Source organism: Cydia pomonella, chromosome 12 (assembly GCF_033807575.1).
Source record: "Cydia pomonella isolate Wapato2018A chromosome 12, ilCydPomo1, whole genome shotgun sequence".
In the NCBI taxonomy this organism is placed as follows: Eukaryota; Metazoa; Arthropoda; class Insecta; order Lepidoptera; family Tortricidae; genus Cydia; species Cydia pomonella.
The window spans coordinates 10,216,989-10,505,346 of record NC_084714.1 but is presented as its reverse complement, the minus strand read 5'-3'; the positions used below and the strand labels follow the sequence as shown (position 1 = coordinate 10,505,346).

The window sequence follows — 288,358 nt, the reverse complement described above, 5'->3', positions numbered from 1 at the left end:
GTAACTACCTTCCAGTTTATATTGCAATTACATACATTTTTACACGTAAAATTTAGTCCCAATCGTATATTTTCAGTGGGTGCTAATACTAACACTACACTACAGTGCAGGAAATTATAGAAATATTGGAACAATCTATTGTTTTGCAGTGAAAAGCTAAAGCAAGAGAAGCACTATTACCTACTGATTGTTGAATCAAGTATAGCATATATTTATGCATAGTTGTTTTTATCTATGCATTATTTACATTTGCGAAACAGTGTCGTATCGGATTAATCAAGCTAAATATAACAATTAAGCCAAAATACTTCAAAACAATCGTCCGTTTTATCAAACTCTTTTGTATTTTTATTTAGTAAGTACTTACCTACCCAGTATTCGTTATTTCATTTCGAAAATCAAATCTATAATTCTCTCTCAATTATTAAAATAAATGATTGAGCAAAATACAGTTTTTTTTTTTTTTTGCCATTACTACAATATACGAGTATGATATTTCTTTCGTGTGTTGTTTTTGTTTGATTTATTTTTCCCTTATTTGCAACAAAGTGAACGGTGAATATATTTACCTTTTAGCTCGTCGCCATATGTAGGACCTGCCCTGATCAGTAAACACTGGCTCGCTCACACAGACACGCACAGCAATGTCACACGTCCACTCTCGCCCTCGGCTCTCGTGCAACTGACGCGGCATCCTATGCGATCTGCGCCCGAGACGGTGTGTATCTATTTATGTATAGATACTACCTATACACTACACTTAGACAACGATATAGATAATATATAAATATTTATAAATACTTAAATACATAGAGAACACCCATGACTCGGGAACAAATATCCATGCTCATCACACGAATAAATGCCCTTACCAGGATTTGAACCCGGGACCATCAGCTTCGTAGGCAGGGTCACTACCCACTAGGCCAAACCGATTATCAAAATAGAATGTTTGAAATGTACAAATGCGAACTTATATTAAACTTAACTTATATTAAAAATAGATCACTTATAATATAATAGGTATTTGCAAAGCTACTTATTTACACGGAGACATTATTATAAACATACATTACTTAGATTGAGCATTTTAAACAGATTATAATATATAGTATATTACATAGTACATTGTGCAACAAGTGAAATTTATTACTCCTGGAGTTACACGCAATGCTTTTTATCACACTTGCGAAGAAAATACTAAATTTTATGCGGAATTATTCTTAAATACGGTGACATTTCAAACATTCGTCCGCCATATTGTTATTTGTTGACAGGTTAGGCCTCGGTTAGGCATCCAAGGCTCATACCTATTTGGTATTCAGCTGCTATTCAAAATTATGTAAAAATGTTTTAAACGGCTTTTAAATTAATCAAATTAAATATTTTTAAACATAAACAAGAATATTAAATTATTAACGGCAGTATTTCTAAAGTAAAACTCATTTACGTTACTTGGTTTGTATGAATTAAAGACAAAAAAATGTTGTAACTCCCTAGGGGGTTATAGCTTTTTTTTCACAATCCATAACTCCCACAGGTATACTGAAGGACAAAGGTCTATAATGGTATAGGCCTTTGTCCTTCAGTATACCTGCATGAAATAAGGTCTTTTTCGAGTAAGTGTGATGAAAAATAAATAAATGTCCTAGCAATAAATACCCATACGGCCATACTGGCCTAGTTAGAAACGCGTGGTTCCCTAATAATAATACATTAATAGATAATAGCTTTCGAAGTGAAGAAGTTGTTGATGACCGCGAAAATTAGGGGATGACTGCAGGCACAGGCATATGTATTTTATTGTATATTTTTCGAGTGTTGTGTTGTTGGAAGGTGTAATGTTTTATTACGCTTTACTCCCCGTGCGAATCGGGGCGGGCAGCTAGTTAATTATAAGCATTAAGTTATTGTAGACGGGCTATTTGCAAGCAATGAACACTGTGAAATCTAATCATTGGTTAAACATGAACGCTCCAGTTCTAAGCGTTTGCTAAGGCATTGCACAATAAGCCTGGTTGCATGCTATATGCGAAGATGTAGGCGAATCACACGTAAAGTGACATGACGACTTAAAAGAATTCAGCAATACAGTTAAGATTCAACGGCCTTTGCACGAATGCAGCGCCCAATATATCCAAGTTTTTTAGCTTTCACCATAAGGTAGACCGTAGACCGAACAGTATTACCTACATGCAGGTATATTATACCACTTACCCAAGTAACTTACAAAGTTTTTGGTGAAGCCAAGCAAGACTGCCTGTCTGACTAGAGCCCAGTCTCAACAAATAAATAAACGGAAAACATATGTTTACGTTCTTGATCTACATCCTGTGATTATGGGCATTGTTAATGTCATCTTGCTTTGTGTTTGACTCGGGTACGTCCTTAAACTACGTCCAAAAGAGGGGTATGGACAATGTTAATGTCATCTTGCTTTGTGTGGTAAGGCACAGCACAGCGGATGTCATTCCAGATCTAGAGCAGAGCCCAACTGGGGAAGTACCTCCACCTTACAGAAAACCGCAGCGAAATAACACTAGACCCTACTCATAGTGTTGTGTTCCTGTCGGTGAATAAGGTTGCCAGAGCTCAACAAGGGTGTGGAGTGTTAGGGTCGGCAACGCGCATGTAACTCCTCTGGAGTTGCAGGCGTACATAGACTACGGAGACTGTTTACCATCAGGCGGGCCGTATGCTTGTTTGTAGTATATATAAAAAATGTCACCAGTGAGCTCAGTGAGCTTTGGGCAGCAACAAAAACCCCTCTTAGGGTCGATTGCCCATCTGTCACAGTTAAACCGATCGTTTTTTTTGTATAGTTAGTTTCAAAATTCACTACACTAGTGTTAGACGTTGATCACTCCGTCAAGTGCGGTTGATGAAACTGGCCGTTAGTTTTTAGTTGTTAAACTTAGTTCGCTCGTTAGTGTGCCCAGGCTTTAAGCAAGCAAAAGCAGGTAACTAGTTACAGCCCGTCTAGACAAAGTATCTGGTTTGTCAAGTAACTCTGTGGCGGTTAAATTGAGCGCGTCACAATAATGACGCTCACCTCGTTTGTTCCCTGATTGTGCAACAATTCATTTCAACTGCTTACAAATTTGCTGTGTACATTATCTAGAGGCAAAGAAGCGTGACTTCTACGTTACAAAAAGTATTCTTAAGGATTTACTTGCGAGATTTCCTTGAGGAATTTGATGTTGTGGTTATAGATTGGAGACTCATCAACATTTTGTACGTTAAAGAATGGATAGCGTGATATCACATACTAAAACTGAATATAGCGAATTATTACAGATAAATACGAGTATGTGGAAGAATATATTTCATATTATAGTGACGGCGTGCAACGATTATCTTTTTTTTTTCAATTTGTTTTATTTACGCGATTCACAAAAAGGTTACGTTCTTCCAATGTATTATACTTTAGGCCCCATATGTTTACACATATGTTTATACTTTAGGCCCCCATACTTTAGGTCTTAGCCGGCATAGATCAAATCTCTGTATGTACTCCATATTTTAAATTTTGCGTAGCCAAATACATGTAGTTATTTGATTGAGCCTAGCGTGCGGATCATTGTACTGCTTTTCTTTTAATGCCAAATTCTTGAAATAAATATATTTTTATTTAATTTAATTTTTATTCATTTAGGTTATTTAGTTACTCTTCTTTGTCGGAAGTTACTTTTCGAGAGTAGCAGTGTAGTTGATTCAAGCTAGTATTCTCTTCATGGTATCATAGGTATATTCAAACTTTACATATATTTTGAACATAGGTAGTTATTTTCGATTTAGCTAGTTAAACTGCTCTCTGATGAGATCAATAGGTGCACGTACCTATTCAGCAACAACCAATATAATTTAAATTCGATCTGATTGTCTTGAGCTCATTAATCCAACTGTTCAATTTGTTGATACAGTAAATTATTAAAAACTCATTATAGCAAAAAAATCGTTATCTTTGCCCAACCCTCCAACTCCACGGAGATGGAAGTGTGATTGTATGTACCTACATGCGTAAAGCGCCTGTTTATGCTATATTTATAATACAAGTTTCGTAAATAACCCACTATTGGTAGAAATAGCAGGCTTGGTTTAATGTCCACGGCTCAACGATTTGAAACTAAAATGTTCATTGAATTTACATTACATTAAGCGTGCAACACGCGACAGCGAAACGATTCCGTCTGACCATAGCGTTTCCCGGCGCTGCTGCAACTGTGATCAATGAACTGAACTAAAATACTTTCATTCATTCGCGAGCATTAAAAAGAGTCTGTTTACTTTTATCTTTCATGGATGGTGATGTGGCGTTGCATGCCACCGACTCGTGCGATGGCGTTGTCTGTGATAAGTGATAACATTTAGATGACTCAATCGGAATGATTAATAAAATTATCGTGTCACGGTTTTGTGATGAAATCCAACACGCAGGCACATTAAACTAATTATTACTCATTTAATGGGTGAAATGATAGTCATTTCTTCTACTATGAGGCAAAGTTGTTGTTTAACCCCTCGTGCTAATATTGATGCCCGCGAAATATCGAAAAGTGGAATCTTGAGCGTTGCAAGGGTTTAACAAATTTTGCTACCGAGTGAAATAAAAAAATATCACCACACCAACGCGAGGATAATACTAATTGTAAAACATTACAAATCAAATCCAAATGAACGTTATTAAATATTTATTATTCAAAATCATCACTTAAAAGTCGATTTCACCAGAAAACATGTGGTAGGTAGGTACCAACTCTAAATTTGCGTCAACACACTTTGCCATTCTTGTAGATAAATGAATTTTTTTTTTTATAATTTTTTTTATAATAAAATTAAGAGAGTCTTTACGAGCGGGTGTGGTGAACATACTTGTATCATAAAATACCAATAATATATCATAAATATTCTATTACCGAATGCCTAACATGTGCCGATATAAGATTTCCACAAAAATATTTATCTATCTACCTATCATGGTGGAAAATTACAGAAGTCACAAAACAATATGCTATTAATATATGGTCTTCATCAGCAGTTCCATTTCACCATATGTGTGAAAATACCCAAATAACTACAAGTATGCCCACTTAAAATTTGTAGATACCTAAATTTTTCCAGGTGTTGAACCTTTTTTTGGTTGGTTCAGTTGGACTCATAAATATTACTCTGCCTATACATTCACGTTAACACTAGTAGCGTAATCAACGCCTACAGGTAATTTGAGTCAAACCAAGATAAGTTGGCAGCGATTTTGATAGCCCAGACGTTGCACGGGTTATTTTAAACGTCTAACTTCTATGAAATTATGACGTTTACTTGACACTCGCCCCGTCTAGACTATCAAAACCGCTGCCAACTTATCTTGGTCTGACTCTACTCCCATAGGTTCGATCATTTGTGATTGTGACTTGAACATACTTCGACTAAACATGTTAGTTTTACATGTCCGCAATTGAAAGTTAAAACGTTCATCATATGTATAAAATGTAGGTTATTCACAGTTTCTAGCCGCTCCTGGTAACAGACAAACTATTTATTCAATGGATGTTTATCGGCCCATTCATCCCGGCCTCGGCGTTACGCACGCACACTAATATTAGTAATTGCTAAACATCAAAATGATGCCCCTGTTCTTAATAAACAGAGCCGACCTAGACGAGCGTGACTAATGCGGGCATCATTATTTTGTGCAACTAACGCTAAAACACAAACACAGAGTCAGAGATATTAATTTTATAACAGCTCTGCAGTTCCATACGATATCTACGTACCTTTTTTTGCCTTTGTTCTTTTTATATTAGTAAGCTATCACAGTTAAAGAGCAATAATAAAAATAGTCTATTAAATAATACGTTTTGGAGTTTATTGATGTTTTAGTTTACTTCTTAAGAATTGATTTCTATATATGTATAAGCTCGGTGTATGAAAAGTATGGGGAGTAAGTAAAATCAAACGTTAAGGCTGGATTCCACCAGTGTGCGGCACAAGCATATTCAGTACAAAATGCTTGTGCTGCACAGTACCACACACTGATGGAATCCCACCTTTACGTTACGTTATGTTTAGTGCGCATTCCCTAGCAATGGCTGCATGGAAACACATTGGAAACACTGTTAATTCAATGTCAACAAATAACAACAGTCAATTTGCGAAGTTTTTGATCTTAAATATTATAATTTATTTTATAATCGTTCGTAAGGAGTAAACTCCAGTCGTGTGTCGGAGCTGACATGCACACTTTATTTTAGTTTGTTTCCGTGATAAGCTTAAAGGTTATCGGTAAGAAATACTAGGCGTTATACGTTATACTCGTAGGTATTTGTAGTTTCACATATAGGCAGAATTGTGTCAAATCAGACAGAATCTGTTCTTTAAATACTTACCATTAAGTCTTTGTTATGCTCTCGTCGGACTCTTTTGAGAAATATTTCCCAACAAAAATCGGCCGGCAAAACGTCCCACTTTGTCGCTTGCCATAAGGACCCCTTGACAGGTTATTTGTATAAGGATAAAAGCAAATCTCGTCCTTGGCAAGCGACAAGGAGGGACGTTTTGCCGGCCGCAGTCACATATTAAATGTATGGTTGTTTGAAATTTCTGACTTTTCTGAGACTGAAAATGTCTACTGGAGTAAGTATAATTAGATCTTCATCATAAGTGTGCCATCCATGGTAGGTACTAAAGTTAGGTATTTACTTGAAAGCTGAAATAGTCTACGCGTTGTTATTGAGTTCGAAGCGTGGCCTAGTAAAGTGCGTGATCACGGTGTCTGGGTCAAACTACTTATTTGGGCATTAATCTTTAGGACCTTTTTTCATGTCTGGCTCACCATACATAGTAAAGTATATTGTGTCGTACATATACGCGGACCGTAAAGAATGTAGCTCGCAAAGACATAAAAAACTATTTAGTATATTTGTAGCATCGTTCGGGGATTCGATTTACATAATTTGTTTACTAAGTTGTGTAAGTACGTCTATAGCCTATAGAATAATTGCACATAAAATTCTACCTAATATGTGTAGTTATAAGTATAAATAGTTGTGTATCATCGAAACGCACGTTCAGAAGTAACTGCTGCACTTTAAAGCGCGCGGTTGTTTTATTGGGTACTAGATGACGATATATATATAATATAAAAGAGTTTTTGACAGTATTTATTGTAGTATTTAAATAATTTGTATAAATACGTAATAGGGTTTAGAAAAATCGACTGTTGTTCGTATGTTGCTGTTTTCAAATGTGGACATACTTCATTTTAAATTGAACAGCGGCTGTAGCACGGTCGCATTTTATCATTTGTCACTGTGCCTGTCACGTTCTAAAAAATATGTAAGTGTGAAAGTGACAGGCATAGTGACAAGTGATCAAAATGCAACCATGCTGCCACCGTGCACCGCAGATCTAGAAAAACCAAGCAGGTTTCACAAATATACGTACGAGGTGACAGTCTGCCAGCATGACTCCACAAATGCATAAGCCGTTATTGGCAAAGTGCATGTGTGCGTGTGTGTGTAACCCCCATATTATAATACCAGGAAAGTCTGCAATAGATAAGACCCATACAAAGACAACCTATATTAGACTCCGCACCACTCGCGGACAACACATAAATAGACGACCTTAAACTAGTAAACTATACTACATCGCGAGCGGCATTTCTTAGTCATACCACGCCAATTTATTCCTTAAACTCCATTTCTTCATTTGAATTTTTTATTTAAATGCGCTATCATTGTTTAAATGGACGCAACTGAAATAAAAGGTGTAGGAACCGTCATTCTTTATTAGTAAAGATAGCGCTTCGCTAGATCCAAATCGTTCCTGGAAATGGGTGTCTTTTCTGTGGACATTATAATATTTAACGACTATAGTCTAAACCGTCATTCAAGACCAAAAAAACTACGACAGATACGTCGTTGTCAAAAGTGTCAAAGTCACTTATGTGTCAAATAAACATTTCAGGTTTTGTCAACCTTTTTAAAGTATGCTTCTTTATATTGGCTTTGTCACTAATATCACTATTGATAAATAAGGTTTAACTGTGAAAAAATGGTACAAACTTTTGTCGCCGACTATTCTTTATTTTCAACAGACAACTAAATGACATCGTAAGAACCTAAACTTGCAATTTCATTTAGTTTTTATTTCATCAAAGAAAAATTTTGATGTCAACATAGGTACATAAGAATTTTTATTTAGAGTTAAAAAATAACTTAAATTTATAAATGACGAGTACATCTGAGTTTGTTAATAACTCCGGCTTGTAAATTATTACACCAAATGTTATGAATACCCGAAGTGTTTCAATTGCAATATCAGCTTTACGACTAAAAATCACGGTCGTTTATGTTTTTATTAGGGTGGTTTGTATTTATGTAATAATAAATAAATACAATTACTTCTTAAAATAATAGAATTAAAATTACCGATAAATAAATTACCTTAGTGTGTTTTTCTGGTTTTAAAAAGGAAAATACTATTAAACTTACTTTTTTTTTTATCTTGAATTACGGGTTATGTTATAGTATAGGAATTATAGGATGCATATTATATATATTAAAACGGGTCACTCACGTATTTTAAGTCAAAAATTGCTCTACCTTTTTCACTCATACCGAAAAGCATCATTATTATCAGACCGACGCAGACTGCGGGCTGCAGCTCTCCGCGACCGATGGCTCGGCACGGGCGACGGCCTTAGCTTAGACTTGAGTACACTTTACTAATGCTTTTATCATACATCTTCCAAGAAGTAGAAGGTTTGAACATAATGCTAAAATAAGACTTTAATGTTCTTTAATTCTGTCCACAGGAAAATTGCATAACGCTAACCTATCCTAAGTGTTTGATCCGTCTATCTGTGGCGAACCCGAGTCGTCTCATTTGCTCTATCTAGTGTGGAAGTTCTGTGGCTCGATACGTCCGCCCGGCACCTGGGCTTCCCCAACTCACATCCGCATCAACTGAATTTTAAAATAACTTCAGCATTCCAAAGACTTCTCTCATGCTTCGCTCATGCGATCCAATGACGTAAACTCGGGTTTTGGGATGTGTATCTTTATCTTGGTTATCTTGAATAAACATAACCGTATCAATAAGTGTGATGCGACATATATACACAGACATACGATAACAGTCGAAGTAATCAATAAGTAGAATAAACAGTTATACAATTTTATTATGCATTATTAGGGTTCCGTAGTTAACTAGGAACCCTTATAGTTTCGCCATGTCCGTCTGTCTGTCTGTCTGTCTGTCTGTCCGAGGCTTTGCTCCGTGGTCGTTAGTGCTAGAAAGCTGAAATTCGGCATGGATATATAAATCAATAAAGCCGACAAAGTCGTACAATAAAATCTAAAAATTTAATTTTTTTTAGAGTACCTCCCCTACACGTAAAGTGGGGGTGAATTTTTAATTTTGCTTCAACCCTACAGTGTGGGGTATCGTTGGAAAGGTCTTTCAAAACTAATAACTAACTAACTAACAACCATTTTTTGATAATGTGTATATATTCTGAGATAATCGCTCCGAAAGAAAAAATAAATGTGCCCCCCCCCCCTCTAACTTTTGAACCATAGGTCCAAAAAATATGAAAAAAATCGTGGAAGTAGACTAGAAATGAAAACTATAGCGGACATGATCAGTTTAGCTGTTTTTGAGTTACCGCAAAAAGTTTCCCCTTCATAGAAAAAAGACTTACTTTAATTAGGTACTGATTATGCAAATTTGCCTATTTGTTTAACTCGTGTGAAAGGTACTGTTTCATCCCTTGGTTAACAATTTACTATACTTTAAGCTCCAGTTTAGCTTATTGTGACGGAAGAGTAACTACGGAACCCTACACTGAGCGTGGCCCGACATGCTCTTGGCCGGTTTATTATATGTATAATAGTTCTGCTAGAGTAAACTGTCGAATTATTGGCACTGAAAAGTACCGATTTTTGTAGGAGAATTATCACAATTGGTTGGGTGCCAATAATGGGATATCTGATGACTACTCTCACCAGGAATGATAGCCTTAAAAGCTATTGGAAAATTATTTTCCCTAAGTTACAGCTTCTATATGTAAGTACGTGGCCCGTGACGGGCAGGTACCATATTACGAAATTACCCGTACCTAATAAAACTATTTGCTAATAGGACTATTCGCTGGTAACACGTCAGCGTTTGTCCTATTTTACTATTTAATAACAACGAGTAATTAATAATAACAAGTAACAAAAATTAAAGTGTTGTGTTTTTAGTAGATTAAAGCTAATTTAATCTACTTAACTTATCTAAAACTTGCGATCATCAATCATAGACGGATGATTTGCAAAAGAACCCAAATTAACCGGTACTATCAGATAAGAATCATTTATTCTTCAATTTAGGCATATTCAATGTCAAAAATATTGTACGGCGGTTTTAAATCCTAAACTTAGAGTTTTATTTACTTCTGAAGTAGCTTCCATACTTCCGAAGAATGTTTGTCCAAATTTTTCTTTATTCGTAAACTCTAGAATTTTTAGAAGCGTCTCGAACATTTAACCTTGTCCAACCTGATAGTTTTAATTATTATATGTGCCGCCGTTACATAACAATCAGAAGAATTAACGTAAGAAGTTTTAAGTTAATTAGATAATTAGACCTACTAGGCAGTCTTTATTACTTTAATATCATACCGGGTGTGGCCTGTAATGTAACAGGAGCAAAAATTTTTACTGCAGGCTGTACCTACTCCTCAAACTGACCAACAGAGGCTTCTAAAAAAACTTGTGTTTTGATTTTATATAAGTACACTTTAATTCGAAGACGCAATGTAATGCGAATTTTGTTATGTTTAAAGCGTTACAAGCAACATCAATTATACTGATGGCAGAAATCATTGAAGATAATATTTAATTTGTATGAAAAATAGGAACTCTAAAGACTTTTTAAAAGTTATTGATCAGGCGTCATCGTTTGAGGAGTACAATCTATGTTTAAGTTATTTGCTCGTGTTACAGGGTACACCCTTTCCCTTTATAGCAATAATTAATACATAGGATCAAAAGACAACAATGACGGAATGCCCTCCTATAACTAAAAAAAGATTACACTTAAATCGACCGGGATATAAACCGTGATTACCTTTTATATTGTTACCCTGCTGCGTCGAAATATCTGGAGCTCAATAAAAACAACATAAAAGATAATCACGGTGTATATCCCGGTCGATTTAAGTGTAGTGAAACTAACCGTGAATCATTCGAAACTGTTAAAAAAAGATTGCAAAGAGCACTGAAACCGTACCTATAGGATTTGTGTACAAAATGTATCATCCGTAAAATGTCTAATTTGCTCCCCACTGGGTAATTGTGCTAAAGACATTAAAACTATATCACAAGTTCATTTAAATTTTTCAACATTTTAGTAATGATGCTCTACATTAAATCGGCGTATATATCAACATACCATATTAAAATAACTAAAAAAAGTATTTTAGATTTCGAATTTTGGAGCAAAGTAGCCACATTTTACGGTACTCATTTTCTTGCCCTTCAGTGAAAAACACATATAACATCAATCCAGACCCAGCCCTACTCCCGTGAGACTCAAGTTAGTGTGATCTATACCAAATCTAAAGTAGCAGCGATAGCTATCACGTTGGCCCCCGTCCCATGGGATATGTACGCAGGGTGACCGCTTTGGCGAGCTGGATGCCATATTCGGTCAGTGCACACTGTTGTTTACCGTGGTATCGCGAGGCCGCGTGACGTAGCGTCTAGACGGCCCCGCGCACCGCGCGCCGTCGGCCAGCCCTGTCATTCCAAAACACAAACGAGCCCATAACTCTTACGAACCAATATAATCTCCCTTTGCGTTTATCAAATGTAACCTTTACCCTAGTCCGCTAGAGAAGTCAGCTCGCTAACGCGAACAAGCCAAATGGGAATACGCGGCCAGCCATGCACTGTTTCGATCACCGGTTTATCTTTTTAAACGGTAATACTGCAATATAACTAGCGGTGCACTATACTATGTTGCGAATACTCGGTACGCGTTTACTTCTGTACCAGGTTTTCCACTCATGACCACGCCCATGTTGTAATTTTTTATGATATTTCAAGCACTCGTTACTTTACAGATAAGTAGGTATACATATTTAGAGCAAATTAATATCTTACTAGGAATATTTTTATGATTCTGCTGAGTGTTTTCTTTGTATATACGAGTATATATTTTTTTACATATTATTGACTAAGTATCAACCCACAATATAAGCCTCGTTGAGCGTACTGTGAGCCTTAGTCGATTTATATCAGAATATAAATCGACTACACTATATATAATATTTAATTATTTTATTTACTTATTTTTTTATTCATGTAACCAGGGCCAGGGTTCCTTAGTCAGTAGGAACTATCTCTCCACGTAATGTATTGTAACAAAGTTTATTTTTCACAGGTCCGGTCCCACATTTCAGGACCTACAATTGGGCTATCAAGGGCAACGTTTAGGTGATTGCAGCATCAGATTTTACTAAAAAGGTAAGTGAAATTGCAGTTTCATTTCTTACGTTCTGAAAGTGGTTCATTGTTTATCTATCAAGTGTGCAGAAATGGATGCGTTTCTGATCTAGGGCATTTTACGTTCCAAGTATGTACAGTGAGCTGTTGTCGCCATCGCCATGCACTTTTACTGCCTTTTTTACGGTATGGAAGGGTTTAAATGGATTTGTTGTACAATATCCATTCTGATACCTATTTAACTTCCCTTTCCATAAATGACGATACTTTCACTTAAATTGAAAATTATGTAGGTACTATACTATACAATTTTATTCTTAGTCATGTTTTTATTTAAATACAAAACAGATGTATTTTACTTCTCGTATTCGAAATGAAAAGTAGAGTGTTTAACTCGGGTGAAAGGCACCATTTCAGTCTCAACAAATATCCGTGCTCATCACACAAATAAATGCCCTTACTAGGATTTGAACCCGGGACCATCGGCTTTATAGGCAGGGTTACTTACCCACTAGGCCAGACAGGTCGACAATGATTCGGTCGATTTATATAGGTATTACGTACGTTTTTTACCTAACATTAGGTATTTTTAGCTTGCAGTACCTAATCGAATCCCTTACTTATTTTCTTAAAGGACCCATAGTTAAGATTTGTATGGTGTAGTGTAGAGTATAAGAATAGGATGCCATTCAGGTTCTTTCAAAAAGATGTTAAAATGATTGTTTTTAACTGTTTGTAATTGACTAGCACGTTATTATTTCGCGGATTGCACAGAATGGGTATTTTTGTTTTAATTAATATGGATTTGCACAAAGTAACGCCTGATTCTGTTAGTTACTTCTAACAGGGATCGAAAACCTTTGGCGCTACAGGCCATTGCCTCCCTGTCTCCAATCGGTCGCGCAAAAGGTAATAGAAAACTGCGTTGTGTCTGATAAACGATAAAGAAAAAGCAAACAAGCATCAACTTTTACAGATCTAACACCTCATATATGTGTAGTAATATCAGTAGAACAATGTCTCAAACACATGCGATACCTAAACGCACATATGGCCTTGTTCTTGTAATGAATGGTAGGTACGTCCGATAGACAGCAAATTATCACGCCCGGAGCGTAGCGTAATTGTCGGCTAGGCAGGCAATTAAACACGCTCCCACAACCCGCAGTTAGTTGGAAACTTGCCTTAGAATAACTTAAAATGGGGCTTTACCTTGTCAAAACATTAATCACCCACATCTATGCACTGTTCGTTTGTTTCAACACTATTAAATTCCACGCAATTTTGTACCGGAACAAACATTGGAGTTTATTTTGTAGTAGGTATAAAATGTCTGTCTAGCCATGACGGAAAATTAATCTTGCGTTCGTTTTGGCTCTCATTTCTCGGTACCGTGATAACTCGTGCACCGACATACAATAGTACATTTTGATGATAGTGCGGAAAGTATGTCACTACCTCACGAGCACCGAGATACCTTGCCACGAGCCGTAGACTCGGATGAGGGAAGAATGACATTTCCGCACGTGTATCGAACGACGTTTTACAGTACATATGGCCCTTTAAATGTTCGACACAGTAACGTAATATGCTAATTTTCGCACTAGTGCGGTAAAGTAGCACCATATGTACTGTAATAGTACATTACGATACAAGTGGAGTGGCGATAAATTAAAACTCGACCGAAGGGAGTGTTTTAAATCGACACGAGTTGCGAATTACCTATTCGCACATGTGTCGTACAACGTTTTACAGTACATATGGCCCTTTAAATGTTCGACACAGTAACGTAATATGCTTATTTTCGCACTAGTGCGGTAAAGTAACACCATATGTACTGTAAAATACCTAATGTGTAGGTATGTTCTGGGCAGCTGAAGATAAGCGCATAAGGAAGTACATACTACATACCTGATAAGAGCACGGTACCACATAAAACAATGAAAATGCAACTTAAAATTGTTTCATGTAAAAATTAATTACGTTTAACTATTATTACATATTTTTTTAACTCTGGTCCATTTTACGTGCAAGGCCCTTATGTACTATACTAACCACCATACCTACTGGTATTAGCCCACACTGTAAATAAACCAGGGGGCCTACCGCGAAAAGCGAAATTCGCAAATTGCGGGGATCTTTCTCTTTTACTCTCACTAAGACGTAATTAGAGTGACATAGAAAAATGCCCGCAATTGACGAATTACGATTTTCCCGGTAGCCGCCCAGAGTACCTATAAGCACTAAGTCTGTAAACTTTACACATATTCATAATAGGTTCAGAAAATTGCGATAAGCTTTTCCTATTTATAGCCATTCTAACGTCATGGTAACGACGATACAATCAAGAATCGGTCATCGACTTCCGCAAATCGTTAGCGTTTACTTCTTATCAAACGCTGACGATTTGCGGAAGTCGCTTCTTTGCTAACTTTAAATAAATAAATAACATAAACTGCGCATAGATAATGAAACAGACAGCCAGATTATAATTATGAGAGAGATGTGGCCTCGCTCTGCATTTTCTATCGCGAGTGCTCCGAGGAATTGTTCAGATTACCTAATCCCTGCCGCTTCTTTTCGCCATCGCCCTACGCGACAACATTTCCATCTTCACCACTTATATGGTTGGCAGTTCTCAACTGTGCGTCTCTCCAGAAACTTCCTGCCTCGCACAGCTAAACTGTGGAATGAAATGTCGCCTCCTGTATTTCCGGACCGATACGACTCTCAAACTATCAAGAAACTAATAATAAATATATAATAATTCATATTTATTATTATTTTCTCAATATGATATAAAATATATATATTTTACATATATATGTATATTTTTTCCGTCATTTTTAATACATAGTCATTTTATTTAACCCTTTTCCAGGCCCCACCAATCTACAAGGTTTTCCCAAAAAATCCAAATATATTCCAATTAATATTTGAAGACAAGTCACATATCCAGAAACTGCAATCTAATTTGAACCTTAAATCGCAATGCTAAAGTTGAAATTGTAATGGCGCGTATGTGGTCGATAAATCGTACTATGCCTGGAAAAGGGTTATAAAGGACCACCCCTAATCGCATCCGATCCAAAAGTTCTCATTACGCTTCCATGCCGTATAGCCAATGAAATCCCCTGCACCAGATACGACCCGGAGCGTGGATCACAGCCCCTATCCCTAAGACGGCGTTTTACATATATGTACAACACAAATCACCTGAAGTAATATAACTAAAACTATGAAAGCCAGTTTTCGTATGAATCGTGCATGACTGAACCGTTGAGCACGTGATCTTGCGTTCTCAAGGGGCTGTTAGTACGTCCATCGCTTGACGCACTTGTCTCAACATTCAAGATACCATTATAAGTCAGATCTCCAGTTGTGTATAGGTAGGTGTGAGAATCTTGCGATCACAATCACCAGAGTTTACTTAGTGCATGACGCAATGGGAGTTGTAGCTTAGTAGGCGTGTCTGCAACTATAACCTTCGCCATACAATACAGACATCTACTTACCTTTTACGCACCTGCTTTTTCATTGTGATAACAGGTGGCATCATCAATCGCTATCTGCTGTCGAGACTAGCTATCGTTCATCATCAATTCATCAATGATTTACACTTTTGATTAGGATTATTGTAAGACAATTACTTGCCGTATCATTTTTTTTTCGTATCGTGTAATTTTACGTAATTTGAGTATATAACGGCCAACTGGCAACTAGCCTATACTTGCCGCAATACTAAGGTGGCGAGTCAGGTCATAAAGCCCTCTCTTTCACTCTTGGTTGGTCTTAGCAAGGGTAAAAAGATAGCATTATGCTCTCAGTCGCCAGTTAGTTTTGCGGCAAGTATAGTCGGTAGTGACCCTGCTTACGAAGCAGGAGGTCCCGGGATCGAATCCCCATAATGGCGTGTAATTGTATGTTATCATTAATATTTATTCATGAGTTAGGGATGTTCTCTATGTATCTAAGTATATGTTTATATAGTCGCCTAGACCCATAGTGCTAAGCTTTGCTTAGGGCCGATACAAACTGATTGCAACCCGACTGCAATTTGTATGGGAACGGGCACGCCGACTACACGCCAACTGCAACGTCGGCGTGCAGTTCCCATACAAGTTGCAGTCCGTCTGTACCATAAAAATAGCGTTATATTAGCGACTAGCTATTGCTAGTGTATAACACTTTTCTTTCAGGTATATCAGGCTCCGGCCTTTCTTCTAAGCCTAGCACAAGAAGAGGCGCGACAGTATCTCGCTTGTGAGACAGACTTCCCGTCTTATTCTCATTGTATTAATTAGGGAGGGACGGGTAGTCTATTTTGCGGGCGAGATACTGTCGCGCCGCTCCCGTCCTACAGACCGATTTGTGAATTTCACCTTACAAGATGGTTTAAAAATACATTGATAGGTATATTATATATTCTCTTAATTACAAGTTTTTAAAAAATGACATTAAACTTAAACAAAATATCATAAAATATTAAATATTATCTTTAAAATATTCTTCTTTAGCTATGACACACAAACGCAAATGTTTGTTAAAATTATCAAAAATATACTGTAGTTAATATAAATTTAACTAAAAACTTATTATGGCTTTATTTTCGCGTCCCTGCCTGTCAACCTGTCTACCAAGCGAGCGTGATTACATAATCAGCATATTATTTAAACAAGATGTAATGTCACCTGCGTGCGCATCCAACTGCCAATCTTTTAGGCTCCATAGCGAATGAAATGCAACTGTCCCTGTCGCACAAATATGGAAGAGTGATAGGGAGACACAATGCGTTTCGTTGTCGTAGCGCATCAAGCGACTGTCACCTTGGCTAGGCACCCTGATTAAACAGAGCGGCGGTGCGCAGGCGCGTCTACATAGTGGCTCTATCCGACCATGCACCACACAATGGACAATCGGCTAGCAAATTATACATTTTGTGAGGTTCAAAAGCGAGCGTCTCGTCGGCCAGTTCATCATGGGTTCAAGGCTAGTTTAGGTATATATTATGTTTAGCTTTAGAGAAGCGCAAATGTTACAAATGGTTCCTAGACTAGACTAAAGGCCACACATATGCGTAATGCGACGTGCTCGCAACGCAAGCGTTGTGACATCTGACATTTAATTATATATGTATATTACGATCGTCGACTCAATTAACTATTTTTATTTTTATATCGCTATATGATAAGGTCTATCAATGATCAGTTAAGTGGATTGCTGTTAGTACAACCGGTGTTTGCACGCGCGTGTCTATCAAATGCAGGGAGCGGTCGGAGCTGTCCATCATATCGTACGCATCTGGTGTGTATTGTCCTTTATTGACGCTAGAAATAAGCGACACTTCCGATAGTTCCGATAGGTCAAACTGTAATTAACGAATTATTTTTTCACCTCACCAACTAAACTAAAGAGAAAGATGCATTTTATCCACATGTGGGGCAAAGTAATCAGATTCAAATTTTGAGTTGTTTCCTTATGTTAGCTGATAGAATTGGCATTTAAATGATAATTTTGAAAGATTTTTTTTATTTCGTTCATTTGGATTTGATTTGGTTTGATTTTTTTGGTATTTCATAGTTAGTGTTTTCCTTGCGTTGGTGTGGTGAAAATTTTTGTGTTTCACTCGAAGGCAAAGTTTGTTTGACCCTCGAGCCTTGAAACCCTCGCAAGTTCAAGATTCTACTTCTGGAACCACTCGTTACGCTCGTGATTCAATTTTGGAATCTTTCGCTTGCTCAGGTATCAATATTAGCACGAGTGGTTAAACAACAAATTTGCCGCCTTGTAAAACAAATAACTATTGTATGTGTAGGTATGTGTGTTATACCTAAATACGTATGTATTGTTATAAAAATCCTTTTTATAAGTATAGTCATTATCAGAATTGAGCAACCTTTTATTTCTTATATATTTTTTAAATAAGACATCATTTCATAAGTACGAAAAAGTGCAATTTCAATAAATAGTCACTTACTTAAATAGGCAAACGCCTGCCTACCGTCCATAAAAAAAAATAGGTATTAAAGGTATTATACGTATACAAAACAAAAAAAAATCTAAGGTGTATTTATGTAGACATGAAAATGATATGACACAACTTAAGACATGAAATAGTCGCTTCTGTCCAATGAAGTTATCTATTTCGTTTTTTTTTTACAATTATTACTAAAACTAAAACTAAGGGAAAATGAAAACGCTCTATTGAATGTTGAGTAGAGTTTTCTATGAAAACAAAAATGCGTCATTCGTTAACTAGCATGATTAAAAATTCATTATTCATTAGAACCCTGTTCCTGAAATATTGGCTGACTTCTGAAAAAATGCGATAAGGAAGAAGTCAATTTCAATTTCAAATGTGTAGCCGATATTAAAGTCAAATCTATCTATTAGCCTCCTGCTACGCGACAGGTGTTTTTGTCGCCCGTGGATTATAAACTGGGCCTTTTACCTACTTATAAGTTTAGGGTGACGACGGTTAATCACAGTAGGTTCGCGACTATCGCCCCATTAAGCATCGGGTCGCTGTTGCGCACGCGTCATGCTGTATCGGTACTCATAACATTGCACAGCGAGCAGACAGCGACGGGAGAGATCGCGCCAGACGGCTACCGAAATTGGGGTTAGGCGGTTTTTTGCGCTGCGCTCGCGCCGGTGGAGGCGCGAGGTCGATGCGCTCGTCCAGCCCCTCGCCCCGCGCGCCGCCACCCTCGCGACCAGTTCCACCACAAGGTGCAGCGGCCACTGCGACCGACCAACCCTACATACCTATCACCTGTCAGACACTGTGTACATATACGACCTCAGCTCGATACTCTCAACGTTTGACTTTTGAGAAGTACAGGAAAAAGTTGGTACCTATATGGCCTGAGGAATGCACAAGGAGAGATAGGTATACAAATTACGGAGAGTTATACAAACATAAGGTTGCTCACATGCAATGCAATGGCATAAACATTGACAATGTTTTAACGGCAAATGTATTAGGCAGCTGTAATGCTGCAAGCTATTTTATATTCAAGTTTCCTACACAATCATGCGTAAACAGTGTAAATCAAGCAAGATCAAGTAAGCAATCGGTGGAATTATTTAATCACTACCTCTACCTCAGACGAGTAAAAAACGAGGCAAGCCTATTATAGGCATCTCAGTCGGGTTGCAACCAGTCGGTTCAACAAATGCACTGTAACTCACCGTAGGCAGCGCCGTATACCTACGTCAGTACCCGCTACTGTCTGGAAGTAAGGGAGTTGTAAACTAAGATAATTACCATGATAGCGCTTCGAGGCGAGCGAGTCCTGGGGTGTTATTCCAATTTAATTCCAATACTTGTCGAAGACACAGATTAACCAGTGTAAATGCGCTTTGAACTTGCGCTTAGTTGTTACGAATCTTAAAGTCATAATTATATTGGTTTTTTCTGAGCGTTGGATTCGGCTACGTGCCGTAAGCAATAACAACTACACAACCTGGACTGCGAGCTATCTGCGGAGACCAGTCGGTACAATGACTTTGATAATAGTTTGCAAACCTAGTTAGTGATGGACGCCCAAGGCCCAAGGTTCTTGAGTTTGTTCATATGACAGACTTTAGATTTCTATAAGAATCTAAAACCCAAGATTTCAACAGTAATACCTACTAACGGAACTTGTCCCAACCCATTTTTTGCTACAATATCACCTTGAAATGCAACTTACCAATAATTTCCACCTTACATTTCACTCCTCGGGACTAGTTCTGGCCTGCTACCGGCAAATTTGCAGCTCCTAATTGACGACTGCGTTTTTCTGACGCTCTTTCAAAATTATTACTTTTTGTGCGTTGAAGATCGGCCTGTGCAGATAGACGCGTATGAACGACGCGTCTAGACTCGAGACGGCCCGACTGTCATATTAAAATCTGGTTTAACCTTTTTTTGCTGTCTACATTGTATGCATCGCAGAGAGCACCGTGTCTGAGTTAATATGACTGTGGTTTTAATTACAATAAAGTGAATGCTCTTATGTAAACAGAACTTCGAAAGTACAAGCTTTATAAGTAGGTATTTTCATAGATTTTTACTGAAAATACCTTACATCTTATATCTCATTAGTCTCATTACTTTACTAAATACATTATATGTATTTAGATTTTGCTTTAAGTACAATTCCAGACGTTTGGCGTCTTCTACATTACGAATAATTTCCAAAATAATGTTGACTATGCTTGTTATCCTATATAAGCATATCTAAGCAGCTGCATTGTACCTAAATATATCTAGAAGCCAAGGCTATTGTATATACTAGATATATAATAAGCTAGAGTTACACTCGGAAGTAAAGATAAAGAAAGTTTATTATTCAGGTAGTCATATTATAACATCAAATAAAGCTACACCGGCTCTAACCCTCGATGTACTACTACTAAGGTGTACCTCTGACCCGAGAAGATTTAAATCCCCCCTCAATTGGAGGAGGGTATCCCAATATGGACCGGCGAGAAACTCGGCGGAACACATCTTTTCAAAACATTACATGTTAAAACATGCATTAAATAAGAAAAAATACCATTTAGATTACTATAGAAATCATGCAATCACTTTTCTTTATAGAAATTGGATAAAAAAATATATATGTACTTACATCAAATCGTACAAATACGTAACTCATTCAGAAAACATATCGGATTCTTACAAAAGGAAAATAAAAAAATAAAGAAATGAGAATATACATTATATAAATCTGACTGGTTGCTATGAAATACCTACATAAAATATTTGATGTGCTTTCTTACTTGAGCTGTGTCACCTATAACTCTACACATAATACAATGATTTTAATTACTACTTGTTTTTATTACAGTTTCTGGTTTAGACCATGCATGTTTGTCTGTCAAATAGTCCTCGACTCTGTAATAAGCCTTCAATATCAATGACTTTCTTAAGTAATTCTTAAGAGCTGGCAAGGGTAATCTTAACGCATCGTCAGGTAACTTATTACTCTAAAAACCACTCTCAAGTACTACTCTTAAGTACTCTATAAAGACATTTTACACCCCTTTATCCAAAGTCGCAGGGAGCCTACTAGGGTGGTCCTTATATGGCGAAAAAAAATTTTTTTTCGATTTTTTTACGGGGCACCATTTCTTTTGATTATTTAACATGAAAATAGGTAACAGTATTTTTTTCATAATTTTTGGACAGTAATTAGAGGTCGCTACCCCAGCTTGAACTTTGTAAAATAAAATTAAACAAACGTATTACATGCAAAATCAGATATATTGGAAAAAAAAACTCTTTCAAGTGTTAAACATTGCAGTTACAATATCTAAAACAGATATCTTTATCAACTACACAATCAGGTATCTATTACACAACAACAACACAAATAACAAATTATGATAAAAGGATGGATTTCTGGGTGTTGGGGTACTTTTTTCGGAATTGTTTTACTATTAAAAGCAAATACTGTTTTTGGTCTTCATTAGTTGTTAATAGCTTATTGAACTCCTCCATCAATGCCACTCCTCGTTGGGCGATGTCGTTTACCACCCGCATGGATTGTACTATTTGTTAGAAGATACATTTTCAACATATTTGGCAGAGCTGGGATCAGAAATAAGAGTCTTGTAATCCTTAGGATGAATATTGGTCCAATTATTTTTGAACCTTTTGAATATCAAAATTTCTGGGCCACTAGATGGACCAAGGGCTTGATTTGCGATGGCTTCTAACATAATTTCCATTATGTGAAGTCGACAGGCGAGCCAAAGCATATTTTTTTTCATTTTTTATTCTAAAATAACGCAGCATCCGTTTCGCAGTCCAGTGTTAACGGCCGTTGTGTCAAAACATAACGTTTAACTTTGTGTTGTTTGTTTTAGGATCTGCCAACCGATCCACCATTTCATGTCCTGTTATATCTTCAATAAGTTTACCATCCCAGTGAATTGTTAAGGGCAAATCGGGTTTGAATTCTTTTTTAGAGACTGCGATTATTTTACGATGCTTCAAAAGAACAACGAACGAATCGAAGAACGATTAACGTTGAAGTTTTGAGGTTCTGTACATGTTTTTTTTAAAACAGATGCTAAGACGATAGTGGCTTTTCTGTCAGTTAATTTAGCGGCATCAAGACTAGCCACTATGTCGGGATCAATCAAAAGCTTTCTACCTCGCTTTTGTGGTGGCGGTGTCGAGGGCCCTGCTTTCTCGTTCATGTCAGGCGTTGGCCTGGTATTTTCACTGCTAGATGTAGATGAAAACTTATGTATTCCTCGCAGAGCATGAATTTTTGTTTTTCACGTTCGCGGCGTTTTTGGAGGTTTGCTTCTTTCTTTAAATTCTGAGTTTCTTTCTGTAAATACTTTTTGTCCACTGTGGTCATAATGCCTGCCCGATGAATGCGTTGTTGCATTAAAAATTGTTTGTCTTCTAGTATAGTCATTATATCTAAGGCTTTCGCGTGCGCAATGTCGAACAAGTGCTCTATTTGGTTTTGCCACTCTTGTTCTTTATTTTCTGTTACAGCGGAGCGTTTGTCAACATTTTCTTTATTTTTTTTAAGTTTCTGCCACTCTTTGAAGTGGTATTAAAATTTGGCTATTACATATAATCTTTTAATCTTGTTGCAGCTTTTTCCCATATGGTCAAGACGGAATGGGCAGTCGCCGTCGCAGACTCTATAGTTTTTTTTCATCGGTTTTAAAGTAAAAAAACAAACTTAGCACTTCACGTATTGAGTGCAATTTTGTTTGCTTCAAATTTGGTGTTAACTGGCCTATAAGCCAGATGTTAGTTGTATTTCGCGTTGACAAGCGTATTCCACTGCTTGTAGACGCCATTGCAACACTTCACAACTATACGCTTGAGGATTACGTGCACACTGTCACAATAACGAAAATGGACTGAAGATCGTCCCACGCGGACGCGTCGCGGGGGTGTGAGAGGGGGTGGAGGACGCGTCAGTGCATCGCTAGTAGGCAATAGCACTTGATTTCATTTAACAAGTCAATATTTTATAATAAAAACGCACGAATAAATAGTTGGCTCTATTCATAAAATTGTTATTTTTTTAATATTTTTCAAAACTTTGACCCTCCGTAGCGACCTCTAAAACTAGATAAAAAAAAATAAAAAAAATTGTGTGGAAATAACTCATGCTAAATGACAATTTGAAGGGGTGCCCCATTTACTTTTCAGAAATCGAGAAATAAGGACCACCCTAGAGCCTACGGTCGCCAAAGGACGTTATTCCTTTTCAGTCACCTGGCGTTTATACAATTTATTGCAGTTGTGGTAGTTCCTATATCGGGGAAACAAAGCGCACCATAGCAGAAAGAGTTAAGGAACATATAACAGCTGTCAAAAATCGTCAGGTGAACAAGTCTGCTGTGGCTGAGCATTTACTGGAGTCAGGACTAAACCACTGGATCGAGCTGCATAACCCTAAAATCCTTTCCACAGATCGCCATTTCTACAGCAGAAAAGTGCGGGAAGCCATTGAAATAAAAAAACATTGCAATTTCAACCGGGACGAGGGTTTGGGGATCTCATCCACATGGAATCCAGTCATTACTATATGTAAGCGAGAACGAATATCGACAGTTGAAAAATCGAATATCGTTAGTGTTGTGTGTCGACAGAGTAACATCCCTAGTGAGCAAAATGTTCAAGTCAATAAACAAGATCAAGTGCGGGTAGTTCGAAAAACTCGCGCTGCTAGAAGATGTTGATGTCAACTTTAGCCAGTCTTCTCCGAGACCACGGGGACAACGCCGTCCTCGAAACGATTAAGTCCCGTTTTGTGTTAGTAATGTGTAAAAATCGTGAAAATTTAAATCAGTGTCAAATAACAACTGTTCATTTTTCAGCCAATGTTCAGTAATACACATCACTTCAACATTATTATGATCTAAAAATAAACCTATATCTAATTCTTTCCTGGAAAAACCCTGAATATTCTGGTGAATAATGTTTATACTAAGGCGTTTTCCGCTGTCTTACAATCTAGTTTAAATGTAGCATAGGGGCCTTGGCTTTGTCAGCTGACTGAGACTTAGCTATAACACGATTATATCTATTTGGCTAGTAAACAAAGTAAACCAACTAAGCAATCAATAAACAGTTAGTACCTATCACTAAAATACACACTTGTCACACTAGCATTGTCGAAGCAAGAGAATACAAGCTGTACCACTTTGGTTGACGACATCGACAAGTATAGTGTAAGACATACAAAAATATATGGACGTAGTTAAAGGAAAAGGATTCAATCCACAGCGAGATGAGCAAAAGTTATGGAGGTTTAAAGTTAGAAATGGTATTCCTCATTACTGATTCACTTTTCCCATAATACTTATTTGGATGAAACATGAGTTTTGACGTGTTTTAAGATTCTGTACATAAACGATTTAGTTTAATGTCGTATTTCTTGAGATATTTAACTAAATGTGGGGTTGGATCCATTTTGAGAAAATACTTTTTCCATGTAACCTTTTTCATTTTAAATAGGCAATAAGGATCCATCCCAATAAATTGGAAAAAAAAACGAGAAAATCACCAAGAAAAGATAAAAAACTTTATTAAAAAAACAATGTAATAGCTTATCAAAGTATTGAGTATTAACAAAATTGAGATCACTTCTGTTTAACGATAATAAAAGCCTCTTATAATCACTAATCGTTTTTTAATTTTTTTTATTAGCCTATTTGTGTGTCCCACTGCTGGGCAAAGGCCTCCCCTCTAGCTTTCCAATCTTCCCTGTGCTGAGCAAGGTCCCGCCAGTCCCGCTGAAACGCATCACTAATCATTTACATAAAAAAAATTTTAGGACATAAATCAAAATACTATTTTTGAACAATATTTCCCATGACATACCAAATTCATCACATATTAATCTTTTGTAAAACCAATGGAAAATGAATATTTAATAGTTAATACCAAAGTAATTGTAGATTAAAAGAAATATAACTATAACCATACCACTTACTTTTATGCCTAATTTCGTCATTTTTTTCATTCTTATCATAGCATGCCTTCCTTGCAAAAAATTTAGGATCGCTATTCTCAGCTAAATAATAACATACACATATTAGAACAGAATTTTAATAATTTATCTTATCTTATCGGAAGAAGTTTTGATGGATTCAACCAAAATAGCTTTTACTCACCATTTTTGTCGTTACAAATCCACAGACCTGTCTTTCGCGACAATGCACAGCATGACGCAATAGCAAAATCAGTTTTTTTAGTTACAAAAATGATAGGTAAAGTTTCAAAATTATAATTACTATAACATTATTAATACCAGCAACGTATAAACGAAATTAATACTAAAAGCGAATTTTTTTATGAACAATATAATTAACATGGATCGTTATTAAAATTTAGCATTGTATTGCCATTTTAAATAAAAAAAATCCCTATAACGTATTCATGTAAACTGGATCTTTTCCGTTGATTAATTTGCCACTTTGAAACTATACCTGGAGTAAATTATCAAAAAAGATCCAAGTAACTTAAATTGACTTTGATGTTTGACGCTGAATATAAGAACAAGTTAATTTAAACCTGCAAAAATGATTCAAACAGTTTGAATGATTTCTGTTATTTTTCCTCATCTATTTAATTTGTTTATGAATTACGATCCAAGTCGACATATATAGCAAAAAATTCAAAAATAGCCTATCATAGCAGTAAAACTTCCTTTTAGGTTAAGTATAAAGTTGTTTAAATTTAAAAAGTCAGCCTAAAGTTAATATATTTAACATGAATCGTTTTTGTTGTTTACTGACACACCAATGCTGGAATAACAAGAATTCCACAAATGTGATCCAAGTTTGCTGAATCGTTTTTGTTGTTTAGCTAAAGTATTTACACATCGTCAAATTAGTTTCTCAAAAACGATCCAAATGGGTTGGATCAGTTTTGTTGATATATATTTAGGACGAAAAGTATTCATTGCATTTTCTCAAAAAGATTCCAAGCAGTTTGGATTTTTCTTGTTGAAATTTATATAAACCAGTCCTGTCACTAACATAATTTTACAACAAGGTACCAAGAGTATTGAATACTTATTGGTGAATATCATTTTTAATCTTTCATACATGGGGGATGGTATCCGATGTCGATTAAAATATGAAAACGCTATGTGAGCTCAGTGCTTTTTTGCTGAGTGAAAATATACACATTAAAGGCCTGCCTGGTATACTTAACTCATGTTTTGGTATTTTTGTGGATTGGATCCTTTTCCTTTAACTACGTCCATATATTGTTGTTAGTACTACTTAGGTACTTATTTATGCTAAGCTTGTACTGTACCCATGTTGAGTTGAGGACTGACAGTCGGGTTTAGGCGCGATACATTAGTATTAAACAGGCGCCCCAGGACCTCATGCCATGCCCCGTGTGGCTTATGCTACTGTCGCCGTGCACTGAATATAATGACATAAAATAGCGTTTTCACGATCCTACTTTAAGTCATGCTGGCAGCATACAAATATCTGAAATGGGCACCAGGCAGGCGGCCGACGTGGGCTAGTGAATCATAATCAGTTATCGAGTTTCACTATGTTTTAATACTTTGACCCCGTGACTTTGATCCTTGCTCGCAAAGCATTGTCTGTCAATCAACTTAGTAAGGTTTTGATTTACATTGTCAAACTTACGTAAACCTAAGCCAAAATTTAATAAACAATTTGCATTTTATTTCAACAAACTTATTTCAATAGGACACTTTGACATTGACATGGGCCTATCTGTGGAAATGAACCTTTTCAGTCAATGTTACCAAAAGTTGGATGTATACAGTTAAAATAGTACATTTCGATGCTAGTGCGGAAAGTATATCATTACTGAAGAATGACATTTCCGCACGTGTATCGAACGACGTTTTTTAATACAGTTGCGAAAAAATAAGAAAAACAACAAGTACTTTTTTATGCATGTTCTATAAGACAGAAACAATTATAAATAATAATTATTATACTATTATTACCTAAGCCATTTATTTACGATTATTTGTGTATCGTATATTTAAATTGTATGAAAACAATATCGAACGTTGCCTTTGGAAACTTAAAACATTCTTGCAGTAAGAAAAAATGCCTCTGCTTTGACAGGCGTTTCGGCACTTTCGGCAGCTATTCCGTTCCATTCAGACAACTTATTAAGAACGGTTTTTCAATATTCAATAAGTATTAAAAAATAAACGTGTTACAATGATGAAGAGGTAAGTAATAAAATATGAAATATGCATAAATTTATTATTTTCACATTAACAGTAGGTTTTTATGTTGATTATGACTTTTAAAGGTAACTAACATTAACACTCATCAATAAGTAGTTATGAATTGGAACAAGTGGAAAAGTAAAAAGCACTAGTTCGCGAAATCCAACTTTTCGCACGCTAAACAGCTACATAAAGTAGCACTTTTTGAGCAACTGTATTAAAAATGTTTTTTCCAGTTGTATATCAAAACAGATAATGAGTACATACAAACAAATAGTCACGTACGCTTATTAATTAGAGTTTTATTAATAATAGCTTTGTTTTTAATTAAGTTGCACTAACTACTCACGGCACTTTATATTTGGGCACTTAATGAGCTAGCTAGATGCACTCAACACCAGGACGTAAGCGGATAAATTGCACAAAAGCAACATCGAGCACACAATAGAAATTATTTGTGAATGCACTCACGGTAGGTGAGTGTAGTCCTGATGTATACTTTACGGGTGCAGAATGCAGTTGTAATGAAATTTTCCGTCTGCACTAGAGAGATAATTTAAACTCTCTAGACGCCCGAGTCGTCGCTCTCTCCTCTGTGGACCTCTTTCCACTATGTACTTATATTGTTCTGTATTTGCCACTTCCAACAATGGGATTTTAAAGCGTCATTCTGCTCTTGTAATTGAATTGAATGGTCTTTAACGAGTACAGTTGGCCTGTGTGAGCCGTCTAGCCGGGTTATAAAACGCGTGATAAGCAACTGATATGATACTTATAAAAAAACTTTAAATGGCTTAATATTTATGATATTTTATCGAAATGAAGCCAGCTATGAATGATTATGAATAGTTAAAAAATGTCTATAAATATTAAGTGTATTCGAAAGCTACATACGTTTTAAGGCATATGAATAGGTATACAATTACCTAAAGAAACTTTTTCCGATAAATATCAAATTAAATATTCTACCATAAGCTCAACAAGCAATTATGGGTTCATATAATAAATTGATAATTCTTTGCTGCACACATTTTGCTGTATGTAACATTGAGGATTGAAGAAGTAACAGTTGTTAGCTCAATACATATCTTGCGTTTTAAGGCTATAAATTGTATTGATACGATAGTCGTCACCGATATAAAACAAAAAAAAAAAAACTGAAAAAGCTATTGGTAATGATTAGAATGTTTTGTTTACACTACTTAATAAAAAATAGAAAGCTGAAATTTGGCATTGGTGTGCTCACATAGAAATAAATTAGGCACTTCCTGTACACTTAAGGATACTTTTTTCGAAAATAAATTAAAATTTTGCGAATGTTATTGAATTTTATGACAATAGATTAACCAGAACCTACATTTTCTACTAAAGTTAACTTGTATAGTCTGTTCGGATAAAGAAGAGTCGTGGAATGTATTGGGCCCTATACATTTCACGACTCTTCTTTTTCCGCACAGACTTTACGAGTAGATATGCAGGACTGCAGGTGTGCGCAGCGACGTTGCTAACTGTAACTAAAAGTACTAAGTCAAATAAAAGGCCAAACTTCATGAGGGTAGACTTTGGTTTAATATCTTATAGAATATGTTGGAATGAATTTTTGGTAGGTAATTGATTCCTTATAAACTGCCCTATTGTCATTTCACGTAACGGCCCGATTCGAAATTTAAGATACTTCAAAAAAATTCTAAATATACGAGATGGATTGGATATCTCAGTGCCATAAGTGACTTTTTTGTTTGAAGAAACGTCACTTTTGACACTGACATATCTAATCCATAATCGTATCTTTATCAAATGTTTGACGTATTTTAAGAGCCCATCAACGTGCTCACTAGCGCCACTGCTAGATAATTGTGATTATTTAAATTTAACGATAGATATTAAAAAAGGGAGCCGCTACGTACTGTATTTTATACTTAAGTACCTTTTGAATGCATCATAATAGTTTTTATGTTACTGGATTCGTCAATCGAGGCGTCCAGAGTTAAAACGGCCGTTTTTGTTTTAAGTTCATAGATCGATGAATCCAGCAACATAGAAACTAGTTTAATGTATTCAAAAGATACTTAAATACATAATTTTTAAGAAAAAAAAACCGACTTCATTGAGGGAGACCGGTGAAAGAACGATTATTGTTGATTTGAGATTTCATAGAATGAAATTAAAAAGGCAGCGTCCTACGCCTAATTATGTAGAAAAGGAGGTAACATGTTTTTTTTCCACTGCACCCACCTTGACACATTTCAGATTTGCCCTATGGTTGACTGGTAAGATACCTACCCGCAATAGGGTATTCGACTGTATTTAAGATAAATTATTTCAAACCATGCATGAAATAAAGCACCAGATAATTATTAAAAAAACTAAATAGGATAGAAATATAAAAACGTGCCTTGAAAACCTAACTGCTTGGCAAAGAGAACAAATTGCCAAACGTGAACTATGCATCATTGAAGAGTTCCGTTCTGTCCATCATCAGCAATTCCACTTCATCAAATGTCACTTCTACAAATGTAAATACTTGATTTGTTAATGAAAATACTAATCACTATATATATGCCTTTAACATTTGAGGAGTTCCCTCGAGTTCTCATGGGGGTCCATGAGTACTCGAGGTCCATCGTCAGAACTCGAACTTGACAAAAATTTGTCTTGAAAATCTAATTTGCTTAACAAACACAGCGAAGAGGAGAAATCGCCAAACGTGTACTATGCGTCGTTGAAGAGTTCCATTCTGATCATCATCAGTAGTTCCACTTCATCAAATGTCACTTTTTTAAATGTAAATGCTTGATTTGTCAGAGAACATACAAAAATCACTATATGTATGCCTTCCATATTTGAAGAGTTCCCTCGATTCCTCATGGACCCCATCGTCAGAACTCGAACCTGACAAAAACTTGTTTTGAAAATTTAATTTACTTAACAAACGCGGCGAAGAGGAGAAATCGCCAAACGTGTACTATGCGTCGTTGAAGAGTTCCATTCTGATCATCATCAGCAGTTCCACTTCATCAAATGTCACTTTTTTAAATGTAAATGCTTGATTTGTTACAGAAAATACAAAAAATACTATATTCTTTCTCATTTGAAGAGTTCCCTCGATTCCTCATGGATCCCATCATCAGAACTGAGTTTTGACATAAACGGGACCAATCTGTATATATATACATTCAAACAAAAAAATAATTTTCAAAATCGGTTCAGAAATGACGGAGTTATGGAGTAATAAACATTTAAAAAAAAACATACAACCGAATTGATAACCTCCTCTTTTGAAATCTTGAAGTCGGTTAAAAATACAGTACATAGCGGCCCCCTTTTTATTTAATTAAATATCTATCGTCAAATTTAAACAATCACAATTATTTTCCAGTGGCGCTAGTGAGCACGTTGATGGGTTCTTAAAGTTCGAATCGGGCGTAAGTTAATATTGTTACAGAGATTATTAATCACTAATATTTGTTAGGGCGTGCAATTATTTTCGTCATCCTCCGCCAGTAATCGAATCACACTTCACTGTGAATCAGACGCATTTGACTCAGTCATACAGGAAAAATCTCTTGTTTTAGGCGCATAGCACGTTACTAATTACGTATGTATAGTGTGTGAATAGCGCACACAGCTAAATATTTGCGGTATCACGTCACATTGTAAGCGGACCGCGTCTAGACAGGCCGCAGACGAATTTTTAATACGGTCACGACCGCAACTCTACCGAGTAGGTACTCGGTAAAGCTTGCTTATGACTCGACCCGATCAACTTCCAGCGAAACATGAGCTAGTGATAGCTGTCCTACCGTATTCTTGTTGTCAGGTATGAGTACACTCAAGAAAATAACACCTGCGGCCGTTTACGGTTTTACTTTTTCTAAACTAAAATCTAAACTCCACATAACGCATATCTTCGATTGTATGGTCACTAAACTTAGATTAGATTATTTCTGAAACTCCCCTGTTATGAGATTATGGAATAATTAAAATACTTTTAGGTATTAGATGTTACTTTTATTTATGTGCCTTTTCCATATACGAAACAACGGTGTTCTGGACATTATTTGAAAGTGTGCGCGGAGCCGGAACTAATACGTAAATGCCCTTTCGAGAATTTAATTAAATGTACCAACGCTAAACGTATGCAGAGGCGCCACTCCCAACTTTTTCATGCTTTCGACGGGTTACATAAATTTACCCGTATCTCTGTTTTGACATTGTGCTGGGATATCAGTTATCCGCGAACAAGACCAGTCTAACCTGCATCGAAACGTCGATATATTCGCGATGGAACAGTTTCAAATTATTATTTTAAAAAATATATTTATTCTGAAGTAAACCGAATTATAGATAATTTTCTATTACATGATTTTCTATAATTCGGTTTTTCTATTTCTAAAATGCAATTGTGTTATAAATTGACATCAATTGTAAGGCTGCGGTGACTGCTTACCATCAGGCGGGCCGTATGATTGTATGCCACCGTCGTGGTATAAAAAAAAGTTCGTTTTGGCTATCGGCCTCTAAGTAGATCATGACTTAGAGGTGAGCTCTACATAAATTAACTCCGTTGATTAATATTACGTCTGTAGGTATGTGCTATCAGATTACGATAGGCAAATACTCGCTTAGTTTCGAAGGGTTAAGGTATGTACAGTCAGCTCTACAAATTAGATCATGTCAGATATTTTCATTGTTTACTTTATATATTATTGCAGGTGACTGTACTCAATAAAGAACGTGTCATTCACGACGACGCCTGTCTTGACTCGTATTGCCATGTTATTAAAGGTTGGATTTGGCAAATCTGCGCGTCATCGTGGATGACATGAACTATAATCTCACACTACATTTATTTCACCTATTTCATTCCATTTCATTGGCGGTATGTTAATATTGCTATTTCAAAATTAGGTTACATACACCAGTGAACGAACCTTCTTATATTACGATTAGGAACCCACCCGTAAACCAAGTAACTACACTTCATTAAAACGCACTATCCTGTTCATAGTACAGCCATACATCAGAAATTAATAACGTCCGTATCAGTATGCCTGCCCAGGATGTCAACCAGACACAAACACAATACGGTCACGTTTTGACAGTCATTAATTTGGAACCTGAATTCAAACACTAATTTATCAATGGATTTTAATAGCTGTGACACAATGTAGGTAATCGCACTAGTCTACCATTCAAGGCCAGACAGATAATAACAATCGTTTGCTGCAGATTATCTATCATTATGTTTCGTTGATTTTTATGCGGCGGAAATCCGAAAATCGATAATATACCCGAGGACCTAGCCAAGATGCCAATCGTATGCGCTGTAGCAAACAAAAACGGTAACAGGGAGACATATGTATCTCTAAGTTTCGTTAGCATTTCGTTCGCTACAACACATACGATTAGCATCTTGGCTAGGCCCCCTGTACTGTTCAAGTGCGGATCGTTAGTCGAGCGAATACCCAGACCAGTTTTCCTAGCCAGACCGCCTAGCGCAGGATTTTATCATACATCACAAAAAATAATGCGTTTTGAAGGCGCGTCATCTAGACCAACGTACAAAAAACGAGTACGAGTAGATGCTTGAAACTAGAGCAGCATTCGGACTTTTAAAAACTTATCTTGATTAGGTACCAAAGCTGCAATTTGGCATTGATATTCATAAATTATTCACTTAAAATCAATGCCAACAAAGTGATAAAAGCTAAAAATAAAATAAAAAATACATAATTACCCCCTACACATAATGTGGGGTGTCGTTTGATAGGTCTTTCAATGATAGGAGTCTTCAATAAACATTTTTAGGGTTTTTGCTTGGACTAATAATACTACGGACGTAGTTTTGATAAGACACGATTAGGATTCCATCATCTACCAATTTCCTAGTACTTAGGCGCGTTATACACACACACACACATTGACAGTTATCTCTATGCCCTCATCCAGCAATCTGCCGTCAGACGGATGGAATGAATCGTTGGAAGAAAAAAAAATGAAATATGCAGGCATGCGTGGTTCAATAATGTAAGAATTATTGCGATCGCAAGAAAAAAAGACGAAATAACTTTTCATTGTTAAGTTAATCAATTATCACGTTATCGTATGCAAAATCACGATATTTCATTGTAAATAAATTATCAAACTGCAAAACAGGAGTGTGACCAGTAAGTTCAATAGGGTAATTTACACAATAAAAAAAAATTTTGTTATTGTGTAAGTAACGGTAGATCCATTACCAAGCATTAAAACTATTATATAAATAAATAAGCATTAAAACTATTATATAAAATATAGTACAATGTGATCCAGCGGTTGTCATTTCTATAATTCCTTAAGAAGTTACGACTCACATTACCCCTTTCTCTACTTACAGGGGGAGGCTGGGAGAGAGGATGACCAAAAGAAACTAGCCTATTTCCTCTCAAGAAGAAGGTTGTATGTGTTTTACTGTGGAGATAGCTTGTGCATTGTCAGCATTCCGCGCGCTTACGGAAGCTCCGACACACAGTGGATCGAAATGACAAAAAAATGGACATTCGCATTTTTTTAATAAAAACCCTATTTAAAAAATGCTTTTCGGTTGAAAATGATGTAAGGAGTAAAATATGTTATATAAAAATGTTCAAAATAAGGCTTATTTAAAGCAGAAAAATATAAAATCTGTATTTATAAGAAAACCGTTACCGATCTCTCTTTCTAACCTTTAGAATATTATTCTCCTACTTAAAAACAGTAGAAAATAGTAAACAGCTTATCTCGGTAGGTGCCCGTTTTTCTTAGTATTTTATTTTTTATTTTCAATAGTATAACAGTATATTAATGATAATTAAGTGTGAATACGACATATTTTTGACATTGTTATAACTATGACAAAGAAAATAATAATTTTATACTAACGAGAAAATTATGAAAATTTTAAATATAAGCAAACATGAAAGTAAGTCACCTATGAATGATACGTATTAAACCTGTGAGATTGTGTATTAATAGATTATAAAAAATATTGTATGGTTACAATTTATACAATTTTAAAGGCCATATGTACTGTAAAACGCTGTATAATACACGTGCGAATAGGTAATTCGCATCTCGTGTCAATTCCCTTCGGTCGTGTTTTAATTTATCACCACTCGTTGTAAATTTCCAACTTTTCACTTTTATTGTAAATAACTATTAAATAACGTTTGCACAAAGTAATTATGCAACATTACGCGTTTTTAAGTACAGAAATCAGTACCCGTAGTGTAAATTTATTCGATAGCGAAACGTGACGTACGCGTTTGCGTTAAGTCTCATTTTGTATGGGATTTTGAGTTTCCAAAACGTCCCGCTTGGCGCGCTCTTTCTAAATCCCATACAAAATGAGACTTAATGCAAACGCGTACGTCACGTTTCGCTATCGAATAAATGTACACTAGGGGCTCTGGTACACATTTTTAGTCGAACATAAAACAGCTCATTTTTTTTATTTAAAAATAATTATTTCACCATTGGGGAGAATCTGTGTTACATGGTATCACTCGCCTACATGCACCCTTTCAAACCGTCCCTCCGCCATTGCAGTGTCACAGTTTGTCATAAGTCAAATTTTCTCTGTCAATATCTTAACTCTATGGGTTTTTGATATATTTGCTTATTACGAAACCCTACACTGATCATGGCCTGACGTGCTCTTGGTCGGTTTTTAAAGTTTGATTGACACTCTTGGTATCTTCAAAATATGAATATACATATATATATATATATATATATATATATATATATATATGCACGTCTCCTGACTGACTCATCAACGCAGAGTCGAAAGAATACAAATGCTAGAAAGTTGAAATTTACACACTAGGTTGCATTTATAAAGTGTACAAGAGCTAAGAAGCGTTTTGAGAAATTCAACCCCTAAGGGGATGAAAGTTTGTATGAAGTTCAAGTTTTATTTCAAGCTACGAACTTGATACTTTGTAGAAAAGTATTGTATTTAAATATAAGAAAACTAATTTCAGCGTTTTTGAAAATTCATCCCCTAAGAAAAATGTGTTGAAAGATTGTATGGAAATCAAATATTTTTTTGAGTGCGGGATCTGAAACTTTGTACGTAGGTATATTATAAAAACACAAGAAAAGTGATTTCAGCGTTTTTAAAAATTCATCCACAAAGGGGTTAAAAAGGGGTTGAAAGTTTGAATCCATTACCAATGCTTTGAAATTTCTTATAAAGGCATAATAGCCGATTACAAATAAAAGTTATTTTAAAGTTTTTGAAAATTCATCCCCTAAGGAGGGTTAAAAAGGGGATGAAGGTTTGTATGGGGTTCAAGTTTTGTTTTGAGCTAGGAACTTGGAACTTTGTAAAAAGGTATTTTATTAAAAAAGAAGAAAAATAATTTCACCGTTTTTGAAAATTCATCCCTCAAGTCGGTGAAAAAGGGATTGAAAGTTTGTATGAGACTTCCGCAAATTTTGATGTTAGTGGTCTGAAAATGTATATAGGAATTCCTTGTTATAAATAATAAAATACGTATTTCAGGATTTTTTGCACCCCCCACCATAAGCAATTTACAAAAACCGATTAGATTTTGCACTAGAACACTTCACTCCATAGCTCGGGTCCTATCAGTCCGTCAACTTTATATTGAGCGTGTTTGTCTAAGACAACACAAATACGTCTCTAATCAAAGCGCACGTCGCCTAGGTGGACGTAGAAAACATAAAGTGTTCGACTCAGTTGCGCACAATACAGTTTTTTATCGTCGTCAACTTGACTTCCTTGCACCCTTCCTTTATAACAAAGTCAACGAATGTTTATACATTCAAAATGATAATAAACACTGCTTGATAAAAAATATCCGTAATTGGATTCTGACCCTAAACTACGCTAAAACTGAAAAACTCCTTGAAATTGTAAGGTGATTGGCTAGATTGATTCTGTAAGGTAAGCATTTAAATAAGTTATTCTTCTTTTTCGTACTAAAGGTAAAATAATCTTGTAACAGTTGGTCTTATCAATAAAAAGCGATCTAATCAAAATATTGCAACCACTCATAGTCTTATATACGTAAGGGCTATTGTTGACCAACAACCAGCAGTAGGTATATGTATGATAAATTAATAATATATAATGAAAAGTTCATCACACAAGCACACACACACACACACACACACACACACACACACACACACACACACACACACACACACACAACACACTTCTAGGTAATTATCCTAACAGTATAATAAACAATAGTAATAGTCCAATAGTAAATATATATAAACATATACAATGTGTCCGGTCAACGATGTCGGAGCCGTTAAGGGCGTGTAGTACAATCGATTTCATCGATAAATCACCACGTGTTTTTTTTTAAGTCAAGGGTAATTAAATGGCGGCATTTTTAATTTTTCGAACACCTGAGCACGGGTGCTCGTGGTATTTTTGGCATTATCTGTCAATTTTTCGTCCTACGAATACAAAAAATTTCTTATTGGATGGCTAAACATGTAAGCAATCGATTAAAGCTAATAATTGTATGCAAACATTTCAATAGCAAGGCAAAAAAAATTATTAAAAGTAAATAATCAGAACAGAAACGCATTACTTTTTCAGTTTTTATTTTTTTATGTAAAAACTAGGTCGTTTACCTACATTTTTTTTATTCTGTGTTTGTAGTACAGGATATTGGCTAGACATCAATACCAAAATTACGGATCTGTCATAATAACTTTAGAAGTTACAGAGGTTCCAACATGTGCCTAAAAATGTGTTGTTTTTTTTAGAGAAGGAGAAAAAATAAAACAAAGCGCTAATAATCATTTAAATTTTAATAAAAATCATAACAAAAGTATCTTAACGCTAAAGATGACTAACTAGTTTAGTAACTGCTCAAAATAGCCCCCTCGATTTTGTAGACAAGCAGTTGCTCTTATCGCAATATGCTGCGTAGACCGCCGAATCATCTCCTTATCTTCTCTTAACATGTTTCCATGTTCAATTATTCTTTGCACTAAATCTTCCCTTGTGCCCGGTATGTCAACGTACACTCTTTGTTTCAAGGTGCCCCATAGAAAATAATCGAGTGGAGTTAAGTCCGGTGATCGAGGCGGCCAAGCGACATGTCCGTCACGTCCAACCCACGGGACATAATGCTCATTCAAATAATTTCGCACATCTCTTGCAAAATGTGGAGGAGCACCATCCAGCTGCAAAATCATCCTCCTCCTGTATGCTACTGGCAGCTCCATTAATGCGTCATGGAACTGTGTTTGGAGAAATTCTAAAAATCGTGGGCCATTCATTGTCCCAGGTAGAATAATTGGCCCAACTAAAATATCGTCAATGATTCCCGCCCAAACATTTACTGAGAATTGGTGCTGGAACGAACTTGGTCTCACAGCATGAGGATTCTCCAACTGCCACAGATGCTCATTGCGGTGGTTTACGTATCCCAATCGCGTGAAAGTGGCCTCGTCGGTCCACATAATACGTTTCAAAAACGTTTGATCTATTCGTGCTCTTCTTGTTATCCAGGAACAAAAAACTGATCTTGCAGCGTAATCTGGTCCAATAATGTCTTGTACTCGTCTGAAATGGTAAGGGTGTAATCCTTCTCTCTTTAATACTCTCCAGACTGTCCACTTGCATAAATTCATCCTGTTCGCTATTCTTCTAATGCTCAGTCTCGGGTCCTGTGTGACTAATCTTAAGATCTCTTCTTCGTCCTGGGGTGCCACAAGTCGAACACGTTCATCGGTGGGTCTTCTTATGCCGTTCTCAGCGAGCCGTGCATGAATTCTTATGAATGTGCGAGAATTCGGAATGGGTCTATTAGGAAACCTCCTGGCGTACTCTCGAACAGCAGCATTAGCGTTCCCGTTGCAAAACCCATAAACGAAATGTATGTCAGCAGTGTGCTGACTAGAATAGTAGCCGTCTTCCATTTTAACAAAAACGGAAAATAAACAGCAGGTCCAACAACTAACAAAAGTTTCAACAATAACACAATCGAACTGAAGTAAGCCAAAGATAGCAGAAGTTTGTTATCACAACGCAGAGCGAGGGATGACTGATTGATCTGGCAGCACCCCTTGACTTATCTACCTGCTTGTAAAAGAAAAACTGGGAGTGGGGATGATAATTCTTGGGATTATCTCAAGTTATTAATAAAGGTAATTAACAGGGTCATATTTGAACACGTGTTATTTTTGAAGTATCGAAGATAGAGCTATGATTTTGGTATGCATTTCTAGCTAATATCCTGTACTACAAATGCAGAACAAAAAAAATTTAGGTAAACGACCTAGTTTTTACATAAAAAAATAAAAACTGAAAAAGTAATGCGTTTCTGTCCTAATTATTTACTTTTAATATTTTTTTTTGCCTTACTATTGAAATGTTTGCATACAATTATTAGCTTTAATCGATTGCTTACATGTTTAGCCATCCAATAAGGTATTTTTTGTATTCGTAGGATGAAAAATTGACAGATAATGCCAAAAATACCACGTGCACCAGTGCTCAGGTGTTTGAAAAATTAAAAATGCCGCCATTTCATTACCCTTGACTTAAAAAAAAAACACGTGGTGATTTATCGATGAAATCGATTGTACTACACGCCCTTAACGGCTCCGACATCGTTGACCGGACACATTGTATAATACGGGTAGTTGAAAATGTTGTCACAAACAATAGCTGATATTGTATACGTATATACTTAATTAAGCAAAATGATTACCCAATTTTTTAATTTGTGTACCAAGGGTGGTTCCCTGATCCCTATAAGACAGGTTTACCTAGTTTAGGGCTCAGGACACTATTCCTAGGCTTTCCAACAATAGAATGCTTCTAAAAATGTAATACTTTTCTACTGTGTAATAAGCTGCAATTTTGATACCTAAATAAATCATTTTTCATTTTCATTTTCATTTTCAAAAGAAGTGAAATCCCAAAAACATTTTCATGTAAAATGTTACCTAGACGAAACTACATATGGCTCGCACTGTCGATAACAATTTGCCTGTGTTTAAACACTAATGTTAACTACTTATTTTACAGGATTTGTGGTTTACGTTTCACTGCCAAGTCCATTATAGGGGTGTTTACCATACCATGTTTCTTATCGTCAAAACAAATTGATACTTGAGAGATTGTTTTGTAAGTCGTACTTAATGTCGTGCCCGACAAAGACCTCTCCTTTAGCCACGTATCGTCATATCAAACAATCGTTCCAAATGCACCTAAACATATCCACAAGTACATGAATATGCATTTTAATGTAAGTTAATGTCGATTCCCTCTCTACGTCTCTGTGTACGTTCCACAAGTCCATATCTGATGAAATGTGTTCTTTAAAAAGTTGGCATCTAAAAAAATTACGTAATTTCAATATTTACAACGCATATTTCATAATGCGACATCTCTCAATTAATTATTACTAAGTAAGTAAATTCCTTAATAACAGCAAGCAGGAAAACGCGAATTAAATTCCAAGTGACGTGAATATTTAAATCAGCGACGAAATACACCTTTAGTAGGCAGTTGCGGTTGGAGTGAAGCCAGCCTATTTATCAGTCTAGTATCTAGACCACGTCTATGTGTCTAGACGTCTGCTCCAGGAGGTCACGGGCCAAAGTACTGCTTTCACGTACCGGCCGCGGCCGCAGTTCTCGCACGCGTGGTGTACAAAAGTATGAACAAAACAACTTGTAGTGGAAGATACGACCATATTGCGGCTTTTAGCCATCCTTTTCGTGGTCTAACCAACGATAAACATGAAACCTGCCACTGAGAGAAAATAAATGTATTTAATATGAAGAATGGAAAAAATCATCGCAGGATTCAGTGTTTGGAAATATTTCAATTCACTAAACACAAGACCTTTTTATTTTGGATATGGTACAGGATATGATAAAATATGATAATATGAATGATATTCGTATTAGAAGAACCGGCTGATTCCGGAAAAAAAATCCGCCACGTGAATTCGTTATCTGCGTTGAGTTTGATTCTAACAGGGTAGACAAGATGTCAATCGTTCACGCTCCGTAGCGTAGCGTAGTTATCTTATCTCTCTCTCTATCACTCTTCTGTATTTGTGCGACAGAGACAGTTGCGATCCGTTCGTTACGGAGCGTTAACGATAGGCATCTTGTCTACGCACCCAGGCTACTCAAAGTTACACTGTCGTAATTGCAATATTTTAAAATTATCTACAATTTACAATATTTACATGTAGGTATAATTAAATTAATCAATTTTATCAAGATAAATTATAAATACCAATAATTTACTTAATATTTTAAATCTCTCACACCGCTATCTACATAAAATTGCATAAATATACCTACCTAATATTCTATTTATAAAATATATTAATTTATAGAGAATAAAATGATGGTGACCGTATCCTGTAGAGCTAAGATAAGGCTCTTTATCATTTGTCACCATACCTAGCTGTCACGTTCTATCAAGTATGTAAGTGCGAAAGTGACAGGATAGCGACAGGCGATAAAAATGCCACCGCTGGGCTTTTAGATGTAGGTACGCTTGATTTATAATGGGGATATACAACCCGCAGAATCGGAACACAACTTTTAGATAAAACTTAAGGTCATACAGCGGTAGCAGCATGGTCACATTTCTATCAGCTGTCGCTATGCCTGTCACTTTCGCACTTACATACTTGTTAGAACGTGACGTGGCTTCGCTTGTTATACAATACGCGTATTTCATGCCCCTGAATCAGGCATTAGGGTATCTCAATATTCTCTATTCATGGTGAATATCCGATTTAGCTTTCAAGAGGAAAGGGGACGACCGCTTCTCCATACAAACATAAACCTCAATGGCCTCTCTAGATAGTAACATTATAGAACATATGTTTATTCAATTTCATGTATATTAATCAACGCTATGAGAAGCGGTCGTCCACTATCGTCTTAGCGCCAGCCTGGTTTATTATAGATATAGATAGAAATATAGACTAGAAATTATCAACTTGATGGTGCTAAACCAACCTAACGATTACTACATGTATGTACCTCACAATTTAGTAATGTATCTAGTTGAAGTTGCGAATGGTTACTTGAATACATAGCTAGGCGGGCTGATGTTAGAGATGTGTCACTGGGCTTTTAACATGTAACCAACTCGCTAGTTACATTTCCACAATACATACATCCTAGATACATTTCCACAATACATCCATCCTCAAGAACGCAGTTCTCACGACTCCACTCTGGACGGCCGGCTAAGGCAAGCCAGAGACAGAGGATTCTGTAGCACCCACCCTGTCGGGTGACAAGGCTCCCCCAGGAGCACTCGGGTACCTGGGGTCGCTACTCTCTAACAACTCGCCTATACTAATACTAAACCCGCTAACGTCTGTAGAGTTTGGTTCAAGCACATTGCTAGTTAATCACTGCGGCTGTAGCACGGTCACATTTTATCACTTGTCATTATGCCCGTCACGTTTTAACAAATATGTAAGTGCAGAAGTGACAGACATAGTGACAAGTGATCAAAATGCGACCGTGCTGCAGCCGCTGGTATGATTATATAAATGAATAAATAGATAAATAAATATTATAGGACATTATTAATATTATTATACAAATTGACTAAGTCCCACAGTCAGCTCAATAAGGCTTGATTATGTTTCAGAACATGAAAAAAGAATGACATGTATTTTGTTTGTCATACCGACTGAAACTCATATTTTCCTAAAAGGGGTTTAGTCACTTTTCAGTACTTTGGGGGACAATTTTCTCCCAATAGGGTGAAATCGGGCAGCTAAAAAAAATACGTGTCTGTAAATCAAATCGGTGCCAGACAGTTGGGTACCTCTCCTCGTGACTTTTCTGACTGTACTGACTGTCATTCCGATATATTTTGATACTTTTCGACTGGCTGTTACGATTTTAACGAATATTACTTAGGCTTTGCTCCAGCGGAGCGCATAAAATAAATAAATAAATATTATAGGACATTATTACACAAATTGACCAAGTCCCACAGTAAGCTCAATAAGGCTTGTGTTGAGGCTATTTAGAGAACGATATATATAAAAGGGTACAAAGTCCTATTTATCAAAATCCTGTAACGCGTTAGTTCTAAGAGACATATTTAAAAAACTACTTAAGAGTAATATATGTCAAATTAACTAAATTCAACCCAAAAACTCAATATTACACCCATTTATCGAATGTAAATATTATGGATGAACAAACATGGAAGCTTTTGAGTCTAACAAACGATTCTCATTTCCCTAACAACATCGCGTGTCGGTACAGACATTTCATATTTGTATGCAAAGACAAGTAGACTCGCCTGTAATTCAGGAGTCTAATTCATGAATGTGCCTTTATCGCAACAGAATGATATCAAAAACGAATTGCTTACGTGCACTCGGTCACTCTTGAAAGCATGTGCTCAAGGCGCGCTGGTCATCATATCAGTCGAAAGTCATTCACTCGATAAAGGCCCCGCCAAAGATCTTTACAACTGCCGTTTTTCCTGTGGATCTCGTAGGCAAACTCCGAACATAACTTATTCCATAGGTTTACGAGGTCCATAGTTTGTTTGTGGGCACTTGTTAGCGTATTATCTCATCTCGCTTTTGCTAGTTCTGAAGGTAATAGACATAAACACCTGTATTATAATTTATTTTTAACTATATTGAATTGGTATTATATTAGTATTGATTTTCAGATTCTGAATACGGTCCGTGGCTGCTTTGCACCAGACTTTACTTCTCGTTATTTTTGATTGGCATATCACAGGGGATTTCTTTTAGCTTTTCGTTTTATATGCGACATATGATATGTATAATGCATACTTGTTTGTATTTAAAATATAAATATACATAGTTAACACCGACAAGTCTTAATGTTGAAAAGTGTTGAGTCGTGATGGGCCACTTAGATCATATAGCAAAAAGAGGCATAGGTACAAATTATAAAAAATATAACTCTTTATCAACTTTTGAAGAATATTTCATTTATCTGCAATTTTTATTTCAGAGTTGCTGGCAATTTGGAAATTGTATGTCGATTGTTATTAGATTTTTTAGTCAAGTTTTTTTTCATGTCATAATTTTTTACGATTTTCATAGTGGACTTAGCTAGTCATCTAACAATAAAGTTATTGAAGCCTAGTTCGAGTACCTAATTCTTCTATTGGTAATTAGTATTACAAATTTAATCGCTTTGATAAGTACTCCTTTAGCAGATGATAATCAAAAAAGCATGTCATTCAACAGCGACGTCAAGAATTATTATTATTTGTAAAGCAGGCAGGCACGTGGAAAAACTGATAATGCCAGAGTCATCAATAAAGTTTTCAGTGTTGAGTAGAATTGGCTTTGTGCTTATCTAACTTATTTTTAAACTCAAAAAAAAATCATAACATTATTACCAGCTTGGCTTTCGGTTTCGCTTACACTTGGCTATTGGTTTAATTCCAAGTTATGCTCTTCTGTAGCGCGGCTTCAGACTCGTAGGAAACTCTGCACATTCCGGACTGCCGGTCCTATCTTTGCGAAGCTTAGCCGTCGGCTTCGCTCTACGAGTTCGATTCCAAGCTCTGCTTTCCTGCAGCCCGACCTTCGGCTTCGCACGGGAAGCCATCGACATTGGACGCTTCGGATCTTCTGTCTAAGGTAGAGCTCGGCTTTCAGCCTCGCTTTTCGCTTAATAACACTTAGGTATGGGCTTTAGTTCATCGGCTTTTGGACTGTCTACAAGCAGGGGCCTCGCAAAGATTTTCCGCCCGGAGCCTCGCAGACCTTAAGGCCGCCTCTACATATAACACAAAGTTATTACTAATAACAACATTAATTACAATTCTCTTCTATAAATTCGGTAATTATAATAGTATGTTTTTTTTACCTAAGTGCTACTTAAATTTTCTTCCAAATATATTGATGTTTTCTTCTGATTTTATAAAACTAGGGATTATGGAAAATTAAGATCGCTGTTGAGCGATAAATAAAGTTAGTCAAACATTTAGTACATGCAAGAACTTAAAACTATGTTTGATACAATTGCTTTACTTACTAGATATCTCTTACATTTCACATGAAACTAAGGAACGATGCAGGTTCAACCAGTGCGGCATATAGCGACTATCGAGAGTATCGAGCCTACCTGCTATCACACTCAGCTTACTGTTGCTACTGTCAAGCACTCTGCGACGCGTCGCGGCGGCGCGCTTTCTTGCTGTGGCAAAGAAACCGTCTACCTGCTCGTCCGTGAACATGCCTGACGCGCTGCAGAAGCGCGGCAGACGTGACAGCACCCTGAAGGCGTTGTTTAACTGGACCTGCGCTGATCGATCTTTGCGAATAATTAGCCCATAAGCTGCAGGTATAAAAAGAAGTACAGTAGGCTATGCGTATGCATCTAAACGCATCATTTCCAAGGCATATTTTTCACAAAAACGTATACCTATGCGCTAGTGAGACGAACAGAATTTGATGTAATTTTTTGTACTGTCATCATATTTTTTAAATGAATTTGCTTCTTACGACATTTTGCAACAGTCTCCATTTGCATTACTCTTATAATTATTATATGTGTCCATACTTAGCATAGGGTTAAAACGAAATGTCGTCTGATGTTACCAAATTAATAATTTCAAGGTTGTTCAACAGCTCGTACATTATTTCCCACAACCAGAAAGCGTTCCTAGAAAACAGACCAACAAAGCACCTGGGTTGTTAATCCTACTAGCCTGTAGCGTACAAATCTAGTGTTCTGATCGCTAGCTATACGCAGACGAGAGTTCGTCTCATTTGAACCAATATATATGATCTCTGACTATACAGTTCGTTTCTAAGGGTCCCAAACGTTTTTTTTTCTTGAACTACTCTCGTTGGGAAGGCTTTGCGTTTTCCTTGGCATCTCGAATCGTGGCCTATATTGGAGTGGAGTGCCTCACACCACACCTCTGTTTGTAAGCCACCAAGCATCATGGAATTCACATTCTTATTGTTTTATCTGGGCATTGTTAGTTACACAATACTTTTTTCCCAAAGAAAGTTTGGGGATATTTTGTACTAAAAAAAAGAAAATAGTTTATCAATTTTTTTTGGCAGTTTCATGTCACCTTTTCACGTACATTTAGCAAGGACCGGTTGACAATCACAAAAATGACTCACGAAATTTGTGACGTGATTCTGAGTAAGTAGAAACACATTTTTTTTTTCGACAAAACGATAATGGTAGTTTTTTTCGTAAAACCCGTCTATAACTGCAAGATATTTAGCGATATATTAAATGATTACCAAATTCGTTGTTCGAATGCTGTTCTCGGAACTAGTTCGCCTGCAGCGAATGCTGTAAGCAGATGGAACAACAAGCCGAGCCGCGGCCGCCGGCAGGTGGTCAGCGCTCGTCTTTTTACAGAGCAACATTGTAACCAAGCGACCAATTCGAGCATACATTTCCAAAATAATGTTTGTTATCATTCGTTTATTGTCTCACTCGCACCAATACATTTACGAACAAGTCCGAGCGCTATGCAAAAATATATATAACAACAAAATGACATCATTTTGAAATCAAAATCTAAGTTTGAATTGCCCTCCGGTGCATCGGCGGGCTTATTTATTACGTTGTCCGCCCGGCACGGCCTGTGGTTCTCACATTCCCTGCCTTTTTGCCTGTCTGCGGCGCAATGTGCGCAGCCTCGCGTCCGGCTAATGTTCGGCTACTGTGTACCCGTATAGACTGCACTGAAACGAGATACTCGTATTACAAAGTGGTGTAGGTGGTTTGTTTCCAATAATTTGTATAGCTTTTTTATCCATCTATCTATGTTATGTCTGTATATGTATTTCACTGGATAATTACATTTTGGAGAAAAAATGTTCTTTAGATATGTAAATCTATATCAACAATAATATTACAATTTTAATTTATTAAATAAGTCTTTATTTACAATAACATTATACATAATGGATATATACAGATGATTACTATAACTAGCTTATATCTAAAATAGGCCCTTGAGGCATTGTACTGTGAAGGTTGGAAACCTTCAAAGTCTCTTGATAGATAACTGGCAACGGTTATTTGAATTCAGAACTATCGCCCTGCTGAAGGAATAAAGATCTGCAGGCGATTTCATTCTGAAAGTGGCGAGCATCTGAGTAAGTCGATATTGCTGTCATTAGTTTAAAAGAGAAAAAGATCATTAAATATTATCAATAATCTACCTCGAATGTTTACATTCCCCACCTCAGATAGACCGTATCTCTTTTACAGTACCAAGGATGTTAGCGGCATTTCCTCGTTGTATCGCAATACTGTTACGTTGTGCGAGGAAGCCGCCAGGTCTTCGGTCACCAGTTACGTCAACCAAACGTTTCGCGATTTCTCCAAAAAACTTGTGCGCGCTGGGACCCCATGGACCTAGAGTTTCAACGCCAATAATATAATATTAAATAAGTCAACTTCAAATAGGTACAACAAAAAGAACTTAATAGATTATACCAGCGGTCCGCTAGTGAATGCCAATCATAGCCTAGTTTCTAGACTTAATACGCCTGAACAATTCGTAAATATATTTAAAAAATAAAAATATTTTACCCCACAAAAAGGCATTGGTTGTAAAATGCATGATTGTACCTAATATTAAGTTTAAAAATCAAATCATAATCAACCTACGATTTTTTAGATTACTTCCGTTGTATAGAAAAATGTATATTTACGCTACGCATTGCGCGTTATCTAAAAAGCTTTAGAAAACTATTGAATAAAAACATTGAATACAGATTTCGATATTCTAAAACCTTTCAGTAGTACCCTACCTTACACGGATACACAGCAACAATCTACTTAATCAAAGATACATCGATTGAGTAAGATGCGTAAGAACATATGGCGTAGTACAGCGCCATGTACTTTGGATGTCAAACTAAGGGGCACGGTTTTTCTTTGACTTTACCCCTCTATTACAATCAATTCTATTTGATCTAATCAATAAACGTTTTAAAAGTTTGTATGCGATATTGTATATTGTGATTTCGTAGACGTTATTGTTGCGTATAACTTATGCAAGCATCCGAAATTATTTTTTATTCGGCTCCCTAGAATGTGGCTGAATTATTAAAGTTCTAGGCTGCCTGGTTCAAGCAAGTCAACTTCATATATTTTTGCATTTCTTGATGAGGACTAGGTATTTAATGTACCACTTAGAGTGTGAGCGGAAAGAGAAGAGTCGTGATGTATTGGTTCCCTTATATTCCACGACTCGTCTCTATTACGAGTAGGTTCAATTTACTACCCGATGGGGTGTTATTTGTTATTTTTGGCACCCTTAAAATCATAATGAATTCTGAAAGTGCTAGATTTGGCCAAGGCAACCACATTTTTATGTTTCGCATATCTCGATGCCACTATCAAATTTAAGTACCAAGTTGCTACTCGATTAAGTAGTTCATACCAAAATGTAATTGTGTGGCTTTATGAAACCACGATGCTAGTGATTTTTTTTGGATTTTAGGCATTTATTTGAACATTTTCGGAAAATGATTCCATTTAGGGTATTAAAATTGCGTTTTTCACCTTCCTTAACTCAATAAATATCCTCTTTAATTGTCTTACAAAAGCTCGCCCAACGCCAATGTTATTCAGCTACTCAACACGGAATGGCACTGTAGTTAATTATTATTATCGCTTACTTATATCATACGCGAGTCAAGGGCTAAAGAAACCGGTATAAATAAGCTCTCCGATTACGCATAGGTTGTTATGGATATCACGATCACGTTACACTGGGGTTTTCGAGATGTCTACACGCTTGCGAGTAGCCAACCGTTGAAAATTGTTTGACGGAATCGTGAGATCGTGTGACGTCCGTGACGGTCGAAAACAAAAAGTCGTATGTGACTACACTTCCTATTATGATAATATATAATAAGTATAATAAGTATTTGCTATTCTTTGACATTTACAATGTCGAATATTCTAGATAAACATAAAGAATAATGTTACTCAATACTCAATACATTTATTGCACATAATTGGAATGAGCAAACTGTTAAAATACTACGAATGAAATCTAAGTACTAGAAAAGCAAGACCAAAATATATTCAACCTTATGCACTTTGAAATGAGACCCGGCCACAGTACTTAATTGACGGAGGATATTTGCTTGTAGTTACGTACAAAATTTTAAGGACAGTGGACCTTATTAACTTTAAATACGGTAAGATTCAAGACGTCAAACTCTCTGTATCTGTCAAAATCAAACAAAGAATAATAAATCCCATCAAAAACATTTTCATGTAAAATGTTGCCAAGACGGAACCATAAGGCTCGCACTGTCAAAAACTTATCAGATCTCATGTAGAGCCTAGCTTCTAACTATTCAAGCCCTAACTAACTTCACAAACTCTACACCTTAGTCAAAATATATGGCTTGGCCGTTTCGCTACCGTCACATGGGCGCAAGCTGAAAAATGTATTCACTGTTCATTACTTTTCTGTTATACAATAGTTCTAGTCAAAAAGACTAAGTGCATTAAGTTTGTTACAAGTCACATAAGGAATGAGCAAACAAGTGTCATTGTCAAGGATGAGGAATTGGAACTAGTAGATAGTACAGTTTTCCTTGGTACTTTAGATTCTAAACTACACTGGGGTCCCTATATTGCTAATCTCTCGAATAGACCGAGTTCTGCAGCTTTTGCAGTGAGCAAGATCCGTCAGTTAATAGACGTGAAAACAGCTCTATTAGTCTATTTTAGTTACTTTCATAGCATTATGTCATATGGTATTTTACTATGAGGCAGTGCTTCAGAGATAAATACCATTTTTGTTCTGCAGAAGAGGGCTATTCGTGCAATATATAAAATGAACCATAGAGACTCACTCAACTCACTGAGTGAGTTAAGGACATTAAAATATATTTATGAAAATATTCTGTATGTACATAAAAACATGCCAGTTTTAAGAAAAAATATGAAATACATAAGATTAATACTAGAAATAAGCATAAGCTCGCAGTGCCCTTCACTAGGCTCCATAAAATTTAAAAATCATTCATGGGTAATTGGGTAAGATTTTACGAGTACAATAAACTTCCTAATATTATAACTGAATTGTCTGTTAGTAAATCTAAAAATTATGTAAAACGTAAGCTTATCTCTAAAGTCTATTATAGCACACAAGACTACATGAATGATGAAACACCGTGGGATTAAGTGTCATTGTAAATATTTAATTATTTATTGTTATGTTAATAATGATGAAATTGGTAATTCAATGTTTATATACCATATTTTTTGATATTTAGATTTTATTCTAGAAACTTATTTTATATAGGTATATCTCCCTCGCACTAATATGCCAGTACGAGCGAGATGCACAGAAAATTTGTCACCCTCACGCTAGCGAATCAGTGTCAAACTGGTGGTGTGGTGAAAAATACTTTGTTACCGTTATGCAAACATTTCTTTCAGCACCAGCCTAGATAGGTATTCTACATCATGCTACCCCATGAGGTAGGGTTGCCTAAGACCTCCTCTATTAGCTAATTTGGCCATTATAATGGAGTCGAGTGCGTTTCGTTAGTGGTGAACTTCGAAAAAAATGCCTCGATCCTTATGAGCGAGCTATACTCCGCCTCCCATGGAGATAACCAATTACGATGCATTTAGGATTATTTATCAAAATAATGAAAAAAGGATAAAAGCAGGTAATGAGACCCACAATAAATAAGGACAGTTTGTTAGTCGTTGTTGTTTAGTCTAAAATTCGCTTCCCCATAAAGATAACCAATTAGGATGCATTTAGGGTCCTTTATCTTAGTTTAAATTAAATGCCGGTCGTCACAAAGACAATGGATGGCAATAAACTTATATCTGTTTAAAAAAAAAAACGAAACAAAAAGAAACAATAAAATACTTGAACATAAATTAATAATCATTTGCTGCGCCAATTACCTACAGGTGGACAAATGAGCAGGAGGTATATTAGAGCTTTTAAAATCTTGTTTTAATCTCTTGTTGATGCGTTAATCCAAAGATGAGTGATTGAGTAAGATGTATAAAATATAAGACAATTTCAAATGTATGGCGCAGTACAGCGCTGTCAAACTAAGGGGCACGTTTTTTTCTTAGACTTTACCTCTCTATTACAATCAATTCTCTTTGGTTATTGGTATCAGATGCGTCTCGTCCGCACTTAACTATAATTTGGATTGGAAGTTCTTATACCTAAGCCTTGAAATGATGAAGTCTTATTTTACACGACAAAAAATTTAAGTGCATAAATCTTTTATTTTTATGTTATTAGTTTTAGTCATAATGTTAACAATATACTTAAATTTATTAAAATGAGTAAAACCATCGTTTAACCATTTTTTTATAAAAATATGAATGTTCACGAGAAGAGGATGATGATGTTATTACCATTTTTATTAATTCAACATTTGAAGGGAATTTTATTTAACGGAAACATTAAGAAACAAATACATATAAATATTGTATCAAAACTTATAATTATAAAAATTATAATTATCGAAATTAATAATAATAATAAAAGGCCTAAAGGCGTTCTTGACTACAAGTAGGCCTATGATTCGGTGCCTCACTCATGGCTGGGGAGGGTTTTAGAGCTGTATAAAGTTGATACAGCTTTAAGAGCCTTTCTAAGCGCGTGTATGAGGCAGTGGATCACAGTCCTTCGTCAACCAGGAGGCGGGGATGACCGCCCAGGCCCGCAGGATTTTATAAGGATTGAGCGAGGAATATTCCAGGGTGATAGTCTGAGTCCCCTGTGGTTCTGCCTAGCTCTGAATCCCCTTAGCACCCTGCTGAAGGATTCGGGACTAGGTTGCCGGCTTCGGAGAGAGGGTGAAGTCATTTCTCACCTTCTGTACATGGATGTCCTCAAATTATTTGCACCAAATAGCCAAGACTTGTTGGAGCTACTGAAAACCACCGAAGTCTTCAGTAGTGCCATCAACATGGAGTTTGGTGTCGATAAATGTGCGGTTATGCATGTACAGCGGGGGAAGGTTGTAAATTCAACAAATTCACAACTTTCTGAGACAATGTCTTTCAGATCTATCTCTGAATCAGAAACCTACAAACCTACCTTACCTTGGTATGTCACAGTCGTTGAGTATTGAGGACGAGGGTATTAGACAGTCGGTGAAGGAGCGCTTTTTCAGCTCACAAAAGTCCTTAACAGTCTTTTGTCAGGAGGCAACAAAGTGCGCGCCTTCAACGCCTGGGTAATACCCCTACTCATATACTCCTTTGGCATACTAAGGTGGACTCGAACTGAGCTGGACGCCCTGGATCGGAGGGTCGAACTACTGCTAACCACACACCGTATGCTTCACCCACGCTCGTCAGTTATGAGATTGTACATCCCACGGAAGTGTGGAGGTCGAGGCTTCCTAAACGCCAAAGATCTCCACAACCGCGAGGTGTGCAATCTCAGGAATTTCCTTAACAACGAGTGTGGGATGCCTCGTGATGTGGTGGCAGTAGACAGGAACCTCACGCCGCTCTCCTTGGCAAACGAGAACTGGCGCAAACCTGTGGTACTAAGTACTGCGGATCGCAAAGCGGCATGGGAGAGTAAGGTGCTACACGGGCGGTTCTACAAGGCCCTCACGGGACCCGACGTGGACCTGCTCGCGTCGGTGAACTGGTTACGATTCGGGGACTTTCTTCGGAGAAACCGAGGGTTTTGCCTGTGCAATTGCGGACGAAGTGATGATGACGAACAACTATCGGAAATACATCCTGAAGGACGGTACGGTCGACATTTGTCGGGCATGCCGCCGTCCCGGAGAGTCACTCAGGCATATCATTTCCGGTTGTTCTCATCTTGCTAACGGCGAGTACTTGCACAAACATAATCTCGTAGCCAGGATTATTCACCAGCAACTTGCTCTTCTATACGGCCTTGTGGACCGCGAAGGACCGTACTACAAGTACTCACCTGCGCCAGTTCTCGAAAATGGTCGTGCCACGCTCTATTGGGATCGATCTATTATCACTGACAGGACTATTGTAGCCAATAAGCCTGACATTGTGATAATAGATCGATCGCAACGCCGGGCCGTGCTCGTCGACATCACTATCCCCCATGATGAGAATCTCGTGAAAGCCGAGAAGGACAAGTCCAGTAAGTACCTAGACTTGGCTCACGAGATAACCGCCATGTGGGATGTTGATTCGACGATCATTGTCCCGATAGTCGTTTCAGCGAACGGTCTCATAGCGAAAAGTCTCGACCAGCACCTTGAGAGACTCTCGTTAGGTGGTTGGATCAAGGGTCAGATGCAGAAGGCGGTGATCTTGGACACGGCGCGGATAGTCTGGCGGTTCCTCTCTCTGCAGCCCTGACCACCGGCAGCTTGGGCCCTGCCCCGCTGCTGGCGGCACCCTAGGTTAGGTTTTTTACAATGTGTTTATATGTATTTTGTATTTTTTTAAATGTGTTTTTATATTTTACTTTTATATCCATATTGTAAAAACCTCAGTTTAAGAAGTAGGAAGGAAGGCGTTTACGTAAACATAAACGTTTTATTCCTGATAAAAAGTTCGCACTTAGCAAGGTCTTATTTATATCTTTAAAACATTGGGTTAGGTATTTAGAATTGTTTGTCACGTATGTATTTGTAAAGTTAGTTTATATTTAGGTACTATCGACGCTTAATATTCTCAATTGCAAAATAAAACTTCAAAGTTATTACATTATATATATATCAAAGTAAGTATTTCAACTCCTAATTAGTGTATTTTTGTTTTGTTTAATGCTTTGTGAGTTATCCATTAGAAAGACAGTAGCTGGTGCCAGGTACAGTGAAAGGAGCAACGGGCGAACTGCACCACACGGCGAGGCAGGGGGTGAGGACGGGCGGCGGGCGGCGAGGGAGGAGGAGCGTCTAGACAGGCCGCAGACGCGGGAGGCTGCGCCGCTGGACCAATACGCACGCACACAACCAAACAGTGCAACACACACCAATGAGCGATGCACTTCATCTGACCCTGCCTACGGAGCAATTATTTAATCTATATTTTAAAAAAGCCATACACATCGTCGACGTTAAAGCTTTAATGATGAAGCATCTATTTATAGGCTTAAGTTTTAAGGGTTCAATGCAGGGGCCCGCAGACACGCATGTGCAAACGTTTTGTAATGCGATTCTTTGTTCTTACACTTGCGTTGATGTCTGATAAAGATATGTTAATTCAAATAATTAATATTCATCCACAATAATATAAGGTAAACAATTTTGTACCTAAGTATTCCAGACTCAGGTTGACTACCTATCTTGTTGACTCGAATAACCTTCAGACAAGGTGCATTTGCAGTGGTAGGTAGGTAGATATCTCCTGTTATACTCGTGTTTGTTTATTCGGACGATATTTTCAGAATTTTTATACAGATTTACTTCTAAGACGATGACCCCTCAACGAAGCTAAGCAAACAAAGACATGTTAGTGCCTACTTTTAGGAAACTTCACAAGTCTTTTGATTGTATTTACCTATGTAGGAGTTGGCCGCGACCTCGTTCGCGTGGATTTTTTAAGTTGCTTGTTGTTATGTTAGCAAAAAATAGCATTTGGATTAATAATGTGCCAACAACCGACATTTATCAGTTACAATGACTTTATATGAAGTTTAAGTTCCTCACTCAAATAAATATATTACATAATTTCAATACAAACTTTCAACATCCTCTCAACCCTCTTAGAGAAGTAATTTACCAGAACGCAGATTTATTTCCATTTTTAGTATAGGTATTGTCTTTTTAAGTTTCAAGTCCCTTGCTCAAAAAATATTCGTACCCAATAAAACCCGCTTTTCCAAAAACTATTAAATATTTTTTTCCGTTACAAACATTCAACCTCTTTTCAACTCAACATTTTTAAAAATCACTTTCCTTTTTCTAATATCCTTTATCCTTTATTTTTCCTTTTTCTACGAAGTTAAAAGTCCCTCACTCTAAAAAAAAGGTTCAGTCAATATCCAAATTTTCAACCCCTTTTTCACCACCTTAGAGGGTGTATTTTTAAAACCGCTGAATTTTTATCTTGCAATTTCGGCACTTCGTTGACGAGTCAATCGGTCAGGACCTACGTATTTATATATGGACACTACCTACTTTTAAAAAAAACTCATATCTTGTTCTGTCAATCAAAAAAATGTGGTAAACTACCTATGTATGTAATGCATACCGAGTTACTTAGATACTGCGTTTCACTTTAAGCAGAAAAGTGAGATACGATATTATTGTAAATTACTGACGTAACATTTTGGTTTTAGTATCCTTTGCCAAAATCAGCGTAACGGGCCACTTATGAGATCACTACCGTGTCTATAGGTATAACTACTGTCACGCTTTGAGGACCGGTCTGGCCTAGTGGGTAGTGACCCTGCCATGAAGCCGATAGTCCCGGGTTCGAATCCGGGTATGGACATTTATTTGTGTAATGAACACAGATATTTGTTCCTGAGTTATGGGTGTTTTCTATGTATTTACTCGTAAGTAGGTTGCTATACGTCCCGTATATACGGGACTGTCACCGAATTTAAGTATGGCATCCCGTATATTAATACCGCTGCAGAATACCTATACATAAATGGTCACAATCATCTCTGTTTAACCACCTTGTTTCCTCACCTATGTGAGTTAAAGCTATGAATACATAATTACAATTGTCCTGTATCAGTTCTGAATAATTATGGCAACCCTATATAATATATACTTATATTATATAAGTATGTATTTATCTATATACGTACCTATGTATAACGTCGGGTTATTCCCACTAGTTACCACCAAGTTATTACCAACGCGATTTTAGTATTGAACTTTAACAAAATTTTGGTGGTAACTACTGGGAAAAAAAGTAGTTACTACTGGTAAAAGGTGGGAAAAAAATTCCCAGCAGTTACCACTGGTAACAACTTGGTGGTAACTAGTGGGAATAACCCATAACGTCGCCTAGTACGCATAGTACAAGCTTTGCTTAGTTTGGGGTTAGGTCGATTAGTGTAAGATTGTCCCCAAATATTTATATATTATTTGTTTTATTTATGTTATTTGTTTTATGTGTTAAAGTAAAGGATACAAATGCTTGAATAAAGTAGATGCAGTTAAATCGATTACCTCCTCTGCCTAGAATTTAGATTAAGTACTGGATTGTAATACATACATGAAATTTAATCAATGTCGCAGCTTCTGAATCATTATTGCTCAAGGGGCCCACTTATCACGAGTTCGCCGGACGACATCGAACTGCCAGCTTTTGCGAATAACTGACAGGCCGATATCGTCCGGTGAACTGGTAATCAGTGAGCCCCTTTAACAGTGTTAACCTTTTCGACGCCGTGTCAAACACAAAAGCTGTCCCTCGGATGTCACGTCACCGAAGTGTCAAAACTGAATTTGAACTTTATGCATATGCACGTCGGTCTATGTAATCTATGTTGCTATGTGATCTATGACGGATTAATCCGTCTTCGGCGTTGGAACTACGGTGCAGTTATATCCGTTATTGGCGTCAAAAAGGTTGTCTCGTTTATTACCGTCTTTAAAAAAATATTTGTATGAATACTAATACATATGTTACAATAATGCTGCTGGAAACATTTTACACCATGTATGTCTATAATATATAAAAAAAAATATTGAAATTCAATAATTATCTACCTAAACACAGAATCACGACTCCTTTTCAGGAATTACTTGAATCGCATATAAACTAAAAGATGTATTCAACAAATTCGAAATATACAAAGTTTCAGGTCAATGCTAGATTAAACTGATTCCAATCGATGAACATGTAACGGCGTGGCAGTTCCGCGCGGTGCAGCGGCGCCACACCCGGCCGTGTGTCCGGTCTAGGCGGATTACCTACACCATGATACAAAATTTGACGCCGCGTCGTACCGCGCGGTGCAGCGGCGCTACACGCTACGTAGGTTCTTCGCCTAAAAGATTCCTATTTGAATCCCATTACGCTCTACAAAAATTAAAAACAAACTCGAGTTTTGAGTAGAAAATTAAACATTTGACAGAAACTGTGGATAAAAGTGAGTATTGTGACATAATTTATTAATTATATAGTTATATATGGGTACTTTGATACATGCTGTGTAGGTACTACTATCTATCCTCGTAACTCATGACGGTATCACATGTTTCACTTGCATATTAATTGCGTGGTTTTTATGCTATATTACGTTACCGAATAATCGGATATCTCTTAATCTCATATCTTATCTTAAATTACAGTCAGCTACACGACAATGTTCTTTCGATTTTTTTTTGTCGAGGTAGGGTAGGTCGTGGTCGAGTGTACCACTGGGCAATTAAACCATCGGCCATAATTTATAAATCCCCTCGAACTAGTTATCACGGGTTCGTTTGGCGGTTTCACGCCGAATCAATATAAAAAAAAATAATTGATAGTGTGCTTTACTCCTAAATAAAAATGTTATAACATACATCTTACAATATGTTAGTCTAAACGGTCTTTAGGTTCTATCTGATTCTGAATAATGAATCATTATTTCAAAAGTGCTATACATATTACCCCCGATCTACCCTACAACGAAACCGCACGACGATACATCACGCCGCGGCTCGGGTTACTTAAAAGTTAAGTGCGATTTTTGTGCGGTTTTAGCGTAGTCTTGTATTACATGGTCCATACGCCTGGCCGGGTTATTTAAACACGATCAGTGATATAGATACATTATATACATATTATATTGTATCGAAGATCGAAATATATGTATGAGGGTAGACATTTTGAGTACAGTTTTGAAATTTGCGGTAACGTAGGTATCGATTCTGCTTATAGGTCACCAAGATTATACTACATATAATCGATCGCACAAGAAAATTATTTCTCGATGAATAGCGGCTGGGTAAAAAGTTAGCATGATTAAATAAGGTGTAGTTGAAGGTTAGCCTGCGACTGATGTGTTTTTACCTATGGTAAGTTAAGACGCAGAAGAACTTAGGCTTAAAAAAATGGATAGAGTAGAAATTTTCGGAGTAAAACTTCTAACTACTCGCTCTTTTATTGTATTATAATTTCTAGCAAGGAAAATGAATATCAGGACGTAGATACAAGTATATAATGTTACTACTTGTAAGAATATATACTTAAAAACTAGATTTAGGCCCGTACTAAAACTATAGCAACAAAGTGAATTGCAGGCATTCAATCGATCCGGTATCGGTCAGCCATTAACGTAATACAATGGAAAAGGTAAGAAATCAAAACATTTTATAACAATTAGCAATAAGTTTATATTTCTTTATTCGATCTCTGTAGAGTTATGTTGCTACATGTATCACCATTGTAGGTTTTTGTGAGTAATCCTACCAGTACTTAGGTAACAATACCAACAGTGGACACAAAATAAATGCGTAGGAAAAAAGTAGTTCAACTAGATAGAGATCAAACTTATCAACATCTACCTATCTCGTCTATTAGCCCGCACTTATCTGTGTTACTTTATATTTTAAAGGTTAATGTAATGCAGTTTACCGCAAGGCTTTCACCATATAGTAACAATAATCCTACCTAGCTACCTACATAAATATAGGCACCTAGGTACGTAGTATTTTATATTTTACGATGTACCTACGGTGAAAACGGGACTCCTAGAATCCAACATAACTGGGCATGGTTTCATGTGTCAATTAATTAACGAATGTACACACGAACTTACTTGTATGTGGTAGTGTATTATGTAAACGGCGATAGTGGGAGAACAAAGCGGAATACCGGGTGCAAGCGATAACGGCGGCTGCGACGCGCGCAGCGTACAACAATAATAAAAGTCGACAAAGCATCCAATATGCGCTAGTTTTTTTTTATTGACCTTTCTTACGCAATATGGTTTTTTTTGTATAGTTTTCTTAACGTATGGACTTTGTAGAGTGTGTTTTTAGTGGATCTGTGAGCTGTAGACCTAGCGAGTGTCTTTGCTCAGGTAAACATTTAATAAATGTATAGATGTGCCATTTTATTTAATTTCTAGAAACTGAATACCTAATAATAATAAAATCAGCTAACAAAAAAAAATCGATTGAGAAATGTGACCTGCAGATTATGACAGCCGGACAGATATACGAAAGCATTTTTGCCCAAGCTGAAATGAAAACGCTTCGTGCTCCGCCTGTTAATCAGGTAAACTTTCCAGCTTGGGTTGGTGAAAAGTCTTGATATAAGCTCAACTATATGTATACTTCGATTTGTATGTATTTACTGTTGGAGGTGCAGCAGGGGTAGAACAATAAAATGCAGAAACCATCTTTAAAGACTACAAATATTTAATATACATAAGTATATTGTATATGTAGTAACTGAAGTGCCCCCAGGTCGGAGTCTCGAAGTCAATCGACACATATTTATAACTATTGTCTTTTAGATGTTAGATTAAAATAAACGACAATTATGCACACACAAGTTATGTAGTCGTTTCTTACGTGTAATTGATTTTTTTCACGTTTTGTAGTTTAAACGATTTCAATGCGTAAGCTTATCAAAATACCACATGGAAACAAATGGTGAAACCATACTGCTATTTATTTAGTAGTTGTTAAGTACTACACTAGAGATCAATTTAATGAGTCTTGGGTTTATGTAAGGTGTAGTTTGCTCTTGGAAAGCCTACCTAATATGGCCAGATCCTTCGTAGAACGAAAATTACAAAATTGTAACATATTGACTTATATTCATTTTTACGTTTCCGTAACTGTCAACATAGTTTCGCTATATACGTCTGTCTATCTATCTGTCTGTCCGAGGCCTTGCTCCGTGAACGTTAGTACTAGAAAGCTGCTTTAATTTGGCATGGATATATAAATCAATCATTCCGACCATGCCATAAAATATAAAGTAGAAAATATTTTTAGGGCTGGTACAGTTAAGTGTAAAAATATAGATAGGTACCTACATACAAGTTGCTCAAAAATATGTCCCATAGCTGTAAAGTCGACGAATTAGGAGCTTTTTTATTTTTGAGTAAGTTGCGTGGGCCCATATTTTTACACTTACTGTGCCTCCCCTAAACGTACAGCTGGCATGCTATATTTTTAGCTTTATAAACACATTCAATGAAAACTATAGTGAACATGATCAGTTAAGCCGTTTTTGAGTTAGGCTTATGTATCGCTAGTAAAAAGACGTACAAAGTGCTGCGAAGGTACTCAGTTTTGCTTGTTATGTACAGTAAGCTGCAGAGATAACTGCCTCCCCCCCCCCCCCTGCATGACAAGCTACATAAATACTTGAATTATCACGTTCACATGACTTTTCGTGCACATCTGTCATCCCGACACATATTTTACTTCTCGATTGGCGTTTGTAAAAGATTGCCATCTTGTATGCAGTCACATCGCTGCGCTTCGTTCGCTGTGGCGACTGGCGAGGTCGACGCTCGGCGCGTAAACAGATAAGTCCGATTGATTACGCCGCTGCCCACTCTTGCCACGGTACCGCGCCGCGCCGCAAACAAAGCAAACAAATTCCTTTCAATTTCGGTCAAAGCACTCAAACTCGTCCGTCATATTTTTATGGAACGTGGCGCGGCCTTTTAAATCTTACAATGTGCGAAATTGAGATATGGAAAGACAATTGCCATAACGCAAATAGGTATCATATTTAAGGCGAATTATACCTTCTCGATCAAAATGTCCCAATACCGTTGCTGAATTTGTATGCCTTGCCAAATATAGCCTGGCTTAAATACTTAAATAGTGATTTTGAAAATGACCACGACACAGACGACTGATCTAGCCTAGTAGGTAGTGACCCTTCCTAATATGATGAAGCCGATGGTCCCGGATTCAAAACCCGGTAAGGGCCATTATTTTTGTAATGAACACAGATATTTGTTCCCGAGTCATGGGTGTTTTCTATATGTATATGTGAGTAAGTTTGTATTTATTTATAATAGATACCCCTAAATATAATGGAACTGGAACCGGTAATGGGACGTAAAACCAAAAATTTTGTAAAATAAGTACTTATCTAAAACTACTTTATAAACATTGGAAACATTTTACCATAAACAAGAGTCATAAAGCTTCTTAAGTTTGGTGTTTCATTAAATTTGCTTTTTAACCTACCTTTGTGGCACTTGAACCTACGTCTTTTTACTAAGAAGACTTTTTTCGGAAACTGAAAAGCAGTTTAACCGATCACGTTCACTATAGTTTTCATTCCAAGTCTTTATTAGGCTTTAATTTCGTGATTTTTTCATACATTTTGTACCCATGATTCAATTCAAGTTAGAGTATTACCAGACATATATAGATATATTTTATTTCTGGATGCGAATAGCTCAGGATCGGGGCAAGTGGCGTTCTGGAAGAGAGGCCTATGCTCAGCAGTGGGCGATAAAAGGCTGATATGATGATATGATTATGATGATGATGTTAATCGTACTTGAATGTTCATGTGAAATTTCAAATTATTTCAGAATGTTGTTTTTACTTTTGTAATGAACACAGATATTTGTTCCCGAGTCATGGGTGTTTTCTATATGTATATATGAGTAAGTTTGTATTTATTTATAGTAGATATGTACCCCTATAATGGAACTGAAACCGGTAATGGGACATATAACCACAAATTTTGTAAAATAAGTACCTAAAACTAGTTTATATAAACAAGAGTCATAGAGCTTCTTAAGTTTGATGTTTCATTAAATTTGCTTTTTTTTATGAAATTGGCGCCAAGCCAAAAGTTGTCCTGGAACTAAAAAAAATATCAGTATGAATTCTTAACAACTCCGCTAAGAGATGTGAGTACGTATTTTAAATTATAATAAATTATTTACTTCGTGTAAATTATAATGTGTTTTGTTAATTGCATTTCTCCATGTACTAGATGTAAAAAAAAAGATATTTTGCCCAATCCCATTATAGGAGCTGTAAAACTGCATACCTTCTATGATGGGACAATCTTATACAATGATGCTTGCCATGCCGTAATTTCATGTTTTAAGAATACATAAGTAAAATGTAGTTAACAATCATGCCAGGTATTTTAAAATTTGACGTTTGTGGTAGTATGGTATGAATTCAGGCATCGGAGTTTTTATCGCACGTTAAGACTAATAGCGAGCTATAAAGTCGACATTAACAATAAAATTCAACTCATATTCATGGTCATACTCATTCTTTTATTTAATTAGTAATTTAAATTTTATAAGGACAAGAATATTTATTTGTAAACTCCTTTAATTTTGTCTTTTAGGACATAAAGAGATAAAGATATTTTATTATTCAAGTGCATATTACAATGCGCTTATGAACGTCAAATAAAGCTACACCGGCTCTAACCCTACCTACCTACCTACCTCTGACCCGAACACACATAAGAATACACAATAAACGGTGTAAATATAAGAATAATAACCATTTTTTTGTATTGATTAATTTATATTCATATTATTTTTACCTCTTTTAATATACATATTTTTTTTTATTAAATTTCGTAATATAATCAATACAAAAAATGGTAATTATTCTTATTTGTAATATTTATCATATTCAAAGACAAACTTAAAGGATAGTATATAACTCGTCAAAGTTCTAGTCCTTGATTATAAAATTCAAAACACAAATGAAATAAATGAATGAGTATGAGTATGAATATGAGTTCAATTTTATTGCTAATGTCGACTCCATAACTCGCTATTAGTCTTACCGTGCGAAAAAATCTCCAATTCCTTGGTATGATAGTCGGCAACAGTATTGCAACGCGACATTACTGCTGGTCGCATTTCTGCGGCAGCAATGCATTCGACAGTCATGCAATACTGCTGCAGTAGTGCTGGTGCAGTCTGAATACGAACGGTACCTTAAGTTCTTGTTTAGGCGGCGCGCAAACCCGCATGGGATTTTAGCTACATTGCAAACTATTGAGGTATACCTAATACATAGCCGACCGATTAAATACCGCAATGTAATGAATCTCGTATGCAATTTCTCTCATCGTCTAAATGAGCCCCAATATATTGAATTTTTGAATTAAATATATTTATTTTAAATTAATATAGATTTTCCCTATTCTCATTCTAATATTTCAGATCGCTAATATTTCAGGTCATGTACTCTTGTCCCATTATAGGGAAGTAGGGGACCCATCACTGGTTCCTTTCCATTACCGGGGTTCCATCACTGGAGCTTTGCGGTCCATGACTGGAGATAAAAACATAGTTTTAATTTGTTGATTATGTGGAAACTAATTGCAGTTTCTTTTGTACAATACGTCTGAAACATAAAAAGACGGATAGGACATTCAACTTTTAACACGTTAAGGAGTAGAAGTTTACATGTATCAGGGAAATGTCACAAATACTACAAATTTTCTCTATGATGTCCCATGACTGGTGCCGTTACCCTATATACGTATGTATATCGTCGCCTAGATCCATAGTACAAGCTTTGCTTAGTTTGGGGCTTAGGTCGATCTGTGTAAGGTTGTACCCAAATATTTATATATTTATGTTATGAATTTTATATGACATTAAGGTTCAATGACAGTTTATATGACAGTAATTCGTATTACGGTATACCTACAATACGGCAAGTATTGTAGGTATACCGTAATACGAACTTTAAAGTTTTTCCTTAGCTTTATTTGTACATTTTGCGTACCTTGTATTTATGATTCTGCGAATAAATTTATAACGGCTTATTGGCTTGTAAATAAACGCAAATCGCGTTTATTTGTGAATGTTAAAATTATTGCAATCGTAAAAGTTATCGGTAAAATAATCGTAAAATTTTGGACTTTTAGTGTTCCGTAGTCGTCAAGGAATTTTCATAGTGTACGCTGTACAATTTTCGCTTTATACGTCGCCATCGCCATGTCCATGTCCGTCTATGTGTCGATCCGTGACCTGTAACGTTCGTACCAAGGCTCGGAAACCGGTTAAATTTCCAAACTTGTACTTGGCGCAAAACCTTTTCATTTCGATTTCGTTCGTAAAACCGTTGTTTTTAACCGGTTTTTAGGATAACATTTTCATAAAATTGTTGTCAGATTAACGGGTTTAGAACAGTAAAAACTGGTTTCTTCCTTGTCGGTGTTTGTTTACGCGGCACACCAGCAGGCCGGCCGGCCGTCAAGTCGCTCGTCGAATAAACCGTTCGCGTTCTTATGACAGCTCGGAGTAAAACCGAAATAAACCGGTATTTACCTCTATTTTTAAAACCGGTTCCGAGCCTTGGTTCGTACTAAAAGGCTTTTTATACAGCTGCAATTTCCAATTTGGCATAGTTATATAACTTGTTCTCATTTTGAGATCACTGGCATTTTATTCGTACGTATACTTTGATGAGAGCGAGATTCTGAAAAAAAATACAGTTTTGTACGAACCGTCACAAAACTGACTCCCAAATTTTATATGAAAAGTTAAGGACACTTTTATCTTTCTTTTAATCAGTAATCCTCGCTATTCTGAGTCGAAAGTCTAAAAGTTGTTAGTTTTTGGGAAAAAAGTAAATGGTCAGCTTATTTCTGAAAACCCCAATATACAGGCTGTAATCGTTAAGTATTTACATGCGATTATTCCGTAAATATATCAGATATCAAAAAACTTTAAACTGGCATCGAAAGTACCATTTTTCTTTTTATAAAAGGAGAAATATCCATAATGTTATGTGTAAACGCCCCCAAGTACGACGTTGGCTAAGTGGTTTTATTAGTCTACAGCAGTGGTGGATAAAGTACGGACGGGCCAGCTACGACCTGCGAAAGGATTTTATCCGGCCGCCCGCCAGTCCTATGAGATAGTTAGTATATGGCATTGGCCCACGATAATCGCAAATCAAAATACATTTTTGCTGCAGTTGTGGCCCTCCTCTTAAATTTCTTAAGCTTTCTGTTCCCCCATGAAGAAAGTTTTCCCACCGCTGGTCTACAGTAAGAGATAGAAATATGATTTAAACGATTAGGTTATTTAAATAATCAAAATAAAAATACTGTAGCAGCATAAAACTTGTTAACTTTTAAAACCTACGTAATAGTGCCATTGTTATTTATATTTTGTTAAAATGCGTATTTTTAACTTAACCAATTATAAGTTATACTATTATAAACTCACATTAAAAATTAGATCAAGACCTTAAATCATATTTGCCATTTCTGGTGAGGTTCACCTGTAAAGCACCCGCCCACACAGACTTTAATAATGTATGGAGTGGCGGGGATTTATCCGCGCCTCACCGTAGTATTTATGTAATTTACTTATTTAACTCATTAAAAAATCTGAGTAATGCAAAATAAATAATAAAGAATATGAGGACATAAATAAGTACCTATAAATATTAACCCATTCAGCGCTAATCACGACGCGTTGTTAAACAACAACGCGTCGTGATTAGCGCTGAATCCCTCTACGAAGCATTTCCGCTACATATCGGGAAATCCATGCGACATGCGACGTATCGCTACGACCGTAGCTCAGCGGTGAATGTCTTAAGTAAGAAATAATGATTTTGTTTAGTTAGTTATTTTTGTTTAGTTAAAATCAGAACTAACTTTGCGATTCTTTTCCATGGAGGCAAATTGATTAAATTGTATCGTATCGTATTAATCAATCTCATAGTTTATTGTAATAAAATCAATATTTCCAACCCATATTTTACCTTATTCTGAACCCACTTCACCTATTTTAAAAATAGTAATTACTAGCTTCTGTCCGCGACTTCGTCTGCGTGTCATGCTGACGTTGACTGATAAAAACTATCCTATGTCCTTCCCCGAGCCTCAGGCTATTTCTATACTAAATTTTATCAAAATCGGTTCAGCGGTTGGAGCTTGAAATAGTAGGGATGTTGGGTACCAACAACAAAAATGCACAGGGCAAGTTTATATTGTTCAACAGACAATGTGGGAAATAAGCAATTTTAATCAATAACCATGCACATTTTTTAGCACACACAAAAGCGCTGGTGGCCTAGCGGTAAGAGTGTGCGACTTGCAATCCAGAGGTCGCGGGTTCACACCCCGGCTCGCACCAATGAGTTTTTCGGAACTTGTACGAAATATCATTTGATATTTACCAGTCGCTTTTCGGTGAAGGAAAACATCGTGAGGAAACCGGATAATAAGGCCTAGTTTACCCTCTGGGTTGGAAGGGCAGATGGCAGGCGCATTCGTAAAAACTAGTGTCTACGCCAAATCTTGGGATTATTTGTCAAGCGGACCCCCAGGCTCCCATGAGCCGTGGCAAAATGCCGGGACAACGCGAGGAAGAAGAAGAAGACATTCGCGTTTGCTGAAAAGTTTCCTGTAGACATCGCAAATTTAAGGGAATCTAAAGCTAATTTTTACGCGGCACCTTGACAAGAGAGGTACATTTTTTCAGTAAGTACTTGAGACTCAAATAAAAAACGAGAGTCTCTCCGTCTCTTCTCTTGGTCTCTTCTGTCGACGATACGTTAACTTGTATTATCCACAGAAGTGACCTTTTTCTAAAAAGTGTTTATTGTATATATTATGTGAGTTCATGTTTGTACCTTAGGTATAACTTTAGTCATGTTTATTATTTAAAAAAAATGTGTGGGTAATACACACACTTAATTGTATTTTTTAACGTTTTGAGATTATCGGCAAATTGCCATTTTCCGCAAACTCATAGAAATAACATTCAATTAAATTATAAAAGTAGAACCAGTCTTCGCCGGCGAAAACCATGCGGGAATTACGAGGTTATGAAAGGATTCCTAAAATTATTTACAGATAGCTCAGCAATGTTAGCCGGATGGACACACTGCTGTATTTAGGCGTCACAACTTTGTTTTGTATACCAAAAATATATTGGATTATTGGAATGTTAATAAGAGAATATATTTTTCAGTAATTTGTATTTAATACATTAATTACTTAGTTGATATTGCGCAAGTAGCTAAACATGTCTAAACATATTATTATTATATCGTGTAAAAGACATCAACGCGTTGTCCTTATGGTAAAATGCGGAAAAGTTTTTTGCTATTTTTTAACCGCCTTCATTTAGAATTATAGTTATCTTAAACCTAATATTATGAAAATATTTTTATACAGTAGTCTACTACGTAGGATAGGGCTTGCGTAGACTTCTCAGAGGACAACGCTGTGCTAAAATAAATTAAAACATCTATGTTTTAAATGATCTGAACACCCATTTATTGATTTCAGATTATTTTGAACCCCTCACCCGCTTAGCTATTTTTAGTACTGATTCTATGTAAATAAATAATTCTTTAATAATTTTAGTTTGAAATAAAATGTAAATCACATGCATTTTGTATTTTTAATAGTTACTTTAATTACTAACATAAAATAAAATAAGGTATAACCTACTTTGATCCAAAATATCGAGACAAGTAAGCAAGTTTATGACGTAGTTCATTATTTTTAATTTAACAACGAGCAAAAACAACAAAAAAATACATTTAATTAGTAGTAGGTATCAGTGGCCACATATCGCACGAACAAGCCGAGCTGAGTAAAAAGGCAATTTGTAAACAGCGAATGTAATTGCAGTCGGCGGGTGGCGTCGCCGCGTTAATGAAACTTTAAAGCAACCTTCGTTGGGTGAGCGAGCCCAGTCAAAGAAGAAGATGTAGTTCATTTGTAATCAATACATGTGTTACCGTAAAACCCGTTCCTTAAAACGGTGAAAACTAGTTTTAACTGGATTTTTTCAGTCAAAACTAGTTTTCGCAAAGTGTTTTGGTGAAAACTAGATCGACGTGGCAGAGGTTGTTGCGTTATGAGCCGGTGGGCGAGCGTACTTTGTTTGATTTTGCGTTTGAGGCTTAGCCGGTGTGATGTGACGCTGACATAATCCACCGACTCGCTGTCGCTTAGGTTGAATCAGCAGAGTCATGCGAGCTCACAGTGTTATTTTTTATCAACATCGCCTCTCCCTTGTAGTCTCCCCTCCCTAGTCCTTGTTGCAGGATCTGCTGGCTGATGTTATCCCAAGTATCAGTATCACTATCAGTGCCTTGGTGAAAACTAGTTTTCACTAATTATTCAATAGTAGATTGTGTCACAAGGGAGCTAAATTACATATTTACGGCGAGGACGTACATTGAATCCTGAACAAAACGAAGGGTCCCACACCGAAACTCTGGATAGAGTGCTCTCAATATCCGACACAAGGTTTTCACGGCTCTCTAGCACCTCAGAACGAGGGATGTTAGCGCGGCCTGTGTAAAAGGCATCCCCAGTGCTATCGTCCGCATAGCAATGAATATCGCCGATAGACAACATGTCATTGATGTGCAGCAGAAACAGCGTTGGGGATAGCACAGAACCTTGCGGAACGCCAGCGTTAATGTCCATGCTATCAGAGCAGCTTCCGTCTACTACGGCTCGTATGCGTCTGCCGGACAAAAAGCTAGCGATCCACTCGCATAGACCCTCCGGCAGTCCATATGATGGTAACTTCGACAAGAGACCCCGATCCCAGACCCGATCGAACGCCTTCGCTATATCCAGGCTAACTGCCAATGCCTCACCTTGACTCTCAATGGCCGAGGCCCAGCAGTTTGTGAGATACACTAGAAGATCACCAGTCGAGCGACCATGGCGAAAGCCATATTGGCGGTCGCTGATCAGATCGTGTTCCTCTAGGTATCTCAGGAGCTTCGCGCTAATTATACGCTCCATGACCTTAGAGAGAAGGGAGGTGATAGCGATAGGCCTGCAATTCGATGGGTCCGATCTATCGCCCTTTTTTGGCACGGGATGCACAAGGGCTGTCTTCCACGAAGATGGAACATGCCGTTTTTTGCTGGAGAGCGTGAAAAGACGCGCTAACACGGGACACAACTCAGGAGCACACCGCTTTAGCACAACTGCAGGTATACCGTCTGGCCCGCTCGACTTATGGACATTCAGGGATAGCAACTCCCGCCGAATATCCCTCTGCGTGATAGAGATTTCTGGCATAGAGTATGCGCACCGCGGGATGGTGGGCAGCACGGCGCTACCGTCGTCGTTCATAGTCGAGTTCGAGGCAAAAAGGGTACCAAGAAGATCGGCTTTTTCTTTTGCACTGTGGGCCAGATCACCATCAGTTTTACGCAGCGGTCGGGATAATTTAGTCCGGTTCAACCCCACAAAGACACAAGTTTGCGCGTTTACCGCTAAGAAAACCCCATTTACTGTGGTCCCACAGTTCCAAGGCACAGCCCTTACCATGTCAGGGAGTATTGGGATCCTCGGGGTCGACATCTCCAGTGACGTCCAATTCCGTAGTCATCTGGCAGGGAAGGCTGCGCTGGCGTCTAAAAACTCGGTGTGCTCAATAATGCAAATGATACGTTACTCCAGGGCAAAGACTGCTACTTTATAAATCGCAAGTCAGACCGCATATGGAGTATTGCTGTCACCTTTGGGCAGGAGCACCTGGATGCCAGCTTGGACCCTTCGACTCAGTTCAAAGACGTGCTGTACGAATTGTCGACGATCCCAAACTCACAAGCGGTATTGAACCTTTAAGTCTAAGGAGAGACTTTGCCTCCTTATGTGTGTTCTACCGCTTGTACAATGGGCTGTGCTCTGAAGAATTGTTTGACATGATGCCCACGGCTACTTTCTATCACCGCACCGCCCGCCGTCGGCAGGGTGTTCATCCTCACACCCTAAAACCTAAATGGTCACGCACTGTGCGGTTTAAAAGGAACTTCCTCCCGCGCACGCTCCGGTTGTGGAATGAGCTACCTGCCGAGGTTTTCCCGAGGGTCTACAGTATGAGGTTCTTCAAAAAAGGAGTGTACAGATTTTTAAAGGGTCGGCAACGCGTATGTAACACCTCTGGAGTTGCAGGCGTCCATAGGCTACGGTGACTGCTTACCATCAGGCGGGCCGTATGCTTGCTTGCCACCGTGGTGGTATAAAAAAAAATCCAGAGCGTAGCGAGGGATTCTAAAATACGATCCTGAGCGTAGTGAGGGATTCAAGTTTAACGCCCAAGGTGGAAATAATTTTGCTACCATGTGACACATAGTGCTTAATTGCTTATCATATCATCTATGAGGAAATTATAATGGTTTAAAATATTATTTAATCTAAAAAATATATTATGCACAAAAGAAATATAATCGTGTCCTAGAACAGAAAATTGACAATTTGATCCCTCTTAGCAGAGAAGAAAAGTGCCACTTTGATCTCTCCTAGCAGGACAGAAAAACCCATTTTCGAATAGGTGATGTGAAAAATGAATTTCAGTTAAAACTTATATTTATTTATAATTCTGCTAGAATAAAAAAAAACGGTGCGAGGACGAGCAAAGCCAGGAGGAGCGTGTTGGGTTAACGGTGACAACAGCCAGAACTGACTTTATATATTTCATAATGTAAACTTATTAAAAAAAGGGTTTTTGTGTTATGTGTCACATAGTGTCAAAATTATTTCCACCTTGAGCGTTAACACTTGAATCCCTCACTACGCTCAGGATTCTATGTTAGAATCTCTCGCTACGAATCGTTCGCTTCGTTCAGGATTCAATGTACGTCCACGCCAAAATATATCAATTTGCTCCTTTGATACACAATCTACTATAGACTACCAAATTCACTAAATATATAATTGTACTCGTTGAATGGGGTAGCAGCAAAACGCGATGATGCAGAGTCGTAGAGAAACGCTATCGCCAATTTAAACACACGACAATCGCGCCATTCTGAACATACAATGTATATTTTATATAGGTACTTAAATATTGAAATATAATATTAGGGCAACGTCGGATGAAAAAAGTCAACTATTTAGCTGCAGTGGAGTGGAACACTTGAAAAAATTTTGCACTTTAAATATTAAAAGCCAGAACAAACCGGTTGCGGATGAAGCCGAAGCCTTGCTGCATACGCAATACTCGCTCGTACACTACACATTATGCGGTCTACATCAGCCTTAACATTTCGCAAGCTATTCCTTCCGTATAGTATCCGTTATATTATTAATCCTCCATGCTCACAATTAGTTTTCCAAGGTATATGTAAGTATTAAAATTCTGATTTTGTGGTATTTCAATTTACCCAACATACATTGGACAACGAGACAGAATAACAACACAAAGATTATCCATTCAAATATTAACATGTAATCATAGGTAATTTTCAAAAAGCATTTCATTCAAGCATTCAAAAGCAAAGCCCCGTCAGACAACAGTACCTAGTAGAGTTTGTTAAAAAAAATGTTACGACATGTTATATTTATAACACAATTGGGTCATCTACAAGCTCAGTAAAAAAAAACCATGGTTTTAAGTGTGGCCCTGGGGAACGTACGAGTGTCACAAAAAACTCGCTTCTTAAAAAAACACTTTCAAGCTTTCAAAACTTTTCAAAGACCGGTTCCCTATACGAAGCTCAAAAGCTATGTGGGAGACAATTTGACAGCGGACAATTCAGGTTTGTGTACACGCCAGACGGTCGCGGGCGGTCAGTGCACCGTGCATCGTGCTGCACCTTAGAGATCGACTAGAACATTTAAAATCTTAACTTGATTCAGTATATATTTTATAACATTCGTGGCGCATCTCGCTCGGGTCTTGGTACGCGTATTTGTGAATTATAAATAGGCTTCTTGAAATTAATCTTGGTCGTATTCGGAAAATAGCCAAGATTCGCAACAATACAAAAAAAATTTAGTTACGTATCAACGGATTAACTATTAAATGTGGCCAGCTATGGTGATGGGTAAAGACATACAAATAATAATCCGTTATTTGATTCAGATCGTCTATATTTTAGATAATAAATAAATCTATTGAGAAATTGCAAACGGGTTAGTTAGCTAAATCACGTACCTACATACCAAGAAGGGGAAAAAAGGGGGTTGAACATTTTGGCACATTGGTTGGTTAGTTGGTAGGTTGGTTTAGTTAGTTAGTTGGTTTATTTGACATTTTATGCTTACATTGATTCATTGTGTATTTGTGTACTATGGCTTAGAACATTGAAAAAGAAAATAATATGCTAAATTACCTATAATTTTCCATCTATTTTTCCATAGTAAGAAAAGGATCCACTTTTATTTTTAATTTTCTATGTCTTTATAAAGGATGCTAATGCGTCAAACAATTTTTTCTTTAATGTTAGGTAACCATAGCAGAGATATTTTCACTCCTTTTTTGCCCCATTTGGTACATGTTTTGCTACGTAACCCGTATGCAATAACCCGATGTACCTACATATATGATACACAGTAGCGTCGCTAGGCGTCGGCGTAATAATCCAAAATTTGAAAAAATCAAAAAATCAATTCGAAAAAAATCAAAAGCTGTGGTCGATATACAACAAATTGCATTAAAATATTTTCAATAATGTTACTTAATATCTAGAGAGGAAAGTGTGGACTACGTTTGTATGAAAAGGCGATTTCGCGCGGGTCCTCCACTTTCGTCTTAACACATCGCCGCTGAGCTACGGTCGTAGCGCTACACCGTAGACGATAACATGGATTTCCTGGTATGTAGCGGAAATGCTTCGTTGAGGCAAAACAACAACATGTCTTGATTAGCGCTGAATGGGTTAAGCAAATTGCACTCGCGGAAGCCTATACTTTTTACAAGCTTTTATTTAACTTGCCCTGTTGCTATGTATGTTATTTTGTTAGTGTCAAATCTTGGAAGCTAGGCTAATATTCACTTTCTTATTTCCGATTGAGCTGACATTTTGCATAGGTACGTATGTAAATCGGACGACAATGCAATATTATGATAACATGAAGCTGGCCTGATAATGGAGACAGGAGGTGGCTATGGGAACTCAGTAATAAATCAACGCAAACTAATTGTATTTGGCATTTTTAGAATTGTCTCGATGACTATTAGTTGCCCATGGAAATAAAAGTACATTCAGCGATAAAAGATTGTACCAAAAAAGTTTTTTTTGGCAAAAACTTATTAATGATCCCTCATTAATAACTTTAAGACCGGGTGAAAAAAAGATGATTGTTGATTTTGGACTTCATACAATGAAATTAAAAAGAAAGTTTGTCACAAAACTTTTTAAATTGTATAGCATAGACAATTTGCCAGTTCTTAAGGCTCGTCCAGACGGGATGATCAAATTGACCAATTTCATCAGAAAATTAATTGGCATCAATCTCATCTATTAGCGTTCACAATACACAATTTTAATCACAAATTCTAAAAAATTCAATTTTTTTACATTCAAGCGCTCAAAAAAAAAAAAATATCCCCAAACACGCATACTAATGCGTTCTAGGAGACCTAAATGACGAAATCAATATGATGCTCTGGCACAACCTTTAAAATTTGTAGGCAGGAGTTGACTTGTGGTTAAAGATTTTTAAATACCTTAAATGAAATATACATTTCACTTAAGAAATACATACATGCATTAATTAATTCAATGTTAATTTGTTAGTTTGCGCCCGTGAGCGACAATTTGATTCTATTTACAATTACAATTTTAATTTTATTACACTAAGTATATTTAATTCCTAAGTAACTATTACACAACAACTTCCCATAGAAAATAACAAGTTGGGTGTGCTTCAGTATATTTTCAATGTTTAACTTAAAAAAAAGATCTTTAAAAATGACTATTTGTTTGGCTGATTAGCTCTAAAGTTGGCACTGTTTTTGGCGAGTCTTTGCGTATTGGCGGGAATGCGAAAATTAAAAAAAAAGCGAAGCGAAGAGATATTGGGAGGAGAGGAAAATACTTGGATGTACTGTTTCGGAATTGTAATTATTAAGAATAAGTTAACTGCAATGAAGTTTTACTGGTGATAGACATCTACAATAATATATGCATCGACGAATCTACAATAATGCAAATCATCCGTAATTTCGAGTTACTAACGGCCAACTAGTGTGTAGCTGGCGATAATACTTTTGATCAACGTGTTGTATGTAAGTACGTGCAAATTTAAATAATAACTCAACCAAGTGTTTATCTAGAAGTAGTCAACAATAACCGATGTTTGGGATATAACCATTTTTAATTGTCAAAACGCGACTAAACTATATTTTTATAGCAGATTTCTTTCAAAATCAGTGCGACGTGGAACCAACCAACAAATCTGTCTGAACTCTGACGTCACGTGACGTTTCGACCAATGGCATTGCGCTTCGCCCATTAGCATTTTTGTACTTTTTATTTATTATGTTAAGCAATTACATGATAATTTTATATCGAAAATGCATTTGTTACGTCCCGTTATACGATAACATTCATCCGAATAAAAATTATTTGGTTCAAATTTAAACTTCATGCATGAGGCTAATTATTAGGATTTCATAGATAACAGTTATTTTTAAACACAAGTTCTATATAATAAATAGGATAGAAATATAAAAAGGTAGGTGAGTTGACCGTGACGTCATTGTGTAATGTTTCATATGAATTTGTTCATATGCTTGATTTGTTGATGAAAATACTAAGATCACTAGGTATATACATGCCTTTAACATTTGAGGAGTTACCTCGATTCCTCATGAACCCCATCGTCAGAATTCGAACTTGACAAAAATTTGTCTTGAAAATCTAATTTGCTTAACACACACAGCGAAGTGGTCAAATCGCCAAGCGGGAACTATGAGTCGTTGAAGAGTTCCATTCTGATCAGCAGCAGCAGTTCCACTTCATCAAACGTCACTTTTTTTAATGTAAATGCTTGATTTGTTGATGAAAATACAGAAATCACTATGTGTATGCCTTTCACATTTGAAGAGTACCCTCGATTCCGCATGGATCCCATCATTGAACTGAGTTTTAAAGAACTTTTCGTTTCGTATTTTTACATGCGATTAATTGCATGTAAAAATACGAAAGTAACTATAACGGGTTAGCACTGATTGACTAACACGTTATTTTCTCGCGGATTAGCAAAGTAATATTTCTTGCTTTAATTAGCATGGATTTCCGCAAAGTAACACCTGATTCTATGAATGAACTGTCGCCATCAGATATATCGGAGCGACTAAGGCTTTCACAAATATGTACCTACATAAACAACGCCTCTCAAGAAGTTAAACTGCATGTTCAGATATTTTTCAGCACCATGGACGCCGGTGTAGCATTACGTTGGTGATGTTGGCGACTGTATATAAAACAGAGACAAAAAATGTACGGGAAGAATTATGGTTCAATTACGGTTGAAATGTCAAACTATTGAAAAAAATATCATTATTTCACTAAGTTGGTACATTATTTTTCACCAAACCAGCTCGTACAGGCTTCGTAAGACAGTTTCTTTAAAAACTGATGAATAAGTTGCATTTTATCTATTTACAAGTGTGGCAAAGTAATTAGATCTAGATGCAAATCTTGTTTTTTTTCGCATGGTTCTAATTAGTATTTTCCTCGCATTGGCATGGTGAAAAGTGTTGTGTTTCACTCGGTAGCTAAGTTTAAAACTATCAGGATTCTACTTTTCGAACCACTCGCTACACTCGTGGTTCAATTTGGTATCTTTTGCTTGCTCGGGTATCAATATTAGCACGTGGGGTTAAACAACAACTCAGTCATTCAGTCTTATATGCGTGGTGTCACATAACAGAACTCAAAATGACGAGTAAGTACAGTCAGTATCAATAGTAGCGGATGAAACAACGCACCAAAATTATCTAATATTCCGGATAACGTTTCCAAATTTAGATAAATCTCAAAATTCACTTTAAAAAGTATATCTTTTACAGTTTTAATTGTTCTACATATAGAATCATCACTTTTTGCTAAGCTGTTACAGAATGGTAGTACTTTTGAAGCGTTGTTTGATCCGCTACTTTTGATGCTGACTGTACAAATAAACTTCATTCATCAATGTATGCATTTAGTAGCTTATGTTTAAATTTCTCCGCTAGAATACAAAAATATATTCAGCTAAAAGTGCAAATTATAAGAAATAAGCTTCATATAGTCATCAAAATTGTAATCTAAAATCTCAAGTAGCACAGAATATTTATCCAGATGGAGCTCGGCTTGGTATGAGAGTTCAACGTAATGTCAAACACCTATCTATATCAGAAATAATTTTACACCTAAATATAAACCGTGCATAAGAATTCACAACACAGAGAGCGCGAGACAGTGAGATAGTGCGCGTCTCTGTTTCCTTGCCAATAGCTACGACATTGTATCTATTGACACGGGCCAGCAGCACGTCGCCGCAAACTATTTTGAGTGGACGGGCAGCGCACGTGTCGCGCGGCGCGGCGGCGTCGGCGCAGGGGTCCGCGCTCCGGACCCGCACCGGCCCGCTTGACCTCCTCAATGAAAAAAGGAAATGCTTTAATTAGCGCACGATAGTGCAAATGCAGGTGACTGCGGTGCAGTACATATCGCATCACCGCCCGCCCGCAATTTTGCGTAAAATTGGCAGCGTGCGGCGGGCGGGCGGCGGCAGCGGCGCGGAGCGTCGATCCCGAAATAGTGTTCGGGCGCGGTCGTGCGCGATCGGGAGCGGCGCTCCAGTCGCCGTGTGGCCGCGCGCGCGCTCCCGCGTCGCCTCGAGCTGTCCGTACCCGGGTAAGAGAGCGAGGTGCGCCGGTGTACAGCTCGTGGGTGCGCGTATTTCGGTCGCGTGAGGACCCCGGGCCGCGTCGGGCGCGCTGCCCGCGCGCTGGCCGCCGTGCTCTGGTGGTGGTGCGTGGCGCTGCTGCGGCTGGTCGCGCTCTGCGCGCCTCCCCCCAGCCCGTCCGCCGGCGCGCCGCCGCCGCTCGCCGCCCGCGCCGCGGAAGATGCGCCGCCGGCGGCCGCCTGCGCCAGCGCGCCCTCCAACCACTCCGGCCACGCGCCGCCTCCGCCGCCCCGACACCCGCCGACACGGGCGCCCGACCCCGACCCCACACCACACACCGGTCAGTGCACTATCGTTGCCTACACCGATTCGGCTCCGCACTCGCCGCCGCCCGCACCACTTCGGTACAATCGCTACCACTGGCAATAACTCCTAATCTGACAGATCACAAACTCAATTTTCTTGTAGCAAGAGAGCAAATTGATTTCGTATGCCTTTTAAACGTGGAAATAAATAAATTGGAACATGTATTATAAATTCTTAGTCGATTTAAATAATAAGATTCAAATGCAACGAGCTGTTTTCAAAGTGATAAACAAGTAGACGTGTATTTACTCACACGTCATGTCTGACTCTAAGTTATCTGTAAACATAAACTCAAGTATACTGGAGATGCGATTGAACATTAACTCATTAGTATACATCGCTAGCTGATAATGACGGTACCTATAAAGAACCAAATGGAGAACTTCTACATAATACAGTTGAATAAATAATATCATCAAAACTGGCAACTTCGCCTTTTTAACGTATGCATGGCTTTGCCCACCTAGTCACAATTCAGTGGAAGCGGGATGTCACAAAAAAGTTAAACGAAAGAACTAACGACAAAAACAACATTGATGTCAACATTGTTACAGCATATTGCTAAAAACACGGAACTATCGTATCGAGTGACTTGTATTTAACTACGGTCAAGCATGGGCCGGCTGTTTTTTTTTAATATTTACAAATATTAGTCATTAAGAAAAATATAACTTAATTTTAAATATTATCTAACAGACCAATTCCAAAGTACACTAGCTTTATTATTTGAATAATATTATTTAGTCATCGTGCGTTTAGCGCGCGCCAATACATATACGAGATGTACGGACATATACGAGCGAAATGCACGATGTTTGATTGATATCAGTTAGACGTCAGTCTGATATCAATGTTTCGGCTTTGCCTATTAGTAAAAGAGGTAAAAGACACTCGCTGGCTTAATTATATGTATATAGTTAATTATGACGATAAAATCGACTCTATTAATCCCAGATACGTAGAGTTTGTTTTTGTCACACAAATAAAGGCAATTCAGTGCTAAAGTGTCAGAACGGCAGCATATGTTCCATTTATGGAGGTTTCTTACTTATCCAGATCCCACTTAAGCAAGTTTATTGTAGCAAGTAGCATCTTAATGACTCGCCACTGCCACAAGATAAGTAATCCAATACTAAGTTAAATTTCCAAAAGAATCACAAAAACGGGCAAATTTCCCAAGTTCGACGTAACTGTTCCACGAGTTAAGCCGTTTACCATTAAGGCAGTAATTAATTTGTCTAAAATGAATTCAGTCGCCTGCGAAAGCATGATTGTCGTATTATTTTTATCGTTTGTCATCGTGGATAAAATAATCGTCACTCGTCCCGACAACAATTGTGTAGTTAGATGGATGTTCTGCTTATAAGGATGTATAAATGCGATTTTTATAGGTTTAGGAGTTAAATGTATGTTATCTATGAACGAGGTAGATAAATAAATAAAAAATCGCAATTTAAAAATATGTTGTATAGGGAATATGTAAATTAAATATCTGGTAGGTGTAGCAGGAGACTCAGGAGAGGTAGAAACGTACATACATAGTTGATAGTAAAAGTAAACCTTAAGCAAAATTTAAGGACGTCAGCTTTGCTTTCAAAGGATATTATATTAAATCATAGGTGTGATTCATTTGTGTCCGTACATTACATATACCTACGTTTGGTCCTAGGTCGTACATAGGTAAGTATTTAGTATTAAGACGTATACATACCTAATATTTTATCTAGATTTAGTTTCAGCGAGAAACCTGAAAAGCATGTTTAAACGTAGTTTTACAATAGCAGTGTGATTGGATTTGATGCAGTCCAGGGCGTTTGTATTTAACTACAATCACCAACGTATTTCCTTATTAATATATAAATGGGGAACAGCTTCAATCAGCCTAACCTTGTCTAGTAATCGTTGACATAGACGCTGATTACAATAAGATAAATTACGAGTTACATCTAAACTGTAGGCACCTGAGCAGAACAAAGCGTTACCGCTTTACAAATAATGTATAGCGATCCAGCTACCCGTGTAGACAGGGAGGGCCCGGCGCCGGCGGGGCGGGCGGCGCGGATGTGGGTTATCAGAGCGAAGGTTCCGTCCCTTCCCCGCCGAAGACACCCGCCACCACTATCGCTTTCCCTCCACGACACCCGCTCAGGACGCACGCACTCCGCACACCACACACCGTTCAGTGTTCAAACCCTACAAACCTTCACTATTTCAACACCACCTGAGTAGGCATTCATGCGCTAGACAAAATATTGCGTCATGACTCTTGGAATTTAAACCGTGCACAGTATATCAAACAGACAGGTCACAGTGGCAGTTGAACCGGCGATAAGCGAATAGAAATTACTTACATAATTATTTATAATGAACGCCTCACGATCAAATGTTAATTAGGGCAGCTCATAACGATGACAGCACAGATCTTCGTAGCAAGTGTGGCAACGAAGATAAAATTATCTATTTGTGATTACTTTTAATTTAGTTCCTCCAAGATATTTAAGTAGGCAAGTAATTAATTATAAAGATATAATTGTCGCAGTATCGCTAATTGTAAGAAAAAAATATAGAACAAAAACTTGCAACACGCACCGTCTAGACAGGAGATTGAATTGAATAAATGTCATTCGTTTAAATATTTCATCATGTTGGCACGGCGCGAGATAAATAAATGTGGGTAGATAGAATATTCTTCTCCATACAATTTTGTATGTTTAGAGTAAGAAAAAACATTTTTTGTTGCCATGCCTTCTTTTTTGCCTAAAAAAGTCACCTGCCACTTCTTAGGGAATATTCAATAAACAAATTAGACGTAGGTAGGTATTGTACTATTTATACTTATTTCTATTTGTCCTTTAAATGGAAATGAACTTCATTCAAAATAGTTAAACACGCGTTAATTAAGAATTCGACATATTATTCATTCCCTAATATTACACTTCGGGACTGGCGGGATAACTTTTTGAGAGACTGGCCAGTTGTAGATCAAAACCGAGACGAGTGGAAGAAGAGGGGAGAGGCCTTTGCCCAGCAGTGAGACACAATAGGCTCGAAGTTATAATAAATAATATTACACTTGCAGTTCTTTTCGCGTCGCCGTGACTATGGTAAACAAACAGCTATCTAATTGTACACTAAATACTAAAAGATATGTACCTACTAACTATGTCATGCAACAGATATTCACAGTTTGATGCTGGCAATAAGTAAGTTTTACAAAAACCTGATCGATCTTAGCAAATTTTCATAAACATGAGAAATAGCACTTACGGAAAATAGGGCGGGGGTAGGTTACGCAATACTAAAGACGCCAAACGACCCTGAGCCGGTCGTCGAACCGCCGTGCCAGACTCCCGTGCCGTCGCTAGACTGGCTCCATGTGTCTACTATCTATGCCTATTCATTGACCTAACATGTAATTAATAACATACTAGACGATACTTGCCGCAACCAAAAGAGGATATATTTCGACAAAAATATGTTTTTTCTGTGCGGGGTGCGATTGTTATTGATTTTACGCGGCTTGGCGAGTTCACTGCATTTACACCTACCTGCCTATTTAGTTTCCTTACTGGTCCACTACTGGTCAATATTAAATATGTACCTATCTATGATATAGTCGTATATAGGTAGGTACTTTGAACTTCAGCTTTTTTTAATTAACAATATATTTACATGGCATTACAGACAAGCCAATACACCGAGAAGTTTAACATTACAAAAATAACAGCATACAAAACCCATAAAATATAACAGGACAAAATATAGGTGACATCAAACAAAAGTACTAGACAGCCTGTCATCCATCGACTCGCAAAACCTAAAATGTCTAAACATTTACGGCACACAGTCGCGCATTTTCCATCCGCTTTAGTGAATTATGTTGGGTAAATTGATATTTTCATTAGTCGGTTGTTCTGCTATATTTCCATAGTGGAACGAACGCAAGCTCAATAAGTTCCCGAGGGTTATGGCAGACTTTCAAGGATATCCGTCTGGTCATTCGATTTGCTTCGTCGCTAGAAATTCTGTTTGCTTGTAACAAAGAAGTAATTTTACTTTTTATCTTGCATGTTTATTATTTATTATAGTCCCAGACAACAACCAGTGATTATTAAAGCGCGTAAAATATTTTCTATATCTCTGTATTTTGTTGTTTATGTATGTTGAATCTTAGGTAAGTTTTTGTGTTATTTTGTTAATAGTACCTAGTAATAGCTAATAGCACCGCCCACAATCTCTCTGCTTTACCTTAAGGTTGACTGGTAGAGAATGCCTTTTGGCATTAAGTCCGCCTTTTGTACGATAAGTTTTCCTTTGTGCAATAAGGTTAAAGAAATAAATATGGCCAGGAACAAAACAAAACTAACTGCTAATTAAATTACACACATATTTACCGTTACAAGGAGTCGACTGCAAATGTTAATAATGCTTCTTGACTGTCAAGTGTTAAACATTTTCGCAACTTGACTTGTATTCGGCCACACTGTCACTTTTGAACCCAAATTATTAATCAACAGAGTCTTGTGAACTTGTGATAGACCCATTAGAAGTACCTACGTATGTGGAGCGAAGATTAGTGTAGTCTTTCATCAAACCAGGCTAAAAAAAAAACCATCTCTAACCCATTTATATTATAATAAAAAGGCCTTGTTTGGGTGGAGCTAGTTACGCAAAATACATTGACCATCAGCCATCAGGAGCATCGACTCGCGAGGATAACTTTATCCATTACTACTTATACTTACGCCAGTAATGGTGACCATTCTAAATTATTAATGATTAGGATATAACTAGTCGTATTTTGAGTACCCTACGCCTGAATGCAGAGTAAGCCTTTACAGGGCGAGGGTTAGTTACGCAAGATACCCGGGAGCATCGACCCGCGAGGTCACGAGGTGCCGCAGACTCCCGTCCCGTGTCGATCTGCCGCCGACCGTGACAGGCTGACGGCTCCATACACCCTTAATTTTCGGTTCATAAAGTTCGATAAATCGCTTTCATTAAGAGCGGTTTTCTAGGATGCGTTCTAGGTACCTACTGTGACTAACTCCATATAAAATGTAACTAAGGGCCACTTGCGCGTTTCAGGGTTAGCCAACTAACTCGGAGTCTGAGTTAACCGTTTATACAGAATTAAAATATATATTATTTGAATTAGTTGCCAAGCGGCTCCCATGAGCCGTGGCAAAAATGCCCGGACAATGTGAGAAAAAAGAAGACAGAATTAACTAAAATGTACTGTATAAACGGTTAACTCTAATAGTTGGCTAACTCTGGAACGCGCAATAGTGGCCCTAACGGTAGAGGTAATCTGCATTCGCTTACATGTTTTCTGAGTTTTTTTTTTTATATCAGTGTCCTTATAGTGAAATTTAAGGTATGACCCACAATTATATTGATAATAATGCTAAGTTGGTGGGGTATCCCAGAATAGGGACAAATTTATTTTCAAAATATTAAATATATTATATTCAATGTTGTTTTATTATTACTTTATTAAACTAAACCTTAAAAGTAATCAGTTTGATTAAATTTGTGACAACATATATCAAATTTTTAGGTTAATATAAAATTTGCGCCTACAACATCTTTTAAAAGCAATTTGCCGCTGCATTACGGCTGTTTGAGATATACATAAGTCTAGTTTAAAAAATTCAAAATCACTGTCCTTCTTGATGCGACTGGCAAATCATATTACTTTTTGGCAACTGAGTTTTTTAACCTAATTTGACCCCGCTGAATCCGAATTTGCTGAATTAATTTAATTATTTATTCCATATTTTGATTATTAAATACGTGTTTGGGGAGATTTAATCTATGTGCACATACTAACTAAGACTCTTTTTGCATAAAAATGCATCTAGGATGAGAACAATTAATATATTATGAATTTAATTAATGAATCAATCGTTTATTGTTTGATTGAGTGTCAGTGTAATTAAGAAATATTAAATATTGTTAAATAAGCCCCAATTATATGTTTAGCTTAATGCTAGAGCGCTCGCTCTGTAGCGATAAGGCCGCCTCTATCTTCATGTATTATATGTGTTTACATGTACATTTTTTCAGAGCTTGTGCAATAAAGAGGATTTGTATTGTATTGTATTGCTAGGTAGCTTTAATGCTGAAGCCCCGCAATTGACACATAAAACCAACATATATTCTTAATTAGGGTCGTTAAAGCGAGTATGATATTGTTTTAAAGTATGATTATTTATTGTTTATTTATTATGAAAGTTAGCTAACAAATTCTGTACACAGTCGCAATGGTTACTTATTTCGTGGTGTGACTGGTGTGGAGAGCTATTGCAAAGACCGAGTTCCACTTAGGGCCGAAGACCCGAAGAGACTGGGAGAGGCGCGCCTACACTTGAGACCGAAGGTCGAGCTTCGAGAAATTTTAGTGCTCAACCGAGTTTTGCATAGAGCCGAAGGCGCCAATACGCGCGAGGGCTAAGTCACGACAGGTTAGTATTTTAACACATTAGAGCATCAAGCGAGACCGAAGGCTTCCAACCCAGGCCCAAGGACGCAAGTACTGGAACACAGAACAATGTAGGTAGGTACACTGAAAGCACGCTTCCTGCAACTTTCACAAGCAGATTGTGAAAGCCGATGGCCGAGCACCGGATAATGCCAAACTCTGGAGGCCTAATGCGTCTAAGAAAGGTTCGCCTGTTCTGTTTAAACACAGAATAATAGTACAAGTGTCTCAATGTGAAGGCCTTCGGCCTCGCTTAGTTGCGATCACCTATCAGCCCTAAACAGAGCTCGCGGCCTTTGGCCTTCACAATCAAGATACTTACTAGGAACGTATTACGTTTCAGGAAGTTGTACACTAATAAAGTATCTTGATAAGTTCACGGACGTGTTCACCTTTAACTTACGCGAAAACGCGCACCTGGCAGACGCTATGGGGTTTCAGTCTTCGTTGATACTGACGACACCTTATAATCACAATTAATTGATCAATAAAACGATTGATTTATTAAATATTCGTACGAATTCTCATATTTCTCTAGTATAAACTAAACGCATTTTTACACCAAACAAATTTTACTGTGCGCACGTAGATTAAATGTCCCAATAGGTTAATAAATGGGTAAAATATTGAATAAACTATCAAATACAATATAAAATTAAAGCCTTCCAGTAGATTTTGAGGCATAACGTGGCCTCACTACTGGGATTTCGTATTTCGGTGCGATGCTGACGACGAATTTTTTTTTATATTTAAAGGGCTGTATATTTTGATCCATGCTAGCTAGGTACTGCAAACTTTCAGAAAATACGCGTTATTATTACTGCTATTTCTTGCGACAATTATTTAAAAAATGTGAATCTCCATACAATAGGAACTCATTATGTAGGGTAATAATGGTCGCCATGTTGAATATTTCACTTCCGGTCAAGATTTCGATCGGGCAACCAGCAAATTCGGATTCAGCGGGGTCAATCTAGGTAAAAAACCCCGGTGACCAAAAAGCCAGTCGACTATGACGACATTTCCAAAATATGACCTTACAAATATTGTAACCATTTTTTGGCCACACTTAACATTCGGTGAAAAATTTGGCTTTTGGTCCAATTTTATCGGTCGTAATTCAAATGTTTACGACTAGTTGAATGAAAATATTGCTTTCCAGGAATATCTTCAACCGCATCCTTCCGCCGGAATCCCGGAACATAACTTTCAGTAATTTCATCAGTTCATTATTAGAGTCAACCCAAGATAAGTTGGCAGCGATTTTGATAGCCCAGACGGTGCACGGGTTAGTTTAAACGTCAAACTTCTTTGAACACTTTACTTGACACTTGCACCTGCGCTATCAAAATCGCTGCCAACTTCTCTTGGTCTGACTCTATAAACTTTTGGGAACCCTCTTTTGGCATGTTTCTCTCGGTCCTTTATATATGTGGCCGCGGTCACATATAAGTATGGGAGCTGTTTGTTTCACATATGCTTTTAAACCTAGATTGTTCCGTTTCATTCTGGCAACAGACGACTTTACCCTATATTATATTTTTGATTTATCCGCTGGCACTTGGCAACTTGAAGGAGTCTTATCAAAATCGATTTAACTCGAGTAAATATTTCGAGGTACCGTAATGTTCTTATTTCTTCCCGGAATCTTCTTGAAACTATAACCTCACTCATTTCGTCCCAACCACAGACCACCTAGACGCCGCAAACATGCTCAATAGTATGGGGACCGAGCGTGTCAATTTTTTGATGCCTACTATGACGTCACGCAAGCGATTTGGTGATGTGCAACGATGTGGCGATAGCCACGGTGATCCGATTCAAAGACGTAGGTAATAATAAATCGACGTTTTTATGATTGATTTATATCGATTCTTTTATCGAATATAAATCGAGTTAATGGACAAAAAATGCGAAGCGATTCCAGTACAGTCGGTGCTCCAGATTTGAGAAATATACTATAATATGAAGAATAACAATATTATATATCTCTCATTTTATACTTAAGCTTAAACTTCATAAAGATCTTCGTAACACGAAACCGTCACAAAAATCGATTATAAATCGAATTGCACAGCGATACTGCATGAAACATCGCAGTGTACAACACTAGTGGCTTAAAATCGACAGAATATGAGAAAATTCTCCTACCATGTAACTAAACGATGTACGAAAGTACCGTTTGTTTGCTGTCCATTGCGACCTACAAATAAAATGCCTTTAGTGATGCATCAAATATAAGCCGTAATGGATGGCGTACTTCGTAAAGACACTATCTTTTTTCTATCTTGGTAGAAACGTCACGACATCATTCCAAATTGAAAATAAATTATTTTAAATTAAATAAGGCGATTATTTAATACCAAAATTACTTATGAAAAGAAATGTCACCTTTCACACGACTAACCACTCTCGTCGTATTCGCACAGTTAATTATGCTACAATGAGGCATTTTGTTGCGTGGCAATAAACTTCTGACACTTTGGATATCATGAGCACCACTGAGCGAGAAGTAGTGCACTTTACTACTTAAAAACACGCGCAAGTCTTGTACTGGCGGTATCTAGTTAATCCTAAATCTGCGGTCCCAACGTATCTACATATACTAGTTTGTCTAGGTATTTAAAGATGAAAGTGTCTTTACTGCATCTTTTTTATTATGATTCTCTATTTTATGAAAAATCCTATTATGAATAACGAAAATCCCAGTTTAAATGACAGATAAGAAAACCATAGACCCCATGAGGCCAAAACTTTTTTTATATAAAATTTACAGCCATTAAGACTTCTCTTTACTTCTGGGACAACTTTTATAAAACATAAGGGGAATTAAATTAGTTTTAGTGTTAGACAGCAAATTGATAAATTACCTAGAAAACTAACAGCTGTATGGAGGTGCTCAGGTGTAAGTACACATTAGTCACATTACATAAGTTTGGAAGCTGGAAAGCCAAGTACTTAATCACCCTTAATTACCCCTGCCTAACCAAATTCACGTTCCTAAACATTTGAAAGGAAACACTTTTCCTCTGTATATTTTATTTTATTCAAAACAATGTTTTTAGTTTAAAGCTTGTCTTGAATGTTATTTCTGTAAACAAACTTACTTAGTATAGCTTCAAGTTTCCAATTAGTTTTTCATTTCATTAAACCAATCACGAGAGAGAGGTATATCATAATCTCTTCTGTCTGTAATAATTGACAAAATTTCGAATTATCTCTTATTGTGTTAAAAAAAAGTTACACACTTATACAGTTATATATTCACATCAACTTCCTACTAACTACAATGGATTACCTACCCATTTATGTCCCGAAACCCAATACTTTGATACTTTCAAAATTATCTACTCGGGCCATCATTAAAACAAGTCAATTTTGACTCTAGATTGTGTATTTTCCCCTTGTTTGCAGGTAGGAACATAAAAACCGGGCACCTAATTTGCTTTTATGTAAAAGCCATAAAAATAAAATAAAATTTATTTCCTCACGAAGCACACGGTGAGACAATAACAAAACATTTACATTGCTTCATTCATTAAACTGAAATATTCGAATCTGGATCCCATGAAATTCCGTGGAGTTTTAGAACCAATGATATTCGCATTTCGTATGTACGAGAGCACTTGTACTTGTAGATCAGCGTTAGCAGCCGAAGTAAACACTGAGTGAATTCGTTACAGATTAATAGATTGTTAACCAAGGGATGAAAGGTAATCATTTCAGTCGAGAGTCGAGATGCCAATAGTCCAAGGCTGAAATGATGCCTTTCATCCGAATTAAACACTCTACTTTTCATTTCGTATACGAGGAACGTAAAATACAGGAGCATTTGAAAAAAACACCATGGGCATTTAAAAAACTACTAATGACATATCATTTCAAATAAAAAGGCATCTCGACTGATATTAGAATAGAGGTCAAATCGAATTGCTTTTTTTTCAGAGATGTTCCAAATTTTAATGTCATAACCAAATCGGTTTGATGTAGTTATGAAGCAATTACAACATTATCACAGATAAGAAGAGGGTTTATGATATGTGTGTAGATAAAGCATTATATTCCAACTCCTCGGGGTCGTTAAGTTTACGCCCAACGCGGGTATAGTTATATGAATCCCTGCAAATGTTATAAATAAGTATTGTAAGTAAAATAACTTTGTCTGTACACGCCTAAATCGCTGAACCCATGTAGATGAAATTTCCAACGAGATAGTTTGAGGTCCAAGATGGAAGGACATAGGATATTTTTTTCAGTACGTATTCATTTATTTCGTGCTTCCATGGTATATTTTAAGTAGTACTTAGTTACAAATTTCTTGTGGAATCACATGGACCCTGAATAGGTTGTAGCAAATTCAAATTATTTAATGTAATAATCGTGAAACAAAAGCTACATAAATAATTTCAATGAAAATTATAGCGAACATAATCGGTTCAGTCGTTTTAGAGCTATTGCAAAAATCTTCTCTTCTTAGTAAAAAGACGTACAAAGCGCTGCAAAGGTCCTCTCTTATGTTTGTACTCGTATAGTGGTTTTCAAACGGGCAGGGTAGGCTGACAGATTTTTTTTTTCATTCCATGCCATGACGTTTCAAACCAATCCTTTTTTAACAAACATAACTTGAATCCCAATAGGTCCAAAATATACCTCCGTATCTAATAACATCCCATTATAAAATACACAAATCACAAAAATATATATGATTATGTTATGTTATAAAAATAAAGAGATAAATTGTAATATCGTTGAGTTTCATTATGTAAAACGGTACTCAATTGCAAAAGACTTATCGACTGAATCGATTCCACTCGTGTCAAATCGTTTCAGACGCGTCCAATTGTGAAGGTATGTTTACTTAAAGATATAAATCAGCGCCAATAGAATCGACTGTATGGCCTTTGCAGATTTAATTAAGAATCGTAAAAACGGTTCATATCCCGCGGTCGATTTAAGTCTCGTAAAAAAACTTTTCTTATTTGCATTATCACAACCCTATAAGTTCTTTTTGTCATGTGTCAGACTACCCTTCCAGTTTGAAAAAGAGCCCCCGTTTGTTTATTTGGCAGAATGGTAACTACGAAACCCTACAGTCAAGTGTAAAAATATGGGTGTACACATCTTACTCAAAAATAGCATCTTATTCCAGTGTAATAAGAGTACTACACCATATTTATGAGACGATTCTTTCGATACATATTTTTGCACTTGACACACTGAGCATGGCGCGACATGCTCTTGGCCGATTTTTTAAAGTTTGAATTTTAATATGATTTGACTTTCGTCGAAGGCCATACATTTCGCACCAATAATAAATGAATGAATGAAAATCTTTATTTTCAGGCAACCATTAACTGGGTGGGGACTGCAGTGGGTAATAAAAATTCAAATTGATATTTTAAATTATGGATAGGACTCCGGGTAATACTATGTTACGTACTCTTAAAAGTGTCAAAGCGTAGCCACGGCGTAGCGAAAGCGTCACGTAGCCCGTAGCAGGTGGTCCAGCAACGAGGCTACGCGCCTTCAGGCCTTAACATACATATCTTTAAAACACCTGTATGATACTTATTAAAAACATTGCAATTCCATACGCGTACAGTCTCAGACAACAAAGACAAATAAGCGTGGGCTGGGCCGTTCTTGTTATCGGCCGTTTGTTATTGACATTTTAATTTACATCGCCTCGAGCGAACCAGAATAACAGACCTATATATTCGTATCAATCATGTGTATATCAAGATCAGGCTATACTGGTTTTTCTATGGTGATTGCTTGTCAAGTGATCACAATACCAAGCCTGATAAGGTCCACTGGCACGCGCTGAGGGGAGAAGTGGGTCGAGGGGACGACGCCCTCGGCTAAAAGCCTACCCCCGTTGTCTGCGGTATAAAAATTATATACAGTATTATATACCGTCAGTAGGCTATTTACATTTTTTTTCTTATATGCATGATTTTTCGAATGAAATGAAAATGGGTTACTTTGTATAGAATTTCCCTTACTAATTGACACATTTTATGACTTTTGAGTGTATTTATACATTAATCTCGTTATCTTCAACACTTTTAGATGACTTGGAATAGATAACTCTTTTTGGACGATGGATTTGGTTCTTTCGTGATATCGGTGACAGACTTATTGAGATTAGATTGTAATCGTGTTATTTGATGCATCTCATTTCCGCTTACGCACAACTTGTATGTAGAACATGACACAATTTTTAGATAGGAATTTTATTTATATGTCAATGGGGATTCAATTTTTTTTGATTTGAAGGTACCTATTTCTAAAAGTTGTTTTATATCATTAAATAACCTTTACAAATAATCAACCAAAATAAGTAAATAAACGACATTATAGGCACGATTTTACACAACTTTTAAGCTCAACAAGGTTAATGTTGTGGGTACATATAAAACATCCATAATTAGACGGGTTGTTCCTGAATAGGCGGGTTCACACAGAGCGAGCATACGCGCGAGGCAATCTCCTGCCAACGTGCCTCGGCCGAGGCGGCGCGCGCGTTTTTCTCGCCCGAGCGCTCCGCCTCGGCCGAGGCACGTCTACACTGGCCGTTTTGTGCGCGAGCAGATTACCTCGCGCGTATGTTCGCTCTGTGTGAACCGGCCTATTCAGGAACAAATATTCACATAAATAAAGGCCCTTACCGGGATTTGAACCCAGGACTTCACGCTTCGTAGGCGTAGTCACAAACTAGGTTAGAATGGCCGTCGAATACAATGTTTCAATTGACGAGTGATATTTTCTTTAAACTCAATTATAGTTTATATTTGTTTCCAATCTGCCTTACAAAACGCATACAAAAAGAATTCACCTACGCAAACACGTGCACATTGTATTGTCGTCACACCTGCATTGACAATCCCCCAGACGCGTCGTCAATATGACTAACCTCTGCAAATAATATGCTGCAGGGTGTTTGAACCCGAGTAAAAGAACGAGTTGGAGGCCAAATCGAACTTACATTGATGTCAATTTGACATCATTTTAACATCAAAACGCCCGGGCAATAGGGTTGTTTCCATCTACAAATCTTAGGGCAGAATTGTATCCCAATAAATTCTTTTGGATTATAAGAACATGTTAAACTACTTTTAGGGGACCTGTAATGACCATATTTTTGTAAATATTGAATTTAAAATATCTTTTGGCACACGTCACGTGACCAAACTCGAAACGTCATTGAAGATCCCGATGACGTCACAACTCTCGGATTGACAGTGTTGACAGTTAGGCGATAAACAACAAATGACAAATGTCAGTTGACAGTTTGTATCTTCTACGTATGTATGTAGTTATGTGTCAAACCGTAAACTGTGACGTCACACAATTTTCAAAGAGCGTTTTGGGCGCGAAAGCATCTGTCAAAATATATTTTGTTAATTTAACATATTTAAAGCCGTTTTTAGTATAAAAGTTGAATTTTAGGGCAACTTTTAGTTAATGTAGAACATAATACAGGCGTTTCAAAAAATTGGAAACAACCCTATTCGCTCGTCGCTATTGATGTCAGAGAGATGTGTTGCCGGTAGCAACATATTAATAACAGATCAATCTATGTCATTACTGTACTGTTTTAAAATATAAAAATACTCATTGTATTCAATTTTGAGTAGTAATAGGAAAATCCAATGCCACCAAAGTGATATCTACCCGTGTAGTGATGCGTCAAAGTTAAACAATAAACGAACCCAACACTTAAGAGGCAAGTGGACAACCACCCCGAAACCGCCTTTGCATACAAACGTACTCCCCATTTATCTCTCTAGATATAACCTTTTTTTTTTATATTATAGGACATTATTTTTGGAAAAAGCTATGGTCAATATACATTAAACTTTGTAAACATACTTTCTACAACGTTAATATGCCATCGAAAACACGAATGCGAAATGAGAGCCTATTAGTTTAATATGAAGTACGAGTATATGCGTTGTTGTTGACTTCGCCGACAAAAGATTTGAAATCATGGATACCAAGTTCTATATAGAAAATCATTTTTACTCTGCATTTATTTTAATTGGGATGCAATTCAAGTTCAAAATGTAGCTTGGCTATTTCTTACCAACAAACCAAATTTGTAAAAAACAACATAATCCAATATATAATAAAACCTGTACGTAAACACTGGAAGTGGGTTAGGTTTTTGATAGGTTTTTGATCTATAAGTCAGTCAGTCACAAAATCCCGATTTTTAATCGTTAATTTATCAATCTGTTTGAGCTACGTTTACAAAATTTTGTATTCGATACAACCTAAGGGGCTTGAATAAATGTGCCTAATTTCATATTTGCAGGTTAAATAGGTTTCAAGTTGTAAAGGGGTCAAATGTAGCTCGAAATGGGTCGTGAAATATTACACACATTTGCTGCGTCGCCAGTTAAAACGCTCCCGCGTGCGGAAAATAGGGACTACGTTTGTATTGAGAAGCGATTGTCTCCTTTTTTCTTAATTTTCATGGGATGTAGAAGAGCCATAACACAGTGGTTTTCTAGAGCCGTACACAGCAGTTTGTAGGCAGCCGTGCGCGTGTGCGCGCTCCCGAAATACCCGCCTAACACGACGAAAACAATCGAGATCGCGCTTGCCCTACGCGTGCGCAAAAATGACGGGAAAACATGCGCACGCACACTGTCCAATAAATTATATACTTCGCGAAACGCACTAATTAACTTTCTACTGTTTTCTAATGCGTGTACTGTTATGGCCAACAGTGTCTATTATTAATGGGGAAGAGAAATTGTCATCGTAACCGTATCTTATAACAAGCGTTCTTTTACCTTTTTGAGACTATCTCGTTATAACTAGGCATTTTACAGGGTTTTAAGATGGTTTCAAGGCTTTGAAAACCAATCATGATTAAAGTTTATCTCAATGTCGTCCTAAAAAGTAAACGGTTACGTCAAGTTGTGATATTTTCCGTTGTGGGATTCCAATAATCCAATTCCCTTTTACCAGCTCCATCATCAGGTATTTTCACAAAACACACACTTCTAACTCTAACTATGCCTATGCATCAAAGTTCCTCCAAAAATAATGCAAATAGGTACCATGACCTATAAGATAAGCTGGTCGTTTTCAAGTAGTCGTTTTCGGTCGATTGATCAATCATTTACTAAGCTAGTCAAGTGAAGTGCAAAAAAAAATCCTTGGATTTTATTTATTTAAACTTTATTGCACAAAATATATACAACAATGTACAAATGGCGGACTTAATGCCAAATTGCATTCTCTACCAGTCAACCATAGGGCCAAACAGATTTTATTACCTATATTCGGAGTTAATCAAGTATTGGATTTGATAATTATCCTGCGGCATTGGTATGAATAGTTGACGAATTATTAAATAATGCATCAGTCATAATTTACAAAAAAATATTTTCCTCCCCTTTAAAAATTCTTAAGATTAGACTTATCATGTTTGCGGATGTTGTACATAGCATGCTTCAATGAGCAAGTTTTATCAATTTAGAGAATCGCTAAGTATTCTAGGTGTATCATAATCTCAATCATAATGGACAGATTTAGGTATTGCCCGTATTTGTCATTTACCTATAAAAAAACTGCTTACAAGTAATAAATGATACAAGGTGAACTTATCATTTTAAATAACTTGTTTTACGGTAAATGCAATAAAACATTGAGTAAGCATCATCTGACCCCCGTACTAGTAATAAAAACTGTATCACGGTGGAACAGGATTACCCTTGTCGTTGTTTACATTAATGTTTAATTATTATAACTTGACTTTTCTTATAGTTCGATAAGTTAAGAACATTAGTTTTACGAATGCGCACCATTTTGATACCCTTGAAAATTACGTCGGCACTGGTTTTGAGGAATATGACAACCAAAAATTAGGCTCCAGTGTCATTAACTTTGGGTATAGAAAGAACATATCTTTGTTATTCTGCTCATGTATGACCCAGGTCCCAGGTATACTTACTTTACCTTTAGTCTATATTTTGTTATATTGTATTGCTACTGGCGTAGTATTTTTTTATTCGGATCAGGAAACAAGACCCATATTACAAATACAAGTAGGTAAGTACCTATTACCTACTCGTAGTAAAGTATGATTAAATAGTTAGGATCTGATTAAAATAACTACCTCCTCCAACCCCATGTCGTTAACCTCAAGCAGAACTCTTGTTACTTTTACACACCTACCTTGATGATATTTCACCTTCTCAGTTAGCTCTGGGTGACCATCCTTGGTGTCAGCATTTTAGATCGATTGAGTACTGATGGAATGGATCAGAGGATCCTTTGAATTTTCGCTTACACCTTATCAGCTCACACAACTAGAGAAAAAATTACAGGTGTGTACGTAAGGTAAAGTAAGGTAGGTAAAGTTTTCTAAAACATATAATTATGTACCTACTCAAACCAAAAATCCTTATAAGTATCTAAGACGAGTTGCATAATATTTTAAACATAAATTCCGTATTCCTGTTTGGCTCATAATAACGGATTATTTTATATGATAAAATCCATTGTTCTTCAGTGTAGGCACTTTAAAATCGCGACGAGTAGCGCACATGTTTTCTAAACTCAATCACCGAACCTTTGCTGCTTTATTTTTTCTGTTAACTCTCGGTGCACCGTTGAGCTCGGTGTTCTCTAATGTCCTTTTTCAGCGTTGTGTTTATTTCCTTAGTAAGCCTGAAATCGGTATAGATCGCATGTGAAAATACTTGCGGCGACATTGTTATCGTACGCTGCGATGTTTTGTTGGGTGGCGTGGGGATGGAAATAACCCGCGTTGGACTAGGTGCAGATACTCGCCGAGCTCGGTTTGGGACATACTTAAACAAAAATACATTAAACTTGCACTTTTACAAATCAGATACAAGTTTATAAACATAAATCAGTGTTTCACAAATTATTTGCATATCGTAGAAATCTAAGACTGGAAAATAAGATACCTACTAACTGCATGTTATCTTATAAAATAGAAAAGATAACATGTACAATTATATAACGTATTCATCAGTGTATAAATGTATATTAATCAGTAGGATATATATACAGTTATACATTACTTATACATAGCATTTAATACGTTTTGATATAATTTCCTAATACGGCTATGTACACATAAGTTCCTTGAACTTTTTCGGCTGTTTCTCAAAAGGTAAATTAAGAATTATACCTATTAAGAATAGTAGGTTCCTGGAGTAGGCCTTAATAGCTTTATGGTCCTAAATCTATCATCAAATACGAAGAATACAATACCTAGCTAACTTTAATTTAAAAAAAAAAGTTTTAACATCTGTTCCCAAATGTTAAGGAAGCGTAAAATCTGTTGTGATGTAGGTATATCAGCCAAAACCAATCCCGAAGTTAAATTCCATGGGTCTGAACGAAAATTGTAAATATTTGCTTCACCAATGGTCTTTTAACCTATAACTTACTTACAGGGACAGAAAAAAACGCTTCTATAACCACTGAGGCTTTTAAAGGTTATTCTTAAATGATCTAAACACCATAAACACCTACACTGCGTGTATTTCGGATATAAGCCACAACCTTAAGAAGACTTTGGTTTGAATGGTATGAAATGATACTGAGAGAAAATTTAAATTTACTCTTAACCACAACATAATTACTTTTTGTTTTTTCTTTAAATGCATTTCCTACATAGTCTCACCTTATATGGTCTTATCAAAAATATACGCTGTATATACGACATGGAACTACTCCTAGTACACAACAAATGTTAAATAGTGCTCTGTCATAAATGTCATAATAAACCTGAAGCATTAAATTTCACATAAACGCTAAAGCGAAATTTCTGTGTTCGGGTAGCTAAAGGTTTTAAATATAATCATAATTATGGAAGGTAGAGTTAAGGAATAGAATATTCATATACCAAAGAGTGTCCGACAAAAAACATAAATAGGTGGCGCTACAATACCTTGAATACTTGAGAAAAAAATCTAATCATAGACAGCGCACTTCACTCCGTCAATAACGCCTAGGTTCTTAGCTACTCTGGAGAGATTTGGAACTAATATTTATAGCTGACAGCTGGACACTTTTGCAACAATTCTGCCTATGGAGATTCTATTCCTTGCCTCTACCTTCCATAATCAGAATGTTGATGTACGTTGGTACCTACGTCGTGACATTGATAAAATCCGCTCTTTGGCGGCACAGAGGTATGAAGTTTATAAATTAATGATTGTTATGTCTAAGTAAATAAGTACCTAGTACCTACTTCATGTTACGTCTGCTTATCGTTATGTTTAACATGCGCGTGTTTTACCTATTTAAAGTGTAAATTATCTCTGTATTCTTACATACAAAGCAATAATTTGGAATAACAGATACACAATCAATCTATTAATAACTAAAAAGCTTGATAGGTAACCTGGGTGCAAATGGCGCAATGTGTTTAATTTTACAGTTTACCTTAATTACTCCGTACTTACAGGTCAATTCGATCTATTTTCGATCTGTACCCCTAGTGTAAATAAATTCGATTTCGAAACGTGACGTACGCCTTTGCGTTTAGTCTCATTGTGTATTGGATTTAGAAAGAGCGCGCCAAGCGGGACGTTTTGGAAACTCAAAATCCTATACAAAATGAGACTTAACGCAAACGCGTTCGTCACGTTATGATGTCGATCAAATTTACACTAGGGGTACTGATACTGATCTGACGTTTCTTCAACGAAAAAAGTCAGTTTTGTCAGTGACAGATCTATACCATATGTGTCGCTTAACTTCAAACTTACATAAATCCATTCGATCCGCTAAGCAAATATCTACCCTATTACCTACCATTTCATAACACCAAAATCGTATAATTTAATTGATGGATTTACCTGAGTTTGAGGTTAAGCGACACACATGTAGCTAAAAGCTAGGTAAGTACTTGTATACTTACACGTGCTTACACTTAAGTCTTGTTCCTATTTACATTTAATAGTTAAATATTCATATGTCTAAAAAACACAATTAGGTTTAGTTGGTACATGTACATATACTTTCGTCAAATGCTAAAAAAAAAATATTTTTTCTCCGTTGCTACTGAATTACAGTCAGTTCTTAGTGTTCTTACCACTGGGGTTAGTTGAGAAAAAAATGTCAGTTTGTCAGTCAGTTATTTGTTACCATTGGTAAATTGCTAAATGTACTTAAAGTACACACTATAGTGGATTGCGTATCGCAGTGTGTATTTGGTGTGGCGCAGAGGGGGGGGAGGGAAAATAACTTTTGTCTGTAACGAACATACATATCCCAAATGAAAAAAAGTGCTAGAAAGCTGAAATTCGGCATGGATATATAAATCAATAAAGCCGACAAAGTCGTACAATAAAATTTAAAAATTTAATTTTTTGGGGTAAAGTAAAGTGGGGTGATTTTTTTTTGTGCTTCAACCCTACAGTGTAGGGTATCGTTGGAAAGGTCTTTCAAAACTAATAAGGGTCTTCAACAAACATTTTTTGATAAAGTGAATATATTCGGAGATAATCGCTCCGAAAGAAAAAAAAATGTGTCCCCCCCCCTCTAACTTTTGAACCATAGGTCCAAAAAATATGAAAAAAATTGTGGAAGTAGAACTTAATAAAGACATTAAATGAAAACTATAGCGGACATGATCAGTTTAGCTGTTATTGAGTTATCGCAAAAAGTTTCCCCTTCATAGTAAAAAGACTTACTTTAATTAGGTACTGATTATGCAAATTTTCCTATTTGTTTAACTCGCGTGAAAGGTACCGTTTCATCCCTTGGTTAACAATTTACTATACTTTGAGCTCCAGTTTAGCTTATTGTGACGGAAGAGTAACTACAGAACCCTACACTGAGCGTGGTCCGACATGCTCTTGGCCGGTTTTTTCTTGTATTATATGTCTCAGCAAAGATTGCGTGGAAGATTCCCGCAGACACAACATTGCCCAACCGTCTGCAAATCTTGACCACCGACAGTCGGTACCTGTTTTCGAGGACGAACGGTGTTGACACGGCGTGTCATCACATCATACGTTACGACACTCGCCATTCATCGTAGCAAATACACTAACGGCCCTGAATGTGGCTTTGCATTCACATAGACAATGGCGATTGTGGTCGCGGTGTTCGCGCTCGCCACGCCGGCACGCGCCGTCGTGCTTTTATTTATAGCGTAGCACATCGGCACCACGAGCGACGTTGACAAACAACCCGAATAGCGCGGCCGCGCATCCTGCGAGATGACCGTACGTTATCGCGGTGACCTTCACGACTGACGATCCTCAATTATTATATGACACGAATTCAACTTATTTAAGAGGAAAGCTTAGTAGGAATTTTTCCACACAAACGTTCTCGACATTTTCCTCTCTCGATTTTGCCCCTAGATTAATATATTTTTATATGAGTTCAATATTACCAGTACTTATGTCAGTACTACGTTTTGCTTTTTTTTTATCTTCTTGTTTTTATAGGAACTGAGTAGGTTACTTCATACAGCACTAAATAACACTAAACCGGCCAAATAAAAGCTCCTAAAATAGACGCCTAGCACACAAAATCACAGATAATTTTAATAATGTTAACTTCCGTTACGATTGGTTAAGTTTTGGAGGAGTAAAATGTCGAGAACGAAACCTCAATTTCTGAGATTTTTACGCAGGATTTATCGCCTAAGTTGCAGTTGTCCTTATTGCACTTATTTTAGGAGCCGCCCTGTCAGCGCGACGCAGACATTTACCTAAAGTTCCCAAATCTGAGACGCTCAGCCGGCCTTTCCTCTTAATAACGAGTCGAGACATGGCAGAATATGACCACTACTGAATATGACAAAACTAACGGATTTTCTAATTTACAATCAATTTTAGAATGTTGTCGACAGCTCTCTCAGTGTTACACAAGAATACTCGAAACGGTGTTAGAAACATCATACGTAGCTAAGAAGAGTTCGACCCAATCGTGATTTATGATTTATTGTACATAACTGTTAAATATAATATAAATAAAGAAATATTATAGGACATTATTAAGTCCCACAGTGAGCTCTATAAGACTTGCATTGAGGGTACTTAGACAACGATTAACATATAATTATTTATAAATACTTAAATACATAGAAAACACCCATGACTCAAGAACAAATATCCGTGCTCATCACACCAAAATGCCCTTACCAGGATTTTAACCCGGGACCATTGGCTTCATAGGCCAGACAGGTCGTCCCACTACCCACTAGGCCAGACACAGACAGGTCGTCATGTTATGTTAAACCATTGTTAAACCATGGTTAATATGTAGGTCCAGTGTGTTCAGGTCCTTCTCCGAATGCAGCTCGTTCGGCTGTGCGTGCTTATTGTCATTTTTTGTTATTTTCAACAAAAAATAATAATCGATACGTTCGATCACAAATAACATTACACATTTTAATAAGAAATTTTCATATTAATAGCTGTTGTGCAAAAACTGTTTAAATTTGTTAAAGGCAAGATAGCTTTGAAATTCCCGTTTTGGGAGAAAATGGTTTATCTTAATTTTGATGTCACTTTGATTTTGATGTCGATCGCTTCAGCATAATATATTCAAAATTTTTAGGTTTCGCAAATTAAAAAAAAAAGGGAAAACCTATAAACCTAGTTTTTCATTGTGTCATTGTGTGTTCATTGAAGAATTGAAAATATTTAGAATTGGAAAAACATTTTTCTCTTTTTGTATGGACTATTAAATTAGGTTTCGAATTCGAATCGATGAAAAAAGGCCTCGAGATTCATATTTTTGGCAATCGTATTATGGTTTTAAGAGCGGTACGATTTTTCAATAACTGCTGGCTGAACCCACTGCACCTAATCGAATTAAATACTTCCAGATACCAAAGCTAATTTAATAATAAATAATATATCTACTCCCATTCCCTCAAAGGAATAATTTGTATAGATTACAAGGAGTAGGTATACAAATACAAAAAATAAATAAGCAGGTAAGTGTAATCCAGATAATACTAAATAAGAAAAATCTGCAAACCGCGTCATTGAATAATTTTGAGGGCACAGACCGCGTTTGTAAGGATGAAATCCTCACACATTTTTATATTGGTTAATTTAGCTCAATTCAAGAACCCGTAGCGAGTGTCAAGCGCAAGTCATGTCGTTTATGTCACCGTTCAATGCATCCTCGGTTGCCCGACCGACGACCGCAACAAATGCGTTTATTATACCGACACCGACATGAATAATATGTGTCACCGGCCAGGATTCTTATCCTGCGTTGAAAAATTAACAAGCGTTGAGAGAATTTGGCAGAGACGAATTCATTGTGCGTTCAGTATGCAGCGCAAGTTAGTATACAGGTTGTAACAAAAATAGTAGGGATCCGATTAAGAGCGTATTCTGATTAGAAAAATTAGAAGAAAAAAAATTTTGACGCGAAAGTTTTTCGGGCTTTGTATGGAGGTCCTGCATGCCACGTACAAAAAAAATTGCGTCAAAAATTATTTTCTTCTACTTTTTCCTAATCCGAACATGATACAGAATATGCAATATATACACTATTTTTGTTACACCTTGTATATCAAATAATTATAACGGTGAATTGCAATTTGCAAAGCCCGCGCAATGATGACTTATTACTCTGTCAAGAGTGAAACCGGTGAAGACGAATGATGTGGCCTGCCATGTTATTTTTCGGAGGTTGATCATGGCCAGATTATTGACGTCAACGCTACACTCAGTCGTTAACCCTTTGACCGCCGTTGTCATAGAATGATACGCTGGTGCCGCCGTCTTGTATACAAGACACAAATTCAATCGCTCAACGTAAAATAAAAAGTAGAAGAAATGTTTCTACACCAAAAGTGGACAACCCTATAGTGTGGGGAGTCGTTGGATAGGTCTTAAAACTACTAAATGTCTTAAGAACTATTTTTGATAAACGTAATATTTTCGGAAATTATCGCTCTGAAATAAAATATATATTCCCCCCCCCCCTCTCCTACCTCTATTTTGTATTTGTGATATGAGAAAAATCGTGAAAGTAAAGCTTTCAAGGAAAACTAGAGCGAACCTGATAGGTCGAGCCGTTTTAGAGTTTTTGCAAAAAGTATATTTTCTAACCCAACACTGAGCATGGCTCGACATGCTCTTGGCCGGTTTTTTTTTATATTTGGTTAGCAGGTAACTAAGCTTGCTCATTCTAAACTAAAAATTTGAGCTTATAGAGCTGATCATTTACGAAAAACTATGTTTTCTTAAATCTTCTATTTTCGTCTCTTTGTTAACTTAAACAACCTGTGGCTCCTAAAGTATTGATCGCAGGGCAAAATAAACAACCTTTGTAGGAAATTTTATGGTAAATTTTTTGACCGAAGTAATTATAATGCTATTTGTACAGATATTCAAGATATGACCAAAAGTGAATAAAGGTACCTTCAACCCAAAAAATTGCTTATAATTTCAAAGTCAAACGTTATGCGGATTACCAACAGGTATAATAAAAATACATAGATAAATTATATATTATTTTGAACCGGTAGCAAAAATGTAACTAGGTAAATGGGGCTACATGGAATTCTTAATATAAGCACTCATGTTGTATTGTAATAGGTAATTATAGTAATTAAAATTATTGATATAATTTATATTTTGAGTAATAGAGTGAAAATAGAAATGAAGTATCTGATATAAAATAAATAAGGAAGAGCGGGGGCAAACGTAACAGCAAGTCGAAAGTAACAATTGCCCTGTAGGCTACGCTGTCATCAGCTGAAAGCCGGTGGCGCCCTCCTCACTTGCATTAGTTGCATTCAGTCGAAACGCGCGCCACGCGCTATTAGGTCGTTCATGTTTTTACAAAAATGCGGCGGGATACAAAGCCCTATAGGTACAGAAGTAACACTTACATCCTATACAATGTATTGGATGTAAAATTTTGATGTGTGCAATATTTGTGAGTGAAAATAAGGATGATACTGACTGATCTGATTACAAAACATATTTATAATACAATTACTTGAAAAAAAAATACATAAATTTCATCAAAATAATAACAGTTAAGCAGAAAATACCTAATGTTAAGTACAAAGTGTTCAGTTTGCCCCGCTCTCCCCTACGAGTTTAATGTCCCACATGTTTCCGTTTAATTATATGAGTTATTGAAATTATGTAGACACTGTGTAGACATGATTCTTTATAGTTAATGCATAGTCACTAGCATTACCAGTGCGTTGCGCTCTTCATACCTTTGGCTACAGTCGGTAAGGTAGACAAACATTTTTGAGATGGCGCGCCTCGCGAAACTTCTGACAAAAGAAATGGCCTTCGGACGGGTTTTGGCTTTTTATTCGTTTTATCATTAATCTCAATTACTCTGAAAATAAATACCTCTTTAAAATTAATACTTTATACTAAAATTATACTGCTATGGTATGCAGGGTAACGATATCCAACTGGAAATAAGTGAAAATTAGACATGTTTCGTGATTTTTCTCTTTTCAACTTTAAACTTTTAAAGTATTGGTTCAGTTTCCATGTGGTTATTTTTTCATGGCATTCGCCCTTGATTAAAAAATGCAAAAATTCAAAAACTACAATGTTGCGTTACCGCCCTCTTAGGGGCGCGTAATTAAAATGATTTACTGGTTATACCTTAATTTTCTGGTTCTACGCCTTATCGTTAATGTTTTTACATAATGCTACCAATTTATTTTATTATTTACACTACATTGTAGGCGATAGCGCAATCTATCGAATGTACCTACGCTATATGTTTTCGATTGGGTCGAAATGTCATCAGGGCATACAAAATTGAGAATTTGATACCGGGTTAACCCATATGACAGGAAAAACGGGCAAACTGTTTCGTCAGCGGCCACTTTAAAAGGTTGAATAACTCAGGTATGATTGTCTCTGGGCAACTTCCGCGCCGTAGTGACGCAAGGCTAGGCCGCTGGGCTGCCTACGCGCCCACCTTCCTAATTACGCTGTTTACACTCCGTCTAGACGACGCCCCCCTCCCACTCCCCTCTTGTCACGAGCCGCTTACATTGTTGTGATCGCATTTTTAACCAGACTGCGGCATTGATTCAGACAGGATTAATTTAGTGATGAGCTGGTGTTGGCAATAAGGGCAATGTTAACCGTAGTTTTGGGACTGACCCCCGTATTTGCACCGGTTTGAATAGAACAAAGTGAGAATACGTCATTATAAGCGTCATATTTTGTAATGATGACATTGAAAGTGTGAACTTTGTAATTGCAAATGGCATGCAAAGTTATCTTGGTCAGACTCAAACATTTTGTAAAATTTTAATAGCTGGGTTACCTCTTATCTTAGCGATCGTAGTCAGGCACTGGCATTTAAAGGCTTTTGTTCGAGTTTTATCCCATTTTCTGGCGTCCCCTAAGGTTCGCGTTTAGGACCTTTATTCTTCAATATTTTCATAAAGGACGTTACTTCAGTCTTTAAACCATCTAGGTACCTGCTTACTTTGTGCTGACGAAAAAAAATCATGAATAAATAAATATTATAAGACATTTTTACACAGATTGACCAAGTCCCACAGTAAGCTCAAGAAAGCTTGTGTTGTGGGTACTCAATCAACGACATATATAATATACAAATACATAAATACATAGAAAACACCCAAAACTCAGGAACCAATATCAGTGCTCATCACACGAATAAATGTCTTTACCGGGATTCGAACCCAGGACCAATGGCTTCATAGGCAGGGTCACTACTCAAGTACCTATACCCGCTAGACCAGACCGGTCGTCAATAAAAAACCGGCCAAGTGCGAGTCGGACTCGCCCATGAAGGGTTCCGTACCATTTATGACGTATTAAAAAAAAACTACTTACTAGATCTCGTTCAAATCAATTTTCGGTGGAAGTTTGCATGGTAATGTACATCATATATTTTTTTAGGTTTATCATTCTTAGGGAATGCAAAAACCGGAGGTTTTTCAAAACCGGTTTTTTCTTCGGTTTTACCAAAAAAAAAAACCGAAACCGGTTAAAACCGGTTTCGGTTTTTAGAATCAACAAATCTTAAATTCATCGCCATGGAATAAAGAAAAGATTGCTTCACGTGTAAAAACGAATGCTAGTTATTATTATTAATCGTATGGCATGCACAGCTGAAGGACAATCAAAGTATGGCCTTGAGGTTGTCAAGCCAGGTAATCAGGTCAGGAGTGACGGAGACCAAATCTTCAGCTGGTTCAGAATAAGAGTGAAGGGGGCAGCGCCGGATGATATGTTCAGTTGTCTGCTCTTCTTCACCGCACTCGCAGAGTGGAGAAACATTCCAGCCCCATTTGTAGGTAAGAGAGTTGCAACAGCCATGCCCAGTCCTCAATCTGTTCAGGCGAAACCAAAGTTTGGGAGGGAGATCGAACCCTTTTAATTTTTGTGTCCGGTCGGTTATAAGGGTGAATTTCCCGGCCGTGTCAGCAGACCACTCCACCTTCCACCTATCTGAGATGCTGAAATTCTTTAAGTTCTGGGCTGTAGCGCAGGGTGGATTCCGGGATTTTAGTCGCTGGGGGGGTGGATGGCAAAACTCATTGTAAGCTGGCAGAGCAGGGTTCTTAGTTATTTCTGGGTTTCCCTCTTCAGTGCCTGGAGCCGTCGAAGGTGAGGCGGGGCAATGTGGCATAGTAACGGTAACCAGTGGACGGGTGTAGATCTGATGGTACCAGAGATGCAGCGCATAGTCTCGTTTAGTTTTATGTCTACTTTGTGGGTATGTGCGCTTTCAAGCCACACTGGAGGACAATATTCCGCCGCCGAGTAGACGAGCGCGATGGCTGTGGTGCGTAGGCAATCAGCTGAAGCTCCCCAGCTAGTACCGCAAAGTTTCTGTAGGAGATTGTTCCTAGTAGCGATCTTCTGCGAGAGTTTTGTTAGGTGAGTCTTATAGGTCAGTGACCTATCCAGAGTTACTCCAAGATATTTCGGGCAGGGATTGTACCTTAGAGCATCGCCATTCATGTAGACACCTGGTTGATAGTTGGCTAGCTGATTGTTTAGGTGAAAGCAGGCTACCTCAGTCTTGCTAATGCTTGGGATAAGTCTCCACGCACTGAAATATGCGGTAAGGGCTGTTAGATCCGATGTCAAAGTTTGAACTCCAGAGTCAAAATCTACGCTTTGAGTCACGAGTGCAATATCGTCGGCGTATATAAATTTGGTGGAATCCGAGTGCGGGAGATCAGATATATACAGGTTGAAAAGTATTGGTGCCAAGACCGAGCCTTGTGGAAGGCCATTATTGAGCTTGCGCTTTCGGCTTCTTTTACTACCCAGAAAAACCTCGAAGGCCCTCTCAGACAGCATGTTGGAGATAAGGTCCACCACTTCTCTACTCGGGATCACTGTTAGCATCTTGTGAATCAATCCATGCCTCCAAACTGTGTCGTAGGCAGATGTGAGATCAATGAACACTGCAGTAGACTTGAGGCGTTTTGCTAAGTTATTATGGATTTGTAAAGTAGGAAATAAATGAAACAAGCTTTGTTTTTACTCCATAATCAACTTTAATTAGTATTTGTACTATTAATCTCAATTAAACTTTATTCTTTGGTCGGTAAGTCGTTATCACCGAAACAACAAAAGACTAAAGCTGCCATTGATATAATTGATTACGTGGAATTTTTCTACAGCGCATCGCATAATGAAATTATAAGTAAGACTATACAATTCGTACACCAGCACGGATGTCCTGCCACTGCCAGTACTTTATAATATTTAAATCTTTCGTATTTTTGTATTTTGTACCGTAAAAATTCATTTAGCGTTACAAATGATCAAACTAACACAACACCACATTATTTGATTTGATGTCGATTCAACCGGTTTAGGACCGATTTATACCCTTATAATGAATAAAACATGCAACTTAGGTAAATAAAAAAAACCGAATAAAACCGAAACCGGTTTTTTCAAATTCTAAAAACCCGGTTTTGGGTTTCCGTCAAAAAACCGGTTTTAACCGGTTTTTTCGGTTTCGGTTAAAACCGGTTTGCATTCCCTAATCATTCTCTTATTTTAGAAGTTACAGGGGGGACACACATTTTACCACTTTGGAAGTGTCTCTCGCGCATACTATTCAGTTTAGAAAAAAATTATATTAGAAACCTCAATATCATTTTTGAGGACCTATCCATAGATACCCAACACGTATGGGTTTGACGAAAAAAGATTTTTTGAGTTTCAGTTCTAAGTATGGGGAACCCCCAATTTTTTTTTCTAATGTCAAGGACTTAGGCATACACTTACACAGCATATTATTATTTAGCAACCATTTAGATGATATAGAGAACTTAACAAATAGGGCATACAGACTACTCGGCTTTGTTTTAAGTTGAGAACCACTAAAGAGTTCAAGAAGGTTGATACTTTACGAACGTTGTTTAACGGTTTAGTTAGGCCAATTTTCGAATATGGATCAACCGTAATTAAAGAAAAAACTTATTAAATATTTAAAAAATAAAGACTATAAGTCAAACCAACCGCCAAACTTGGGAAACTTGGTTTCGCTCGAAGGTTGGCGCATATTACCTAAAGCGCGCGGTTGTTTCAAGCGATAAACGCAGCGTTCAATGATCGCATACGTAATGTAGGGAAAATGACAAAGCGCTTACCGCTGCGTTTACCGCGTAAAACAAACGCGCGCTTCTAGGATCAAACTTTTTTTAATAACATTTTAACAAATCATATCGCCTCCTATTAATATTTAATAAGTAAAATTAATTTTAGAACTCCTCGCTTAAACAGACGTCATCACAAACTCTTTCACATTCCCTTTATGCCAAAAAATATACAAAGCTCATAATTCCTATTAATAAATTATACTTGCACGTATAATAATAATCTTTTCATCACACTTGCTCGAAAAAGATCTTATTTCTTGCAGGTGTGCTGAAGGACAAATGCCTATTTTATTCCCGGGGGAGTTATGGATTGTGAAAAAAAATCTATAACTCCCTAGGGGGTTATAGCTTTTTTCTTTCATTATGTCACTTATTCATACAAACCAAATAGCAAAAATGAGTTTTACTTTTAAAATACTGACGTTTATAATTTAATATTTTTGTTTATGTTTAAAATTATTTAATTTGATTAATTTAACAGCCGTTTAATAGTTATTTTGAGTGTAACCTCCGAGTGAAACACAAAATTTTTCACCACACCAACACGAGGAAACTACTAACTATGAAATACCAAAAAATTCAAATGAAATCAAATCCAAATTAACGTAATAAAAAATAATCATTCAAAATCATCATTTAAAAGTCAATTCTACTAGCTAACATAAGGAAACAACTCAAAATTTGCATCTGATTACTTTGCCCCACATGTGGATAAAATGGAACTTTCTCATTCGTTTTTGAACAATCAAGAGGGCCTTGACCAGTTGGTGTGGTTAAAAATATTTTTACATAATTTTCAATCGTGGCTGAATGCCGAATAGGTCTGTGCCTTCGATGCCTCACCTGCCAAGAAATTACAAAATGGCGGACGAATGTTTGATATGTCTCCATATTTAAGAATTATTTTTCTACAAATTTATTTTTTTCTTCGCAAGTGTGATGTACCCAAGATTTCACTTACCCCCCTCGTTGCATAATGTACTATTTCACAGACATTGTCATGTTCAACTCAGTTTAAGTATGAGGTACTCAGTGCTTTGAATAATGTTCAGAATATTTGAACTTTAAGCTGTTTTAAATATTTGTGCTATAGATATTTGTTATTCCGTTCTGTTTTTTTTGTAGGTATATGCGTTAGTAATTAATGGTATCTTAATTGGTTCATGGATTAATTAATAATACTATTTGTAAGAAATATTGTACCTTTTGTGCCCAAATAAATATGAAAACATATTTCAAAGAAAAGTAGCATTCTCTATTGTCGTCGCTGGTCTCTATTATTGTCGTCCGTCGTAATTATGAAAAACAGTTCGCTATAGAAAAACGCGCATATTCTTCCTTTCAATCGTTTTTTATTAAAGAAAATATTACGTTGCTATAGTTTCTTTTTTACGGGCAAAATATAGTAGATTGTGTAACAAGGGAGCAAGATGGTATATTGACGGCGTGGGCGTACATTGAATCCTGAGCGTAGCAAAGGATTCTAACATAGAATCCGGAGACCAGTGAGGGATTAAAATGTCAACGCCCAAGGTGGAAATAATTTTACTACCATTAGGTTTCAAGACATGACAAGACATTAGCATTACTACTTACACCTATGTTGTTGTTGTTGTGTCTATGTTGTTTTGTTAGTACCTATACTAACAAAATAAAAGTACAGCTCATATGTACCGTGGCACATAATATATTAATATACCTAAAATGATTTTATTATTATGCAATGAAAATCAAGTGTATTATTTTTGTAGATTTTTTCTGGTAAAGAATTAGCTCTTACCCTTTGAACCACAAGCTTTGGAAGTACACCATGATGCCTGATATCACTTGTATTCGTTATTATAATGTAACATTTTTTATTTAACCTAAGTATTTGTAAATTTACACACAATCGCTTTCTCTCTTTGTGATCGCTCCATCATGGCGAAGGATAATACACAATACAGAATCGAATATGCTTATAGGAAACATCACGGACTTAGAAAATAATCCATGTGAAACATTTGTATAAAACTTTTTAAATTACATAGACAAGTATGGCTGCGTTTAAGGAGACCTTAAAACGTAAAACAAACATGTTGTTAAGTTTTTTTGTAAATATTACGATAATTAATTAATTTACTATATAAAATACGCTAATTACATTTATGTTTTACAATTAGGACAAAATAATATTTAAGTTACAAAAATAGTACGCACGGAATCGATTACAAGGAAATGTATAAGTATTCGATTATGTGCATACTAATTTCATATTTCCTTGTGTCAATATTTTATACTGGCAATAAAATATTCTTGAACAGAAAAGTGCCACTTTGATCCCTCCTAGCAGGTAAGAAAAAGCCAATGTCCGAATAGGTAATATGAAAAGGAAATTTTCCTTACCTAATGTTCGTTGGAATATTGGCATCACTGAAATAAATTACTTAAGTCTTCTTAAGTCCAATGACAGATGGGGTTGAACGTTTTCGTCAAACTGAGTGAATGGAATTGTTGATCAAGAAGGCCTGACACCCATTCACTGTCTGGGAATTTCTAAAATCAACACCTACCTACTTAATAGTTGACGTCTGCTCTGCACTGAGTGCAAAGTACACCTACCTATCTATTACGTAGTGTATGTTTGTGGAACATTATACTATACACGAGGAACTTTATATTAAAAAGGACGCTTGTTAATATGAGCAGCAAAAGCAATATAGTAGACCAGGTTTTGTCTTTCCACCCTCAGTAAGCCCCGCCCGCGTAAGATGTAGGTGACATTTCATTACTAATTTTATCAAAAGACCGATTGTCGTCATGTCACAACTCACAATATCAGATACCTATGTCATGAGCTGCTTTTAAACGTCTGAATACGGCCCTTCTGGAATGGATAACCAATATAACCATGTTTGTTCATCCCGTCCTCATTGGGAACTACTTTTTAGGGAAAAAAAACAATGTTGTTTTGAGTAGCCCGATGCTAATCTGGCGAGCTGGCTTTCATATTATTTTCTCCCTTGATACATACGTATGTATTGCTTACAGTAGGTAAGCACTACATGTGCGGCATTCAAACTGTTATCAATTTGATATTGATACAATATTGATTACTTTATTTTTATATTAATGCATCTCGGCCGCGTTTATTTGAGGAAGGACGATGCATAAAGAAATATCACATCGATATCAAATCTTCATCATCATTGATATCAATCATCGATTAAAAAAAATGCGAATACATCGAAATGTGAAGTTGTCTACCAACACTTTTCTCTGAAGATGGAATAAAATATAGGAACTCTACCTCTACTTAAGTCTACTGTTAACTACATTAATAGCTTGTTATAATGTATAGCCACGCCGAGACTAATAAAATGGGTGCAGTCTATTACATAGAATGAAGACTTCATGCGGACCTAAGAGAATCAGTATGGTTTGAATAATATTGTCATTCCTTCGTTTCATTTCAATTTCCATATTAGGTATTTCATTTCATTCCGATTCTACAATTGGTTAAAATTTACTCAAAGCATTTTCTCAAAGTTTATCTGGAAGAGATCCCTTTTAGAGAAAAGTTCGCCTTTGTACATAATATTTTTATTTTGTTTTGTCTGTTTTATTTAAACCTGTTTATGTGCAATCAAGTAACTGTATAGTATGTGTATGTAACCTTAGGAAGAGCGGTGTGTCCCAACACAAGCAACTTTGCTTACTGGGCGGCCCCATCCCATGTATTGGGTGTTAGGGTCGGCAACGCACATATAACTCAATGCAATGTTGCAGGCGTACATAGGCTACGGAGACTGCTTACCATCAGGCGGGCCGTACGCTTGTTTGCCACCGACGTAGTATTAAAAAAAAAGTTTAACATGAACTTTTTATAAAGTCTCGTCCAATTTTGGGATAATACCTAGGTATCAAACATCCTTAATTTTTTTATGAAATTACACCCTTTCATTTTTCATCTATCAAAATATCAAAATATAGTGTTAGTTTTAGTGTAGTTGCCTGTTTGCATTATTTCGACGCAGGCAGGTCAGGTAATGGTATAGAAATTTTATTCGATAATTGCAAACATTTAAATAAACTCCCGTAGTTTTACGACACAGTTGATGCAATTGACGTGACTGCCTGCCAAGTGGAGGTCTCTGTATAAATTCTCTCAGGAGACAAATGCGTATTGTCGCACACGTATCTGGGTGTCGCGTCAGATCTAGCTTATAGTAAGCCAATTTGTCTCGGAGCGCTAAATAGTCAGATCATTGTCTGAAGCAACTCTAGGAGCTGTGATCGCGGAGAGTGGTGAAGACGCCCGGGCTTCGCGAGAAGTCGAGGGCAGGTAGGGCAGCCTGTGCGCCACGTGGCCAGGTATCGCCAGCTGGAGAAGCTATTTCGGTGATCGGCGGCAGGCCCCGGCAGACCGACACCAGACGTCGCCGCCGCCCCCGCGCTCCTCGCATGCGCTATAAATAGCGTCCCTGTGCATTCTTGGGCGAACGATGTCGAATTTTTGTCGAGTACGCGCGACCACATGCCGATTGTTTGGGCCCCAGCCGCCGCTGGTCGGGGCCGCTCCACCGCAGCTACGGAATCCGCCTCCGTGAATGACTAACACCGCTCAATCGGCACTACAGACAACTGCACTTAACCTGAGACTGCGAACTGTCCTCGTAACAATCTTATAACTCACCTTAATACACAGATATCAGATCATGAGATCACTTACGTTTAACTGTTTTAGCTATACACCGTGTATTTTTGATACTACCACATATTCAAAGGCTAGTTAGTATAGGTAGGCCCTAATAAGCGAACTTTTATGTTTTATTCAAAAATTACTACTTTTATTTTTTCTTACTAAATAATTCAGTACGTAATGTATCATTACTTTGTTTTATTCATAAGTATAGTCGCACTTACTGATGCGATTTCACAACTGTCACAAATTATGATTAGATATGTAGGTACGCAATACATACCTACATTGCGACTCGAAAATTTTACATAAGGTATAGTTAATACTGATTTATTAATTTTTTCTAAATCGTTTTATGGCCCCTAAACCTATGACTCGTTTACTTTTGCGGTTATATAAAAAAAAAAAAATTAAGTGGTTTTAATTTGTTTATTAGCACCTATGGTGATCTATTAAATTAAAATGACACTTTGTGATGCAGTAGAGCTCGAGTCATAAAACATACATATTAAAAGTTGCATCATAAACTATATAGATACTGTGTGCTATTTTACTACATGATATTTTACAAAGTAATCGTTTAAAAACTACGAGTTTAGTAATTCCTTATGTAATATGACAATAAACCCCTTACTTAATATTATGAATCCTGCGTTGCTGGAATAACATGTCTTTTGGCAAATGCAATACGAACATTCAGTTTCCTCTTGGAATGAAAGATACCTATGCTTGAGATCGTTCTTATAATCTGGCGAGTCGCGGCCGGGCCGCCGCCGGCTTGTGGAGTGAGATATTCTGATTCTGATTAAGGTTCGCTAAAATTAGCGCGACCACGCAAACAAACTCCTTTATAAAAATAGAAATAATGCACTCTGGACCAAAACGCACATAGGTCAACCGCGGTGATACATAGGTTACACATGCAAGAAGGAATTTAAATGAAATAAGCATGAACATTTAGTTTGCAAGTCGTTACCTTGATTACAACCATTTGCTTTTATTGCTCTATTTGTTAATAAATATCATTTTAGGTATATAAAAGTCCAACATATTTATCTCGCGTATTTAAGAGTTTTTAATTATTTAAATGTCGTACCAAAATAGGTGTCAGGTAGGTATAACTTTGACCGTTTCAACATCAAAACAAGCACTGAATAAACATCCTTAACACACCTTACAGCGATATCACATTGCCCGATCCGATATCCGATGTCGGATGGAAGTAAAATGTAGGACATGTATGTGTTCTTCTGATGTATTTATTTATTCATTTAATAATTATTACTAAAAAACTATAGATAATGCAAAAAAAAAAGCGGACTTAATGCCTTATGGCACTCACCTGCAGCGGTTTTTTTTTTGTAGGCGCCTTCCGACATCGATATCAGAAAGGCACTTCCGATAATTTCAGCCAAATTGGAACCCCCCAAGCCAAATTGGTATGTGTAGGCATAATGTTTGTTGTAGTGTGCGGGACCGCTAAAGACGGCGCCCGATTATTACTACGCGGATTTAGGATCCTTACATCCGATATCGGATCGGACAATGTGAAAACACTCTTACGGCGAAGCAGGTACGCGACGTAAATCTTACGTTCCCAGCGCACAAAATATGCAGCGCAGTTGAATGACACCAGCACGTGTAGGCATTGTTATTGCTCCTATCGCGTTTTACATTAAGTTTGCTTTCGATCTAAATAAAAATACAATTGACTAACACACTTGCCTACTACGCAAAAATAGATACCTACGCAGATGTCTATCCTAGCAGACCTGCTGACCTGACTAAGCATCGTAAGTAAATAAAAATCTTATGTATAATATGAAAAGTGACGATGACGCCGGCAAAATGTTTTCATAATAATTATTATTTATTTTGTTTAGGTATAACTTTAACATGAACTTGGACAAAACTTGTTAAGCACTTGTGTCTCATATTAAAAACATAATTTATGTCTACCACTCTACTCCTGCTAATCACTTTCAATCATGAATTCACAATTTCTCACCCCGAGAAAAAACACATTTTGAAATGTATACGAAATAATAAGTTTTACAATAATCTAATCATTTCCTTCTTGGTGGGTACGAAGCAAAGGCAAAATTATTATTAGGCATTATAGACACCATTTCGGTTCTATGGTATTGTATAAATAAATACTCGTATAAACTAGGTAAATACCTGTTGAACATGTTCTATTTCCAGGGTCTCATTTTAAAATAGCAATGCTGCAAACTTACGCAGTTCAAATATTCAAATTCTGCTGTACCTATGGATGTTTACAACTGCCACCGCGCGCCGTCTCGTTGCTATCCGCCCGTTGCGCCCATTATGCTTATCTGCCTTGAAAATTAGGAAACGCTAAATTCAATTGGCATCTATGGTCTTGACCTTAAATGCGGCTGAAGCCCGAATCATTAACTTTACTATTGTTACTATAGTTCTGTACTTGCACAACAAGGTACTTATAAAATAATTAAGAGCGCACTATTCGCCAATAAACTGTCTTTAGTTTGGCAAAACTTTTGTTGGTATATCTACCATACCATAAGTTTTTTTTTTATAAAAAAAACTCGGATTCACTCAATTCTGGACGGTAATACTACGGACCTATAAAGTGTTTGTGATTAACGTGTGGCTAATACCTGAATGAGTATTTAACACATTCACCACTGATTCATACGTCGTAGCCGATAACATGGGTTTCCCGGTAAATAGAGGAAATGCTACGTAGAGGCAAAACGACAACGTGTCGTCATTAGCGCTGAATGGGTTGACATCTCGTCTCGGAAGTACACTCAATCCTTTGCTATATATTAGGCTTAGTATTAGTGTTAGTAGGCGTAGCTACGCTTGTAGTGCTATCTACGTCGTAGCCTGTAGAGCATCAGCGTTGTAATTCAAGCGACTTTCGAAAAGGGTCGATTCGATACCATGGCTTTCCAATGGCCGGGTTGAATTTTCCGTTTCACGAAATATCAGAACATCGTACAGAATATGTACTTGAAATGACAAAAAAATACTGTGTCTCGAAAACCCAAAAATATTCCATGTTTAAAATTCTTACACTTAAATTCAACTTGAAATGTCTATTATAACGAAACAAATTTATGTATTTTTAAGTAGGTACATATATTGGTTACGATGTCCTGCCACTACGTGGAACCGAAAACTCCTGTTAGGGTGCTAACTAGGTTGGTATGACGCGTTGGCCGGCGTTCCAACAAAAAGTGCCCGGCCACCATACTTATACACATCATCATGATCAAACACGAATGTTTGGGTAAATACAGCCACGTCCATGTGTGTTGTTAGTTCTGTCAACTTTAGACGATAAAATACAAAAAAATCCAAATTCCATATGAATCCCCCTAGGTTTTTATATTCCAATTTATGAAATAGGTATATTCTTTATAATCTTTAAGAGCTTTTATTGCATACTATAATATCGTCCACATTAGTTACTGAACTGATAATTCGTAAATATTGTTGCATTAACATTTTACGATCCGCCTATCATAAGTAGGTACTTATATACCTAAAGACTTACAAATACTGCTGTTAGTAGACTTTCTGCCGAATTTTTCTTCGTTCACTGGTCGTAAACTTCTACTATTAAGCGAATGTATGTTTTTTTTTGTAAAAATGTCCATGAGAACTGTTCTCCATTCATAATATTATCTTCATCTGAATATATCCTCGTTGTATTCCAGAGTGGTGGTGGGCGGGCGCATGCGCGGGCGCCGCGGTGGTGGCGTGCGCTGCGGGCGCGCTGGCCCGCCCGCTCCTGCGCCGCCGGCGCGCTGCCGCCGCAGCCGCCGCCGCTTGCCCCGTGAGTCGACTCTAACCCCTTTTTTTCCCCTCTGATCTGGTCCCTGTTGCACCACGCACACACTTGTTGCCTGTATGGCCTGATATTGACAATCCACCATTGACAAGTACATCGGTGGTCCAACAAGTAAACATTGATGCTATGTACCGATACCGTGATTACTTACCGATGTCAGATTTCAATTGCCAAGTCGGTGAAATAGATGCCTGGATCTGGAGAATGCACTACTCCCGTGCCATTGTTTTTAGGAGGCAGGTTTTCCGAATATTTATTTTAAACTTAATTGCACAGAACAAAAAATGAAGAAAAGCGCACTTAATTCCTTTCGGCATTCTCTACTACTACCACAGTTACCAACAAATTACAATTGAAAAAAAAAAAAACTTTAAAATGTATAGTGCCAATTACATCCACACTTTATCAGGCCTGATATCAGGCCCGACGTCAGGCCCGAGCAAGAGTATTTTTCCTTTTCACCAGGTATCAGCACATCGTTAACAATATTTGAAATGTAAAAAAATTCTAACATTGAACATTTTTGGCAATAAGAGACAAAGCATTTTTTACATTTCAAATATTGTTAACTATGTGCTAATTATTCCGTGAAACGGAAAACGATTATCAGGCCCTACATCGGGACTGATTTCGGGCCCGATATCGGGAAGTTTGGATGTAATTGGCGCTTAAAAACTTATTTCTACAATATTTTTTTTAATTAAGCTCAACCAAAAGAGACTTGAAGAAACTGTAACGGATCATCATTCGAGGCGATAGGTATACCTACAAGTATGAATTTGTATTCGAACTTTCCCTTCTACTTAAGATTTTGCTGTTTTTCCCAAATTTAATGTTTCTAGATCAACAGAGAAGTGCCCCACGGGTTTAGAAAAAAATTGGTTTTAGAAACGAGATATGCGACATGGATGACCGTTAATTTAGAGTGAATGACAGATTGCGGTTAGTTAGAAGTTATGTTTATTTGCTAACATGCCAATCGTGAACGCTCCGTAGCGAACGAAACGCAACTGTTTCTGTCGCATTAATACGGAAGAGTGACAGAGACAAATGACTACGCTACGCTACGCTAACGATTGTCTTGTTGGCTACTTGAGCTGAGAACTTGATAATATAGGCGAGATACCAAATTATTTTAACTCTTATATCTCGTAATGTGTAGATGCACATTATAAATAAGTATGTATTATCTCGCGTCAAATGAATGATAATGGTATTTTACGAAAGTTCGTTGAGTCAGACCAAGCTAAGTTGGCAGCGTTTTTGATAGCCCTGACAGTGCAAGTGTTAATAGGGTTGTTTCCATCTACAAATCTTAGGGCAGAATTGTATCCCAATAAATTGTTTTGGGTTATAAGAACATGTTAAACTACTTTTAGGGGACCTGTAATGACCATATTTTTGTAAATATTGAATTTAAAATATCTTTTGACACACGTTACGTGACCAAGCTCGAAACGTCTTCGAAGATTCTGATGACGTCACAACTCTCGGATTGACACTGTTGACAGTTAGGCGATAAACAACAAATGACAAATGTCAGTTGACAGTTCGTATCTTCTACGTGTGTATGTAGTTATGTGTCAAACCGTAAACTGTGACGTCACACAATTTTCAAAGAGCGTTTTGGACGCGAAAGCATCTTTCAAAATATATTTTGTTAATTTAACATATTTAAAGCCGTTTTCAGTGTAAAAGTTGAATTTTAGGGCAACTTTTAGTTAATATAGAACGTAATACAAGCGTTTCAAAAAATTGGAAACAACCCTATTAAAGGTCATAATTTCATAGAAGTTTGACGTTTAAAACAACACTTGCACCGCCTGGGCTTTCAACATCGCTGCCAACTTAGCTTAGTCTGACTCTAGTTATTTATAAATTCTAAAATTATACACCGTGTTTTTTTTATTTCCGTTAATTTCAAGGGTGCATCCCTGAGTTTAAATTAAGTAACTTTTTCAAAGACACCGGTATTCTAATTACTTAACTCCATTTCGGAGATAATCAATATTTAATTTTTATCTTATAAGGCTCTTACGAACTTGTACACTTGCCTTAGGGCCTGTTTACATATTGATTAGTGTTTAGTATGAGTTAATACACTTGATACTAAACATAAATACTATCTCGGACGATTGATGTTCGAAATGACATTGATATGTCACAGTTTTCAATTGTTTGATTGAGTTAAATGTAATGCCCGTGTTACAACATCGCTATATGCAACATTTAATTAATTGGTATAAAAATAAAAAAAAATAAAAAAAATTAAAAACAATTTTTTTTTTGTTTTAAATTAACTATGCCATTTAGTTTCCCTTAACGTACTTGCCGATACACCGAAGTTAACGGAATTCAATAAATAAAAAGCGGCCAAGTGCGAGTCGGACTCGCCCATGAAGGGTTCCTTTATGACGTATTAAAAAAAAACTACTTAAACTACTAGATCTCGTTCAACATTTTACCACTTTGGACACACATTTTACCACTTTGGTAGTGTCTCTCGCGCAAACTATTCACTTTAGAAAAAAAATATATTAGGAACCTAAATATCATTTTTGAAGACCTATCCATAGATACCCCACACGTATGGGTTTGACGAAAAAAATTTTTTTTTTAATTTTATGACGTATTAAAAAAAACTACTCACTAGATCTCGTTCAAACCAATTTTCGTTAGAAGTTTGCATCGTAATGTATATCATATATTTTTTTTAGATTTTTCATTCTGTTATTTTAGAAGTTACAGGGGGGGGACACACTTTTTTTCACTTTGGGAGGTTCTCTCGCGCAAACTATTCAGTTTAGAAAAAAATTATATTAGAAACCTTAATATCATTTTTGAAGACCTATCCATAGATACCCCACATGTATGGGTATGTTGAAAAAAAAAAAAAATTTTTAATTTCATGACGTATTAAAAAAAAACTACTTACTAGATCTCGTTCAAACCAATTTTCGGTGGAAGTTTACATGGCAATGTATATCATATATTTTTTTTAGATTTTTCATTCTGTTATTTTAGAAGTTACGGGGGGGACGACACACTTTTTTTCACTTTGGGAGGTTCTCTCGCGCAAACTATTCAGTTTAGAAAAAAATTATATTAGAAACCTTAATATCATTTTTGAAGACCTATCCATAGATACCCCACATGTATGGGTATGTTGAAAAAAAAAATTTTTTTTTAATTTCATGACGTATTAAAAAAAAACTACTTACTAGATCTCGTTCAAACCAATTTTCGGTGGAAGTTTACATGGCAATGTATATCATATATTTTTTTTAGATTTTTCATTCTGTTATTTTAGAAGTTACGGGGGGGGGGGACACACATTTTACCACTTTGGAAGTGTCTCTCGCGCAAACTATTCATTTTAGAAAAAAATGATATTAGAAACCTCAATATCATTTTTGAAGACCTATCCATAGATACCCCACACGTATGGGTTTGATGAAAAAAGATTTTTTGAGTTTCAGTTCTAAGTATGGGGAACCCCCAAAATTTATTGTTTTTTTTCTATTTTTGTGTGAAAATCTTAATGCGGTTCATAGAATACATCCACTTACTAAGTTTGAACAGTACAGCTCTTATAGTTTCGGAAAAAAGTGGCTGTGACAGAATCGGACAGACAGACGGACATGACGAATCTATAAGGGTTCCGTTTTTTGCCATTTGGCTACGGAACCCTAAAAACACGGTGTAAGTATAATAATAATAATGACAACGATATAGGTCATATAGGATAAATATATTGTGATTAAATAAATAATTTCCAATAATTCGTGTGACCCCTAACGAAGGGGCAGCTCAGGTGGGACAGTTTTTCGGACTATCTGATTAAGTTATCAATTAAATTGTGTGATATGGACACAATAATTAAATTCGTCGGCGATGTTCCACTTAATTCAATTGTAAAAGCCAGTCCAGACTGCAAATTTAATTTGACAATTTGATCAGAAATTAAATGAAAAAGTATAAAATAAAATCACCAATTTTAGATTTATGGCGACAATCTAGCTCTCGAGTCTCGAACTGTACAACTTGCCCTTGCATACTACCATCGAAATTTGACATTTTCGAGTCCGCACCTCCTGATTTGATCGGTAACATCATAATCTCATAATCCAATTAACCCCTTTTCTTCTGATACCTATTCATAAATCGAAATCGTTTATGACCCTTTTATAATTATCAAATGTTCGCCTAATTTTAGAAGCTACTGTATAATGCAAAGGCACATTCTGACAAGTCGAATAGGGTCTCCGGCTATGACGTGACTTTTGGAACTTGAAATTCGAATTAGTGATGAATAGGAATCGATGTTTTAATTTAAGTATCGATTTTTTTTCTTGTCTATTTTTAAATTAAAAATTAATAAATCATAAAGGACTAAATACTTACTCTTATATCTTTATGATTGTGAATGTGTATTAAACTAGGATAATTAACGAAGTACCAACAAACGGAATTTACTGCATATTAATAAAATGTGAATTACTAACTTTGTCCTTGTCTTAAACAATATAATGTAGACAAAATATTTTTAACACATATTTGTAGGCGATACTTTTTTGACCCTGTCCTGTGTTACATGTATTTGTGTGTGGCTTTGTTTTATGAGATGTGTGGATAAACAATGATACGGTTAATCCGTAACGTAAAGATTTAAAAGTTCATGAAAATCTTAAGAACCTATTTTGAAGTTAAAGTGGATGGATTAATCGTTTCTGCTATATGTAGATTTGTATCCACCTACTTCGATTTCGTTACAACTCTTACGATTACCTCGATCATTGAGCAATGCCAACCGTCTCGTCTCGTCTCGCAAGCCGACAAACGCGTCATCGCATCGCTCGCTAATACCTACATATAGGTGCCCATACAAACGACGGCGCGGCGCGGTGGCAGGAATCGAGCTTCTTTTACATGTGTGCCGAATCATATGAGTACGTCGTACTGATACTAACATTATGCACACTTTTACCTTTGAACGCACACACGTAGTGTATTGTGTCGGCTGCTGAGCACACAGACGTGGCTAGACATAGTAGGTTACGTCTGTGTGTCGGGGTCGACGTGACACACAACTGCCTACGCTAGTGTGAGACGACATCGGCGGCAGCCGGTGCACCGCCGCCGCCCGCCCGTTTTCTCCCCGCTACGCGACTGCGAACACCGCGCCGCGTCCGCGTCATTGAATAACAAGACTCGCTCGATGGCAGGCGTCTTCCTGCCAATATGAAAAACAACTCCAAGACAAAATACGCGATAGTGGAATTTATATGTTATTCTTATTTCAAAAGTAATTTATTTTTATAGTGTTATTGCATTTAAAAACATATTTTATTTATTAGTGAATGATAGTTAATTATTGCAAAAACGCTTAGATACGGGTGTTGTAGTCTCCGTCTAGTGCCCTGTGATTGTTTTGTTTAAAGTCAATGTTGAATCAGTTCGCGAAAACAAATTCTTAAATGTCAGTGGCTGTGTGGATTTATACGGCGACCGTAAAAAATCGAGTGATCGATTCGATTTAACTCCTCAGCGTGTCATCGTTAATCATTGGACACAAGCACATCACTAACTGTCATCAATAGGTGAAAAACCTACAAGAATTGTGGACGACAACGTTTCAAATAGTGAGTAATTTACATACAGATCGTAATAAATAGGAACACACAAGCTCGGATATCACATATGATTATAGTAAATAAAAACTTTGCTTCACTTAGGGGGCTTACCGATGGTTTACCGTCATCCTAAGATGGTGTAAAGGATTACACTGAATCAATAATGTTAGTAAATGAATGTAGGCGAGTGAGAATATTCGAGTGTTTGATTTGTAGTGGAAGGGAGTGAAGTGAGGCCCGAGGCACTCGGCAGCTCGGCCGCGAGACGGCGGGAGCATGCCAAGTGATAAGAGGCGCGCCGATAGCGACGTCACACCCAGACGTTGTTTGTGTAAATTTAAATAAATTTTCATGACAGACAGTTCCGTAATCACCTCTCGCCTTAGTTGTGACAAGTCTTTTGATTATGTGCACTAGTCCAACAAATATGTTTATCAGAAGAAACTTGAGTTATGTAGGTAGTTTTATTCTGATTATTTGGTTATCATTATCAGGCTTAGTATTCACCCAACAACTTCAGTCCTTGTTATGATTTATCATTATAACTAATTTATGCATTCTGAGACATCAAACGCACCAACAGCTTAGTATTACAAATAAAATTTAGAACAACATTACTTTGTTATTTCAAATTAACTATTTGAACCATTGGCATTTAAAAAGCACAATTAAGTAAATATATATATGAACTAATAAAATGTTAATATAGGACAAACAAATATTAATAATAATACAAATATTAATTTGAATAGGAAACACCTTTGTCATTAAATACTTTGTTTACATTTATTGAACACTGCATGAAAATAGAAACAACTGATAATTAACAAGCATTAAATAGCCAATTGAAAATCATGTAGTCTTTATTGTCTATTATCTTCAACATTATTAATGAGTCCGAGTCAATACTTAACGCTATTAAAATTGATCAAAAATGATTTTGAGTTGATATTCCTAAAGCATCTGTTTAGCACATAATAAATATTTTCTTTAGGGATTGCAAACCGGATTGATTTTCAATCCGGCCGGATTTTGGCCATATTCCGGCCGGATCCGGCCGGACCGGATCCGGTTTGGTATAGGGATATTGAAGTTAATTAAATGTCATATTTTTCTAGTTTTTTTGCGTAATACGTATTCCTAAATCTATAATTTGAAGTTAATAAATAACTTCTTAACAATAAAATTGAACTTGGTAGTAAAAAGACTAAAAAGTGTTACAATGTCTATATCAGTTTAATAACAAAATATGAAATCGGTCATTTATTATATTTAACCATTCAGAAGTGCTCAAATTTTCGATTACAATTATAAATTTGATTAGTTTCCAAGCCCGATGATGGGATGTGGGGTCGGAATTGGAACTCCTTGAAAGAACATGTTTTTGTTACTGTTCTTTGATTGAATTCTTTGTAACGTTGACATCCATTCTAGTAAGAAAGGAAGATATTTTACTTTTAACCAAAATGATATTAAATGTGCTCCAGTATCATCTTGCTTTAATTTTTTGTCCGAGAATGTAGCAGACTCTATGATAAAAAAATGAACTTTATTTTTAATTTACAGGAAAGTATATTGGTCAAATTATAGGGAACAAAACACGACACGACGATCTCATCCGAAAAATAATAGAGTATAAGATTGAAAACCATCGCGGAAAGGGACTCCCTAAGAAAAGTTACTTGGATGAAATAAAGAATTGGCTACACGTAGAGTAGCATGTACCAGGAGATAAAGGAAATCGCATAAGATTGAATGAGATTGTAAAGAATCAATATTTTATCTTAATTATATATATATATATAATCGGAGTAAACTAAATATTGATGAGTCCAACTCTAGTCGGTAGAGTACGGCCGAGTTAATCCTGCTCATTTGTTTACTATTATAAATCTCCTATCACAACATTATGACACAACATTAACTTTCTCTTTAGCATAAATTACAAATGCCTTCCATGGCATCTGCATCCTTTAATTTTTCCTTCTATTACAGTATTTATGTAATCGTCATATCGTGCCACCAACATGAAAGAAGAAGAAATCCTCTTCTGTTCCCATTTATCGTCATAATAAATATATATATAAATGTGTTACTAAATTCAAACTTTTCATTCGTTTTTTGTTCTGTTTAACTTCATACTTCTCACCCGTCGCTTTTTCCTCATCTAAAATGCACAGCGCGTGCTGTATTTAAGCGTTTTTTTATTTTACCGGATCCGGTCCGGATCCGGTGATTTTTACCGGATCCGGTCCGGATCCGGTGATTTTTACCGGATCCGGTAGCTCTTGAAAAGTGCCGGATCCGGCCGGATTACCGGATCCGCCGGACCGGATTGCAATCCCTAATTTTCTTCAATCCTCATTATATATTTAATGCATAAACATAACGTTATGGTATTGAGGATAGTGCTCATAGTGGAGATAATAGACAAATTATCTTTATGTGACAGTCACTAAATATAAAAACTGCCAACAAATGCATTAGCTAGATTAAACATGTTAGATATAGATAGAGATTTTATGCATACCGGGTATGTTAGATACATGGACCCTGAAAAGGATGTTACAGCATAGTTAGTTAAATTTATTTTATATTACACTTTTATTTAAATTTAATCACAAAGTTCACATATTGTTGCACCTTTTATCTTTGCTTCCAAGTTTATTTATGTACACGGCAGGAAGAAGTTGATAACTCGTATATAAAATTAAAGGAATTTATACTTAAAGTAGAATTACATAAGGACCAATTTCTACAACTTTCTTTCGCTGTGTACGGATTTTATATTTAAAATTAGTGAATATTTAACAAAATGTGTTAAGTATATCTAGAAGTATATTTGCACATACAATCTGACATTCAATGTGTTTTGAATAAATTCTGCAGGGGCTTGTCAGCCTCTTGTTACAGACAAAATAATTTGCTATGCAAACTGCTTACCATCAGGCGGCCGTATGTTCGTTTGCCACTGACATAGTATAAAAAAATAATAAGAAACTAAGAAGTTGATTCACCAACATAATAAGTATTTACACCAAAGTAACATGACCCCTTAACAATTAATATAAGAATGAATGAATGATTGAATGTTTATTTGAATCAAACAAGTGTATATACACAGATGTTACGTTTTAATAGTTCAAATATTAAACTTAAACTATCTAGTAAACTTTCTTCTCTCTTCTATCTGTAGCAAAGTCTGTCTGTGTCAATGACATAGATAGCTATTGCATACCCAAATGTGTAGATGTCTCAATATATCTGATGGCGACTGTACTGATTATTATTTTCTATGAGAAACTCACCTTATTAAAAGTAGGTATTCTTATGTATGAATAAAGTTAGGCTTGATAAAAATCTTGTAAAATAATGTTATATAAGAATTCTTTATTATCACTTGTAAATAGTATAAATACCAGTATGCTTATCTTTTGCACTGTCACTATATTTACATAACTTAGTGATTGTGATCTGTCCTAATACCTGCCTACAAAATGACAAATCTAATTCTTGGAGAAGATTTATTGTATTTATACCATTATTTTTCTAATTGACTATGAAGGTGAATCAAAAAGTTCTTAGAAATAGGGTCCTAAACAAATGAAAATATTTTCGTCTAAAATATTTAAAAAACAAACTTTTTCATCTATATTAGTGCCAACAGTGTCCCTAATATATAAAAAAAAAATCGTACGCTTTTATTTCAGACAATACTTTATGACGTTCCGTAACTAATTTTTTTCCATAGTTAGACTTATTAGACGACTTGTTGCACAAAATAAATAATGACAAGACACGTTAAGATCGCTTGTCTTGTTTCTAATGCTTAAATATATTTTAAGAAAAAAAAACGACTTTAATGAGGGAGACCGGTGAAAGAAAGATTATTGTTGATTTTGGATTTCATACAATGAAATTAAAAAGACTGGTAAAATACCCGCAATAGGGTATTCGACTATATTTAAAATAAATTATTTCACACCATGCATGAAATAATATTAAAAATGGCTATAAGTTTGCTTAAACGAGTTAAGAAGTACCCTCAATTCCTAATGGAATCCATCATCAAAACTCAAGCTTGATAAAAATGTACCTTGAAAACCTGCTTCACAAGCATGCGAAGATAACAAATTGCCTAACGTAAACTATGCGGCGTTGAAGAGTTCCATTCTGTTCATCATCAGCAGTTCCGCTTCATCAAATGTCACTTCTACAAATGTAAATGCTTGATTTGATGATGAAAATACTAAGATCACTATATATATTCACATTTGAAGAGTTCCCTCGATTCCTCATGGATCCCATCATGAGAACTGAGTTTTGACAAAAACGGGACCAATCTGTATATATAAAGATTCAAACAAAAATCTAAATCTTAAAAAATCACACACACCGAATTGATAACCTTTTCAAATCTTGAAGTCTGTTAAAAACGAAGTAGGTACAGGTAGGTCCCGTTTCATATAAAGCTAACTATCTTAGCTAGATTACTTAGGCTACAAAAAGAATACCTACTTCCTTTTTTAAGCTGGCTTTAATCATTTTAACAAAAATGTGACATGTTATGGATAAAGGTACTTATTGCGGTTGGCGCTTACGTCGCCTAGCACCGCATTAGTATTAGAGCGTCGTTAATAATAGCGTTAGCGCCAACCGCCATAAGGTTCCTTTACCCGTAGAATGCCACAAATAAATATATTAATTTAGGGTGACTGCTATAGTTATTGGCCCCTGAATAGTAATAGGCCACTCTTAACAATAAGACTTCCATTGCCTTGTTTCTATCTGTTTAGTTAAGAATGGCCAATAACTATGGCAGTCACCCAATCTATTGCTTATTTTTGACGATCGATTCTAGTCTCACCTGGGACACCGACGACAGAACTTAAGATGTAGCTCACCGATTCAGTAACAGCATATACACCCTTGCTTTATTTAGTTGGTAACGAACAGGGAGTAGAGACGGCGGGAACGAATATTTCTTGGCATGTTGTACTAAATGGTGTCTCAATAAGAGTGCACTTTTTCGTTTCAGAATAAAAACACGTATTTTTTAAGTAAGTTGTGAAATTTTTATATTGTATTATAAAGAAAATATGTTCCGATTATGCATGGAATAAAATATCCGGCAAATGGCCACCACAGGTCTGATGACCGGCCATTCTTTCTTTTCTCTCTTTTCACAAAATTTTCGATGAGCTTTTGACAAAGATGTGGCTATCTCACTGATAACGCGTTAGATTTTTGGTTTATTCGCATGAACCCGAGATTTCACAAAACCCCAAATAAAGAAAACGCATCTTGGTGGCCCGTCGAAATAAGAATTTCGTGAGAAAATCCGGTCTGGAAATGGTTACTGCAATAAATCGATTGTTTCATGGGCGTTTTTACAATGATATCACTTTCTTCTTTTGTTTAACGCTCCATTTTTATGAACCAGAACAATCATAAATGACAGGAAAAAAACTCAAAATTTAAATCGTCACTCTTATTGACACACCCATAGAAATGACGAGGCAAAAACCTGCTACTATGCTATGAAACACTGAGGGCCTGTTTCACAATGTCCAAGTATTACAAATTGACTAAGTATGTATGTACATACTTTTTGTACATAGAAATAAAAACACGAAAAACACAGTTACAGAGTAAATTAAATACAACAAAGGCGAAACTTATCCCTGTATGGGATCTCTTCCAGTCAACCTTTGAGGAAATGTCCCACAGTAAGATCAATAAGGCTTCTGTTGAGGGTACTTAGACAACGATATATATAATATATAAATATTTATAAATACTTAAATACATAGAAAACACCTATGACTCAGGAACAAATATCCATGCTCATCACACGAATAAATGCCCTTACCAGGATTTGAACCCGGGACTATCGGCTTCATAGGCAGGGTCACTACCCACTAGGCCAGACCGGTCGCCAAGTGTAAAGTATTGGATAGCTACCTGACAAATAAATTAACTGCCAGATAAAACTTCCTGCAACATTAGCACTTTATCTACCAGTTAAGCTTATTTATTCGTCAGATAAGCGGCAAGTAGCTTATTCAGGCCTACTTGGACATTGTGAACAGGCCCTTACTAAAAGTCACTAAGACGAAATAATAAACTTACATAAGCCTAGTACTTAGGTCTACTTGGTTTCTTCTATTTTATTTATTTTTACCTTGATTAACCTCGTTATGTAGTGGCACCAGTGACCCACAGGGAACCAGTACTCTACACTTCTAGTGGAAGCCGATATCGTTTTTGGATAAAAAATAGAAGTGTCGGGTAGGTACTGGCCCCCTGATGTCGGTCACTGGTGCCACTACGTTATCAATGTTATCATTAAGTATTTAATTTATATTGCTGAGAAGGTTTGCGGAAACCCACATTAATTTTACTAATTATGTATCTAGTTAATTAATTGATTGTAATAGGTACTTGCCAACCTATTTTTTCATTAAAAATCTAAAATTCATTTGTTATTGCTTGTCATTAGATCAGCTGCTACCTAATTACCTTAATAAAATAAAAAATGTGCCTAGTTGTTCAAGCGATTTTAATTTACATATTACCATTCGTTGTCTTAATTTAGGTACTAACGGGTGATAACAAAAAAATGAGGATGATTTTCCGTGGACTTATAAACAAAACTATGTACTTACATAAACAAAAAATGCTGTTAATAAAGTGAGCTTTTGAGATTTTTGAATTTCAAATGTGTTATTTTTTCAAACATTTGTTTTTGTTAGCATGGTGTAGAAACAAGAAACTGCGAAAACGTGTTGTGCATTTTAAAAATTCTTACTTAAACATGGGACAAAAGGGATAGGGCAAGTCATTTAAGTACAGAAAATGTACCAGTTTCTACTATAGAATTCTTGCATCCATGACTATAAATCGCAAAAGTGGTAGTGGCTAGCCAGCGAAAATAATAACCAAGGCAAGCCTGAATTGACTCCAAAGCACTTTCAATTATAGGAATTCCATGAGCCAACGAGATGCCGCCAAAATTTTTAAGTATTACCAACCGTACATTTGTCGATCATTAAAAAAGATATGTCTGGAATTCTGCTAGAAGGTAAGAGCCCCGGAATACACTGATCAGTAAAAATCGACCATTATGTCTGTGTCGTTGGATGTCTCGAAATTACAAAGGGAAATCATTCAGTTTGGATGATGAAGGTTATTTTCCTTTTAGCAAAACTGATATACCTGGAAATGGTAGATACTATACTAGCAATAATTCTACAATACCAGGCAATATCAAACTCAAGTATTGTGGACAAGTTTGAGCAGACATACATTACAATTCTTGGACTCCAATAACATACCATTTATATGTAAGAAAGTCCGAAATCCCACAACCTTCCGCAATGTCGGCTGATTGATAGTTTTTTTGGCTGTTTGAGTAGTTGAGCGTATAAAAATATTTTGAGAGCTGAAAATTGTGCCCATTTAATAAAAATGACTAAGACTTGTGTTCCGAAAATGGAAAAAAACTGTGTCCAAAAGTTTTATTCGAACTTAATATCTAAACTACGTCAAAAAGCTGACCACGGGCCCTATTCTAACATCCATTAATGTAATTGTAAATAATTATCATGTTTATACTTATTACATAATAATAACAAAGTATCGTAAAAAGTTATGATTTTTTTTTTACAGCTCTGAAATAATTCTCATTTTTTTGTTATCACCCGTTATGAAAAGTAAACTATACCTACGTTGAGTGACATTAAACCCTCTGCTTAAGAAGAATAGGCGCGAGCTTAGGTGGTACCATATTTTCGTATCTTAAGTAGATAGCTTCATAAAAACAAGATTACATTATATAGCACCATTGGCAAAATTATCAAAAGTATGCCTTAAATTAATTATATGACATTTTCACTGATCGCCAACAACTAGATACTCATTACTATTTACTAAAACGGACTTATAGCATATAAATAAGTTTTACCTCCGACGTTTCGAAGACGACGGAGGAAGACTGAATAACTAGTTACTCGACGTCGATTAATGCACTTTGTATGTCAACTAACCGATTAGACTTCGATCGACGATCCATGGATTAGTGTATTAAATGTATTCCTACCCTGCTAGTGTATAGATCGACGTACCAAAAGTCGCATGGTTTTGAATCTGCCTGTATTCCTCATATTATCTATCTTATACACCGTGTTTTTTTCTGTTAATTTCAAGGGTGCATTCCTGACTTTAAATGAAGTACCTTTCTCGAAAACACCGGTATTCTAATTAACTCCATTTCGGAGATAATCAATAATTTACGTTCATCTTTTAAGGCCCCTACAAGCGTGTACACTTACCTTAGGGCCTGTTTACATATTGATTAGTGTTAATACGAGTTAATAAATACATTTGCTACTAAACGTAAATACTATCTCGGACGATCGATGTTCGATATGACATTGGTATGTCACAGTTTTCAATTGTTTGGTTGAGTTAAATGTAATGCCCGTGTTACAACAACGCTATAATGCAACATTTAATAACTTTTTACATAAAAAATATATTATTTTTGGAAAATTAACTAAGTATGCCATTTAGTTTCCTTAAGCGTACTTACTCATGCCCCGAAGTTAACGGAATTCAATAAAAACACGATGTATATTTGAATTGGTTAAAAAACGTTGATTTGGTATTTGAGTTGAATCTAACGACCCTTTATTATGTATATCGTTTAGCCTACAGAGCGTGAGAACGAAGTAGATTCAGGTAGTCAGCTAACATCTTATATGCACATTGGGTACACATTAAAAAAACATTTGAAACCTAGATAATCACTCAAAAACATCTACTTTTTTGGGTTCCATATGTAACAAGAAACCCTTATAGAGTCCGAGTAAGTAAACGTCATAATTTCATAGATGGTTGACATTTAAAATAACACTTGCACTGTGTGGGCTGTCAAAATCGCTGCCACAACTTCTCTTGGTCTGACTCTAGATAGTTTTGCTGTGTCCGTCCACGGTTCAGCCCAGTGAGCCTGATTAATGTAAATATTAAACACGTTTGTTTTTTTGCATACTTAAGTGTTTTTTGCTCGGAACCACGGTTTTTTTTTTTAATTTAGTTAACTTCAATGTTGATCTTACTATGTTTATTATAGGATATTTCAATTAATTTACCACATCAAAGTATTAAATAAAAACACGTAAATTAGCTTATTCGTTTTCAATAATTTCAAAGTTTAACCGATTATCTAAAGCGCTGAAATGCAAAGAGGTAAAGAAACCCTTAGGTAACCCCCCGAAGTATTTTTGGCCAGTTTTTTCTTTAGGTCCGATTATATAGTCTGTCAAACAACTTTGTCAGTGGAAAAGGCGCGAAATTTAAACTTTCTACGGGACGATAACCCTTCGTGCCTACATTTTTTTCAGTTTGCCGCTTTTTTCCATTGACGGAACTGGCTTGACTGACTATAACTCTGATTATACATAGAGTCAAACCAAGATAAGTTGGCAGCGATTTTAACGATGCACGTGTTATTTTGAACGTCAAACTTCTATCAAATGACGTTTACTCGAGACTTGCACCGTCTCGGCTATCGAAATCGCTGCCAACTTATCTTGGTCTGACTCTAGGTAGGTATATCTCGAACAGTATAATACCCTGTGATATTCTTAGTATTCTTAAGTAGAGGGTGTGCCTACTTAAAAACAGATTTCCCGTACGGTGACATCATTTGCAATTATTTTCGTATTTGCAAACTACATGCTACTGCCTCATGAGATTGAGTCGTTTCTTCTTGCATTTGTATGCACTAATTATGTTATAGTATTACAACAATACAACTGCCAAGTCAATTTCCCTATTAAGTTAAGGTGCAGTAGGCTTAGAGTACGGAGTTTTTGAAAGATTGTACCGCTTTTTTAGTTCACAATACGGTTTATTTTAATTAGCAATCTTGAGACCTCTCTCCAGGGACTCCCGCGATTCGAATCCAGAGATTTTGACTTTCGCTCGATAGAAAAAATCACGAACATAGGTCTAAAATAGGTCTTAGGCCATGGTTCTGCAATAAACGAAATGAAATGACATGAAAATGCACATTAAAAATTTATAATAAAATTTGTACAAAAGCTGAAAATATGAAAATTATTTCTAAAAATGAGCAATATTATGCTTGAGGGAATCCTACTACTACATTTTTATTATTAAGAATATATTAAACACACGAAAAATTTAAATTCAACCCCGCGGTCTGATCACGCACGTGCATCACGCTTACGCACAGAGAGAGTGAGATAAGAACACGAATCTACTGGGCCTTAAAGAAGTATCTGAATAAAAACCATTTGCTGCTAAATACTGCATGACATTTCACAAAAGATTTTTAAATGTATGCGGTCATTTACCCTACTGTTCCACAAAAAAGAAACGAGAAACATTAAACTTGAAAAATAATGAATAATGACCGAGGCAATGACATTGTAACCAGAGATATAGGCACTAATGATTAAAATCGGTGATTTGACTAAAAACCCTAACGATTAAATCATCCGTGATGAAATCGAAATGAAAAATTAATCTCTTAATAAATAGATACCATAGAGTACTCAATGAAACTAGAATATCGCGAACTTATTGAATTAAAAAAATCAAATTGAAAAATCTCGCTCGCTTCGCTTCGTATCGCAGACTTCGAATAGTATTTCATAGAAATACATAGACGCCCGTCGTGTCCACCTTTAGTTAAAATAAAAATTTTGCCCACCTCTTGTAACGAATGTAACGTCATTGAGCCAACTTTAAATGTGATATCTAGGTGACCTGTAATATAAAAATATTCATAACTCTTCAGATTAAATTATAATAACTGCAAAATAATATTTATGTGGCGTTCCATGGCTAAAGGGTGCTTCTGCCCGATATGGAGTTAAGCATGGATCCTAAATCTACGTTATATAAGCTACCTAACACAAAAAAAAATCTAAGTACAATACTTTTTTTTAAATCATCAAACCTACACATGCTAAAACCGCGTTTTTGAGAAAAAGTTACTAGTTTGAAACGCATTTCAACTAAGTTCCCATTGGAAGTTACATAGATGATGACTAATTGTGTATCTTAAGGTGTTTTTTATTTGAAATGCACCAATATTTATTTCAACGGCCGTTACAGATTGTGAAAATTTTCACTTGGCTTTGATTACATCAAGTCGCCAAGAATATGAAATTAGGAAAAAAATCTTTGTGTGGATTATTCTTCAATATTTTGCTATATTTAAGATATTATGTAGTGGTTAACATATTTTAACATATAAATATTGAACGTATACGAGTAAAACTAAGCTAGGAAGACACGTCTATTCCTACATTTTATTTTATTATTACGCAGAAAAGAAATAAATGATAAATTTGAAATATTTAACAAAAACATTCGTATCTCCGTAACTAGAAATGAGCATAAGGACCCTTCTCTCATGGAAAGGGACATATCAATGTACCCCAGGGCTTGTGTACTGTGTACTTTAAACACACTGATTTGTCCAACAATAGCACTAACATGAAGCGTATGAAGACAGACAAAACCACTAATATAACTTAGAGGTTTTGTCTGAACTGTCTGTCCTTCAATTAACTTTAATACAAGGTGTAAAAAAAATAGCAACTTAAAATTAGTCTACTATCTACTATACACAACTGATCTTTGTCGCTGGACGCATTGATCGAAGTATCATACTCGTATACGTCAATTGGTTCTAAAATTAGTTAAAGGACCAGGTACGGAAACCTCCCGTTTGTGTCCGTCCGTCCCGCCCGATGCGTCCTAATTTTAAGTCTTTTTCTGAACGGACATTTTCTTCCTTAAACTTCCCCGCGTAGATTATAGGTTAATAGTGAGGTGGACCACATAAGTGAGAGCAGTGTGTTGTGATTTGCAGATGCTCTCGGTACAAGTGCCGGGGTGCGCGGGCATGGAGCGGCTCGGTGCGCCGGGGGGGCCGCGCCTGCGACACGAGCACAGGCATCACCACTCTACGTGAGTATTACTACTTACATTTAAACATTTTAGTTGACTACTGACACAACTCTTAGATGAATAACAATGATGTTAGTGGACCAAAGTCAGAGTTCGAAAGGACAGTTACCAATGATAATTACCTTGAAATTGTGTTTGATAATTATCGGATTGATAATAAACGCTACGTTAACGTTATGTAAATATTTTCATTTAAATGACATTACCTACCGATTGTAGTGATAATAACCTGATAATTATCAAAGAGTATAATTTAGTCTTGTTAATTTCGAACCCCGACCAAAGTATCCAAAAATTAACAAATCCTTCAAGTATTGTATTCTACTGAATAACTATACGGTGTATTGTTACCTATTAATATCATGTAAGTACCTAGTTACTAATAATTAAATGTGCTTTGTCCAAAACGTTCGAAATGTACCCTCGAGAATTTTAGAAATCAGGGCTATCCAATGTTTAGGTATTTATGTCATTCATTTGAGTGACCTACAAACCTAGCTATGTAACTCTTATTTTACTTAGAGAGTCTTAACTTAGAACCTTAAATCGGGTGCTCTTAGTCACACAGTAATAATCTCAATCATAATTATCTAATGAAATAACGGTATACGTTCCACATGCGACATTACTCTTATTTGCGATATAAAGTTCATCAGATTGAGGTCGGCACGGGCCGTTCTGGAAATGCCAAAGAAATTAAGATAACCAATCAAAACACTGCTCTTCTAAATATTGCTGAACTGTAGTCAGTATCTGTACATGTATAACAATTATAGAAAAATATACATGTATTTTGAGTTTTATCTACCACAAAACCAAATTCTTGAAATATTTTAAAGCTTGGGTTAAACCATTAACAGCTATAATTAACCTAGTAGTTGAGTGATGAGCTGCAAAATACTGGCACGTACCTATCGCTATATCTATGTCCGTGTATGGGCTCTGACCACGCCGCTAGCACGAAGTTTGCACTTATCTTACACGTGCATGCAAGAGATTTAATCAAATATTCAAGTTTCAAGCGAGAGCTGTTCTTAAGATCATGGCTGACGATTTTACTTGCATTCTGGCCTTCAAACGGCGAGTGCAATATATAATATGTATTGAATTACTTCCAGTTGGCTTCTGGTCGTTGGCTTCTGCAGAATAAGTCCAGAGTCAATGCAGACGTTTTTATCATGTTCTTATCTTTCGTATCAAGACTGCACGTCATGGAAATGCAATTTCCTTATTAAAACATTCCATCTTAACTGTCTCTGTTCACAAAGTTTCCACATGCATTAGCTTGATTTTTATCGTTGTCCTTGTGGACCCTGTCACGTGGAATATGTATAGGTATATGTTCCGGTCATTTTTATTCTACGTTTCCTACGTAGAATAAAAAAATTTGTTTATGTCAGTAGTCTTTGAGACTTCAGGATTTAGATCATTTATTTTATTAAAAACTATGGAATAATAACAATGATACATACAGCATTCTCTTGTGCTCGTTCAGGTCAGATTAATCTAACTCTTCCCCCTTACAGCAATCTTCCATACCCTATGCCTGTCAGCAGTCCTTAACTTTTTATTTTTACTATTACCACCGAGGTCAACGCCCTTCATTCACTTAATAAAGTATTAATACTCGGTATTCAATAATACGTAGCATGTGTCACAATTGGTTTGCCAATTTACAAATCATTTTTGTGGAAGTGGCACCATATTACCTAATCCAGACATCACCTGAATCACCTCACCAAGTACATAATTACGTTTCTGATAATACGTTTCTGCCATATCCATTATTGAAAAAAACCGTTTTTTAATTATTTAGAAACAAAAAATATGCTATAATTGACTCTAATCGGTATAAAAACAAAAAAAAATATTTTTCAAAAATTTTATGCCATATCCGTATTTTACTATAGGATAATTACACTCGGTTAACAGAAAACTATTACAAAAATGGTGACATAAATATCCAAAATTTTGGGTCATATAATACGTACATTGTACGCTTAACTTTTACTCATCAAAAACGGACATGGCAATAATAAAACTGCTTTTATTTCATGATAACCACTATATTCAAAATATTTGTATGATACTATAAATAGTAAACGTATGTGCCTAAATGATAAATAAGTTCAATAATTCCTAAATATAAAACTTTTCGAATAAAAATCTCTTGCTTCTTTTTGCTCTCCTGCAAATCAATGTAAGTGGCGTATGGCACAAATTATTCTCACCCGACAATATATTGATCTCTTCTACCAGTACGTATGCCACCACTCACAGGTCTCTAAATTAAGCCACTCTCCTCAGTACTGTTCCAATCTTATGCATCGCTTACTTGATGTTAGGCAGATATCCTCATAAACCCATCATCGTTATGGTCTGCAATTGCCCACCCATTAATCTTTGCAATTACCTTGACCAGCTAGATTAAAGCTTAATGTTAATAATTTCAGGGAATGGGAAAAGCAGCAGCGAATACAGGCGATGGTGGGGAGAATTCAAGAGATGGTGGAGCAAGACGCGAGAGCGCGATCTGCGGCCGCCGCCGAGCGGCTCGGCCTGCCACCCAGCATACAGTTGCCGGACGGCGAATACGGGCAGGACGCCCATTTGCAGTTACGAGTCCCTTATCAGGTAATCATCCTTTGCATTTTCACATGAAAATGATACTAACAACACCATTAGCACGTAAGGTTTATCTTTAAGTGCTTATATGTATACCTAACAATAAACAATTTCCACTGCGGTTTAAAAAAAATGCAGGCATCAACCAATCAGAGACGCGAAGTTTGAGATGTTATGTTGAGATGTGTTAATAATTAATTTAATGAATCAACTTCTGCACGTATCTCGGCAGCGCTCAGTGAAGTCACTTATCAATTTGAGCTATAACCCTAATCTGAGTATCTCATGCCAGTCATGCCGAAAAGGGTACGAATAACAAACTCTCTCTACCCACTCATCTAGATAAAAAACACTGCGTGGCGTAACGGTGGTGGTTTTCCATTTGCTCTGCGATACCGATATTATTTTAGCCTAGGCATTTAGGGTAAAACGTCGTTAATTTCGGACAATTTGAATCTGTTTCCTTGTTTTTTTTTGGTACCTAATAACTATGCCACACAAAGCTAACCTCGCATTTGCCCCATTCCACACTATCGTATCAGCGTATCATTAGCGACGTTAAGAGGGCAAATGATACACGACATAGCGCAGTGACTCGATCCTGATAGGAACGTCGTTCACGCCTCGAGGCGTGATCGCTAGTTTTATGGAATCTCAACAGCAATGAATGAAGGAATGATAATTCAGCGAAACGACAGCGTTTCTTAAGAGAAAATCAAATTCGAAGAGCTCTGGGAGAAAGAATACTCAACAGTTGATTATTTTAGCGGCAAAATACACTTGTGCGGTGACAACCTCATGTCTGCCACAAGACATTACTCGTTTTGCCAACCCTAAAAATATGACAGCACTGTTAGTAACAAGGCTAACCAGACTGTTTTAATGCACTAATTTAACTCGCAATCCAATCATCGCGTCGCAAACCTACACTGACATATCTGAATTATGTTTAGTTTAGTAGTTATCGTGCGTGTTGCCCGCGCCAATACATGTACGGGCAAGTACGAACAAATTGCACGATAACTGAATTACATCAGTTAGATGTCATTCTGATGTCAGAGTACGTTCGAATTAGCCTGTCAATCACTTGGCTCTGTATATTTGTGACAAATCTAAGGATCAAAACTATGCTGTGAGCCTTCACTCCAGTAACAAATGTTATGTGAATAGACAGGCAGTTGAACGCTATCATCCTAAATAGATGTATGGTATCGAAGCGTTCAACCCGTTTGCTGTACTACAAGTGCGCAAAATGTGACCGCGGCTGGCAAAACGCGCGTATAATGATACAAGCAAATCTCGTCGTTATGGCAAGCGACAAAGCTCGGACGTTATGCCGGCATAACGTCCGAACTTTGTCGCTTGCATCTACCGTGACCGCTCACATCTAGATAAAGACAGATAACTGAGAAAAGTCACGGGTATCACTGAAGAAATATCAAAAATTATGTTTATTGTCATAATCTCTTCTGACAACTGCACCTACACATTAATTTATAAAATTGGGCCAGTCTGTGTGTCTGGACAATGTAACGTTGATTTTGTTAGGGCTTGTGGAATCAAGATAAAAGGTTTCTTACACAAGACATGCAATTCGGCCGCACCAAGTATAAGAGCAGTAACTCATTTTGAAATGTCATTCAATTGTATGCCTTGTACGATATGTTCTACAATTGAAAGAGATTTCAAAATGAGTTACTGCTCTTATGCTTAGTGCGGCATAAGAGCAGTAACTCATTTAAAAAAAATATATATATTTTTTTAAATATCCTATGAATTCTTATCGACACTTAGTAGGGTCTGAATCTGCTGATTGGCATTTTCACTTAACTGTGTACCATTAATGTGGTTAGCAATCGTCACAAAACTAAAGGTCAATTTCAAACCACATACATTTTGTCAGGAATGAAAGTTGGACGTTACTGAAACACAAGTCGCGCTAAAGTACAAGTTAAAATGAAAACGACGTCCTGATGATATGCAACTCTTTAAAATTGCGCAAGTTCGATGTTACCTTGGAAGTGTGCTGTTGAAAGACTTGTCGTAAGAGCAGTAGAAATGCGATTATTTTATGATACAAATTAGCCTTGCAGTGCAACAAAAGATTGGCTTCAATATACAAATATCGACCGAAGCTTATCGAAACTCTGGGTGACCAAGGTCATAGCGATTCGTACCTATAAAATTATACCGCAAACATTTTCACGGATTGAAACATCAACTATGCCAGACATAGTTTGTTCAATTGCCTGCAATTGTAAAAAAGAAATAGGTACTAAACGAATTGATTATATCTCAAAAATAAATAGTTGTGTTTTTATATTTCCCATTTTTAATTTTATTTTATTACATGATCTTGAACTGACCCACTGCAAAACATTCGGTGTTGCGTATGTACATATTAAGAGGATAGGGGACGATCGATTCTCCATACATACAAACGTAGTCCTCATTTTCCTCCCTGGGTATTGACATTATGGAAAATATTTTTACACAATTTTATGTATTTCTCTTATAGTTAATATCCAGAAAGGAAAATGGGGAATACGTTTGTATGGAAAACCGGTTTCGAGGCGGTCGTCCCCCTTCGTCTTAAGAGGGGGCGTAAAACTACGAAATTAGAAGGGACAAAAGACATGGCGCGCCACGCGAAAGTTGCGACGGAAGATTTGGAAATCGCGCATGTTTTAACGATTTACCTCAATCACTCTGAAAGTACTATACTTATGTTTAAAATTTTGCTCGAGAAGCCCTCGGCTATATCACTAGCTATTTTATATTGCGATTATATTGTTGTCGTATGCGGGGTAACGATATTTGATTAAAATTAAATGAAAATTAAACATGCTTTCGTGATTCCTTTCTATCGAGACAAGATTAACCATTTAAGGTTTTGATTGTAGTCTGCCCTTGCAAATATGATTCCGTTTGTTTTTTTTTTCATTGGCATTTGCACTAGCTTTAAACGTGTAAAATTCAATATAAAAACTACAATTTCGCGTTAGCCCCCTCTTACCTGTGGACTGCACACTTCTTATCACTAATGCCAGGTGTTGCCTAAGTAGCAGACTGCTTATCTGTTACATTTGATTAATTCAATGTTACTCGTATCGGCTAAACATTAAAGCCCATTTCCTAATTTATGGCTTCGAAGTTATCAATGCCTTACCATGTTTCATATGAATTGGGGCTGAAATTTTAAAGACACGATGAGTACATACCTACACTTTTTCTGGTAATGTTTTTGGCTTCGAATTAATTCTTCAATGCCTTGACTTGTTCTCATATAAATTAGGATCTGCACTCCTTAATCATCTTGCCCACTCATCCCGTCCTGTTCTTTGTCTTTACTGGTCTGGTCAAACCTTTTATGCCAAATGATTATCGTAGCATAACATAACAAATCTACTCGTTCTGCGCTAGATGCCACTTGGGCGGTGCCACTTATGTATCCCTTCTATTCATCATCTCGAACTGTCTGTTGTTTAGCTTTCTTATTTTAACGTCAGTATCATTTTTCTCGTATTGGTTTCTATATAATCGAAAAGCACCCCATTTATAGGTTGGCTCGATAATTTATTCGATCATTCATCATCATCATTGTTCGGTGATTCGGTCATCAATCTGCATGACTGCAGAAAGCGAAAATTGCATATAACGAATTAGATCTCGTTTTGATTACGGGATTAACTACGTCATATAACAATGTAACAATTAGTGAATATGGTTACTTTTGTAAGCGAGATACAGCTCTTGGGTTTATTGATCGGCGCCTTTACTGCAGTGATTTGGATAAAAATAACTGTGGCCGCCTCAGGGGCGGTGATAAAATCCACTTCTCACGTCATTAATACGATCCTTTGTTTTCGATTTCAGCAAGCCGAGTTGATGAGAAGTTTTCAGCCTCCACCGAACAAGTGCGTGAGCGACGTGCCCGAGTGGGCGGAGGCGCGGCGCGGGGCCGGGGGCGGGGGTGGCGGGTGCGCGGCGGGCGGCAGCCACAAGAAGGACGGGCTGCTGCAGAAGGCGACGCGCTGGTGGGGGCGCATGGGCGCGCGCGGGCCGGGCGTGCCGGGCGTGCCGGGCGCGCCGGGCGTGCACGTGCCCGCGCTGCCGCCGCCGCCGTGCGTGATGGTGCCGCGCCGGACGCCGCCCACGCCGCCGCCGCCGCCCGACGCGTGACGTCACCCGGCCCGCGCCTCCCTCTACCATATCACGCTTACATTCCATTATCGGGACGATCAGACTCGCCGAGGTGCTCGCTTGTCCCGGAGTATTATAGACTTGGTATTTATTTATTTGGGACTCCCGGCCTCGGCCGGACGGGGTCGCGGGGACGTTTGTGATATGTGACGGTCGCGCCCCGCGCCCGCCGCGAGCGACGCTAGTCTTGATACTTTAATCGGTTTAGACGTAGAGATAATTGTTTCTATTGAGAAGTTATGTTCATATACGAGGTCTCGCAGCCCGCTAGTGTGTGTAGGTGTGTATCGCGTGCGTAGCGTGTGCGTCCGTGTTCCTCGCATTGTTCTTGAGTTTCGCAAAAACTAAGACTGAAATAAATAAAAAAATATAACACTATAAAGTCTACATTGAAGTATGTTGTCTTAGGTAAATTTAATTCAAATAGAAACAATTAAAAGTATATAATATTTAATGAATCTTTCGATTGTAACCTTGATGATATTGTATATTATGGAGAAGGTCAGTCAATAAGCTAATGTCTTTGCAGTGTACAGTTTCATGTTTAAGTAAACTATTTTAAAAAATAATTTCTATACAGCAGCTATAAATCTGTGTTTAAACAACTTTTATATTTATTTATAATGGTGTATAAAGAACATATCCTATATCAGTACAGTAAATGCAAGGAATATTAATTTACATAGCATAGTGACTATTTTATTGTAAATATTATCTCTAATTTAATATTAGATTAATAATGGACAATTACCAGAATCCGAGGGTCTTTTCAATTGAGTGTTTACTACATTCCATATTTATGTTGAAATCTCGATGCTACTTACTGTACAGCAGCCCGGCCGCTGTGCTCCGGAGGCGAGCCGACACGCTGGCGCACTGCTTCATCCCACATGCTCGCTTACGTACTAGCTACGGTACGCGACACTTACAATATGTCAATTGCACTGCACTCCTTTGATAAAAATTTAACATCAAAACGACATATTGTATTTCCACTATACTGTATTTCCCCCTTCCTAACAAATGGGTATGTGCGAGGGGGAAAAACGATACCCATGTTGGATGAATATAGTGTCCTAGTGAGTTTTCGCGCTGTAGTATGCGATACTGACAATCAGATTTAGAAATCTCATTAGGGATAGATTGTTGATAAAATATTGGTTGATTTAGGTTTATATTAGGTATTTATTGTTCATGGAACCAGGTACACGTGTTCTGATTCCAATTTGAGATTTGGTGCAACTATTTTTATTGTTATTTATTTTTGGAAGTCAATTTCAAAATTTTGTTATGTATTTATCAAATTAATCAGAACATGTGTACTTGAATAAAATTATTTCATTAAAAATAAAATGTTGTTGAAGAAGCGCTTAAATATCACTACATTTAAACACAAACTGCTTAATTTAATCATAATCCTCATTGTATAACTTCCCGGCAGCACATGTTTCTGTATTTAGTAGAGACCATTTATGCCAACTTGACTGATACAAGGTCGTCTTTTCATTTGTAAGTTTTGCTCGCGTACCTAAGTTGTGACACCGCTATTTATTAGAATCAGATAGTAATGAACATTTCTTTTTCCAACATATAACGACATAGACTACCTATTATATAGGTTATGCACTTTTACGTGAATAAAACTATAATAAATTTAAAAATGTAACCCAAAAATCCTTGCTTACGGACGTGTTTTGAATGCCTATCGTTGTTTGAGTGTCCTATTGAGTCAACTATAGATTTTAAATCTGTCCGATAAGATTGATAAACGCACTCGTTATGCGTACAACCTACCCCAAATGTGAAAGTGGCGCCCAACTTATCACTTAGCAAATCCACTGTCATAATTCTATGTTTTCACTGTTCAAAGTTAAAATTTGTTTTTTTTTTTAACTATCTTGCCACTACAATTAACAAATACAATTCAGTCCATATTGACACATAAATCAATTATTTGTGTACATATGTTATGCTTATATGACGTGAAACCATAAACAACAAAATATATTTTTAAGATAATGGTTCCTTGCAACTTTTTATCCGCCAACTCGCTAACCTTTTTCGCTTTATTCGTGTAGGGTGACTGGTATAGATATTAGGCCACTCTTTACAATAAGACTTCTATTGGCTTGTTTATTTCTAAATTGTTAGGAGTGGCCACCCTATTTATTATTTAGTATAGCAGTCACCCTATTTTGGGCCTGGGTATTGCAATTGACTAGTCCAAGTAGTCCAATAGAACTTAAGTCACCAGCTTAAAGGCCCTTAGCTGTCTTGGTGGTACATCAGAATTGCTACATCATTGTCTCAATCAGGGGTACTTCCGCATCTTACTGCATCGATGATGTACTAACAAGTCAGGAAAAGCCTAATTACGCTGGTTCGGTGTCTATGCGGATCTGTGTCAAAAACAGGACCCATAAGGCGCTTCACTGCGCGTACATTGAATCATGCTTCGGAGTGGACAGCATGGTAGGTCCTTAAGCTACGTGCTATATGTTGTTATTGCGACCACGAAATGTCGCCAGTTGGCAGGTAGACAGTTTCCCGTGGGCCTACGTATGAATGCCTGCTAATTTATCACCTTGTTATTATATAGCCTTAGAATTTGACCAGAGGTGGTAAAAGCAGTCATTGTACAAATTTCTAATGAAATATAAAAGTTGTTTAAAATAGTTTCAGAATATTAATTATCTAGATAACGAACAATATTCCATTGTCATATTAAATAAGTAAAAGCAGAAGCAAATGTTACTAATTAAAAAAACCGCATTAAATTATGACCTACCAGTAATAAAACATGGTTTTTTTATTTATTTTAAGACCTAAACAATGTTACTTTAATAGGTGATATTACAAACTCTACGTAGGGGCGCCTCTAGCACATACTGAGGGCCTACCGTGAAACACGAAAATCGAAGTTTCGTTATCTGCCTCTCTATCACTCTTGCATATTCGAGCAATAAAGGGGCAGATAACGAAATTTCGCGTTTCGCGGTAGGCCTCTGTAAACAAACCGCCTTGATGCATCAATGTCATAGTGAAAACTTCTCAAAAAACTGTTTAAAGCATAGTATGTTTAAGTTACGCTGGTTTAGAAGTTGTGATAGTACTGCTCTCTGCCGGCAGAACATTGCAGTAATGCTCCCTATTGAACATACTTTTTTTTATACTACGTCGGTGGCAAACAAGCATACGGCCCGCCTGATGGTAAGCAGTCTCCGTAGCCTATGTACGCCTGCAACTCCAGAGGAGTTACATGCGCGTTGCCGACCCTAACAAGTTAACAACCCTCCCTCCCCTTGTTGAGCTCTGGCAACGTTACTCACCGGCAGGAACACAACACTATGAGTAGGGTCTAGTGTTATTTGGCTGCGGTACGAACGTGGGAAAAGTTGATAAGAAAAACGCACACGGGGCACAGTTGCCCACTAGACGCACTTTATCTTATCTAACAAGAATAAGACAATGTTAGAAAATCTAGATAAGGAACGCGTGCGATGGAATATTCCAGTCGAAAATAGGGGTAAGACAAAAATTCCTCCGTAATTCCCAATCACGTGTAATGTTTTTAGTCTTGGCAACATTGTTGGTGATAAACAGTACCAGGGCAGCTACCGGGAAAATCGAAATTCGCCAATTGCGGGCATTTTTCTCTGTCACTCTAATTACGTCTTACTAAGAGTGAAAGAGAAAGATCTCCGCAATTTACGTATTTCGGTTTACGCGGTTGGCCCCCAGTGGGGGAAACTGGGGGCCTACCGCGAACCACGTTCGACGTGTTGCCTCCCTGTCACACTTACGTACGAATTTAAAAGTGCGACAGAGAGGCAACACGTCGAACGTGGTTCTCGGTAGGCCCTCTGAACCTTTCGCGCGTTCTCGGCTCCGTTCGGCTCAGCGTTGCTACGAGAAATTATTAGGGTTGGCACAACTTGACGTTCCTTTCCGTGCACAACCACTGATAAGATTTTACTTGAATTTTGACAACCCTAAATAGCCGAAAGGGATAGTGCCATACAATAGTAAGGGACAACATGATTCGTCCCTGAATCGCTGTCAATCTTCGGTTACGCAAACTATTCAGTTTGGAACAAAGGATATTAGAAACCTCAATATCATTTTTGAAGATCTTTCCACACCACACGTATGGGTATGATGAAAAAAAAAATTTGAGTTTCAGGTCTAAGTATTGGGAACCCCCAAAATGTATTGTTTTTTTTTCTGTTTTTGTGTGAACATTTTAATGCGATTCACAGAATACATCTACTTACCAAGTTTCAACAGTATAGTTTTGGAAAAAAGTGACATACGGACGGACAGACAGACAGACATGACGAATGGTTCCGTTTTTTGACGAAACATCTGCCAATTCTGCCACAATAAACGAAACAACAATGTCAACATCAACAATAAAATTACTCACTTCACTTACTTCACTCACACACGACAGACAGGCGCGTAAACTGCGAATCTTATAAAATTTTCCTATTTTATTGGATTTTGACACCGATTGCACTGTTGGCCAAGATTATAAGGCAATTTTGTTTTTTAAAATGCAGATATATATAGACTGGTGAGTCCTTTCTTAAGTTTCTTAGTATTTTATTGTAATAAATAGCCGCTTAGTTTATAGGTTATTATTTTTTCTTTTATTACATTCCGTTTTGTGCAATATTTTTGTACTCAGTTTAAGATACCTTCCATTAAAAAGTGACACAAATACCGGTAAACTATTTGTTTTTACTTTTTATATATACTATATAGGGGAGCCTATAAGAGAGAGATATTTAATGTTCGATTTTTTTATGAATGCTTCCTAGCACTGAATCACTGCATTCGGCAACGACAACGACAACACGATGCAAAAACTAAACGTGCTCGCACCAGACGTCAATGTCATTTCATTTAATGTCAATCTGCTCTGCAAATTTACTTTGGAACACAGGCTTCGAATTGCGTATTTTAATTAAATATTTGTCATTTTATTAAACCAACTCGTTTCGACCCTTGTGAATTACTCCAATCGGATTTATTTTTAAGATTATTTAACAGCATTTCGATTGTTTATAAGCTAAACTACGTTAATATATAGAAGTTTGTGAGAGTTTAACTCCAGTATGGGACCGCCAAAGAAAGTAAAAAAATATGTTTCGAAACCATCAAGCAGTGATAGATCAAGTAAGTCTTGTTTACATTACAATATTTCATTTATGATAATCATAATAATATAGCTTATTTTTTACTTGCTTCAACATAGCATGTTCAGCAACCAGAGATGTGAAAAATAGTTTATAAAAAGTATTTAAATACAAAATACAAATACTTCCTTGATATACTATTTCAAATGCAAAATACAAAATAGTTTTCAAATTTGTATTTAAAATACTAAATACAAAATAGGTATTTTCAAAATGCTTTTTTAAAATACAAATACTTTGCGATAAAAGGTACTGTTAAATAGTGAATACCTAGTCTGAATTAAAAAGTTAGTATTGCTCTGAATTTACAGGTTGGAAAGGCTTTCTTTATTCTTTAAAAATAGTGTGTATATCAGTCCTCTAGAGTGCAAATTTTGTGTCTCCTCATGTTTACCGGTTGAATGGACTTTTAAGTGATGGTTTTTAACGGACAATTATTAAAAGCATTAATTTAGATTTGTAATGTTTTACAGCTAGTATATACCTCTCGTTGGTTGGTGAAAACGTCTCGTTTGTGTTTCACCAGGGCAGAAAAGTTTGTTTACCTCTCGTGCCTTGAAACCCTTGCAACGCTTAAGATTCCACATTTTTAATCTCTCGCTACGCTTGTGGTCATTTGCGGCGTTACTAAACAGACTCACCAGTTCCATGTTAAAATAATAAATAAATATTATAGGACATTATTACACAAATTGACTAAGTCCCACAGTAATAAGCTCATTAAGGCTTGTGTTGTGGGTACTAGACAATGATATATATAAATATTTATAAATACTTAAATACATATACATAAGGTCGATATTTAAACGATAGATACAAAAACAGCTTCGACAGGAAAACATAAATAAGTATGTAATAATAGTATTAAGCAAGCGCGGATCAGTCCTCGCGATATCGCCAACTATTACATAAACCCTAGAGGTTTTTAATAGTGGCTTATTGAGTTAAACCCTGTTTCAAAAAATTCATATTGAATAAATAAACAAAAAAAAAAACAGAAAACACCCATGACTTAGGAACAAATATCTGTGTTCATCGCACAATTAAATGCCCTTACCAGGATTTGAACCCGGGACCATCGGCTTCATAGGCAGGGTCACTACCCACTAGGCCAGACCGGTCGCCATAAAAGAATGAGAGAGTTGCAAGGATTGTAACGTCAGAAGAGATTGTAACTCCTACTTACTTTAACTAATAAAAAGTATTTTGAAAATAGAAAATAGGTCCCAAAAACTATTTGAAATAAAATACAAAATAGTTTTCTTTAAAAGGTATTTAAATACAAAATACAAAATAGGTATTTTGCATTTTGTATTTGCATTTTAAATACAAGTATTTCAAATAAGTCACATCTCTGTCAGCAACACTATTGCCCAATATTTTTTAAATTTTAGGCAAGAAAAAGAAAGTGGAAGAAGATATGACGATAGACCTAGTAGATGATGATAATCCTGACAATGTTGGTGTACCTGGAGCTGCTATGCAGGACGCAGAGAAGAATGATCAGGTACCGGAAGATGAGTTTGGAGCTAAAGATTACAGGTAAAGGTATTAGTCTGAATCTGAATATTTTTTTTTAAATTACAAGACAAATAAAAATAAAATTTAGTTAAACTAGCCACATTACATGATAAAATAGCAGTATAAAGATTTTTAGGCCTAAACTATATTTGTAAGGGTTTCTATGGATACAAAATGTTGTACCTCATTTAGCCAAATGACGAAGTTATATGGGATCTTTTTGTTTACATTTATTCAAGATTTGACCAATAGTTTAATATTCTTCTCTTTGTATACTAATATTGAACTATTGGGCACTAGAGAGGCAGTAATTATCTTTATTAACAGAGATAGTATTTATGTTTGTTTTTCTTCAAATGTTAACTTGAAAATATATATTTTTCTCTATCCAGGAGTCAGATGGCTCTAAAGCCTGACAATGCCAGCAGGCCCTTATGGGTGGCACCAAATGGTCACATATTTTTGGAGGCCTTCTCACCAGTATACAAACATGCTCATGATTTCCTCATTGCTATTGCAGAGCCAGTGTGCAGGTAAGTTCCACTTTGCTAATAATACAGTTTATCTCACATGTTTTTAGTCACTTGCTTGTTGCTTGACATATTTTGGAGAGCCTTGATCTCCTTCTTCAAGCACTAACAATGTGGCTAGCATTCACGATGGCACATAGTGAGTGTGTGTCCACTACACTGTCAGTACTGTCACAAAACTCACTGGTATTCTGCTGAAGGATTACAGGCTTCTACGGTGGCATAGTGAGTTTGTAGCTACAAGTGTTAGGTAACCCACTTCCATGTGTGCTGTCGTTGTAGGCACATAAGACCTCCCCCCAACTGGTTATCTCAGCGCATGGCTATTGTTAATGCTACTTGCACTGTTAGTGCTTGAAAAAGGAGACCTAGACTCTCGAAAATATGTCGCGCGTGTGACTAAAAATACGAAATATAAAATATATTTACTGAAAAAAAATCTTGCAAAGTAGTGTATTTCGGCAGTTCCGTTAGTTGCCTGACACAATAATAAATATATAAATATTATATTACACAAATTGACTAAGTCCCACAGTAAGCTTCACCTTCGACAAAGTTCCCACAGAGAAGCTACTTCATAAACTGGAACACTTGGGAATCCGTGGGACACTATTAATATGGATAAGGGCCTTTCTACAGAACCTTTGAAGTTAGAGTTGGTGAGATCAAGTCACAGCAACATAAGAGACAGAGTGGAGTACCACAGGGTTCAGTTTTAGGTCTGGTGCTTTACATACTAGACACGGTTGACCTTCCACGTCACCTCAAATGCAGTATTAGTACTGTTGTGGATGACACCAAGTTATTTGCTAACCCATTCCTAGATTACAGCCAACTACAAAATGATCTAGAGGCAATAGTAAGCTGCTCTAAGGAATGATTAATTAATCTGAATTCTGCCAAATGTACAGTACTTCACATAGAAAATCAGACCCCTGCCTAACTTATAATTTGGAAGGCACTCCACTAATGGCTATAACAACACAAAAAGTGGGAAGAGTATCTACAATAGTTAAGAAAGCAAGAAGCATGATTTACCTCATTAGAAAAGCTTTCAAGACCTTAACACCGGACATGATGCTAAAAATATACAAAACTTACGTCAGACCCGTACTGGAGTGTGCATTTCAAGCCTGCAGTCCTTACTTTTCCAAGGACATAGAGATGCTGGAGTAGGTACAACGGAGTTTCACAAAACTGCCAAGGCAACTTAAAAACAAGCCATATGAAGATTAAAGGAACTGAAACTCATTTTTATGAATAACTATAGCCAGTCAAACAACTTTGTCAGTGGAAAATTATTGTTATTTATTAATCAGGCAGGCAGTTGATAGCTGCCTGTATCTGAGTGATCTTCACTTCTCTGCGCTGGTTAAGTATGTGTCTAGTCTGTCTTAAACTGATTGACATTCAGTGCTGAGACCACGTCTTCTGGTAGTTTGTTCCACGCTTTGACCACTCTGTTGCGGGGGTTATTTTTAGACAGTTCAGATATTAACGTATATTGGTGGCCTCGCAGACGGGTGTTATAATTGCGCTTGTACAGGTCTTGAAACTGGTCTATATCGTAGTGTCCCGTCAGAATCTTAAACATTTCGATCAGGTCTCCGCGCTCTCGACGATCTTTTAATGTTGTGAGCTTCAGCCAGCACTTTAAGTCCTTCTTCATAAGACATGTTTTTAGTTATTTCGGTATTTTTGTGAAACTACGTTAATAGCCGGGTCCACACAGAGCGACCATACGCGCGAGGCAATTTCCTCACGCACAAACCGGCCAGTGTAGACGTGCCTCGGCCGAGGCGGCGCGTGCGTTTTCCTCGCCCGAGCGCGCCGCCACGGCCTAGGCACGTCTACACTGGCCGGTTGCCTCGAACGTACGTGCTCGCTCGCTCGCTCTGTGTGGACCCGCCTAATACGTATAGTAATTATTATTACTATAGAAACACCGTTTCTTAACAAAATTATGGTTTCTGACAATAAAATTGCTATAAAAAACTTCTTGGCTTTTCAGACCACAACACATTCATGAATATAAACTAACAGCATACAGTTTGTATGCAGCTGTCTCTGTGGGACTACAAACCACAGACATCATAGAATACCTGCAGAGGCTCAGCAAGTGTGCTGTACCAGCGGGCATCATAGAATTCATCACTCTTTGCACATTGTCTTATGGCAAAGTTAAACTTGTCTTGAAACACAATAGGTGAGAATTTCCTATCATGTTTATACCCCTTTTCATTTACCATGGCGGGATTCCACTTGAGATGGTCATTAGGCGTAAACAATACAAATAGTGACATCTAAAGATACCCTGTCAATTTTTTTGAAAACTTTATTTGCGGCGTGTCCTACGTGTAACTGTAGTCTTGTTTGTAACTGTAAACTTGAGTCTTGATCTTTTTGTGTTATTATTTGACCACACGCTGGCTGTGAAGAGCAGAGATCGTAAAGCAATTATTAAACAATAGATCAACATTATGGTTCTCTTTGTGCAGTTTCAAGTGGAATCCCGCCGTGGTAAATGAAATGGGGTATAACTGGTTAACAGCTTAGCTGCCATTACATTAAATGTTTGGCTAAGGTTATAAATATGGTAACATGGTGAATATATAATGAATTTACGGCATTTACACTTTTAGTCATTTTAGCTTTTATTTGATAATGAATTGAGCTAACGCCACATGAGTACTTATAGTTCGTGTCATCCATGATAACGCGCAGATTTGTCAAATCTTACCTTTAATAACATGACAATACAAGTCAAGGCACGCGTCTTCGTGAACGACACGATCTATCACCTCTTACTGATCACAGTGATCACTAAAATAGCTTGGAAGTCTGATCCTTTAATCAAACTCTAAAATTGTATGTCACATGATGTACTCGTACCTGGGTGAGTCAACTTTTTCTTGTCACTTGTTGCCATGGTTACATTCTACTGGGACACTTCTTAAATCCTGGTTTTATGACATTTATATGAATCAAACATGCATTTTTGTGGTAGTTTATGGCCCTTTCCGTAATGGGTCACCTATTTAGCCTATTAGTAAACCGTGGTATGAACACTAGACTTAAACTGTTACTGTAAAACTGTCGTGGTATAAACAGGTTCTTCTAAGAAACTGTGTCACTATTGTCTTCTGGCTGATGGGACAAAATAAGAACAAGAAATAATTGATCCACCCACCTAACCTATAATACCTAATGGATAATACATATACCTAGTCATACTAAATAATTTATAAAAAAAAACCGGACACATGCGAGTCGGACTCGCCCAACGAGGGTTCCGTACTTTTTAGTATTTGTTGTTATAGTGGCAACAGAAATCCCTACATCAGCTGTGAAAATTTCAACTGTCTAGCTATCACGGTTCATGAGATTCAGCCTGGTGACAGATGGACAGACGGACGGACGGACGGACAGCGGAGTCTTAGTAATAGGGTCCCGTTTTCCCTTTGGGTACGGAACCCTAAAAATAAATAAATTGGTTGCATTGGTATCTCAGACCTCAACTATATGATGATTGATGATGTGATTGATCTGCCCCTCCCTAAATGTACATGATCGATGACAGGTACTTGGTAGAAAGCAAGCACGTGGAGGTGCTCCACAAACTACTACGGGATCCCGTGGTGCAACAATGTCGGCTGCGACGTGACGGCGACGAGCTGCTGCCCACGCCCGCCGCCGCGCCGGCGGCCCTACCGCACACTACTGGTACGGACAAGCATATATTCTGCATATTAAACTCTGTTAATTAATTTAAATTATTATAGAATTCACACTACCTTACCTACTTCATCATTTGTTTTCTATGCCAGACATATTTTTACATTCTCATTAAACTAAATAGCCAAGTCTAATGTTGTATTGCAGTAGGCGAAGAGAAGCCAGCGGCGAACGGCGTGCCCGACGACATCAGCCAGTTCTACCAGCAACTAGACAAGGACGACGAGGAGGACGAGGCCACCGACCTCACCGCCAACACCGCCGTCGCCTTCGAGGTCGACCCTGACAAGATTGAGGTGAGGACTGTGTACCTATATGTAATATGGGCCTTGTTGACTCAAATTTAAAAAAAAAATTATAAATGATAATAATACGCCAGAAAATGGCAATACTCAACTATACCGAGCGCTGAGTGGCAAAACCAGTTTTTTTACTTTGAGATATTGAATTCCAACACAATTTTTTTTATGTACAGGTAATACAAAAACGGTGCATAGAGCTCGAACATCCGCTACTGGCAGAATACGATTTTCGAAACGACTCCGTGAATCCAGACATCAACATCGACCTGAAACCGACAGCTGTTCTGCGGCCCTACCAGGAGAAGAGTCTGAGGAAAATGTTCGGCAACGGACGAGCGAGGTCAGTTTACAATCGTCAACGCTCCGTAGCGAACGAAACGCAACTGTCACATTCGCACGAATATGGAAGAGTGATAGAGAGGTGTCCAGGCGCCTCTTATTAGTCAGTGGCATTTGAACTCTATGCAGTAGTTGCATACCATATTTTCACGGCATCGCCAATGGTCGCGAGCAGTGATTCAACCCTTAATTCGACACAAAACAGGAAAGATTGTGAAGTCAAACCTCCCTAAATCTCAGTAGTTGTAATGATTCTGGTTATGTCTATTTTGGACATTATCGAATTAAGGGTTGAGAATCGTTGATGAGGCTAAAGGCGCCCAATGCTAGTCAGAGGCCTCCCCCACAGAACTGAGGTCACATTGGCTCTGCTACGGGAAGTGAAATCTTTGAGGTGCTGTTTCAAGTATAGATGTTTTGTTCAGGTCGGGCGTGATCGTGCTGCCGTGCGGCGCGGGCAAGTCGCTAGTGGGCGTGACGGCGGTGTGCACGGTGCGCAAGCGAGCGCTGGTGCTCTGCAACTCGGGCGTGTCCGTCGAGCAGTGGAAGCAGCAGTTCAAGTGCTGGTCCACGGCGGACGACTCCATGATCTGCAGGTGCCATGCTGTGCTCGGTGTAACTGCCGTGCGGCGCGGGCAAGTCGCTAGTGGGCGTGACGGCGGTGTGCACGGTGCGCAAGCGAGCGCTGGTGCTCTGCAACTCGGGCGTGTCCGTCGAGCAGTGGAAGCAGCAGTTCAAGTGCTGGTCCACGGCGGACGACTCCATGATCTGCAGGTGACATGCTGTGCTCGGTGTAACTGCCGTGCGGCGCGGGCAAGTCGCTAGTGGGCGTGACGGCGGTGTGCACGGTGCGCAAGCGAGCGCTGGTGCTCTGCAACTCGGGCGTGTCCGTCGAGCAGTGGAAGCAGCAGTTCAAGTGCTGGTCCACGGCGGACGACTCCATGATCTGCAGGTGACATGCTGTGCTCGGTGTAACTGCCGTGCGGCGCGGGCAAGTCGCTAGTGGGCGTGACGGCGGTGTGCACGGTGCGCAAGCGAGCGCTGGTGCTCTGCAACTCGGGCGTGTCCGTCGAGCAGTGGAAGCAGCAGTTCAAGTGCTGGTCCACGGCGGACGACTCCATGATCTGCAGGTGACATGCTGTGCTCGGTGTAACTGCCGTGCGGCGCGGGCAAGTCGCTAGTGGGCGTGACGGCGGTGTGCACGGTGCGCAAGCGAGCGCTGGTGCTCTGCAACTCGGGCGTGTCCGTCGAGCAGTGGAAGCAGCAGTTCAAGTGCTGGTCCACGGCCGACGACTCCATGATCTGCAGGTGACATGCTGTGCTCGGTGTAACTGCCGTGTGGCGCGGGCAAGTTGGCGCGAAATTGATAGAATATCCCCAGTGTATGAAACCATAGTTTAAAGTAGAAGATGCATTGCCGCAAAAGGCTGTAATAGTATAGTAGCTTCTGTAGATATTGTTTTTTATCTCGCAGCTAACTTTATGGTTTTTAGACTGAACGCAAACCTCCTTCCTCGAAATCCTCTATTCAGTCATCGCCGCTTGGTTTCTTATGTTGATTTATATCCATACAGATTCACATCAGAAGCCAAAGACAAGCCGATGGGCGCCGGCATCCTGATCACGACGTACTCCATGATCACTCACGGCCAGCGGCGCTCGTGGGAGGCGGAGCAGACCATGAAGTGGCTGCAGGCCCAGGAGTGGGGGCTCGTGGTGCTTGACGAGGTATTTACATGTTGAATAGCATAGCATTATACTTATGATACCTTTATACATGTTAGATCTATCCAGTTCTGGCGAAAGCACCGCTTGCGCACTGCATATCGAATATTGTACTTCGGAATTCATCAAGTAGTTACCAATCCCTTCGCTAGCAGCGCATATGCCAAATGTCAACACATCTCTACTGTAATAAAATGTCATTTTCCAAGATGTTTCATATTCCAATGCTTTAGTACTCAAACTTTTAAACAAGACTAACCATATATATACTATATAGAATTCTACTTTATATAAATGAAATATTTTCAATTTAAGGTACACACCATCCCTGCTAAAATGTTCCGACGTGTGCTCACCATAGTTCACTCGCACGCCAAACTCGGTAACTATTTTTCGTTCTAAGTTTGAATAGTTTACGTTTCTGTTGCGCTCTCCGCGCTTTAAATACGAAGTAATAGACCTCTTTAGGCTTTTCATTAGTAGTTTGCTAATGCTAATTCGTAAACTGTTTTAGTACAAACGTCAATCGCACCTGCAGAATAATGAAAATGTTCTCCCAGGTTTAACGGCAACACTCCTTCGAGAGGATGACAAGATCGCCGACTTGAACTTCCTAATCGGACCAAAGCTGTACGAAGCCAACTGGCTCGAGCTACAAGCTAACGGGTACATCGCTCGAGTACAGTGCGCCGAGGTGTGGTGCCCCATGACGCCCGAGTTCTACCGCGAGTACCTCATACAGAAGTGAGTCTATTGTCATATTATGCCATATATAGTATGAATTTTGAGAAATGATATTTTCGGCTAGGGCCCTAATCTGTTTGACAAAAGCCTTTGTTTCTTTTGTGCAGTGGTTACCAATGTTACCACTGCTGACTGAAAGGGAACAAATTCGTTTAAAAAGAAAATGTTATCATAAATAGACGGAAAGTCGACTTTGCTAGTTAAAAAATAGGTCGCGAAGTGCGTAGTTTACGGTCAGTCAAACATTTAAAAGTGAATAACATTGCAGTCTCGATTTCAGGACTGCAATGTTGCTTACAATTTCCATTATTCGTCGAGTTAACTTATTAAAAAGTTGAAATGGCCATACCAAATGAAGGCATGTAATACATGGAAATCATACCAAAAAAGAGGAGTTGCCTTACATCAAATGAGGTAGTTCTGTTTTATATATATATATTGGTAGTGACTAGATAGTAATGACAAATCCAAGTTTTCGACCTCCAAAGCCCTTCGGATCATTGTGTGTATAATATACAGTACAGCGAGGGAAATTGTTATAACTCGTGTCTCTTGTATATCGTTGATGAAACAGGCTGGTCCTCTGAATCCACAGCACTCCTTTTGGGGCCAGCGTGTGTGGTAGCATTTCTTCGTCAACCTGATCAGGCCGGTCGAAAGTGTCATTTGATGGTGGATTATCAATGAATGGTTTTTCAATGTTGGCACACATCTCCGGTTCTATATATTCTCGCCAGATTGATCATTGCTGTAGTTGCAAACAGCTGACCATTTGAGTCCTGCTTTCCTGCAACCACAACTGCTGGTACAACCTTTTTTGCAGTTACAGTTAATTCAAAATTTTGCAAACCTTTGAAAATCCGTATCTTCGAAACTATTTGGCTTACTAAGACTAAATTATAGTCAATTAATTGCAAATATCATGTTAAAAGTGTGCATAGTGATTTTTGCTTTAACTCTGGTTCTTAGTGGAAAAAATTTACAAAAATTGAAAAAAAATCCTAAAATTTAATGGATTTCCATGTACTTTACAATGATCCCAAGGGCTTTCGAGGTCGAAAACTTGGTTTTGTTATTTATTACCATTCCATCAGTACCAACATATTATTAAAAAACAGAACTCATTTGATGTTAGGTAAAATGTACCAATTCCATGGGCTAATATGGTATGGGATTAATGGGATAAACAGCCAAACAGTTGAATGAGATGATCAGTAGTTCAGTACTTATTCTAATAATGTTGATGTTGGTACTGCGACTATTATCTGTCTCAAATAGGTTGGCGTATTTTCAGCAGAAAAATACACTTACATTTTAGTTAAAAAAATAAAAAGGCGGCAAAGCAAATTTTCTCACATGATTTTACTTTTTTCTGTGAAAATATATACGTTAGAACGATGCATCTGAAAAATATTTGTATTATATTTCTTGCACCATTATTGAGAAAAGCACTAGCAAGGAAAGGTACCCAACTGTCCGGTTCCGATTTGATTCATATTTATATATGTTATAGAGTAGTCTAAAATAATGGACACATATTTTTTTTAGCTGCCCAAACTCAACCTATTGGGAGAAATTGTCCTCCAAAGTACTAAAAAGTTACTAAATCTAACTCCTATAGAAAGTGATGCTCCAGCAACTTGCTAGTTAATGGCTGGTTTGAGTATATGTTTGAAAGCAGCAAAAAATAATGAGCACGTGTTTTGTTATATCTGCTTAAACTCATTTTTTCCTAGCATGTCCCATATTGTTTTGGGATATTTAAGATAAATAAACAAGTCACATTGTCGCTCGGAGCGTGTGCTTCGTGGCCAAGGCATTAATCATACGATCCCAACTTCCCCTTCATTGCTTGTAAAAACTTTCATATTTTTTATAGAATAAACAAAAAGATGCTGCTATACGTGATGAACCCGTCCAAGTTCCGCGCCTGCCAGTTCCTCATCCGCTACCACGAGCGGCGCGGCGACAAGACCATCGTGTTCTCCGACAACGTGTTCGCTCTGCGGCACTACGCCGTCAAAATGAACAAGCCCTACATATACGGGCCCACGTCACAGAGCGAGAGGATACAGATTCTGCAGAACTTCAAGTTTAACCCCAAAGTGAACACGATATTTGTGAGCAAAGTGGCTGACACGAGTTTTGATTTGCCGGAGGCTAATGTGCTCATTCAGATTTCGTCGCATGGCGGATCCAGGCGACAGGAAGCACAACGATTAGGTACATTTTTAGTTCTATTTAGCTGTCAGAAGATTGAGTTTTGAGTACTTTTTAAACGATCTTATTAGTTCATAAATAAAGACGGAAGGAACAAAAACTTAGAATGACAGTTTAATAAAATATTTCAGGTCGTATTTTAAGAGCAAAGAAGGGAGCCATAGCAGAGGAATACAATGCGTTCTTCTACACGTTGGTGTCGCAGGATACGCTAGAAATGGCGTACAGCCGCAAAAGACAGCGGTTCCTCGTCAACCAAGGTTACAGTTACAAGGTAAATGTTACCATGTTTCAATATTTCAAGTGATCGTGGCCAACTCTGCCCTAACGCATTCGTTCAAAAACCATCAATATGGACTTAAATAATCTACTTTAGCATACAAATACTTATACTTACTTACGACCAGTTTAGCTTAGTGATAGTAACCCTGTCTACAATGCTGGAGGTCTTGGCTTTGAACTAGAGTCCGACCGGACCGAAGTTTCGGTATCGGTATAAAAACCATTTTTTGTCCGAAGGTTCGGTTTGACTAAAAAACTTGCGAACCTTACAAAATTCCACTTTCCGATTGCGTTAGGCTAGTTGTCTGTAATGATAAATGAATTCTACTTAGTATTTATTTTGGAACGAAGTTCCTTATCGCTCGGTACGGACTTAGCGGATGGGGGAATAGGCGAAAAAAAATATAAGAATTTTCCGTCACGACCCTTTCTTAAGAGCAATTCCTAGCTGAGCAAGTTTTCAAATCTCGAATTTTTGAAGCTATGTTTCTGTCGCGCTGCGGTGGGCGGGAGCGGGAGCTATCTAAGTGTGAGTGCGCGCACACAGACGCGAGACGCGAGCGCTCTCGCTTATTGCGCGCCGTTCGCTTGCCATAAGGACACCTTGGCAGGTTATTCGTATAAAGCAAATCTCGTCCTTATGACAAGCGACAAAGTGGGACGTTTTGCTGGTTTCGGTCACATAAGACTCCATTTTATATACCTTTAATGAAACGCTGCCAACTACATACTCGTAAATGCAGAGCTTTATTTTAAAGGTGTCGCGTATACTTCGACTCTTAAATGTTTATTATGTATATAAGTAATTATTTATTCATTGTATGTACAAAATTTCTTTCAAATGTATCGTCTTTAAGCACTTATAATTGACAACATTTCAATTTTCTGACCCTATAATCTTCTTGGTTTCTTTCGAGATTCCTGTCGAGCAAAATCTTTTATTAGAGGTATATCCTCAAAGTCAATATTTTGTAGGATCTCACATTCTATGCACATAATTGCAAATTACTTAGTCGTTCTTGTACCTATACAATTCATTTTTTATTCTCTTAAGCCGCGATAAAAAATGCTTACCACTACAATTGGTAACGATTAGGCAAAGGAATATTCTTGTAACAACTTCAGCATTTGGAAAAGTTTCCTCTAATTTATCTGAATTAATTTGTTTATGTAAGATTGAGATATTTATTTCCACTGATTGCTTTGTTGTTTTTTAATGTCGTCTGATATTAAATTCTGATTTAAGCTCATGTACATTAATATTATGATAAAATTCTGCAAATTCTTGTAATTTTTTGGTCAACTCGCCAGATTCGATTGTTGTTAACTGACTATGAAATCTTTCTTTCTTGGTATGCTGCCGAACGATTTTCTAAATGTTAGTGTATCTAATGGGTGTGAATGAAAGCTTTACTCGAAACTTTTCCTTGCCTCTCAACTGAGCAGTCTCTGCTCATGCCGAGGAAGGGAGCCAATTTCTTTCTAAGGCCAACAAACAATCGCCGCCAACTTAAGAAGAAAGTGGAGGACCCCCGCTAAATCGTATTTTAAAATAAAATCAATATCATTTTGATTTAGACTACTTAGAGTTAGACCAATATAAGTCTGCGGCTATTTATAAAAATCAGCTCAGACTATGCAAGTGTTATTTTAAGCGTCAAACTCTATGAAATTATGACGTATAAATAACAGTTTGTGTCAACATCGTTGCAAAGTTATCTTGATCTAACTGTAAATTTGAAGACAAAAGTAAGTTTTATTTTCGACCCGGTTGCTCACTATTACAGTCTATCCTTTGGGGCTCCCTGAGGTTCGGGGCCATCGGGGCCCGCTGAGGATGGGGGTCCTACCCTGTCTAGGAAGTTAATCTTTCATGCCGTACAATATACTTTACACAGTTAGGCCGGGTAAAGGAGTCCCGCATTTTATACCCAAGTCCCGCAATTTGATCGCAAATGTACCGCAAATCTGTGCACTAAGGTTGGCAACGCTAGTTGGACACCAGTTTGAACCATAGAAATAGGATAGTATAGAACGACTGTCAAACTTGGAAAGTGTGACCAAAAATGAAATGCAAGTGTGTGCGTAAATTGTCTATGTGCGAACAAAAATAGTGATGTCATGTTACAACATATTAATAATCTATCGATGTTTAACTGCTTTATCGACTACTTTTTCAAATGTGTTTGAAAAAGTTGAAAATGATAAAGTTGAAGTTGTTTGAAAATGTGTTCGCAAAGAGTTGACCTACCAAAGAAAATATGAATTTCGCGCCTTTTCCTGCTGACAACTTGGGTTGGATGTGTATACGCTTTGTACAAGTATACGCTGTCTTGTGTTTCCTTGTGTTGGCGGCAAAGCCGTGGAAAAGTGGTTAAAATGTAAGTACTGTGTTGGAAAGTGAAGTTTAAATTTATCGCTAAACATGTACACGTTCAAAAAAGTAACAATCGTTATTATTTTAAGTCGGTTATAAAGGTAATATCTTAATGATGAACAACTAATTCCATACCTACTAATATACCGACAAGTTATCGATACAGTCATATGAACATTTTGTCAAGCCCTAGCGTAAAGTAACAGTTTAGGTTTTTACACAAAATATTCTAAATTATTGACTAATATGATGAAATATTAACACACAATTGAATAAAAACTTATAATGAACCGTTATAATTGGTTTTTTACACTTTTTATGCTGTTAATTTGATAAAATATCGTTACGAAAATTTCGCTAGGAATATCATAATTACCTGTGAAATGAGTATTTTCCTGGGTTTTTTGGCCCTGAAACACTACAACCCGGCACACAACATGACACCATCGTCACTAAATTACTTAATTAATATATATTTTTCTTTTTGATTCGCTTATATTTTTCACGTTAAAAAATACGGCCATCTGATCTTGGCCGCCTCGGCCGCCTTCGAACTCAAAATTGGTTACGTTTTCTCATATTAATTAAAATTCGTTTATTTCGAGTAACATAATGACTCATACATATTAATTTGGAACACTAGACTTAAACTAGACTTATGTAGTCTGCCTCTTTCGCACTTATGGCTTGTTCATATACGTCATGGCTTCCCTTTCGCACACTTCATCTGTCTGTCAAGCGAAGCGACTGACATGTCTCTGGTTTGAACCTCAAAGGTTCTCTTAGTCAGTTGTCCGCTACCTATTGTAACATGAGAATACGTAGATGTTAAAATTCAAAAAAATCTATAGTTGCGAATGTTAAGACGTTAATCAACTAGAAGGACTATTATTGACCGAAGCGTAGCGTAGGTCTACGGTTTGACTCGCGCAATCTGCTTTCGTATGTCCTCTACAGGTCGCAATTCTCAACCGATTCGCGTGAAATTTTGTGACCATATTCTATGATCAAATAGAATTTTTTTGTCGATCCAGTTTTTGGATTTTTTTCAAAATGGCGGAGTCATGGTACGTCGCGCCTAAACAAATAGCCGTATCGATATCATAAGAGTTTCCTCCTTGTCAGACATGGTTACAGAGTGATTTGCGAAAAATTCTGATATTTTAGAACGCTGGTTTAGGGGGTATTTAGATATTTAGGTTTTACTCGAGAATAAGTAGTCTAATTTCACCGTGTCACATATATCCATTCGTGGCTCAATTGGAATACACTATCTTTACAATCATGAGGTTCTGGGTTTAAATCCCGAACAATGAAATCTTTATTGTTTTTTTTTTTCACTTTAATTTCCTATTTTTTATTGACTAAGCTTTGTAACAGGGAGAGAGAAGAGGACCCTGGATCTATTCCCTGAATTGTAACATTTTGTATTTAAATTTCGCTATGTCGATCAAGCGAGCACGAAGCGCGAGCAAACCGTATTCGTTTCAGTTTTATTGTCTGAACTTTTTTTACAGCCGTTAAAGTTCAAGGAGACGGACAGTTGCGCAGGCGAAAACGGGTTCATGTTTTAAAAAAAACTGAGCAGTTTTTGCATTAAGATTAATTTATCAACTTTGGCTTTGCTATAGAGACGTAGTTGTAGATTGGAATATTGATATTATATTAGGAATAGAAGTTTAAACGTAAATGTATGTTATATTGCTTTAATAAAAGAAAATTATATATCATAGCTAAAAGAGGGAAACGGTTTTCTAACATATTTCCTGCGTGCAGTCGCCACAGAAAGTTTCGGTACGGTTCGTGGCATTCTTTTAGAAAATTTTGGTGCATATAGATTACTAAGAGCCAGCGATGCTTGCTATAATCTTGTCTACAAAAATTCAGGCCACAAATTTGCAGGAACACAATGTTCCGAAGATTTATTATATATCTTCTGTTGATATTTTAGTCAAGGTATTCGATGTAACAAAATGATGTTTTAGCTGATTAAATTGCCAAATCCTATAGAGATAAAACACTACAGAGTGAAGCTCTGATGGCCCTTCTTCTGCCGACGAAGATGGAGGTGGTTCTTACTTTTACCATTCAGGGGATGACCGACTAACTGTGGGCGTTTGGAAACGGGAAAGGGAGTATTTTCTCTTTCCTTCCCATTTTGTAGGCGTTGGCAAAGAGAATTTGAAATGGAGGTGGACTGTCAAACAAAATTTTGTTGCTACAGTAAAATTGCTACAGTTAAACGCCATTTGACTTTCCTTTCCTTGATGATCTTTTTGATCCTTATTCGTTTACTAATATATGTTAAAATTGTTAAAGACCTAAAAGTGGCGCCATCTCATAGATAAAAGGCCAAATGTTTGACAGCATCGTTTCGAGCGATGGCACCATAACGTTCCAAAAGTTTTAACCATGTGTCCAAAGATGGCAGTAAATTTACGTGTCTACAAAGTTTTCTTAGTTAATAATTAATCAAAATTCCTTTTCCGTGCGGGCTCTTTAAATTCTGATATACGAAAGTGTATCTATAAAAAATTAAGAGCAATTAACATTATTTAGAGGTCGCTATAAATGAAACAATACTGCTATACAAAATAGTATGAAAATAAATTGACCCATCAATAATTCTGCTTTGGAAATGTCTTTAAGGGCTCTTTATTCGTTTTATTTATTATTTATATTATAAGTATGCTAAAAAAGATGGCGATCGTTTTTTTTTGTTTTAGGTAACTTTGCATTTTTTTATTTGTATGAGGATATTGCAAATCACAAAATCATAGCGACCACCTAATCATTCGCAAATGAGTTCATATTTGGCACATAGATTACTGTTCTATAAAAATCCTTTCAACTTTTTTCTACATATAAAGTTGGACCATCCTATTCGATAATTATGTTTTTTTGTCAATTTTGTTTTCTAAACAGCGGAGCCATACATTTATTCAGTTTTAAGGGCTCCTCTACACGATGGCCCAGCGTAGGCCAATCTAAGGGACGCAGCTATGTGGTGAAATGAGATAGCAATATCACTTGCTCCCTCTAACGCAATGGTTCCTAACCTTGTCAGTTCTGCCACCCCTATGACTAACTAGGGAACCCGTTTTTACCCCTACTCCCAATAAATATCAATATTCTTTCTTACAGGTCTAATTTCTGTTATATTTAATTGAGCTTATTACCTCCGTAAAATACCAGATTTACCACTACGGGGGTAATTACCCCCAAGTTAGGAACCGCTGCTCTAACGCATAAATGCGCCCCTAGGACTTGCCTACGCTGGGCCATCGTGTAGAGGAGCCATCAGCTATGCTCGCGAGGTCTACAGCTCACAGAGCTACTAGTCATTAATGATGTATCTAATGATAACAGTCCTTCTAGTTGTTGAATCTACGTTTGTTTTGTGTGCCAGGTAATTACTGAACTAAAAGGCATGGACACAGAACCGGATCTGTACTACGGCACAAGGGAAGAGCAAGGACTATTGTTACAACAGGTCAGTAAATGCAGATTTGTAATTGCTATTTAGATAATTGTGACAATAAATACACGTGCAATGTGGAGTGTAGGAACAAGATTCTAATGAAATGAGAGTCTAAGTGTAATGAAGATTACGTCGAAGGAGGCCTTTTTTGACTCGAAAAATTAATGTTTACTATAAGAGTAAATATTAAACTCACAATGATTTTCGTATATGTAGAGAGAACTTTTCTAAATCTAAATGGATAGATTTTCTGGATAGTTAATTTTAATTTACACAATAAAGATCGGCAACTAGATGTAAACGAGTTAGCGCTCGCGCTTTAATAATGGAGTTGGCAACTGTCAAAGTTTTGCATAGATGGCGCTTTTCTCTAGTTTTGTTCTAAGAGGTTTGGTTTAAAGGGCATCCGGGGCATAAACGTAAAAAAAAATTACACTATTGTAGGGATTGACAGGGCGAGCTATGCTGGCGCAATCTGTAAAATAGTTCGATCGGCCAACCCCATTAGAGCGGGAGTGGTAATAAAGGAGTAGTAGTCGAGTCAGCTGCTGACGTGTACGTGTGCGGGCACGGCAGGTGCTGGCCGCGTCGGAGACGGAGTGCGAGGAGGAGCGCGAGGGCGCGGCGGGCGGCGCGCGGCGCGCGGGCGGCTCGCTGGCGTCGCTGGCGGGCGCCGACGACGCGCTCTACCTGGAGCGCCGCAACGCCGCCAACAAGCACCCGCTCTTCAAGAAGTTCCGCTACTAGGTACGTGTTTCGACGGGTTCTTCATCTATTGGACTGGACGCCATTGGTCATATCTGAACGCCTTCGTACCGATTTTCCTATTTACTTACAGAAAACTTGAATTTAGCTTTTCATAGATATAATAAAATAATATCTATGTAAAAAACGATCTTGCAACGTTGCACTAAACAAAACTTAATTTGTTTCAGGTTCCCGAGAAATATTTTCAGACAAAATAAAATTATCGGAATATTTTTATTTTATTTTATTACACATCTCACCCTCAAAAAAATCCTAAACCCCAAATGTTTTATTTGTATATAACTATTTTAAATTCGTTACAGTAAAACGGAAAGTGAGAGTGGTGTTCCCGAGTGGGCCATAGTGGAGCTCCAAGGTCTTATCCAAATGAAGAAGGAATCTCCGACGGGGCCGACTGTCATTGGCGACCTCCACTTCTACAACCGCAATAAACATCCAGTGTTAATCCTAGGACACCATGTCCTTAACGGAAAAGAAGTTAAAATGGAACAGCCCATGGCGGTCATTGAAAAAGTTACAGATGATTCTAAAACTCAATATAAGGTGAAGGCTGTTGTCAAAAAGAAATTGATTTTCAAATCTAGACCTAAACCTATTATCTCCAATGTTGCTGAAAGAGTTTCATAATAAATAACATGTTTATAAAAGTTCTTTTGTTTTATTTAAAAGATGTTTCCTTTATGAGTATATCCATGAAATATCAACTTTACTTTGATCAATTATAACAGGCTCCACAGCACCAAATGGATGTACAGTTTTCAGATGAACTTTTAGATTATGTGGCTGTACTGCAGAGTACGAACAATATGTGCATTTGTGTTGTCTTCCATCCTGTAACAATTTAAATGGATAAACTATTTTATTAACACATTCACTGCCAGACAAAAAAACGGCGCACTACCGCAGAAACCGGTGGTCTATAGCTGCATACAAAACAACCCGCCCTGTGGGTTGTCCGGCATCTGAACAAAGTTCACGAGCGCCCACCAGGTGGGTTCCCGGTAGTGAATGTGTTAACATGGTACAAATTATTATACCTATGGCTCACTAGCTGTGCAAGCAAAAAATACTCAACATATGCATTACATTTTTATCTACAACAATCTAAAAGTGGAAGGCTTGGTCACATTTGCTTTAGTGACATCTTTTTCAGTTTATAATTTATATAATAGTGTGACTACCATTGATATATATCTAAGGATTCTAAGGAGGGACCTTACGGGCAATAAAAATGTGGCCAGTACAAGCACACGAATTCGAGCCAATCGTGCAGTGTAACGCCACAACGTGATTTGTTGACGGGTTCGCATCACGCGCACGATTGGTCGCAACTAGTTGCGTTAAACTTCACGATAGGCTCAAATTTGTGAGTGACACTACTGAACTAGCACCATTCGTAGTGCCCTTACATATATGTCAATGGTGACTACTTACAAACACAAAATGAATAAATTAATTTGATTTGTTCAGTAGTTCATTCATTGTGCTAGAAATATTAAAAGCACCATTTCAGCAATGTAGTGTCTGGTTGTGTTTAGGAATTCAATGTAACAATGCAAATACCCACTCTCATTCACCACGCCAATAGTTACCCTAACACTTTAACATAGGTTCGCAAAAACATTCCAGTCTATAAAAAGGCCTCCCATTCCTTTGTATTTTAATTATTTATGAATAAAATAAAAAACATACTTACTTTTTCATGTTTTAGCAAATGCCTCTTGTATGTAGACAGATGAACAGTTTTATAGTAGCAAATATCACAGTAAAATTCTTTTACAAGGTTCTTCACCTTAAAACAAAAATATGGGTTAGATAACTAGTACATCATACAATATGATAATATTAGTAACTAACAGCAACCAGAACTAGATTTTCATGATACTTGTGGGGGGCTAGGGTCTTAAGCAGTGCGTCTGTACATGATGCTACAATAGCTAAAGAGGACAATTCTAACAATACTGATTGAGAAATACAGCCAAGGATTTATTGCAGAACATTTCACAATATGTAATAAAAAATCTAAATATTGCTATTTTATTGATTGGAAATTGACTTCTAAATGTAAAGCAAGTTGTAAATTATTATGCAAGTCATCTTTTAACCCTGTAACGGTTAGATGAGTATCAGAAATTACAGAAAATTAAACCCAGTCATTTTGAAATGAAGTTTAAAATCATTGTTATATGCTGGTCAATTTTGCCATATTGAAGTTTGCCCGTTAAACTAAAGAAGTAATGTTAGAAGAGTTGATAGAATTATCAAATATCAACCTTAGGACTTGAGCCAGGTTTCTCTTGTTTTTGACATGGTTTACTAGGTTTTAGCTTAGGTGACTTGGTGCTTAGTCTGGAACAAAGTACAAAGGATAACATATTTAGCAATGTTATAATTATGGTGAAATATTTGTGACAGAATATTAAAATTACTTACTTTGTTAGCTGCTGTCTTAACCTTTTAACAGCTTTATTACTATTGTGAGTGTTTAGTATATGGCATGCGATATCATCTTTACAATCGAACGTATCATTGCAAAAACTGCAAACGAAAACTGCTACTTCTTGCATATTGCATTTGGTTTACAATCTAGGTAAAAAGTTATTTGACTGAAACACTTCTGTCTTCTTCTACCAATTGACACACTAGTTGTATTCTCTCGAAACCCGCTGTACGTGAACGGTTGACAAGAAGTTTACATGAGTTAAAAAAATACCGTCTAGCTAAATAAATTAACAACGAAAGGCGAAAACCAAAATATATATTATTTGAAAACAGGTTATAATAAAGTAAATATACCGGATTGACATTGACAGTTGACCGGTGCTACCAATGTAAAAGCGCTAAACGAACGCACCTATCTGGCTGTTTCACATGGCGTATGTAACCCGCGCAAGTTCAAATGGACGGCGACAGCATGCTGAAGCTACATACACAAGTTGCTCGCGAGTTCTTGTATATCGGTGTGTGCCTGGCATGTGACTTGCGCAATGAATGCTTCAGCATGCACGTGCTCTTTGCATCTTCTCTAGCTCTATTCACGCTGGTAATTCGTAATTTCGTATTGATGCTCAAATCACTATACTCTCACACTGCTTTGTACGAGATCCCTTTAGAAGTTTTCTCGAGGGGCTACAGTATGGGGTTCTTCAAAAAAGGAGTACAAGTTTTGAAAGGGTCGGATACGCGCATATAACTTACCTGGAGTTGTCTATAGGCTACGGTGACTGCTTACCATCAGGCTGGACGTATGCTTGTTTGCCACCGACGTGGTAGCAAAAAACGTCGGTGGCAAACAAGCATACGGCCCGCCAACCAACCCCACTCTGTAGCCCCTCGAGTCCGCGGGAGGAATTCCTCTTAAACCGCACAATGACAATGAATCAAGGAGGTTCTAGGGTGTGAGGATGTACACCTTGCTGGCGCCCGAGCGTGCGGTGATAGAAAGCGGACGTGTATTAAAATAATATAAACTGTATGTATATATATTCTGTATGAAATCTAAAATAAACGTAAATTTCAAGGCTTAGGGGCAGTACCAACAGCATTCTGGAGGTCATTGCAGAGAGGCTTGCGCATTGGATTCGCCACTATAACTTGGCTATCTTAAATTCAGAAAATGGTTTAATCAATATTTGCAATTTTAATTTCAATATTAGTGCTGATATGAAATCAAATTGCACTATATACAGTGTAGTTAAATGAGACTTCACGGTGCGACAATAAAATACGATTTATTCAACCATTTAAACGAACTAAATATAACAGTAAGTGATCAAGTAGGTAAACATAAATGTTTAGATTTAATAATATACAAAAACTGACATATAGTCATAATTCAGCTTATATCCAATCCAAATTAAATACATATTATTATTAAGGCTATTTTTCAAAGACAGGGCACCGGTTTATTTAGATTTACATGCAACATAAAGATTGATTTGTACAATTATAAATTTGGATAATGCATACTGGCTCACACTTTTAGTACGGGGAAAGTCTGAATGCGCACTTCACCTAGGCGTAGTTCATACCATAAACTATAGTGTTAAAACAAGATATATTATAAGAAAGGCACTTTATTTATATAAATTATAAAAGTAAGACAATACATTACGGTTACTACAATGATATTATAAGCAATAATAATCTTAGACATACGCCTTCCGTGCACTACTCAGGCAAGACGACGAATGAAGTCTTTCGTGTCTTGTGCTTGACATTAGGAGCGCATGCATTTTAATAAATCATTATGGAAAATATAGTACTGTTGATTTTCTATAAAGCGACACAGTCATTAATGTGGAATTAGTAATCCTGCTTTTAACAAACATGTTTACCTTTCGTATGTGAACTTTACTCGAGATTGTACTATTAAAGCGACATATACATAGTGAAATGAAATCTAGAAAATGAAGAGCTAATTATAACAAAGGTACATTGGTTGAGTAAGATGTGTAAAATCTAAGACAATTTCGTGCTTCGAATTTGACAGGTATACGAGATGGCGCTGTACAGCTTCATACATTTTGCGGTAACTCTTTGTCAAAAGTTGACGTTAGACAATTCATGAACTGTAGGAGGCAGCACAGGAGCCGTCAGATTTTTGGCGCGCGGCATAAATGTGATGTTTATTGTTCCGATGTAGCCCACAAGATGGCAGAACCTACTATGCACAAGAAAACACGTGACGTGTAAATGTACATGTTTATGGTTCCGATTCAGGCCACAAGATGGCAGACCCTCCAACGCGCACGGTCCCTATTGCTAATTCAGGCCAGTATCGCGTTTATGAATAATGCCATTACGAGTAGACTCACTATCTCTCTATTACAATCAATTTTCTAATAACGATCGAACAAACGAAGTGGCATTCTAGTATAGGTACTTAATTACTTATTCAATAATTATCATCTTTTCTTCAGTTCAAGGCGTAGTATTTCGTTGACAGGAAAAATTAAAGAGCACTTAGCCAAAATGTGCGGAATATAAGTTTCAGAACTGTTGCTATGCTGTAAGCACAGGCGCCTACGTAAAGAAGTTATAGAACTTAATTAAGAACAAATGAAATCACTGTAATTCAATAAATTCGTAATATTTTAAAGTAAAAGTAAGATGTTTAATAGATTTAGAAACATGATTTAGTCGTAATTCCAATAACGTGCTTTAAAGAATATGGTACTCCAATATTAAATGCACAGTATCATGGTCCGCAGTATTCACTGACAATTCGTCAACCTTATTGCAAAAATATAAGGTCCACCGATGGTCGGCTGAAAGTGTTGCTGTTAGTACCTATGTCTGTGGTCGTAATGTTTAACTATTACATTTTCTGCCCTCTAGCTGGAAAGCGTCAACTTTCTACACGCTGCGCTAAACGAAGTTGCTGCTTTCAGACTCCGTCGAACAAAATATAGTATAAACACTCCTCGGTCAGTAAATAAGGAAGCCTCAGATCACATGTTATTGTCGGCCGAGGCGAAGCCGAGGACACATTTCTGACTTTACTGCCCTAGGTTTGTAATATACTATTTCATTGTACCCACCCCACTTATTATGATATTTTTTATTAATTACATCTTGTATATAATACACCCCTGCTAAGTTTTTATACATAACCGGGTTTCCGCACATCATGTCAAATAAAATGAAGAGAGGAACACACTATCATTTTTGTAAATTTTGCGCGCAAAAATTTTATTGCGATGAATTATAAACTAAAATATCTGAAACAACTACATAAACAATTTCATCTATAACATAACATAATGTAACTAAATCTAATAACACCTAGTCCGTCAAAAACTGCTCCATTTTAAATAAATCCGATTCAATTTAACCGTGGAATATAATTTGAGCTAATCAATGAAGCAGTTTCGTTCAGAATATAAGATTACCCTAGGCAAGGTAGTGAACCTAATTTATCTTTGCACTGACATACACATAATGTAAGGTTTACTAATAATAATCAAAATATTTGTAAGTGGAACGTGCACACAACTCACGACATATAATATTCACCATTTATAAATCAGGGTTATAATATTATTATTAAAATAATTACTTATATGTATTCAAACTTGAAATTGATTAGGCTTAAACACTTATTATTTGTATTGCATTAACATAAATATTTAAAGAATACATTTATTGACAATTCTTTTTCGGGACAGACAAAGAATCACAATGACAATGAAGTGTTATAGTAATGAAAATAAATGTTACAGAAAAAAACCAGCCAGCAAAAGTACCCATACACCGAGTTGATAAGAAAAAATTACATTTTTGTCAATACAGCCAATAAGCATACAAAGTAACAAATTTAATTATCTTCTAATCAAATGTGTATTCATTTAAATTGCAGTCCATTGAAAACAACCTCAGTACCAATCAATTTAACAAAATGTTTCCCTTAAACATAGATGTAGGTACATATATTTTATCAAACATAAATGTAGTTGACAAATAATTCAGTGTCACAATTTATTTATATTAACTACTGGTTACGATTAAATTATAATTAGAGTTCTTAATTTACATTCACGTATAGTCTGCGTAGCATGGCTGTTAAGAGTCAGGCTGTGTCCAGGCTAGCTCGGAGCGCCTGCATGCCCTCTTCGGACGTCCAATAGTCGACGAGAAGGTCGCGTTCCATCTCCAAACTCGATTGGAATGTTTTTTCACTTCTGTTTATGGCCAGAAGTTGCTTCTTCACCAAGATAGTCTGTAAAGAAACATACCTAATTAATGAACTGTCTAAACATACATGTAGCATGAAATATTATTACAGATTTCTAATTAATCAGCACCGGCTGTCATAAACATGGAACAACCTAAAGCAGTACCACGGCGAAAACGGAGGTAGGTACAGTCAAGTATCGATACGGACAGAGTGACAAAAATATGTACACACTACCTTAACCCTTTGACCGCCACCGTCGGCTATGGCCGACATCTGAATGACTTGCCAAGGACGCCAACGACGGCTACAGCCGACAGTTTTGCCAATGCAATAGGGACTAACGCGGGACTCTGTAAAGTTCAATTTCGCTTAAATAATCGTGATAGCCAGCGTCCGGGGCACGGCATGTTCCTTTGTCGTCTGGCGTTCAAAAGGTTAATATCAACGAGAATTTGAAATAAAGGTGGAGGCCATCTAATAGATCAAAGGCCAAAGGTAATAGCAACATCGTTTCGCGTGATGGCGCCATAACTTTCAGGTTGTGCCCGGTAAGATGGCGTCACTTTTTGATATTTAACAAATTTAACACATCAGTAAAAGAATGAGGATCAAAGTCAAATGGCGTTCTAAGTTTTAATTATGTGTCGAAAGATGGCAGTAAATTTACGTTGCTACAAAGTTTTCTTTGACGATGTTTCAAATTCTCTTTAATTAATATATAGGCAATAAGGTCGTGTATACATATTTTTGGCACTTTGTCCGTATCGATATTTAATACCTTGACTGTACAAAGACGTTTGTATCTGACCTAAAAATGCTCATTAGTCATTTTCTATTTCCGACAAGAATTTTGGAGTGTGTGTGTGTAGTGTTCCTTATAAGTGACAGTGTGAATTCGTAAATTTAAATGTATTACATCTAATAAATAAGACCTTGGAGAATTTTCCCAACATACACAAAAAGTTATTCCCGTCATAATAAACTAACACACACAAGGTTACTTTTATCGCCACAGGTTACGACCTCATAACCGTCGCTTGCTATAGCTGTGTATTTATCTGTAGTATAAACGATATTGCTCTCAAATGTGGGTCTACAGCATATTGCTAATTGCGTTGTCTTTGCACGTTACATGTCAAGAAAGTCAGGATCCTATTTTGTATTATTATGGTATAGTGAGTATTATATATTTGTATAATTAAACAATATATTGAAACAATGAGGCTAACGCCTACGACTACTGGTAAACAGAAAATGCAAGTTTTGTTTTACCGAATGTTAACGATAATCGACAAGTTTCTTGCTGTTCCCATATTGGGATACCTGCCCTCCTACAATTTATGAGGGATTTAAATCTTCACGGGATATCGGGTCAGAGGCGTAGGGTTAGGGTTAGAGCCGGCGCAGCTTTATTCGATGTTCATAAGCACATTGTACCTAATATGCCTACTTGAAAAACAAACTATCTTTATCTCTTTATATAATGGGTTCCTAACGTGTTTACCTATACCTGCGGCTGTAGCACGGTCGCATTTTTATCACTTACCACTATGCCTGTCACTTTCGCACTTACATACTTGTTAGAACGCGACAGGCATAGTGACAAGTGATAAAAATACGACCGTGCTACAGCCGCTGAATCTATATAGGGCAAATTTTTATCTACAGTTTATTCTTAATCGTCTGTACTTATATATGTTAAATACATAATACGTGCTTAAGTGTTAAGCATTGCGATAAAGTGGCGCCAACTACCTACCTACACAGTAAAATACTGAAGATTCTGTAACGCTAAACAAATTATTTCTAATCACATATGAATCAACGATCGATTATAGAATACAGAAGTATCCGTTAAACTGCAGTTTTAGTTATATCTTTATATTTTTGAATAAGTAAATTTCAGGAGGAATTTGATGGTCGCTATCGTCCTATCTAATCCAAGGGCCCCGGAACCCACGCTCAGAGCATGCGCGCTCGACGCTGACGCCGAAAGGCACACATCGGTCAAAACAAATGTATTGCGGTCGGCGTCAGTGTCCAGCGTGCACATTACTCGGTGCGTACACTTGCATGTGCTGCGTAGCGTAACACACACCCGATTTAAATTGAAACTAGATTCAGTCAATTTAGAGGCCATTATGGATTTTAGTCGCAAAAATGTCAAATTGATAAATTCAGTCGATGATGTTGTACACCTTTTGTTAACTATAAGAAATAACAAGTACTGGTTTCTACTCGTATTAGCACGTCTTGTTATCTTTCATTTTAACAAACAGACGCCCTTAATTAGTAATGTTTTTTTCTGATAGACGTTTAGGTAAACGCGCGTAAAGCACTGAATTTAAAGCTCTTATTTGTAAATTTCGTAAAGTTTGGACTGCTAAAAATGGTTATTTTTTATTACACATATCCTGTACTTCAACTTTAATAAACTACATTTTTGTTATTATACATTTGAAATAGTATAAATGAAAGTAAGACGAAATTAATTTTCTCCAGAAATTACTTCAAACAAGTGACAATTTCTCTGAAAATCGACTTAATTTCAACGTAATTTTTATACATAAACAATTTAAAACATTTGCTGAAACTGTTCTTATACATCATTTTGTATAATTTACCAACCATCATTGTTTTATGAATTTTTAAAAACTGTCCCTTCTCGTCACATATTACCGGGGACGCAAGCTTGCGACCTCATTATTAAAAGGCAATGCTAATGGAAACCAATACTTGTTATTTAGATATTACGTAACAGAAGGTGTACATTTCAACAACTAAATCTATGAATTGAACATCATCGCAGCTGTATCCACTGCCCCCAGGACGAGAGCGAGCGCAGCCTGCCCCTGTGCGGCGCGGGCGCGGCGTGCGCGGCCGTGCTGCGGCGCTACTGGCGGCCGGCCGCGCTGCTGCGCCTGTGCCGCTGTGCGCGCCGCGCGCGCTGCGACGCGCTGCTGCCGCCCGCCCGGCGGCTCCCCCTCAACAACCGGGCGCACTTCCAGGTGAGACTAACTGATGCCGTCTGGTAACATTCAATAGCCACGGCACGCGCGGCGGTGCCGCAACATTATATACGCGCCGCCTGTACCTTTCTTTGGGCGTCTGTTAAATTCAATTACTGCCTTAGACGTTTCTTATGATCCAAATTCGGCTTCAAATTGACTTGCGTTTAGCGTTTCTCATAGAATATATGAGGTGGATACTTAGGTAGGTGAACTTGCCTCGGATCGCACGTATCGGATGTCTGTATTTTAAACCACACTCAATATTTTGTTTTTCAGTTTTGTAAACCTATCACCGACTGGCCGGATTGTTCCATCGACGACGTTCCGCTGACCGTCCAATCTCCGTACGCCCGCATCGACCCCGAAGAAATAGAAAACTTACATCACAAAAACATACAGCTTGCGCCTCCAAAAATCACATTTAAATGTCGCTGTCGGCACCCTACATATTGGAAGTTGATTTCTACCGTAGAAAACGAAGATATTAGTCAATATCGATGTGCTGCCCTGCCTTCTTGTAAGACGGGAGAGTTGTGCGGTCATGTTACAGGGGACTTGTTTGCGTTATATCAGTCGTGCACGTGTCCTAAGCATCATATTTGTGTGCAAGGGGGAGGGCTGCCGGAGATCAGTATGTCTGAACTTCTCTACCGGGGGAAAGGATGGCGGGCTCATTGTGAACGCATCAGCGACGATTATAGTTACGAAGATTATTAGCCCCTGAAGCAGCAATATACGACAAAACTTATATGTTAACTCATTTTTGTATTGATAATATTATTATTCAAGTTAGCAATTTAACATGTTTGGTGTCCTGTGATAATGTATAGAATTATTAACATCATGTGTTAAAAGGCTTATTTGAGATAACAACATGGAGATGGATGTAATTAGTAATTATGTAGGTATATGGCATCAATCATAGTGTGGTGTTCTGCTGTTATACTTGTATAGTGCGTATTGGCTGATTTCACGCCGTTGCAAGAAGTGATGAGCCTAAACTATCATACTATTTGACATATGTAAAACAAGTAATATGGTCTGTAGCTGCTACGCGGGCGTCACAGGCGTGGCCATAACGGTTAATCAATAATTCTGGACTCAAGTTAAAGGCGGCTTTCCGTCATTCGCTTTTGTCGTATCAAACTGCTCAAAAATGTAAGTTATATAAATATAATTACCCTGCTAGGCTGTTTGGCGATGTCCCCAGCTATACTCCGCAGCGTGTCGTGGAACCGGTCCGGCCACACCACTCGGCTGACCAGCCCGGCCTGCTGCGCCTCCTCGGCCGACATTCGGCGGCCGAACACAACCAAATTGTCAACCTGTAAATAAAACGAAGGATTATAAGATATAAGTCAATGTTCCTGCATGGAAGGCAATTTCGCCGCTGGCCATTCATGGCTGGCATTCCGCCATTTGTGATCCGCTCTCGTGTTGCACTGTGCAGTGCACATTGTACTACACACGAGCAATTAGCGACCCTGCGTAAATTGCTCGCTCATATACTATTGGCGTATTTCTGGCGTAGTTCTAGACACACTTAAGGTGCATACAAATCTGGCTCTAATGAAGCTTGAGGAAAGGAAAGTCTCTGGAATCTAGATTCAGGGACTCATAATTTTATAAAAGAACATATTTAAAATAGTGATTAATGTTATTAAAACTTTTAATTTTTGCTATTGTCGTTTTTCTTTAAAGCATCCTATTTTATTTACTTGTTCTACTGACAAGGACTTATCCGACGCAAACAACATTTTACAGCGTCATCTTATGTAACACGTCTCAACTCAATAAGATTGCGTTGCGTTGTTTTATTTCAGTTCCTATAGCGACTTTCGGTAGCGGGCACAGTCTTTTAAATCATCCCAAAAAGTGAACCGGTCTTTTTATTCCACATTATGATAGATTATGTGGATTTAAACACTAGACTGAAAACGACTTCCGCGTCGCTAGTGCACATAGATTATGAAATAATAATTTTCAAAGTTAGCGAAATTCCGATACTGGAAAATAAAAAAACACGAATAATTCGTCATCTGTGTGCACTAACAACGCGGGAGTTTCAGTCTAGTGTTTAAATCCACATAATCTATCATAATGTGGAATAAAAAGACCGGTTCACTTTTTGGGGTGTTTTAAAAGACTGTGGCGTGGGTCCAATCCTTGGTCGCCGAGACAGTAGGTACTGACCGTGTGTTTGGGCAGGCGTCCGGGCGCGGTGAAGGCCGCGGAGCCGACGAGCAGGCCGTCGCCGGCGAAGCTGGCGCGCTCGCCCGCCACCGCCACGTCGGCCAGCGCCGCCAGCGCCAGCCCCACGCCGGAGCACGCGCCGCTCACGCCCGCGCACAGGAGCTTGCTGTGCCGCTCCACTGTGCTCAACAGGGATCTGCAATCACAAACAATTTAATAATCTTAAAAAAAAAAACTAATATAATAACACACAAGTACAGTAAATAAGTAGGTTAGTATCGTAAACGTAATCAGGCGGATTCACAAAGATCGAGCCGTCTCGCCAGAATATTGACATGCAGCTCTATCTGTTTAGACGTTGTAATGCGGCCGCGCGTGTGATCCAGGCAGGGAGGCACCTCTACGCAGAGCGAGCTGCTCCTCACAGGAATCTACTCACGCTTATCGCCTATTGAAGTGGAAGGTGGCCCAAGCTGGGCCAGAAGACCTTGAGGCAATAAAAATGTTTTGTAAGCAAGACTAGGATAAGTCGCTGCTAAGGAGCAGTTGCGCGACTTGCCATCTTTCTCACAGTTTACTTATTAGTGAGCAGCGTTTACCAATTAGCTTTTGAAATTCCAGTCAGTTTAAGTGATAGCTGCCCCGCGACCCGCGACCCAAAAGAAATGTTAATAACAGAACAGAAATTGGCACTGCCAACTAAATATTGTAGCAATTTGGCTGCTAACATTTACAAATGCCAACTTAAAGGCGTGTCTCGATATCGCGCTGCAGCCGCGCGAGCATTGTTCGACCGCTGTATTTTAGCTCGCGAGCCATTTTTGGCACCATCTTGAACTATAGCGCGGCAAGCGATCCGGCGATCGACCATTTTACAGGCAGGTCCATTGTTGCACTAATATCATCCTGTGCATCATTTCTTATTGATTTTTTGCGATAATCACCACAATATTAATAATTTTGTTAACATTTTTCTCTCTTCAATTCTACGAGTATATTAAATTTGTCTGTGTTATGCATATTATGTACAACTGTTTAGTTTTAAGTTTTTTATTGTATACCATGTAAGCGTGTTGGTGACATACTGTAAGCTTATATGGGGGAAATAAATGAAATGTAATTTACTGTTCCATAGAAACTGTTTAGATCCGTATAATTTAATTAAAGTACGTTTCATTATCCATGTCTGCGGCCGCGCGAGCCATGTGAAATATAATACAGTCAAGTGCAAAAATATGTATCGAATAAATCATCTCATAATTATAGTACTACGCTCTTATTACACTGGAATAAAATGCTATGGGACATATTTTTGAGTAAGATGTGTACACCAATATTTTTACACTTGACTGTACACATCCGTCATCCGTCCCAACTGCGCGAACAAAACACTGAACACTGACAATAAATGGTTCGTCGCGCGGCACGTTCGAGCGCGCCAATGTTCGATAGTTTGCCACGCGATATCGAGATACGGCTTAAAAAAATAACTCTTGATAAAAAATATGTTAGTTATACTTATATGTATTAGACACCTTATAGTTTCTGCGAATAAGACAGCATTGGTAGTTCTGATCTCGACATCCTCATTGAGCAAGGGATCTAAATCAATAGATGAGCACAGTGTTCCACATTCAGAGGACAGGAGTGTCACGGCAATGTCTTCTTTGTTGTTAACGTACGCTAACGCCAATTCGAGGTCTTTCAAAGTCTGAAAATAAGATTGAACATATATTATAGCTTATATCAAATTAATCAACAACTACATATTATAATCTAAATTTACAAACCTCAATAGTATATTGATCTTCTTTCCGTTTTACATTAATTTCTGCTAAATTATGATCAAATTTCACAGACAAGTTCTTTAACTTGGACAGTTGTTGTTCTTCCTCCTTCTTAAAATAATTTTCGTCGTGTTTAGCAGCCACTTTCTTCTGTTTTGCAGGTTTATCTGTCTTTGTGTTGTCACGTTTCCTTTTGTTTAAAACATTCTGAAGTTTGGAGTTTAGCTTTTGTTTAATGGACAAACAATCACTTTTATTGATTACTTCACTAGGTGATGTTATATTCGCATCAGACATGAATACTTCAGATTTTTGGTCACCTGGCTCTTCATCGGCATTAGAGAGGTTCTGACTATCGGACATTTGCCGAGAGATACGAGAGTTGTCTAATAATGCGCTGGAATCTTGATCGTTAAGTCTGAGCGGGCTCATACAGTTGCTTGAATAGGAGCTTGAAGAATGACGACGGTAAATAATTGAGTCATCAGCACTATGAGTCTCAAAGTCCTCACCTGTGGACTTGACTGAACTACTCAGAGATCCCCTTTGCTTTCCACCCGCAATCTTCTTAGCTTCTGATTCCTCTTTTATGCACTCCTTTTTTCTTTCCCTAAACTTCATTTCTTTGCCATCTGGAGTTGAACTCTGGATTTTCTTGATAAATTCTGCTTTGGTTCTCATATTCTTTTTACCTTTAGGAGCTTCAGGTGTAAGCTGGTATATCATATTTACAGCACCCTCATCCATTAATAACTTGTCGACTTCAGAAAGTCTTTTATTTCCTTTACTGGCTTTGGGTGGTGGCTTTTTCCAGTGTAATTTACCTGTTGGGGACTTTGATTTTGGCCTTTGCTGAACTTCAGTCTTAATTTTTTTAGGAGCTGGCTGCTCCTTATCAGAAGATGCTTCTTTAGGTTTGGCAGGAAGCTTACCCTTTGTGAATGTGTCAGGATTATCAGGGTCAAATATTACCTTTTTCTTAATAACTCTACCAAGTCTGCGCTGGGGCTGACCATCATCTGCAGTCTTATTTGTTGCAGTACCATCACTGGTAGACGAATCAATAGATGACCCATCAATGCGGTCTGACTCAGTAACAGTTTCTATTGCTGTTGTAAGCACTTCAGTAGATTTGACAAGGCTTTGACTTTCATCCAATAGTTTTTCATCAGCATCATCTTTTGTTGGTTCATCATCTTCCCAGTCTCTCACAAGGTCATTTACAATCTTATCCTTAACACTACTTGATTTATTAGCATCAGTCTCTGTGTCTTCATCTTCATCTACTTCCATATTATTAGCAATTGTAGATGCATTATGGTTTTCTTTTTTTATCCTACTTTCAGTTGCACTTTCTGAGTGTTTCAAAACAATGTCTACAGGTTTTCTATTCCTTTTACTCTTAGTTTCAGTTGATTTAGGTTCATTGGTAGTTATTTCTGAATCTGTATGTCGATTTTTTTTACTTTTTGTTTCTATAGACATACTTTCTTGTTTCTCTTCTGATGTTTTCTTATCCTTTTTGCTTGTTTTACTGTCTGAAGCCAACACATCTGAAGTTTTAGAAGATGGGCCTGAAACCTTAGTAACTTTTTTAGGTTTAGGTTCATCAGAATTAACCTCATTTTCATCTGCTGAGGTTTCTTCTTTATTAGATTTATCCCTAATATTTTGTGAAAGCCTTTTCTCAGATTTTTTTCTCCGGGGTGTTACACTTTTTCTAGCAGATTTCAATCTTGTTAACTGTTGTAAAGCCATCTGGGCTTCCATGGTTTTTACATTTTTATGATCATCTGGAATGATCTTACTATACTGTTCATCAGTCTGTTCAACATTGCCTTCCAAAATGCTTAATAACTCTTCTTTGTTTAAAACTTCTTGTCTCACAGAACCATTATTGTTCTCCATGTTGTCTGAGTGCAGCACATCACTCAATGCGCTGAGCATACTCTTGGAGGCATCAAGCTCATCAGCCTGACCTACATCTTTATCAATCTCATTAGTATCATTTTCATTCCTCTCAACTAATATTTCAGTTTTAAAAGTCACTTGGTCACTAGACTCCACATTCATTTCAACCGATCCCTCTGGTTGTGGAATAACTTCTTCAATGATCTCTTCAGATTGACCAACAAGTAACTCTGATATTTCTTCAGGTAATTTAGAAGCCAACTCTGGGATGATGGCATTCAATTCCGCTTGGTTTTCAGTACTAAGTTGAAGATCGCCTTCAGTAGTCGATGGTACTGCCTCAGCACTAGGATCAGTAGATACATCAGTTTCTACAGATATTGGTCCACTAATTTTATTCGTATCTACTGGCACATGCATATGATCTGTCGTGCTGTCGACCTGTATCTGATCCTGAACGGTGGTCTCGGCCACCGACACTAAATCAGAGTTGGCCATGGCACCAGTTTCGGCGACACCGTTCGGCCTCGGAATCTCGTCTGCCGCGCTGGATATACAAGGCGTCCCATCGTTAACATTCATTAACATTTCCTCGCTTAAAACACTCTGAACCACAGACTCTTCCACAACTTCCATAGTTTCTATTTAGTTTGTATCTTATAACCTATATGCATAAATAAATCAAACAACTCTAATAAAAGTAACACAAAATAATTTCTTATAAGTTTACATAATGTCTTTCACTCACGTCACTGTAAAGTAGCTAATGTAATATGGAAACAGTCTCTTACTATACGATTTTTATAGGTTTCACTTTACTTAATTTTCAATGAAATAACTAAGAGTCAAGCTAAGTTTTTTCGCGTCCATTTTAAGGAGTACGGTGAGTATGTTTACGTTATTAAATATGTGGATCCAAGTGTCTGTAAAAATCAAAGTGCACCGTATCGCCCTAGTTTCAATGACGCTTTTGAAGTACCATTGAATGAAAACGGAAAGACAATATGATCAAAGTTGTTGACGTATTTATTCCATAGAGAATCCAACTCGACTGTTGTAGTATTGCCATTTAAAAATAAAACTAGATTATTTTCCGTTATATATCAATCACGCCAACATAATAAAACTTTAGGGCAAGAACTTAAACTTCCGAAATCTGTCAGTGTCAAACCTACCTTGTCTATGGAACATGAGAAACGTCAATGGAACAAATGTTTTTATAATAGCAATATTAGAAATCCATCAAAAGCGATATTTTAACATTATTAATATTAAATCTAGTTGGTACTCAACTACAACCAAAGCGGGAAAGATTTCACAATGAATATCCTACCTAAAAAAAGGCAAGTATTTTTACTTTTGGAATAGCCATTGTTTTACAAACTTCTATAAAATTGTAAACGTCCTGCAACAACATGCTCAAATAGTCTAAAGGTTTATCCTTTTACTCGCAGACTGCTATTCCAAACAAACATATTATGCACATGCAGTCAACATCAGATACACCTGTACTTGTGTGCCCAAAATTATGCAACGCCGACAGACTAGTCTTATGCAAATAGGGGGTATTGCTGCTATGTACCGTTGACAGAGTGCAGCTCTAGCACATATTGTAAACCAGAGTAAATTATTATATATGCCTTTTGTTATACAGGATTCGTTGTTCAGCTTTTTGATAAGTTTTTACTATGACATTGATGCATCAAGGCGGTTTGTTTACAGAGAGCCTATCGCAAAAGAAAATTGAAATATAGTTTCATAGTGTAAATATAGTATAGTTAAATAGTGTTTCTCTATCGCTCGAATATGCAAGAGTGATAGAAGCAGATGATGAATATTTTTTTTGTTTCACGGTAGGCCCTCAGTATGTGTTGGTGGCGCCCTCTACACAGAGTTTTGCATAATATTCCCTATACTTGTTACCACCACATTCATATATATATCTTATACCTTTAAACGAGCAATTCTTGTATATATATATATATATATATATATATATATATGTATATACATTTCTGTGATCTCGGAAACGATTTCGCTGAAATTTGGTATATGGAGGTTTTTGGGGGTATACAATCGATCTAGATTAGTCTTATGTTTGGGAAAACGCGTGTTTTCGAGTTTTCATGCGTTTTTCTTTCGACGCAGAATATGGTCGCTAATTTCGTGTTGCCGGCCACTGTCCGTCTGGTTCAGCGGGTTAAGACGCGGACTGCTAAACGAGTGTTACGGGTTCGAATCTCGCCCGGTGACTAAGTTTTTTTTTTTTTTATATGTTCAAGTTTATATATAATTTTTTATTGTTTTAGACAAGTTTAATTTAGTAAAAAAAATGTAGTTAAGATTATCACTTATACATCACCATATTACAATAAATAGTTATAACCGAGCGTTTCGCCCAGGTACTATATATATATATATGGGATAACAACTGTAACATAACATACTCTATCAACATGGTAAAACATTTGCTTCACTGCTTTTAATTTCAGATGGCATGTAAGGACAAAAGAGAATATTGCAAGAGTGAGAAGAGATGAAGCTGAAGCAGCAGAAAAAGAAAAAGAAGAGAGATTAAGAATTGAAAATGCAGACCGGGAAGCCAGGCTTAACATTCTGAAACATAAAAGTAAGCAAAAGTTGCTAGAACTAGGAATTAGTGATCTAGAGCCGCATCCTGAAACATCCCAACCCCAACAGCAAGAGCATATCAATTTATTTATTGACTTAGAACATGCCGTTAAAGCAACAAATAAAGATCATGATAAAGAAGTAAAAGAAAAAAAGGAAGAATATGAAAAGAAAATTGGTTACCTAACTTATCTGGGACAAGATACAAATGAAGCACTCAAAAAGAAAAGTTGGTATGAAGTGTTACCAGATACATCTAGGTTTTCTAGGTCCAGTGAAATTAAGGATACTTATGACAAATTGGTACTAAGGGATGAAGATGGTAAACCAAGGACTAAAGAAAGTGATATCAAAAATGGAGAAGTTTCTTGGAAGGCTAAGCAAAACTTAGATCCAATTCAGAAGTTTATTCAATATTGCACTGGAAAAAACAATATTGTGACTACAAGTAAAAGTTCAAAGAAAATAGAAACTATGACTAGTCTGGAAAGAAAAAATAAACATAAAAGTAAAAAGCACAAGAAAGTCAAAGATGAAAAACAAAAGAAGCTACTCAAGCTTAGAGAGGAGCGGCTGAAACGAGAACAACAAGAGAAACTGAAGACAGATATGTTTTTGAGCAGCCTCAATCCTACAACTACTCAAAAGCAGCCAGATTCTAGTGTGACAAGAGTCAAACCAAAATATAATTCCCAGTTCAATCCAGAGCTTGCCAGGCAAAATTATACTTAAAGAGACATGAACTGCTGTTATTTTAAGAAATGCATATGGTTAAAGAATACACTAAAGTGAATTATGATATTGTGACCTATTTCTTTCACTTCATCTTCTATCATAACTTGATTTTGTTTGACTGGTAGAGAATACCTTAAGGCAATAGGTCTGATATTTGTAATTTCTAGTATTGTGCAGATTAAATAAATAAACAAAGCTCATGAAACTAAATTTATATCAAAATATCAAGAGGATTATAATTTATGAAATATATTAAACAGTATTATTCTTAACTATAGTTGTTTTCTTATGTATAAATGCTAGGCTTGAATTATTTCTGGAATGTTTGTGTCAGCATAGCAATTGGGAGTTTATTCTCAATTTTATTATAACTGTACTTGAATGTTTCACAGAATATTTCTAACACTCTTCCAACCATGGCACCCTCACAAGATCCATCTAATGATTTTGACCTGAAAACATGAATAATATAACTTAATTATAATTCGGATTGATTATAAATAATATAAATTAACCTTCAATTTGACATAAAAAAGGGAAGGTAGTGACTAGTACCAAAGATACATGGACTGAGTAAGATGCGTAAAAACTAAGACAATTTCGTGCTTCAAATTTGACAGGTATTCGAGATGGCGCTGTACAGCTCCATTTTGTACATTTTGCGGTAACTCTCATTGTCAAAAGTTGAAGATAATTTTGAACCCGTAAGGCCCACCATACAGTTTTCCTATTTTTAATTTGAACCTTGTTGTATAGCAGATTAGGGTGACTTTCGTTTGTTTTGAAAACCAATGAAACTAAAGAAATGCTACTTTAGTTTTCGTAAGGTTCAAATTAGATTGAAACACTATGTTTCACATTATAATGCACATTGGGCCTTACGAGGCAAATTTTTTTTTTTAGTTTTTATTTACCGTTCTTTCGTCATGCATGATTTATGTATCCATGCCAAATTGCAGCTTTCTAACATTAACGATCACGGACGGGTTATTCCCACTAGTTACCACCAAACTTGGTGGTAACTAGTGGTACTGGTAACAACTGTTACCAGTGGTAACTACTGGGATTTTTTTTCCCACCTTTTACCACTGGTAACTACTGGAAAAAAAATCCCACTAGTTACCACCAACTTGATTTGGTGATAACTACTGGGAATAGTTACCACTGGTAAAAGGTGGAAATTTTTGGGGTTCCGTACCCAAAGGGTCAAACGGGACCCTATTACTGAGACTCCGCTGTCCGTCCGTCCGTCTGTCACCAGGCTGTATCTCATGAACCGTGATAGTTAGCGAGTTGAAATTTCTACAGATTATGTAGGTATTTCTGTTGCCGCTATAACAAAAAATACTAAAAACAGAATAAAATAAATATTTCTTTCCAATCTCGAGGTTCTCATCCAATCACTGAAGTTAAGAAACGTCGGGCGGGGTCAGTACTTGGATGGGTGACCGTTTTTATAGATAATGGTACGGAACCCTTCCTGTGCGAGTCCGATTCGCACTTGGCCGGTTTTTTTTCCAGTTTCCCAAAATTTGGTTAGCATTCAATACTAATAAATACAGTATAAATATAGAGTTCCTTAATCAATAATGAATTAAACGTCGAATTAATTATAAGTTAATTAGTTATTCGTTTCAGTATAAGCCGATTACTGTTTCAGTAAACTGCCTTAAAAGTGATAAAAAAATCGGTTTTTGACTGATTTGTTTGTTCGTTCGTATAATTGTGACGTTATTTATTGGAATTATTACATTATATTAATTATTACATTATGTTTTTTTTCCTTTTTGCCATCAACCTCGAGAGCATGACAGCATTTATCTTGTTAATTGTAAATTAAATTAATTATGACGTTACCTATGAAACCTGGATCTTTTGTCAAGGGCGCTTACGCCATAATGCGTTGCGCAGCGTTGTATTTATATAGGAGCATCGTTGATAATGGCATAAGCGCCATCGACAGTAAAGTCCCTTTCAATGGATAACGTCAGTCAAAGACCGATTTTTTTTATCGCTTTTAAGACAGTTGACTGAAACAGTAATGGAAAAACCCTCACGGACGAACGGACAGACGGACATGGCGAAACTATAAGGGTTCCTAGTTGATTACGGAACCTCAAAAAGGGGGTTAAAGGGTATAACTCGTATTTTATACCTTATCAAACTGAGGGCGTCGTAACAATGTCGTAATGGAGGCTGCATTTAGATGCACCACCCAACTAGTTAGGTCGATATTGTCACGGAACGCACACCACACGTCTCCTTATTATGGTCGTGTTGGGAATTGACAATATGTCAATTAGTGTTTACCGTTTATAAATAGTCTCAGATAGTCAATAATAAATAATAATAATCAATTACTACAGTCGATCTTCTCAATTACTTAATCCGCAATAGTAAATCTTATTGAATTGTATGAAGGTTCATTTTAAACTGCAACTAATTGTGTAGGTCAAAAAGCAAACATTAGAAGCAACTTAACTTTAGACACTTTAGTGCTACAGTTGATTGTGTGTTACGTCGTTTTCAATCGTTAGATTCAATACAAAATGAGACTAAACGCAAACGCGTACGTCACGTTTCAAAATCGAATTTATTTACACTAGGGGTACTGGACCTTAAATAAACGAACAACTTCCATATTCATTGACATACTTAAATGTACTAAGTACGTACTAGACAAGTATGGAAGGTAGAGGCAAGAGGAACAGAAACTCCTTAGGCAGAATTGTTGCAAAAGTGTCCAGCTGTCAGCTATAAATAATAGTTCCAAATCTCTCCAGAGTAGCTAAGAACCTAGGCGTTATTGACGGAGTGAAGTACGCTGTCTATGATTAGATTTTTTCCCAAGTATTCTAGGTATTGTAGCGCCACCTCTTTATGGTTTTTTGTCGGACACTTTTTGGTATATGGAGATTCTGTTCCTTCCCTCTACCTTCCGTATAGGGAGCGTGCATGAACTATAGGAGGCAGCACAGGAGCCGTCAGATTTTTGGCGCGAGGCGTAAATGTGATGTTTTTTGTTCCGATGTAGCCCACAAGATGGCAGAACCTACTATGCACAGGAAAACACTTGACGTGTAAATGTGCCTGTTTATGGTTCCGATTCAGACCACATGATGGCAGACCCTCCAACGCGCACGGTCCCTATAGACAAGCTATCGAGAACAACTTGTGTCCACCATTTTCGGCGTTTGACGTCTGTCACTATGCCTAAGAATAATAGCTAGTCAAAAGCGAAACTGTTGACAACTTTTCATTTTCTGCCTAAATACGTACTGTAAAGAATCTAGATAAAATTTATTAAGCAGAAATGTCTGCAAACGATGCTATTAACCTTAGAATAAATTTAAAAGTGGAAAAATACTGTCTTGGGTAAGACTTGAACCAGAGGCCGTGAGTTCAAGTCTCATCCAAGACAGTATTTTTCCACTTTTAAATTTATTCTAAGCTTAAAATTTATTTATTTCCATTAAACTGTAATGATTTTTTGACACTGCTATATTAAAATTTATAAAAATAGTCTTAAACTCAATCTTCTATTTTGATCAAAGCGCGCTTATATCGTAATATATTATTTTAATATAATAAAAACACTTCAAAAAATTAAAAGATAACAATGGATTTATCATTTTTGTTTATATATTCTACAAATAATAAGGCAGATTATCATTAGTACCTCCATGCTACATCTGCGAAATGTAATCTATGCGCCAAAGAAAATGGCGTACCACCGCGAGTGTTTAAAGTGACGTTTCAAAATAATCTAAATAAGCTTAAAACAAAAAAAAATCGCAGTGGATGGTTATTATATTGCTTTTATTACGTTTCTAGATATTATTAGAATACATTTTCATAACGCATAAATTAAAATCTCGCCAGTAGTCGGAGACGTACTAAACGCAATAGGCGGGTCCACAAAGAGCGAGCATACGCGCGAGGCAATTTCCTCACGCACAAACCGGCCAGTGTAGACGTGCCTCGGACGCCTAATGAAGCGCCGGCACTTCAATGAGGTGTGGAATAATTTTGTTGGAGATGCCGACTCTAATACTATACCTCAATGTCCATACTCACTTAGATAAACTAATGCCTTTCATATAGGCACTCAAGAACCCAACAAAAGTCTCGATGTTATCCTTGCCCGCTTGGCGCAAAAGCGTGTATATGCCCACCAAAAGCGGGTAGCCATCAATGTTGTCACCAGGTTTTCTTGCGAAAAAGTCGCCTAAAATAACAATACTTAATGTTGAAAATATAGGTAGGTCGAACTTCTATGAAATGATGACGTATAAATAACACTCGCACAGTCTGTGCCATCAAAATCGCTGCAGAGTTATTATAGGTACCATCAAAGAGAATTTATTATAGAGGCGTATTGTCAAAGTAAATCTTGTAGGTAGTCAACTAAATTTACGGCCATCTTTCGACACAGGACTAATAACCCTTAGAATGATGCTATTTGACCCATGTTCTTTCACTGATATATATGTGTAAAATTATATCAAACGGCGTCACCATCGAGTATAGGCCAAAGGTATATCGGCATCGATTCGAGCATATTTTTTTCTTGATTTTAGTAGACACGTTTTTTTCTTAGACTTATCTTAGACGGGGTTATATAGCATACTGAGCAACTTTTACTATGAGACCAACCCCGAAATCGCAAAAACAAATTTACTCACCCATAGAAATTGTCACGGTCAGAAAGCCAAAATAAATAAAATGTACGAAAAAGCCTTTGTTTTTTGCAATGCGGTTGGTGCCATAGTAAAAGTTGCTCAGTATGACCTAATATATAGGTATTCACCCCGTAAATTATTGCAGGTGACTAAATAACACCACATCTTTTGTACCATCAACCCGCGAATATTGGTACTATGTTTTTAGGGATTTGCCATATCTAATGACATCTTTTGTTTTTAAACGATTGCATCGCCGTCTGGTAAGGGTCGCAAGCTCTTGAATTTATTTCAATCTTGACGCAGCTCGCAGGCAACATTGTCCCGCGGGAATTTAGAGCAACAACTTGGAGGGCAACAATAAACCTGACTAGATTACATTTTGGCATTCTTGACAAGTGGCATATTGTCAAGAATGCCAAAATGTTTTTATTTTTTATTTTTATTTCGTTGCACTGCCTATGCTCTATCCCTCATTCATGGGCGCACGCATGTGGCAGCTCTATAGTATCCCTGCTATGAGCGCGGAACAGTCTCCCTTCATACCAAAACCTAAAGTGACTTATCCAACTGATTTACATACCAGTAGAAGAGCAAAATTGCATTTTGCCCAGCTGAGATATCAGTAACGTGGCACAGACAAGGCCGACGTCAGAGATGTTGAATTCCGTTGCGTTCCTGATGTAGATTTTATCAAATGGTTCGTAAATTCCACACCTCACTAGATGGTCTTCCAAGTACTTTAAAAGCTCTGATGTCACTTTTTTTTTTGACTCGGGGTCCTCGGACTTTAATTCGTTTAGTAATGCTCTGTAAAATAATAAATATCCTTGTTTTACATGTGACCATTGACACTGTCTTAGAGGTACTTTACATTTATGACTATTACATTTATGACTAATACATTTATCACATTGTAATCATTATACATTATAACGTCATTGCTCATTACCTTCCAACATTTCGGACATGTATTTAAATGATTTTAGCAGAATGGAGGGTTATTCCCACTAGTTACCACCAAGTTGTTACCAGTGGTAACAACAGGGAATTTTATTGCCACCTTTTACCAGTGGTAAGGTAAGGAACTTGCACAGCTACCTATAATATGTTGATACCCGCTAGTTCAATCCTGAGACCATGGTCGCTAAGGCAAGTATGAAATGTCAGAACGTAAGTACGTTGAAGAATTTACGAGAAAACGTCCCGTTAAATGTGTTTAAAAGGTATGCACGGGGTTGAAAAAGTTAAGTAAAAACAATATTTACTCATTCATCGTCTGCAGAGAGGCCTCCAAATGCGCGGAGTCAAACTTCGCCGAGATATTCAATTGATACGCTATATGCCTTCGGAGAATCTGTAGACTACCAATCAGCACTATAGCATCCGCCAACTGCTGGAAAACTTTCTGTCCCTTAGTTATTGCGAGTTCTGTGTCCTTTACATCAGCATTTAAAGAGTTAACATTGATTTTTTCTTGTCCTGTTCTCAATATGCTTTGCACTGTGTGTAGCTGGTTTTTAATCATGAACGCGAACAAGGTGTCCAGGCCGTGAAGACCCACCACTCCTATGGCTTCGTTCAGTTTCGCGAAAGTTTTTGTGTTTACTATCTCAGTCTGAGTTTTGATGTCGTACCATGCGGTACAAATGCTGATATAACAGCAAACCCTGCATTGAATATTAAACAAAACTATCAGAATAGGTTCCAAGATAAAGAATTATTTAAAGGTGAGATACTATTTGCTGCACAACACTTAACTAAATTTAAACACTTGTGACACCTTCCTGAAGTGTAAGTAGGTAATCAGGAACTCCTCTCGTACAATACCTTAGAGAAATAAGGAACATAGAGAGATCACTCCATACATAAGTTTTCTTACCAAAACGCTTATTATTTTCGTAGTCAACATCTAGCGTCGAGTAGCGGATTTATCAGTACTGCTACCTGAAAATATATATCGCGACGAACGTAAATTCTATTTTCAACTCCTTCAGCTTGTAATATGAATTGTAAATTGTTGAGCAATACACTTTTCGTGAGTCGCGACACCCGTGACATCTAGTCACTTATTTCTCTATGAAAATACCTACTGTGTGTGACGGAATGTCACTGCATACCTATACTTAAGTTAAATATTACAGTCCCCATAATTAAAAAAAGCAATAAAGTACCTTGCATCAGTGAGCTGCACAATTTGTCTCGCGAGGCTCCCCATGAACCCGGCGGAGGGGCTGTACAGCGTCACGCCTTTACGCAAGCTGATCTCTTTGGCCACACTGTCCACGATTATAGCAGATACCTTCAAACAAACATTTAAAACGTTAAATGTATGTCTCAAAATGGGTCCATATTGGCTCATATACAATTTATTATTCGAATATTTTTAATGATACCGCTTTGTAGTCATCAATGTTGTGTCAATACCGACATCCTTATGCATGACAGCATGAACCGTTCAAATCAGACCTAACCTAACCCTTAAGGGCCTTTATAGATCATTAGTTTTATTTGACGGAGTCGGCTTGGTCATACTCGAATCGCATGTGTCATCCCTTAAATTACAAAATAGGGTAAGTACAAAGTATGACGAAACCGTTTTCTTGGGATAAATTTCTGCAACAGGCGATAGAAAAACCGAATAGTCGCCTATAAAAACGGATAACATTTCCTTGTGCTTACCTGTTTTTGCCAAATCCGTAACCCGTGCATGTTAATATAATCTTGAATATATTCCAGAGATCTCTTGTAACCATCCATACTTTCCGCCAACTTCTGTAGTCGTGCCAATAATGTGTTTGGGGCTAACAGTTTCTTAGTCTGGGGCTCGAGGAATTCTACAAATTTCTTGCTAATGTGGGTGTCAAGCTCTTTTAGCAAGCCTTCTTCTAATAATTCTGCTGGGTCCACTCTTATGACACCTACTAGAGTAGAGCGCATGTCCAGGATACCTTAAATTAAAACTAAACTAATTAGATAAATACCTACTTACTAGAGACATAATTAGATGTTTCGGAAAAAACAGGTATGCGGTTAAAGTTAGTTAATTCAGCATTATATATAGCGTATATGAAATATAGATATTTTCCAAACCACAGCGGGTTTACGAGATACCTACCCGCTTTTACGAGAGAAACCATATTGGTATTATTTTTTTATTCACTGTGAACTCACCTGTCGTAAATGTGGATGCTGAATGTGTAAGCCTCGCGACCTCCATTCTATGCTCCAGCTGAGCAAATTCCTTTAGCCTCTCTTTGTCCAATCTCGTCGGTATTTCCTTAATAGTCCACGTCTGTAGATCGATAATTTTCTCGACTAGACTAAATACCATCTCCGGGATAATCTGTAGCACCTTTTGGATATATTTTATCAATTCATTACTGTAGTACTGTGACACTGACACAAGGTCATCACTATGAGCCTGGTTTATTCTTAGCAGTGGTATTTCCATGGCACTTGCAAGCTTGAGAAATAGGGCTCTCAATCTACTTGTCACCGCAGGATTGTCTTTTATACTTTCTTGCATGAACTGCGTGTATGTATCGATTATGCACCATGCGTAACTTACATCAGCTGCAATTTCCAGAGTCACTAGAGAGTCGTCTTTCAACGACGCAGCTCTGAGTGCATTCTTTAATGCGTCTTTGGTTTCTGAAAGGAACTGTAGAACTGTTGAAGTGCTTTTGATACTATGAAATTCTTCAACTTCATCTAAAGCCTGTATAAGCTGCGTAATTTTCTTCATAGATTTAGTGCTGATCGAATCTCCAACTGATTTGATCTGATTTGCGATATTCGTGAACCATTGCTTTAACTGGTCATTCCCTTGGACTTTTGCGAACGATTTGTCACCTGAGAACAGTTCTGCTAGATTGTTCAGAGCTTCCAATGCTTCCGCCTTACTAGTATTCCAAGTGTCGTTCCTGCTTTCTAGTAATCTGTTTAACATTTCTCTGACTTTTAATTCTAACTCAGCAGTGCTTATAAGCAGCTCTAAAATTTTCTGTGCATCATAATTGGACTCTTTTATGACTAGCTCCTTTAGCTGCTTGCTTTTTTTATTATTATCGTAAAATATCACGTTACTATTATGCAACAAAAGCCAGCGTAGGACAAAGTTAGAATTTATCAGCAAATTCAGTATTTTATTAATGTTGTCCAGAACAAAATCGTCAGTCATCACGCCTTCTTTTAAAAGCTGATGAGTTTTGTTGATCAACATGAGTACAGCGCTTCCTCTTTTAGAGAACACCTCTTTGACCATCTTGCTGTTGCACGTATTGCTTAGTGCGGATTTTGCAGCTTTAAAATTCTCCCAATAATCTATGACATTGATAGTGACCCCCATGTAGATAGGGACGATCCAGTTGCTTGGAAAAAACTTGTCGGCTATCTCTCTCATTTTGGAAACATCGTTATGTAGGTACTGCGGTATGAAGAATAGACAGACCACGAGCATGCTAGCCTGCGTGGCGAGCGCGGAGGCCTGGTGCTCGGGCATCGTGTACACGGCTAATTGGTTGTAAATGTCCTCTGATCTCAACTTTCCAACCACTTTTTCGATGAAGTATGGGTGGATATTTATGCGCCTAAAATAGCAACATAAAAAAGGTAAAAATAATTGGTATAATTTTAGTAGATTGGTATAGGTATGTTACCTATTATGTATAACAAGTACATCAACCGCCGTCACTTGTATTATTTATTTAAATTTTATTGCACAATATAAGTATAAATTACAAATGGCGGACTTAACGCCCAAAGGCATTCTCTACCAGTCAACCATCAGGCTAAAAAAAACAGAAACAGCAGTAGGAGCAGGGTTGTAATTTCTTTGTCATTACCAGTCCTCAAGTGACTAGTCTTTGGTAGTAAATTAATGACTGCTTACCCAAAATATTCAACAGGATAGTCAGCAGACCTCTTCCTGTGTAACTGATCGTATCCCGTGTCGCGCAATAGCTTACACACATCGTCAACATTAGACTGGGACTGACTGGTGCTGTAGCGGTAGAAAGCTACTAGCAGTCTCTCTCGTATTATTCCTGGTATGTAGAGGTCACATAGCAGCAGCATGGAGCCATACAAGTAAAGAGATTCACACTGGAAATTACATGAAATGGTATTACCAGTTGAGCATTGTATTGCATAAAATGAAGGAGGCCTACACCCAAAGGGTAGAGACGGGCTACAGAGAGAGAGAGAGAGAAAGAGAGAGGTATTAACAGTATTCAGCCTAGCTAAGCCCAAAAAAGCAGTTCAAACTTATTATTATAAACAACATAAACTTTGATGATCTGTCTGGCCTAGTGGGTAGTGACTCTGCCTATGAAGCAGCTGCTTCTGGGTTCAAATCCTGGTAATGGCATTTATTTGTGTGATGAGCATAGATATTTGTTCCTCAGTCATGGGTGTTTTCTATGTATTTATAAATATTTATATTTTATATATGTATATCGTTGTATTCGTTGTCTAGGTACCCATAACCCAAGCTTTATTGAGCTTATTGTGGGACTTAGTCAATTTGTATAAGAATGTCCTAAAATATTTATTTATATATAAACTATTTAGAACTCGAACCTTATTGTCTAGAAAGATTTGTATTTGAAAACATTACTCAAGTTGCTTGTGAGAAAAATTACTTACTTCTCTCAAAAGGCTGTCTTGTATTACTGGCAACTTGACAGCCAGTTATGTTAGCCCTATTGTATAAACAAAATAATTATGATATTATAAATTCCATACCAGTAGTTGTTTTCCTTCAACATCTTTCATGACAGTCTCAATGTTTTGCTGAATGAAAGCCCCATCATATAGCTGTTCCACAAATGAGTTCAGATCTATTATGTATTGATGAATGTTTTCAAACAACAAGTAGAAGCGGTTTATTATTTCTAGATACTTTTCTTTGAGATCATCATCCAAATCTTGCAGTTTCTGGAAAAAAAGTGTCATCACTATCAGCCTGGTGCTGAACATAGACTGAAGTAGGTTAAGATATCAAGAAAAATCAGCAATTTTAATGATATAGAATTCTGATGATCCTACTTCTTCATATTAACTGTATTGGTAAAAAAACAACATAATGGATACATAAAAAAGTTATCTTTATTTAGGCCCACATCCTAATTTTTTTAAATATTTTAGAAACTGTAGTCGGGTCCACACAGAGCGAGCGAGCGCGCGGCGCGTGCGTTTTCCTCGCTCGAGCGCGCCGCCTCGGGCGAGGCACGTCTACACTGGCCGGTTTGTGCGTGAGGAAATTGCCTTGCACGTATGCTTGCTCTGTGTGGACCCGGCTAGTAACATGTATTTCCCCATCTTTTGGGAAACATATCAAAAAGCCTAGACTTCGTTTTTAGGGTTCCGTAGCCAAATGGCAAAAAACGGAACCCTTATAGATTCGTAATGTCCGTCTGTCTGTCCGATTACGTCACAGCCACTTTTTTCCAAAACTATAAGAGCTATACTGTTCAAACTTGGTAAGTAGATGTATTCTATGAACCGCATTAAGATGTTTACAGAAAAATAGAAAAAAAAACAATAAATTTTGGGGGTTCCCCATACTTAGAACTGAAACTCAAAAAATCTTTTTTCATCAAACCCATACGTGTGGGGTATCTATGGATAGGTCTTTAAAAATGATATTGAGGTTTCTAATATCATTTTTTTCTAAACTGAATAGTTTGCGCGAGAGACACTTCCAAAGTGAAAAAAAAGTGTCCCCCCCCCCCCCCCTGTAACTTCTAAAATAACAGAATGAAAAATCTAAAAAAAAATATATGATATACATTGCCATGTAAACTTCCACCGAAAATTGGTTTGAACCAGATCTAGTAAGTAGTTTTTAATACTTCATAAATGGTACGGAACCCTTCATGGGCGAGTCCGACTCGCACTTGGCCGCTTTTTTAGCATTAGAAAAAGAATACACAATCTTGATGAGTCTTTTTATCAAAAACGCTATAAAAAATAGTAACTATTACTTATGAAACTAAATAAATGTAATTAGGCGGATCCACACCGAGCGAGCATACGGGCAAAGCAATTTCTTCACACACGAACTGGCCAGTGTAGATGTGCCATGGCCAAGGCCGCGCACTCGAGCGAGGAAAACGCGTGCGCCGCCTCGGCCGAGGCACATCTACTCTGGCCAGTTTGTGCGCCAGGAAATTGCCTCGCGCGTATGGTCTGCCTGTGTGGACCTGCTTTATGAGCTATTGTTGCATATTAGCCGCAACTTATTTTTCAAAAGTGTTTTTCAATAAAAAGACGCTTCAAGATTGCTTACCTTCATTATAATTCTAAAACAAACGAAGTATAGACCAAGGTTAAATAAAGCGGCCAAGTGCGAGTCAGACTCGCCCATGAAGGATTCCGTACCATTTATGACGTATTAAAAAAAACTACTAACTAGATCTCGTTCAAATAAATTTTCGGTGGAAGTTTGCATAGTAATGTATATCATATATTTTTTTTAGTTTTATCATTCTGTTATTTTAGAAGTTACAGGGGGGGAGGGGACACACACACACATTGTACCACTTTGTGTCTCTCTCGCAAACTATTCAGTGTAGAAAAAATAATAATATTAGAAACCTGAATATCATTTTTGAAGACCTATCCATAGATACCCCATTTGATAAAAAAAAAAATATTTTATGACGTATTAAAAAAAACTACTTACTAGATCTCGTTCAAACCAATTTTCGGTGGAAGTTTGCATGGTAATGTACATCATATATTTTTTTTAGTTTTATCATTCTCTTATTTTAGCAGTTACAGTACAGGGAGAGGGGCACACATTTTACCACTTTGGAAGTGTCTCTCGAGCGTACTATTCAGATTAGAAAAAAATGATATTAGAAACCTCAATATAATTTTTGAAGACCTATCTATAGATACCCCCCATGTATGGGTTTGATGAAAAAAAAATATTTTTATTTTATGACGTATTAAAAAAAAGTACGTACTAGATCTCGTGCAAACCAATTTTCGGTGGAAGTTTGCATGGTAATGTACATCATAGTTTTTTTTAGTTTTGTCATTCTCTTATTTTTGAAGTTACACGAGAGGGGAGGGGGGGGGGGACACATTTTACCACTTTGGAAGTGCCTCTCGCGCGTACTATTCAGTTTAGAAAAAAATGATATTAGAAACCTCAATATCATTTTTGACACACTTGGGTATGGGTTTGATGAAAAAAAAATTTTTGAAACTCAAAAGTTCTAAATATGGGGAACCCCCAAATTTTATTGTTTTTTTTCTATTTTTGTGTGAAAATCTTAATGCGGTTCATAGAATACATCTACTTACCAACTTTGAACAGTATAGTTCTTATAGTTTCGGAAAAAAGTGGCTGTAACATAAACGGACAGACAGACGGACATGACGAATCTATAAGGGTTCCGTGTTTTGCCATTTGGCTACGGAACCCTAAAAACATTAGTTACAACAGTTAACAGTTAGTAATAACAGTTTTGTTAATGAAGAATTAGTACAAATTACCATATTCATATTGATTTTCTTTTCCTGGTTGTCGGCAATTTTGAAATATCCAAAATCCATGATAACATCTTGATACTTTTGCTGAAGTTCTTTATTTTCTAAGCTGCAATGATAAAAAGTCACACCAATATACATATACATATTTATACAGACTTTTTATATTCGATATATACATATTTATACACACTTTTTTGGAAGTCTCATGACAAAAGATGTCTTAACTGATGTTTTAGAAGATGGCCCTATTTTGTCAAAGACATTGACCTTTTAGAGAGTGCGCAGCGAAGAGCCATCAAGATTCCATTTAAGCTGAAACGTCTACAATATGAAGAAAGGCTAAAGGTACTGAAGCTGCCCACACTCAAAGCCAGGAGAGTGAGAGGAGATCTTATCAAGTGTTTTAAAATTGTTACCCACTGCTACAACCTCGCCGACATTCACAATATAATCAATAAGAGAACTATCAGCCATATGGACCTACCTAGAAAGCCACATCCTGGTACCCAAGAAATATTACAAGAGCTCAGAAACGACCAAGGACCCGATGGTGTAACGAGCTGGCTGACTTCGCGGGATTAACATGGAACAGACAGGCTACTAACAAACAGAATTGGAATAAGATGGGGGAGGCCTTTGCCCAACAATGGGATTCTTTGTAATACCTTTGTATTACTAGGCTAAATAAATTAAATCAGCCGTGAGACCCGAGGTCACAGCCTAAGAATTGTTCACACACCAACTACTACAAAAGCTGCATATCATTTTTTATCCAACCGTGTTGTGGCGGCTTGGAATCATTCACAGGATAGTGTTGTGACTGCTCTCTCGGTCAATGTGTTTAAAAACAGATTGGACAAGTGCCTTTTAACCCATTCAGGGCCCGTGACTCAGCATATGGGTCATGTTCAAACAGTCGCGCAGGGCCCGTGACTCACATGTGAGTCGTGAATAAATTCTGATTTAAACATAAACAAAACGTAATATGACGAAATAATATAAGTATAATTTGAGCTAACAAAAGAAATTCAAAGGTGTATGTGAAGTCCGCAATCCGCATTGGGCTAGCGTGGGGACTATAGCCCGAGCCGCCTCGCGCATGAGAGGAGGCCTGTGCCCAGCAGTGGGACGTATATAGGCTAAATTATTATTATTATTATTATTTATTGAGCTAACAACCATCTTTATAAGGCATGTTGAATAACATAATTGAAAACATGTTTTTTTTTAGTGAAACAGGGTCTAGAATATTCAAGTTTGGTTTACTGGAAGTGTAATATAGTAAATATTCTGAAATTCGAGATACATACGTGTCCCAAGCAAATGGATAAATCTACATTTCAAAAATATCAAAAATATATTTATGCCTAAAGTTATTGGCATGACTCAAGGTATGGGTCACCGTGGCCTGGCGCTAATTGTAAAAACTACACATATCTTCATAGCACGCAAAAATAAACTTTATAAATTGGTTTTAAAGCTTATTTCATGACGAAACTCGTTGCAAATTGTACCTTTTTACAATGGATTACTGTTTGGATGGTAGCAAGCGACATTTCTAAGGACCAAACTTATTACCATGCCAATTTTTTTTGTTTCATTATAAAAACAGGGCGGCTTAAACAGTCACCAACTAAATGGTATATTGTATTATCGCAATAGTGTGTGAGAAATATTTAAAAGAAAATATTTTTTCTAAACATGTTCGTGTAATAAGTACTATAATACATTTTAAGTGCTCTATTGTTTATATTATAATGACGTTTACCAAAACAAAGTTCATGACCGGCCACATGTAAGATTATCGGAGACACTTGGACAATAAACAATGGATGCACCTGGGCGGCGGCGGATTTAGCGGCGGTATTATCTTTAACGTGGTATTTTTGACATAAACTCAACAAATGATTCACCCCATCCCCTCTATTAGGATGTATTTTAGAGTAACATGGGAAATTATATTTAGTCACGATTTATTCGTTGGCGATTTTATGCTCCTCTCTGGGCTCTTCAGTGATTTCGTATTTTGTGATTTTTGTGACCTTGGCTATGGATACCCGGAATTTGAACCCTCGTGACCTCCTGACAAATTGTGCTATGAAATGGATTTTTCTGAACCCTATAACTATATGAAAATAACAGCGCCCTCTTGACAATGATCATCTATTTCTGATCAGGCTTTAAAATGTTCATTCTTAATTTCTTACAAATATCAACAAATTAGTAAATATATATATATATTTTTAATATGAACAGTAAACAGTTGGTTAGTAAAAATGTTGCATAATATTGTCCAACGGACCGGATTCATAAGCGGCAATTTCTTTGACGTTCGCGCCAGGCCCCGAGACCCATAAGCTGAGTCACACGTTTTAGCTGAAAATGGTTTGTATGGTGGCCCGGCGTGTTGTGTACGCTTCGTGGTTCGTGGCCATGAATGGGTTAAACAATAAGTTAGACTGATGTTACTTAGTAATGTGCTTCGACATACAACTTTACAAACTTTTTTGCTGTATAATAGTGGACACTGTGTGACAAAGGCTCATCAGCTAAATAGCTGCTTGCCTATAATTACATAAAAAAATTAATATAAATAAGACTTCTACATTTGACATGTAATTAATTACTATTGACAACCGGTTTGGCCTAGTGGGTAGTAACCCTGCCTACAAAGCTGATGGTCCTGAGTTCAAATCCTGGTAAGGGCATTTATTTGTGTGATGAGCATGGATATTTGTTCCTGAGTCATGGGTGTTTTCTATGTATTTAAGTATATAAATATTTTTATAGTATATATATTATATTGTTGTCTAAGTACCCTCAACACAAGCCTTATTGAGTTTACAGAGGGACTTAGTCAATTTGTGTAATAATATCCTATAATATTTAATATTTATTTATATTTACTTCATCAATAAAATTACTTACAAAAATATTGGTGGGATATGATCCTTAAGCCTTAGAATTTCTGCTATTATAGCATTGCCGTGTGAAACTAGTTTCAACAAATTTTGAGCACAAAGATTATCCTCTGCCATGAAAACCCTCATTCCGTGCGCTGTGATTTATAGTATTATTTCAAACTGTACGCTGAAAATTATCACAACTGTTTTTAATCATATCACAACTTTGGTTAAGCTACTGATTAACACAGAATAAAGATAGAATTAGGAATAAAAATAAACACAAAATTATTTAAAGAGTACAACACAATCATATTTACAATTACAACTTTTTTTTTTTTTTTTTTTTTAATTTATGGCTATCGCCACGAAGGCATTTGCCAGCATCACGTCAATATAGTTCCCCATAAAATTACAACTTTCCCTTCAGAAAGAAAAAAACATCTTGTCAACTTGACAGGTTTTAGAGTTACCATCTTAATTTAAAATTACCAGGACTTCATATTTACAGCAGCTTAAAGTATTAGAGTCAGACCAAGCTAAGTTGGCAGCGATTTTGATAGCCCAGCTCGTGTAAGTAAACGTCATAATTTCATAGATGTTTGACGTTTAGAATAACACTTGCACTGTCTGGGCCAAATAATACAATACTCAATATGAGTCAGGGCTATCAAAATCGCTGCTAACTTATCTTAGTTTGACTTTCTTTAATATTTTTGTCCTTCAAATATAAAGAGATTTTGTGGGAAGTGCCTTTTACCCATGTTGAGTATGTATAGATTTATACTGGCAGGTTAGATATTATGAATGTTTACTTGAATTCTATGTCAGGTGTCACAGCTGGAAAAAATGAATATCTGTTGTTGTGTTATGTATGATAAGATGATTTAATTAAATATATATTGTGTATCCGACATCTGCCTATCATTTATCAACCCATAAGAGCCGATTACATCCACAGTCGCTATGGCCCGATATCAGGCCGATGTCGGGACCGAGCAAGAGCATTTTTCCGTTTCACCAAACATCTTTTATAATATTTGACATGTAAAAAATACTTGGTATCTAATTGCTAAAAATGTCCCATGTTTGATATTATTGCATATGAACCATATTTTTATATTTCAAATATTGTTAAAGCGAAAATTACATCCACCCTTTCCGATAACAGGCCCGAAATCAGTCCCGATTTCGGTCGTGAATATCGTTTTCCGTTTCACGAAATATCAGCACATCGTTAACAATATATGAAATGTAAAAAATACTTTCTCTATCTGCCAAAAAAGTTTAATGTTTGATATTTTTGCACATAAACCATTTTTTACATTTCAAATATCGTAAACGATGTGTTGATATTAGGTGAAACGGAAAAATACTCTTGCTCGGGCCCGAAATCAGGTTTGATATCAGGCCTGATGAAATAAAAAAATAAAATAAAATAACTTTATTTAGTGAAATTATCATTGTAAATAATTTGTACACAAGATGTAAAATGTAGATGTAATTGGCATTTAACGATGTGCTGTGAAACGGAAAAAGATTTTTAGACCCGAAATCGGGTCCTGATTTCGGGTCCGATATCGGGAAGTGTGGATGTAATTGGCACTATAGATTTTACTGATAAAAATATATTATGTCCATCTTTTTTGTACTGTCGTCACTACGTCACTACATTGCGAGTATAGCAACACTATTTGTAAAAAAAAAGACAACTGTCAATAGTGTCATCACTAATCTCTAGAAAGAACGTAGTGATTATATTATATGTTCTTAGCTAATCACATCAATATCATAATCGGGTTTGAGTGGACGACGCGCGTGGGTGCAGATATTGTAACTAAAATAACGTAAATGTAATAATTTCAATAAGTATTTGCGCTATACGAACCTCAAGAAACTGTGGCTGTAACTACTAAATTTCAGCTCAATATCGATGTGATAAAATCGAGAAATGGAATAAAATAATTGTAAACTGACGGAAGCCGTATAATACAAAAAATGGCACCTCCAAATACTTCTTTATTCAGCTATGAGACTCTCGTGCATGCCCTGGCTGGGGCTACGGTAAGTACATCTGCTTATTCATTCAAAAAGTTTATCTTTGCTATCACTTGAATAGATTAGGTATTATTTAATAAATAAAAATGTTTATTTTACACTTTGTAATAAAATGTATTGATAGTTCTGAATAAAAAGGAAAAAATAAGTATGTACATTATGCATTTGTGGCTTTCCTTACCTTATGCAGTTGCCATAAGGTACCTTTTCATGTAAAAAAACATATTTATAAATTACAATGTAACACTTGTAAACTTTTCGGTTTACATGTTTTGACATTACAATCTATTCATATTTTAATGTATTCTTTCAGGGAAGTGTTGCAAGTATGGCTGCATTTTATCCACTAGATACACTGAGGTCAAGGTTACAAGGTATTTATATAGTTTCTGTAAATAACATGGATGTGTCTGTTGTTTATTGATGATCTTCTAAATATTTGATTTGTGTTTGTTTGCAGTTGAAGACTCCAATAAGTATCAAGGTTCTTCTTCATGGGAACTACTTATAAAACTCGCAAATGAGGAAGGTATTGAGTCTTTGTACAGAGGCCTAGCTCCAGTACTGCAGTCTCTTTCTATTTCCAATTTTGTATATTTCTACACATTCCATGCTTTGCGTAGAACTGCCTCTACAAACTCATCAGCAATACAAGATCTAATGTATGGGATTGCAGCAGGTAGTATCAATGTACTTATTACTTCACCCCTATGGGTTGTAAATACAAGAATGAAGTTGGAAAACAACACTTACAACAGCTTATTTGAAGGTCTGATTACACTCTTTAAGAAAGAGGGAGTGAAAGGTCTGTGGTCAGGTACTGTTCCTTCATTGTTGTTGGTCTCAAACCCAGCCATTCAGTTCATGGTGTATGAGGCCTTGAAAAGGCATCTCGTGTCAACAGGGCATTTCAAGAGCTATTATGCTGCTTTCCTAGTGGGTGCATTTGCTAAAGCCATTGCAACAACAGTCACATACCCACTCCAACTGGTGCAGATGAGATTGCGCTCTGGTACAAGCATGAAGCCTCTGTTCAAAGATGTAAAATCAAATCCATGGCTTATGTTCCGTGGTCTTGAAGCTAAATTACTACAAACAGTAATGACAGCTGCATTGATGTTTCTTATTTATGAGAAGCTTGTTAAATTAGTGTTTAGCATAATGAGAGTAAGAGCAAAACACAGCTAAGCAACATAATTGCTCAGATGTTACCATTGGTGATAGTTTTGACTGTTATTATTTATGAGTCTAGTGTCTCACTGCTGGGCAGAAGAGGCCTCCCATTTGTTTTCAAAGTACCTAAAGACTAAGGATGCCGAATTTATGAAGGTAAAATAAATTTGGTGTTCATAGATAGTGTTATGTTCCTTGCTTATGGGGGCGTTCAAGTATTACGTAACGCAATTTTTAAAGACAACCCCTCGCTCCCCCCCCCCCATGTAACGCGCAGTCACGTTTTTTTATACCTAAAACTTATGTAACTACCAAATTACCATTTATCTAAAAGTCATACATAATTATGTTGCGCAAATTACCGGTCGTAAGTCGCTAATATCCTGTACTATTGTTTTAATTGCGATTGCGATAATAATAATAAATAAAGCAAGAGATTTCTAACAAGTGTGTAGGTATGGTCACAGACTTTAATAGTTGAACCATCTACGGTTCAAGCTAATTTGGTAGTCAATACTAACGCTATATCATCTCCAATCTAAAGTGAACCCTGAATGGCTCAACAATTATAGTCCGTGACTATACGTTGTTTAGGTTTATTAATAGGTCAAAATTATTTTAGTTGTCTTGTATCTGACCACTCTGCCACGCTTCTGTCGTCTTCTATTAAATAAATTAAAAAAGTAGAGTGCTTTGTATGTTTTTATAGCTGTAGATTATATTTTACATGACAAAAATTAAAAAACAAAATTTCATCTCATTCAAAAAGCTCCACTCCGTTACATTTGTTAGGGACAAAAAACAAGACAACGAAAATAATTCTGACCAAACAACCACACATAATGTAATAAACATTTGCTTTCGTTTTAAATATCTTAAAATGGCTTAAATTTGTCGCATCATCCATTATTGTTAGCTGTTTGTACTAATAAACTACTAAAGGATTCCCGGTAAAACATTAACGAAAAGAGTTGCCGACTTGGGAGATATAAATCCCTTGTTTTGATTTTTTTTAATGTTACGTAACGCCTTGTTCGAGCCCCTCCGCCCATCCATGTAACACGTCGTAACGTTTTACAAGCCTCCCCCCCCTCGAAATCGCGTTACGTAATACTTGAATGCCCCCTATACTAATGAATGTTTCATAATTGAAACTTTTTTAATTTTATTAGTCAATGGCTTAAATTTGTCGCATCATCCATTATTGTTAGCTGTTTGTACTAATAAACTACTAAAGGATTCCCGGTAAAACATTAACGAAAAGAGTTGCCGACTTGGGAGATATAAATCCCTTGTTTTGATTTTTTTTTAATGTTACGTAACGCCTTGTTCGAGCCCCTCCGCCCATCCATGTAACACGTCGTAACGTTTTACAAGCCCCCCCCCTCGAAATCGCGTTACGTAATACTTGAATGCCCCCTATACTAATGAATGTTTCATAATTGAAACTTTTTTAATTTTATTAGTCAATAAAGATTTATTTTGACAATCTTGCTCACATATGATGACATGATAAAAGTGCAAGCATTATGGACCTGCTGAACTACATGACAATTTTCTACTTATCCACATCTAAACGAAGCTCTCACAAAGCTTACTAAACATATTTATGAGAATTTCTACTTTCCAGACCTAAAAAATAAGTTGTTATGTCGCCCTTGAAATGATAAGAACAATTTTATGATTATGAATATTAATTTATTTTAAGTACTATTCAAAAATAATTCATTGTTAACAATAATAAATATTGAGAAATGTGAGCAACTTGAAATTTATTATTGTAATTTTGACAAGGTTTTACGATTGACTTTGTAATTTAAACTGAAGGCCTACCGCGAACCACGTTCGACGTGTTGCCTCCCTGTCACACTTACGTACGAATTTACAAGTGCGATAGAGAAGCAACACGTCGAACGTGGTTCGCGGTAGGCCTTCTGTTTCATAAAATATATAATATATATATATATATATATATATATATATATATATATATATATATTTATTAGCCTATTTATGCGTCCCACTGCTGGGCAAAGGCCTCCCCTCTAGCTTTATAAAAAATATATAAAGGACATTTATGGATAGAAGTATAAAATAAAGTAAGTCTATTTATTATACATTCCCATTTTGGCTCGAACTAAATATAAAGATGTAATGTGGAAACTGTACCTACTTTTCCATAACTTTATATATAGTTCGTATCTTTAGGTAGTTAAATAAACGTAAACAATGTGTTTTTACATTTTCGGGTACTAGAAACATTTGTCAGTTAACTAACCAAAAAGAAAACTGCCTGGTTTTGTTCCTTCATCGTTCTGGCTTTAACCTATTTCATTTAGTCGTGTAATGATTTCATCTACCCTCAAATGCCTAAATATTCGATCTCGTTTAAGGTTCTTTACTAGGGCGAAGTAATAGCAAATATTACAAAATTAAATCACTATTGATTAATTAAATCATCCCAATATATTTCTATTAACATATTCACTGCCACCGACGCATATATGCGTTCAGTGTAATACGGACTTATGAATTAGGGCATAAATTTCAAGCATAAATGTCACAGAGAAGAACAAGTTACATGAGTCCAAACAAGACCTTCTGTAATGTGCGTCGAACTAAATTGTTTTAGTTCCAAATGTTTATTCGGGCGGCGGTCAATTATTCTTTAGAACGAAGTCGACGCTCATTACAGAAGGTCTGGTTTGGAGTCGTGTAACTTGTGAAATGTTTTAATTAGGGATATCATTTTGATGTCAACTTTTAGCTAATATCCTGTATTATCATTTAACATTAAAAAAAAGTAAAGGTCAACGACCTCGTTTTGGAAAAAAAAAGATTTTTTTTGAAAACAATGATTATCGTTGTTATTTATTTAAACTCTATTGCACAAAAGAAAACTTATCGTACAAAAGGCGGACTTAATTTTTTATTTTATTTGGAGATCCAACAGCTGTGACATCAACATAGAAAAATATAGTAGATACAGGAAGCCAATTATAGGAACTCACTTGCCAAAAGGCATTCTCTACCAGTCAACCTTAAGGTAAAGCAGAGAGATTTTATTCTCGAGTGATTGTGGAAAGTTCACTATGACATTTATGCTTGAAATTAATGCCCTAATTCATAAGCTATCGAATGATTATTATGTTTTAAATGTGCGATACGTAAATGGACAGATAATGGTACATTAACCAAGTGCAGTCTTGTTTGGCGCCATAAAACTTTAAAGGGGTGCATTTTAAAAATAGTCGAGAAAAAACATAGGTACGTGTACAAACACATTTAAATATAGTAAATTTCATATTGTGTATGAAATTTACTACAGCCCTTCTCGAGAACTGAAACATAAATTTACTTGTTTAGTAGTGCAAATCAAAAGTTCAAATAGTGTTTTATATAATCTAGGTATAATAGAGTTTTTCAGTCGAGTACCGTGTTTAGGCAACGAAGCTTACTGAGTTGCCTAAGTAAGGTACGAGATTGCAAAGCTTAATTATAACACTATGTTTACAATACTTTTTCTACGAGTCATCTAATATAATATTTTCTTTACTATAAAACCTAAATAAATAATGAAAATTGGTAAGTATCTCAGTACATAAAAATGTAGTACAAAATACAAAAACCCGCGATGCCGCGCGCCCCGCGCCCGTTTAGTCTTTTCTATGGGAACGCGGCGACACGTGATTGGTCATTTTTTTTTAAATAGATCGAACTACAGCGTATCGGAATGAATCTTATAGTTGAGTTGGGAGCCCATACATTAAAAGTACGCAATTATAGTTTGTTATACGAAATCTTAATTCAACCATCACAGTCGACGAGTAGAAAAACTAGATTTGGGTTTGTGCTGTAACGTGTAATAGCCGGGTCCACACAGAGCGAGCATACGCGCGAAGCAATTTCCTTGCGCCGTGTGGACCCGGCTAATTCCTAATGACCAGACCTCGGAATTTAGGAGGCAACATATAATGACAGGCAGTAAGTTCCTATATCAAACATATTTTATTTGATCGCTTGGTTAGAAAAAAAGAGTGAAATTGCAATAAGTTTTTGGCAAAACTTATTTCAATTTCACTCTTACTGTAATTAATTTGCGTTGTTTTATCACAGAGTTCCTGTGGCCCCCTCCTGTCTCTATCATCGGATCAGCTCTATATCATCATAATATTGCATTGTCATCCGATTTACAGATGTATGCAAAATTTCAGCACATTTGGAAATCGGGAAGTGCGACAAATTTACCAACGTGGTATAAAAAGAATACATACTAACAGGGCAAGTTTAATAAAAAGTCAGAGTGATTGAGTGGAACCATTAAAAATCTTAAGTACTGTAACTAATTATTTATATTATTATTTTGGGTACATATATATATATTTTCTGGACCATGATAGTCATGCTAACATATGATGACAACTGCTTCATTGCCGCTTTGTTGTTTACCGTCGTAATTATTATAGTTATCTCAGTAACTTAACTGTAGTTGGTAGCTGCGCGCAACTACGCTCCCTACAGGTGTCCACGGAAGACCAGCGTCAGCGTACTACTTCAGCTGGCATTATGCTTAGTGTTCACCTTTTTCAGTATAACTGTATACAGTGTACAAGTTATTTATAAGTCATTTTTTCTCTTTCTTCCTCTATATGTATTGTATAACTGTGTACTTATACTGAAATAAATGATATTCTATTCTATTCTATTCTAATAAAAGCTTGTAAAAATCCATTTCAAAATTGTTTTGTTTTATGCTAATGCTTTCAATAAAATTTTATTTTTACAAACAAAACTTGGAGCGATCACTAGTATATGAGAGAAGCATCGATAATTAAGTTTATCGTTTCAGGAACTCCCTGCATGTCATAAAATTTTGCCACCTAAATTCCGTGGTCTGCTTACGACGATATACGTTTGAGGCACGTCTATATTTATGTATGCGTTGATTTTAGTAAACCGAATGTAAACACAAACGAAAAACGCAACTTAGTAAAGTTAAATATGCTAAGTATATTGATACAATACAAAACGTGACATATATATGTCCTTGAAAATATTTGACTGCTGTATTTTAGCTTTTATGACAGTAGTTTTGGTTACATAATTATTCATGTCAATGTGGCTACAGCAAATACTGAGTGTTTGGTCTTAGCTAAGGTGAAGGTTGTCTATTGTGTATATCTCACGCAAATGCTAAAACATAATACCTACAGTACCGCATACATCTTCCAATAATATTTCCATGACATTAGGCATCCTTAATAGTTCTAGAAAGAGTATATTTTAGTGCCCAACTCACACACTTTTTTTTTTGCCGCAACCGAAGGTTCGGTTTTGCTCTGGTTTCGGTCGAAACCGACCTCACGGCCGATACATGTTTTTTTATGCCGAAACCTGCTGAAAACGAAACTTCGGTCGGACACTAGTAAATGTAGCATTTATTAAGCCATATTAGTTATATCCTCGAAGAACGAATCTGTATGCATGTGGGCATTATTTCGAATAAATACTTGTTTTGCTGTCTGAAAAGTGACATTTGTAAATTATTAGTACTTTTGTTAAATTATATTTAATTTTAGGTGAAGGTGAAGAGGTTGTTGCTTCATAAGTTGAAGGTGGATTACGTGACATTAAAATAATATGCATTCTGAAATTCATGCGTTTTATTTATATTGGGAATGATTTACTTAGATCTAGTTAACAGTTGAATAGTTGAGATGCGCCAGTTTCATATCTTCCGAGGTCCTTACTAGTGTGTCCGTGTACTCCTTTACCAAGTCGTTCAACTCGTCGTACATCTGAAATAAATAAGTATGTTTTCACCACACCAACTGGTAAAGGTCCTCTTGATTGTTCAAAAACGAATGAGAAAGTTGCATTTTATCGACATGTGGGGCAAAGTTGCAAATTTTGTTTTATTTTGTTAGCTGGTAGAATTGACTTTGAAATAAAATTATTTGAACGATACATTTTTAATTACGTTTGATTAGATTTGTTTTTTTTGGTATTTCATAGTTAATTTTGCCTCGCGTTGGTGTGGTGAAAAATGTTGTGTCTCACTCGGTGGCAGTTTGTTTAACCCTCGTGCCTTGAAACCCTCGCAACGATCAAGATTCCACTCTCGAACCCACTCAATACGTTTTCGCTCAATATTAGCACGAGCGGTTAAACAACAGCTTTGCCCCCTTTTACCTATAACAACTATTTTAGGGTTAGGGTTGCCCCAATAGTGTGGGGATCGTTGGATAGTTCTTTCAACAATTTTTTAATAAAGGAAATAATTGCTCCGAAAGATCAAAAATATGTGTCCCATACATATAAGAAAAATCGTAACACAAAAGCTTAATCAATACTTTAAATGTAAACTAGAGCGAACATGATCGTGATCGGTCCAGCCGTTTTTGAGTTACTTATTGCAAAAAATCTTTTCTTAGTAAAAAGACGCACAAAGTGCTGCGACGGTACTCCTTTATGTTTGTAATGTACACAATACTTCATAATAGCCCCCGTTTGGCCTTTTTTGACAAAATGGACCCTACACTGAGCATGGCCCGACATTCTCTTGGCCGATTTTTTCTTTTTACTGTGCAGAATAATTGTAACGACAATGGAGTGAAACGTCACCATTTATTTAGTTATCGTTTCATAAAGTACGTGCGAGTAGGAGCTGTAACAAGTACAAATAAGCTGGACTATTTTAAAGCGCGCGGTTGTTTTATGCGATTAAACGCTGCGTTTGACGCACATCGGTTTACATCAGAGAATCTAAATCATTGTTTTACGCGGTAAACGCAATGCGTCAAACGCACCTAAATTCGACGCAAGCGGTTAGGGTCTTCCCACACCTATCAACGTGGAATCGGCAAAAATATATAGAAAAAAAAACTATATCTACGCAATTACACCGAAAATTTGTCTGTTGGCTCGGCCGACGCCTTAGGACTCGTTGTCTTTTTCGCTCTTATTGGGTACACATAAAGCTATTTCCTATCGGCTTTTGCCGATACCGCGTCGATGGGCATTTCAACTTCAACATTTATTCAGAAAACAGGCCACAAACTTTTACACGTCAACCTTTTACTAGACTTTTCCTAGTTACTATAATAAACATCTATTCGAAGTAGATGGCTTTCAAAATTCAATGGCTAGTCTAAAATATATAGTTAAACGTAAGTTTTAGTTGTTTAGTACCTAAGTACATATATCAGTTATTTTTCTATCTAAGTATGCATTAGCTATTATTTTACTTATTTATTTCAGTTAACATAAATAACATAATTTATAACTATGAACCTGCATCTCTTTTTGTTGTATCTTCCTTTTATTGTGGTACATCTTTTGTAATGCATTTTTGATATGTTTATATAACTGTTCGGTTTTTAAACAGATTAAAAACATGAATTTACATACAAGCAAAAACAAAAACACATCAACAATTTTAAAATACAATTAATAATAAAATAAAATATCAACTGAAACTAAAGTATTATAATTACTTAGAGATGTATAAGTCTCTTAATGTCGAAGTACAAAAAAAACTATACTAATAATATAAAAAAAAAACACAAACATTATATATACACCGTGTTTTTATTAATTTCCGTTAACTTTCGGGGTATCAGTAAGTACGAGGGTTGATTGAAAAATTCGCGGCCGGCCAATTAAAAAAAAACTATTTTCTTTTTTCTGCCGCCATTTTGAACTGTCATTATTCAACTGTCTTCCCGCGAAATTTCAATTGGCGTCTATATTTAAAAGCAATTTTCCGGCATATTTAAAGTTACGTGTCGGTAGATATCGTGAAAATGGAGAAATTAGAGCAGCGTGCTGTGATTAAATACCTGCATAAAAAAGGATTGACACCGAAGCAAATTTATGATGATATGCAAAGTACATTAGGGCAATCCTGTCCATCATATACGATGGTGAAAAAATGGGCAGCTGAATTCAAGCGTGGACGAGATAGTATCGCAGATGACCGGGACGCCAACAACGGTGACTAACACGGACAATGTGGCAATTATATGCGAAACGATAATGAAAGACCGGCGATTAAAGGTGCGCGGGAAATAGCTGTCATGGTAGGCATCTCTTATGAAAGAACTCAAAATATTATAGTCAACGAATAAGGTTTTTCCAAGGTGTCGGCGAGATGGGTCCCGAGGCTTCTTTCAGTGGAACAAAAAATCGCTCGCCGTACTAATTCACGTGAATGTCTAGACCTGTATGAAGCCGATAATCAAGACTTTTTGGACAGATTTGTAACTATGGACGAGACTATATAAAATATGTGTACCACAAAACAAAATATTCGCCAAACTGCGAGACAGTTTGTTGGCGATGAGCTCGCTCGTTATACTTATAAAAAGGTACACAATTTTGCACTGTCCTACCGTCCCGGCATGGCCAATTTTTATGTAATAGGTATTACAATTATGAAGTAGGTATAACGTAGGATTGGTGACTCAACACTGGTGGCGCGGGCGCGGGACAGGAGCACAGCGGTGCGTAAAAAACTACCTTAACGCTAATTACTACGTTTGGTTATAAACTAACAACTAGTTATATTTTTACAACACAAGTGGCAAGAGGCACTACAATAGTTGATTTATATGAAGTTATTTTATGATACTAATATTAATGTTAGGTATTTAATTTACTATTCATGCTTTATGGAGTTATCGAATCTGTCTATTAATATTTCTTTAAATTTTTTTTCAGGCTACCTATTTTTAATTTAGGGATATCTAGCAATATTGGGTATTCATTGTAAATTTTTGGGATTAAGTATTCTTGGGTTCTCCGACCATAATAGTTTTTGGCTGCAGGTTGATACAATTTTACTTTTTTAGATGAGCGAGTCACACGTTTATTCTTTTTCTGTACTTTAAAATCATCTGTATAATACGTATTGATAACATTTAAGTATGTGACTTTGCAATGCACTGGGAGAATTCTACAATATGAGAACAGTGGGTCATACTGATGTTTATACCTATTCCTTGTGTTTCGCCCAACTAAATATTTAATTAACCTAATTTGGAGTTGTTTTATTTGGTCTAAATATGTTTTGAAGGTACGTCCATAGTAACTGAGTCCATAACTTAACAATGCGTCCGCCAGGGCATGATAGACAATATACAAGGTGCGCTTGTTGACTATTCTGCTTAAATGATAAAATTGCCCCAATATAGCTCGCAATCTATTACATACCTGATTGATATGCAATTTCCAGTTGAAATGTGTATCAATTAATAATCCTAAGTATCTAAAACTGTCAACTAATTCAATATTACTAAATTTACAATTATTTTTATTCCAATGAAGACATTCATACGTGTGTCCTATAATACTAATATCATTCGACGTTATTTGATTTGCTTTTTTATTATACGGTGAAAATATTCTCATACATTTAGTTTTGTTCATATTCAATATTATTCCATTATCGTGCGCCCACTTGGTAATGTTCTCAAAATCGTCCTGCACCTTGGTTACCATGTCCGACAGATCCCCGCCGGCGAGCACCAGGCACATGTCGTCCGCGTACATATAGACCTTGCAATGCTGGACAACATTCGACACACTGTTCACATGCATCACGTAACCCACGGGCCCGTAAACTGAGCCGGGCCCGTAAACGTGGGTCCACCACTATACACCAGAGATCAAACAGCAATCGAAGCAGTGAGTTCGTCCTGGATCTCCGCCTCCCAAAAAAGCCAAAGCAATTTCGTCGGCCAATAAAGTCATGGCATCTGTTTTCTGGGATGCAAAGGGAATAATAATGGTTGACTATCTCCGGAGAGGTAAAACTATAAATTCCGACTATTATTGCGAGTTATTACGCAGATTACGCGAGGCTCTGAAGATAAAAAGACCTAGAATGTTGATAAAGAAAGTTATCTTCCACCAGGACAATGCACGTGTTCACACGTCACTAAAATCGATGGCGGAGATTGCCAAATGTGGGTTTTAATTATTGCCCCACCCATCCTATTCACCCGATTTAGCACCATCGGACTTTCATCTGTTCCTCAATTTAAAAAAAACATATGGGTGGTATGAAATTTTTAAGCAACGCCGAGGTCCAAGCTGAGGTGGATGCCTATTTTGAAGGTCTCAGAGGAAAGCTTCTTCAAAAGTGGTGTAATGGCTCTGGAATCCAGATGGAACAAGTGCGTTCAACTCGACGGGGACTATGTAGAAAAATAAAAATAAATTAAAAAACCTCTGTTTTGTTTTAAATATTCAGGCCGCGAATTTTTCAATCCACCCTCGTACGTTTATGGAAACAAAATGGCAGTTTATTATAAAAAAAATATATCGTTTTAGTATTCTTTAACTGTTTTTATTCTTATAAAAAGTAATTAACACTGAACAACTGTAAACAATTGAAAACTGTGACATGTCAATGTCATATCGAACATCGATCGTCCGAGATAGTACTTACGTTTAGTAGCAAATGTATGAACTCGTACTAAAGAAAGAAAATCAATATGTAAACAGGCCCTAAGGCAAGTCTACATGCTCGTAAGGGCCTTATAAGATAAAAATTAACTATTGATTATCTCCGAAATGGAGTTAATTGGAATGCCGGTGTCTTTGAGAAAGGTACTTAATTTAAGCCCAGGGATGCACCCTTGAAATTAACGAAAAAAAAACCACGGTGTATATATACATATTTCGGGGTGTAAATGTCTAAGTGTTTCTCTCTTCTTCTTAAAGTAACTATTTCTAATTTAAGTTGTATTCCAAGTTTTGTGTTAGAATCGGGAATTTAAATAATATTTATATTCAGACCATAAGCTTTTTTCATTTTGACTAAGAAAAAAAATGCCCCTAAGTTTTTGGTCTATATCGGTACGTTTTCAATACAACCTTCTATGACTGTGAAAAAACGGACGAACAAAAAATGTATGAAACTTTATTTCTCTTGTTAGGATCGAAAGAACTCGTGATTCGGAGGGAAACAATATAAATAATCTAAATTGCAAGTTTGGAGTACAGCATTAAATATAAATGCCCCTATAGGTGTGGGGAAACCCTGAACAAAAAGAATTTGTATGGCTCTCTAACAAACACCACCAACCTAGAACGTCACGAGCGGCCCTGCTACAAATTCCTGAACACAGGTCCGCTACTTTTAAAGGGAGTTTCCGCTACCGTGCAAAATATTGGAACAACATTCCTCCCCCAATCCGTCATTTAAAAAAAAAATTGCTTTCCACCCTAGGGTGGGAAATGCATTTCTCCACCCGGCTATCAGCCTATGAAAGCTGAAAAGTAAAGATCCCCTAAAGTAAAGTTACGCTTAATGCCAGCAAAACTATTAGGTGTATGACTTAATTTTTACAGATTTTTTCTTAGAGCTTAAAACTATATTTAAAACAGAAATATTTCGCGGTCTTTTGTGATTTTGTAAAGATCGGACACAAGAGTGTAAAACACCAAACGACAAGTCGATACAAGTTACATAACCTCTCAGAATAGTTAAGTTTACGATGGCAACTGATAAACAGCACATTCGGCACTGCATTTTATACGAATTCCAACATGGAAAAAATGCTTCTCAAGCGCGGGAATCAATTTGTAGTGTTCTTGGTGACGACATTGTATCTTATGAAACATGTAATTATTGGTACAAACGTTTTAGAAGTGGTAATTTCGATCTTAGTGACCAGCCGCGTCCTGGGTAGCCTCGAAAGTTTGAAGATGCGGAATTGCAAGGTTTACTAGATGAGGACTCAACCCAAACGCAAAAAGAGCTTGCAGCTCAATTAGGAGTCACCCAAACAGCTATTTCCAAGCGTTTGCATCAAATGGGAAAAATTCATAAGCTTGGACGTTGGGTCCCACATGTGTTGACCGAACACAACCTAGGTCAACGTATGAACACGTGTCTTTCACTGCTTGCCCGACAACAAAAAAAAGACTTCTTGTGGAAAATTGTGACGGGTGATGAGAAATATATTTTTTACGAGAATCCCAAACATAAAAAGTCGTGGGTAGATCCCGGGCAACCCTCTACATCGACGCCGAAACCGGACAGCCATTTGAAGAAAGTTCTTTTGTGTATCTGGTGGGACATGAAGGGTGTGCTTTATTATGAACTACTGGAAACTGGTCAGACGGTGACAGCGGAACGCTACAGTCGACAATTGAACAAATTGAGCGAACAGCTGGATCAGAAAAGGCCATTTACTGGGCAAGGAAGCCGGCAAGTCATACTGCTGCATGACAACGCTCGACCTCACGTTGCTCGCGCGACTCAAAAGACCCTCTTGGATTTGGGATGGGAAGTTCTCCCGCACGCGGCATATTCTCCAGACTTGGCCCCATCTGATTTTCATTTGTTCCGGTCAGGTCATAAACAGTTCAAAACGCTGGATGATGTGCGTAAATTCGTCGATGACTTTATCGCCTCGAAACCTGCAAGTTTCTTTCGCGACGGCATCCGTATGCTGCCTGATAGATGGCGCAAGGTCATAGAGCACGATGGACAATATGTACAAGATTAAGTTCATTGTTCCTATTTTTTTATAATTAAAAAAAACTATTTAAGAATCTGTAAAAATTAAGTCATACTCCCAATAATTATGTATGTTTTAGTAAATATGACAGTTCGCAACCTAATGTTAACTTAAAACTAAAAATACACATGTGTAACCAAGATGATCCTTCCCCCTGTGAATGCATCGAACTGGAAAAAGTTAAATTCACTAAATATCTAGGTGTACTACTTGATCAACGCCTTTCATGGCACATGCAACTCGAAAATGTAAACAATAGAATAAGAAAACTTAATTGGATTTTCAAGATTTTTAGATATATTGCTAATTCTTTTACATATCATCTTCACTCATCGCACCTGATATGTAGTATTTCTGGATCTAATTTGAAGTAGGTCATGTCAACATTTCATTACAAGTTTGAGAAAATGAACATTGTTGTAACTGAATCTGGTCCTTGCCGGTGATTCCATATGAAACATAGGTAAAGCACAATAACATACCTCAGCATACTCGTCCCGCGGGTTGCGTCTCGCATGCGGCTGCAGCTCGGCGCGCAGCACGTCGAGGGCGGCGAGCGGCGCGGCGCGCGGCGGGCCCCGCGCGTGCAGCCCGCGCAGCGCCGCGCGCAGCACGCCCAGCCCCGCGCGGCCCGCTTCCAGCGCGCGCCCGCCGCTCAGCAACGCGCGGACGCAGCCGGCGCCGTCGCGCTCCTGATACGGTGAAGCTTTGTACTGCGCTATCTTTATACGATACCTTGCGGGTTGCCGATTATATAACTTGGTGTGACTGGAACTATCACTATGAGTAAATATCACTACACCTTATAAAACAAAGTCCCCCGCCGCGTCTATCTGTCTGTATATTCACGATAAACTCGATACTAAACGAATTTTCATGCGGTTTTCACCTATCGATATTGTGATTCTTAAGGAAGGTTTTGGTATATTATATGTCAGGGGTGGCCAACTTGATTAGACCCAAGATCTCCTGTTTACTAACGAAACCCTGTGCGATCTACCACTTACATACTTCTTGAAACCTTAAATGAAACTGGTCTACGTATTTATAATAAACTAATGGAATATTTATTAATACTAAAACAGACTTTGAACGTCAAATTGAAAAAAAACACGGAACTGAAGTAATTAAATGTGAAACTCATCATCATATCAGCCTTTTATCGCCCACTGCTGAGCATAGGCCTCTCTTCCAGTACGCCACTTATCCCGGTCCTGAGCCAATCTCATCCAGAAGTGTCCGCAATTTTCCGAATGTCTTCCACCCAACGAGCCAACGGACGCCAGGCACTCCTTTCCGTTAACATTTTGGCCCACCTGCCATCACTCTGCCTAGCAACATGTCCCGCCCAGCTCCATTTTAATTTGGTAATGACGTGTCCGTCTTGCACCTTGATGCGACGTCGGATCTCGACATTGCTCACTCGGTCTTGAAGTTTGATGCCGAGCATGGCGCGCTCCATGGCTTTCTGTGCCACTCGAATTTTATGGACAGTCTCCATAGTAAGCGTCCATGTGTCACCGTAGGTCATGGTGGGCAGGACACATTGGTTAAAGAGGTGAGTTTTCAGGCATTGTGGAATGTTAACGGGTTTGAGGATGTCCGCCATTTTATTGAATGCCGCCCAACCCAGCTGGATCCTCCTGGAGATCTCCTTCTGTTGGTGTATTTTGTCAAATGATATAATATGTCCAAGATACATGTATTGCTCGACCACCTCCAGTACTTCGTTCCCAACCATAATAGTTGGAATCGATTTACCAGAGATGTTCGTCATAACTTTAGTCTTGGACATATTCATCTTAAGACCTATCTTCAAAGAAGCATGGTAAAGGCTTTCAACCATGCCTTGAAGATCTTCCAGGGTCTCGACGAACAACACAATGTCATCGGCAAATCTCAGGTGCGACAAGATGACACTATAGATATTGATACCAGTTCTGTCCCATGCAAGCGTTTTTATGATATCTTCTAGTACCGCCGTAAAAAGCTTAGGTGAAATGGTATCCCCTTGACGCACTTTGGATGGATATTGGGTTGCTAAGTTCGTGAAGCCGACCTTGCATAGTTGCCGAGCTATATAGCTCCCGGAGTACATCCACGTAGCGATTGTCGATTGAGCAGCGATGGAGAGAGTCAAACACGGCCCTATGCTCGACACTGTGAAACTATTAACTATTAACCCCCTTACTCATAAACGTCTACTAAAGTTACGATGCCGCTAATAATCGTTTGTCCCTTTCCGACGTATTAGTATGATGGAAAAGGACAAACGATTATTAGCGGCATCGTAACTTTAGTAGACGTTTATGAATATGGGGGTATGTTTTCATTGTTTTATTGCACATCTCTATTTCCTAATTACAATATAACTACTTAAAAGTTATCTGGAAGAGACCGCTCATTAGTGATAAGATCGCCTGTTATTTACCTCTACTTTTAATCTTTTTAGGGTTCCGTAGTCAACTAGGAACCCTTATAGTTTCGCCATGTCCGTCTGTCTGTCTGTCTGTCCGAGGCTTTGCTCCGTGGCCGTTAGTGCTAGAAAGCTGAAATTTGGCATGGATATATAAATCAATAAAGCCGACAAAGGCGTACAATAAAATCAAAAAATTTTTTTTTTTTTTTGTTTCAACCCTACAGTGTGGGATATCGTTGGAAAGGTCTTTCAAAACTAATAGGGGTCTTCAACAAACATTTCTTGATTAAGTGAATATATTCGGAGATAATTGCTCCGAAAGAAAAAAAAATGTGCCCCCCCCCCTCTAACTTTTGAACCATAGGTCTAAAAAATATGAAAAAAATCGTAGAAGTAAGGCTCAAGAAAGACATTAAATGAAAACTATAGCGGATATGATCAGTTTAGCTGTTATTGAGTTATCGCAAAAAGTTTCCCCTTCATAGAAAAAACACGTACACCCACAGTTCATCCTTTGGTTAACAATCTACCATACTTTAAGCTCCAGTTTAGCTTATTGTGACAGAAGAGTAACTACGGAACCCTACTCTGAGCATGGCCCGACATGCTCTTGGTCGGTTTTTTAATATGTTGTATTCTACATTGTATCGATACTAGGTATATCGAAAGTAGATAAATGAGAAGTCCCTAAGGACAATTTAATCTGCCATGAGAATTCCGGCCTCTGATAATAAGAGCCTTAAAAGTCTTAATAGTACATTACGATACAAGTGCCAAAAATAGGAAATTCGAAACGAGAGGCGATAAATTAAAACACGACCGAAGGGAGTGTTTTAAATCGACACGAGTTGCGAATTATCTATTCGCACATGTATCGTACAACGTTTTACAGTACATATGGCCCTTTAAATGTTTGACACAGTAACATAATATGCTAATTTGCGCACTAGTGCGGTAAAGTAAAACATTTTAGTGATCTTATTATAAAACGAGAGAAATGAACCACTTCGTGATTTAGAGCCTCCCATTATGTATCGTTTACTTAAACTACTGTTAAAACTCTAAAAATATATAAAATAACCATACCATGTAAGCTTGCAGGAACCATCGTGGCAGGAATTGGTCAGTGCTAAGAGCGCGCTTGGTGATGCTTAGAAGAGTTTCGGCACTCGCGTCCTTCAGGTACGGGTACAGCCCGTCGAAATCGATGTTTCCGCCTCCTTAAACAGGAATGAATAAGGGATTACATAAATACTAAGACCACAATCTATAGTGCTAATATGCAGAAGCTCATTGTCTAACAAAACCGATGGTTGATACTTAAAAATCATATCGTTTTTTATATAATAAATAAATAAATATTTGGGGACAATCTTACACTAATCAACCTAGCCCCAAACTAAGCAAAGCTTGTACTATGGGTACTAGGCGACGATATACATATGTATGTAGATAAATACATATTTATATACATAGAAAACATCCACGACTCGGGAACAAATATATGTGTTTGGATTCGAACCCGGGACCATCGACTTCGTAGATAGGGTTACTACCCACTTCGCCAGACCGATCGTCTATAGAGTCAATGGATTTTGAACCTTCTATATCTATATCTTATAAATTCCATATTTGAATAGCAGCACAAATGGTCGTGTAGTTGACTGTAGTAAGCAAGACGCGCCCGAAACACAGTCTTTTGATTTCGAACAGTCGGCAGCAAAAGTTGTTAAGTAGATGAAGTGTTCAAAATGAAACTGGATTCGATTTTATTGTTAAGTTTTGCCCAACTAACATTATCTCTTCCTGCTGCTGATTATACAGTAGTACATCAAATCGCTTTGTCCGGGTTAGTCAATCATACTAATCTGCCGCTCTATTGTAGATAGCAAAAAACAAAACAGACATTTAACTAGTTAATGTGTATGAAAATAATACGGGTATTCAATCCCTAGTAAATTTTAAATCGCCACATGTAGTATATAACTACCTACGAGGGGTGGCTGAAAAGTAATCTACCTAGCCTATAAATAATTTAAAAAAATACTGGCCGGTATGAATTTGTGTTTATTGACTATTCTTTTTTCAAATGTACAAACTTTTATTTGTCAGTTGCTCTTCATTTGTTTTTGACACTCGAATGCTTGCAACCTTTGCAACATGTCGCTACAGAAAAATAATTTGATCAAAATTGAACAACGTTCGCAGATAAAACAACGTAAGTTGCCCGTGTTAGGTGATTTATGTCCTTCCGATTTCACAATAAAGTTCTGGTCTAGACAATTTAAATCGGGCCGCGAAAGCCTAGAAGACGATATCGTAGTGGACGACAAATTTCTGCCATCACTGAAGAAAATATGACCAGGGTCAAAAATAAAATTCTTGAAGACCGACGAGTGAAACAGTGGGAGATAATTGGAGATGTGGGCATTAGTAAGGAACGGGTAAATGAAATAATTCATGGCTATTTAAACATGTCTAAGGTTAGTGCCCGTTGGGTCCCCAAAATGCTGACCGCGTTAGACAAGGGCAGACGTGTCAAATGTTGTCAAGAGTTTTTCGACATGAGTCGCGGCAAAGAGGAAGAAATTATTTCCAGGATTGTGACATGTGATGAGACTTGGATTAGACAATGGGACCCAGAAATTAAACAGGAATCATTACAATGGAAATTCAAAGACGAAAAGCCGCCTCGGAAGTTCAAGGTTCGTCCATCGGTTAGTAAATTTATGGCGACAATTTTTCGGGATGCTGAAGGGATTTTACTAATAGGTTATAAACCTAAGCTAAGACAATGAATGCTGATTATTACGCAAATTTACTTTGCCAGCTGAGAGAAACCATAAAAGAAAAATAGGCCAAGACCATGTCGGGCCACGCTCAGTGTAGGGTTCCGTAGTTACTCTTCCGTCACAATAAGCTAAACTGGAGCTTAAAGTATAGTAAATTGTTAACCAAGGGATGAAACGGTACCTTTCACCCGAGTTAAACAAATAGGCAAATTTGCATAATCAGTACCTAATTAAAGTAAGTCTTTTTACTATGAAGGGGAAACTTTTTGCGATAACTCAAAAACAGCTAAACTGATCATGTCCGCTATAGTTTTCATTTAATGTATTTCATAAGCTCCACTTCCACGATTTTTTTCATATTTTTTGGACCTATGGTTCAAAAGTTAGAGGGGGGGACACATTTTTTTTTTCTTTCGGAGCGATTATCTCCGAATATATTCACTTTATCAAAAAATGGAAATTTCTTGGAAACCCCTATTTGTTTTGAAAGACCTTTCCAACAATACCCCACACTCTAGGGTTGAAGCGAAAAAAAAATTTCACCCCCACTTTACGTAAAATTAAATTTTTAGATTTTATTGTACGACTTTGTCGGCTTTATTGATTTATATATCCATGCCAAATTTCAGCTTTCTAGCACTAACGACCACGGAGCAAAGCCTCGGACAGACAGACAGACAGACAGACGGACATGGCGAAACTATAAGGGTTCCTAGTTGACTACGGAACCCTAAAAAAGGAGGGGCAAACTTAGCAGAGGAGTTCTGATTTTACACGACATCGCACCTGTGCATACGGCTCGCACTACACAGATAGTCATGGCCAGAAATAGCTTCGACGCCATCGACCACCCCCCTTACAATACCTTTAATGTCGCTATGTGACAAATGTAATAAATGCATTTCGGTAGAAGGAGATTATATAGAAAAATAAAAATAAACTACCCAGCTACGTCTTTTCTTTCATAGTCGGGTAGATTACTTTTCAGCCACCCCTCGTATATGTCTTCCTTTATTATATACTGATAGATCATAAAATCCTCGCATAGTCGCAGTAAATAACCAAGTACTTAACTAATTGATAAGTAATTTACCAAGTAACGCCTGCTGTACGGGATCGAGGGAGTCTGGAACTTCTTCACGGAGTTCTGCTGCTAACTCATCAGGTCCGATCACCTATAATAGATATACATTATAATTGTGCAATTAGCCATCACACTAGAATTATTCTAGTGTGATGGCTAAGTGGCCATATCACTATCGTACCTCTCATGTCCTACTCCACCTCTATGCGCATGTTCGGTCGCAGATTATCGACACGTTAACTCACATACAAAAAAATAAGTTGTGTTTCGTAGGTATTAGCAAAGATATTTATTTATTATTATTCGGAGATACAATAGTTGATAATATGTCTATATGTTTTATAAATGCGATACAAAGAGCCAATTACAGGTTCTCGCCAGTAAATACAGATTAACAAAAGCTACAACTATTAATTTGAAGTAACTGAAAAATAATAAAAAGAGAAAACACCGCACAATGAAATTTCAATAAAGCATGACTTTACTTTAGCATAAATTTTATTTATTTTATTTTTATTTGTTTGGAGATCCAACATTGTTGGATGTGACATTGACATAGAAAAATACAGAATGATCAATCCAAAACGGTCAGTATGGAGAAGTCAGAAACTATGAGAGATAGCCACATCTGTTCTTAGGAAACATGGCTTCGATTGTAAATTTAATAATAATAACATTCAATCTTTTTTTAAATCTCTCATACATAACCAGGAATCGAACCTGCTCGAAGTCATGTAAACAATGTTAGGTATAAATTCTGGGAGTTTTTTCGTTGTGATTGTTGATAATACGAATCTTAAGAAAAAAAGATTGAATGTCATTATTATTAAATTTAAAATCGAAGCCATGTTTCCTAAGAACAGATGTGGCTATCTCTCATAGTTTCTGACTTCTGCATACTGACCATTTTAGATTGATCACCCTGTATAGTAGATACAGGAAGCCAATTATAGGAACTCACAGGTAGTGACATAAGCTTTAAAACCAGCCAATAAAGTATATTTTAGCCTGCTACGGAAACATTTGTAGTTTTACAAGTAGTGTAGGTGACCCATAACCTGAGCCATGTCAATAAATTCTAAAATATACATATTTTTGGTATCTTTAAAGTATGGATTTATCTGTTTGCTTGCAATGCGTATGCATCTAGAATTTCAGTATATTTATACTATTGCACTGAAAGAAAACCAAAATTGAATATTCTAGGCGTTATTTTCATCACATATTAAGATTACTAATAAGTTTTGGTTTCTTTGTTCAGTATATAATATAATAAGTATTAATATTTAAAAATATTAGTGGTAACACGTTGTAAAAAAAAAAAAATCTAGTGCTAACCACCAATTATCTGTTAACCTGTTGCTACCGGTGGGAACCTATAATTGGCTCTTTGTTATCTATATATATATATATAACTATTGTACAATTTATAGCTGTTGGTTCTCCGAACAATAAATAAATAAATAATTAGAAGCGGTGGTGGCCGAGTGGATATGACGTCCGACGTTCAATCCGGAGGTCGCGGGTTCAAATCCTGGCTCGTACCAATGAGAATTTCGGAACTTATGTACGAAATATCATTTGATATTTACCACTAGCTTTTCGGTGAAGGAAAACATCGTGAGGAAACCTGCATACATCTGCGATGAAATTCAAAGGTGTATGGCAGGGGTGGCCAACAGGTCGATCGCGACTGTTAAGTCCAGTCGATCGTGGCAAGACAAAAAATATAAATACGTAGACCAGTTTCATTTAAGGTTTCAAGAAGTATGTAATTCGTAGATCGCACAGGGTTTCGTTAGTAAACAGGAGATCTTGGGTCTAATCAAGTTGACCACCCCTGGTGTATGTGAAGTCCCCATTATAAAAAACGTGTTTATAATTGTTTATCGTAATATACCTTATTTATTTATTTATTATTCGAGAACCAACAGCTATCAATTGCACAATAGTTATATATATAAATAACAAAGAGCCAATTATAGGTTCCCACCGGTAGCAACAGGTTAACAAATAATTGGTGGTTAGCACTAGATTTTTTTTTTACAACGTGTTACCATTAATATTTTTAAATATGAATACTTATTGAAATGGTTGTTAACATACCCCCTTATTCATAAACGTCTACTAAAGTTACGATGCCGCTAATAATCCTTTGTTCCTTTCCGACGTATTGGTATGATGGAACGGGACAAACGATTATTAGCGGCTTCGAAACTTTAGTAGACGTTTATGAATAAGAGGGTTAGTGGAAAACGTTATTACATAAAATTACGTTCCGTTTATGTTTAAATCAGAATTTATTCATGACTCACATGCGAGTCACTGGCCATGCGGAACTGTTTGAGCATGACCCTTAAGCTGAGTTGCTGGCCCTGAATGGGTTAATAGCCAGCCTGATATATAAAAGATCCATAGATAGTATAAATAACTGTATGGTATGTATAAGGTAAAGAGAACTTTCTAGTTTAGTTGGTTCTTTTAGGGTCCGCAGTCAACTAGGAACCCGTATAGTTTTGCCATGTCCATCTGTCGGATTATCTGTCCGGCGCAGATGATCAGTTAAGCTGTTTTTGTTTCTGCAATAAGTTCCTTTTTAGTAAAAGAACGTATATTAATATTTCCTGTCTGCCTATTACCTACCTATGACGGTTGGGCAAATACGGAAACTTATACTAAAACACTGAGCATACCCCGACATGCTCTTGGCCGGTTTTATTATAAAGTATGTAACAAAAATAGTGGGGATCCGTTTAAGGGCATATTCGGTATCGTGTTCTGATTGGGAAAAAGTAGAAAAATATCATTTGGCCTTTACCCCGCCACCTCCGAGCGTACAGTATAGTAACACACACCTGCAGCGCGCGCGGCGCGGGGCGCGCCAGGAAGGCGTGCTCGGGCTTGGCGAGGCGCAGGCAGGTGAGCGCGGCCGCCAGCCAGCGTGCACGGGCGCCATCCGCCACCTCCGAGCGTACAGTATAGTGACACACACCTGCAGCGCGCGCGGCGCGGGGCGCGCCAGGAAGGCGTGCTCGGGCTTGGCGAGGCGCAGGCAGGTGAGCGCGGCCGCCAGCCAGCGTGCACGGGCGCCATCCGCCACCTCCGAGCGTACAGTATAGTGACACACACCTGCAGCGCGCGCGGCGCGGGGCGCGCCAGGAAGGCGTGCTCGGGCTTGGCGAGGCGCAGGCAGGTGAGCGCGGCCGCCAGCCAGCGTGCACGGGCGCCATCCGCCACCTCCGAGCGTACAGTATAGTGACACACACCTGCAGCGCGCGCGGCGCGGGGCGCGCCAGGAAGGCGTGCTCGGGCTTGGCGAGGCGCAGGCAGGTGAGCGCGGCCGCCAGCCAGCGTGCACGGGCGCCATCCGCCACCTCCGAGCGTACAGTATAGTGACACACACCTGCAGCGCGCGCGGCGCGGGGCGCGCCAGGAAGGCGTGCTCGGGCTTGGCGAGGCGCAGGCAGGTGAGCGCGGCCGCCAGCCAGCGTGCACGGGCGCCATCCGCCACCTCCGAGCGTACAGTATAGTGACACACACCTGCAGCGCGCGCGGCGCGGGGCGCGCCAGGAAGGCGTGCTCGGGCTTGGCGAGGCGCAGGCAGGTGAGCGCGGCCGCCAGCCAGCGTGCACGGGCGCCATCCGCCACCTCCGAGCGTACAGTATAGTGACACACACCTGCAGCGCGCGCGGCGCGGGGCGCGCCAGGAAGGCGTGCTCGGGCTTGGCGAGGCGCAGGCAGGTGAGCGCGGCCGCCAGCCAGCGTGCACGGGCGCCATCCGCCACCTCCGAGCGTACAGTATAGTGACACACACCTGCAGCGCGCGCGGCGCGGGGCGCGCCAGGAAGGCGTGCTCGGGCTTGGCGAGGCGCAGGCAGGTGAGCGCGGCCGCCAGCCAGCGTGCACGGGCGCCATCCGCCACCTCCGAGCGTACAGTATAGTGACACACACCTGCAGCGCGCGCGGCGCGGGGCGCGCCAGGAAGGCGTGCTCGGGCTTGGCGAGGCGCAGGCAGGTGAGCGCGGCCGCCAGCCAGCGTGCACGGGCGCCATCCGCCACCTCCGAGCGTACAGTATAGTGACACACACCTGCAGCGCGCGCGGCGCGGGGCGCGCCAGGAAGGCGTGCTCGGGCTTGGCGAGGCGCAGGCAGGTGAGCGCGGCCGCCAGCCAGCGTGCACGGGCGCCATCCGCCACCTCCGAGCGTACAGTATAGTGACACACACCTGCAGCGCGCGCGGCGCGGGGCGCGCCAGGAAGGCGTGCTCGGGCTTGGCGAGGCGCAGGCAGGTGAGCGCGGCCGCCAGCCAGCGTGCACGGGCGCCATCCGCCACCTCCGAGCGCTCCGCGGCGCAGCGAGCCGCGCGCTCGTACATTATTGACGCGGCTGTGAGACAAGAATAGATGATTAGTTATGTATATATCATGTAAACGAACAGGTGTCTCACGGTGTAATGCCCGCCTTCCAGAGCGAGCAGAACGGACTCCATACGGAATCCGTTGAACTCGCCCGTTTAAATAAATGGCGAACTGCATAAATGTGCTTCTACTGAATAAGAGTGAGCGGAGCGGACTAAACTGGTCCAAAGAGTCACGAAAGTGTTCGCAGAGTCGAGCGGAATTCAGTGCGAACTCCACTCGACTACTCGTAGCATTAATTTTCATTCAAGCACTTCCGTCGCGAGCGTGTCAGCGGAGCGGAGTGAGTGAGTAAAAATGGGTCCGCTGTGTCCGCACATCCCACCTCACTCACTCCGCAAATTCCGCGTTTCACCAGTTTCCTTTTACTGTGAACGGACTACGCGAAGAGTGGACAGCGATCACCCGGATCTTTGGTCTCTATGGATCTACCGCAGTTCCTATTCCTTATCTACACTAATTACCTGCCATACCTTGTAAAGACCCAACATGATATATTATTTGCTGACGATACCTCACTAATGTTCAAAGTCAAACGACAACAACAAGTTTGCAGTGATGTAAACAATGCTATTTCTAAAGTAGTAAATTGGTTCAATGTTAATAATTTATTTTCAAATGAGAAAAATACTGAATGTATTAAGTTTGTTACGCGTAACATAAGGTGTAAGCAAACAAGTCTCATTGTAAAGGATGAGGAAATGAAACTAGAAGATAGTACCGTTTCTTGTCTTGTATAACTTTAGATTATAAACTACAGTGGGGTCCTCATATTGCTAATCTCTCGATTGGCCTAAGTTCTGCAGCTTTTGCAGTGAGCAAGATCCGTCAGTAAACAGACGTGAAAACAGCTCGATTCGTTTATTTTAGTTACTTTAATAGCATTATGTCATATGGTATTTTACTATGGGGCAGTGCTTTCGAGATAAATAACATTTTTGTTCTGCAGAAGAAGGCTATTCGTCAAATATATAAAATTTACCATAGAGACTCACTTACAGATAACTTTAAGGACATTAAAATAATGAGTTTATGACAGTGCACTGTCGATATATTTATGAGATTAATACTAGAAATAAGCATAAGCTCACTTGCCCTTCAATGGGCTCCATAAAATAAAATAAAATATTCATGGGTAATTGTGTAAGATTTTATAATAAAGTTCCAAATATCATCACTGAATTGTCTGTTAGTAAACTCATTGAACTGAGCCGTTGATAAAACTTTACCTACAACGGTTTGATATTTTAACGTTTTAATCCAGCGCAGCCTGCCAACTGTAGGGCTAAGATTGTCGGGTCTTTATCATTTGTCACCATGCCTGTCACGTTCTAACAAGTACGTAAGTGCGAAAGTGACGGGCATAGTGAAAAGCGATAAAATGGAACCATGCTGCCACTGCTGGATTCGAAAAAATCCGTTATAACAGCCGGTATTCCGCAGTCATCGGAACTGTGGTGTTGCCAGTATGAAACGAAAGGCGTTATCTCAATTTGAAGGCTTGGAACAAGGTACAGTCAGCTTAATATCAAATTCATTTCACGAATTTTTATTGACCGAGTGTTAGCAAAGGCCTCCATTTCAGCATGGGCAAAAATGCTTTCGTAATGTCCGGATGCTGCAGCATCTCAAAAATCATAAATGTAAAAGGTAAGCTTATCTCTAAAGCCTATTATAGCCCACAAGAGTCGTGTGACAAGACTATATGAATGATGATGACGTGGGCTTAAGTGAGATTGATAATAACTATTTATTTATTATTATGTTAATAAATATGAAATTAATAACTCAATGTATGTATGTTGCAATCCGTGTTTTTTAACATTTAGATTTTATTGTAGAAAGTTTCTAGACTAGTATTTTTATACAATTTTGGTGTGTATTGTGAAATTATTATTATTAAGTTTGACATATCTATAATTCAATGTTTTATTAAGAACAATAATAACTGCATCAATAAATTGCTCTGATTTATGTTGATATTTAGATTACGATGATATAGATCGTGCCATTGACAACGACGCGTGCGCGTGCCGCGCGACTTGTATTGTTATGGTATTAAAGGTTAGATTTGATAAATCTGCGAATAATCGTGAATGACACGAACTATATTTGTAAAATTTGACAATTTAAAAGTGCTTGTTGCCAGGCCTATTTGAATAAAGAATATATTGACTTTGACTTTGAGTGCGTGGTGAGAAATAAGAACGGAGACCGCTTAAACTATCGTGCGATACCATAGATATAAGAAGTAACAAGATTTATAACGAAACATAATTTCAATGAGTCTCGTTGTCTCAAACTGTTCCCCACCACATCATTGAGGGCGTGGCTAGATATAACCAACTCACGCGCTGTGATTGGACAAAACGCGCGGAGTAAGAGACGAGAGCGGCGACACTAGAGGGGGACAAGTCGATAAAGTTACGACAGCTATCGATATTTTATATGCTCTAGACATTACCTTATTGTTTTGACATTAAAACATTTTGTTTTAAGTAATAATTGCCATTAACTTAATTTATATTCCTTTTAATGTTTGGCCTTATTTGCGAGCTAAGATTTTTTAAGGTATATTTAGTCGATCCATAAATTCTGTCACAAAGGTTATTACTGATAAAATGTAATACAAAGCTTTTAATAAAAAAAAGTACCATGATTCAAAGCTTGTTTTATGCTAATCAAATCGTAATATATTTAATAAACATTTGGTTTAAATTTTAGTAACGATTTTATTTACTGTTTGCTTAAATTGTTTACTATAGAATTGTCGTCAGACTAGGGAATGCAATAACCGGGCGTTTTTCATTACCCGTAATTTACCGACGCGAGGTCCCACTAACCGGTTAACCGGTAAATTACCGGTTATACGTTTATGAATTAAAAAACATTGATTTTGCATTATTATTGATTGTGTCCTTATTTTCGTCAGTAACCTTTAAAAGTAATCAACAGCACGTTATAGAAACATCGACAAAACAAAATAATGAAAATAAACTATAAACATTAAACAAGATATATTTACTAATCATATTAAATAAAAAATCAAACATGTATCATTTCAAAGCGAAATGAACTTGTACATTAAATAAGCAACATTAAACTTTTTTAATTCCTTAAAAATCGCAGTAATCAAAGGGTAACAAAAATTATAACTAAAGAGTGACAGTCGTCATTTAAATGTCATACACGTTTGCATTTACACATCTATCAATATAATATTGTTATTAAAGTAACTAAAACCGTAATCAACATTCATTAAAATCTAGTAAATATAAGAAAAAAAAAATTTAACAGCAAGATTAGTTTCATATCATTTTAACACTAGTTACTTTAAAATGGAACTTTAAGAGGCCGTTATCGATTTTAGTCGCAAAAATGTCAAATTGATAGATTAAGCGCATGAAATTGTACACCTTTTGTTAACTATTAAAAATAACAAGTACTGGTTTCTATTAGCACGTCTTGTTATCTTTCATTATAATATTTTTTTTTTTTAAACAGACTCACTTAATTAGTAATGGTTTTTTTTCTGATGGACGTTTAGGTAAACGCGCGAAAAGCAGTGATTTTGTCGATCTTATTTGTAAATTTCGTTAAGTTTGGACTGCTAAAAATGGTAATTTTGTATTACACATATCCTGTACTTCAACTTTAATAAACTACATTTTTGTTACTATAAATTTGAAGTAGTGTAAATGAAAGTTAGACGAAATCAATTTTCTCCAGAAATTACTTCAAAACAAGTGACAATTTCTCTGAAAATTGACTTAATTTCAACGTAATTTTGATACTTAAACAATCATGTTGTACATTTGCTGAAACTGTTCTTATACATCATTTTGTATAATTTACTACCATAATTTATATGAATTTTTAAAAACTAACCCTTCTCGTCACCTATTACCGGGGACGCACGCTTGCGACCTCATTATTAAAAGGCAAGATGAAAAAACGTGCTAATAGAAACCAATACTTGTTATTTAGATATTACGTAACAAAAGGTGTACAATTCCAACGACTAAATCTATCAATTTAAAATTTTTGCTCTAAAATCGTTACCGGGATCTTAAGATAGGAGTTGGAATCAGGAACATGTCATCATCAGATCATTCTGTTAATTATGTATAAAATAATTGCGTTTGTTAAATATCTAGGCGATTAATTAGAACGTTGCTTAGACATTCGTGAACGATATCTTGAACACAAGTAACCAGCGGTAGAAAATGTTCTTTCGCATTCCACTCTTGTCTGACACTACAGACTAAAACAAAGGACAATGAACATAGTAAGGCGGGTCGGGTAGGGGTGGCGAGAAGGGAAAGGGCGAGGGATTAGCGACCATTCCGTCCATAGCGAGGATTGTTACATTTTTATTTGCCTATACAACGTTCGGTAAATTCCCGGTTACGGCTGGAAATTACCGGTATTTTACCGACTGTAATATTGGTCAAATTACCGGGTAACCGGTTAACCGGTTAGCATTCCCTACGTCAGACACGAACACTCGCCTTGATTGTACTTCACAAAAGGGAGTAAAAATTAGGGTTATATTAATAAAATAGTGACAATTGTATTTTTTAATGAACCTATAGTCTATTTTTTTATCCCATAGACTAAAATGACATTTCATGTGTTGCTAGTTTTTTACGTCTTATAAATAGTGATATGCTACAACCGGTAATAACCGAAAATAAACTATTGGGAGTTACTTATATAGGCATGTAACACCATTTTGAGGCATTTAGAAAGTTTGTATCCAGGTCTATACACAATATTTCTAATATTTAAAAGCGATTTTATTGTAAGATTACCAATCACCTCGAAGCTCATAATGCAATTATTAAATGTTTGAGTGGATTAGTAGTGAGTAGATTTTATTTATTGTTTACTTCCTATCATGTAGTGAGTAGATTTCATTTATTGTTTATTTTGAATCTAAAATTAATTTAATATTTCACGGTTATTCACAAACCGAAATCAAAGATCAGCACTATTTGTTTTAAGCTGGTCACATTATTTCTACGATTGACATTTGTGGTTGTCATTTTCGTCTACGGAATAAAAAAACAGACTTTATTATAGCATATGTCGTAGAATTATGAAGAACAGTGGAAGCAAATTATGTTAAATTATAATTTTTCAAGAATGAACATATTTGATTATACCTAGTGCAGTTATTCGAATCGTTGCTTAAGAACCTGACTAAAGTATAATTACAGGCATAAACTACAATGTAATAAATAATTGTAATGAAAACAGTTTTTTCTTTTACGTCCCTACTCGATTCTTAATTAAAATTAATAGGTATACTACACGTACAAATTAATAATAAAATTTTACGTGAAAAATAATTACTTCTATACACACTATTGTATAGAAGTAATTATTTGCGATACTATATCCAGATATTTTTATCGATAACGCTCAAACATCAATTATGCACGAGCGCCACTCTATATCTATCACTACCACTCACTATATCACTCTATAGTGTTGTGTTCCTGCCGGTGAGTAAGGTTGCCAGAGCTCAACGAGGGGGGTGGGGTTAGGGTCGGCAACGCGCATGTAACTCCTCTGGAGTTGCAGGTGTACATAGGCTACGGAGACTGCTTACCATCAGGCAGGCCGTATGCTTGTTTGCCACCGACGTAGTATAAAAAAAAAAATATATATCGCGGCGTCAAGACGGGAGCGGTTGGCGGTCGTACCAAGGAACAATAATGCCGTTGTGAATATCGTTAGCGATTTAATGCATTGCGCCGTTGCTTCGCACACTACAAATAGTTTGCTAAAATGTGTAGTTTTATTGACTAATACATGAAAATAAATGTACCCACATGTGGTATTTAACCTCATGATCCTTGTGGTTTTTGTATGCACTCCTATTTCGACACGAAAGAACGGCATTTTAAGAAAATGTATGCGCAAATTTTTCAATGACAGCTAAATTGCAACTGTTGATGGCGGATGGCGGACACGGTATGGCCATGTTGCGGCGACACGCGCCACGCCTCCGTCATGTATCTAGTACATTCTATGATCTGAGTGCGATACGGAGACACAGCGGACCCATTCTAACTGGCTCAATCCACTCCGCTTGCTCGCGGTGAAAATGCTCTTATTAAAATTTGCATTGGGAGTCCCGTTCGTAATGGGAGGCGGGTATAAGCCCGGTGTCACTGGCAATAACAGCATCCAAAGCTCGTGTGAAAAGCCCAATTGAATTTTCCAAAGCCTCATGAAAATTGTATACTACGTCGGTAGCAAACAAGCATACGGCCCGCCTGATGGTAAGCAGTCTCCGTCGCATACATACATACATACATACATACATACATAGGTACGACTGCAACTCCAGAGGAGTTACATGCGCGTTGCCGACCCTAGCACTCACTCACTTACTTTTTGGTATGGGCACTGTGAATGTCATCTCGCTTTGTGTCCTACCACACAACAACACAGCGGATGTCATTCCAAATCTAGAGCAGAGTCCTCATTAAAATAATCCCGGTCAGGCGGTCAACCGTGAGTACACTATGACCGCTGGGAAAAAAACCGTCAAATCACTCAACTATAATTTGACAACATTTTTGAAATGTTGTTCCGGTGGAGGAGAGAAGGAGGACATTATTACACAAATTGACTAAGTCCCACAGTAAGCTCAATAAGGCTTGTGTTGAGGGTACTTAGACAACGATATATATAATATATAAATATTTATAAATACTTAAATACATAGAAAACACCCATGCTCATCACACGAATACATGCCCTTACCAGGATTTGAACCCGGGACCATCAGCTTCGTAGCAGGGTCACTACCCACTAGGCCAGACCGGTCGTATATATTCATTATAACATAAGTATCAACATTAACCTTTTCTATAATGATGCCTAGATATGTGCAGGGCGTATAAGAAGTCGTAGTACGGGTTGTCACCGTGCGCGTCGTGCAGTTTGGCACGCGCTGCCGCTGCGCGCTCCGCTTCTGCTGCTAGCGCGCCGCATGATACTAGGGCGCTTAGTTGTTTTCGGGATGCTAATGAACAGAAAAAAAAACAATATTGGCTACTAGCAAAGTTGTAGGAAAACTAAGAGTGATGATAAAAAATGGTAAAAAATTAAAAATGATTTAAATCGCTTTATATATCCCGAGGAGGAGGTTTTCAATTCCTGAAAGTTTCTGTGTTTTCCGATTTCTCAACGACGCGGCTGGACCGACTTGAAAAAAAGATTACTTTTTTTTTGAAAGCATAGAATCATTTCGCAATTGGCCCCATAGTCATCAATTACAGAGAACTCAATAACCGACCTCCACAGGTCCCTATCCAGGAACCCTATGGATTTTGGTATTTTTGTGGTGGATTTGCTGCTAGAAAGCATTAGTAATTTGGATCAGATAGAGATTTGGTAGATTTAGATAGTGAGTGAATACCGTAAAATGTACTTCACATAGTTCCAACTACCTATTTATTTATTTATTTTAAACTGTTTTGTGAAGTTTTTTTTTTCTAAGGATATATATGAATAGTGTAGTTACCCAGCGTAGCAAGAAGTGTGGCGGCGGCGGCGCACGCGTGTGGCGCACGCGTGCGGCGCGGGATTGTTGGCGGCGGCGCTGAGCGCGTGCTCCACGTGCCCGCCCGCCAAGTGCCACTTAAACACCACCCACTGGAACATTGGCTGTGAATAGTGTAGTTACCCAGCGTAGTAAGAAGTGTGGCGGCGGCGGCGCACGCGTGCGGCGCGGGATTGTCGGCGGCGGCGCTGAGCGCGTGCTCCACGTGCCCGCCCGCCAAGTGCCACTTAAACACCACCCACTGGAACATTGGCTGTGAATAGTGTAGTTACCCAGCGTAGTAAGAAGTGTGGCGGCGGCGGCGCACGCGTGTGGCGGCGGCGGCGCACGCGTGCGGCGCGGGATTGTCGGCGGCGGCGCTGAGCGCTTGCTCCACGTGCCCGCCCGCCAAGTGCCACTTAAACACCACCCACTGGAACATTGGCTGTGAATAGTGTAGTTACCCAGCGTAGTAAGAAGTGTGGCGGCGGCGGCGCACGCGTGTGGCGGCGGCGGCGCACGCGTGCGGCGCGGGATTGTCGGCGGCGGCGCTGAGCGCGTGCTCCACGTGCCCGCCCGCCAAGTGCCACTTAAACACCACCCACTGGAACATTGGCTGTGAATAGTGTAGTTACCCAGCGTAGTAAGAAGTGTGGCGGCGGCGGCGCACGCGTGTGGCGGCGGCGGCGCACGCGTGTGTCGGCGGCGGCGCACGCGTGCGGCGCGGGATTGTCGGCGGCGGCGCTGAGCGCGTGCTCCACGTGCCCGCCCGCCAAGTGCCACTTAAACACCACCCACTGGAACATTGGCTGTGAATAGTGTAGTTACCCAGCGTAGTAAGAAGTGTGGCGCCGACGGCGACGCGCGCGTGTGGCGCTGGGTTGGCGGCGGCGGCGCTGAGCGCGTGCTCCACGCGCCCTCCCGCCAACTGCCACTTAAACACCACCCACTGGAACATTGGCCGTGAATAGTGTAGTTACCCAGCGTAGTAAGAAGTGTGGCGGCGGCGGCGGCGCGCGCGTGCGGCGCGGGGTTGGCGGCGGCGGCGCTGAGCGCGCGCTCCACGCGCCCGCCCGCCAAGTGCCACTTGAACACTACCCACTGGAACATTGGCTGCGGACAACGGGGAATAGTAACAAATCGAAGTTCCAGCTTTCATTTCAATTTGCGCAAGTGTACGGCGCCAATGGCGAGATATCGTTTAATTCGGACGAGCAGCGTATGTCGAACGCTGAAGAGATTCAAGCCACGTGCATCACTCACATAATATATATATATAATCACATAATATATATATATATAAATAAATCGGACAGAATATTCTATCATACATACGTACACATACACGCACACACACACGCACACACACACACACACACACACACAATCTTTTTCATGTATGTACAGCTACTTTCATATTTAAGTTAGTTATATTTATAATACAATAAAATAAGTCTTCAAATTGATTACTTAATTTATAAGAATATTAAATATTTAGAAATTATATTTTTAGATTTTTAGGTTTTCATATGTTGTATAAATAATTTACTTGTTGTTTTGTTGTTAACGTAGGGAAGAGCGGTGCCGCCCAACACAGGCAATTCTTTGCTTACCGGGCGGCTCCATCCCCTAAATCATGGCCATGTGTTTTTTAAGGAAATAAAGAATTTTGTATTTTTGTATTTATTTTTTTATATAATAAAAATTATATGCGAATATACACACCAAATTGGGATCGTTCTTGTCGGCGATGCTGATGGCGGTCTCCGCGAGACGCACGACACACGCGCCTGCGTCGTGAATCTCAAACAGTTTGATCACCTAAAACAATACAAACAGATCTAATAATTCACACACTCACAAATAAACAAGTAGTCTATTCTGTTAAGGAACATGGACCGGAGTTTAATTTTTGGAGGTGTACCAATATTTTTTTTTAATTTATTGAGAAACAAACAGTCTTAAAATAAACATGAGCAACTTAGTTAACAGCCACACATTGATTTCGATATAGACCTATAGTTTCCTAATTTTAAATTTCGATGTACAATTGAAAAAATAATAATAGTGTAAACTTAAAGTGTACATAACAAAAGCGTAAATGTATATAAAAAATATATAGGTTGCTGCAACTTTTAACCGTTATTTTAGAAAAGAATATACGGTTCGGTCGGATAAACAAGTAGTCTATTCTGTTAGGGAACATGGACCAGAGCTTAATTTTGGGGGTGTACCAATATTGTTTATTTGACTAATGTGAACTATGTACTGACTTTTGGTTACAGAAAAGACTAATTAGAAACTACTTCGAACTGAAGAAGCGGTAAGGTGTGCGCTGCGGCTCGTTCCGCCGTCCCTGAGCGAGTTACTGGTTATTAGTAAATTGTTCCAGTAAAAGGTACCTTCATATAATACAGCACGAGCGCCTGGTGCTGCGTGAGGCGCGCGTCGGGCGCCGCCACCAGCTGCCGCAGGAACGGCTCCGTGCTGACGCCTTTCGCTGCTTTGCAGAAGGCCGTGTACGCGCCTTCCGCGTCCGATAGGTCCAAGAGAGACAGGCCGAGGATGAATTGACCTGCGAACAAAAATTAATCACGAGAATGATGGTGGCAAACAAGCGTACGGCCCGCCTGATGTTAAGCAGATACCGCACCCACGAACGCTTGCAACTCTAATGGAGTTATACGCGCTCCAACTACCGAAATAACTTTTTGTAGCTGAAGTATTATCATCATTTTATCCTCCAATCGCCCACTGCTGAGCATAGACCTCTCTTTGTGTACGCCACTCATGGTCCTGGGCTATTCTCACTCAGAAGCGCCCCACGATTTTCCAAATGTCATCCACCCGACGAGGCTAATGGCCGCCAGGCGCTTCTTTCATCCGAAAGCGGCCACCAATCCATCAACATATTGGTCCAGAGAGTCCTTGCAACATGTCTCGCCCAAAGTACTGATTGCAAAATAAGTAGAGATGAACTTACGCGAGCAAGCATTCCACTCGCACCAGGGCTCGAGCATAGACACGTAGCTTTGTACCAATCGCGGCTGGTTGATGGAAGCCAGCCACCAGCCGAACTCGAAACCGCCGCTCACTGCCCATCTTAATAGCTTTGCTAAGGAAACTTATAAAACCGTAATCATCAATAAACAGTTGGTTTGTGAATTAATTTGCGAGATTTGCGGCTATAAAATTAAGGTTGTGGGTTCGAACCCTGGTTCCGCCGGCTTTGTATGTATAAAATCAGGTTCGTTTTGGGGTTGGAAGCTCAACTTGAATTACTTTTAGTAAAAACTATATTGACTGCACCAATCTATGGATTAGAGGTGCCTTCACACTCCCTCGGCGACCAGTGGTTATAAGTCCCGACAACGTTAGAAACATTAGTTTACTGAATAAGGAATAAGAGTTAAATATGTTGAAACATTGGGGTAGTATAATTAACTGGATTCACTATCAGCACAAAAAAAATGGCCCACAAACGCCGTGCTCAAACGGCTTGTTCGCTCAGTCTCGTTTTCAGCTCTGTCGTCAACTGCCAAACATGATGAAATATTATTGGAAAAAAATTGCTTAGCACAGCAAAACAATAAAAAAAAGCGGCCAAGTGCGAGTCGGACTCGCGCATGAAGGGTTCCGTACCATTTGAGACGTTTTAAAAAAATCTACTTGCTAGTTCTTGTTCAACATTTTACCACTTTGGAAGTGTCTCTCGCGCAAACTATTCAGTTTAGAAAAAAAAAATATTAGGAACCTAAATATCATTTTTGAAGACCTATCCATAAATACACGTATGGGTTTGATAAAAAATTTTTTTTTTTTAAATTTTATGACGTATTAAAAAAAACTACTTACTAGATCTCGTTCAAACCAATTTTCGGTGGAAGTTTGCATGACAATGTATATCATATATTTTTTTTAGTTTTTTCATTCTGTTATTTTAGAAGTTACAGGGGGGGGGGGGACAAATTTTTTCACTTTAGAAGTGTCTCTCGCGCAAACTATTCAGTTTAGAAAAAAATGATATTAGGAACCTAAATATCATTTTTTAAAGACCTATCCATAGATACCCCACACGTATGGGTTTGATGAAATAAGATTTTTTGAGTTTCAGTTCTAAGTATGGGGAACCCCCAAAATTTATTGTTTTTTTTCTATTTTTGTGTGAACATCTTAATGCGGTTCATAGAATACATCCACTTACTAAGTTTGAACAATATAGCTCTTATAGTTTCGGAAAAAAGTGGCTGTGACAGAATCGGACAGACAGACGGACATGACGAATCTATAAGGGTTCCGTTTTTTGCCATTTGGCTACGGAACCCTAAAAAGGATGACATATATTTCTTTCTGCTAGTTATATAGATAATTTAACAACAGTAATGTGAACTCGTCGTAATAGTATTTAATTATTCATTTTGTTGATACATATTTTGACATTTATACATTGATAAACTTACGAAAACGTTATTTAACTATTAATAAGTATTCAATGTACAGTACAATGTATTGCATGAACTGTAGACGACAGCACAGACGCCCTCTACTCATTGGCGCGAAGCATTATGTCAAATTTCCATTTGTAGATTAAAGCCACTAGATGGCAGACCTTACTATGCGAAATATTGCCAGCATGAAGTGTAGAGGCCAGCACCCGTTTAGAAGCGTGATTTTTTTTCGCTTTAGATACAGAACACGAGATGGCAGACGGCAGACCCTCCAACACGCACGCTCTCCATTGAAACGTGCGTTTGAAAATTTGTCACTTAAATTTTATTAATTTTGTATAAAATACTTACCTAGACACAAGTTATAAAGAAGCTCTGTTGGCATCTATTATAAAGTATTTTCTAATGTCAGTTTGCTCCATGTATTTCGACATATTTCTTTGGCATCAGGCGTACATTTCTCGTCAGTCGTCATTAGGTTAAAATTACAAAAGTCATCGTGGGCACCTTGAGGTCACGAGTCTTCATTACAACATGTCATGTCATGTGTTTTAATTAAGTGTGCTGAGAACCTAGCAAGGCCGATAGTCATGCTTTTTCGGCGTTCCTTCTCAGAGTGCTCTATACCTTCAATATGGAAGTCTGCTTTTATCACCCCAGTACATAAAAAAGGGCCCAAAACTGATATTGCAAATTACAGGCCCATATCCAAATTATGTATTTTATCAAAAGTGCTTGAAAAAATTGTTTTTAATCAAGTTTATAATTGTTTAAATAATTATTTTAATGCTAATCAACACGGATTTTTGCGACGTAGATCTACAGTATCTAATCTTATTCTGTTGAACGATTATGTTACTGACGCTATGGATAGTGGGTCCCAAGTTGATGTAATTTATACTGATTACAGCAAATGTTTCGATCGCATTGACCACAGCTTACTAATATCAAAGCTGAATAACATCGGAATAAATGGGGATTTACTGCGATGGTTTATATCATATATCGAGAACAGAACCCAGGCTGTTGTCGTGAATAATTATATGTCCGGCTGGGTCACTGTTCCTAGTGGGGTACCGCAAGGGTCATTATTAGGGCCGTTGCTCTTTAATATATTTATTAATGATATTGACAAATGTCTCCTGCATTCCAAGCTTCTTTGTTTCGCTGATGACATGAAAGTTTTCTTAAAGATAGAATCTATTGCTGACTCAATATTACTACAGTCTGACCTCGTACGCCTTGAAGATTATTGTCAATTATACAGATTGGACTTGAATCCCTCTAAATGTTTTGCAATGACCTTCTCGCGCCAACGTAACTTAGTCGATACTACCTATGCCTTAAAGGGTCAAACCCTGCAGAAAGTATCATGTATGAGAGATTTAGGGGTCATTCACGACTCTAAACTAATTTTTGATAATCACATTAATAACATTATTTGTGGCGCTTATAAAGCCCTAGGTTTCATAATGCGCAATTCTGTTCACTTCACTCAGGCTAAGACGCTTAAGGTGCTATATTGTTCATATGTTAGAAGTAAGTTAGAATATGCCTCTCAGGTCTGGAACCCTTGCTACAATACATATATTGACAGAATTGAACGCATTCAGAAAAAAATCATAAAACACCTTTGCTTTAAATTAAAATATCCCTACAGTTCTTCCAACTATCTTAAAATATGTAAGCACCATCACCTTGTCCCTTTACAAAAACGCCGTGAAATAGCAGATATTACATATCTCCTAAGTATTACCAATGGTGTAATCGATTGCTCTGAGTTGCTAAGTAAACTATGTTTCAAAACCCCCATTCGTTCTAAAAGGTATCATCCCCCAATAGCAATCAGCAATGCATCTTCCAAATACAGACAGAATAGTTTTTTACCACGCGCCAGTCGTAACCTAAATGAGCTATCTAAAGAATTGGATATGGATATATTCAACTGTGGCATTCCTAGCGTGAGACGTAATTTAGTGCAGAAATACTTTGAGTCTTTTGAGTGAGCGTGTTGTCGCCTTCTTGAATACCTATTAATTACGGATTTACTATTTATAATTTTACCTTAGACCTCATTATGTTAGTAAGTTAATTAGTATTTTGAACTCCCACATTATCCTTATTAAGTATCATTTGTATTCGCTTTGTTCACATATGTGGTTGCAATAGTGCGTAATCTTAGTTTAGTATTATGTCACTACCTGTGAGTTCCTATAATTGGCTTCCTGTATCTACTATCTTTTTCTATGTTAATGTCACAGCTGTTGGATCTCCAAATAAATAAAATAAATAAATAAATAAATAAATGTCTCTAGTGTTCAGAAGTGTAATAAAGGATACAGCTGATGCGCCAGATGGTAAGTGAGCAGCGGCAGCGCCTGATGCCAGTGCGTGCTGGCCCTCGCGTGCGCCAGGTGGCGGCGGGCGCGCGCGCCGCCCGCGCCCGCCGCGTAGCCCGCCGCCGCGCCGCCCGCCGCCGCCGTCGCCGCGCCGCCCAGCGCGCCCAGCTTCAGCCGGAACAGCTCTGGCGAGCCGCCGCCCCTGTCGTGTACGACCAATGATCACGCGACTATCACGCAGTGTCGCACCCACACTAACTAATTTAGTATGAAAGCGAGACCATTTAGTTGCGTTGACGTTTATAACCAATAATCATTGACCAACATTAAACCTGGTTATACTCAAAACTTCCGTGTGACATAGACATGTGAATTTTTTTCGATTCCGAGCGTAGCACAGCAGCGCGCGGTAGGCTTGCCAGTGCACGGCGCAGTGGCCGGCGCCGGGCACGCCGCCCGCGCCACGCACCACTATACTCACACTCGCTGTAGCGTAGCGGCGCGCAGCCACAGCAGCGCGCGGTAGGCCTGCCAGTGCACGGCGCAGTGGCCGGCGCCGGGCACGCCGCCCGCGCCGCGCACCACTATACTCACACTCGCTGTAGCGTAGCGGCGCGCAGCCACAGCAGCGCGCGGTAGGCCTGCCAGTGCACGGCGCAGTGGCCGGCGCCGGGCACGCCGCCCGCGCCGCGCACCACTATACTCACACTCGCTGTAGCGTAGCGGCGCGCAGCCACAGCAGCGCGCGGTAGGCCTGCCAGTGCACGGCGCAGTGGCCGGCGCCGGGCACGCCGCCCGCGCCGCGCACTACTCCTAGCGCCACTAGCGCGCCGCGAACCACTCGTAACCTAGTTACGACAATATCCCGTGTTTGAACTTGACTTGTATTATTACGGAAGGGAATAATAAAGATTTATTAAATTCAGTGTGTATTTTTTATTAAATTCCAACATGGGGTTTTAAGTGTTTTAAGTAAAGATACGTTAATTTCAGTGCCATCAGAAATTCATCATGCAAATATACATCTCAAGATGGGATTTTAAAAAAATCCGATTAATATAATTCACGTGCGTTGCTTAGTCACATAATACGTCGCAAAGGAATAGAATGATAAGAAATATAAATAAAATAGTAGTCACCTCATTTCAGCCATCTGACGAATTGATTCTGTTACGATTGAAACGCCAAGGTCACTGGCAAATAAACTATCGTATTCACTTTGGTCTTCGTCTTCACCTAAAAAATTAAATTATATGCTACTAAGGATAAGAAACATCGAAACAGATGCGTGAAATATTCGACAAAACAGGTACAACAATATACAGAAAAAACACGCATTCATTGCGGTTTTACATACATTTTGATGTATCTATGTCGGGTACATCTAGCCTCAGTGCGTCGTTTAGCTCCAAGACGGCATTCTGTAAGTCTTTGATGGGTTCCAGGACTGCCTCCAGGTCGTCTATTTGGCTCGGCGCCAGTGTCTGAAATATACATGCCGTTACTTCTGTACTAATTCTTGTTTAGGTTAGAAATGTATTAGCATAGAAAAGTTTTAAACTAAGAGAGATAAGGAAATCTTTTAGGGAAATTAAAGACGTTGACTTTATTATTCCCGATATTTTTATTAAGAGATTACCTAAGTTTGTTCTGGGCATTGTGGGCATAAAGCTTACGTAACATCTGCCAAAATAAGGAACGTCTGGGGGTTGAGGGCTTAAAGCTATCTCATGTTGCTCCAAGTCAGTTGTCAGTCAGTATGTCTGGTCAGCTATGCCTGGTCGCGGGTTCCCCCCCGACTTTCAGGGGTTATTCCTTTCGGTATAACCAAACAGTGATAAGTGTGCGAGTGTGGTTGTGTGTAAGTAAATAATAGCTCGCTGTGTCCTTGTTGGCCAGTTACCGGTGAACAGTTAAGCGAATGGAAGGTAAATCCACCAAAGGCAACTGCATCCAACTATGACCCCACGCAAAAGCCATTCGGCTTCTCGGCCCCCAGACGAAAGTGGTGCCAGCTGAACAGGCTCAGAAATGGGCATGGACTTTGCGGAGAGTACATGTTCAAGTGCGGCTGGAGAGAGTCACCAATGTGTGATTGCGGAGAGCCAGTGCAATCCATGCACCATATCATCTACGACTGCCCAAAGAGAAAATACCCTGGAGATACTCTGGACTTGCTCCTCCCTGATGAAAACGCAGCCCGATGGGTGAAGGAGCTAGATGTAAAATTATAGTACCTAATTAGTTAAAGTTTCACTAATATTGTAAGCGCCCTTGACAAATTGAATACGCCATACGATTAAATAAGTTACCGGCAGGCCAGAGTCGGTGTCGGGCTGGTCGGGCGGCGCCAGCAGCAGGTGCAGCAGGCGCGGCAGCAGGCGGTGCTGCGGCGCGGCGCAGGCGAACAGGCGCCGCTCCAGCTCGGCGGCGCCGGCGGCCGTGGCCGCGCGCTCCCACAGCGCGCCGGCGGCCACCACGCGCACCGCGTCGGGGGACAGCTCGCCCGCACCGCCCATTCCTAAACGACATTCATAATTAACTCACTTCGTTCGTTTCTTAAACCCACACTCGTGTATTTTAATGCCTTTTATTATGTAGCAGTCACATAAACTACTATTATTCAGATTATTTTAAGCGCACTGAACTTTAGTTTGCTTTTTAAATGATTTGTAAGTTTCCAGAAGAACGCTGAGTCTTGGACTTAATGGAATTTGGAGCTTGGAGCAATAGCTATCTATATTGGTATGGTAATGTTTATACATCGATACGAAGGAGAATAATGATTGTCTGCCTCTTTAACATTTTGAACGATTTATGTTATAAACACAAACATTACTCAAAGGCCAAGCTCCCGGGCGCAAGCGAGCTAATTACTTTGACAGCATACATCATGACACCTATACTGGTCCTTGGCGCTGTGGGCACGACCAGTTACGACGCCTTTAGGGGTCCTTGGCGTTCAAAGGGTTAAATCGTTGATCGTCACATTAAACAACTTCGATTAAACCATAAAAAATAAGTCTAACATTTATTTATCTATTTATGTTACGGAAATCCAACAGCTATTATCTTGATTATGAGCCCAAATGCGTAGACAATGTGAAAAAGTTGTGAGTTTTCTATTCTGATGTCGCTAGGTGTCTAGAGCGTCGACATCTAGCGACCACATCACACGCTCGAGTGGCTCCAGTAACGCACGAGGGAGATGCCCGCGCGCCCGACTACGCCGCACCACCATCCGTTATCTATGTCTCAGCTCTGCATTTTAGTAAGTACTTTCATTTGTATCAACTATTGTCACTGACCTGAGTCTAGCGCGGCGACATCTGGCGACAGCATCATACGTTCGAGTGGCTCCAGTTCACGCACGCGGGAAATGCCCGCGCGGCCGACTACGCCGCACCACCATCCGTTATCCATGTCTCAGCTCTGCATTGTAGTAAGTATTTTCATTTGTATCAACTATTGTCACTGACCTGAGTCTAGCGCGGCGATATCTGGCGACAGCATCATACGCTCGAGTGGCTCCAGTTCACGCACGAGGGATATGCCCGCGCGGCCGACTACGCCGCACCACCATCCGTTATCCACGTCACAGCTCTACATTAAGAGAATAAATTATAATATAAATAAATAATAAATTATTTAAATACAGAAATGCATCGAAAAACTAATGATTTGTTAAATATCTTGAAATTGTAATCAGTAACTAACGCTAGGGTACTGGTGATACGATACCACAGTGTAAAAAGTAACAGTGGGCCGACGCCTTTGATGCGCAATGCCGACCCCGCTCAAGGTCACCGTACCTACCTAGGGTTGTCACAGACTTACACAACTGTCCAAAAGAGTAGGGAAATGTTTCTAAGTTTCATGTATGTGTACTAATTTTACAAATGGCGTCCATTTTGGAAATAAAGATGGCGGACGTCACTTTTTTGAAAAAGTCGTCATGGGTGTTGCTTTCTGGGTTTTTGGGGGTGTAAATTTCAAAAATGGCATCTATTTTGAAAATAAAGATGGCGGACGTCACTTTTTGAAATGGGTGTCGATGTGTGTAGCAGTGATGTCAACCATCTTTAATTCTAAAGTGGACTCTATTTTTGAAATCTGCACCTCCAAAAAACCCCCAAATGGACGTCATTTTCGTAATCGGAACTGCGAGGAACCTCGGAGCTGACACCCATATCGATTTTTAAGAAAAATTAATGTCCGCTATCTTAGATTTCAAAATGGACGTCATTTTCGTAATCGGAACCCCGAGGAACCTCGGATGTGACACCCATATAGATTTTTAAGAAAAAAATATGTCCGCCATCTTGGATCTCAAAATGGACGTCATTTTCATAATCGGAACCCCGAGGAACCTTGGATATGACACCCATATAGACGTGCGCGCCGCGCTACTGTTACCCAGCGGCGGCGCGCCGACCTGTCGGGGTCGGCGTGGTGGCGCCGCGCCGGCGTGGGTATTTTTTTTTTAATAAAAAAAAATCTAGCAGCTATCCAGCAGTAGGTACTAAATTAAAGAAAAAATTTTGCGTATGACCGAATGAAAACTTTTATTAGGCACTTACTAACTACTGTGTGTGTAGTTAGTAAGTGCCTAATAAAAGTGTGCCTAATACAAGTTTTCAGTCCTCGACGTTACCACAGATAATGGCTACAACAAAACAAACTAAAACTAAACTAAGGCGAGATGTAGATTAGATACAAACGCGGAAACTATTTTTGTTACTTAAGTTACATTTCTGATGTTGGTACACCTGTCAAACACTATAGGCTACTACAAAGTGAGAAATGAAGCTTTATAAAACTATATATAAGCCAATGCTACACATTCGATATTCGCCGTGGATGGAAGATATTTATCGACCATGTAGCAAAGTAAATCGTCGTTCGTCACTTTGAAATTAATTATTTTAGGCACTTGATTCCCAAAAGGGACGGTAGCTTGGAAGGGGCGGGAAAGGGACGGTGTGGCATTAAAAAGGACGGAAAACCGTCCCTTTTAGGACGATCTGGCAACGCTGATGACAAAACGGTGAGAAAAAAGCTCGCGTCTTTACCCTCCCCGCGCCCCGCTCTTCCCCGCCAGCCACACGTTCGTGAACGCTCGGTCCAGCTCGGCTGAATTCGATTAATTTATCGTGCTTCGGCCATCTTCGGCGCGCCGAGAGAATGTCTCGGCGGCGGCGGCGCGTTCCGAAGTCGGCGCGGCGCGCACGTCTACACCCATATCGATTTTTAGGAAAAAATAATGTCCGCCATCGTGGATTTCAAAATGGACGTCATTTTCGTAATCGGAACTCCGAGGAACCTCGTATATGATACCCATATCGATTTTTAAGAAAAAATAATGTCCGCCATCTTTGATTTCAAAATGGACGTCATTTTCGTAATCGGAATTCCGAGGAACACCCATATCGATTTTAAAGAAAAAATCATGTCCGCCATCTTGGATTTCAAAATGAATGTCGTTTTTGTAATCGGCACCCCGAGGACTCTCAAAAATAATTAAAACATCAAATACTACATGGTACATATACAAACAGAAGCAAGAAACAGTTTCTTGCATTTTAAATAAAGTCTTAAACTAATCGTAATTTCTTAAAATAAGCCATAAATCATGTCCGCCATTTTGAATTTAAAAATTTGATATATTTTTGTTTACACTGAAACAAACAATTAGCACATGTCGTATGCAATATTTTAATTGTGCAAATTTATTGATAATTACAAGACATTCGTCAGCCCTCAAAATCATATCCCGGAATACTAACAATGGCGTGTATGAAACTGAGGGAACGCCCCTCCCGCCCCCTGTCCCTCGCACCCCGCACGGTTGACCCCGTTTAGACGCCTTCGTCGACCGACTGTATTATTTCGACTGTGAAGATACTATATCACCGATCGTCCAGTTCACAATTCCTATACAGATACATATTTTCAATTAGTTCATTTAAATGTAAATTTAAAAAATATATTTTACACATACAAAAATTATAAATATTGGGTATACTCCTGTGCCATCACTATGCCATGTACTAGAACGAACGCCTACCCTATAATTTATTTCGCCTTGTATGACGACTGACTGACTGTTTAGGTACCGATAATTTAAATAATTTATTTGTCATTGTAGTTTTTAATTGAATAATAATTATAGCCTTACTTGAAACTTCTGTACTTAAATATATAAAATTTTGTACTTTAGCGTGTAGCTGCGCTCTCTCGGAAAGGTTTCCACGGAAGACCAGCGTCGAGACCCTTAGGTGGTATCTTGACATTAAGCTGAGTGGAGACCTTTTCAGTGACGCTTAATAATAAATTGATTCTGTCGTCTCATGTATTAGATACCTAAACTTAAGCGTTTTCTGAATAAATTTCTTCTATTCTATTCTATTCTATTTAATGAATCTGTATAGAAATTATGAACTCGACCATTTCCCGTGAACTGTTACTAGATTTCGAATGTAACGTGTGGTTGTTATTGGTCGTAAGGAGGTACGAAATAATTTGTAAATAGGTAATCGTGCTTACCGATTTAGCAACCATTAACCCCAACGGCTTTTGTAGACCCTCCATGTACTGCATACACCAGCTGTACAAATCCGACCAGCATCTGAACAAAATAAATCTAATTACAAGAGAGCATAGCTGTAATACAAGTTTTAGATAGACGTAGACTCAATTCAAATTCAGTGAGAGTCAAAATGGCGGGTGTACCTAAATAAAAATTAATAAAAAGCATACCATATTTTTGTACCTAATTTGTACAGTACCTCGGTTAAAAAAAATTGTACCTCACGGTATATAAAGTCATCATCAAAAAACAGTACACCCGTCATCCTGACAGTCAGATGGCGGGTGTATTTTATTACGCTATGTTCCCGTGGTTATTGATAAATTCTATAGAGTATAGGTTATAAATGCCAAATTTTTGTACCTTTTTTGTACCTTCATATTCAATTATAATATGAGCCATTTTATTTGTGGTTTCCAAGTTTTACTCATTTTATATTTTGCTTGCTATTACACTTTTGCAGGCGTTATAATTTTTCAAGTTATCGATCTATTTTTTTAAGAAAAAACGCTAAGGTACAATTATTTTTATTACGTGAGGAATTAGTACCTTTAATGTTTAATCTGTTAAGTTCAAATAACTCAGAAAATCATGTCTTAAAAATGATTTTTCTTAGGAAGAATTCTTTGAATTGGCGCCTAGCCTAGCGCCTAGCATTCCTAGCGTAATAAAAATAATTGTACCTTAGCGTTTTTTTCTTAACAATGAGATCGATAACTTGAAAAATTATGACGCCTGTAAAAGTGTAATAGCAAGCAAAATATAAATGAGTAAAACTTGGAAACCATCAATAAAATGGCTCATATTATAATTGAATATGAAGGTACAAAAAAGGTACAAAAATTTGGCTTTTATAGAATTGATCAATAACCACGGGAATATAGCGTAATAAAGTACACCCGCCATTCTGACTGTCAGGATGGCGGGTGTACTGTTTTTTGGTGATAACTTTAAGTACCGTGAGGTAAATTTTTTTTTAAAGGAGGTACTAAATAGTACAAATTAGGTACAAAAATATGGTATGGTTTTCATTTAACTTTATGTAGGTACACCCGCCATTCTAACTCTCACAGTAAGCAGATCCAATCCCCTCTGATGTAAAGCGAGCCGAGTCGTCCACTACAACACGAGCGTCGCTAAATCCGTGCATAACAAGCTGTACACTACGGTAGTTACTTGTGCATCAAGTGCGAGTGGTCGGGCGAGGCAGCGCGGGCGGTGAGGTGCCGCAGTCGCGCCTGCACCGCGTTCATGGCCGACTCGCTCAGGTCGCCCTCGCTCGCTGACTCGCTGCTGCCCCATGTTCGCCGGTAGATCTAAAGGAAACGAAAACACATTATGATCACGTTTAGCAAGGGCAATGCCAAATTCCCAATAGAAGTTGTCTCCAAGATAGTCCACATGAAAAAGTGACCAAAGAAAGAAATCGTTATCAGCAGCTGGACGCAGCGTTTACCGTGGACAATCCACTCACAAGATAAGTCGAAATTCTGACATTCGTCAGGATATCAGATCTGGTGTTTGTGATGTGTCAGTACTCACGGCCAGAGCCTTCCTCACGACCTGCGGCGGGAACAGGCCCGGCGTGAGGAGCCGCTCGCGGTACTGCTGGTGGGAGGACAGCGCGGGCAGCGGCGGCGGCGGCTCCCGAGGGGCCACCATGCGCCAGGACACCTCCGCGCTCAGGGTGCTGCCTGTCGTAATAACAAAAATTCATAAATACTAGTCAACCATTGGCAGATATTGGAAGAAAGTAAATTGTCAACTGTAGGTGTGCAGACTTAACTCATCTTACGAGTCTGCAAACGATATAAGATCCGGGTTGCAAATAGCAAATCCCTACGCAAAAGAAACAATTTGTGACAAAATCCTAATGTCACTTACTTGTTATGATAGTTTCTCCATCAGGTTGACTCCACAGGGCCCAAATGACGTCACTGCCATCTCCGTAGCCTATTGTATAATCCAGAAGATCCAACTGGAACACAGGATAGTATTTCTAATGATAAAATATAGAGATTGTTCGGTCTTGCTAAAATAATTTATCTCACTATGCCCGTCACTTTCGCACTTGCATACTTGTTAGAACGTGACAGGCATAGTGACAAATGATAAAGAGCCAACCATCTTAGCCCTACAGGAGAAATATTAAATTCACAACGAGAAAATTCACGAAACGTGCAAGGATTTTTTAAGGAATTTAAAGACACAGCAAATATGCAAAGCGCCGCTGTTATCCCAAACAATATTCATAAAGCAGCTTTAATACTATTTGGACAAGGTTGATATATGCATCTCACCTGTGGTCCAAAGATGCGACAAACATGTGAGAACTTCACGGCGCCCGCGCCAGCGTCTAGCATCTTCATAACGACGAATTCGCATTCGTTGGGGAACGACAGATATGCCACTAGTGTCACGTCTCCGTTTGGACCGGTGGTCTTTTGTAGCATGTGACCGTGTGCTGAAAATTAATGGACTATAATTTTTTGTTCTTCCCACTCTGCATAAAAAACATTGAATTTCGGGACAAAGTAGACATTACAATGTCAGTGATTAATTTTCTTTAGTTTATGTTTTATGAATGGTACCACTAAAGAGCTGGTAGATCTTTTTTAGGGTTCCGTACCCAAAGGGTCAAATGGGAGGCTGTATCTCATGAACCGTGATAGTTAGCCACTTGAAATTTCTACAGATTATGTACACTCGGGTGCAAAGAAATCGGACCACCCCAGCATTCCTAACATTTCTTGAATTTTTTTAAAAACGGTAAGTGCTACTGTGACATATTATATACCTAATGAAAGATTGGCTTTTCCTCTATACATTGATGTTCTTTTCACAGGCTTGCTGCCAATATTTTCAGACTTTCAGGGCTAAGAACGTTGCCGCCCTAAAAATGTGTACTGGAGTGAAACTTATGCATAATGTGTAAACCGCGATTTTAAGGAAATTAAGAAAAAATGAAAACAATTTTCAGCATTTTAATACCGTGTATTGCCTCCTCTAGCCTTTCGACATGCAGTCATACGGTTTTTCATCGATCTTATTAATTTTTCTACAGTGTCTTGAGGGATGCGCGCCCATTCTTCTTCGATCACAGTTTTTAGCTCCAACAAGGTTTCAGGGGCGGGATTTTTGGCCTGGACTCTTCTTTTCAGCTCGTCCCAAATGTGTTCGATCGGGTTTAGGTCAGGATTGCGGGCTGGCCACTCCATGACTATGATTCCGACCTCCTCCAGGTACTCCTTAGTGATCCGGGCTGTATGCGGTCGAGCGTTATCTTGCATGAGGATGAACTCATCGCCGATATAACCCGCAAATGGGACCACATGATCAGCCAGGATTTCCTCCACATACCGACGTGCAGTCAAACCGCCTGAATTCGGCTTGGTACCTGGCCTTGTGATGAACACAATGTCCGTCTTTGCTTCCAGAGAAATACCAGCCCAGACCATGATTGACCCCCCACCATAAGCAACACGTTCCTCGATGCAGCATTGAGAAAACCGCTCCCCTGGCCTTCGGTATACTCGTGCCCGTCCGTCATTGCCAAACAAAGTTATCTTGCACTCGTCGGAAAAAAGTACGGGACTCCATTGCTGAAGGGTCCATTCTTCATGTTCACGAGCGAAGATGCGTCGTTGTCAACGGTGTATTGGGGTGAGTTTTGGGCCATTTGCAGGTCTGTGGGCTGTCAATTCCTTCTCCTTCAGTCGTCTTCTAACTGTCCATCGGCTGATAGACACATTCCTGGTCTCTAGGAGCTTCTGCTGAAGCTGAACAGCATTCAGTCGACGATTTCTTAGCGAGGTAACAACAATGAAACGGTCATCTCTCTCAGTAGTACTGCGAGTTCTGCCAGTTCCGGGTCTTCTGGAGAGCGTTTGATCGTTGCGGAACCTCTGAAAGACACGTTGAACCGATGACTTCGATAGGTTCAGTTGTCGAGCCACTGCACGTTGACTGAACCCTTCCTGCAATAGGGCAACCGCTTGGCCGGCTTTAGTCGGGGTGACATCCATTTTTCTTCAGTTTTTCCAGGTTCAGGCGATGAGAGTAGTGTTCAGGAAGACGTATCAATCACAAGTGGTCAATTAGTGCATACGCTAATGAGGCACTTGGAGGGGATGGCTTTCCAGGCCCATATTTTACAGATTATCCATCCCCACCACTAAATATTGATGTCATTTGATAGGACAGAAAATTATCTACCACGTGGTACCTATTTAAATTATCGTGATCGAGCTTACAGTTTTTACACAAATTGAAAAAAAGGTTTAAAATGCTGGGGGGTCCGATTTCTTTGCACCCGAGTGTATTTCTGTTGCCGCTATAACAAAAATTACTAAAAACAGAATAAAATAAATATTTCTTTCCGATCTCGAGGTTCTCATCCAATCACCGAAGTTAAGCAACGTCGGGCGGGGTCAGTACTTGGATGGGTGACCGTTTTTCTAGATAATGGTACGGAATGTCCGACTGTGAGAGTCCGACTCCCACTTGGCCGGTTTTATTTTTATTACTAAGTGACCAGTTCATAAATATTAATTGAGAGTGTAAAGTTTTCATATCATATTGCAATCAGATTGTATATATATATGATATATATATACTATTATAGCTATAGTGTCACGCCGTTGGCAAGCCCGAGTTAATTTGGCTTCCCTTTCGTTCTTCCAGTGCCATCTCCTACCGGAGGTCAGCTATCATGGAGTTATACGGACACAGCCGCGCCGAATAATGAGCAGTTGGGGATGCAGGCTACGCCACCGCCATTGCTATAATACGATATGTCAGTGTACTCACGGGGCGGTTTGGGACGCACGACGGTCTGCGACAGTGGCGGCGTGACGACGGCCGGCGCGCCGCCGTCGTTGATGACCCACGCGCGGAGGCACGCGTCGCCGCATATCGCTATGGCCATGCCGTGGGTGAGCACTACGCCGTATGTTTCTATGCTGTCTACATTTTTTCCTCTGGAATTCAAAATTAAGTAAAAATATCGAACACTTGCTAAAGTTTAAATTAATATTAGAAGAACCAAACAAAAAAATATTGACTTTAGGAAAAGTATGAAATCCTCAAGGATTGTGGTAGAATGGTGGTGGTGTTTATACTACCATCCAGTAAACCACCATGTCTCCCTCACTAAAGGGACCCTTCTCCAGGGGTAAATTAAAAAAAAAAGTACCTACTATGAATTTTATCTTCTATTTCTTCAGTTACTTTAATAAGTAATAATAACTTACCTAAGTGCTCCAGTAATGCCAGACAAAAATCTCGGCACTGTAGATTCTCTCTTCAATACCGTAGTTACAGCTGACCCAGCCACAGGCAGCTTAACCAGTAGTAAGCCACCTTCCCCGCCATAGCCAAATGCGAGAGCAAATACCGCTTCACCATTGTCAAGGAGGAGGGAGGCACAAGTGTGAGCTACCCCGGTTGCTGTAAGCATGACTTAATAAGAGCATATAAGGGCAAGATACTAAAACATTTGCAAAAAATTAAAACTATAAGGTTAATTGGAAGAGATCCCTGAAAGGGATAAGTTCGCCTTTGTACAAATGATGTATGCTCTGTCCTGTTTTATGTTTATTTCTGTACAATAAAGTGTTTTACTACTACTATGTCCAATGTGAGCTTAGGACACATTTTTGCAGTATATTTTAGAGATGTCTTTATATTTTAACATCCTTGATCTTACATAAAACAAAAGCTGGATCTTTTATCTTTATTTAGTTACATATATAAAGTTCATATGAATTGGCCTGACAAGTTTGCTACTGTACATGTTTTACCAAATCTACTTGTTGTATTGTATGACAGTAAAATCTAAGCGTATTACTGATAAGTGCCCTAAGTTTGGAGGATATTAGCTGAAGTACAGACTTTTCAGAGAAATTATGCTTTAATAATGTAGGTTCGTGTTTGCACAAATAAACAATCGTAACTATTTTATTAATGTGACTGATTTTTTCTCGCTTTTGCGAAGTTAATTTTGTATTGATTCATATAAAATAAGCTTTTAAAATCATGGTTACATTGTTTTATTGAAAGCTTTGTATTATATTTTATCAGTCAATTCTTTGTGACAGAAGTTGTGACTTAACTAAGTACACTAGAAACTTACTTGGATTTGAATACTGATTAAGAATGTGATAATTGTTAGGATTATTGATGGCACCAGTGTCATGAAATATTGAAGGAGTGGAGTTGCTCATAGAACCGAAGGTGGACTGCAACAAAATAATAGTTATATTGGGGTGGGAAACATTGCATGGTACATGTTTACAAATATATACACAGTAGTTTTGTGTATCTAAAAAACAATAAATGTTAATATTCTTTTAGGGGGTAAAAAGGGGTGGAGGTTTCTATGGGGATCAATAAAAAACAAGATGGGTAAATGATAAACTTGGGTAGTAATTACAAATTTCACGCCAACGAAGTCGCGGGCAAAAGGACCTCGTAAACGGCTCTAACGATTTCGATGAAATTTGCTATATGGGGGTTTTCGAGGGCGAAGAATCGACGGATTTATTTCCGTTCACTGGCTAGGTCTTACCTCTTGGAAAATGCGCATTTTTTATTTTATTTTTAACCGACTTCAAGATTTCAAAAGAGGAGGTTATCAATTCATTTGTATGTTTTTTTTTTTTGTTTTTTTTTTTTTTTAAATGTTTGTTACTCCATAACTCCGTCATTTCTGAACCGATTTTGAAAATTATTTTTTTGTTTGAATGTATATATATACAGATTGGTCCCTTTTTTTGTCAAAACTCAGTTCTGATGATGGGATCCATGAGGAATCGAGGGAACTCTTCAAATGTGAAAGGCATACATATAGTGATTTTTGTATTTTCTGTAACAAATCAAGCATTTACATACAAAAAAGTGACATTTGATGAAGTGGAACTGCTGATGATGATCAGAATGGAACTCTTCAACGACGCATAGTACACGTTTGGCGATTTCTCCTCTTCGCTGTGTTTGTTAAGTAAATTAAATTTTCAATTCAATTTTTTGTCAGGTTCGAGTTCTGACGATGGGGTCCATGAGGAATCGAGGGAACTCTTCAAATATGAAAGGCATACATATAGTGATTTTTGTATTTTCTTTGACAAATCAAGCATTTGCATTTAAAAAAGTGACATTTGATGAAGTGGAACTGCTGATGATGATAAGAATGGAACTCTTCAACGACGCATAGTACACGTTTGACGATTTTTCCTCTTCGATGTGTTTGTTAAGTAAATTAGATTTTCAAGACAAATTTTTGTCAGGTTCGAGTCCTGACGATGGGGTCCATGAGGAATCGAGGGAACTCTTCAAATATGAAAGGCATACATATAGTGATTTTTGTATTTTCTTTGACAAATCAAGCATTTACATTTAAAAAAGTGACATTTGATGAAGTGGAACTGCTGATGATGATAAGAATGGAACTCTTCAACGACGCATAGTACACGTTTGACGATTTTTCCTCTTCGATGTGTTTGTTAAGTAAATTAGATTTTCAAGACAAATTTTTGTCAGGTTCGAGTCCTGACGATGGAGTCCATGAGGAATCGAGTGAACTCTTCAAATATGAAAGGCATACATATAGTGATTTTTGTATTTTCTTTAACAAGTCAAGCATTTACATTTTAAAAAGTGACATTTGATGAAGTGGAACTGCTGATGATGATCAGAATGGTACTCTTCAACGACGCATAGTACACGTTTGGCGATTTGTCCTCTTCGCTGTGTTTGTTAAGCAAATTAAATTTTCAAGACAAATTTTTATCAAGTTCGAGTTCTGACGATGGGGTCCATGAGGACTCGAGGGAACTCCTCAAATGTTAAAGGCCTATATATAGTGATTAGTATTTTCATTAACAAATCGAGTATTTACATTTGTAGAAGTGACATTTGATGAAGTGGAATTGCTGATGATGAACAGAACGGAACTCTTCAATGATGCATAGTTCACGTTTGGCAATTTGTTCTCTTTGCCAAGCAGTTAGGTTTTCAAGGCACATTTTTATATTTCTATCCTATTTAGTTTTTTAATAATTATCTGGTGCTTTATTTCATGCATGGTTTGAAATAATTTATCTTAAATACAGTCGAATACCCTATTGCGGGTAGGTATTTTACCAGTCAACCATAGGGCAAATCTGAAATGTGTCAAGGTGGGTGCAGTGGCAAAAAAAAACATGTTACCTCCTTTTCTACATAATTAGGTGTAGGACGCTGTCTTTTTAATTTCATTTTATGAAATCTCAAATCAACAATAATCGTTCTTTCACCGGTCTCCCTCAATGAAGTCGGTTTTTTTTTCTTAAAAATTATTATGTTTTTGGTCTCCCAGAGACAAGTGTTCATGATAACTGCTTTTTATGTAAGTATGTCTGTGAATGAGTGTGCTTCAAGACGAAATTACAATCGGAACAGTTTTAACTGTGCTTACTCTCCATTGGTTTTTGATTTCTATCGTCAAATCGGTAAATTTGAGCAGATTACGTGCGAGACAAAACCATAGTTATTATTATTTTATCTAATACCCTAGCAGCTCTTGGAGCATAATAATAATAGCCCGCAGGGCAGCTTGTGGCCAGCTGTTAGGGAGTAACGACCCCACGGACCCAAATGATCCAGAGAGTCGGTCAGGGCCTTCGTCTCCGGCGTGTCTTCGTCGGTCGGAGTGGACCCCAAGGAGACCCGCAGGACTCTCAGCTCTGGCTTGCCTTAATTGGCCGTCCAGAGAGGAGTCGTTAGAGCTATATGCTCCAGGGGTGGAAGTGTTAAAGGCCATAACGCCGCGAGCAACTTCGGAGAAAGCGCAGCACACCTCTCGACACCCCTGAGCAGCTCACGCCGGTGTTGCGCCTGGCCGTCTTTACGATGGCGCATCACGTGCCCATGTATCGAGTGGCGAGTCACCGCCTGCCCCGATAACACTGCATAGTACAATGTTATGGCAGGTGTCCGGAACTCTTAGCAACAGCGATTGATAATAAACATAGATGACGAACTAGCTCTGCAAAATGACCCCACACACATTGTGCCGAAGCGGGCGGGGCGTCAACTTTGTGCCGCGGAGTTATTTAGTTCGCAAATGGAGGCCCGTTATCACAGTCTTAGTAAGAAGTATTCAAATTATATCTTTAACAAAAGAAATATGCCTTATTGTGCGGATAAATGATAAGCTAGTCGTTCCAAGAAACACTGGAAAAAATATGGGATTACTTTTCACGTAAAGGTTAGCTAGGATCATATTATTATAATTTCTCTTGATCACAACAGGCTTTATATGGGGATGATATTATGCATTTTAAACAACAATTGCTGATATTAAGAAACTTTCATTTTTAGGGTTCCGTAGCCAAATGACAAAAAACGGAACCCTTATAGATTCGTCATGTCCGTCTGTCTGTCCGATTATGTCACAGCCACTTTTTTCCGAAACTATAAGAGCTATATACTGTTCAAACTTGGTAAGTAGATGTATTCTATGAACCGCATTAAGATGTTTACACAAAAATAGAAAAAAAAAACAATAAATTTTGGGGGTTCCCCATACTTAGAACTGAAACTCAAAAAATGTTTTTTTATCAAACCCATACGAGTACGTACCCCACACGTACTCGTATGGGTTTGATAAAAAAACATTTTATCTATGGATACATCTATGGATAGGTCTTCAAAAATGATATTTAGGGTTCTAATATATTTTTTTCTAAACTGAATAGTTTGCGCGAGAGACACTTCCAAAGTGAAAAAATGTGTGTCCCCCCCCCCCCCCCCCCCCCCCCCCCCTGTAACTTCTAAAATAACAGAATGAAAAATCTAAAAAAAATATATGATATACATTACCATGCAAACTTCCACCGAAAATTGGTTTGAACCAGATTTAGTAAGTAGTTTTTTTTAATACGTCATAAATGGTACGGAACCCTTCATGGGCGAGTCCGACTCGCACTTGGCCGCTTTTTAATTTGTTCAGGTTGTTGTTTTAATAATTTAAATTTGTGATAGTAAATACGAATCGCCGCTGTAAATAGGAGGTTTTTTTATGTGTACTTTTTTTTAATACTACGTTGGTGGCAAACAAGCATACGGCCCGCTGATGGTAAGCAGTCTCCGTAGCTTATGTACGCCTGAAACTTCATTGGAGTTACATGCGCGTTGCCGACCCTAACACCCCTCCCCCCCTCGTTGAGCTCTGACAACCTTACTCACCGGCAGGAACACAACACTATGAGTAGGGTCTAGTGTTATTTGGCTGCGGTTTTCTGTAAGGTGGAGGTACTTCCCCAGATGGGCTCTATTTATAACTTTTAGAATAGAATTGAATAAAAGAATAGAAGAAATTTATTCGGAAACGCTTAAGTTTAGGTAATACATGAGACGACAGAATCAATTTATTATTAAGCGTCACTGAACTTCTGACGATGGGGTCCATGAGGACTCGAGGAAACTCCTCAAATGTTAAAGGCATATATATAGTGATCTTAGTATTTTCATTAACAAATCAAGTATTTACATTTGTAGAAGTGACATTTGATGAAGTGAAACTGCTGATGATGAACAGAACGGAACTCTTCAATGATGCATAGTTCACGTTTGGCAATTTGTTCTCTTTGCATGTTTGTCAAGCAGTTAGGTTTTCAAGGCACATTTTTATATTTCTATCCTATTTAGTTTTTTTAATAATTATCTGGTGCTTTATTTCATTTCATGCATGGTGTGAAATAATTATACCACTCAACCATATCAGTCAAATCTGAAATGTGTCCAGGTGGGTGCAGTGGCAAAAAAAAAACATGTTACTTCCTTTTCTACATAATTAGGCGTAGGACGATGTTGTAAATCGTTGTAGCTACTTCTAGTATGTTTTGTCTCCTTGTTTCGCAACTATTCATGCGGTTGTTATTTACTTTAGTGATCCAGCTTTTTTTGTTGTATACATCCTTCCATGCTTTTTTAATATCTCCAGTTTTGTTCACGTGCTCTTCTATGACACATTCCCTATATTTTTTCCTATCTTTTCGTAAATTTGCTTTTATTAGTTTACTTAGTGCCGCTACGTGGTTCCTTAACCTTGTTAGTTTCTTTTATAAGATTTGCTCTTTTTTCAATTAATTTTCTTGTGTAGTCAGTTATTTCCATTTCTAATGTGCTATTTGTTCTTGTAAGATTTTGTGTTGTTTGTTTAATTTTCTTCTCCCAAAGGTTGTATTTTTCTTGAACACTTAGGTTTTTTGTTTCGGTGTTGAAGTTGCTCAAGATATCCTTGCTGATTTTATGAATCTGTTGGCAAATGTTGCCACATATCTTCAGAAGTTTAGGGTTGGAAATTGGTCTTCGTTTCTTTTGTGGTTTTGCTTTCAAGTTAGCTCGTACCATTCTATGATTTGTATTGAAATTTATATTGCTAACAACGCCCGTATCTTCAAAGTGTTTAGGTTCGTTGTTTAGGATGAAGTCAATTTCATTCTTAACGCGTCCTCCTGGAGAAATCCAGGGCCATTTTGGCGATTCCCTGTTTTTGTATTTGCTGTTTAGTATAGTTAAGTCGTGTTCAAAAGCAAAGTTGATAAGCTTTTGTACGTTTCTATTCCTTTTACCCTCTGTGTATTTTCCAAAGACATATTCTTTGCCTTCTTTTCTTGAGCCTACTTTAGCATTAAAATCTCCTATGACCATGATGTAGTTATTTGCATGCTAGTGAACAATGCTATTTAGCTTTTCGTAGAATTCATTTATCTCCTCTTTTTTGACTTCTGAGTAGGTGAGTACAGTACACTTGAACTATAGTCCATTCCTTTGAATAGTCTGGAAGGTTTATGTTAAGGACTGCTATTCTTTCTGAAACTCCAACTATCTCCCTTATACTATTCTTCAGGTGCTTTTTAATCAAAAATCCAACTCCGTGCCGTCCTGGAGTTTCTCCTATATGATGCATTCTATTGCTTCTCCTTGTCTTCGGATCTCGCTCAGTCCTAGGATGTCCCATTTAATGGCTCTTAGGGCCAGGATAATCTCTGTTAGTCTTTCAGTGGTTCTCAAAGTTAAAACATTAAGTGTTGATATAAACATGTTTGTGATTTTTTTTTCTTTCTATTTGTTACTTGGTGTTGAGATTGGGTTGGAAGGTTTTGGTCAGCTTTGTCCTACATGGTGACCAACCGGCTTGGAGGTGTAGTAGAGTTACTTTTGGTTTATTTTTGATGCCGATGCTGTCTGCGTTTCCCTATGCTTCATTCTTTCTCCATGGTGATGTCCTCGCCTTCTGCTGTTGTAATGTGTCTGTTTTATGTAGTTTTGTTGGTCCTTAATTACTGGACGATGGTAAATTGCTATCTTGCTGTGGGGACTTAGAGAGAGCCCTCTTCTTGCTGTATTTTTTTCCCTTTTACTATCAATTTATCATATCTTATATATGCTACATTCCCTTTTTTCTGTTCTTCCTCTAATTGTTCTTTAAGTTTTTTCCTCTCTTCTAAAACCTTCCGTAACATAAACTTCAGGATTTTTTTTGTTTTAGAGATTTTCTGCTCCTTAACATTTTATTTCTTTTCCATTGGGATGAGAGATTGATCAGCTCTTGGAGCATAGTGTGTGTACATCCCAGCACTTGTGTATATTTTGCACTGTATAAAGTTCTAAGATATGTGTCTAGTCTATTTTTAAAAGAATTACAAAAGAAGTGTCTGTATGACTCAACATGCTCATTATACCTGGTATATGTTTGCCCCACATACACTTTATTACAATCGTCACAGGTTAGCTTATAAACTCCAGATTTTTTTCCATTCTCAATCTTATCTTTCCCATTGCAAGGCTTTGAGTACAGTGTTGTTTGTCCACAAGAATGTTGTTAAGATTTTAAAATTTTGTAATTTACATCAGAAAATTTGCCAACATAAGTTATGCTTGCTTGGTATTTTTTAATTGATTCAGAGAATTGTGCAGCATACAGCATATTGTTAACAATACTATTTCGCTTTTTTCTGACACCAACCACAAAAAACTTATTTTAACTGTTTGAAACTGTTAAGTGATTAATGTTTGTGTGTGTGTGTGGAAGTGATAATAAGTTTTGTACTTTTGGTGGTGGTTTGTTATACATATTTATTTTAGCCATGGGAGGCTGGCAAAAATATGCAAGTATGTAACACAGGTTAGGTTAGGATAGGTTAGTGATACTGATTTACTAGCATGTATTGTTTCACAGATCAGCTAAGTTATATTTTTCTTTTAATTAGTATGAATTTCTACAAAGTAACACCCAATTTTATTCATTACTGCATTGTTGGTTGTAGAACGGAGTGAATCCAATTATATTCCCATTAGTAATCGTCTTTAAACAAATCATGTGTATTTAAATATATATTTTTAATTATTAATTAATAAACTAAAAAACAAAACAAGGAGATACCTTTTTATCAATACTCTCAGGATGTGGAAATATGAGTCTATGGACTGATGTTACAGTAGCAGCTAAGATAACAATATCCTGCGAAGCTGTTCGTTCATAAACAGACATCCCGCTGAGGGGTGGTGTTCCAGGGGCCACCTTGCATCGTAGGTTACTGCTAGTTAGGTTAACATCCAGTGAGGCTTCTGATAGCTCAATAGCATCTGAGGTAGTTTGCCTAAAAAAAACAAGTTATATTTCACTACTTTCATTAAAATTAATGTCAACTTAAATACATATACAATAGATATGACTTAAATACATACCAGTAAATAAACCGATTTCTAGTGTTAGCCTTCTTTGAATCCCTATACCAATATCCTCCAGCTCTCTGAGGCAGCTTGATGTCTTGTAATGTGCTGTGTGTACCACCTAAAACCAAGTATTATTAAGAATTTATATAAAGTAGCAAAGGAAGCTACACTTTACATAAAGCATTCCAAGTATAAAAAGGAACAGTGATATTAAAATAAAGTAATACAAGTATAAACAAACAAACTATTTACTTGCCTGTGTTTAGAATAACTTCCTTCCATTTCTCGGGTACGCTGCTAGTCGGGGTTATTTCTTTGAAAGTAATCGGCACCGCATCCACAAACTCCATTTTTTAAGTAAACGCGAAAACCCGTAATGTAATTTTAGAACTCAATTTAATTTAAATGATATAGGAAAGGAAAAGATTTAGGTTATTCTATGAAACTGCAACGGCGGGTACACAACTGGATTCTGAATGAATTCTGAAAATGACAAAGGGACTGACAGCTTATTTATTTTTACTTCCTAATAAAATTAGCGTTTTAAACATGACCTTAAACGTGCTTCTTACATTATTTTAAGTCATAACAGACGGGCGTACTATAAATAATAGTTCCGAATATGGAAGGTAGAGTTAAGGAACGCAATCTCCATAGGCAGAACTTATGCAAAAGTGTCCAGTGGTCAGCTATAAATAATAGTTCCAAATCTCTCCAGAGTAGCGCTAGAGTAGCTAAGAACCTAGGCGTTATTGACGGAGTGAAGTGCGCTGTCTATGATTTGATTTTTTTGTTCAAGTATTCTAGGTATTGTAGCGCCACCTATTTAAGGTTTTTTGATGACACTTTTTAGTATATGGAGATTCCATTCCTTATCGTTGCGAAGCTCTCTAGAATAGCGCTAGAGTAGTTAAGAGTGGAGTGCGCTGTCTATGATATGATTTTATGTTCAAGTATTCTAGGTATTGTAGCGCCACCTATTTAAGGTTTTTTGATGACACTTTTTGGTACATGAAGATGTCATTCCTTACCTCCACCTTCCATATATACATAGACAAGAAAACGCGTAGGAAACGTCAAGAATAGCCGAATAATTTAAGAATACTTGAAACTTCACAATTTTGTCTGTCAACATTTACTTTCTTATTTAGTCGATTAATTTTTCTTCCAAGGTGCTGAGGGAAACTAATTTGAGCTTCTTATTATTTTAATTCTTGCAAAATACTGAGTAATATTCGCTAATGGTGCATAGTGTTAAATTAAAACAAATCAAACATGCTGATATAAACGTGACAATGGTGTTTTTATGTCTACTAAATCAAATATAGGTCTGTATGAAGTTGCATCGATTTTTTTGTTTATTTCGTTTTATTGAGAGCCACTTAAATATTAATTAAAATGTGAACACTTACACATATTTCATTCGATAGATTTATGTAATATTATACAGGTAAAGTAAAATATTAGCAATATATTTTATTAATTCTTAACTCAACTATCATGGTTTTTTTTTTTTTTTTTTTTTTTTTGTTCTGGCTTTTGTTACATTAGCCAATGTCAAGTTGTAATGGGTGGGATTAAAAGTTAGGGAAACTAGGAATTAGGAAGTACGGATATGACGAAAATTTGGAAAGGGAAGGATTGGATTTACTGTAATATATATAATTATAATTATTATATACTATATTTTAATATCATTCTTTTCTAAAAATACAGATAAGATTTTATAAATATCATACGAGTTACTAAATAACAAGCAAATTATGGATGTAGGAAATGGGATGCGTAATGATTCAAGGCTGGAAAGAAAATCAGACCGATCATGAAGAGAGCATGCAAAAAAAATATGGTTCAGGTCCCCATAGTCACCACAAGAACAAAGAGGATCCGGCTTTTTATTTATTATGTGTAAATGCGCCGGAGAACAAACATGCCCCAGACGCATTCTACACAGAATAGAAGTTACAGTTTTCGAAAAAAATATTTTGCTAAACCATGGTTTCCGTGGAATTGACGGCTGAATATGCCTATAATGTACACCTTTTGCGGTTTCTTTATTCCAAATCTCATTCCAATCCACATACAAATACACTTTTGACAAATTTATTAAGTCATGACAATAATTATGGTATGGCACAATGTCTCCCACGTGAATAGCCTCATTTGCCAATTGGTCCGCTCTTTCATTCCCAGGAATGCCCACATGGCTTGGTATCCAAGCCAGCACGACAGCACAACTCTTCTGTGAACATTTATATAAAAGATTCCTAATATTAAAGACAACTGGAGATTGTTTATGAGTCTTAAATGGGAACCTCGTTATGGCTTCTAAAGCACTGCGAGAGTCTGAAAAAATTATGGTTTTAGGTATCTTCAGCATAAGTATATATTCTATAGCTTTAAGTAGACCATAACATTCACCAGTGTAGACGGAAGTTTCAGGTGGCAGTTTGATAAGTTGTAATCCTTTGTATTGTGAATGGAAAATTCCAACACCAACACAACTCCTATCGCCATGTTTGGAGGCATCTGTGTATAAACAGTGCCAATTAGCCCATTCAATGTTAAGAAGGTTAATAAATTCTATTTTTGGATTAATATCGTTTTTAGATAAGCCTATGTTAAATCTAATATCTGGATCTATAATGAGACTGTTGTAGTCGTGTTGATATAAAGGAAGTGTCGCGCTTCTGTAAGTGGGTGCTTCTAAACTTTGATATTTTTTATAGCTCTTAACAAGACAAGGAGAATCCTTATGGGCCCAATAATTACAGGTTCCAACCAGTTCTGCTAATTGTTTTACTTTTGAAAGTAGTGGATGAGAATCTAATTGCAGAGTACGAAAAAAGAATTTATCACAGAGGAACTGTCTTCTAAACGCAAGGGGTGGATCACAACATTCTACTTGTAAGCAACTTATTGGACTTGATTTCATTGCACCTGTGACCAATCTTAAAGCCTTAGACTGAATAGAATCAATTTTTTTGATTGCTTTAACATTTCCAGGGTGTAGAAGGAAAGTGCCATAATCTAAAACACTTCTAATCAAAGCGTTATACAGCAATCTCATAGTAAAAGGATGAGCCCCCCACCAGACTCCTGTCAGACATCTTAAAATGTTCAGATTCCGTTCACATCTTAATACAATATTTTCAAAATGAGGAAGTCCAGTAAGTTTACAGTCTAATATAACTCCCAAAAATTTTACACTATCTTTAATTACCAATGGAATACCATTATAATGCACGTTAATAGGTGGAATATTTTTCATTCGTGAAAAAACTACAACAGAACTTTTAGACGGCGAAAGATCTAATCCATTATTATTCAACCAATTATTTAAGGCACTCAAAGATGATGATAATATATTACTAATGTTTTCTAAAGATCGCCCAGAAACATATAAGAGCAAATCATCGGCGTATTGAAGAACATTAACCTGCCCTTCAACAGAAAGTTCCAAATCATAAGTATAAATGTTGTATAGTAAAGGACTCAAGACAGATCCTTGTGGCAGACCCTTCCAAACTGTTCTTTTAATGACTTCATTTCCAGACTGGTCTAATGGATACTTTATATACCTTTCATGTAACATATTTATTATAAAATTAATCAAAAAGTTAGGAACATCTAGTTGAATTAATTTATTTTTTAAAACTGAAATATTGACGTTGTCGTACGCAGCATTTATATCTAAAAAAGCAGCAACTAAAGAATCATTTTTAGAGAAACTTATTCTGATATCTGTGGTAAAAATGCTTAAACTGTCAAGAGTACATTTACCTTTCCTGAAACCAAATTGATTACATGATAAAAGTTTATTATGTTCTATAAACCATTCCAATCGAATTTTTACTAAGTGTTCGGCAACTTTGGCTAGTACAGTTGATAAAGCTATGGGCCTATACGATGTGGGATCTGAATTGGGTTTATTTGGCTTCTGTATTAAAATCAATGTTTGAGTCCTCCACTCTTTAGGAACAAAACCTGTTATCATAACATTATTAATCAAAGAAAGAAAGTAGCAAAGACTGTTATCATCAAGTTTTGACAAGAAAGAGTAAGGAATCCCGTCTTCACCGGGTGCAGAATCTTTAGTTGATGAAAGTACTCCTTTCAGTTCAAAAAGTGAAAAGGGGGAATTTAAAACATCTTCAGCATTATTATTACCTAGCAAAAGTGGCCTTAGAATCATAGGGTGTTCTGGGACATAAGGAGGACCCAAACGATCCATGACTTGTTCTGCTAAAAGTGAAGATATTTTACTCACTGTGACTTTAAATGCCGATCTAAACCTTCTAATGTTTTGCCAAACTATTGATGGAGAAACATTAGGACTTAATGATTTGCAAAACCTATGCCATCCTTCAAACTTTTTGGTTCTAAGTAACTCTTTAGTGGATTTAGCAACTTCTAAGTAATTATCAAAGTTATTATCAGTCATTTCATGACAATACTTCCTCTCTGCCTCCTTTCTTTGCTTAATTGCAAGAGTGCAATCTGAATCCCACCAAGGTGGGGATGGTATGGATTCTGGACCGCTGCTTTTTAATGGAAAGGTTTCATTAGCAGCTTCAATCAAAGCTGTGGCAAATGCTTGTGAACTGTCTAATATATTTAAATTGCTTATTTCAGATAAATTATTAATTTTTTGCTCTACAACCTCTCTATACTGATTCCATCTATCATCATTCAGCTTATGTTTTATACGGGGATGTCTGACATGTCTTTGAGGTTTCTTGAAAAAAGGAAAGGTAATGAGAATAGGAAAATGGTCACTACCATAAGTGGAAACTGCAGTTGACCAAGATAGAGATGAAGCAAGATCGGGAGTACAAATGGACAGATCAATTGCACTAGGATTTCGTGCAAGCCTAGTTGGAGATCCAGTGTTTAATATGAATAAATTACGTGAGCTAATTAGTTCCAGCAATTTTTCTCCATAGTATAAAGTTTGAGCAGAGCCCCAGAACTCATGGTGAGCATTAAAATCTCCTAAGCATACAAATGGTTTAGGCAGGAACTTAAAAAGTTGTTCAATTTCTTTAAAAATATTGTTATTAGGTTTTTTATAATACAATGATACAAAACAAATGCTATTTACAACTACTGCTATAACAGATAGTTCATCACTATGTACAGGTAGTGTGATATAATCATATGTTAATGAGTTTTTGACAAGTATGGCCACACCACCATACCCATCAGGCCTGTCCTCTCTTAGACAGACATATCCTGGTATTTTAAACAATGAATCCCTTTTCAACCATGTCTCTTGAAGACAAAGTAGAAAGGGATCATATTTATTAATAACATGTATTAAATCTTGTTTCCTATTGATTAGGCTGCGAACGTTCCACTGAACCACTAGAGCTCTCTGATCCATTATTATTGTTTCTGAGTTGGTATAAAGCATTAATAACTGCTGCAACGTTGGACGGTGATACTGCGTTAGATTGGGACATTAAATTCATAAGAGCTTTTACTATATCATCAATACTAGGCTTCTCTTCTTTGTTACTATTAAACACAGGTTTTTCCCTATGGATAACTGGTTGTCTTATTATTTCTGAATGTGCATTTCTATCATACCCTTTGCCTAACTTTACAGGAGCTCTGGGTTTAAGATAAACAGTTTTTTTATAAGATTGGTTATTTAACATTGGTATTATATCCTGGTTACTCTGCAAATCATGTTGTGTTTGTGAGGAAGATGACAATGGTGTTGCAAGCAAGGCCTCAGCATATGACACCTTAGACACAGGTGGGTGAATTTTGGAAGCTTCCATGTAAGAGATGCAACTTTTGCTCATAGTTTCTTTAATAGCTCTTTGTCTGTTAAATTCTAAACATTTTTTACTAGTGGCTTGATGTGAACCTTTACACAAGCAACACTGATAGTCATCCTCATCTACATGACAAGATTCACCGGAGTGACCTTGTCCACACTTGAAGCACCTTGGATTTGAACGGCACTGATTTTTAACATGTCCAAACCGACAACAAAGGAAGCACTGAACCGTAGGATATATATAGAGTTCTACTGGCAAGGCCATGTAGCACATGTACACCCGGGTAGGTAATACTTGCCCATCAAAAGTAAGTATAACTGTACCTGTATTCATAAATTGAGTAATGTTATTGACAACAATTTTCCTTTTTATTCTTCTTATTTTAATAATTGGCCCACAGCCAATTGGCAGGTTAATAGAAGTCTGTACTTCATCATCAGTCAAGTCAAGTGGTACACCTTTAATCACTCCCATGCGTGTGACATTGAATGTTGGGATGAAAGCATTGTATTTGTTTTTTCCTAAGTTTTCATTACATAGAAAATTGTTAGCATCAGTGAATGTAGCAAATGCAATGCTGACACGATTTCTCCCTATTCGTTTAAGACTGCCGTTCACAACGCCTTGCACGTTATTTTGTCGCATAAAGCGACCAAAAGTTATTGGATGTAAAGTTGTGCCATCAGTGTTGGCTTCTTTTTGAACATGTACAACGTAAGGTGCAACATCTGACCGTTGGTAGCGGTCACGACCAATGGGCACATGAGTAGGTGTGGAGTAATTAAGTGTATTTGTATTTTCAGAATTCGAATTTACAATGGGATTCAGCTTTTCAGTTTGTTGTGGATGGCTGGCATTATCTTTCAATTTTGATTGGTTTACACAAACACAATCTGTATCTTTTATCTTGTTTGAACCAGATTTGCGTTTTCTTTTATTACAATTGGTACACATTCGTGAAAGTATTTTCCTCTTTAAAGTTACGTCCGTAGTATTTGATACATCAGTATCCATCGATGACTCTATCGCAGAAATTAAAATATCCATTGGTGTTTTTGACCCTGAGGGAATCGTTCCCCCAGGGTCAGGGGGCTGGCCATCCCCCATAAGAAATTACATATAATTATCACTTACCGATTACTATATACACCTAACTACTAAAAATAATTAATAAGTGAATCTAAATCTACAAATATATACACTAAATACAGACTCCAATCCTTTAAAATACAATTTCAAAAACTAGTTACGAAAAACCGCGTCCACCGCGCCTGAAGTTTCCCGCCCTTTTTTCTATCATGGTTATTAATCTGCCTATGTAATAAAAGTGGTAAAAACATATGTCTATGGGTAAAAAATGCAACATAAAACCTTTTAGAGTTAGAAACTGTTGGTTTATTTAGCTTGCATTATACTATTAAAAATATAGAACAAAAAATTAAGATTTACTTCAATTCACATAGATTTTCACAGAGGTTTTTATTGATGTCAGGTTTTCATTTTACTTACCTATTTTTTTTTTAATGGAACAAGCTTTAAAATCAGGTATTCTATTGTTGAATGTTGTTTTTGTTGAGTAACTCACAATTTTATTTCAATTTTGCAATTCATTATTTATATTTCAATTAAAATAAAGTATTTTTTGGTTATTATTCTAGATATATAATATTATGACTATCATAATATCATTCCCAACTATTATTCATATGTAATTCATCATTGGCCACACCATCTGTTGTAGATGCTTGATGCGGCGCTTGTGGGTTTATGGGGCTGGGCATTGCCGTTGGTGGCTATATTATTATTATTTTATTTGATACACTAGCAGCTCTCGGAGCTGATGCATATATATCACAGCACTTGTGTTTATTTAGCACTTTTTAATGTTCTAAAATGTGTATCTAGTCTATTTTTGAAAGAGTTTACTGATATCTATAAAGTCCTATAGCAGCGCAACATTTATTTCCAACTCGATCACACACAAATTGTGAGCATGACAAAGACTTTTCTGCTTAAGGTTCTCCAGCCAGTCAACATTGTGCTTTGATATTCCGACTTTAATTTACAAAAAGAGTACAAATGGCGGACTTAACGCCTTGAGGCATTCTCTACCAGTCAACCATTTGGCTAAACAGAAATAGTTAGTTTGGTGCAGTATTGTAAAGAGTTGATATGGAAATAGACACAAGTCGAGACTACTATGATACTATACTTACCCAAATATATATTTTAAATATACCTACATATATACATATTCTATATATATATATATATATATATATATATATATATATATATATATAAATAAACATACATAATTATGTACCTATTAGTGTGAGATATCACACAGACATTTAGTCATGAATGTTTTCAAATAAGTTCTTACGCAACTTGCTTTTGAATGTAAGCTTGCTCTGAGCTTGTCTGATAGGCAAAGGGAGAGCATTCCACAGACGTATTGCTTGGCAAGTGAATGAGTTGGACAAGAATCCAGTCCGATGAGGGAGGACAGCCAGCTTCAGAGTTCGAGAAGCACAACCAGGATGGGCTGTTATAAATTCAAATTTAGACTTGAGATAACTGGGTGCAGCTGTGGGTGACATAAAATTGAATACAGAGTACATAAAATTCGCACTGACCTGCGTTCACAAATTGGGACCCATTGGAGTTTATGGCGAAAAGCAGAGACATGGTCATATTTGCGGAGTTTAAAAACGAATCTGATGCAATCGTTGAGGAGACGATCAAGTTTGGAAAGCGAGGCCTGTGTAATGTTAGTGCAACACACATCAGCATAGTCAATGATTAGTAATATTAGGGACTGAACAAGTAAAATTTTAGTGCTTGCCGGTAAAAAGTTTTTATGCTTGTAAAGCGCCCGAAATGTATTGGTCACCCTGCGACTAACGTCAGACACATGTTGCTCCCATGTCAAACCACTGTCGATAATTAAGCCCAGATTTTTAACATGCGCAGACAGGGGAATAACGGTGCTTTCGAATAGTATAGGCGCAACGAGAGAAAGATCAGTTGACGAAAGTAGGCGGGGGCTTCCCAAAACTATACCTTGGCATTTCGTGGGGTTAACGGCGATTCCAAAGTCACGGGACTAAACAGCGATGCGGTTATTTTGGGCTAATTTCGGCGCGTTTCTCCCAAGCATCGGTCCGAATGCCAAAACTGTCCAAGTCCCGCTTACAGGAGTCCTTAAATCGTAGAGTTGGACGCCCAACAGGTCGTTTTACGTCCGCTATTTGACCCAGCATTACTTGGCGTGGTAGACTCTCAGGGTCCATGCTATGAACGTGACCAAGCCAGCGAAGTCTTCTCTGCATTCATTCAAAAAAATATTCGTCAAAACAGTTGTGAAATTACAGAGTTTTGAGGTAACAAAACAAGAAAAAAACACCAAACAACTGAATTGAGAACCTCTTTCATTTGGAACAATTGAAGTCTGTTTAATATGGTTGTATGTTTATTACTTAGTGACTTATTTTCATATTATTAAAATAAGAACTGCTTCAAAATTTGCAGTAATTGAGAAAATATCCAGATATGCATGGACCAAATATATCATGCATCGTTTTAAATCTCAGTGCAACTTATGCCCACTGGCATTTAGATGTAACAGGGCTGTTCTCAAGTGAATATAAAATCTTAATATCAATCCTTATAAAGTTTTCGAGTATCATATCATCTAAGCAAATAGTGGACATATAATAATATATTATAATACCTATATTTGTTTTGTATAATCAATATTCCAAATCTAAATTGTTAGTAGAGATTCCTTTTTTTACCAAACAGCGCCTCCATTAGTATGCTCCATGGTATGCTAGACGTTAACAAAACCCTTAAGGCCCAGTAGGTTCGTGTTCTTCTCTCACTCACTGAGCGTAAGCGTGAGCGAGATGGATGTGCGTGAATTTTAATTTTTTGTGTCTTGTTAATAAAAAAGTAATTGCGGAGTTCCCTCAGGCATAATATTGCTCATTTTTGAAATAATTTTATCTTTAGTTTTTCTGAAAAATTAATTATAATTTTTTAAAGTGCATTTTAGGTGTTTGTGATTTTTCTTATATCGAGCGAAAGTCAGGATTCGAAGTCCTTAGAGAGAGGCCTCAAAATTGGTAATTCAACTTTTGGCAACCGTATTGTGATCTAAAAAAGCATTACGACTTTTTAAAAACTCCGTTCTCTAACCCTACTGTACTAATGTGATCGCTGAAATGTGGACATTCGGGGACTGGACGTTCGGGGCAATGGACATACGGAGACTGGACGTACGGGGAATTGGACATTCGAGGCCAGAATGGCGGAATATACCCAAATCATACAACTTTTTCATATTCCGTTCTGCCCGCGTAGCCAACGTGCCAATTGTTAACGCCCTGTGACGATAGAAACGCAACTGTCACTGTCGCGCTAATATGGAAGAGTGACAGAGAGAGATGACTACGATATGTTACGGAGCGTTAACGATTGGCACGTTGGCTACGCGGCCTGAACTATACAAAGTGAAATCCCTCGTTTGCTTTGTGTGCAGTATCGCGGTGGCGGGTTGCGAGCACGGCGCGGGCGGGGGCGGAGGCGCGGCGGGGCGCGGCGCGGACACGATCCGACGCGTGAAGGTGAAGATGTCGTCCGTGTCCGCGCAGGGCGTGGTGGAGCGCGCGTCGGCCGAGCTGTCGCGCCGCATCACAGGGCTGGGGCTGCGCGGGCGGCGGCGCTCGCCCGGAGTGGTGGAGCGCGTCGCCAACGCGCTCTGCGGGCCCGCCGCCGCCGCGCCCCGCGTGCCCCGCCGCCGGCGCCCTTCCCCTCGCCCCCTCGTCTGGACCCAGTACGTCCAGGAGGAACGCTTCCTCGAAAAGTTCTTCCTGTATTTCAACTCCAACGAGCGACGGACGTTGGCTCAAGTCTGTACCAAGTGGCGCGACGTGCTATACTCGTCGCCGCGATGGTGGACTGGCCTAGTGGCGGTCCTCGATTGCCGCGAACTTCGCTCGGCCACTGGCTTCTGCATGCAGAGGTTCTATAACTCCGTAGTTAGAAGAGGAATCCGCGGAGTTGTGTTAGTTTCGGCTAGTGATGATGATATTAATGAATTTATAAGGCAATTTCCCTTGTCGGCTCACCACGTCCACGCTATTAGCCTAAAAGGATGCACAATAACAGATAGAGGGCTTGAAGCGATCTTGGATCACCTACAGGTTAGTTTACTAACATCGTAACAAATCTTCGAATTAAAATAAAGATACATCTATTTAATACTATAATACATATTCCTTTATTGCTGTTAAGGTGATCTCATTTAATCGATCCATTTAATTTAATCGATTTCTTCACTTTTTAGGTTCTGTTTGAACTAGAACTAACTGGTTGCAATGAAATAACAGAAGCTGGTTTATGGGCATGTCTAACTCCACGAATTGTCTCACTCACGCTTACTGACTGCATTAACATTGCTGACGAAGCCGTAAGTATTTTCAAAACAACGGATTAATTATCGAACTAATTGGATTCAATCGAGAATTACTTCTATGGCCATGGCCGTGATCCTGTAAAACTTTATGCAAGGTCTTCGAGCCTTAAAAAGTGAGGGTATTAGGTATATATTTTCCTTTTATAATCTTGGTACCTAGATTAATATTATCTTGGGTTTTTTAAGGTAGATAGATAGATAGATAGATAGATAAAAACTTTATTCGTTTCCACAACATACATGGTAGGTAGGTATAGACAATAAGAAGAACATGCAGGTAGAACAGGTAGATTTTACCCATAAAATTGCAGGTACTTAAAGTGGATGGTACTTATACTTTTTATACCATATCACCGTGTCACCAACTAAGATCGGCGATGAGATCACAAGAAACTTGAGCGGACTGTATTCATTTCTAAAAATACAATAATTAAAACGAGATGCAATGCTCTACTTTAGCTTCTCTTTCGGTCACACTTTTTGATCGTATAGTTCAATCCGCTTTATTTTTATTCCTGGTTTCGGCATCTGATAGGTTGTTTTTTTAATACAGGTAGGAGCAGTAGCGCAACTCCTGCCGTCCCTATACGAATTCTCCCTACAAGCGTACCATGTAACGGATGCGGCGCTCGGCTACTTCTCGCCCAAACAGAGCGCCTCGCTCAGCGTGCTGAGGCTGCACAGTTGCTGGGAGCTCACCAATCACGGCGTCGTCAATATTGGTGAGTGTTATACGAGTTGGGAGTGTAGTGTACAAGCCAATAAGTGTAGTTACCACTCAAACAGAGCGCCTCTCTCAGCGTGCTGAATTTGCACAGCTGTTGCTGGGCGCTCAGCCGCTGACCAATCAAGGTGCGGTTAAAAATTGGTATTACCCAATACGAATTAAGAGTGCCTTAGTGGCTACCACCCAAAGAGAGTGCCTTGCACAGAAACCTTCTTTCAAAAATAATAGGGGTTATAAAAAAAACCTTTTTCTGATATATTGATTATTTTCATAAATAATCGCTCCAGAAGTCTGAAAAAAGTTTCCGCGGCTGTAACTTTTGCACCGTGAACGGTCCAAAAATAAGATAAACATGAAAGTTAAGAGTTATTGAAAACGATTTAGAATGTGATCGGTTGAGCCGTTTAAGTTTTCGGAAGCAGTATTCAGTAGCAAAAAGGACGTTTAATCGTGACGTAAATCTAATTCCATGAACCCACACGTGACATCCAGGCAAGTTATTTAAAGGTCTACAAAAATAGATGGAGCCTGAACCTGAAATAGGTATAACATGTTCAAAGAGCATAACAGAGAGCATCCAATTAGTTCAACTGCGTGCTCTACATCCACATGCATTCGTGTTTTTGTGTCAAGAGACCGATCTTAGCATTGTGCCCGGTCTCACATGCCTACAATACTTTAGTTAAATAAATGTTTGGCTTACGTATTGTAACACGCGTTAGTCCATCTTAAACCTAACTGCTAGGTTATAAGAGCTACAGTTACACTGACCTAGACTTGGCGTAGTGCGTAAAACAAATAATTAAACGGCTCGAAACGTCTCTTTGTTATCTGCACCACCGACCGGTTCTTTTTAAATATGCATTCAAATGTAGCCGCGGTGGAATACGTAAATATTCCTAAAAATTACTTCACCTCCGGATGTAGGTAACTAATAATTTGTTACTGTTAGATTAGATAATTACATACCGACGATTAGATAATGACGACCGGTCTGGCCTAGTGGGTAGTGACTCTAGTGACCCTATGACACCGGTGGTCCAGGGTTCAAATCCTAGTAAAGGCATTTATTCGTGTGATGAGCACGGATATTTGTTCCTGAGTCACGGGTGTTTTCTATATATTTAAGTATTTATACATATTTATATATTATATATATCGTTGTCAAAGTACCCTCAACACAAGCCTTATTGAGCTTACTCTGGAACTTTTTCAATTTGTGTAATAATGTCCTATAGTATTTAAAAAAAATACACACTTTATTAGAAATAAAATACAGTGTCGATTAAATCAGATTCAAGTACCCGATTAAAAACTCATCGACGTTAGATATTAGTATTACGTTACATGCTTTCAGCGTATAACTGCAACACAAATGAATTTAATGCTTATGAGAATTTTATTTTTACAATCAAAGCCGCTTTAATTTAAAGCCGCGAGGACGGCGTTGTGTACAAAATGTACTTGAGTTTTGCGATATGAAACATTTACAAGGTGCTTTATGGTTTCTCCCAGACGACTTACCGCAGGGTGAATACTCGATGTCGCAAATATCGTAAATATTATTCATAACCGCGCGACAGTCAAACTACTGATCGTTGCCCTGAAATGTGTTAGCTTTCATCGAAGTCCTTACGACATTGCTAGTAAATATGGGATCAGTGACGTAATCACTTTTTATTACCGCAGAATACGAGAATCGCTATATAGTCCGCCTACGCTGAATGTGAAAAACATTTTTCTACGCCGCTGTATGCCTCAGGCGTTTCAACTAATTTGGCAAATTTGTTTGCAAAGTTAATAAGTTTTTGGCAAAAATAGTACATTACGATACAAGTGTGAAAAATAGGAAATTCGAAACGAGTGGTTATAAATTAAAACACGACCGAAGGGAGTGTTTTAAATGGACACGAGTTGCGAATTACCTATTCGCACATGTATCGTACAACGTTTTACAGTACATATGGCCCTTTAAATGTTCGACACAGTAACGTAATATGCTAATTTTCGCACTAGTGCGGTAAAGTAGCACCATATGTACTGTAAAAATATTTTTGGTACAAGCTTTTATCGCTGACTGTACTTTTCTTTCTACAGGCAACTAATACTCATCGAGCCAGTTCTAAAAACCCCAAACACAATTAGGTTGCGTTGTTTTATCACAGAGTTCCTATGTCCACCTCTTGTCTCCATGATCAGATCAGCTCGATGGTACCATTATATTGCATTGTCACCCGACTTACATACGTATGCAAATTTTCAGCTCAATCGGAAACCGGGCAGTGGATCAAATTTAACTTGCAAGATTTAATTACAGACAACGGGACAGGTGAAACGAAATAAAAGCTTGTAAAATTACCGTAAGGTACATATCCAATTTGCTTGGGCGTAAAGATATATAATATATTACATTAAATTGAATTTATTATTAAGGTTAATTTATTATTATTAGTAAAGCTATTTTTATTTCAGAAATGAATAAAATTAGATTAAGATCCTAAAATCTCATCTTAAATATTTACGTATTCATTTTCGTTGAAATATGACACGTGCCTTCACTTTTACAATTTTATACTTCTCTAAAAACATTGTCATTTTATCTTGCACAATCCCAAAATATACTTTTTTAACACATTTGTATCTCTCTAATTGCGGCTTATTAATAGATTGATGACTGAAAGGTGCCTAGTTTAATTACAATAATTACATGTCCTTATTCCGGCTTTAAGTCAGCTAATCAGCACACGACACGGGATATTTCAAGATTCAAGCTGCTGCTGGCTAACTTATAACCTTCTAAATGTATTTAGGGCCCCTTGCACCATCCCACTAACCCGGGGTTAACCGGTAACTTGGAGTTACCGTGGTTACCAGTACAATTTGACACTGAGTTAACGGTTTAACCGGTTAACCACAGGCTAGTGGGATTGTGCAAGTGGCGCTTAGGGTGTCTTCAGACAAGTGGAGTTCTACTTTATCATGGTACGATACGATTTTACCGTCACAACACAGCAGAGGACCAAAATGCTGATTTAATTATACTTTCACGATTCACATTTTTTTGTCGTGTACCTACCACGGTAAATTTTAAAAGCGCCAATTATTTTACAATGTCTCCGAAACAGGAACTAAGAAAAAACTAGATACTTCACGTTACAACTCGGTTGCAACATTTGCAAGAGGAAAATAAGTATTAGGTATTAACTTATTATGTATGAATAAAAAAAGTTGCATTCGCTGGCACTTTTTAATCTGCCTCCATTTAAAACAGTTGTGATGTATGTACTTACAATTAGTGTAATTAAAACTGTAGACCTACATAAGCTTACAAACAAAGAGGATTAACATAAAAAAAAAACATGAAAATATATTACTAGAAAAAGTGACTAGATTTAAAGAAATTATACTGCCTTCTACTAGAACTACCATGGAACTACCTCGCGAACCGTCTTAGTGATGTGTAGCGTACGGACAAGTGGTGGCATTTTGAATAGAGCGGGAAATGGAGTCGGCTAGGTGCATTTTATGATTAAATGATTAACGATTACATGATTTTTCGAAAACATGTTTATTACACTTTTAAATTCTTATTCAAGTACTGCCAAAGTTTTTAGACTAACTATGTCTATATAGACAATATTGTCAGAAAACTTTCATCTATTGGAATTATTGTACATTCTAACTTCTCTATTGATTCAGGTATAATTTGGTAAGATTCTTTTATAAAATTCAACTCGTCTTATAAATTTTCATTCCTAAACAGTGCTTGAGCTTTTTTTATAGCAATGGCCTCGTTTGTGTTCAACTGCATTATGATGTTTCGAATAACATCAAAATGTTTATCGTAGTAAATATAAGCATTTAACCAGGTGCCCCATCTAGTTATTATAGGTTCTGGTGGTAAATGCACATTTTGCGCGTGGTCCTTAAAAAACCGAACGCTATGGGGTGACTTTAAAAATTTTTTGTAGACATTTGATATCACAGAATTCACTAATTTATGTTCCGACCGTACCTGCTCTGCGACTCTGTGTAACCCATGAGCTAAACAAGTAACGTGCTTTACTTTTCTGTAGTTTTTCTTTTAAAAAATTGCCAGCTGCAATCATGTACGCAGCACTATCAGTACAGTATATCAAAAATTTATTTAAAATTTCTGAGAAGTTATCCTGCCACAAAAATGTTTAACTTTCGTCAACCACAGATGCAATTGTTCTAGCGTTTACAAGTTTTACGATTTTACATTAAATATGGTATTTGTAATGCATCATCTAGTGATTTTATAATTACGTTTACCACGCAGTTGCCAACATCATCAATCAACAACATCATCGTTTCAGCTACTGCAAGCCATAAGTTAGAATCCAAAAAAAAATATTTCTTATTTTGTGAACTGTTGCACTATAAATTTTAGCAAGGTAATACTTTCTTTAGACAGTCTCTTCAGGAAGCTTTCTGTTTTTTTCGAGATATTTTTCAAAGAACTTTCTAAATTCTGGATGATTTATCAATCCAAGGGATGTTGCACGCAATTAGGAATACAAATAAGTCGTAGACAAAGGTATTGTTTTGATTTCCACAATTTATTTCGTGATTTTTACTGTTAACACGTTTTTCAATGTTATATTTTTTCATTTGTGTTAGATATATTTCACATAATATACAGTACACGCTATTGTTATCCTTATTATACAAGATTATCGTATGGTTAAATCGAGTTCAAAATTGTCGATCCCGATGGGTCATTCATATTTTTCCTTTTTATTTCTGCTGTCGTGCTGTTTAAAATTATTAGCGTAGCACATATAGCAAACTGTTGTTTAAATTGCCAACATCAAATTATTTTGTCGTATCTACAGTTCATAAAGTTTTTGGCCAGTAATAAACTAAGGTTGTATATGGTTAAAAAGTATATTGATTGAATGTGAGAGAGCAAAAGAAATTGATTTTATAAGTAAATATCATATAAAATCTGAATTTATTCATTCAATCATAAAAACTTAGTAGATAATAACGACTCCATTTCCTGCTCTGTTCAAAATGCCACCACTTGTCCGTACACTAGTGATGTGGTTTGGCTGGCTTGAAAATATAATGCAACATTTTTTTTTACCCGCAGTGCATTCTCTTCCAAACCTGACCGTACTGTCACTAAGCGGGTGCAGCAAAGTGACTGACGAAGGTGTAGAACTCCTGGCTGAAAACTTGCCGCGACTCCGTTGCCTCGACCTGAGCTGGTGTCCGCGCGTCACCGACAATGCGTTGGAGTACATCGCTTGCGACCTCAACCACCTGGAGGAACTGACTCTAGATCGGTATGTTTCTTTGCCAACTTCAAGCGCATACAATATTGACGGATTGAGCTTCTAGCAGAGAACGTACTGCCGCTCCAGCTTGTATCCGCGCGTCACCGACTATTGGAGTATTCACTTGTGACAGTTGTGACCCAACCACTTTGAGTATACTGAGGTATGATGTTACTTTCTCTGTTCACAACTTCGCTATGCTTTAAACGAGGATGTTTATTTTTGATGCAAAATAGTAGAATTTCTATTTTCTAAAATAGAAATGTAAGTACTAAGGAAATGAAAACAAATCAAAATGTCTTGGCTTTGTCTGGTATCTTAAAAGTTTTAATTAGTTTAACTATTGCCTTTCCAGTTGCGTGCACATAACGGATATAGGCGTGGGTTACATCAGTACGATGCAATCGTTGGTGGCACTGTTCTTGCGCTGGTGCTCGCAGCTCCGTGACTTTGGCGTACAACATCTCTGCGGCATGCGGTCACTACAGCTGTTGTCACTGGCCGGTAAGATCTTTATATTCGTCACGTTGTCTATGGTCATTGGGCGCACACGTACATAGTTTCCCATAATGCGGCAAATTTAATAAATGTAGGCGAGAAGGGTTATCGTCCAATACAAAATTTGAATTTGGCGGCTTTTTTCTACTGATAAAGTTGTTTGACAGACTATATTAATATAGCGGAGGGTCACATAGGCTGTTTGTGGGCTGGTGATCGCAGTTGGGTGGCTTTGGCATTAGACACACACATATATGGGTAAATGTGGGATACATCGGTACGATACAGTTATTAGTAACACGTCATGGACATCTTCTATGTGATGAGGTCGCTTCAATTTATGTAATCCCTGGAAAATTCCAAAAATGCACGGTGTGTTTTAATCTTTGTATGATTGGCGCAGTCGATAGGATGGAAGTAAGTTTTATTAGTAATGTAATAGGTAGTAGATTACAAGCAAAGATACATTGTTTGACTAAGATACGTAAAATCTAAGACAATTTCGTGCTTCAAATTTGACCGGTAAACGAGATGGCGCTGTACAGCTCCATACATTTTACGGTAACTTTATCGTAGAAACAATTGTTGACATTTGACAATTCATTGACCAAAAAACATGTCGCAGTAGTTTTTAGGGTTCCGTAGCCAAATGGCAAAAAACGGAACCCTTATAGATTCGTCATGTCCGTCTGTCTGTCCGATTCTGTCACAGCCACTTTTTTCCGAAACTATAAAAGCTATACTGTTCAAACTTGGTAAGTAGATGTATTCTATGAACCGCATTATGATGTTTACACAAAAATAGAAAAAAAAGACAATAAATTTTGGGGGTTCCCCATACTTAGAACTGAAACACAAAAAATCTTTTTTCATCAAACCCATACATGTGGGGTATCTATGGATAGGTCTTTAATAGTACATTACGATACAAGTGCGAAAAATAGGAAATTCGAAACGAGTGGCGATAAATTAAAACACGACCGAAGGGAGTGTTTTAAATCGACACGAGTTACGAATTATCTATTCGCACATGTATCGTACAACGTTTTACAGTACATATGGCCCTTTAAATGTTCGACACAGTAACATAATATGCTACTTCTCGCACTAGTGCTATAAAGTAGCCCCATATGTACTGTAAAAATGATATTGAGGTTTCTAATATCATTTTTTTCTAAACTGAATAGTTTGCGCGAGAGACACTTCCAAAGTGGTAAAAAGTGTGTCCCCCCCCCCCCCCCCGTAATTTCTAAAATAACAGATAGAAAAATCTAAAAAAAAATATATGATATACATTACCATGCTAACTTCCACCGAAAATTGGTTTGAACCAGATCTAGTAAGTAGTTTTTTTTAATACGTCATAAATGGTACGGAACCCTTCATGGGCGAGTCCGACTCGCACTTGGCCGCTTTTTTTCTTAGACTTTAACACCATCAAATATCTTTGATAATAGTCATATAATATTGAAGCGCTGGTGGCCTAGCGGTAAGAACGTGCGACTTGCAATCCGGAGGTCGCGGGTTCAAAACCCCGCTCGTACCAATGAGTTTTTCAGTCGCTTTTCAGTGAAGGAAAACATCGTGAGGAAACCGGACTAATCCCAACAAGGCCTAGGTTACCCTCTGGGTTGGAAGGTCAGATGGCAGTCGCTTTCGTAAAAACTAGTGCCTACGCCAAATCTTTTTGGAATGAATTAGTTGTCAAGCGGACCTCAGGCTCCCATGAGCCGTGGCAAAATGCCGGGACAACGCGAGGAGGAAGAAGAGTCATATAATATTGAATTTGAATAGGTTGCCCGCTGCTGACATCGGGCGGCCTCTCGAGCCTGATCCAGCTGCGGCAGCTGCGCGAGCTGGAGCTGACCAACTGCCCCGGCGCCTCGCCCGAGCTCTTCGACTACCTGCACGAGCATCTGCCGCGGTGCACCATCATAGAGTAATCACATCAATTCACCAGGTACGAGGGAAATTATTTTCGGTGCATTCGATAATACTACTGAACTCATTATAATTCATTATAATTACAACGAAAATAATTTTGACTCATTTGATCATCAGTAGAGGCCAGATGGCGGCATCTAACTGTGGATTTTGGCCAAGCAAACTAAAAAAGGCTCCAGCACTATATGTACATTTTTCTTAGCAATCTATTGCAGATGTGCTTATTTGTTTGGTCTAAATCCACCAATAACAAACAAACAATACAATACAATAGAAAAAGAATGTATTTGTAATTTTGCGACGCACGTACTATTTTTATGATATAGTATTTCTGGTCCTTTTTTTATTGAGTTAGTTTATTGCTCATCTTTGGATTGGATGGCATTATAATTATACATATTATTTTATTTTATATTTATTTAGGTATATAGAAAATAAGGATAAGTCAATTGTTTAGTTTGTGTAATTATTTAGATATTATATTTACATAAATGGTTAAATATTTCTTCTAGAACTGTTTGTATTGATGGGTTTGCACAAGCATCGCAGAACAATTCAGAACACCTACCTGTGGAAAACACTCAATATGAACAAGTTCTAACTATTTGCTCAAATTGTTTTAAATGTTATGTCGGAAACTGCGTCTGAAAAGGATATTATAAAAGTATTTACCTATGTAATGATCTATTCAGCTTGTACATATTTAAATCAAAATCGGATAATTAAAAAAATATATGAGTATAATAATATATTATTTGCGTGATTTTTCGCAGATATAAGCAGATTATATAATGAAAATACTGAAAAGCATCTACTTTAATGAAATCTTTTAAAAGAGCCTAAATTTAATCATGTAATTTAACCGTTTTGACCCGTGTATTTTCTTCTATACCAATACATAAATATTAAGTATCATGATATATCTGTATTTCCTTTGTATTAAATTCTAAATAACCTCCATTAGAATTTTGTCTTATAAATTGTAATTGTAACAGTTGACGTAATATTTATTACCTGTTTGTAAATAAGATCAGCATTATCGGTGGACGTAGACCTACCCATAGAGCCATGAGACTTCAGAAAAAGGCCTCTGTAGTATATCATACTGAATAATAATACCTATTTAAGTTTTTTTTTTTCGATTTATGATTTTGGTGTGTAACTGTATAGCACTGTTTTCTCAGTCCAGAAAATATAATTATGTGTGCCGTTCTCTGATATAACTTAATTTTTGTAACATAATCTACTTTCTTAGAGAAAGTTTCCGTTTGTCATTTAAAACTTCAGCCTCTACTTTTACATAAAATTATTTTATCTACACACATCATAAAACCTCTATGATGCCTCCAAAATCCGTAAATAATGGCCAACATTACGATAAACTGTTTTGTTACAACACTTATCTGTGATGATGTTGTAATTACTTCATAACTACATCAAACTCGATGTGGTTATACATTCAAATTTGGAACATCTTGGAAAAAAAAGCAATTCGATTTGATCTCTATTCTAATATCAGTCGAGATGCCTTTTTGTTCGAAATGAAATGTCAATTGCTACAATTTTGACATATCTCGCATGTAAGTTTGTATCGAATGATACGGAAATAGGCCCCCGACTCTAGTTTGTCTGTAAATTAAGAAAAAAACTACGAATGTGACATGCGTGAAAAAAGTTTTCATTTACCGCCATTTGACGTACAGTTATCTTTTAATTAGTTTTAAGTATAAAATGAATATGTTTTGTTGTTTTTAAAGTAACAATTGCAAAAGGTGCGTGTAAAATGAGCGATAATAGTACATTGTGCAACGAGGGGGGTAAGTGAAATTTTGGATACGAGGGTGGTAATTCCTGACAGCCGCAGGCTGGAGAGAATTAAACACCCGAGTTTGCAATATTCTTACCCCCGGAGTTACACACAATGTTTTTCATCACACTTGCGAAGAAAAAACTAAATTTTAAGCGAAATTATTCGTAAATACGGTGACATATCAAACAATCGTCCGCCATTTTGTAATTTCTTGGCAGGTAAGGCATCGAAATTTTTTAAACGGCTGTTAAATTAATCAAATTAAATAACTTTAAACATAAACAAAAATATTAAATTATAAACGTCAGTATTTTAAAAGTAAAACTCATTTATGCTACTTGGTTTGTATGAATAAGTGATATACTTAATAAAAAAAGAAAAAGCTGTAACTTCCTAGGAAGTTATAGCTTTTTTTTCACAATCCATAACTCCCGCGGGAACAAAAGAGGCCTTTGTCCTTCAGCACATCTGCATGAAATAAGATCTTTTTCGAGCAAGTGTGATGAAAAAATATTTCGGTGACGCCACCACATATCCGCGAGTTCCGCCAAGAGAGCAAAGATGCTCAACGTTAGCTGTAATTTGGGTTAGTGAATATATCATAGAAAGTTTATAATATGTGTGTAGATAAAATAGTGTATGTAACTGTACATAATTAGGCATTAAAACACTCGTGTGATCTTTTTAGGAAACTCACTTCGTACGTTTCTTAAACCCAAACTCGTGTATTTTAATGCCTTTTATTATGTAGCAGTCACATAAACTACTATTATCCACTCAACTCAACGGAACCAGATCATTACGTTGAAAAAAAAAAGTTTGTGCAGATATTACATACAATGAAATCTATAGTTATTTTCGTATTGAAAATCTAGTCAACATTTTGGAAAGTTCAATACATTTAAAGTAAAGTTATCGAGGCAAAAGTCGTTGGTTCTTCTTTATACCTAGATTTAATTTAAGGTAGAATTGACGGAAATTATTGGTTTCTAAAGCAGCAGAAACATACATTGACAAGATTGCTTTACTTTGTAAAAAAAGTATTTTCATAATTTACACCATGTTGTAAATAGTTACGTTACCTATTATGCTTCTTGCATTTATTTATTTGACAGTATTACGGCAGCGTATATATAAATTGCACATTGTTTTTTCTGTAAGTTACATGATTTGTAACGTACATTTCAGTATTTACATGTTTTGGCTATTTTATTTATAAAAAAATGAGCGTACAATATTTTTAATTTGTCGCTATACCGTCCGAAGTTGTGAGTTTGAGTGTGCGTGTGCCTGTGTGAACACCTAAGTTCGTATCCATACGACAGAAACGCTTCATACCTTGTATGTGTTAGAGACCCTACTTTCCAAGGTAACGTTTCTAAATGTTCGTGTGTATTCGGCCTTAGATTATTAGTTAAGTCGCGATACTCTGCACAGACCAGTCGTATCCTATCCTAGACTAAAACAACAAGCATAATATTTATGAATGGCCCGTTTCTCTAAAACAAACGATGCATTTAATCTTAAGCGTAATTTTTCGACGGCAACTAGCACTATATTGTAACGATGCACGTATAGAACACATCAGCCTTCTGATTAGTTTGGTTAGACAAGCCACAAGGTTGATGTGTATCGTATATAAATATATGCCTTGCAAATAGAATGGTAAAGAAGTTCTCTCGAAGTTTAACCTGGCGTTATTTCAGGCTATTATCGTATTATATGTTAGTAACGTACAATAGCAAGGTATTTCACCAATCGCGGCCGACTTAAAAATTTGAGATATTTTATAGACGAACAATTATGAAACTTAATGTAATAAAGTTGAAGTTGCAATTTCAATGACAATAAAAATGCTCAAGCTGGAGATTGAAGTTACACTGTAACGTCATTACTTAAGTTGTATTATTGTTCGTATTTAAAAATTCGTTACCGCTAGTGGGCCCCAGCCATAACCGTTGCCTTGTGGTAAGATTATCGGTTCCCATAGTAATATTAGCAGTAGCTCATGTTCGTTATGCCTGACGTATCGCCTACCTACATAACTTTAGACCATATTGCTGTATTGGTTTGGATTTTTCTTTTTTGACAACTGGTCTGGCCTAGTAGGTAGTGACCCTGCCTATGAAGCCGATGGTCCCGGGTTCAAATCCTGGTAAGGGCATTTATTCGTGTGATGAGCATGGCTATTTGTTCCTGAGTCATGGGTGTTTTCTATGTATTTAAGTATTTATAAATATTCATATATTATATATATGGTTGTCTAAGTACCCTCAACACAAGCCTCATTGAGCTTACTGTGGGACTTAGTCAATCTGTGTAATAATGTCCTATTATATTTATATTTTGTATCTCCTTGGATTTCACGGGCCTATAAATCCTGGTCGTTTGATGGGCTTGCGTGGGGATATAGATCCAACACGTAGAGGCCCCTTGGAGAGCTTTAATGTAATGTAGGACGCCTGATGGAACCATTCACAGGCGCAACAATAGATACCCATGAACCGGTCGCAGCAGGCATTGGGACTATTGTAGAAAAAGTGAACAGTAAAACGGTCTATGGATTGAAGTTTGGGTGGACAATGAGGTCAATGAGACTGGGTTATTGCAATGACGTCCGAGCACCTGCCTTAACAATGTTGTCACTAGTTATCGAGACAGGCGGTGACTCGCCGCCCACTAGATGGGCCCCTGAAACTGCCGTGTCGACGACGACCAGGAGCAACACCGGTTCAGGGGTTCAGGGGTGTCGAGAGGTGTACGCCGCTTTCTACCCAGAGGCTAATAACAACCACTGTGCCAACTCGCGTCTTATGCAAATTTTCACTTCCACCCCTGGAGCATTTAGCTCTAAAGACTCCTCTCTGGACGGCCAATGAATGCAAGCCAAAGCTGAGAGTCCTGCGGGTCCCCTTGGGGTCCACTCCGACCGACGAAGACACGCCGGAGACGGAGACCCTGACCGACTCTCGGGAGTACTCGGGTCCTTGGGGTCGTTACTCCCCAACAGCTCGCCAGAAGCTGCCCTGCGGATATATATATTTATATGTATTATTATTATTATTTTTCTAGTCATGGAATTAATTATACCTAAACACAATGTAGTTCTTAGCATTTCCTATTCGGTAATCCTCTGACAGTTTTAAAGTAGTGTGTAATGAGAACATGCAAAGTATCCTTAACGCGTGTAGTGTGTTCAAAAGATTTGCAATAACAATATAGACTGGGGATTCACGTAGACAGACTGTTAATAGATTTATATACTTACTACTGTACTGTATCATCACGTCAATGCAAACTGTGAAAGTAAAAGTTTACCTAGTAAGTGAAACCAGGAGACATCTAACAGCGGACTTGTTCTTTGATCCTTTGAACGCCAAGAACATCTTAAGATATCGTTGGATGCTGTAACCACAACGCCAAAATGAATATAATATATATTACGGCGTATGATTTCAAAATAACTCTTAATGCTTACAATCTCTTTGCTATCTTCTATTGTTTCTATTTGCTATCTTTCAAGAACAGCGAAAGTTATGCCTGACATTTTTGCGTTTGGTTGTTTTTTAGGGCAAGAGGTTTTAGTCACAATAATGTCATACAGTTTGCATTGACTTGCGGCGAGTGCCGCGCGTGAATAAAATTAAAATAGATACCTTAAATAATTCATAGTAACAAACAAAATTTATAGTAGATACGTAATTGAAAGGAAATATTGGTTTGAAGTTGCCTTTTAGAGTGTCGTATCATCTGTGGTAGAATAACAATATGTCAATTGTACTTTGACTCTTTACACTATAAACGTGCCAGAACGCCTTCGATATAGGTACAGTCTTAAATGTACTATCTCCTAGTTCAAATTTCATTTGAGCAACTCCTATTGTCGATTGAAACTACCATTTAATCTAAACCGGAATATTATAAAAAACACTAATGGGTTTAAATGTTTGTTAAGAAAAATGGTACACGAGGAGTTAGTTTTATTGTAATCAGTACTTGGATAACTGGACCATGGATGATATAGGTAAATACGGCGTGTTTTGTATATAAACAATTAAATTAGTAAAATAATATAGTGTGTTACGTATATAAATCTCATATTGTTGACGAGACGAGATTCCTTCTCCATTGCTTTATAACGGTTGTAATGAAATCTTAAAAAGCAATACTTACAATGTTAAAAGTTGTCTACCTAATAATTCTTGGTTTAAATTAAAAGTTCCGTGCCTGTAACATTTCTTGTCTGTAAGCATCGCTAAGCTGTAAGTATTGTATATTATAAATGCCGGAGATATTTTTGTACAGCTTCAAATCTTCAATTAGTCATAAGAAGATGTGTTTTGCTCGAATACATAATGTCCCCTCACTGTAGACAAAATTGGTGTCTACTTTAACCCTGAGTTGTGAATGGGAAAGTATTTTCCGTATGTTTAATGCACCTGCTAGAATTTTATTGGCGTATCTTCTCCCTTTAATATATTGTATTTAGTGAATTCGAAATTACACCCGATTTGTACAATACCCAAGTGAGATGTTATAGTGCAATATAGATGTATTGTTTTACCAAATTTATTTTTTATTTGTCTCCCATCCTGCTAACATCCTCTATCATATTTATTCCCCACTGCCAACAAACGACCGATGCCTTGTCACGACAAATATTCTGACTTTATGTTAACAGAAAGTGATTCCACAGAAACTACAAACATCTTCTATCATGATGCAGGCTGTCTAAGGACCAAAAACGCTCCAACCGTAAAGGCCTCATTAGCACGAACGCTTTTACAACGCTCGTTAGCGTTTGAATGGCACAAATGAATACCCGTGTATTTATTTATTCACACACGATGGCGGTGGCGCTTTTTTATCGTTGTTGGAATTTCGACTTAGTGTTGGCCGTTAATCGAATTTAGCACACGGAACTTCTAACGTCAGGTTATAACGCAACGCTTTTTAAGCTCGTGCGAAAGAGGCTTAATCGATCTGCTTCTGACTCTTTGGAGACGTAGCCATTTTTGGTGGCTTCAGCTTTGGAAGTTAAGAAAAAATAATATGGTCTGGCAAGCTAGCTTATTTAGTCCCAGTGGCGGATTAACCGAACAGCAGAAAAAGCCTGACAATGCGATTTCGGCACGCGGAACCGGCCAAGTTCAAGTAGAACTCGCACTCCGCGGATCCTGTACTACCACATTTTATTTACAATGTTTTTTTTTGTAAGTCAGTAACAATATTGATCAATTATTATTATTTGTTATTATCCTGTCTATTTTTCTTTATGACGATACCAAATTTAAGGAATTTTAGGCTTACGCAAAGACCAAGAGCAGAGTTTAGCATTAAACCGAAGGTGCAGTGTCTCAACACTTTTGCGCATGGCTAAGCTGCAAGAAACAGAGCTCGGAAACGAACAAAAAAAGATACTGTGTTTAAAAACATATTAGTGAAACACAAGGAAGGATGATTTATTTATTAATTATTATAACAAATTGCACCTTACAGCTAATGCCTAATGATGATCAGCTTTGAGCCCATAGTAGGCCAAAGGACGCGCTCCTCTGCGGCTGGCCAGGCGCCCAAAATATGCCGAGTTGCTGCAAAGCGGTGATACATATGATCTAATTGTCAAAATGTTATAAAAAGAAAACATCGGGGCTTTACATCCGGCCTATGCAGGGCTTTGCATTCGCATAGGCCGGATGTAAAGCCCTACATAGGGCCCGATACCCAAAGCATCCCAGCAAGTCACACTTTCGAGCAAGAACTAAGGCCGAGCAGCAGGCGCGCCGAGATCACATTGGTTCAATTCCAAACTCTGTTCTTCTACAATTCAGCCTTTGCTGCATAGTGGCGCGCCGCGATAGAACGCTCCGGGCCTCCGCCCTTATACGGAGCTCAGCCTACAGCCTCGTTCACACTATGGCATTGGTTTCATTCTACGCTCTGCTTTCCTGCAGCTTGGTCTTCAGCTTCGCACGGGAACGCTACACAATCGAGTGGTCCAGATATTCAGCTCGTGGAGCTCAGCCTTTGGCCTTGTTTTTTGGCTCACTTAGCCGTTAATTCGTGAGAGTCAGAATGGCGGGTGTACCTAAATAAAATTAAATGAAAACCATACCATATTTTTGTACCTAATTTGTACTATTTAGTACCTCCTTTAAAAAAAATTGTACCTCACGGTACTTAAAGTTATCACCAAAAAACAGGCCACCCGCCATCCTGACAGTCAGAATGGCGGGTGTACTTTATTACGCTATGTTCCCGTGGTTATGTAACACAAACATCATACGCAATGTCGTAAAAATGCGTATCTGTAGTAACCTTATAAAATCGCAATAAATAATATTGAAGCCATTTAACAGTTGGTAACCTCTGATTCAAGGAAAGTCCGGCATATGACGGACTTGCCTTGTGCATAGTAGACGGACTTTCCAACTTAGCAAAATTTTAATGTGATGAATGATGGAACGTATAATTACAAAACTAAGCCAATATCTTATAATTTAAACACATAATAAAGATTGCCGGGTCTTATATTACTTACGTAGTCGAGTTCTGGTGCAAAATCTGATCACAAACTATTTTTAACAATTTTATTTGCAAAGACTGTCGCACTATCACTTCGAGTTCCATACACGTAATGACTTGTTTACGCGGATTGCTCTGAAGTTCGTTGTCACAGCGCCATCTGTTTTAGAGTGAGGGAACTAGCGCGAAAAACTGACTTATAAACTCGACGCCAAAGCGGCAAACGCTTTCTAATTCAAGAGTTATAATGTGTTGACGGACTTGCCTTGTAGACGGTCTTGCCCACAGTGACCTTATTTTATATTTATTATTGTTACCATTCAGTCAAAAAAGGCCAAACGGGGTTGTGCTAAGGGCGTTTTCTTAATTCGCCCCTGCTTAGTCCGTAGAAAAAGGCGGTAAATTTGAAAAATGTACACGCAAAGTATCGATCTCCCATACAAATTACGAATTTTCTACTGACAATGTTGGCTTGTCAGGGTATATTTTTGTTGATATATGTGACGTTCCATGGGTATAGGTACATAATGGCGCTTGCGCTATTATTAACAACGCTCCAATACTGATACGGTGATATGGGACGTAAGCGCCGATCACCATAAGATACCTTTATTTACCCGTGGAATGTCACATATTTAGCTTGGTGAATTAGCCTCCTGCATGTTTTTTTTTAAATAGGGAATATTACGCGAACCTCTGCGTAGGGGGCGCCTCTACCACAATCTGAGGGACTACCGCGAAACAAGAAAATCGAAATTTCGTTATACAAAAACCTCTCTATCACTCTTGCATTATTTATATCGGTTGATCACCGGAAAAATAAAAATAGTTTTATAAATCTTCACTTTATTTTATTAAAAAATATTTAAAATGTTGAAAATTTTTGAACGGTTGAAATAAAATTTTTGGCGTGAATTCTACAGAGCCGATGACGTCACTCGTCGGACACAACTGACGTTTGTTACTAATGTTCGTGTAGTTCAGCTAACTCGATACTAATTATTCGTTTTATTATGTTTATGGATGAACCTAAAAACCTATCTATAAGCATTATCTTTTACCAAAGCATACAAAAAATAAAAGTGCACTGTAAAACGTAGTGATTATATACTCTTTGGTGCACTGTGCAGCTCACATTGTACAATAGCACTCAATATTTTTTCAAATAAAGCCCGCACCAGAAATATATGATCATTGTCAAGAGGGCACTTTTATTATCATGTCAGTCAGTTTAGTATAAAAAATTTAGTTCCAATGAAATTCCGCAATATGGCGCGTGATTATGTAATTCTAAGTGAACCCACATGTATAGTTATGGATAATGCCCAATACCATTCCTTTCGCATTAATAAACCACCAACATCTGGCGACAGAAAGCATGTCATTGCAGAGTGGCTGCGTTCGAATAAAATTTCATTTCCATAAAAAGCATCTAAAGCTAGATTGGTGGAGATTTTGAGACGTCACAAACCTGAACCAATATATGAAATAGACACGATTCTCTCCACATATGGACACAAAGTGATAAGATTACCGCCATATCACTGTGATTTAAACCCTATTGAGAGCTTTGGGGGCTTTGGGGCATTGTAAAAGCTAAAGTGGCAACTAAAAATGTGTCTATCGACAATAAGGCTTATCTAAAGCTTGTTGAAGTTAGTTTTCAGGTATAAAACTTATTTTAATGTTTAGAATTTAGTTATGTACCTACATTATCACATTCATTGCCACCCAGCCAAACAAAACATCAGCGCCAGGCCGCAAAAATAAATACGACCCGATACTCGGGTACAGTTGCACACTTATGGAACGAATCGACACTACACGCCAAGAACCCGACAGTCGGGTACACCATAGGGTTGCACGTTGCGCTAAAAAACATTTGTTATTATGTTGGATTGCTCACTTATTACGTTATACCGGAAAGTTAGGCCAACGTCTATCTCCGGAATCTGATAGACAATACACATCAATATCTAATTATTAGAGACAATTCAAATGGAAAATTGAACGCGTACCAATATTATGTTAGCGACAACCCTGTTCGTCAAAACCAGTACCCGATATCGGGTCCTCCGGCGTGGCCTTTAGGCATGTATAGCTATAGTACCAAGATCCGGCCGACTATCGGGTAGTGCGGCCTGGGCGCGAAATCATAAAATGCCCGATAGTCGGGTTTCCG

At 37.6% G+C, this 288,358-nt stretch overlaps 11 protein-coding genes across 16 annotated transcripts; 7 read left to right on the top strand and 4 right to left on the bottom strand.

Moving 5' to 3' along the window:
* The first annotated feature begins 113,985 nt into the window (after nucleotides 1-113,985).
* On the top strand, nucleotides 113,986-141,490 carry LOC133523505 (uncharacterized). Of its 3 annotated transcripts, none has more exons than XM_061859139.1 (4): nucleotides 113,986-114,203; nucleotides 131,749-131,863; nucleotides 134,317-134,497; nucleotides 138,365-141,490. In XM_061859139.1, the coding sequence occupies exons 1-4, from the start codon at nucleotides 114,104-114,106 to the stop codon at nucleotides 138,668-138,670; spliced, it is 702 nt and encodes a 233-aa protein (XP_061715123.1). In that variant the 5' UTR covers nucleotides 113,986-114,103; the 3' UTR covers nucleotides 138,671-141,490. The 3 variants fall into 3 exon arrangements, with proteins under 3 accessions (XP_061715123.1, XP_061715124.1, XP_061715126.1); XM_061859140.1 differs by lacking the exon at nucleotides 113,986-114,203 and adding an exon at nucleotides 119,140-119,860; XM_061859142.1 differs by lacking the exon at nucleotides 113,986-114,203 and adding an exon at nucleotides 119,145-119,860 and having other exon boundaries at nucleotides 131,766-131,863.
* A 1,496-nt stretch (nucleotides 141,491-142,986) lies between these two features.
* Nucleotides 142,987-162,563, top strand: LOC133523503 (chromosome transmission fidelity protein 8 homolog). The gene is made up of 2 exons (XM_061859137.1): nucleotides 142,987-143,267; nucleotides 162,219-162,563. The coding sequence occupies exons 1-2, from the start codon at nucleotides 143,248-143,250 to the stop codon at nucleotides 162,541-162,543; spliced, it is 345 nt and encodes a 114-aa protein (XP_061715121.1). The 5' UTR covers nucleotides 142,987-143,247; the 3' UTR covers nucleotides 162,544-162,563.
* Nucleotides 143,598-162,116, top strand: LOC133523504 (general transcription and DNA repair factor IIH helicase subunit XPB). Its single transcript, XM_061859138.1, has 16 exons — nucleotides 143,598-143,872; nucleotides 145,287-145,434; nucleotides 145,806-145,946; nucleotides 147,955-148,149; nucleotides 149,524-149,666; nucleotides 149,826-149,974; nucleotides 150,154-150,320; nucleotides 150,745-150,915; nucleotides 151,894-152,047; nucleotides 152,360-152,426; nucleotides 152,605-152,788; nucleotides 154,668-155,011; nucleotides 155,140-155,282; nucleotides 161,077-161,160; nucleotides 161,725-161,895; nucleotides 162,084-162,116. Exons 1-15 carry the CDS (start codon nucleotides 143,812-143,814, stop codon nucleotides 161,893-161,895), a joined length of 2,322 nt encoding a protein of 773 aa, XP_061715122.1. The 5' UTR covers nucleotides 143,598-143,811; the 3' UTR covers nucleotides 162,084-162,116.
* Nucleotides 162,555-165,245, bottom strand: LOC133523502 (RE1-silencing transcription factor-like). The gene is made up of 4 exons (XM_061859136.1): nucleotides 164,350-165,245; nucleotides 164,190-164,265; nucleotides 163,613-163,708; nucleotides 162,555-162,747 (listed from the first exon to the last, which is right to left on the bottom strand). Exons 1-4 carry the CDS (start codon nucleotides 164,481-164,483, stop codon nucleotides 162,595-162,597), a joined length of 459 nt encoding a protein of 152 aa, XP_061715120.1. The 5' UTR covers nucleotides 164,484-165,245; the 3' UTR covers nucleotides 162,555-162,594.
* Nucleotides 165,246-165,628: 383 nt separating this feature from the next.
* On the bottom strand, nucleotides 165,629-178,400 carry LOC133523499 (muscle M-line assembly protein unc-89-like). Its single transcript, XM_061859132.1, has 5 exons — nucleotides 175,590-178,400; nucleotides 175,335-175,510; nucleotides 173,800-173,995; nucleotides 172,788-172,931; nucleotides 165,629-168,637 (listed from the first exon to the last, which is right to left on the bottom strand). Exons 1-5 carry the CDS (start codon nucleotides 178,131-178,133, stop codon nucleotides 168,488-168,490), a joined length of 3,210 nt encoding a protein of 1,069 aa, XP_061715116.1. The 5' UTR covers nucleotides 178,134-178,400; the 3' UTR covers nucleotides 165,629-168,487.
* LOC133523501 (uncharacterized) lies at nucleotides 168,717-172,493 on the top strand. The gene is made up of 3 exons (XM_061859135.1): nucleotides 168,717-169,770; nucleotides 171,424-171,603; nucleotides 171,883-172,493. Exons 1-3 carry the CDS (start codon nucleotides 169,681-169,683, stop codon nucleotides 172,321-172,323), a joined length of 711 nt encoding a protein of 236 aa, XP_061715119.1. The 5' UTR covers nucleotides 168,717-169,680; the 3' UTR covers nucleotides 172,324-172,493.
* A 138-nt stretch (nucleotides 178,401-178,538) lies between the features above and the next one.
* On the top strand, nucleotides 178,539-181,136 carry LOC133523500 (leukocyte receptor cluster member 1 homolog). Its single transcript, XM_061859134.1, has 2 exons — nucleotides 178,539-178,840; nucleotides 179,990-181,136. Exons 1-2 carry the CDS (start codon nucleotides 178,818-178,820, stop codon nucleotides 180,858-180,860), a joined length of 894 nt encoding a protein of 297 aa, XP_061715118.1. The 5' UTR covers nucleotides 178,539-178,817; the 3' UTR covers nucleotides 180,861-181,136.
* On the bottom strand, nucleotides 181,060-197,286 carry LOC133523498 (WASH complex subunit 5). 2 transcript variants are annotated; one of them, XM_061859130.1, is made up of 11 exons: nucleotides 196,982-197,286; nucleotides 194,057-194,159; nucleotides 191,294-191,485; nucleotides 190,440-190,651; nucleotides 188,720-190,137; nucleotides 188,228-188,496; nucleotides 187,720-187,847; nucleotides 186,814-187,215; nucleotides 186,129-186,355; nucleotides 184,941-185,091; nucleotides 181,060-181,315 (listed from the first exon to the last, which is right to left on the bottom strand). In XM_061859130.1, the coding sequence occupies exons 1-11, from the start codon at nucleotides 197,101-197,103 to the stop codon at nucleotides 181,174-181,176; spliced, it is 3,366 nt and encodes a 1,121-aa protein (XP_061715114.1). In that variant the 5' UTR covers nucleotides 197,104-197,286; the 3' UTR covers nucleotides 181,060-181,173. The 2 variants fall into 2 exon arrangements, with proteins under 2 accessions (XP_061715114.1, XP_061715115.1); XM_061859131.1 differs by lacking the exon at nucleotides 196,982-197,286 and adding an exon at nucleotides 194,244-194,883.
* Nucleotides 197,287-198,685: 1,399 nt separating this feature from the next.
* On the top strand, nucleotides 198,686-205,840 carry LOC133523496 (peroxisomal membrane protein PMP34). 2 transcript variants are annotated; one of them, XM_061859128.1, is made up of 4 exons: nucleotides 198,686-199,020; nucleotides 199,328-199,388; nucleotides 199,475-199,543; nucleotides 205,767-205,840. In XM_061859128.1, exons 1-4 carry the CDS (start codon nucleotides 198,955-198,957, stop codon nucleotides 205,793-205,795), a joined length of 225 nt encoding a protein of 74 aa, XP_061715112.1. In that variant the 5' UTR covers nucleotides 198,686-198,954; the 3' UTR covers nucleotides 205,796-205,840. The 2 variants fall into 2 exon arrangements, with proteins under 2 accessions (XP_061715112.1, XP_061715111.1); XM_061859127.1 differs by lacking the exon at nucleotides 205,767-205,840 and having other exon boundaries at nucleotides 198,691-199,020; nucleotides 199,475-200,829.
* Nucleotides 205,833-258,938, bottom strand: LOC133523497 (nuclear pore complex protein Nup160 homolog). Its single transcript, XM_061859129.1, has 27 exons — nucleotides 258,349-258,938; nucleotides 258,105-258,210; nucleotides 257,800-258,016; nucleotides 250,504-250,609; nucleotides 249,623-249,818; nucleotides 249,180-249,349; nucleotides 246,671-246,834; nucleotides 246,255-246,348; nucleotides 245,913-246,064; nucleotides 245,547-245,686; nucleotides 244,328-244,409; nucleotides 241,261-241,384; nucleotides 240,094-240,302; nucleotides 239,139-239,265; nucleotides 238,921-239,017; nucleotides 238,489-238,629; nucleotides 237,783-237,983; nucleotides 233,978-234,096; nucleotides 233,397-233,569; nucleotides 232,720-232,815; nucleotides 231,975-232,107; nucleotides 230,314-230,475; nucleotides 223,241-223,401; nucleotides 219,025-219,106; nucleotides 216,226-216,359; nucleotides 213,220-213,412; nucleotides 205,833-205,996 (listed from the first exon to the last, which is right to left on the bottom strand). Exons 1-27 carry the CDS (start codon nucleotides 258,440-258,442, stop codon nucleotides 205,881-205,883), a joined length of 3,789 nt encoding a protein of 1,262 aa, XP_061715113.1. The 5' UTR covers nucleotides 258,443-258,938; the 3' UTR covers nucleotides 205,833-205,880.
* Nucleotides 258,939-259,242: 304 nt separating this feature from the next.
* On the top strand, nucleotides 259,243-284,219 carry LOC133523495 (F-box/LRR-repeat protein 16). 2 transcript variants are annotated; one of them, XM_061859125.1, is made up of 7 exons: nucleotides 259,251-259,420; nucleotides 268,431-269,094; nucleotides 269,238-269,360; nucleotides 269,920-270,088; nucleotides 275,213-275,408; nucleotides 275,755-275,903; nucleotides 277,692-284,219. In XM_061859125.1, exons 2-7 carry the CDS (start codon nucleotides 268,522-268,524, stop codon nucleotides 277,838-277,840), a joined length of 1,359 nt encoding a protein of 452 aa, XP_061715109.1. In that variant the 5' UTR covers nucleotides 259,251-259,420; nucleotides 268,431-268,521; the 3' UTR covers nucleotides 277,841-284,219. The 2 variants fall into 2 exon arrangements, with proteins under 2 accessions (XP_061715110.1, XP_061715109.1); XM_061859126.1 differs by lacking the exon at nucleotides 269,238-269,360 and having other exon boundaries at nucleotides 259,243-259,420.
* The last annotated feature ends 4,139 nt before the right edge of the window (nucleotides 284,220-288,358 follow it).

Bases quoted from the DNA above. Each gene is read 5' to 3' on its own strand.
- LOC133523505 (XM_061859139.1), top strand. From the start codon at position 114,104: ATGCGCGGGCGCCGCGGTGGTGGCGTGCGCTGCGGGCGCGCTGGCCCG. The intron at 114,204-131,748 runs GTGAGTCGACTC...AAGTGAGAGCAG, and splicing joins CAGCCGCCGCCGCTTGCCCC to TGTGTTGTGATTTGCAGATG. The intron at 131,864-134,316 runs GTGAGTATTACT...TAATAATTTCAG, and splicing joins CACAGGCATCACCACTCTAC to GGAATGGGAAAAGCAGCAGC.
- LOC133523503 (XM_061859137.1), top strand. From the start codon at position 143,248: ATGCAGATATATATAGACTG. The intron at 143,268-162,218 runs GTGAGTCCTTTC...AATTCGTTACAG, and splicing joins ATGCAGATATATATAGACTG to TAAAACGGAAAGTGAGAGTG.
- LOC133523504 (XM_061859138.1), top strand. From the start codon at position 143,812: ATGGGACCGCCAAAGAAAGTAAAAAAATATGTTTCGAAACCATCAAGC. The intron at 152,427-152,604 runs GTAACTATTTTT...ATGTTCTCCCAG, and splicing joins TCACTCGCACGCCAAACTCG to GTTTAACGGCAACACTCCTT. The intron at 155,283-161,076 runs GTAAATGTTACC...TTTGTGTGCCAG, and splicing joins ACCAAGGTTACAGTTACAAG to GTAATTACTGAACTAAAAGG.
- LOC133523502 (XM_061859136.1), bottom strand. From the start codon at position 164,483: ATGCAAGAAGTAGCAGTTTTCGTTTGCAGTTTTTGCAATGATACGTTC. The intron at 164,266-164,349 runs GTAAGTAATTTT...ACTTTGTTCCAG, and splicing joins TTAAGACAGCAGCTAACAAA to ACTAAGCACCAAGTCACCTA. The intron at 162,748-163,612 runs GTAAGTATGTTT...AAATTGTTACAG, and splicing joins ATTTGCTAAAACATGAAAAA to GATGGAAGACAACACAAATG.
- LOC133523501 (XM_061859135.1), top strand. From the start codon at position 169,681: ATGTGGGTCTACAGCATATTGCTAATTGCGTTGTCTTTGCACGTTACA. The intron at 169,771-171,423 runs GTGAGTATTATA...CACTGCCCCCAG, and splicing joins TTTTGTATTATTATGGTATA to GACGAGAGCGAGCGCAGCCT. The intron at 171,604-171,882 runs GTGAGACTAACT...TTTGTTTTTCAG, and splicing joins ACAACCGGGCGCACTTCCAG to TTTTGTAAACCTATCACCGA.
- LOC133523499 (XM_061859132.1), bottom strand. From the start codon at position 178,133: ATGGAAGTTGTGGAAGAGTCTGTGGTTCAGAGTGTTTTAAGCGAGGAA. The intron at 173,996-175,334 runs GTGTCTAATACA...TTGTGATTGCAG, and splicing joins TTATTCGCAGAAACTATAAG to ATCCCTGTTGAGCACAGTGG. The intron at 168,638-172,787 runs GTAATTATATTT...GTTTCTTTACAG, and splicing joins TCGCCAAACAGCCTAGCAGG to ACTATCTTGGTGAAGAAGCA.
- LOC133523500 (XM_061859134.1), top strand. From the start codon at position 178,818: ATGAATATCCTACCTAAAAAAAG. The intron at 178,841-179,989 runs GCAAGTATTTTT...TTTTAATTTCAG, and splicing joins AATATCCTACCTAAAAAAAG to ATGGCATGTAAGGACAAAAG.
- LOC133523498 (XM_061859130.1), bottom strand. From the start codon at position 197,103: ATGAGGGTTTTCATGGCAGAGGATAATCTTTGTGCTCAAAATTTGTTG. The intron at 188,497-188,719 runs GTGAGTTCACAG...TTTTAATTTAAG, and splicing joins AGCATCCACATTTACGACAG to GTATCCTGGACATGCGCTCT. The intron at 185,092-186,128 runs GTATGTAAATCA...TTGTTATTTTAG, and splicing joins GCAATTTTGCTCTTCTACTG to GCGACTTTTTCGCAAGAAAA.
- LOC133523496 (XM_061859127.1), top strand. From the start codon at position 198,955: ATGGCACCTCCAAATACTTCTTTATTCAGCTATGAGACTCTCGTGCAT. The intron at 199,021-199,327 runs GTAAGTACATCT...GTATTCTTTCAG, and splicing joins ATGCCCTGGCTGGGGCTACG to GGAAGTGTTGCAAGTATGGC. The intron at 199,389-199,474 runs GTATTTATATAG...GTTTGTTTGCAG, and splicing joins ACTGAGGTCAAGGTTACAAG to TTGAAGACTCCAATAAGTAT.
- LOC133523497 (XM_061859129.1), bottom strand. From the start codon at position 258,442: ATGGAGTTTGTGGATGCGGTGCCGATTACTTTCAAAGAAATAACCCCG. The intron at 250,610-257,799 runs GTATCTCCTTGT...ATTTTGTTGCAG, and splicing joins CTGAGAGTATTGATAAAAAG to TCCACCTTCGGTTCTATGAG. The intron at 239,018-239,138 runs GTATGTAAAACC...TTAATTTTTTAG, and splicing joins CGACATAGATACATCAAAAT to GTGAAGACGAAGACCAAAGT.
- LOC133523495 (XM_061859125.1), top strand. From the start codon at position 268,522: ATGTCGTCCGTGTCCGCGCAGGGCGTGGTGGAGCGCGCGTCGGCCGAG. The intron at 270,089-275,212 runs GTGAGTGTTATA...TTTTACCCGCAG, and splicing joins TCACGGCGTCGTCAATATTG to TGCATTCTCTTCCAAACCTG. The intron at 275,409-275,754 runs GTATGTTTCTTT...TTGCCTTTCCAG, and splicing joins GAGGAACTGACTCTAGATCG to TTGCGTGCACATAACGGATA.